This window comes from Onychostruthus taczanowskii, unplaced genomic scaffold (genome assembly GCF_017590055.1).
Source record: "Onychostruthus taczanowskii isolate IOZ18803 unplaced genomic scaffold, ASM1759005v1 scaffold164, whole genome shotgun sequence".
NCBI lineage: Eukaryota > Metazoa > Chordata > Aves > Passeriformes > Passeridae > Onychostruthus > Onychostruthus taczanowskii.
The window spans coordinates 466,038-723,193 of record NW_024498840.1 but is presented as its reverse complement, the minus strand read 5'-3'; the positions used below and the strand labels follow the sequence as shown (position 1 = coordinate 723,193).

At 47.6% G+C, this 257,156-nt stretch overlaps 3 protein-coding genes and 1 long non-coding RNA gene across 5 annotated transcripts; 2 read left to right on the top strand and 2 right to left on the bottom strand.

The window, feature by feature from the left end:
• Positions 1-25,698: 25,698 nt before the first annotated feature.
• Positions 25,699-31,553, bottom strand: LOC121333309. Its single transcript, XR_005952268.1, has 5 exons — positions 31,500-31,553; positions 30,624-30,741; positions 27,989-28,155; positions 26,329-26,436; positions 25,699-25,784 (listed from the first exon to the last, which is right to left on the bottom strand). It is a non-coding gene; the product is annotated as an uncharacterized LOC121333309 (long non-coding RNA).
• A 51,887-nt stretch (positions 31,554-83,440) lies between these two features.
• ACKR3 (atypical chemokine receptor 3) lies at positions 83,441-89,268 on the bottom strand. 2 transcript variants are annotated; one of them, XM_041399546.1, is made up of 2 exons: positions 89,153-89,268; positions 83,441-85,393 (listed from the first exon to the last, which is right to left on the bottom strand). In XM_041399546.1, the coding sequence occupies exon 2, from the start codon at positions 85,364-85,366 to the stop codon at positions 84,272-84,274; it is 1,095 nt and encodes a 364-aa protein (XP_041255480.1). In that variant the 5' UTR covers positions 85,367-85,393; positions 89,153-89,268; the 3' UTR covers positions 83,441-84,271. The 2 variants fall into 2 exon arrangements, with proteins under 2 accessions (XP_041255480.1, XP_041255481.1); XM_041399547.1 differs by lacking the exon at positions 89,153-89,268 and adding an exon at positions 85,503-85,957.
• Positions 89,269-130,488: 41,220 nt separating this feature from the next.
• Positions 130,489-227,193, top strand: IQCA1 (IQ motif containing with AAA domain 1). The gene is made up of 19 exons (XM_041399545.1): positions 130,489-130,529; positions 138,740-139,064; positions 142,041-142,154; positions 144,469-144,654; positions 145,370-145,441; positions 157,285-157,457; positions 179,561-179,645; positions 184,794-184,916; positions 188,602-188,677; positions 193,995-194,101; positions 194,307-194,396; positions 200,899-200,960; positions 203,417-203,499; positions 205,887-205,994; positions 208,404-208,600; positions 217,361-217,447; positions 220,028-220,205; positions 222,805-223,043; positions 227,092-227,193. The coding sequence occupies exons 1-19, from the start codon at positions 130,489-130,491 to the stop codon at positions 227,191-227,193; spliced, it is 2,448 nt and encodes an 815-aa protein (XP_041255479.1).
• A 9,036-nt stretch (positions 227,194-236,229) lies between these two features.
• Positions 236,230-249,254, top strand: ASB18 (ankyrin repeat and SOCS box containing 18). Its single transcript, XM_041399549.1, is given in 6 exon segments — positions 236,230-236,361; positions 247,034-247,330; positions 247,332-247,532; positions 248,078-248,191; positions 249,063-249,085; positions 249,087-249,254. Coding segments are annotated over 6 exon segments (822 nt in total). The 5' UTR covers positions 236,230-236,316; the 3' UTR covers positions 249,229-249,254.
• Positions 249,255-257,156: the final 7,902 nt, after the last annotated feature.

Genomic DNA, 257,156 nt, shown 5'->3' with positions numbered 1-257,156 from the left:
AAATTCTTTGTAACAAAAAAAAAAAAAAAAAAAAAAAAAAAAAAAAAAAAAAAAAATTTAAAAGTGATCCAAATTTGAATATTTTCAAATAAAATATGAATATCACAAGAGAGGGTGGGAGAGGGTCCCAGTGAGCACTGCTTATCTACCTGTGTGAGTCCACAGCATTTGGGGATTTGCCAACTCATCACAAAACCCTAATCTGGCTAGAGGAGAAAATCTCCAAATAAAAGCTTCCTTCCCAAAGCTGCCACTCCTGGAAATGGGTATGGAAAAGCCTCTCCAGAACTTCCCTGAACTTGTAATTCATGGAAACGTTTTTACCAATTCAATGAGTCCATACTTTCCTGCTCTCCCTTCCAGGCTGTTGTCAGGCTCTGCTTTGGAGTTGGGGAGGGAGCCAGGAACCACCCTGAGGGAGAAGGCAAGGAAAAAGGAAAAGAAGGGAAACCTTATCCCAGTTTGGAGCTGTGGGATTAACAGCTGGGTAAGAGGCAAGCAGGTTCAGCGCACAGGTAGCCAAGAGCCTTTCCTTTGAGGGGTGTCTGTGGTCCCTTATCCTCCCAAGGGGTCCCAGAACCTCCTGGAGTGCCAGAATAGCACCACAGGGAACAGTTCAGGCTGGAGAACTGGATCAGGGAAAGGTTCTTCTCTCAGAGGGTGCTGGGCACTGCCCCGAGGCTGCCAGAGCTCCAGGAGTGTTTGGACAGCACTCCCAGGGATGCCCAGGGTGGGATTTTGGGGTGTCTGTGCAGGGCCAGGGCTTGGATCAATGATCCTTGTGGGCCCTTTTCAGCCCAGGACATTCCAAAATTCCATGATTCTTCATCCATCAAGCAGAGGGAGGCATGCATGGGAACCAGCAGAGGCAAGGGAAGAAACCAAGCAGACCTTTCATCTTTGGAGAGGATGAATTTCCTCCTCAGCCTTAATTCGGCCCCTGAGCCGTTTTGGTGGAGGCTGCCATCACAAACAAAGTGCTCTGTTTTCCTGACCAGCATCCAAGGGAGAGCTGAAATCCCCTTTCAGGGGGGAAAAAACCTTTTGAGGGTTTTTCCCTCCCTGAAAAAGAGGAGAAGAAAAGAAAAGGAGCCCAAGGGCAGCCCATGACAAACTGAGACTCCTCCAAACCCTCTGGAGATGTCATTTCACCCTCGTTGGGATGTAGAAATAATATTTACCCCAGCTGCAGCCAATATCCAGCATCTGCAGCGTGGTGCTCTGGATCTGTCACATCTGGATGCTGGGGATGACTGAGGGAAGCTCAAACACAGCCCTGGAACACGGGTCCAGCAGGAACTGCTGGCCAGCAGCCAAGGAAAATGGCCAGCATGCGGAGGGGGGCGGTGGCCAGCCGCTCATCCCACCGCACTCCGAGCACACGTGCCAAAGCAAATGGGAAGCTTTGACCCTGCTGAGATTCCCAGCTCAGCCCTCCTCAAGCAAGCCCCAGCCAGCCTCAAATTATCCCCAAATAGCAGGAAAGTCCAGGAGATGGGAAAGCCCCAGGAAAGGATGCTCCATGCTGAGTGTTAGACGGTTGCAGCCCCGTTTGTAACCCCTCCTTCCTGAGTGTACTCTTATTTTCTGCAGCAGGGTTGGAAAGAACAAAACCCTTCAGATGAGAAATGCGACTCTGAATCTGTGAAAAATGTGGGGGTTTTTTTTTTGTTGTTGTTTTTTTTTTTTTTTTTTTTTTTTTGTTTGTTTTTTTTTTTAATTTCCAGGAAATGAGAGGCATTTGCGGGATTGGGGAGGAAAAAAAAATTCACATATTTAGGCTACTGCTCTTAGTCACAACTGGCCTCATCAAGAAGTATTCCACTGGGAAATGATGTTCTGTAGAGTTACCTTAATTTTTGAGAGTGTTGTGTCAGACCAGCCTAATTTTCTCAGAGTTTAGGGGCTTGGTTTTATCCAAATAGTCTGTCTTTTTAAGTTCTGCACAAGCTTAGGTAAATCAAATTAACAACAAAAACGTCATTCAGACAATTTTTATCAGTGAATTTTTCTTTTTTAAATCACTTTTTGGTAAAATTTCATTTTTGACATGTAAGGGAAACGAATTTTCCTCTAAATTCCTTTTTGAATTTTGAAAATTTTCACAGATGGCAACATCTGGTTCCCACATGGACGGGATTCTTAGCAGGAGGAAGCCTCCAGTTTGGTGTCTCCTCGGATCACACAGGATGAATTCAAATTGGCCTGGATGGAAATGGTCCATGAAGGATAAGAACTGGATGGGAGGAAAGGCAAAAAGGCAACCAACAGAGCACAGAGTTGGCAGAGCTGGTGGATTCCATGGGGAGGTCACTGTTAGGTCTGGTATTTTGGTCCATCTTTATTAATGGCATGAAAATGCAGAGTATTGTGCCAATAAAACAAGGTGGGGGGGGGAAGAGAAAAGCAAACAACCCAGTGAAGCTGACAAGGGGGAAAAAAAATGGTATTTCTATGAGGTTACTGCTTAGACAACACCTGAAACAGCACTGAGCATTCTGGGCACCCAACATTTTAATTTGGAGGGAGTTCATAGAAGAGTGACAGAGACAGCAGAGAGGGAAGTGTTGAACTTGGCTCCGGGAAAAGTTGGACAGAGCAAAAGGCTGGGAGTGATTAAAGAAAATAAACACCCCGGGAGAAATCCTGACCTTGCTGGAGCTGATGTCAAGACGTGCACTGACTTCAGCAGGGCCAGGATTTCACACCAAGAAAGGGGGATTTGGAGAAGGCTGGGAGAGGGAGCCACGGGATGGAAACACAGGGAGCAACTTCAGCATCAAGGGGATTCAAGGCAAGAAATCTCAATTTTGTCTAAAAGCAGGAAAATCCAGAGTGCCAGCTACTGCGTGGGGGAGCCAACTGCACTTTTGTAGCCCTCTAATTAAAGGGAGGTTAAATAAAACAAGTGTTACGTATTCAGCTCTGATGAGAGGAGAAAATTGGATGTAACAAATCCACCCCCTGCAGCCAAACTCCCGACTGGAGCATCTCCCCACTTCAAGCACAGATGGTTTTATATGGGAAATGTAAATAAGAAGTTACCATCTGGTTAATAAAAAAAGCATCTCTGCTACATTTGACTACATGTCCCCACATGTAAACATAACTACAAGAACGCCTACCTCAGTCCATCTACCCCCCCCCCCCCCCCCCCCCCCCCCCCCCCCAGTGTTTTAAGGTTTTCCTTGAGAATGCCCCTGGAAAAGGAATTCCCATAGACATCAAATGTGATAAACCACAAAAATGTCCCATGTTTGTCCTATAAATTTTAAATTTATATTGAATTTCACTGCTATCTGTGGGGAAATATAACCAGGTTCTACTGCTCAATATCTGGTGAGGCTGAGAATTGGAGAAGCTGGGTTCTGAAATCCATGACATTTGTAAAAATATCAGGCATAAGGCAGCTTGTTTCCAGATAAATTGTTGGAAAATTCTGCTTGGGAGATAGGAGCTATTTCTGCATTTCAGTTGAAATTGTCAACCAGTTGTTTGTTATAAAGGGAAAGACACTCCTGAGGAACTGGAAACATTGGGTTGGGTTTTTTTTTGGTTTTTTTTCCAAATGGCCTCTTCCTTCCCATATGGATCTTTTAACAAAATAAAACTGCAGAGGACTAAATAATACTAATATCAAAAGAGAATTTTGTATTCCAGGTGGCACAGAAAGTTTAACCACTTATTTCAAGGACAGGTTTTTGTCTTCCTCCTTTTCCTGCAAAGACACCAAGGAAATTCCAGTCCTGGGATACCCAGGCATCCCACCCCATCCATCTCTCCAGTGAACAGCACATCTGCCCAACTCCTCCTGCAGTTTCCCCCATCAAGAGGGGGTTTTGCACATAATTAATAACAGCCTAAATGATGAATTATAAAAAAAACCCAACATTTAAATCAAGGAGAACAGGCACAAGCCAACACTCTCTCAGCTCAGAGGGGAGTTTTAGGGATTACAGGCTGAACTTTGAGGCAGAGATAAGAGAACACATCCCTGAGCCCCCTCATTGGACAAGCTGCCAAATTTTCTCTTTCTAAAGGGGCTGAGTTAGCAGCAGGGCTCCAAAGAAGGGACAAAATCCTCCCTCAGAGTCTCTGTGTGCACGTGAGGAGGAAACACTTCAGCCCCAACATCAGGAACCTGCCAGTTTCCTGATGAAAAGAAGATCCCTAAGGAATCTAACACCACCATCCTTCCAACTGGGCACACAGCTGGCTGAGAACAATGGGAAAGAATCCAAGAATTCAACATTTGCCTGGAAGAATGGCCAGTGTCCAGCTCAAGTCCAGCAAACCTGATTTTTTTCTGGACCTCAAAGAATTGCTGCAATGTCACTGGACCAGATGAAACACTCCTGGGTTCTTGCTGCTTTTAATCACTCATTTAATGCTGGGCCACGAGGAAAAAAGTAAAAAACAAGCCCCAAAACTCACCTGGATGGTTTCCTTGCTCTTAGAGGGGGTGAAAAAATTTCTAGACCAAACTGCTCACTGTACACTTACAGAAAATTTTTGTTGTTCTGTTTAAATTTATTGGTTATTAAATTTTTATTGAAAGGAAGCTGAAAATGTTTACTGACATGAACCACGCATGTTTCGTGCCTTTTTAAGTGCCAGAAATGTTCCATTGCAGGCACCCTTGGAAATGTTTTCCTTTTTCCTGCACACTCTTGAGTTTATGTCAAGTCTCCTCATTAAACCAAGAAGTGATTCCTTATCAGCTGCCTGGCCTACTGCAATGTTTGCATTACAGAGCAAGATGGATGTTCCACTTCATTTAATCCTCAAAACTGGGGGAGCTGAGAGCAAGGACTGCTGCCAAGGGACTGGCAGTGCCAGAGCCTGGTCACAGCCAAGGGCACACACACACAAGACCCTCTGCAGTCTTCCCCAAAAGATGAAAAACATATTTTTCAGCAACTCAGCCACACATGGATACCTATCTAGGCTGCCCCTTTCTGAGTAATGCAAAGAAATCGGCCCTTATTATTGTATTGCTGAGTAATAAAAAGAAATCAGCCCTTCTTACAGGGGGAATTGCATCCCTCTCCCTTTAAGAGGAGCTTTTCCATTTATCTCCCCAAGCCCCTGTCCCTTTTGCCCCTAGTGCCAGCTCACTCGGGATGGGAGAGCCCAGCTGGCTGCACCCCAGGTGTCACCAGCGCTTCAATCCTTCTCCTCTCCAAGCTCCACCAGGATCTTCACGTTCTTCCCCATCCTCTAAAGTTGTTTTGGGCAGGAAATTGTGTGTTGAGGGAGAAAACCTGAAGCATTTTCTGGTTCCTTTCTGGTTTTATTCAGTAAATGATGTGCAGATCCCATCCAGCGGGACACAGACAGAAATTCCTCATGAAGCAGCTCAGATGCAAGAGTGTGGATGGAAAGAAACCTGGAGCTGTGGGCAGATGAAGAGAAGCACAGAAAATATCAACAAGAAGAGGAAAACTGGGAAGGGAGAGGAAAAATCCCTCCCCTCCTGATGTTTTTGAGTGTTGATAAGATTGCAGCACCTGTGCCCAGAAGGAGAGGACATGGACAATCACCTCCAGCTGGGAGGGGAAGGAAGAGTTTGTGGAGCTTTACCCAGTGAAGGGGGACAAAAAGAGACCTGTTCCTGTGGCCTGCTGGCACTCCTGGTCCCCTGATGTGCTCATGGGGAGTAATGGCAATCTGTGACAATAATTTTGAACCCGTGGCTGGGTTTAAAAAGGCTTTGGTGGGGTTGAGAGTCAAGACTGTGGGAGCTTCTGCTGAATTTATGGGGCAGACTGGACACTCCCCCAGCACCACCTGGAATCACACATCCATGGGGATAAAATGCAAAAGCTGCAGTTAATAGGGACAACAGCTGAAGCCTGTTTCTGGAAATGCAGAGCAGGAGGATCCTCACTAACAACACACGAGAGCCACATGGGGACCATGCACCACCTCAATTTCCTGGAGGAGTTCAAACCAGCCATCAAGTGTTATTTTAGCATAGTTCCTTGTCTATAAATATTTATAAAATGCTTGCTTGAATACCCCTTCAAAAAAAAAACGTAAAATGAAATAACCTTCCAAACGCCACTACTGCTTATTGCATCTTGAGCAAAATATTTTCTTAACCTTTCCTATCTTCAGCCCTTGGGGCTCTTACTGGCTGAGCAAAGCTCTCTCCTCCTGCAAGGGCAGCAGGCTGCCTGCTTGGTGCTTCAGAAAGTCACAAAGAGCTGTAGGAATATCAAGATTTGGGAGCAAATGAAGGTGGAGGGAAGAACAGAGGCTTTTCAAATTTGTCGTCTTACCAGGAGCGCTTGGCTTTCATCCATGAGGGGTCAGTGGGAGAAGAAATAAATTCATAGATGTGAATCATATTTGATGTGCAAGGCTTGGGACCTCGGGCAGGACTAATTGGTAAAATTTGGTATGTCTCTTGAAGGATCTTTTCTATTATTATTTGAGATGACTCAGGATCGCTTCAAGCCAGAAGCACCCAAAGTTCAGCCCTGAAGGCAACAGGGAAAGCATCTGTAAGGAAAAGCTCAGGGATGAAAGTACCACCTCCAGCTGAGAGTGCTGCAGTGAGGAGAGACCTCCTGGGAGGCGCTCAGGAGGCAGAAATAGGGATCTGTGTGATGCTCAGGGGTGGGCAAAGCTTCCTGTGGGGATTAGGAAAGGCTCTCTTCCCTTTTCCTCCTGGGTGATCACTACTGTCCCTGGCCTGAGACTGGTTCTTCCAGCACCACCCTCCCCAGAAATCATGGGAAGCCTGTGGCCAGTGGGACTCGACACCTAAACCAGAATCAGCCCGTTTTTGAGTCACGTTATTATTAGAGATAATCGAACCAGTTTTGTGTCCGCAGCGCTGGCCCCGCTCTGTTCCTAAAATCGTCTGGTTCAGCAAATCCCAGGACGGAGCTGTCACCCTGCCCCTGGCCATCTCTGCTGCTGCCCACCAACGGGGACGGACGGCAGCCTTCCTGGGCTAAGGGTGACCTACTTTTGTGGCTGCACTGCAGTTCATTACCAATTCCTAATGATCTCATTGTTCCATTAAATGGAGGTTGCCACCTGTCCCGCAGACTTTAGATCAAGCTGGGATTAACAGATCCGCTGACCCATTTCCCCCTTTTGTAGGACACAGCCCCATGACCAGTAGGTTTGTTTCTTTCTCTTTTTTTTTTTTTTTTTTTTTTTTCCCCAGATCATCCAAGGTTGAGCCTTAACAGGAATGTGGTCCCTTTAGCAGAGGATGCTGAGCCAGCCACGTGTACCCTGCTGCAAATCCTGCCCCAGTCAGTTTTGGCATCAGATTTCCCCTGCCTGAATTCCACCAGGAAAAATGGTCCAACTCTACACACTGTGGGGGAAAAAAGGCAGAGGGGAATTGCTGAGGCTGCATTTAGTGCAAATGAAATTCTTCCAGTTTAGAAGAGAGGTTACAAGAGACTCTATTAAGGATCTGGAGGCTGTCTGCAGTTTTGCTCCGGGCAGTCACCCCTAGGGCAATAATCTGGGAAGGAAAAAGCCTGGATTAGTAGCCAGCAGCCACGCTGGCTCACGGACCCTCGCAGGGATCCGTGTCCCGCTGCCAACAGCCCCCAAGGACACAGCCCAGCGGCCCAGAGGTCTGGGGATGGCAGGTTGGAAGCAGAAGGAGGAAAACAAATAAGGCAAGAAGGAGAGAGGAATAAATTCCCATGGACAGGCTCAGTGAGCAGCCAAATGACCTCAAGTGCACCGCTCGCTTCCCTCGCCCGCGGAAGGCAGCACTGCAGCTGCATTTTTCATAAATAAGAACACCCCGGCTTGATGCTTTTTAAAGCTGTCTAGACAGTGGAGCAAGACCTTATTTCAAGTCACATAATCACTTTCCCATTTTTCTTCGCAGCAGAGGACGTTTTTCCAAGATTAGATAGAAGCTGGTGGAGCAACATGTTATTAACCTTGGGTGTGCCTCCCTGCTCCAGGCTCTCTGTGTCGGAGCTGGAGGTGCCTTTCTGTCTGATCACGTCTCCCCTCCATTCGTGCCTTCCCCCTTGACAGGAGAGCTCCCAAGCTGGCTAGGATTACTCATGGATTGCAGACAATTGGGAGCACAGAGGATGCTGCAGCCAAATGCCAGCTCGCTTCGGCAGCAGGCAAATATAGCCTTGTGCTTCCCGAGATAAAACAGTGTTGGAGGGAAAAATAAAACTAAGGAGCTTGGTGCTGACCTCCTTCAGGCCAGAGTGCCCCAGGCTGTCAAACAGCAATGACTCATTCCCACAGCCTGGGGTGAGAGCCCTGTGGAGATCACAGAATCCCAGAGTGGTTTGGGTTGGAGCTCATCCCATTCCAGCCCTTGCCATGGGCAGAGACATCTTCCACTAGACCAGGCTGCTCCAAGCCCCATCCAACACGACCTTTGTTGCACCAGGTGCTCTTACTGCATGTCCAGGGCCAAGGATGAGGCTTTCTGACCAGGAACAATCCTCATCTTGTACCTGTCATGGACCATTTTCCCCATGGGATGTGCAGGGATCTGCGCTCAGGTTATCTGGGGAAAGCAACGTCCAGCAGGGCTTGGTGCATTAATTAAGTCAGCAAAAGCTGATGGCAAACAGACAATCCCAAATGGGATCATTTCAGTGTGGAGAGCTGGGATGAGAGATTTGCTGCCCTGATGGAGAAGCATAAGGATTGAATTCCATGGATTTGGGGAGGTGGGTGGGTGTTTAGAGCCGAAGCCCAGTAAACATTCCTGGCCTGGTGTTCCAAGACCCTCACCATGAGTGCTCTGCCTACACAGAGTTACCCATCAGGAGGGAAATACCTGGGCTGGGAGCCAGGAGCTGCCCTTGTGCCCAGCTCCCTGCAGGATTGCCACGTCTCCCCGTGCTGTTACAGTGATTAAACACCCATAGCAGGAAGGACAGCCAGGGGATCTCTTTTTGCTTCCTTAGCATGTTCCTTTAGAGGATGCAGGACTTGACTTTGGGAATCATTTCAGCTTGAGAGTATCCAGTATTTCCCTGCTCCCTCAAGTGAGCAGTTAAGATCATCCAGAGCTGCCTTTTCTTAAACAAATTCCCTACTGCTATGGAGAATACATGAGCTGCCTGAGATTAATGTCAGGCTTCATAATTTACATATCAAGTGCTTTAATGAATTGTTTTGGGTATCATTGTCCTTACCATGAATAAACCTAAAAGTAATGGATTTGTAATTAATTAAAATTTAATTACGATAGTTTGTCATTTTATTATTTGCAATTATTGCCATAAAGGTAATAAAAATGCCAGGATGTCGCAACTGAATACAAATCCCTAATCAGGAGCAATCAACTCATGCTGTAACCTTGAACAAGGGTGATTTTATTAAAGCCCCAAGCCTGGAACCCAAGGTGGCACCTTGAATGTGGGAGGTGCAGCATCCTTGGTCCTGGCTGGGGCCACGTGGTGTTTGGGGAGGTCACAGAATCCCATAATCATTTAGGTTGGAAAAGACCTCCAAGGTCATGGAGTCCAAGCTGGGCTTGATCCCCACCTTGTGACCCAGCACAGAGCACTGAGTGCCACATCCAGGCCTTCCTTGGATACCTCCAAGGGTGGAGAAGAAGAAAAGAAGATTTCACCCACCTCTCCTGACCACACTGATTATTTATTGAGCAATTATCCACCACAATCCTTATCAGCTATCATTTCTTCCAGGTCCTTTGGATGAGTTTTTAATTCCTATCAGGTTTAAAACCCTGCTTTAAATCCAAGTTTCTGCTTCACCTTCTAGTATTTAATTTCCAGGCAACTGGGTTTTAGTATTGTAAAGGTCGTTCTTTACCACCCCCAGTATTACCCCTCTGCCCCCTGCAGCAGAAGCCTCTTTTTTATGAAGTTTGAAGGATAAAAAGGATAAATTATCTCTGTGCCTGCTGCTGCTGTCCCTCCCAGGACTATTTCCAAGACTCCCAGTCATGCAGTCAATTCTTCCCACTTGAAGGAACAGGATATGCCTCTTCTCATCCCTGCTCCAACCATACCCACGACTCCCTGGCATATTTCCTTCAGGCCTGATATCTTAAAAAAAAACATGTTTGGGAGCAGTTTTCCACCAGCCAGTCCCAAGCCGTCTTCCAAAGGCGTGAGAACTGCTCCCGGAGCAGCAATTAGGCTGTAATTAAGCAGAGACTTTCCCAGTGAAGGCCCTCAAGGGACTGAACTCGTGATGTGGGAGAGGCTATCCAGGTTGCCTTGTCCCACCCTGCTAAATCCATCCCTTCTCACTGTCCTTTGCCAATCTTTTCCACGGCCCTTGGTCGTGGTTTGTTCTTTGAAGTCCATCAACTGGTTGGGAGGAAGGAGTTCCATTTTTACCTTCTTTTCCTTAGGGAAAGAATATGGGGCTTTGCCTCTCCATCCCTAAATGGATTGGCCAACTCCTTGGAAAGCCCAAACAGGAGGAGAGAGGTCTTGCTGCCTCTCTGTGCCTACATTTCCCATGAAAAACCCCAAATTTGGGGGTGGCTTTCACCGGGCAGGAGAGACCCAACGCTCACAGTGACCCCCGCCAGATCCTGCTCCTTGGAGCTGTCACATTTCCCATGGAAAACCTCTCTGCTGCTCCTGGCTGGGAGCTCAGCCTGCACCCCATAAATCACAGGGTTCACAGAACTCAGAGCAGCCCTGCTATCGCCTCTGCTCCGCCAGCAGACAGTTTGAGGTGGGAAAACACAGCCCTGGAGATGTCAGCCTCCCCGGGTTATCTTGGGCCAGGGGGAATACTCTTCGTGGGATGGTGGCTTCCAGGCTCTGGAATTCCCTTCCAGGACACCTGGAGGGGCCTGGACAGCCTCGATTTTTAGGCTGTGCTACAACATCCCGAGCTCTCTCGAGTCTCGGCCCCTCCAGCTCAGAGAGGTTTGCAGACACGCTCAGCTCCAGGCGTGCAAACTTCCAAGTGCTGTAGCATGAGACCTCGATGTATACACGAAACCCACAGGATCTGGGGCTAAACTGAGGTGAAAAACAAGCCCACCACAGTCCTGGAGTATTTGCATTTCTCGTAAACATGCTTGCAAAAGCACTTAGCGAATGAATGTTAATTGTTCTGCAGAAATCCCACCCTGTTCAAAGGAGAAGGGGGAAATAAAACCAAAATAAGCCCGAGGTGGATGTTGCCAATTTTTCCTTTGACCACCCCCCACAAATAAAATTCAGGTGATCTCATCCTGCACTGATCAGCAGAAACCAAGTAAGAAAATAAAAAGGAAATTACTTCATCTTAAGTGCCTATTAACTGATGTTAAGTGATTAAAAAAAGTTTAATTTGAGAGCAAAAAATTCATGTGACAAGCCCACAGATGCCAGAACAAGCTGGTTGTGGCTGGATCTGTCAAAAGCATGGAACTGCAAGGCTTTAAACCAATTTAAGTGCTTCCAGTCAGATTTGGGAGACAATTACGCCCCAATTAAACATTTACATAAAAATGGACCTCTGCTTTTGTTGCTGTTCCAGTCCAAGGCTGGCAGAGCATTTTATACGTGATACAGGGAGGATTTTACACAGAGTGCAGCAGCCAGGGGTAGCAGAAACAGATAAAACTTGACAAATTAACAGCAGACAGCAAACCAAGGGAGAGAACTTCGAACTTCCTCGCTTGCTGCGAGTATGCTGAGCCCAGGCTTCACCCACAGCCTTGTTCTGGCTCTTGGACTGTTCCTCAGCATTGCACCTGGCCTTGGTGGGGTGAAACACAGCAGAGATGCTGGCCAGGAGCAGGGATGGGTGTGAGAGTTATCCTCTCCCAGGGCCAAAAGCAGAGCGAGCCTCACGCATCTTGTGGGATTTGGGGATTACCAGAATGATCCAGGAACGCTGGCAGCAGCAAACCCTTAGCCCCAGCACTTGTGCAGTTGTTTCCTCAGAGCGATGTGATTAGGCAGAATAAAAACAAACTGAAATTATCCTCGTCAGCCAATGTGTGCTCCAGAACAAGGAGCTGCTCTGGGGAGAGCTCGGGCTGAACTTGCTTTGACCTCCTGACTGCACGGACCCGTGACTCCCAAAGCAGCTGAGGATCCCCCCAGCTCTTCTTATCTCTCCTTGAGCCTTCCTACAAGCTCTCCTTAATTTTTTTTTAAAGCCTTCCTTGGCTTTAAAAAAGCCTTTCCCTTGCCCAGCAGCCCCACGTCACATATTCCAAACGTCGGAGGGAAACCTCTTCCTCCTTCCTTTTCCAGAGCTTTCTGTGCCTGCAACATATTAGTTAATCCATTGTTCAAGCCCTAACCTCGGGGCTCTTGTGACATAAACAGGAACTGGGGTGGCTTGACAGCTCTGCTGCTTTCTTCTCCCTGGATCCAGACCTTCACAAGTGGCCCTGCCAAAGCCCTGCCAGCATTCCAACGCTTTGTGGTGCGGATTGATGGCACCGCTTGGCAGGGATGAGGTTTGGCTTTGTAGTGGGCAGGTGAACACGTGCTTTCACGTCTGGCCACCACAAAATCCCAGTCTGGGTGGAAAGGACCGTAAAATTCATCTCCATGGGCAGGGATGCCTTCCGCTATCCCAGGTTGCTCCAAGCCCCATCCACAAGCCCGGGGCTCTGTGGCATCATCTCAGACATCCTGGGAAATGAAGACCTTTCTCCTTCCTGAGATAAACCCTCTCTTTCAGGCCTTTTTCTTTATATGGAAATACTCATCAAGTTCCCTAAAATACAAGCAAGCAGGAAATTCTTTATATGTCACTAAAATAGAGTCAAAATCCTTGCTAGACTGACATGAAGGTAAATAAAGATGGACTATGTGAAAACAATCAAAATGCTGCAGATCTCACCAAATAACTCGTTATTTTAAAGTAAAATTGCTTTATCTTTCCTAATTCTGCCCTCCATTCTTCCAAGGAAAGGTTTGCCAAACTTTGGGGCAGCTCACATTTCCATGAAAAGGACTCACAGACAAACTCCTTCTTTTTTTTTTTTTTAAAGCAAGTTTTTGTGCCTGGTCCCATTCCACAATAATTTTGGGTTTGTGTCCTTCATTTTCCAGACAGCAGCAGGCACAGGTAGCTGTGGCTGCCACATCTCTGGAAGTGTCCAAGGCCAGGTTGGATGGGGCTTGCAGCACCCTGGGATAATGGAAGGTATCCCTGCCCATGGAACTGGGTGGGCTTCAAGGTCCCTGCCAACTTCACAGTGCCATAATCCCACAAAGACTCCACTCCTTCTTTCTTTTAAGTCTCCTCTGCCAGAACTAGGTGAGATTTCCCCTTCCTTTCAGCAGGGAAATTGGAAGTTTCCCTGGAGAGGAGGGCGATGACTGATCCGTCTGGGTCTGTCCCACCAGGAGCACCAGAGGAGGCACCAAAAGCCTGGAAGAAGGAGAATTACAGAAGCTCAGCTTGCACACAGGGGTCCCACCAGGCAGCACAAGATAAGCAGCCCTGGGAGCATAAATCATGACAGATGATAAGGCAGAATTTCCCCTCTAACAGCTCTACATGTGTTGCTAGGATTGGCTCCAGCGATGCCTGTCATCGCATGTCAAACTGGAGCGGCAGAAATCACAGGGAATTAATTCCTCGCCTTTGTTCCTTGCAAGCATGTGACACTTTCTCCCTTGTTGAGATGGAGTGAAGGATTTCAGAGCCCAGCAAGACGTGGTTGGGTGACAGGAGCTGGGATCAGGTCACCTGTGCTCAGCCACTGCAGGCAGCAGGAGCTCCAGCGCTCCAGCAGAGACCAGGGCTGGTTTGAGCTCTAGAAATAAAAATAAATAAAAGATAAATCACAGGCACCAAGTGCTCCAGCTTTTGTTGTGACTCTCCCTTCTGGATAAACAGGAAACCATGGCCACATGGCAGGGAGCTGCCTCCATCATGGCAAATGCTGATAGCAATCAGGGCATATTGACATCCTCTGTTTATTCACTGCTTTGTTAACACTGTTTATCCTTGGCCACAGCCATGGAACAATTCCCAGTCTCTGCCATCCCTCCACTGTTCCTGTGTCCCTCCCTAAGTGTGCCAGTGCTAATCTTGTGCCTCTAACCATCACCAGCAGCTCTTGCTGGCTCAGACCCAAGGGATTTGCACTTTTTGGGGGCAAAAAAAACCCCTCTTCCAGATTTCCCCCCCTCTTCCAGAAAGATTTCCACAAGAGTCTCGCTGTTAGTTTTGGCCTGCAGGCAGGAATTCCTCTCCTACAAAGGAGCCAGTTCTGTTCTAAGCACCTGACCTGCTGAAACTTGGGACAAATCTCCAGCCCAACTGGGCATGGCACAGCCAAGACCAGCCAACATTTGGCTGTTGGCTCTTCATCTCTGCCTGGAGGTTTGATCCAAGCCTGAATTCACCCCCCTGGAACCAGGGGTTTTACAGGCAATATCAGTTCCAGTGCAAATTCACCCCCCTGGAACCAGGGGTTTTACAGGCAATATCAGTTCCAGTGTGAATCCACCCCCCTAGAACGGGGAGTTTTACAGGCAATATCAGTTCCAGTGTCTCTGATGCTGCAATGTCTGCGCTACCACAAAACTGATTCAATCCCAGTGTTCTCTATTTTGCAGTTCATCTGCTCCTGAAGGCTTCCCTCCCTGCCCCAGGAATGCTGGAAACATCAAGGTGGCATTCCCACCCCGGGCTCTGGGACAGCAGAAATAGGTGACACGGAGAGACCTCAAATTCCTGCGTGTTTGAGGGATTTCTTCACCCAGCTGAGTCCCCAGCAGGTCACAGAGCTCCTTCTTTCACACACCCTTGGCCCTAGAGGAGGAAGGCGACTGCAAAAGCCAAAATGTTTGAACTGAAAGCGATTTTGGGTGTAAACACATAATAATCCACCCCGTTTTCACCAGGTAAGGAGCTCCTCCTCCACAGCTTGGGGGTGGTAGGAGGAGGAAGAGGAGGATGAAGGCTGAGGGATATTTTGCCAGGCAATGAGCTGCTAAAATCACTGAGCCAGGTCAGTGATATGCAAGGTTTTTTCCAGGGTAATTAATATTTCCAGCCTGGTCTGGAAGGGCTCTGTCCCCTCCATGCTTTCAACTGCACTTCCTGATAACTAGGATATTTTTGTTAAAAATATATGAGGATAAATTAGGATATTTTTATTTAAACTGGGATAATTTTTACCCTAAAAATTAATGAAAAAAACCCTCACCTGGTTACAACTCCAAGCTGGCACAGTTTGGGGCAGGGTCCCTGCAGCTCCCATGGAAAACCACACAGTTAAAAACTTTGCAACTGCTGGGAGCAGCCAGATGTTCTTTCTTCCAATTTCCTCAGCCCTGTGCTCCTTCCCTACGGGGAAAACTCTGCCTGGAGCCCCAGGCATAAAATTATAGGGTTAAAGTTATAGGGTGGGCTGGGGTTTGTGCTCCTTCAAGGCCCTGCTGGCTGGGGCAGCCCTGCAGATCCCCAGTGCTGGATGTTCCCAGGGTGTTGATCCCAGATGGTTCATCCCAGGTGGAGCAGTGTGGACTGGGAAGCTGGGCTCAGCCTGAAAGGTCGAGAAGGGCCATGCCACCACTCCATCCTGTCCTCAGTTTGCCTGTGGGATCCAAAAGGAATTTTTTCCTATTTCTCTGCCAGGCAGAGGGGAAAGAAAAAAACCCCTCAGTGCTTTGTTGTTGTTTATACTGGATGGGATAAAAGCTTTCAATGTTTGTTATATTTAGATGTCTTTCAGCCCCAGAGTCAAGGAGACATTACACATGATCCTTGCTCTGTTTACCCTTCACTCCATTCCCTGGCTTTTATTGTTGTTCCACAGTTTATTCCTCTTCCAATTTAGGTCACATTTCCCAAGGACCACTGCACAACCCCAGATTTCCCAGGAAAACCAGCACCTCTTGGTAGTGGCCACTGGTTTTGTGGCTCCAAAATCACCTCAGCCCTGCCTAAATTAAAATGTGTCCTCACAGAAATTCTACTGGCAGGTCTCAGGCAGGCACAGAGGAAGAAAATCCTGAACCCCAGCCCAAATGACCCTTTAAAGTGGATAATTCACCCCAAGATAAAGGCATTTATCCACCTCAGGGTGGTGCTTGCTCCAGGCTCCCCCCATCTGACCTTGCCCTCCCCAAAAAGGGGCTCCCATGGGGAGATGCTCAGGGCTGGGGCCAAGGTGTGGCACCTCCCACCTTCTCCACAGACCAAGGAATTTCTGTTCCTCTTCTTTCTTAGGGAGGAAGGGAGGGAGGGATGCTGCTTCTCCCTGCCACGAAAGGCTTGGGAGAAAACCCCAAGCTGTGATAGACTCTCCTAAAGCCTTGCTCAAAGATGAGCGTGTGATAAATCAATTTACAGACTGCATGAGTGGGAGAGAAGTTTACATCCAGGGCCCATTTTCCAGCAAATCATTCCCTTCCATCTAGCTGAAATTAATTAATTTATTAATTTTTTAAGCTCTGTCCCCACTACCATTCTCCACACATTTTGGTGTGCTCTGCCTTCACCCTTTGTCTCAGGCAGGGTGGAGCCCCTAGTACCCTATCTCTGCTGTGCCCTGGATAATGGAAAAAAAAAACCAAAAAGGCTTCTAGCTTTTATCCCACAATAATCTCCCCAACAGGGAATCCTTTCCCTGACACCCAGCCTGGTGGCTGGGGAGGCACAGAGAGTTATTTTCTCCTTGCAGTAATGCAATGTGCTATTTTTTTTTTTTTGCACATTTTTTTTTCACCTCCAACATGAAGACAAACTTCAGAGGAGGAGTTTATTTATTCATTTTTCCAGGTCTGGTCCAGAACCCTCATTTCCTTAGGTTGCACACAGATCCTGGCAGGGCTCCTGCCTGTGTTTAATTCCAAGAGCATGGATGATCTGCCTGGCTCAAGGCTGAGCTTGTGCAGAGCTGCCGGATGCAAAAGGCACTTGGACTCCAGCTAAGCCTGACCTATCCCTTCTGGCCACGCGAAAGCCAGGAACAGATGTTTGGGGCTGGGATTTTTCTCCCAAAAATATCTCTGAGGTTTCATCAGCGTCTTGCTGTTGTTCTGTACTATGGGAAGAAGAGAACGTGGCTGGGATGCGAGGAGGGGAAGAAGGGATCCAGCAGCTTTCTGCCTCTTTTTAGAGATAACTCGAGGGAGTTTTGAGTTTGTGAGCTCAACACATTGAGGGTGAGTCCTCAAACACATTCCCTGTGATCTCCTTGGTGGCCTTTGCTCCCTTCCACACTTAAAGCAGTATTACCACAGCCTGAATATCTATTTACATCTCCCTTTATCCCTGGAAATGGTATCACCGGGTAAAACAAGCACAGGAGCTCCCAAACACAAAAACCCTGCTGCAAGCCTTGTGTCTGACTGTTCACCCAAAGCTCTGGCTTGGCTGGGGTTTCCTTTCCCCCCTTCAATCACACAGGGTGATTTCCACCAGGATTTCTGCTGGGTCTCACACCTGAAGGAATCTCTGCCATAGAGAATGTGGAACATTTTAAGATGTCACTCACTGCACCCCCTGATTTATTTCAGTTGTGAAGAACCCACCTCCAAGCTGGCATGTAAAAATGTTGAAGTGCATGACTGGTTTTACATCTTTCTGATCCAGAAGAGAGAACTGGCTGCTCACACCAGGCTCCAGAACGAAGCCAGGGTATTTCATCAGAAGACAAATGATGTGCAGGAAATCTCTGAGGCAACCAAATATTTGCTGTGCCCATGAAACTCCTCCCTTCAAATATTCCCCCTCTAAAATACTTGAACTTATCAGACTTTTCCCCAATTTCTCTCTGTGTAAGCAGCCCAAAAGTTTCCTCTGGGAAGACCTTTCAGAGCCACAATAGTGTTTCCCTTGTGCCAAATGCCCAGGAGCATTTGGGAGGCAAGAAGAGGCATAGAACCCCAAACTTCTGCCCCAAACCTTTTCCCCAGGGACAGGGGAATCTCACAGTCCTGGCTGGCTTTTGCACTTTCTTTTTTTTTTTTTTTTAATGGAAACAATCCAGTGCCAGAAGGAATTCAGGGTGGGATCGAGCCTGGCTGCACCTTTCCACCAGGGCATGTAAAGTGTCTGCTGAGGTGGTGGGAGCTTGGCCACCCTGCTCCCTCGCACAGGGGGCTCCTTTCCAGCAGGTGAATCCATCAGGGCTGTTTTCCCAAGCCCTGCAAAAAGCCTTTCTGCCCTTCTCATCAGGAGCACGACTCCATCAGAGCAGGGAGTGACCAGCAGCCACCTCTGGCTCCATTTCAAGGGGCTACAAATAGCCCAGGGGGATTCAGATGTGCTTTAACCCCCGGGCTGAAGGCACTGGAGGCTCACCATCCACATTTTTGCAGGGTATAAAAACCATTTTCCACCAAACCCCCGGAACCAGAGACACCAGCCCCTCTTGGGGGATGCAGCTGAGATGTTTCCTGTCCTCCCCAGGCTGGGGGCTGCTTTTTGGGATGGCTGGGCTCCAGGGAGGGAGCCAAAGGGACCCTGGAGCTGCATCCAAGTGCCAGATGAGCCTGCCAGCTCAGCCTGCTGCTCCCTGCACTGCCTTTGCCAGCAGGCAGCTGCTGGCACCTTCCACGGCTCCGCTGAGGCTCAGGGACGTGCTGAGGGTGTTTGAATCTCAGCAGCCAAAGGAGAGAACAAACGGGGCTGGTTTCCATCTTGGACAGATGTTTACTGCATTCCCCTGGCTCCATCCCTGGGGATGGCCTCAGGCTGGCAGATGGCTGCTCTGGGGGGCCAGGGTGGCATTTCCTTCAGCCCTCCACCATCCCAAAGGCACAGATCTCCCACCCAGCCAAAATGCCCGGGCACCCAGGATCTGGCTTCTCACCCCACCCTGAGCCCCTGGAGTAGAGGAGCCACCCAAAATGCCTGGATCTAAAGCAGCCGTGCCAGGAATGCTCCAGTGGGCTCCCAGCCAAAAATGTTAACTCCAGCAGTGCCAGGATAGGTAATTCAGCCTGGGGGCTTTGCTCCTTTTGCTGCCATTTCTATTGTTCCCGCTGGTCTTGCCTCAGTTCTGCACCTTGGTAGGTTCAGGTGTGCTCACCCTGTCTTTGCAGGTCCAGCAGGGATGTGATGCCTGGGTGTTCCCAGTGATCCAAGGGAGAAAAAAGCAGAGCTGAAGAGCTTTGTGGAGGGCAGGGGATGCAGAGCAGAGGGCAAGGAAAAGCTAAACCCCTTGGTGTGACTATTGGCATGTCAGCAGCGTCACGCTGACCTAAGACCTCCCGTTCGAAGTTCCCCTCCTCAAAAAACGCTGGATTTCACAGCAAAAACTTCTGCCAGCATCTCTGTTTATACAATATGGAGCGCTGATGGCATTTAACAACTCCCTCCCTTTCCCTGGCCCTGCCTTCAGCTGCTCTGCCAAACTCTGCTCTGTCCCCAGCGAGTGCCATCCCTCATCTTCCCCTCCCCTCTGCCACCACCATCCCTCAAAGGCATCAAAGCGCAAATAATCCAGCCTCTGCACCTCGGACTGGTTTTAATCAAAGGATTTGCTGGGGTTTCTGCCACGTGAGACAGCTCATTAACAACTTCACACCTCTAAGAAAGGGGAGGAAGAAAGAGATGTTATCCGTGCTGGACCCAGCGTTTTGCGCCGGGAACAAGTTTTATTTTGGTGGGGAACAAAACAACAACAAGATTATACATAAAATAAAAAGCTTTGCTGGGCTGAAAGGGCTTGGAGATCTGCAGGAGTGTATTTGTCAGAGAGGAGATTAGAGCCTAATGAAATTTGTCTTTGTGCATGTGTCTGTTTCTCTCTTTTTTTGGGGGTCTTTGTAAAAGCCAGGCTTATTAAAATGCAGGGAGAACCCCAGACAAAAGACGCTCCTGAGGGTCCAAAGGCTGCCTTATTAATGCAGAGGTTTTTTTTTTTTGTACAGGACATGCCAGTTTGGGGAGGTTTTGGGCATTGTTTGGGGAGAAGAAAGCAAGCCTCACTGATCATTTTCTTCTCCACTTTTAATCAGAGCAGCTGAAGCAAGCAGGTGCTGTGATTCAGAGCCCATGGAAAGGGGGGAGGGAGACATCACAGGGGAAAACTCATCTGCATGAGGGATTTTTAGGATTTTGGCTTCTTAAATTGCAGCACAGCGGTGCTGGCTCTTCTGGGAGGGCTGGAAGGAGCTGCTGAAGAAGCATCCCGTGGCACCCAGCAGAAGTCAAAGCCTGCTTCAGCTGCAGCAGGCTGGCATCAATACCCAGCAATTTTAATCAAAGCTTCCCACAAATCTCCCAGGGAATGGGCACAGCCTCAGGCTGACAGAGCTCCAGAGAAGGGTTTGGACAATGCTCCCAGGGATGCGCAGGGTGGGATTGTTGGGGTGTCTGTGCAGGGCCAGGAGCTGGACTTTCATCCTTGTGGGTCCCCTCCAGCTCAGGATATTCCATGTTTTACCTCCTTCTGTGATCCCTGAGGACGCCAAGCTGCTGTGGCAAGGGGTTGTGGCAGAGATCCTGGTGTGCAGCACAGCTTTGGGCTCTCCCACTGATCCCAAAAGACAGCACCCAGCACATCTGGGAGCCTGGGACCAGCACAGCTGCAAAGGGATGGTTCAGCTCCCCTGGGAGCAGAGGGGGCTGGCCTCTGGTGGATGCGGAGCTTTCACACATCCATCGAGGGCAGAGTGACAGTGACAGCAGCCCAATCACACTGGCATGGGACTGGGGAAAGGGGGAGAGCTAATCACTTGCCCCTGGCCTCCTTGAGTGCCTTGGTTCCCCTCCAAGGCAAAGTTTGCACTCTTGGCAAAACAAACTGAGCAGTGAGCTGTGCAAGGGGCTGAGCAAGAGGTGTGGAAACCCCCACAAAGCACTTCTGGCACTTCCCAGGACTCTCAGCCCGAAGGGGAAAGCCCTCCATGTCAGGAAACTTGCCCAAGGCTGCTGCTAAAAAGTGTTTTTGGGGTGGGACTTGTTTGCTGCTGGCAGCAGAGCCCTCAGGTGTGTTTGCTCAGGGGCAGCTTCCATCGAGCAGCTTTTGACACCCACGGCAGAGCTGGGTGCACCCGGCTGGATTTTCTTCCTGCACGTTTCCACCTGCTGCGCTATGAAAACTATGAGAAAAATGCCATATGTTTTCTTATGGGATTCTTCCTTCTGAGGAGACGTGGGAACCAGTCCCACAAGTGCCTCAGCCTCAAGAGGAGTGTGCAGAGGGAGGACACAAATGCAGGATGGAGCAGCGAGCCCTGGAAACCCAGGGAAAAGCATCCCGGGGAGGCAGGGCTGGAAATTCCCTTGGCACTCATTTTTTCTCTTTATGCTCCATCTGAGCTGATTACATCAAAACCCAACTCTGGTAAAATACCATCAGCTGCCCCTGCTATAAAATAATTCACGTGGATTATTTATTCGGTCTCTATGAGATATCTGATGGCTGTGTAGGAACACAACGAGGAATGACAATAAAATTCCCTGTAAGCCTTTTATGGAACATCACCCAGCCCCAGAGAGTCACAGCACACACTCAGCAATGCCAGCCAGTGGAGATGTAACAGATTTGTAGGTTATAATCACTTATATCCCACTTCTGTCTCTTGTCAGACCTCTGCCAACATTTCCTTCAACTCCTGCAGGTGCACAGCAGAACACAGCTCAAGGACGTGGAAAAACACATTCCCTGACAGGTTATGTATAGGAAATGCTGTGATAGATCTAGATCAAAATTTATACGATAACAGCATAAAAAATTTCCTGGGATAGTTTATCCCTATGGTAGACTAAAGGAGCCAGCAGGAGAGAGGAAGGAGCTCCAGTTCTAAGGACATCTTTGACCTGTTTTCCTGCAGATACAAGGAGGATCAGCTGCCTGGAAAAAGCCAAGAAACATCCTGGGAGGATGTTCCCCACCTCAAAGCACACACAGAACTCTGGGGCTGTGCTGAAAGGTCAAGGAAAAGATCGGGGTTTTAAAAATGCTGTGTAATTTTCATGTGATTCATCTGGTTTTTGGAGGTCACCATCCCCAGGTTCTGTAAGCACAGCACATGGAGAGTCTCTGGGAGGCTTAATGGGATCTCACAGGGCTCTGGATAAATCCATGAGGAACAGGAATAATGTGGATGGCCAAGGAACACATTTAAATCCCTCTCTCACAGATGAAGGCTACAGATGGAAACACTGAATATCAGCCAGCTGAAAATGGATAGATATTTACATATCTATGAGAGGAATATATCTAAATATACACTCACAGATCCATGGAACCCAAGGCCACAATAAAGCTGATTTTAAGATTTTATCCACTTCCAAAGAAGCACAGAATACCCCGAGCTGGAAGAGCCCCACAAGGATGACGCAGTCCAAAGAAGAAAGAACAGCTGGATATTTATGGCAGGAGCTTAGTCATCCCACTCAGAGTTTTTTTCCACGCTTCAGGGAGCGTGTCAAGCTCCATCCATCCATTCAAAAGCAGGAAGAATTTGGGGATGTTTGGCCATTATTTCCACCTTCTCCTTGAGGCTGTCAGGAGCTGGCTGTGGGAAGGCAGACCCACAACCTTCTGATGGCCCATCCCAGGTGCATTTCTGGGATGCTTTCAGAAGCCCATCCCTGGTGCTGATGGCCACATTCCCCAGCCCCTCAGCCCACCAGATGGTGCTCTCAGTATTAGTTAATACCGACTTAATTTGGGCCTTTTCCTGCTACTGAGAGACTCCAGCACAGGGTTGGGCGTGGGGAAAAACATCACCAAGCCCCAATAAAGTCCTAATTGTGGTACAGGGGTTCAGTCAAAGCAGTAGGAGAGGTGGGAGAAGCCAAGGCAGTGGGGAACATGAACTCAGCGCTTGGGACATCATTCCACGCACCTTTGGAAAACCTCTGATGTTTTGTGTCCTGAAGACCTCCTCCACAGGGCCCCTTCCTGGAGTTTTTCATTCACAGCTACGAGAGCTGGCTGGGACATTGGTGGACTCTGGTGTTTCTGCTTGCTATAGTCACAAAACGTGCCCAGTTTTACAGGGAAATGTTGGGATATCAGGGAGGGGTCACATCTGGTGTTTCTGCTTGCTATAGTCACAAAACGTGCCCAGTTTTACAGGGATATCAGGGAGGGGTCACGCAGGGATCTCCATCACCCAACAAACCCAGCATGCACTGACATCCACCAGCTGGGAGCTCTGATGAACTCCAAAGTCCCTCTCAGCCTTTATTTCTCCCCAATTTTCTCTGAGAGGAGTTTCCTGCTGTTCCCATGCCCTTTGCAGACTGTGATACCCATAATTATATCAGGCCTGCAGAACTGAGCTAATTGTGGCGTTGATCCTGAGGTTGTTTCTTCGGCCCAGCAGGATGGCCCGTTCTCCTTTCATGTCCCCAGCTTAACAAGGCTCTCTTTAATTTCTCCTTAATAAAACCTGGGGCAAAGGGGAACATTTAATGCGCAGCTAAATAAAAAACAGAGAGTGCACCACACTGGCTGACTTCCTAAAATCCAAGCGCCTGCTCTGCAGCCATCCGCAGGATGTCAGCCGCCAAATAAAACCTCCAGCACGGGAGCCTGAAGGCTGAGCGAACCAGCAGCTCACTCTGAGGCTTTTGTGCTGGTTTTTTTTCCCCCTCAATAATGTGTTTTTATCGCTGGGGAGCCGGAAAAGGGGGAGCATGAAAGGTTCCCTCCGTGGGTACACGGGAGCGCTGCAGCCGGCCCTGCACATAGTGAGTTTTGCTGCCTCTGAGCAGAGCACTGTCAACAACAGCCCATAAAGTGGGTTTACCACCCCAATTGCCCAGTCTCTGAAGCTCACTAAAAGCCTGTTCAAATGAGCACGGGCAGAGCTGCCTGGCTGGAAATCACCATTTTCTTCGGGGTTGAAATGGGAGAAAATCGGCAAACAAAGCAACTTCCTTTCAGCCAGAACAGTTTTGCCAAAATCACTTAAATTTGTGTGATGATGCCATGTCTGCTCCACTCAGAGCTGTCCCACCAGCTCATTGTGTAATTATACAATTCCTTATAAAGCATCTCCACACTGGGCAGGGTTAATCCAGCTCTGGGATGTGTTTTTCAAGCGTCATGCCTGGAAAACCCTCTGGGGCTCAAGAAAAAAGTGCCACTAGTGTGTCCCAAGAGCTGAACGAATGGGATGATCCCGTGGGAGAGAGGCTGATGGATAAAGAGCCCCCACTCTCCTTGCTCCCCACTGCCCAGAAGAGCCATGGGTTGATGATGTCTAGTGGGATAAAATCCATCTTTCCTTGTCTTTTAGGATATGTGCAGGAGCATTCCCAACAGCCTTGACAGGAGAAACCCTGTGATTATATCACTTTTCCAACCCAAAAGGGCCCAGGAAGGTGGGCAATGCTCTGGAAAAGAGAAAAAAGCCCCTGGAACATTCACTGCTCTGGTTCCAGAGCCCTGTTTTGCTGCCCATCCATGGAATATGGAGAGCATCAATTCCCAGCCTACCTTCTCTCATCCCACCTGAGCTGCCATCACTCTCCCTGGCACAAGCACCTCCATCAAACCTCCACCAAGAGCAAAATGTCATTTTTCTGCTTAGCCTGGACCAAAATCTCTCCTCTTTCATCCCAGAATGGTTTGGGTTGAAGGGACCTTAAACTCAGCCCATTCCACCCCCTGCCATGGGCAGGGACACCTTCCACTGCCCCAGGATACTCCAAGCCTCATCCAGCCTGGCCTTGGGCACTGCCAGGGATCCAGGGGCAGCCACAGCTGCTCTGGGCACACTGTGCCAGGGTCTCAACCCCTCTCAGAGAAGAATTTCTTCCACATGTCCTATGTAAACCTACCCTGAGAAGTGCCATTTCTCCTTCTGGAGAAGCCAGCTCCATCTCCCACACACACTTTTCCATTTACAGCCAAGAAAAAAAAAAAAGAGGCGAAAAAAGCAGAATTTCCATTGTTCACTTAGCCCTTTGATTTCTCTCCATTTTCCTTGCCTTTGTCTGTGTGGGAATGTGCATTTGTAATATATTTTAATGTTTTCTGCAGTGCCTTTCCGAAGCCTTATGGACCACCACGGGCTGAGAACCCAGGATGGGAGATGGGAGAGACAGCCCCGCGCAAAACCAGCATCATCCCTTTGAAGTCCTTGCGGCTTCCACAGCAGCCAGAAGTAATTAGGGGAGCCAAAGGGATTGCAAGAGCCGTGCTGGCTCCCTGTCAGCCCTTCCTGCTGGCTTGGAATGAGGCAGGGCTGAGCCAGTGCAGAGCACTCTCGGAATTATGGCACCAAAGGTCGCGAGGCTCACAGGCAGCTCTGCCTCAACCTCACACCACATCAGCACCAAGGCCACACTGCTATCCCATCCAGCTGGGTGGCTTCAAACTCTGATTTCCTCCTCAGACCAGCAATATTCTTGGAACAATCTGTTTTACAGGAAGTTGTCCCTGCCCATGGAATGAGATGGTCTCTAAGGTCCCTTCCAACCCAAACCTCTCTGTTGTGGATTCTCTGAAGACCAACCAGCAAGAATCACCACCAGATTTTGTGCAGCTCCAAGATTTCCGGAGAAAATCAGCGCTGGAACATCAAAATGCTTCTTCTCACCTCACTAAACCTCTCGATCTGTTGAGTGCTCCTCTGCCATGGGGTGCTGAGCCTGCTCTTCCCTCTGGATCCATGCAGTGTCTCCTCCATCTGATTTGGGAGTTCTGGCTGCCTTTTCCTCCCCTCTCTGTGAAGCAAATAGGGAAAAGTTAATGACCTGTTGCTCAAGGAGTCTATGCCTTCCCCATTAATGGGTACACCCCACAGTCAGAGGTGTCCCCTTCCCAAAGACAGCACACCTGGAAAATCCCTTTTCCTGATGAACTGAGGCCCGTAGTGTGGCTGGAGAACATTACTTTGAGGTTGAACTAGATGACTTTAAGGTTCCTTCAAACCCAAACCATCACTCTGAGTCTATTTTGGAAGAAAATATGGAAGGAATTTTAAATTTTCAGCCTGGAAAGGGTTTTTCCCTTCTAGGCATGGCTTTGACAAAACGTGTTCCTCTACCCCTGTTTTAATTCTCCTCTCTTGCTTTTTTCCTCCCTCCTCCTTCCTCCCTCTTGATCTCTTAACAAAATCACTCTTTTCCATGGGCTATGGACATCTCCAAAGTTCAAAGGGACCTCAGGAGGTCTCTAATCCCACCTTCTGCTCAAAGCTCGGAGCTGGAGCCCAAATTTTGGATGTCCATATGAGCTCTGTGTTATAATGATGGGCACAGATGTGAGACCAGGCTGTGCTTGGGGCAAACCACAGAAAATTCCCACAGCAGTTTTTCAGCAGGAAATTCCCATTCATCCAAATTCATTGGACTTTGTGGGAGAATTGTGATTTTGAAGGAGCTGGACAGCAAAATCTTTAAGTTCAGACCCAAAAGCTTTGTTTCTTCTTTTTCCTATTGGTTATTCCACCCTTTCCTTCCATTCTGGATGCCTGTGATTTGTATCACTTTTACCTGGTAGTTATACTAAATTTTCCACTTCAATCAGGTGACTCCTGCATTTCTGACTCCATTTCACAAAAACTTCCACTCAGTGAAAAAACTTGGACCTTTCTCTCTCATCTGGAACAAAAGCAAAGAAAAGTCCACGAGGACACTTCATTCCACGAGACAGGAATTTTACTTTTTGGACAGCTTGGGTTGCTGTCAAGAAGAAGGGGAGGCTGGCTGAGACAGCTCAGGGAAGCTTTGGAAGCTCATCCAAAGGCTCCAAGCTGGCAGTGCATCCCCAAATCCTTGCATCCTCTGCCAACGTCGTGAGGATGGGATCTTTCAGGTCCCCTCAAAGAACTGAATATGCAGTTCCCAAAAAGCCTGAGGTCTCTAATTCTCCTAGGCTCCTTTTGAAGAATCCCAGCCTTTTTTTTTTTCCCCCTTTTTTTCATTCTGCTTCAGATAACCAGAGTGGGCCCCTTGCTCATTGTTCTCTGTGTCACCTCCCACCAAGAAAAGCGAAGGAGAGGGGAGGGAAAAAGCCACATGAAGATATTAAAACAAGCAACTGGAATGTCTGCAGACTAGTGGGAGAGTTTATTCCTAATTCACATATCCCTATTTACTGTTGGAAGCAGCTCTTTAGCTATTTATGGCATTCTGAGTGAGCAATCACTCCTGGTTCCTGCTCAGCCTCAGCTGGAGGGCTGGCCCATGTGGCTCCTGCTGTACTTCAGTGTACTCTAAAAGAGAGTGTACAGAAGTGAGCAGAACTTTTGGGATGGGCACATCTGGTCCCCACGTGGAAGCCCAGCCCGGGGGAAAGGCTGCTGGCAGGGAAAAGCTGCATGCTGTGGTTCTAGGAAAGCTTCTTTCACTGATATATTTAATGATATATAGGCACATCCATTATGTACGTGTGTGTAAATATACACAGAGATCCATCTTGGGCAAGAAAGAGCTCCCAGTGTTTTCTTTTCTGAAGCTGGCAGACCCCTGGGCAGCACTGATTTATTGCAGAGTAGGGATGCTCTTCCCTGTGTGCTGCTGCGGAGCAGAGAGGAACTCCAAAACCCCTGGAGTTTGTCTCCTAAAAGCAGAATCAGAACAGCCTGAGTTGGAAAGGACCTCAAAACTCATCCCATCCCACCCATGCCATGGGCAGGGACACCTTCCACTATCCCAGGTTGCTCCAAGCCCTGTCCAGCCTGGCCTTGGACACTTCCAGGGATCCAGGGGCAGCCACCGCTTCCCCACAGCCTTCCCACCCTCCCAGGGAAGAATTTCTTCCCACTATCCCACCTAAACCTTCTCTGTGCCAGTGGGAATCCATTGTCCCTTCTCCTGTCACTCCATCCCTTGTAAATGATCTCTCTCCAAGTTTCTTGTGGTTTTCCCTCCTTGGAAAAGCCCAGAGCCTTCTCTTCGCCAGGCTGGGAAAAATGTGAGGTAACAGTGAAAAGAATATTTATGTGGAGTTTCTTTTCATTATGTCAATTTTCTAACCTTTCACACAGAGCACACATCCTGGTGAGGGGCAAGACCAGCCCTTTACCATCCAGGCTGTTCCCTGATGCCCCAAAACCAGAGCTGGCTGTGTCCTCTGGCCAGCAAAGTCTGTCCTGCCCTGCTCCCACGGAAAGGAGATGTTGGAGGTGCCTCCCCTTAATTTCAAACTCACCTTTGTGCACCTCCTTCCTTAACTCCAGACCTCCCACTGGCTCATTTTCCCGGGACAGAGCAAACGAAGCTTTTGGGATGTTAGAGCTGATCAAACTGTGTCTGCAGACGGTCACACGGGAAAGAGGCTGAGCTGGGAGCAGAGCAAGGGCTGGCAGCTGGAAAATACTGGGGAAAAAAATTAAAAATTGTGGAATTGGTGGAAAATATTACAAAATAACATCCAGTTCGTTCCACAGCCTGTGCCCAGCCTCGGCCCTCTTGTTTCAATGAAGACATGGAGGGGCTGGAGCATGTCCAGGGAATGGAGCTGGGAAGGCTCTGCAGCCCCAGGAGAGGCTGAGGGAGCTGGGAAGGGGTTCAGCCTGGAGCAAAGGAGGCTCAGGGGGCCCTTGTGGCTCTGCACAGCTCCTGACAGGAGGGGACAGCCGGGGGGTCGGGCTGTGCTCCAGGGAACAGGGACAGGATTAAGGGAAATGGCCTCAAACTGTGCCAGGGGAGGCTTAGACTGGATATTGGGAAAAATTTCTTCATGGAAAAGGTTGTCAGGCTTTATCAGGGGCTGCCCAGGCAGTGGTGGAGTCCCCATTCCCAGAGGGAATTAAAAGCCATATGGGTGAGGAGAGGCTGTGGCAGTGCTGAGGGAATTCTTGGACTTGATGGTCCTAGAGGGCTTTTCCCACCTAAACAACTCTATGGCTTACATAGATTTAAATGATTTAAATAGGTTTTTAGTGATTTAAACCATTTTTCCCTCTGCTTTTTCAAAGTCCCTGAAAATGATCCCTCAATAAGGCTGTGATAAATGCCAAGGAGTCTCAAGTGTGTGCATTAGAAGCTGCCATTTTTAGAAACAAGCAGGAAAAATAATCCCAATAGAAGCTCAAATCCTCTATTTTCCTCTAGCAAGCGCCAGAATGGTTTTCAACATTCCCTTAAAGTTTTACAAGTCAAATAATTCTCATCTAAAATACCATATTTCCTCAGCACCTACTGATACAGAACATGCTGTTTAAATAGTGAACAACACAGAATCATTAGGGCTGGAAAAGACCTCTAAGGGCATCAATTCCATGCATGATTTCCTGCTGGCTTTTTGCAGGGGCAAGAAAATGGTTCCATAAGGGCATTAAAGGGAACATTTCCCGAGTATTTGGGGGGGTTTTATACTGCAAAACACCCAGTAAATGACACAGACAACCTGTTGTTAACAAGTTCCATAAGAATTACATTTTCTTTTCCTTAGATCAGGCCATAACTCTTGAAACAGAGAGAAATTTATTTGGCTGAAAATGAAAATAGGGACCAGGGTTTGAGTGAAAGGTTCTTAGGCTGAGCTTTCATGGAATCCTTTGGGCTGGGAGGAATCCCAAAGCTCATCTTATCCCGCCCCCTACCATGGGCAGGGACACCTTCCATTATCCCAGGTTGCTCGAAGCCCCATCCAGCCTGGCCTTGGACACTTCCAGGGATCCAGGGCTTTGTTAATAAGCAAATTTCTTTTTATTTTCAAAGAGCACAGAAATTTTCCCACTTTTTTTTCCTAGCGGGAAATTTGACCCAGCCAAAAGCAGAAGCAGTTGGATCATGCAGAAAGAACATAAAACTTGAAAAAAATATCAGGTTTCCAACCCCCTGCTCGATGCTACACACAAATCTGGGAATCAGCAGTTTGCAAGATAGAGAAACTCCTGGGGATCATCCAAAATAAAATCCATTTTCCTATTAAAAATGGGCTGAAAATAGAGCTGCAAATCCACCCCTTTTGAGAACTGGGCTGCAGTTGGGGTGAGACTCCCCAAATCCGGATCTGTGGCCGACCATTTTGATGTGGGAACCCGGACCAGACCTGTTTCATAACGCTGCTTCAGATGTGGCTGGAAAACTGCCGCAAGTGACAGATTCTCCAATGTTTTCCTGGTTTCAAAATGGCTGCAAGTCCTGGTTGGAGCCGAGGATCACGAGTCCCACTGGCAGAATCTGTCAGCATCGAGTCTAGGAGCATTTTTCATCACAGTCACAAGGCTTTCTGAAACCCCATTCCCAACCAAACTACACCATGGCAGTCTTCCATCACTTTCTTGGGGATTGCTTGAAGCATAAAGCTTTGCATCTTTTTGGAAAATCTGGTTTTGGGGGAGTTTCCTGTGTTTCCTGCTTGGCTCCCCTTCCAGTAACTGCTGTTAATGTCCCAGGCTGGTTTGAAAGATGCAAAATATTCCCATTTGCAAATGGAGCACGTTTTAATTACTCCCAGCATTTGGCCTGGAAGGGGAGAGCCGAACTGAAGGAGATTTAGATAAAATATTGGGAAGACATTTCTTACTTTGAGGGGGCTGAGGCCCTGGCACGGGGTGCCCAGAGATGCTGTGGCTGCCCCTGGATCCCTGGCAGTGTCCAAGGCCAGGCTGGATGGGGCTTGGAGCAGCCTGGGATAGTGGAAGGTGTCCCTGCCCACGGCAGGGGTGAACTTTGAGGTCCCTTCCAACCCAAACCATTCCAGGATTCATATTAATCAGATAAGAAAAGGAATTGCTTGAGGTACCAAACACACAAGCCAGGGTATGATGGCAAAAAATAAACCTAAAGCACTGTTTGGATTATAGGAATGTGCTGCATAACTCAGGGAACTTTACCTGGGAGCCTTTTCTCCACCTTGGGTCGTTCCTCTCTTGCCTCCATCCCCAGCCTCTCTCTCTCTGCAAGCAGGGCCTTTGCCAAAGAATACTTCCAGTCATATCTGAAGGATAAGGCCTGCAAAGCAATGGGGCATTCAAATAAAGATTGGAAATAATTTCCTTACAGGAAGGAGCTATCCCAGTTTGTCTTCCTTTCCCTTTGATTGTACAGCTCAGATCAGGGAGAGTCAGGAAATTACATCGTCTTAGGAAAAATAGTAATAATACCAAAAAATTAAAAAGCAAAGAGAAGAATATCAAGGAAAAGGAAATTTTTTCATTTCCTGCCAAAACCAATCCCACAACTTCAAGTTTCAAAGGCCTGGTTACCATTTATTTTTTTTTCTTTTCTTTTCTTTTTTTTTTTGGTAATGTTTTACAATGACAAATTCCACTTTGGACATGCACCTTGTTTTTAAACAAAACTTGGGCCACTATAAGAAGGAGGAATATTTTCATCCAGTTTAGTATTTTAATATTAAAAGTGGGTGGATAGACAGTGTCAAACCAAAAACCAACACCTGACCCACGACAAATCCCAAGCGCTGCTGAGAGGAGTAACTTGGCTCTGTGTATAAAATAATCATCTTTGGTTTTGGAATGGTTTGGGTTGGAACCTTAAAGCCCACCCAGTGCCCCTCCCTGCCATGAACAGGGACACCTCCCTCTATCCCAGGGTGCTCCAAGCCCCATCCTCTGAGCCAAAGCAACCTTTTCTAGGCAATAAAACAGGAAAAAGATGAAATGCCACGAAGCACATCGTGCCTGAACACAGGATCTGTGATTCTGCAGTCATTTTTTGGTCAGCCAGCACGGACAATCCTGCTGTCTTACCTCTGCTCCTGACGACACTTGGTGGGAAGGAGGGAGGGAGAGAGCCAAGTTTTCTGCTGGATGGGGCTGAATTATTTACTCTGTGTGTTAGGTTAGCCACACATTGGAATGACAGGCCCAGGTGGGTAAAACACTTTCAGCAACATGATTCATGTCTGGCTTTTGTAAGGAGATATTCCCTGACAGGCTGTACCATGCTCAGCTTAACTCCACCTGGACGGTCTTGGCACAGCTGATTTCCCACAGCTCTCACGGGAATTGGATTTTTCCATGGCAAAAGGCAAGTCAGGGTGTGCTGCACCCATCTGTATTTCAGAAAACACACACAGAGACCAGACATAGAGCAGCCCCCCGACTTTCTGACCAGCTTTCCTTAACCTTTCTCAGCTGTCCTGCACTTCAAAAATAGCCCCACAAACCTTTCCATGCTGTCTTGCACTTTCCGAGGAGAGGAATGGGGTCTGAGCACCCCAGCCCCGTGGAAGAGGGATGCCCCATCTCACAGCTCCTCTAAAACCCATGGGCAATCCCCCTGGCCATGTTCTTGGGTGTTTCCCTGGAAAAGAAACTCTCCCAGCTGTGGGATTTATCATCCAGGTGAGGGCTGGGCTTTGCTGGGTGGCCTGGGCTGAGACAGGCTGGGAGTGTTCACCTGGAGAAGAGAAAGCTCAAGAGACCTCAGCTCCCCTTCCAGGGCCTGAAGGGGATCCAAGAGAGCTGGAGAGGGGATTTTCACAAGCACTTTTTTAACTTTTGTCCTTAGGTGCTGTGACAGAGAGAGATGACACGACACAGAGCTGCTGTCCCCAGCCAGCTCCCAGTTCCTGTGCTCCTCTCCCAGCCCTGCTGCTGCAACCCACTGCCCAGACAAGCTCCTGATCACTCATTTTACACATCCCTCCCCTGGGAGAGCTCCTCAGATAGGAATCTTGGAGCAACACCCGCCAAAGCCTCTGTGAGCTTTGGCCCGTGGGCTGGACAAAATCCGTCCCTTATCCCCCATCTGAGGAGCATCCTCGGACTGAGGAGGAAGCAAAGCACCAGTTGTTTTCTTTTGCCATTAGTGAGGATTAAAACAAAGCCAGGAGCACAGCAGAGGGTCGCCAGTGTCAGCAGGGAAATGGGGAAGGGTGGAAGCAGCATCATTAGCAGAACAAAGTACCACACGCCGGCTGCCACATCCAAAGCCGGTGATCCAGCTTGGAAAGCCTCCCTCGCTCCCTCCATCATCTCCAAGAGGAGCCTGCAGGAGTTTCAGCTCCATCCCAGAGCTGCAGGAGCCTTAGCAGACCAGCATCCAGCACAACCACATCACAACGTCCCAGCAGAGCAAATCCCTTTCATCAGGTGTCCCAAATATTTTTGCCGGGGTAAATCCGTGTGACTTTAAGTGACAGTGGAATCACAGGGTCACGCTGAGCTGGTGACACAGCTTGTCCCAACCTCATTTGTCTCTCTGGAACATCAGCCTCACACAGCAAATCGTGCTACAGCTCCTAGAGTGCAAACCATGGCTCCTCATCCACGTCCTTTTCCCGATGGGTTATTCACCACATCCCAGCACTGCCAGGCAGGAAAACTCCTCAACCATCTTTTAAAGGTTCAGCCTTTAATCCTAAAAACCTCAGCTGAATTTCCCCATCCACTGAGAATTATTTCAGCTGCCTCTTGGGGCAGGCAGAAGATTGTTCTGCAATGCCTTGTGGACCATGGACAAATGTTGCTCCCAAAACCTGGACACCATCTGTCCTAACACCATCACTCAGGGACAGCTGGAGCACTGATGTACTTGACAACCCCTCTTTTTTTTTTTTTTTCCTATTTTAAACATTTGATTTAATATCATGTATTAGAATAAGTATTATTTAATATTCCAGCCCTCCTTTCAGGTATCCTATAAAACATAGGAGCTGGCAGACAGCAGTGGTTTCCTGACCTTCTCTGCATCACTCACTCTTTCAAAAATCCACTGTGGCATCCCTTACTCTTCCCCTCAGTAAATTAAACATTCCCAGTATGTTTAACCCCCTGTGGAAGACTTTCCAAGCTCCTCATCCTTCCTGCCTCTCTTTGCTGGCCCTGCTCCAGTCATGTTTCCACCAGGTTTTGGGGTCAGGAATGTCCCCCAAGGTGACAGTGCTCCTGGCAAATTGTAGGATGTCACTCAGGTGCCCTCAGGGCTGCTCTCCAATCCTTAAAGCACTCAAACACCTCCTGGGATGGGAGATGGAGCATCCGGGAATAACCACTGCCAGGGCTGAAGGTGGGAATCATTTCAGGAAAGTGGAAAGCTGGAAATGGCTGCCATGGGAGGAAGAGGTGAAAGAGTCAAACCTGCCTGTGGGAGGGTCCTTTTGGGGTTTAAAGGGTGATGGGGGAATGACCATCTCCCCTACATCCTCTGCCAGAGATAGCAAATATCCCAGTTTCTCCCATTTTGGGTTTCTTTAAGATGGAGTTTATTGCAGCCCTACAGCTGAAATTGAAAATATTCCCTCTGGAAGGGCAACAGCGCAGCACCAATGCACTTGGCAGCACCCATGAGGTCCTGACATTCCTGGTACATGGGAACATTCAGGGACTTCAGTTCCAAGAAAAGGATGGGTTTGGCAAACCTTCAGGATTGCCAAATCAAGAGTAATTGGATTAGACTCGATCAAAAGTATTTTGCCATGCATCATCCCTACAGCTAGGGAGAATATTTTCCACTTCTACACTACTTTTATCAGGTTTCCCACTCAGAAAACAAACCATTTTTTAAGGAACTGTCCTGGTTTCATTTCAATGAAATGAAACCAAAAGCAAAACCATTTTCCCCTTTCTCTGGTGGGGAGCTGGAAAATTATACGAGAGTTGGGAGGGAAAAGTATGATTAAGGATAATAATTACTCCTCATGAAAAAGTGGGGGAAAATAGCACAACTTAATTCAAAAGAGCTCAATTTCCACGCCTCTCCTGGGGTCACCTCATCCTCTGAGCCTCCTGCCCTGCAGGGATCCAGATATTTGGGCAGCTCCACGATTTAGACCCGAAGGGCGGAGGTTGCAGACGGAGGGAAGGGGGAATTGGATCCCTCCAAAGAGAACTCCTGCCTCGTGGAAACTCGCATGCTGAGAGCCTCTCGCAGCTCATTGCTGCACAGCAGGCGAGTCTGGTGGTCTCCATTCGAGGGTGGGCAGATATCCAACTTGGAGACCCTCCATTCCCGAGCGACGGCAGCTGCTGAGCGTGCTCGGGGCAGGGAGAACACCCAGGGATGGAACACCTGGAGATGGGACTGGAGGAAGGGCAAGAGGTGGCCAGGGCTGTTTTGGAGCTGCACAGTAGTCCACAGCACGAGGAAGACGGTCCCTGGATGAGATCCAGACGTTCCTGTAACAAACTGCTGGTTTTCTCTAAAGCTTCCCAAGAGAAGACCACACAAAAGAAATTAAGGATGGAGTCCAAGCCCGAGCAGGATCTAACCAGTCCAACTTAAATTCTAATGCAGCATCCAACTGGCCTTCATCCCAAGATGGGACGTGCAACTAAATCCAGTGAAACACCAGGACATCCGTGGGGTGGGGTGGGCTGTCCCTCCTCAGACGAGGTGACACCCCCAAGGTGACACCACCAGCAGATGGAATTCGATGGAATTTTGCTGCCCAAGCCTCTGGGGCTGCTGGAAAGTCAGAGGGATTTTCCTACCTGTCACCAGTCCCTTTCTTGGGGCTTTCCATAACTCTCCATGCATTTGGAGGGTTTTTTTCCCCTTCTTTTTCAATTACAGGTCCCATTAACCACCTGCACCTCCTGATTTGCTGAAGATTTCCCAGCTGAAGAGGGAAATAAAGCAACGATCTATTGCTGCTTCCAGCTGCCACAGGATGATGCGAAACTTCACCAGTTGTTTGTGAAATGCTTTCACTAGCAGGGCAAAAAACGACTGGGAAAAGAGCAATCCCTTGCTGAAGATAATTTCCACCCCATCACCCTCTTGTTTTGCTTCTAAATAAATTCCTGGGGAAGTGGAAGCCTTCAAAGTGTGTCCAGCTCTAAGCTCTCTGCTGGAGTTGGCTCCCAAACTCTTTCCGGGAATGCCAGTGCTGCTGGTCATTCCCGCTGGCTGTCGGACCGCAGGGACACTCTGCTGACCACACACAACCCAACTGCAGGAAGAAAGAGCCACCCCTGGGGGCCAGGAGATCTCCCTGTGCTGGGATCTCAGCAATTTGTGGTGGTTTCGATCAGAGGCCTGAAGGTGATCCCCTCAGGCTCCAGGTCTAGAAATCCTCTCAAATCAGCTGTGCCCATGATAAATGAATTTAGTCAGTGCTCCTCGGGTGGCTTTTTTTAGAGTTCATCTGCCCCGTTCCTGGCGAGACCCTTCCAGTGAGATTTGCTGACCTGCTGCAATCCTGCCAGGAATGAGGGCTCTCCTGCTGCCCTCCTCAAAGGGATGGGCAGCAGAACTGAGCAAGGCAGCCCCTTCCAGTCCACCTCTGCTGAACCAGGTGAGGACGGGCTCCACCAGATACCATGAGGAATTTGGCCGGTTCCTCCCTGACCATAAAAACCTCTCCTCTCCCCAACCCAGCCCACGTGAGTCTTGTGTGACATCTCAGAGACCACCCAGCTCGAGCTGCAGAGCGTTCAGTGACTGATAAAAACAACAATTGCATTAAGCGAGCCCGTGCTCCTTGCCAGGAAGATCAGCAGTGGGAAAATTCCTCCTTTAGGGAGTTCTGCAGCCAAGGATGGGCCCTCAGGGTTCACGACCGACAAGATGCCCCACGCACACTTAGCAGCTATGGGGGAAACGTGGGAAGAATGATGAGTCTGGGGACTCCAGTAAATCCTGCTTGTGTCCTCGTTCCTCAAAGGGAGAGTGATCCGGTCAGTGATCCCGGCGGAATGGCCGGCACCCAGGATTTACTTCTCGAAGATGTACCCACTGGAGCACCTCCTCTGCCTCCAGCCCACTTGTTCTGAAAAACAAACCAACCTGAGGATGTTGGAGAAGGAGGAAGAGTCACCTCGTTTTTCTGTCAAACAGATTTCCACCAAGGATCCCCGAGGACAGAGCCAGACATGCCAAGTGAAGAGCTGGGTGGATAAGGAAGAGCCATGAGCCAAACTAAGGATCATGGAGGAAAAAATTCCATGGAGGTGAAAGATCAACAAGTATTTTTACCCTGCTGAAGTGCAAAGAAAGGAAAAAAGAAGTGTGAGGCTTGTCCCTGCACAACTGCCAAGAGTTCAAAATGCCCTGTGGGGCTTTAAATGCTGTGTCCACCTTCCAAACCTTCCCAACATTTGCCCTCAGGAATGTCTGTGGTTTCGTACCTGTTTTTTCTGGAAAGAGCACTTCGGTGCTGGACCAGAGAGAACGTTGTGCTCCATGCACAGAATTGGATTTTTCTGGCAGTATTTCACCCTTGGAGTCTAATCAGAGGTTACTCAAATAATTTTAAGGAGCGAACAGAACATTAATGCTACATAAAAAAAAGATTTGTCACATCAGAATTCCAGCAAGGCTTGCACAGCCACTGGCCCAATATGCAGAAGTTGATTGATACATCAACTACTAATTTTTTTTTTGTTGTTTTCTCCTACTCATAGATATTAAAGTTCCCTTTCCTCATCTCCAGCCAGTTTCTAATCCCTGCTAAGAAGCTGCCTTGACACCTGGTAAAAGAACAGTAAAGTGATGGGACAGGAGAGCAGGCAACAGCAATAATAAATGATTAAAATAATGTCTCTGCACCTCAGACTCTTAGGAACCTGCCAAAAATTCTTCCAAGTGAGTTTAGAACCACATGCGATGACAAGTGTGCACAGATAACCATGACAAAAAAGGCATCAGAACACTTTTGAAGTTAATTAATATGTTCAGCCACCATCAAGCTTCTCCTAAGAGCCCCAGGACCCAGTTTTCTTGCTTTGGATCTTTTTTAATCACAAAGTTTATTTTTCCCTAGCTAGTGCCCCAAATTGCATTGTGCTTGGCCTCCTCTGGATCCCTCTCATGGGATTCGGGGATGGTGCCACCCAGCCAGATGTTTCCAGCACCTTTTGACAAGAAATACATATTTTTCTTTTATTGGACACCCTGGCCAGAGAACCCATGTGGAATGTAAACTCTGTGGGGAGAGATATATATTTTCTCTCTCTGTTTATAAACACAGAGAGTCCGGCTCTTCCTCCACCAGGGTTAGATGAGCCCAGAATTTATCAGCATTGGAGAACATACTTCTGATTTACACAGGAGGAAGAGGGGAACTTGTTTGCAGGAGAAAACAAAAAATAAATTAGGCAATTGCTATTTGCATATGGATTTGAATACACACGCACCACAATATTTAGATTCTCTGCAATAAACAAACTTGCCTCAACACCCACAAGAGCAAACCTGAAATCCAGAGGGGAAGTCAGGGAAAAACATTTTTGTGTTCCCCAGATGGAAGAGAGGATGCTCAGGCCTGGGAAATTCCCTTGGCAGCATTTTCCTTTGGCAGCTGCCCTGGCAGCCCTGAGCCAGCCCCAAATTTTCTCTTGGAGAAACTTGCTCTCATGGAAGGGGTTGGAATGAAATGGTCTTGAAGGTCTCTTCCAACCCAAACCATTCTGGGATCTGTAACTCCAAGTTCCCTTTCCTTGCTGCTTCCCCTGCATCACTCCTGGGCCTTTTCTCCCCCATGAGCTGGTCCCAAGAGTCACCAAAGGCAGATTGGCTAGGCTGGGCCTACCTTCTCCCACCCAGCTGCTGTCCAAGCCTTCCACACCTGCCAAAATCTCCCTGTGACTCCAACAGAATCAGGCACGTTGCTTCTGGTCACGGGCTTAAAACCAAAGCACATTAATTTGGTAACTGGCCCTCATATAGATGAGGCAGTAAGGATGGTTTGCATCAAGCACCCTTACAAGACATTACAGAAGCCACCAATGTTTTGACATCCAGAAGATTATGGTATTTGTAGGGCTGAGCTCTCATAATGATGAATTTTAGGGCTGAGCTCTCGTAATGATGAATTTTCCAGCCCTAGTCCTGCTGTTTTTGTTGAAACAACACAAAGTCACTGGTAACAGATTATATACATTTGTATGTACACATCTATAAATGTACAAACACAGAGAGGAGGGGAGAGATAAATATCTGCAGGTCACAAGGGAGCAGTTTTAGGAAGCTTTAGGACACGAGGGAGGGTTTTGTTTAGAGAAGGATTTCCCCCTTTGTCCCTCCAGGATGAGATCTCCAACATCTGTCCCCTGTCCCCTCCCAGTGAAGCCAAAGGGTGCTTGGGGCACAAAACCCTACACAGAGGAGCCACCCTTGGGCAGGGAATTCAGCTCATTTTGGGTGGATTGGGGGGCTCTAACTGAGCCCATGCCCTGCCTGATGTGGCTGCAGAGGTCTGCCAGGGCGCTGCTCCTCTGCCACGCGGGTTTAGAGGGCTGGGGATGATCAGGGTCATCAGTGGTGCTGCATCTCCCTGCCTCCCTCCTCGCTGCTTCACAACTGGGTCTGCACGTGGGCGGAGATGCCTCACTCCTTTAAGCCATTTTTTAATGCTCTAATGGAGGGAATCTGGGATCATGGAGCTTAATGGAGCTCAGCAAGTTCAGAAGAGCAGGGGAGGGCAGAAAAAGGATAAATACACACACAGTGAAGTCCCAGAAGGGGAGGAAGGACAAAGCAGACACTGCTGGGAGCAGGAGAAGACCTAAACGTGGCAATCCCAAGCAAGTGAGTGCCAGGAGAGCATCCCTCCGGGAGCAGGCAGCAAAAACCCAAATGCTTTAACAGCAGAACCAGGCAGAAAAGGGCCCCAGAGGAGGACATGGAGTGGGTCTCTGTGGCCCAGGCTCAGCCTTTTCCCTGCAAACTGCGCTGCCACCACATCCCTCACGTGCATCCACGTGGCTGATTCATCCTGGGACACCTGGAACATCTCAACATCTGGTGCCCTCAGGACAAGCAGGTGGCCCTCAGCCAGAGATTAGGAAAGGTGCCCCAGGAAGGGAAAGCTGTGACAGCTCCACTTACAGCCCAAGCACGCCTTTGGGAGATCAGGATCTGCCAGCAGCAGGACAAGATTGATACCAACCATCTTCCCTTGCTCTGGAAGATTTCTTTGGGGAGGCAGTGCCAAGCCACATGGAAGTACAGCCTTCCTGCATGCCAAGCCTCCCTCCAGCACGAAATCCCTGCTGGGTTTGAGCAGCAATCCCAGCCATGAATCTCACAAGCTTCTGTCATAAACGTCTGGCAGCCTGGCTTACACCCTGGCTTCTGCAGAATGACAAATGCCTGCCGTTTTCCCAGGAATAAAGCACAAGGGCCCTCCTTCCTTCCATTCTCCCTTTGAGGGGAGTTTGGGTTCCTCTGGCTGCTCCAGACTGGCTGGAAGCAAAGATGGGACAAAGATGTGAAGATAAAAAACCCCAAACCACAACAGTATGTCTATTTATGATACTCCTTTTCTGCAGCTGACTCTCGATCCCAGCCCAGGTCCATTTTTCCCTGTAGCTGCAGAGAACAAGGAATTCAGGGATGTTCAGGGACACCACAGCCCAGGTCCATTTTTCCCTGTAGCTGCAGAGAACAAGGAATTCAGGGACGTTCAGGGACACCACAGCCCAGAAGATGAGCTGGACAATCGTGGCAGTGGCTGTCACAACCAGTGTGTCTGCAGGGCTGGTTGTCACCTAGCACCTTTGGACAGATCTCCACAAGGGAAAGGCCGGATAAATAAATCCCACAGGATCCAGGGATGCGCCATGAGTCCTTGGCATCCAATCTATGCTCCAGGGACAGGGTGGGTGTGCAGCCTGAGGGTTATTCCATGGTTTTTTTGCTTTCCTGAGAGAGCCAGACCAACGTGAGGGACCAGGGGTGCAGCTCCCTGCCGTGATCCCAGCCTGGGGATAGAGCCAAGCACCCCAGAGAGGTGGCAGGAGCAAACGTGCTGTGAAAGCCACTGGAAAGCTTCTGCAGGAAGAAGTTTCCCCGACTTAAGAAGCATAAAATCAAAATCCTTCCCTGGACAATATCCCTTTTGTTTAAGGAGGAAAGTAGTCCTGAAAAAGCAAAGTTTTTCTGTTGGAAAACTTGAATAGCCAAGCCCTGGGAGCCGGCTGAACTCACTTTCCACAGCCACCAGGAGGAAGGTGAAGCTGAAATTCTCCATCCAGGAAAGGAAAACAAAACCTATTTGTTCCCTGCTGATTTTCCTGCTCTTTTTTTTTTTTTTTCCTCGTCATCCACATGGGGAGCAGGGCCTTTTCCTGCTGGGCTCCACCTGCCTCCAGCTGAGCCACCCTTTCCCTGCCAACCTGGGAGTTGCACCATCCAGCCCTGTTCTTTTGGGGACACCTTTTCCCTGGAAAAGCCACCCAACAGAGACCAGAAGCACAGCAAATCCACCTTTCCCAGTTTAGTGAACACAACCCTCCTCATTCCAACCCTCTGACCACGCAGGACAAAGGGGAGAAGAGCCAGAGCAGTGGGATGAACTCCCTGATCCCAAAGGAAAGCACAGCACCCTGGAGACATGCCTACATTCTGAGAACTGGATGCAAGGCTTAGGGATATTTTTCCACAGGGTAAAATGAACTTCACCACCCAAAAAAGTGAGCAGTAATTAAATAAATAGATAGATAGAATCTCTTTCCAGATGAGCTGGAGGTGTTCCTAGAGGATGCTGCATTTTTGTGAAGCTGAGCACCACACAAATCCCTCATCCACGTCACAAGCACCCCAAGGCTAAACCTGCTTCCAGAGCAGGTGGGCTCCTCACTCCTTCATCCCCAAAAACCAGGAGCACAGGAGTGGGTGCCATGGGAAGGAAGGGAGCAGAGCAAGGGACAGCAACAGGAGCCACCGTGGACCCAGAATGATTTTCCCCACCAAAGCTCCTATTTGGCAAAGGGCCAGGACTCAGGCCGGGCAATACTTGCAAATTTGGGAGAGCCTAAGGACTCACTCCCTTGGGAAGCCAGCAGGACTTTTATCACCAGCAGCAGCAAACTCCAGAGCTGGGCTCCTCATGCAGCCCCACGGAGCTGTTTTAACTCAGACACAGCAGGAAAAAGGAATGAAAGAAATAAAATCATTTGGTGTTATTGTTGGCTCCCTTTTTTGCCAGGTTAGTGAGTTAAATCAGGGGCTGACAAGTGCTGAAGCCAGCACTAGATAAACAGGGAGAGCAGGATTAGGGCAAGGATGATAAAAAAGGGAAATCTCCACCTTTTTTTTTTTTTTTTTAAAGATATTGCATTGTTAGATTGCTTCCAGCTGCCTTCCCCAGCCCAAACCCTGGGAGCCAGGATGGCAAGAAACAGCTACCAAAGCCACCAGCCAGGAAATGCAGGGATTAGGAAAGAAAAGGATCAGAGCCAAACACAACCTGTCCAAGGATCAAACTCTGGGCTGGGCAGCCTGAGAGCTTGATAAAACCAGCCAGAAGAGATAACCCATTCAAAAACTAAGAAGGGGCTGTCTGGAGCCACTGCCTTTGGCCTCAAAACCCAGATTCCAGCCCCAAACTCTCCTCTGTGGGAGGCAGAAAGCAGCTTGGCCAAAAGATGAGGGTGGAAGGCTCTTCACATTTGTCAGGTTGACCCTCGGAAACACAACCTGGGAAACCCAAAAATGCCTCTCTTGATACATCCCCAGACACCTCCTCAGATGACAGGGAGCTGCTCCCTGGTGGTGATGGAGATGGCCTTGCACAGGCTGCTGGACCACAAAGGGAACACAGAATCCAACAGTTATCCCTCTTCTGGGCTCTGGCATGCACATGTGTGACAGATAAGAGTAAAATAAGTCTAAAACCAGGGGGCTGGAGACAGGAGGCTCTCCGGGAGTTTTTCTTCCCACAGGCAGGATTGGTCAGCTGCATTCAGAGCAGCAGCAGTGACATTTGGAGTGGTGGGAACAGGGGAGAGGCAAAATGAAAACGATAGAGAAATGGTGAAATACCTTCAAAGATAAAGCAGAAGAAAATACTTCTGGGAGCAGATGGAGGAGGTTGTGCCTCGTCCCTGACTCCTTCCAGCTTCACTGGCTGCACCCAGTGGGGAAGGACAGACCCACAGCTGCCTTCACTTCACAAAACCCCTTTTCCCTTCTGCAGACCGAGCAAATCCAACATTCCCGGTCTCCAGCTGTGTGCCTTTGACCCTTCCACCTGTACCCACCTCCACCAGGCTCCTCCTCAGCAGCAGGGCTTCTGACCACTTTAGTTTTGGAGAAATCCAGCAAAATTGGCAAATTTCTAGTTTGATGTGGCCAGGGTGGGCCAGGGCGAGTGGCCACAAACAGAGGCTATTTTCCAGCGGAAAAAGAAGTCCTTTGCCCAGGCTCTGGGTATCAGATGAAAGCTGGCGACTGGGGCTCTGAGGACTTGCATTGGCCTGGATTCTGACCACTTTTCCCTTCTGCAGACCGAGAAAATCCAACATTCCCAGTCTCCAACCGTGTGCCTTTGACCCTTCCACCTGTACCCACCTCCACCACGCTCCTCCTCAGCAACAGGGTCAGGGCTGGGGAGCACCAAAGTTTTATTTGGTGGCAGAAGGAGCCCTCACCAGGGGTTCTCGTCACAGCTCCCAAAGCACCTGCCCCCCACACCTGAGGTGCCCCTTGTGCTGCTGCTGAGCCTCTCTTGGGCCACCTGAGGTAGACCTTGGACACCACCAGAACCCAAAGGGATCATTGTCACTGCTATGCAATTAAGGAATGGGATTATTGTTGGGTGAAGAATGATTTATTGCTCAGACAAACATCCGTTTCAGAGGTTGTGAGATTGTAAAGGAGTAATTAGTTGGCTACAGTTTAAGGTAGTTATAACTTTCATTGCTACAAGGCAATACATTACTTCCTAACTCAATAGATAGTCGCTATATATTAGGTTTATTTTGCTTTTCTAACCTATCACTTGTACTTAATTTCGTTTAATCTCAGGGGTTTCTGTCACATGTACACACATATGCTTCTATTATAACTTTTAAACTCAGTTTATTTTATATAACTACACTCATATTATAAAATCTTCACTATCTTATCAATACAGTTTTTACTTACTTAAGGTACATTTTTACTTACAGCTATAAAAACATAAGTTTATGTTTTTTTTGCTTGATGTTCATATATTGTATTTTTACATCAATTCAAGCTTTTTCTAAGGCTACAGATTAAACTCTTCAGTGTCTATAGAAGTTTCTGTTTTTCTGATTCCCACACAAAGGGATCTTTTCTTGGGGGTTTTAGGACTGCACAGGTTCTTCTTATCCCTAGAAGACCCCGAATTCCTAGAACAGATCCCCCAGATCATTTTTGCATCCCCCTTTGTCCTGGAGAGGAAGATGCTGCCAGTGTGGGCTGTCACCTGGACCAGGCTGGAGGCCAACAGCAGCCAGATTTCCTCACCCTGGAAATAACCTCCCTGTTGCATCCCTAGGGATGAAACACCAGCAATTCACGTTTCATCCAGGAGAAAAGTGAAAAGCTAAACCTCTCCTCCCTTGGTAGAGAGATACAGAGCCCTGGAGTTCCTGTTTATAGAACTGCAATCAGTGCAAGCACAAATTATGTAGAATCAGTCAAGAGTGGGAAATTGCCATCAGAATTCCTCTCTCTCTTTTTTTTTTTTTCAGATTAAAAAAAAAAAAAGCAATTTAAACCCACTGTGGCTGCTGAGCTTTCATAAGAGCTTTCCAAGCCTTCATTTCTGTGCTGTGTGTCACCACAGAAGACACACGAGATGCAGTGAATTCCCCCAAGTTAATTGGAATTATGCCACAGAACAGATGTGTGCTCTGGTGCACGGAGAGCCTTTTTCCCTCTTCCACTCCCAAACGACTCCTGCCTCATCCCATTAGCTCTTCTTATCCCCCTGCATCCCCTGACGTGACATAACCAGTCCTGACACCCTCATATATCATCAGGAGAGACAGCAGCAGCTCCACACCACTTGGGAAGAGCAGGAGTTGTGCTGAGGCTTTGGTGGGAAGCTGCGGCTGCTGCCTTAAATTTGGAAAAGGAGAGATTCCCTTTCCTGAGCCAATTAAGATTCTGCAATCAGGCAGATTACAGGAATGAAGGTGGAATTCATGGGTGAATCATATGGAATTTCACCCTCTGGGCTCAGCTCCCAGCTTGTGGCAAGAGACACAGATTGAAGGAGAAGCTTTGCAAGCAGGAAGGAATCCTCACAAACACCCAGTCCGGCCTCCTGGGTCGTGGTGGAAATTCCTCCACCAAGCCCAACAAGCCAGGGCTGAGGAGGAATCTGCCACTGCAGGATGGACATAAACTCAGGGCCGAGTGAGAAAAAGGCACAGGGTCCTTTGGAGACCCCTCTTCCGATGGTTAAACCCTTCTTGTCTTTGGAGAGCAGGAGTTTGATGTCCTTTTCCTGACCTCAGTGCCTGCCTGGGCCTCCTCCTGCTCGGGTCACACAATCCCAGAAAGGTTTGGGTTGGGGGAGCCCTTGAAGCTCAGGGACACCTTCCACCACACCAGGCGGCTCCAAGCCCCATCCAGCCTGGCCTGGAACACTTCCAGGGATGGCTTGAGGACACCTCAGCATGGAGTTTTTCCTTCCCACTCCTGCCACGCTGAGCACAGACCACCAAGGTCATGGAAAAGACACCCTTGGGCACAAGCTGGTGTGGATTTGCTCAGTTCTCTAGAACACGTAAATCCTCCATCTCAGCCCATCCCTCCCCATTTCTGTTCTTATCATGACTCAAACTCACCCCAAATACACAAAAGTACATTTGCACACACCCCTCTTGTGGGGCAGCACACCCATGGTCACCTTTGATGTCCCCTTTGTCTTCCTCTGGGAAGAGCAGCTTGGGAAGTTGCTCAGTGCAAGGTGAATTTTCCAGATGCGAGTCACTCTCTGCATCACATACAAGGAAAAAAAAAAACACCCCAATAAAACCCCAGCCCAATTTTACAGCATTTCTGGAAAAGGAATGCAGGGAATGTGTCGTAAACACTCCCCCCACCAAGGAGGTGGTAAATTGAGCCCTGAGTGTTTGAAACACTGGGCTTGGGAGAACTGGTGGGAATTATTGGGGATGGGGGTGGAGCCTCTTTCTCAAATTTTTGCTCTTCCCATTCCTCAGTTTCTTTTCATTGTATTTGAGGTGAGCAGGGAGTTTTTTCCTCTGCCTGACTCTCCTGCTGTACAGAACAGGTAAGCAAGGAAAAATCTCTGTCTGTGTGTTTATTGTCACTGGCCCCAGGATGGCTCCACCCCAGGGAATCCCAGCCCAAACCATTCCAAGGGCCCCTCTGCAGAGCACCTTTCCCACCTAGGGAAGACCTTTACCCAGAAAAAAGGACACAAACAAAAGCACCCAGCAATTTTTCTTCCCCTCAGTGAAAATATTTTAACAATGGCAGATGAAAGAGCCAAGCCTGCCAGGGCACATTGCACATGCTTTTCATGGATCTGGCTTCTGGGCTGAGGGAAGGAGTGCACTTAGGATGCTGTTTCCCCTGTGTGAAAACACTGAATTAGCAGTTCTCCCTGCACAGCATTGCTGCGCGCAGGACACTGCAGGCTGAGCAAAAACCCACACAAAATGTTCCTGTCAAGCTGCACGGGGCTTGGTTTTCTCCCCTCAGTCCCCTGAGTTCAGCAGTTGTTCCATCTGCTGAGGGGAACAAGGATTTCCTCCACAGAGCCCTTTGTCACAAACAAGATCCAAGGGGAATCAATGGTCCCAAAACAATGGAAACAGTGATCCCAAGGAGAGTCTGGAGATACTTCAAGGGCAGCTTGGCCAGGGCTTGCAACAACCTGGTCTAGGGGAAGGTGTCCCTGTCCATGGCAGGGGTGGAATGAGACAATCTTTAGGTCCCTTCCATCCCAAACCACTCTGGGATTCTGTGGCTGCCTGGTGTTGAATTTTTGGGATGGTTTCCTTAGGACTTAGGACTTTAAAGTGCAGCAGGAACAATTGAGGGTTAACAAGGTTAGGCTGCATTACGTCCAGATGAGTATTATCAGATGACCCCGAGCAAGGGTTGTATTAAAAAATGCCTTAATTAAAAAATACAGGTCAGAAGCAGTTTAAGCTCCCTACCCCAGGTTACATTCCTTAATTAGAAGGTTTGGACACATCCCTCAGAGTGATGGATGAGCTGTGGCTGCCTCGTGGCACCACAGGGAGAGACAGGACACGGCTCCCCAGGCTCAGGGTCGCAGCAGTTTGCTTCATCCAATTCTCCTCTCTTTTCTTCTTCCCCAAAAATTAACAGGCTGCAGGCATTCAGGGATGAGAAATCATCCATACACTGCTGCCCTGCCTGCATCAAGCCCCTCACCAAAACTGCCCTATAAACCCCACACCCCAATTCCAGCACATTTCACCGGGTGGTTTCTCACCAACACCATCACAATTCCCTGCTGGAGGAGATGAACCATCCCCATGGACATCAGCAGAGTGGTCCTTGCTTGAAACATCCACCTGATCTTCAGGCAGAAGTGTTTTTCCACTCAAAACAACAACAAAAACCAAAAAACCAAAACCAACCAACAAACCAACCAAAAACAAAGCAAAAAAAAAAAAAAAAAAAAACAAAAAAAAAAAAAAAACCAACAAAAAAAACCCCTGTAGAAAAAAAACCCCAAAAAACAAATCAAAAAAACAAAACAAAACAAAAAACTAAAAAGACCCTAAGAAAAGAAGAAAACCAAAAGAAAAAAACAAAACCCAAACCAAATAAAAACAAACAAACAAAAAAAAACAACAAAAAAGAAAAAACCCGCCCCAAAAAAAACCCCAAAACAAACAAAAAGCACAAAAAAAAATCTCACAAAACCATCTCAATTCTTCTACAAAAGAACTGGAGAAGAGCATGAGGAAGTGTCAGGAAATTGGGTGAGGAGCTGAGTCTCTCACCCTGGATGAATAAAGACCTTCAGCACTGGAAAGGAGGGAAAATGTGTGTTTTACATTACAGTTTAGATGCCAGAAAAAAGATTGCACCCTCAGTAAAAGTTTAAATCCTCCCCCCAAAAAAACCCTATGCCACCAAATGAACAAAAATAGCAAAACCAAATAAACCCTTAAAAAATTGTTTTTATAAACTTTTTACTTCAGTGTAACCCATTGCACATTCAAATAACTCACATATTTAATTTATCCACTGCCCAAAGTAGAGATTTTGCTACACAGTTTGCAATTCCTATGGGAAAGCAAATCATTAATCTGATGAAGAAGGTCACAAACAGGAGAAGGCTTCCCAAATTAGAGGAAAACCAAAAGCATTTCCTTCAAAACAAGGTTCCTTACTTGGCTGCTTCAGCATGCAGGAACATTTAGGGGGTGCTTGATGGGTATTTCTGATAAAATGGAATGGGGACAATCCCAGGGACAGTTGGATTTTTTGGGATTAATTCTGTGTGATGCTTAAGAGGCTCCCTGGAGCAGAGACTAGGCAGAGTTAAGGAATAAATTAGGGATTTATTAAACAGATACACCTTGGGCTGTACGAGAGCCTGGCCAAGGTTACAGCCAAAATGGACCCCAAGTTATGAGTTTGCACTTTTAGAAGTTTTGGCCCATTTCCATGCTGGGGTTAATTGTTCAATTGCAGCTCCAGGTTCTGCAGTCCCATCCTCCCAGACTGCTCTCCTCAATTCGCTGTTTTTACACTTTTTGGGCCCAAATCTGCGGCGGTTTTACAGCATTTCTGGAAAAGGAATGTTTTGTCCTTGGTTCTGGGGCTGGAAAGGGATTGCTTTGTGTGACTGAACTGTGAGGAGAACTTGCTGACACGAAGTCCAGAGTTCTGTACCAATGCAGTAGAGAACCTGGAAAATACAAAAGCTAAAACTAAAGGCATCATTTGTGGGTCTCCACTAAAAGCCATTATTGCCATCCTCCTGCCTCATCTGCATAATAAAAAGAGATGAGTTCAGGACCCTGTGGCCACAGCAATCTTCACAGAGAGCAGCCGGCACAACCTTCCCAGGATTTCTCCTGGGGAAGGCAGGGAGAAAGCTCAGAGAAAGAAGAGACAACAATCCTTGTCTCTACTTGCTGCTCCTGTTGCTTGGCACATGTGGAACGTGTTATGGAGATTGTTTGCTGAAGAAGGGATTTGTTAATTGGACTCTGGTGATTGTTTTGATTGATTGACCAATTGGGTCAAAGCTGTGTCATGACTGGAAAGGGTCACAGGGTTGTTTTTAGGTTTAGTATAGTATAGAGTATTAGTACAGTATGTGGTATAATATAATATATTATATAAGTATATATAAAGCATATATATATATGCTTAATAAAGCATTTGTTCAGCCTTCTGAATCATGGAGTCCCTGCACGTTATTCCCTGCCTGGGGGTCATCCTGCATCAATAACACCCCAGCCCGTTTTCCTGCTGGAGAAAGAGAGAGGGATGGTCTCCATCTCCTTGTGAACCCGCCCTGGTGACAGCCCACCTCTGCTGGGATCATGATGGGGAGGCACCCCCTGGATCCATCCTGCCCCCCATTCCCAGCAGCGGGGCCAGGGCAGGGGACATCTCCATCGGGAGCAATTTGTGCGGGCCTAATCGCTGATCAGAGCCGCGCTTTGGCAGGCCCCGCCTGTCCCTGTAATCCCTGCTCCTTTCCTGATCCCCAGCCGGGCGTGACCGGGATGGAGAATGGGCTCTGGGAGAGCTGCCAGCAGCTGAGTGTGCTCACAGACCCCCGAGCCAGCGGCATCCCCTGGCCAGTGTCCCCAAAAACACCAGCATCCCGTGAGACATAGATTTATAGTCTCAAAACTCTCGAAGCCTGACAGAAGGCCCTACCTGTATGTAAACCTTGAGATAAGGAATGCTGACTTAGAAATGCCATGGAATGGACAGATACTGTTGAGAGAGAAACAGGACTTAAAACAAGTTTCAAAGGGTGGCTTTGCAAATAAGACTGGATACTTTGGAGAAATAGAACTGTGAAAGATGCATTGTAGTGGGACCCACGAGGGGTAATTTTAGATGATTGGCTTTAAGGCATTTACAGCGTGGTGTGGCAAAAAGCTGATAGGCCAAGAAACACTTATAGTGTGTTGTAATTAGGAAATAGTTGGCTTCTGATTGTGATGGCGTGAATTATAACATCTGTATTGTCTCATGGGATTGAAAATGGAATGAAAGTTTTTAAAACACCTCTCAGTTGCTCCATCTCTGGGTCAGGAAAGGTTATAATCCAACAGCATCCCAAAAAAACCCCAAAACTAGGGGGAAAAGCAATGAAGAGGCAGCACCTCCTTTTGGAGAGCATCACCGGGGTGTTTGCAGGGATCAGGGCAGGTTTTCCTCCATCCCGGGTTTGTGACTGGAGAGGAGTTCTCGGAGGAAGCTGGCAGGGTTCCTGGCTCTCATCTCCTCCTCCCCGCAGCTGCGGCGCTGCACATCCCATAAATCAGCAGGAGAGCCGGGAGAGGGAAGCGTAAACAGGCATCGGAGGGTTTATGGAGGCTGAAGGGCGAACCCTGCCCTGACAGGCACCCTGACACCTGCCCTTCCTCCCGAGGGAGGGAGGCATGGAAGGGGTGTGGGATCGTCAGCCCCGGGATGTGGGATCCAGGGAGGATCCAATGACGGGAGACGGCCCAGCCTGATCATCTTCCCACTGGCTGACATCTGGGTTCAGCAGCTCCCTGCTATTTAATCACCTCAAATCCCACTCCCTTCCCCTGCATCCCAGGGATTTCAAAGGCAGCAGGATGGTGGCACTCAAGGTAAGGATGGCGAGGATAAACCATGGAGAGCTGAGAAATCTCAAATGCCACATCAGAGCATCCTATGGGATGAGGGAGAGGGGGAGCAGAGCTGAGAGCAGAGCACTGAGGCCTTTAATTCAAAACTCTGCTTTGGTACCTGTGTCTTAACATCTTCTGATCTTGTGTTGTGGGTGACAAGCTCTGCTAAAGGAGGGGAAAATGAACTTTCTAAACTGCCTCTTTAAAAGCTGGGAACTGAAGAGAATGAACCCAAACACATTTATATTGAAAATTCTGGGATTTTAAACACTGCTCCTGCACTAAGGGAGGACCAGGATAGTGCCCCAAGGGGAAGCTGATTCCTGGGGCTTCACGGCTCAGCTTGAGCATTCTGCAAATTAAAATAAATTAAATAGAATAATATGAAATAATGCTGAACCCCAAAGGGAATTCCCAAGAGCTTCACTAAAGCATTTGCACTCTGTCACCCAAGGGAGCAGCAGGACTGATATCCCAGGACCTCCCCCACAACACCAGCTCTTCCCCAAACAGAAGATCCTCCAGCTTTTCCCCTCTCTCCTATTCTGCTTCTCTTCCCCTCACACTCTGGCTTTCCTGGGACTGCCCCTCCCCTGGAGCAGCAGACAGGAGGAATGTGGCACACCAGGTTTGTTTGGATAAAGCAAGGAGGGGGGGATTACCCTGAGCTTCCTGCTGGAAAACCAGCACCGCCGCCAGCTCTGAGAGTGGCACGGAGCTCTGCAAGGAAAAACTGGGCACAGGAGAGGGAAAAACTCAAATTCTCCAAACAAATCAAAGTGCTGATGCTCCAGGAGCGGTGATTAGGCAGGGTGCCAATCCATAGCTATGTTTCCAAAAATAGCTGAGTCAAAAGCCCCTAAATATCAGGAATTTCAGTCCGTGTCCTCCAACACCCAGCGAGGAGCCTGGAGTGATGGTGGGACTCGTGTCCCTGGCTCTGATGGTCCTGGGAGCCATCCCCAGGGAGCATGGCCTGTGTCACAGCCCAAGCAATCCATCCTTTACCCATTGCCCTTCTGCAAATATTTTTCCTGCTGGTGAGGAGCAAATCAAGGGAGAGAGAAAGTTTGAAAGGCACTAGGGGTTAAGTTCAGCTGGTGAATCCCCCGATCCCATAAGCCAGACCTTGAGCATGCCAACAGGGAAAACAGGTGGAGTGGGATAAATCCTCACCCATCAAACCCTCCTTGTGCTGGCAAATGCTGCTCCCCACTGAGAGTGGTTTTAGGTTGTTGTGCTACATCACAAGGAGGGACAGCTCCAATCTCTGCTCTCTGTGACAGGGACAGCACCTGAGGGAGTGGCTGGAGCTGTGTCAGGGCAGGGTCAGGTGGGATATCAGGAAAAGCTTCTTCCCCCAGAGAGTGCTGGCACTGCCCAGGCTCCCCCAGGGAAAGGGCACAGCCCCAGGCTGCCAGAGCCCAAGGAACATTTGAACAATGCTCTCAGGGGTGCACAGGGTGGGATTGTTGGGCTGTCTGTGCAGGGCCAGGGCTTGGACTCCATGATCCCTGTGGGTCCCTTCCAGCTCAGGAGATTCCATAGTCTTCCTGCTCTGCCAGCAGGGGATTTTATAGGGAACAAAGGTAAAGAAATCCAGCTACAAAACTACTTTTAAAACCCACGAGAAATGGCCACAGAGCTGGAAAAGCACTTCCATCCCTCAACCCTCCTTGGGATTCCACTGCCTGGAGAGTGGGAGATGCCAGAGGTGCAGAGCTGGACAAACAGGAGTGGATGCTGCAGCTGTTCCTACAGATGAGCACAGCCTCAGCCAGGATGAAAAACCTGGAGTGGTTTCCTTCCTGAAGATCACTGCTGTGGAGGTTTTCCTCCTCTGCCTGCAGTCTGTTCCTGCTGCCCCACATCTGGCTGTGCACTTAGGGAGCAGCATTTGTGGAAAATCCCAAGGATATTCCGTGCTGCAGCAGGTACAGCGTAGGCAGCTGGGGCAAAACAAATCTGTGAAGTGCCATATGTAAAACTGGCCTGACTTTGCTCAGCCCTGGTAAAACCCAGGATATAAAGTGACTCCAGTTTGGTATTTTTGGCCTGGAGATGCAGAGTCACCTGTGTGGAAACACTTTCAGGGCTCAGTGCTTTCCCCTGTACAGCCCCAGGAGGAGAGCCCAGCGATCCAACCCAGGCACAATTTAGCACAATTCCCACAGAAATCTTGTTCTTCCAACAGTTGGGTTTTATTTCTCGAGGTGATAACCCATAATCTCATTAGCCTGGCTCCTTCAGTGATGCAGAATATCTGATTGGCAAAGGAGGCAGGGATTCAGGATGCAAGACTGCACCCTCATTAAACACGGGCAGTGCTTTTTCCAGCCTGCTCCTGTTCCAACAAGACATCAGTATGTACAACGTGCGCTCTGCAACTGCTTTGGTCTAATCCTCCTTTTTGTTTACCTTTCAGCTTTTAAACCAGTCTGGGATAAGCCCTGCTGAGGAAAATGCCAGGCTGGCTTGTGCCAAGTGAGTTACAGGAGCCACAGGCTTTGGTTATGTGTGGCAGCACTTCCAGAAGCAAGCACTGTACTGAGGTCCAGGAGAAGAGCTCTGGGATGAGTTTCCATCACCAGAGAGAAGACAGGCTGGAGAGAACCAACAAGAAGCCAGGGTAAATGAGCCCCTTCCCAGGACCATGATTATTTTTAATTAAGCATCAAAAAAAAAGAAAGAAAAAAAGAAGTTGACAGCCTTTCTCAGACATTTCACAGCTTTCAAAGCATCAATTTTTCAAATCAAGTTGTCCAAAAGTCTCATTATCAGTAACTTCAAGCTTCTGCTAAAAAAAAAAAAATAAAAGAAAAAAAAAAAAAAGAAAAAAAGGCAGTTAAAATTTACTTTGACATTAACACAGACAAAAAACACCTTTCAAATTACACCTATTTTACCTTGGGGAAAAATCTCAGACTCTATGTTTTGAAGCCACGTCTGAATTCAAATTATTCTCCTTTTCATATGTAGAAAATACTGGTGATTGACACCTGAGTGATTGAAACTAGTTTCAAATGAGTCTTTCATAAGGCGAAGTGCAGACAAAGAAAAATTGACTTTTAGAAAATACTATTTTTAACAGACAGAAACAACACCATAAAATAGGTATCACGACATGCAACCAGGAAAGTGAGCTCTGAAGGATATAAAATAGTGAGACAGAGCTCAGAAGACATAAAGAGAGAGCTGGCATTTATCTGGAAAATCAGGATAAAATCTGTTACCAAGCACCTGTTTTGTCTCTGTAGCTCTGGAGTGACCCAAGCTGAGGTCACTGCTGTGCTGTGGGAGTGCAGAGCAGAGCCACCACAGAACAATTCCCTCAGCCCAGCCGCAGGGAGCAGGAACATGTGAATTCCCTCTCTCTTGCCAAGCTCTGCTGGGATATTCAGCCTGGAGTGGAGCTGTGTGAGGAGGATGAGGAGTGGGAAGGGAATCCAGCATCTGGCAGGTGCGTGAGGTTTGCCATCCCATCCTTGCTTGTTCACACCAGGGAATGCCAGGAGCATCCCCAGAGCGCCAGTGCTGTAAAATGCTCCGGTTCAGGGCTTTATTCAAGGTTTTCCTCCTCAGCAAACTGTGCAGACTTTCTGTCTCTCTGCAGCCTCCAAAATCTGGCATCCTGGAAAGGAGTCAAAGGCGAGGCAGAGCTGTTCATTAAGGTGGGCTGGTGGGACCAAAGGAGATGCAAATCAGCCCTGGGGAGTGCCAGGATTTGCTGGCCAGGCCCTCAGGGCTGGCTCTGGGAGCCCCCAGCCAACAATGAGCCCTGGGTTCAGGGAGGGGTTGCCAAGTGGGCAGAGACCCAAGGGCTGCCCTGGCTTCCAGCTGCAGGAGCTGCTGCTGGCCCCAGCATGGAGCTGATTCCCTGTGGCTCCATCACAGCTTGCTCCTGCCAAAAGATGGTGGCAGGGAGGAAGGGAGCCTCCAGATGTCCTCAGATCCAACAGATCAGACCGAAAGCTCCAACAGGCTCTCAGGGAATTTAGAACCACTCAGTGGGATGGGCTTGGAAAGGACCTTGAAGCTGATCCAGTGCCACCCCTGCCATGGCCAGGGACACCTCCCACTCTCCCAGGCTGCTCCAAGCCCTGTCCAACCTGGCCTTAAACACTTCCAGGGATCCAGGGACAGCCACAACTGCTCAGAGCACCCTGTGCCAGGGCATCCCCACCCTCAGAGGGGAGAATTTCTTCCCAATATCCCATCTATCCCTGCCCTCTTGCAGTTTGAAGCCATTCCCCCTCTTCCTGGCACTCCGGGATTTTGTCAAAATTTGCTGAGCAGCTTCTGGACAAGTTTTTACTGTGGGGAAGTGTGCTGGTGAAACAGCAGCCAAAGGCCTACAGATGGAATCCTGAGTCGAGCTAAGAGAAAGCTGACAGCTCTTTGTGAGAACAGAGTCTTGCAGCTGTGGAAAACAATTTGATTTCCTTGAGAAAGAACTCTAGGACTATGATAAATACCAGCCACCTGTATAAACTGCTTTTACGCCGTTAGATAGAAAAAATGAAAACTATCTTTCACAAAATACTGCGGGTTTGAGTGACCAATGAATAGAGTAACAACTTGTTACTGGCCAGTTGGGGATAGACAGGGGATGTTCTTTAAAAACTCTATAAAAAGGGATATACAAAATAAACCAGGATCAATTATTTCTTTTTGCACCATAAAACATGTCCTGCATCCAGGACAGGGAAGGAAAAAAAAAAAAAAAAAAGAAAATTACTGCAGGTGGAACATTCCAGGTCTTGTAAGAAGTACAGATCTGTGGCCACTTTTGTGCTTCACTCCATTTCTCCAGCTCTGGGCTGTGTGACACATCCAGCAGCGGAGATGGGAGCTCCCCCATTAGCCTTGCATGGAAGTTGTTTGCCTTTCAGGAAACCACAAAATAATCCAAAGCAGCTATTGGCACCAGATGGCATTTGGGCTGGAGAGCCAGACTACCCAGAGCTGGGGTAGCGGGGGGAGCCGCACATGATATTAAACACATTCCCAGGTTTCAGGTATCATCTGCTGGCTTTTGAGAGTCAAGTCTCCACCCAGCAGGATCCCAGCACAATTCCAGAGGTGCTGCCTCCCCAGCTGACACAAAGCAGAGCTCTGCTCAAGTCAGTGGCATTGCAACCACCCTGTTCAACCACAGGATTTGCCTCCCTTCCAGATTTCCAGCTCGGCATCCTGTGATCCTGACAGCGCTCTGCTTACTCCAAGGCAATCCAAGTCTTGGCAGGACTCTGTTCAAGCACAAACATTCCCAATGTTGTGATTTTCCATCTCTAATTACCGGGAGATTAAATTCTGCTGGGGATGAGGGTGATTGCTGCCTCCAGACGTGCTGAGGTGCTCTCAGAGAGGGGGAGAGCAAAGGCCAGGGAAAGGAGAGGAGGAAGGAGGTTCTGCAGACACAGAATCATGGAATCATTTAGGCTGGGAAAGACCTTTAAGATCACCAAGTCCAGCCATCAACCCAGCACTGCCACTGTGTTCTAAAGTGCCACATCCACGCGTTTTTGGAACACTTTCAGGGATGGTGACTCCACCATTTCCCTGGACAGCCTGTTTCAATGCCTGGCGACCCTTTCCATGAGGAATTTTCCCTAAAAATCCCCCTCCCCAATGCTCAGGGGATCCAGCCCAGGGGTCCAACAGACCTTCAAACGTGGTCCAGGTGCTTCTGTTCCAGTAGCCCAGTGGGAAAATCCACGAGGGAATTGTTCCTCATCCTCCCGCCCTCCACTTCCAACAAGTGCACATGAAGGCACATGGCCTTGAGTTTCCTTCCCATTCTCCCGCCCTGGATGCTGCAGGACTTCCTCCAAGGATGAGTTTAAGCCTCCAGCCTAAGCTCTGAGGCAAATCATGGCTATTTACCAATTTATTTTGTGCTTTAATCTCTTCTGCTGATGGCTCTGTGTATTGGGGTGTGACTCAGAGCCAGCAGCAAGCATGAGCTCACAGGATCACACCCCTGGGGAGAGAGCACGGGAATTTGGGATACAGAAGCTCTCCTCAGGCAGAGGGGAGGTTTGCTGGTGAAGGGGTTTGCAGTGAGGAGCAGTTTGGATTCAGCAGACCAACACACGGAGCCTATCTCATCCCACAGATTTTTTTTTTTTTTCCCCATGCTTTCTACAGGTCATTCCTGCCAGGACTTTTTGGAGGTTTAATCAGCCCCTCTTTAAGGGGCTGTCTCTGAGGGAGCAGATTCAGCAGAGTGATAATTTTTGCTGTTTAATCTGGGTTGATTAATTTTAACAGTCTGCTTAACAACAGACACCATGCGGCCACGGCCAAAGGAGTTTCACGGCCTTTAATGCGATTTAAAGTAGGTGTGAAACGCTTTAAAAATGGGTCACTGCTGCAGGAGAGGTGAAAGCTTCATTGCCCTAATGAGGGAAAGGACTGGCCCGGGATTCCAAAGGGATTTTTGCCTTCCTCTGAAAGGTCACTCACATCACCAGATCCCTGGGTTTTCTTTAGAAGGTTGAGGAAAGGATAAGGTGATCCAAGAGGATCTGGATCTGTTTTCTGAACTTCTGCACCTTTCTCTTAAGGAGAAGAAATTTATGTCCTTCTCCCAGCCTCTGTGAGGTGTTCATCTAAAGGAGTCACCAAACTCTGAGAGACAGAGAGAGAGAGAGAGAGAGGTCTTAATCAGAGAATTCCAGCCTGGTTTGGGTTGGGTGGGACCTTAAAGTCCATCTTATTCCACTCCTGCCATGGCAGGGACACCTTCCCCTATCCCAGGTTGCTCCAAACTCTGTGCAACCTGGCCTTGGACACAGCCAGGGATGGGGAATCCACACTGCTTGTGATGTTTTAATGTTTTTGAGAAAAACAACCCCCATGGAATGTCTTCCCTCACATTGTAGGACACGACAAGGGCGTTTCTGGAACACATTTTGTGATTCGGAATTGCAGACAGCCAAGGAAAAGGTTTTGAGATGAGATAGTAACAAAATCATTTTGCATTCCTAAATCAATGCGTGTGCAGGTTTTAAATTACATTTTTGCAAGTGATCTTTACTCCAATAGTACAGTGGATTATTTATGAGTAACTGAGGGTCCAAGACCAGAGCTGGCTCAGGTGTTGAGTCTTCAAGCCACAGTAATGGCAATATTTTTGGAAAACATTGTCATATTTAGTCCAGCTAAAAAGCAAAGAATTCCAGAACTGAACTCATATGTAGGAATTTGGTTTTGAGACAATACTGATTTTTTCCACATTGAGCAACCTGGTGTAGTGGAAGGTGTCCCTGCCCTCGGCAAGGGGTGGAATGAGATGGTTTTTATAGTGCCTTCCAACCCAAACCACTCTGGGATTTACTGGAGCATTTCCAGGGTTTTTTACAGCACTGTTTAGGTCTGAACACCAAACAGAGCTGGACTTGAAATCCCTGGTGCTCACCCATCTACAGTCATCCAAGTTTTATACATAACGGTTTTTTAAAAAAAATATTTTATACATAAAACCAGCATGGCTCCAAAGGCACAAGCCAGGTCAGCCCCTTTCCACCAAGGGATTTGTTCCAGTCCAACATGCCCATTGTGCTTCTGTGCACTTATTTTCCATAATTTTTCCTTAGAAAACACAGGCAGAGAGCTGGCATGTGTGTCAGCAGAGGAGAACAGGACGAAGGAATGGAGGAAGCCCATCTCCAAGAAATCGCTGATTAAAATTGCTCCCAAGTTCCCGTTTCCTCCACAAACAAAACAGCCTGTGAAAGTCCAGGCTGGGGTGGATAAAATATCAGCCACGTGCCTGACTTACAGCACTGGGACTGAGGTTTGGGCACCATTTCAAGACTTTCCCCTAGGAGCCTATCCAAACCCTCATTGCTTCTGATGTGGAATAATTTGGAAGTGTTTTTAGGCTGCCGGCTGGGATAACACAAGGGCTATTGTAAACACACACGCAGCTGATCAGCACCAAACCCACACAAATATGGGCTGTACACATATAAATAACCGGCAAGAAAAAAATACAAAATTAATCAAAAGGCTCAATTAAAGGAAAAGATGAAATTGCTGAGCAGGTCTTGAAAAAAACAAATATTGTTTATGGCAAGAGCTATGTTTCACCTAATTTTAATAAATGAAACTTATTTAAATGCAGACCACTAGATTTAAAGAGCTCCAGCCAGAGCCAGCTGTCATCCAAGTGTGGGCAATGAAGCAAGACCATAATTTCCGTGGATGCTGTTTCAAAAACACTCCTGCCAGCCAAAAAAAAGTTGGGAAATTTAAGAGACCGTGACCAGGGCAGGGAGAATAACCTGCTGGAGATCCAGGACCCAGCATGGAGCTCCAGTCCCGATGCTTCCCCATCTGTGATTTGAGTGGGAAATGAGAGGATTGCTCTTTTGGAGTCGAGGTTCTCTGGCATAATTTGGGGGTCTCCTCTGTGGTAGCCAGGAAGAAATTCCCCTCACCTGTGAGACTTTTCCCAGCTGGTTTCAGTGTGGAGGAGTGTTTTGAACCTGCCCAGCTTCCAGGGCAGGATGATGGGAGCCTCAAAATGGGTGTCTTCAAGGGAAGTCAGCCAGATGTTGGCATCATTCACACTAGGGGATGGACAGGCCATTTTCCAGGATTTCCAGGTGGCTCTGGTCTGCCTGGTGGCATTACATCCTTTATTTCTTCCAAGTTTTTTTGGCAAGTCGATGAAACAACTCATGCCAGTGGGTGAGCAAAGGAGTCAGAGGCACCTGCAGCAAGTGACCTTCCTGCTGGAACGCTGAGCATTTTTCCATCTGCTCTGAGAGGTGAGATGGGATACAACCTCCTCCATGGCATCTGCTTTTCCTGTAAGGAACGGAGTCTCTCCCTGTCTGACCCCAAAAGGACTCAAGATCTCCAGGCCTTTCTGTCCATCCTGCCAAGCCCAGGCTGGGATTTAAAGGAAGCAACAGCAAACCAGTCTGACAGGGTTATGGATGTGGAGTTTTTACGTCTTGGCACTGGATGGGTCTTGAGCAGAACCATTCCATGTGTGAGCCTTGCTCCCAAAACGAGACAGCAGAGAGGTTTCCCGGCAGCAATAAATCCATCTGGATAATAACAGAGTGGTACATGATGGTTTTGTGACTGCACCATCTGCAAACAATATTTCCCTGAGTAGGAAGTAGCTGGAAAATGAAGTAACACTCCATGTGGAGAGGCTCAGGTTCTTTGCTCTTCCACCACTGGCGCTATTTTGACCAGGCTCATACTCAAAGCAATGCTTAAGATAAATAAAAGGAATTGTTTGGTATCCCCTGCAATCACAGAGCTCGTGGGCTGGGTCCCACTGAAGGCCAGAAGGACTGATTAGAGCCCTCTAGATGTGTTCCCTGCTCCAGGCCAGGCTGATTTCCAGGAAATAGCAGCATGTTGACACCGTCTCCGTAGGACAGACTCCATCCAAAGCCTGTTGAAGTCTAATCACAGACTTCCCCTGCCACAGCAGCCTCTGGGCAGAGCAATGTCATCAATTCCTTCTGGCCCATTCACAGGGGCATTTCCCAAAGGAGAAGACTGGTGCCAAGATTACTCCAGTCAAAATCCATCATCAGCTATTATGGAAAGGAAAATAAAGCTCAGCACATCTAAGGCAAAGTGTAGAAAAGGGTGTAAAACAATTAAAGCACCTAATAAAGCATGGAGGGAAGTGGAGAGCAGGAATTTTATGTGAGTTCATCGTGTACAAGGCTTGATTTAATCAAGATAGCAACCAAAGTCTGACCCTCCACAGGAAAATCCTCACATCTTTGTCCTTGGTCTTGTCTGAAAGGCTTTGCTTAAGCCTTGGAGGCTGTGGGCTGAGACAAAAGAGAGTCTGAATCACCCTTTGCTTGGTGACCTGTCCTGATAACCTTGTCAATCTATTGCAAGCACTACTGTTATCCAGAATAAATTTATACGCTTTGCATGAAACAATCAGGATCTTGCCCTTAGTTCCCCCAGATTCTCTGCTACACAGGAAACCCTCTAACCTGGACTGGGGACAGGTTCAAATTTAAGCTTCCTTTAAACCTAAGATCCTGTCCTAACTCAAGGTGGAGCAGGTTTCCCAGAGAAGCTGTGGCTGCCCCTGGATTCCTGTGAGTGTCCAAGGCCAGGCTGGACACTGGGGCTTGGGACAACCTGTGACAGTGAAAGGTGTCCCTGCCATGGCAGGGGTGGCACTGGATGAGCTTTGAGGTCCTTTCTGACCCACAACTGACAAGGAACACAGAGGCTGGAGCTGGGAATATTTCAGGAAGCAATGGTCTCCCCAGAACCTATGCACAGAAACATTAAGGAGACTCTCTCCAGACTCCAGTGACTTCTTTTTTTTTTCCATGTGAGGAACATTAGGAATACATGGGCTGCAAAGCCATTATCATCATCCACAGGAAGATAAGGAACATCGATTCAGCTCAAGGCTCAGGGAAGTGGGGAATTGGACAAGCATCCTTCACCAAGCCAAGGTTTGGAGGCAGTGGGAGCAGGGGATGAGGGTTCATGCACGTCTTTTGAAGGGGAGTGATTAGAAGACGAGCCTAAGAATATTCTCAAAGCAGGAATAAATGAAGACACACATTTTCCTGGGATGCCCTGTAGCTTGATGGCATCCAAAGTGCTAAGAAAAGCAAGGTCCTGCCAAGATGGCATCACTGGGCAGTTTAAACTGGAGATGAGGAAAAATATCTTGAAAGGGTTGTCCAGCCCTGGCACAGCTGCCCAGGGCAGTGGTGGAGCTGCAGTCCCTGGAGGGATTTAAAATCCAGATGGATGTGGTACCTGGGGACATGGGTTGGTGGTGGCCTTGGCAGTGCTGGGGGAATGGTTGGACTCCATGATCTCAGAGGGCTTTTCCACCCTTAATGATTCTCTGATTCCATGAAATTCCAGCAAGAGAGCAACCGCCTCACCAACAGCCAGGAGTCAGAGCAGAGGAGGAACTGAGGGAAGCTTTCAGGACCACAAGATGTAAAAACACATTTCTGATTTCCTTCAGAGCTGTCCAGTCGTGACACAGCGCAGCAGAGAGGACAGTTGGATTCCTGCTGATCCCATCAGCCATCCAGCTGAAAAATCACAGACAGGAGGCAGGAATGGGTGGGGTTGCAGCCTCATTTTCCTATGATGACCACTTTGCATGGTCCCAGCTCCATTTTCCCCCAGTTCCATTTGTGCTGGTGAGGACACAAAAAACACTGGCCCCGCTTCCATGAAGCAAAGCTCTGGCTGAGGTCAATCCCAGCTGGAACAAGCAATCCCATGACACCAGATGTGTGTCCAAGGAAAAGAAAAGCAGCACTTCTGCTCCTTGCCCTTCCAAAAAAGCTGGTGGAACCTTGGGAATGTCACTTAGGGGGAATGTGGCAAAGGCAGGTTAGGTGTGTGCCAAAAGGGGTTTCAAAAGGTTGTTTGTGCTTTTTTTGTTGTGGTGTTTTGTTTCTTTTAAGGACTTTTTTTTTTTTTTTTTTTTTTTTTTTGGCAAAAATTAATGTTCTTTCAACACACTTTCTTCTGGAAAATTCAACCTGCAAAAATCATTGCTTATCAACATTGGGAAATGCCTGGTCAGGTCTAATTAACATTACAATTCCAAGACAAAGGGGCTTGGCTCCATGGACCTCAGCACATGTGTTTTCACATCGGACGCTGCTCTCTCTGAAACACTCAGAAATTCCCTCTGCCCTTTTCCAGCATCTTCCATGATACTTTGGCTCATGAGACTTGAGACCAGCTGTGGATCACAAGCCCACTGCCAGGGCTTTGCACAGCATAAAAGGGAGGAAGCTCTATCAGTAGGAATTCAGTGAAAAATTTTTTGCTTGGGGAGAAAAATTAGAAAAAGGGAAAAGTGGCTTGCTGCAGGGTGGAAAACTCAAATGTTCGAGCTGGCATCGGGTATTTTTCACTGCAAAGTGAAACATATATCCCAGGAAGCAAGAAATTGTTCCCTGTGAGGGTGCTGAGGCCCTGGCACAGGGTGCCCAGAGAAGCTGTGGCTGCCCCTGGATCCCTGGAAATGTCCAAGACCAGGCTGGACAGGGCTTGGAGCACCCTGGAATAGTGGAAGGTGTCCTTGCCATGGCAGGGGGTGGCACTGGATGGGCTTTAAGGTCCCTCCCGATGCTAAACCCCCCAGTTTGAGCCCAGGTTGCTCAGAAACACCTACCTGAAGGGCCTCAGCTTTCCCCACACGGTGATGACAGCACTGGCAGCCCTCCAGGGTCATTAGCAGGTAATAACCCCAGCATTTCTGGGCTCAGCATCACAGTGTCTGAGGGCTTTTCAAGAGTTCAGGAGTATTTAAGAGCTTGCTTTGCTTTGGCTCTGGAGAGTCCACGCTGGAAACTTGTGTGGCTTGATCCCGAACACTCCTTCTAGGGAGAGAGGGATGGTGCTGGGTGATGGGGAGGCAGAACCTCAGGCAATTTTAATGGCTCCAAGATCAAGCAGGTTGAGTAGATGGGGGAGGTAAGCAGGGAGGCCTGGATGGTCTCCAGTTTTGGACTTTGGGTCCTCATTTCGTGATATGTCTCCAGGGAGGATCTGTGCTGAGCCACTGCACCTTGCAGGGGGTTCACTGGAGCCTCTACTTTCATGGAATCATAGAAGTGTTAAGGTTGGAAAACCCTTCTGAGATCACGGAGCCCAGCCTTTAACCCAGCACTGCCAAGGCCACAACCACACAGCTTTTAAATCCCTCCAGGCATGGGGACACCCCAGCTTTTCTGAGCAACCTGTGCCAGGGCTGGTTAACCCTTTCAGTGAGGAAATTTTCCCCAATGACCAACCTAGACCTCCCCTGGCCCAGCCTGAGGCCATTCCCTCTGCTCCTGTCCCTGTTCCCTGGAGCACAGCTCGACCCTCCCAGCTGTCCCCTCCTGTCAGGAGCTGTGCAGAGCCACAAGGGCCCCTCTGAGCCTCCTTTTCTCCAGGCTGAGCCCCTTCCCAGCTCCCTCAGCCTCTCCTGGGTCTCCATTCCCTTTCCTGGACATTCTCCAGCCCCTCTGGCCCTGGAGGAGCCTCAGCAGGGCCAGCCCCGGGGCCATGGGCCTTCTTGGCCACCTAGGAACAACACTCTGGTGGTGGTTTCACCTGAAGCACAGCTCACTGGCTACCTGTCAGCAGTCCCAGCTCCAAAGGGGTGTCGCCAGCTGTGCCTGGATGGAATGTGAGGGTTCCCTGTGCTCCATCAAAGCCTCGTCCCCTTTCCCCTTCTGGCAGAACCAGAGCTGAGCACCAGCACACTCACAGCACTCATCCTCATCCCAGTTATGGTCCCAGAGCTCCTGCACATATGGAAAAGCACAAAACACCCCATGAAACAACTGCCCTGAAGTCAGATGCCTTCACCCTGAGTCACCGAGAGGAAAAGGTGAAGGGCGTTACTCCAAGGAATTTTGCAATGAGGAAAACAAACCCAAACCAAAAAAAAAAAAAAAAAATCACAGCCACCAGGGAAGCTGCCTGCCTCGAGGAACCCCATGAGTCAGAACTGCCCACAGCAGCTCAGCTGTCTCTCAACATCCCTGCAACTGCAGAGCCAAGACATCCGAGCACGCTTGGACCTCCTGGAAGGAACTCCAAGGCTCGGCGGTGAGTTAAAGTCATGTCTGAGCACACTTTCACCTGCACACCTCCAAAGCAGCTCACAGTGCTCTCCTGCTGGCTTCCCACTGGGATATGTGTCTTGGGAATGGAATGACAGTGCAGCCCTTCCAAAGGTGGCCATCAGCCCACGTTCAGGGGAAAAAGTCCAGCTGCCCTCACTTGGACAGTGTTTCTCCCAACTGTCCCACAAAATCCTTCAAAAGGATGAACTGCAATAGCTTTTTACGTTGTTTTTTTTTTCATTTTTATTTCATTCCAGCTGACCAAAACCCACTTCAGCTGTCTACTTTGCCTTTTTGAATCCCCATTTTTTGGCACAGCTGCATGGTCCTCAAGCAGGCATCCTACAGATATCCAGTTGCTGTGCTCTGCAGCCCAGCCATCTTTGAATGCTCAATGTTAAAAAGATTTGTCAGGCACTATCTGCTTTTGCTGGATATTACCCTCAGCCCAAAGGGACTCTTCCCTTTGAATCTGGCAGCACAAGTCCTGCTGCCTGTAGATTTATATGGAGGTACATCAAGTTCTCCTTCCAGTAAAAAGGACTGGATAATCAATTCCGAATGAAGGTTTGGGAAAAAACCGTTCTCAGACAGTCCCTCTCAGGGAAGTTTTTAAACTGCTTCCAAGCTGCTAATCAAAAAAAAATTTTTTTAAAGCAAATAATGATGTGCTAACAGCGCTTCCAATTCTTGGTGTCTTCCCAAAGCCACAGCTCATGAGGGTTAACACGCAAACCCAAGGAACTGTGGGAGCTCCTGGGCCTCCTGTTTGCAAAAAAAGAGAACATTTCAGCAGTCCCAGAAACAGGTCAAACAAACATTTCCCAAGAATCACACAGGTGATTGCTGAGCTCACCTTGGAATGACAGGAATCTGATGGAAGAGGTCTCTGGTGCTTATTCCAGGACTATTTCCTCCAATTCTTTTTTAAGTCAGTGGTTCCAAGAGTTAAAACTCCACTGGTTTTAGCCAAGCTCTAATTTTATTTAAGGCATGAAGGGAACAATATTTATCATTCAAAGGAGCCAGTTCTGTTTCGTCCCTGCTCCTATTTTTGTCCTCTGCCTCTAGACAGGAGTGTCCCTTCCCTGTGCTAATTAATAGAGGGGATAAAGGCACACCTTGGGGTTGAGAGCTTTATAGAAAATTTAATTACAGATCCTGACTTTGTAATTACCAGGCGAGACTCTCCCATTATCTGCCACAGGATCCCTGCAGGCTTTACCTGGCTGGAAAGAAGCAGGAGATGACTTTAAAGGCTGGGGTGGAAGCTGATCCCTAGACAAAGTTTAAGATGCAGGAAGGGCCACCAAAAACCTCCATAATGATGGCAGCAGGGGGGACATCAGCAGGTCAGAAGGAGAGAGAAGCCCTGATAGGTCACAGACATCATAATGGACTTGGCAGGATTGAAGGGAACGGAGGCTAAGACCATAAGGAGATAACAAACCTGCAGCATTGTCAACACGAGTTCAGCTGGGCAGCTCTAAGTCCATTAACAGAGCTGAGACTAATTAGAAGGTGATGCAAGACCAGAGCAGAAGGAAAACTGTCCTTAGAGAGGCTGAAAATGTTCTTGTGCAACCCGTGCTGCACGTTCTCAGCTCGGCCCTTGGACCTGAGGATGATCAAGACCACTTGTGTAGCTCCATCTCCGACCTGTGAGCACTTACATATTCACTCTGGTATGTGCTGAGCTGGTGCCTCACGCTCCCCATTCCATAAATCCTCTCCCCTTCCAGGCTCAAGTGATGGAAAACGCTCTCTGAGCAGACAGTGAACTGGCTGAGGTCAGAGGGGGACTGCAGATGGAGAGGTACAGCACGAAGCTGCAGCCTAGGGGATACAAAAGGCTCCTCAGCTATAAACCCAAGATTTTCTAACCAGAAGCTCTCCACAGAACATCCCAGTGGCACTGTGCACCACGACTGAATTCCGTGGGTTTTACCAGCACAGCTCCCAGTTTAAAGAGGAACCATTCATTAATGATGCACCGGCCCATTGTAGGAGTCTGAGTATTTCTCAATGCATTCAAGGCTTTGCCAGTCAGCTCCATAAATCAACTTGCTGGAAAAATTGCCTTAAAAAAAGGAAAAATAAAAAAAAGCAATTCAATGTCGTGTCAGCAACACAACTATGCAAACTGGAATCCCTCACCTCATGTACTCCCAGGGCATTTTATAACCTGTATTACAGAGGTGCTGCTCTGCTCCTTGAAAATTGTCTTAAAAATACCCAATGAGATAAAAAAAAAAAAGTTCCTGAGTGACTGTCACGGGGAAACAAAGCAAGAAAAGGGGAGAAAATGGCGATCTGTGGGCCACTGTTGGTGGGCACTTGAATGGGAGCCCGGTGCTTGACACCAGCGTGACTCTGAACAAAACCAGAGCCAAGAGCTATTTGTCAAGGGGCACCAAGGCACACAGGCCTTGGTGAGAACCTGGCCCTGCTGTAAAAATGTGTCAGGCGCTTTGCTGCGGGGCTGTGCTGAGCCCCCTGATGGATCGCTGTGCCGGGAGGGCGGCATTGTGAGCCCGAGAATGAGACATCTGCTCCCTTCTCCTCTCCTGAAAGGAGATCCTGCCTCGGCCGAGCCCGAAGGAGCAGCCCCTCGTACACAGCGTGGATGTGGGGGTCTCGTGGCCACCGACCCACAGAGCTGGGTCTGGCCTCCCTCACACCATCCCTGAGGGCTCAGCCCGGGATTCAGGATCTGGGATGTGCTGCCAGCATCCACCACGGCCTCTGCTCCTCTCTGTGTGTTCCAGCGCTCCCTCTGCATCCCCCCTTGAGGTGTCCCTGCTCAGGACACCGTGCCTGAGCTCACACACACACACACACACACAGGTTCACACAGCACAAGCTCTTTTCCCTAAATCTGCTGTGTGGGCACGGGAATGCTGCAGGCGGCATCATGGAATGGTTTGGGTTGGAAGGGACTTTGAAGATCATCCAGTGCCACCCCTGCCACGGCAGGGACACCTTCCACTAGCCCAGGGTGCTCCAAGCCCCATCCAGGCTGGCTTTGGACACTGCCACAGTTTCTCTGGTAACCGGTGCCTCGTTTTTCCCAAATTTTCCCTCATTTTTCCCAATATCCCATTTACCCTGCCCTCTGCGCATTTGAATCCACTGCCCCTTGTTCTGAACATCCACTTGCCAAGAGGACCCCACCCCGCCCATCATCTCCTCAGCCAGAGAGGGAAGGATTTGCAGCAGGATGTGAGGATTTTGAGGATTTTATGGAGCTGCCGGTGCAAGCAGGCTCCCCATTCCCAGGTAAGCCAGCAGCTCCTGGGGAGCCATTCCCTTTCCTTCCCATGCAAGGCAGGACCCAAGGCTCACAGGCACAGCCTTGGGGAAGCAGGATTAGTTTATAAGGCCTGATTTATGGAAAAAGCAGAAAGTTTCTATAGAGAGTTTCAGTTCTGAGCACATTTTACCCCCAAGAAAATGGAAAATAACAGGATTTAACACGCTGGGCAACCCTTCAGCAGCCCTCTCCTGACACCCTACACCCTACAAGTGTAGGATGGACTGAGGAGCTGAGGGAGGGGGAGCTGAGAGCTGCCTGGGAATGGACTCGAGGCATAAAGAAAATAGGGGAAATAGAAGCAAAGAAAAGAACAGCAAAGCGGAAGAAGCAGAAAGAAGGACGTCTGTGTGTTGCAAATCTCTCAAAACAGAGGCCCCACTTTGCAAATGCCGCTTCGCTGGGGGAGGAAGGGAGAGAGGGGTAAGGCTGGTTTCCATTTCATTTTCACTTTGAAAACGCCATTTTTCCGCACATCCACTGAAGTGCAAATTTCCTCGGAAGCCATCTGAAGAGCGAGCGTGCCTCAAAGCTGAACTTTTCTAAACCACATCTGCTGGGCTTTACAAAGCCCTGCCTGAGGGAGCCCTTGGCAGCGTGAGTGGCATTTCCCAGAGCAGCGCCCGGAACGTTCCCCAGCACCCGGGCGGGCACAGCGGGGTGACAGAGCTGCCAAGGCTGGCACAGACAGGTTTCTCCAGCCCCAGAGCTGGGAACAGAGATAGGGAGTGGCTGCTGGGTGTGTGTAGAGGGTGATAAAAATGGGGCGACAACCAACACCTCCCCAGTTGCTGGGGGAGAGCTGCCCATCTTCCCGGCCTTCAGGACAGCACAGGCAGGACGTGGGGATAACTCTGAGGGGGAAGGCTGAGAACAAGGATGGGGATGTTCATGTGGCAGCCATCCCACCTGGAGAGCCCCACAGCCTCCCTCTGCTCCACATACATCACTGGCTGGGTGGGTGGGAAAACTGCATTTGGAGCAGAGTTTGTAATCACATCCTTAGCGACATGCCAAGCAGCACATCCCTCAGGAAAAGCCTGTGGAGTTACCTGCCATCACCCATGGCTGTGTCTGCGCAGCTCCCCCAGATCCCAGCTCGGTGCCTGGGCCAGGCAGATGGTTTGCACAAACAGCTCAAGGGGCAGAGGGCTCTAAAGCTCTCCAAATTCCCACGAGCACACAGCAGCCTCCCCCTTCCCAGCTGGCACCGAGAGCAGTGCCCAGCCCCTTTGCCCGCAGCTGGTGGGGCTCAGAGGGAAGGGACACGGCCCCAGGCACGGGGACAGTCCCAGGCTGGCAGCTGCACTATGGCAGGGATGCCCAGGGGCAGCAGGTGTCCCTTCCCAAGGGCTGGGTGGGAATGCTGGCACCCAGGGCCCGTGCAGAGGGGTGACCCCTGGCTGGGTGCTCGGGGCTGTGCTTGATGTGAAAAAGGAGCTGTGCCGCCCCAGTGGCACCAGCTGGGAGGGTTCAGCTCTGGGCCACCCCACGAGACTCCTGCACCCAGTGGGAGCCAAAAGGAGGGACACAAAGCATGGCCCCAAATCTGCTCCTGCAGAAGGAGGCATGGCAGGCACCGAGCTGCTCCCTGCTGCTGCACTGCCCTGCCCTGCGCCCTCACCCTGCCCTTCCTGAGGACTGTCTGCAACAGGACAAGGATGTGCAGGCCATCCCAATTTCCTCAGCTCCTCCACACCCTCCCTTCCCACAGCATTCGCATTATCAGCTGTGGAGATCTCCTTTCCAAGTCCATCCCAACTTACAAACCCATGCATTTAGGGTGAGACAGAGCCCAGCTCAGTGCCATAGGAGCTGCTCCTTTCCTGGAAATGTTAAGGTCCGTGGGTTTTGCAGTGCAAAGGAGCCCTTTGGCATTCAGTTGGATATGTTTAATGCAGCCTGTGGAGCAAACAGACCATGGTTAATGCACCCAGAATGGCTGATGACTCTCTACTGGGCAGACGTGAAGAGGGCAGTAATTCATCCCAGTCCACTCTTCTGTGCACATTCCCACCGTTCCAAAGAAGAGGTCATGCCCTCTTTTTCCTTCTCAGCAGCACCCTGTGCCTCTGGTCTCCCTCTCTGCTCTTTGCCAGGTGCTGGGAATGGCCCACTAAAGCCTTTTACTTGATTTTTTCCCTTTTTTCCCCTCAAAGCTCCCTGCAGCTCAGTGCACTGAGCTGAGCAAGCCACAGCTCCCCTACCCCGTGCCCTTGAAAACAGATGGCAGGCCCCAAGTTTTCCTTGACAGGCAAAGGAATGAGAAGTGACGTGGCTGGAAAAAACAAGCTCAATTCCTCTTGGCAGGATATTAATTTAGAAATCTCTGGTGTCGTCGCCCCGATTCACGGCGAATTTGAATCCGAGCTCTCCCCGTGCCAGACGACACAGAGGTTTGACAGGAAAGGTAATTGGAGGAAATGGCTTTGTAATCCAGCTATTGTGCTGGCAAGATCTAGCTCTCCTCAAGAACAAGGTTCACTTCCTGGCATGGCTGATTCAGCAGCAGTTATTTGTCCCCAGTGCCTCTTGGCTTTCCCCTGCCTGGCAGGGGTGGCACGGACCCTTCAAAGCAGTGCCAGAGGTGTGCTGGGCATCCAGGCTTTCTGCATCCTGGGGAGACGCAGGGATGGGGTGGAGAAACCTGCAGGATCAATAATTTCACGTGCCCAAGTGACGGGGAGAAGAGCAGGACTGGGCAAGCCTCGTGTTCCACACAGTCCTGGGCAGGACACAGAGCAAACATCACCGTGGTGGGTGCTTGTGCCATGCCAGATGCAGAACGGGGGTGGGGGTGTTCATGGGGCAGAATTCCCACCTGGAGAGCCCCACAGCCTCCCTCTGCTCCACATACATCACTGGCTGGGTGGGAAAACTGCATTTGGAACAAAGCTTGCAATCACATCCTTAGCGGCATGCCAAGCAGCACATCCCTCAGGAAAAGCCTGTGGAGTTACCTGCCATCACTGGATTGTAGAATCACAGAATTATTTGGCCTGAAAAACCTCATTCCAATCACCTGCCATGAGCAGGGATAGCTTCCACTACACCAGGTTGCTCCAAGCCCCATCCATTCTTTTCCTTCTTCAGAAAAAAACACTGCAAAAAACCCCAAAACAACTGCATTAGGTGAGGGGAAAGCAGCATCAAAGGGCCAAAGAGCCTGCCCTGGTCCCACCTGGAAAAAGGGAGAAAGAAAAGGGTCCAAAATACACTGTGAGCTGAGCAGCACTTGTTTAGAAATGCTCATGCGTGGATCTATATACACAGTTCCTGGGTCATCACATGCAGCATCTTCCCACCACTCTAATAATCACCATTAATAATTAATAACAACAATTAATAATAATAATAATAATAATAATAATAATAATAATAATAATAATAATACCCATTTAAGTGACCTGTGTGCCATCCCACTGGTCACTCTGTGTTCCCAGCTGCCCCTGTCTGGGCTGGAAGGTGAGGTGCTGGATCCACTCCCAGGCTGAGATGGGATCATTTGGCAGCTGGGGCAGTGTGAAACCCTATCCCTGCTGCCTCCATCAACCCCACTGCTGCCCTGACAGCCCCTTTGGGAGCCCTGGTGAAATGAGCTCTTGCCTTTCAGAAGACTCCTCTATATTTAAACAAACAGCTTGGGGATGGAGCAGAGCAGCATTAAGGTACCCCAGTATCTGAATATATCCTTTAGCTCCAAGGCCTGATTCCCTGAGTGCACACCAAGCTGGTTTTGTGGAGGAGAAGAAAGGGAAAAGCTCAATTTTTTTTCTTAATCTGCTAGCAAAAAAATACTGGGATAGTAAAGAGGCAGCAATCACCCAGGGATGCCTGGAGAGCTCCTACCTACGGGTATGCAGAGCTCTCATCTGGAATTCATTTATTCCTGTTCACTACTGATGCTGCTCAGCTGCAGAGGTGCTTGGGGAAGGGCACAGTCAGGAGACCTGCAGATCTGGAAGAGGCCAGTGCCAGCTCTGGCAATAACAAATCCTGGGGATCTCTCAAACTCCTGGAGGAAAGACTGCACAGAAAATCAGCATATATTAGGAAAAAATTCTTCCCTGGGAGGGTGGGCAGGCCCTGGCACAGGGTGCCCAGAGAAGCTGTGGCTGCCCCTGGATCCCTGGAAGTGTCCCTGGCCAGGCTGGACAGAGCTTGGAGCAGGGATAGTGGTAGGTGTCCCTACCCCATGGCAGGGGGTGGAACAAGATGATCACTAAGGTCCCTTCCAACCCAAACCAATCTGTGATTCTATATTTGCTCCATGGATTTTATTCTGCATCCCATTTTGCTGCTAATTCCCTCAGGAAGCTCTCCTAGTTCTGATGATAGCCTGCATCTCATTTAATTACATCCAGCAAGTCCAACTACTGGAGCAAAGCCATTTTAGGTATAACCATTTTGAGCTCTGAAGAAATCCCACAGCCTGGTGAAAAATGTAGATTTAATTTATATATTCCCTTTAAGTGCTGACTTACACACCTTGCAATGACCCATCCATAGCTTTACACAGTCCTTCACTTTGCTTATCCTGAACACAGGTCCTAGAGGGTGAGAAAAGCACAAGATGTGCTGCATAACCTCTGGTTTGGGGGGAAAATCCAAAAGGAAAGGAGATGCCTCCTTGGAGCCCCTCCATCACAGCTTTCCACAGGCAGGCTCACACTCAGCCTTCCTTTGGGAAGAGACCACACAGGCTCAGGTTGGAGGGGAAAAAAAAAGCACATGAAGATCATGGAAGTTTCAGGGCAAGTAAATTACTGTTAATTGTGAGATATTTGATTGCAAGAAGCACCAGATGGCCAGCCATCTGGTTTTTATTATAAAATTAAACAAGATTAACCCAAACAGGATTTCCTCAGCATTCTTCTCTGACTGGCTCACAAATACATCTTTAACACCTATGCTACAGATAGAGCACAATCAGAAGCCCTTCCTGCCTTTCCCTAATCTGCTTGGGCTAAATTCTCTGCTGAGCAATGCCCTTGCACCTAAAGATTTCCAGCAGGATTGAAGAGAAGCAGGGCGTGGAGTCATTGAGAGAGGAAGGAAATATCAGCTCCAAGAGAAGCAGCCCCAGCAGAAGCCCTTTCCTTCCCACTGGTTAAAAAGGCACAAGCATCGGGGCAGGAGAGTTGCCAAGGGCAACAGGTTGCCAGAGGCAACAGCAGCTGGGGTACCAAACTCTCCTGGTCAGCACTGGGATGGGAAGGGATAAAACAGCAAAACTGGGAAGAGTGGCCAGACCCCCAGCCTCTGGCCATCTCCTCCGAAGGGCAGCAGTCAAAAGCACCTCTCACTCTACAGGAATTTCCTTTGCCTTTTTACACCTTTGCCCAAATCCTCAGGAATTCTGTCCTGGTGCTGTGACTCCCTGCACTGCCCAGCCACCAGCCCTGCCTGTGTCCCTGGAAGGGCAGCACTGCAGAAGCTCGTTTTTGCTGAGCAGCATGAGGGATAACAATGCCTTGCACAGGCTTTGGCCATTCTTTACCCCAAAAAGGGCAAAGCCCTGCAGAACCAGCTCAGATTTTGCTGAGCAGGGCTTGCTGGACCAGTTAATCCAGCGAGTTTTCTGCCCTCAGCTCCCAGAGCTGCTCTGGGAGCTCTGAGAAATGCTACTCACTTCCAAAAATATAAAAGGTTTATTAAAACCTTATCAAAAATACAATAGAAGGCTGAATAGAGAAAATACTACAGCACCAGGAGCAGAGGATTTTCCCACCTTGTGCTCATCCACACAATGGAGGTTTCACATTTTAACCCTTTAGCTCCCCAAAAGTCTGTCCATCGACCCCATCTTTGCTGTCCAGCGGTGGAGATCACTTCCTTAAACCTTGATTGGAGGTCAGTTGCTGTCACAGTAACAATCTGACTCTCCCAAATGTCCCAAACACAGGCCACCCCCTAACAACAACACAAGGGGGTAAAACAAAATGATAAATCTATAAAACCTCTCCTAACATATCTCCATGATATTTACCTTTTAATTGTGAGAGTCAACCAACCCATTGCTCATCTACCACAGAGGCACCCAGCTGCCTCTGCTGCTCTCCTGGAAGCTGGGCTGCCACCAAGGTGGCCTTCCCTTGGCCACCCAGGCACCCTGCAGCAGGCAGGGATGGAGTGGGAGCCTGCAGCTGGATCTCGGAGCTTTTCTCATGCAGATCACACCCGTCCCCGTTTGTTTGCAGCAAATCGCCCGTGAATGGAACATAAAGCTGTTCCAGGGGAGATGTCCTCTTGCATCAGTCCCCAGGGTAAATCCCTGGGATGTGATGCATCCAGAAATTATCCATAATACCCCACTCACAACCTCCTGTCTGAGCAGGAAAACCTGGTGGGAGATTTCAGCTGCAAAACAACAGGCTGGGGCTTTAGCTCATGTAAACATGTTTTTGGTTTGTTTGGGTTTTTTTGTTTTGGTTTGGTTTTTTTTTTTTTTTTTGTTTTTTTGGGTTTTTTTTTTTTTGTTTGGTTTTTTGGGTTTTTTTTTTGGTTTAGCTTTGAATATCTTCACTTTTAGAGCTCCCCTGAAGAGAAAAACACCACAAATTCCTTCCTGGGAGAGCAGCCAGCAGCTCCCTGAACCCCAGGCTGTTTGTGCTCCGTGTCACTGCTATGAGAGGCTGGGGAGCAGCACACAATTCCCCGTTTGCAATGTGGCAGGGTGACAGGCTCCTCAGCAGAATATTCCCACAGCCACTGCCCCGCTGGCACATTCTGCAGGCCCTGGGCTGGAGGTGGCCCAAAAGTCCAAGCTGCCCATCACCTACCAACCTGGGATGCTGCTTTCCCAGCAGCCACACCAGCTGCCCACCTTGCCAGGCGGCCACCACTGGGGGTCCTGAAGGAAGCCAGCTCTGTCCTCCTAGTGTGCAACTCCACGTCCTGGTGGTTTTGTGATCACAGGATTAGGTTGCAGAAGATCTCCAAGGTCATCGAGTCCAACCTTTGGCTGTCACCCAGCCCAGAGCACTGAGTGCCACCTCCAGCTGCTCCTTGGACACCTCCAGGTATGGAGACTCCAAACCTCCCTGGGCAGCCCCTTCAGTCCCTGAGTACCCTTTCCATGGGGAAATTCCTGCTGATGCTCACCATGAGCCTCCCCTGGCCCAGCCTGAGGCCGTTCCCTCTCCTCCTGTCCCTGTTCCCTGGAGCACAGCCCGACCCCCCGGCTGTCCCCTCCTGTCAGGAGCTGTGCAGAGCCACAAGGGCCCCCTGAGCCTCCTTTTCTCCAGGCTCTGACACGAACCCTGCACAAAATATTTCCTTTGCCAAGTGAGCAAAGGAAACCTAATTTTTTTTTTTAGCTGAAGAATCAGCTTTTAAAGGCAATCCCTAGTAAATGAGGTATAAAACTGAATTCAGAACATTCCCACTACTTTCTTGCCTTTCTAGCAGAGCACCCTCGGTGCTGGGCTTTCACTGCCAGCCAGCTGGGGAGATGCCCCCAAGGTGGAAGCATACACATGAGAAAAAATAAAGCAGTTTAACAAGCAGTTAAAATTTGCAAGCTTTTAAAACATGATTTATCCATGCTGGGTACTCCTCTATCTCAGCAGATGCTTCCAAGTGTCTGGCACTGGAGAAAAACCCATAACTTTATTCCGTGATGTATGACTAACCTGTATTAGACTTGCACTGAAACAACTGGCTGCTGCTGGTGGAGGAATAAAAAGTCAGTGGATTGCACTGAAAACCAGAAGAGACTTCAATTATCTTGGAGTGGTTTCACAAGAAGCTGCTTCAGTCTGTCAAACACGGGTTGGAATGGGGCTGTGGGCAACCTCTCCCTCAGGAGCCACAAGGAAAAGGCACTTCCAGCCAGGAGAAGAGACCTCCACATCTTTGTGAACAGCTGGGTGTGGATGGGAACCCCCACCTGGGCTGGTACCACCCCTCAAGGGGTTTCCAGGCAGAGGGAGCAGGAATTGGAGCCCAGCAGCTCCAGGCTGGCTGCCAAAGCAGGCACATCCCTCTGGGAACACTGGGGAGCACATGGCTTTTATCTGTACACCACTGGAAAAACCAGCATGGACACAGCTGGGGAAAAACAGACCTGCTTTTAGCCTCAGGAGTGCCTTGTCTGCTTTTTCCCAAATCTACTGGATAATCTAACAGGAGATACTGCTCCCTACAAGCCATGCTGCCGGCAGCAGGACCACCAGTGCACCAGGGAGGCCTGAGGCACTTCTCAGCTGCAAAATGGCTTTCACAAAGCATCACCCCTTGTCACCTGCATCAGGGGGCCCAGAAGAATGCCCCTCAGCAGGAAAGGACCTGGGAAAGATGAGCAGAAAGCTTGGTGCTCCTTCCAGCCCTGGATTCCAGGAGCCTGCAGCACCAGACACAGGGCCCTGTTCCTGGCTGTAAGTCAGAGATAAGGCTCCTGGAATTGCAGGGAAAAGAGTTTTCCCAGCCTCAGGTTTGCAGGAGGAGGGAAAGAAGAGCACAGGAGGCAGAGAACAGTGAAATCAATCCAGAAAAAATCCATTTTATCCATCCTGATGAATGCAGTGCTGGCTATCAAGCCGATGCTGCTGCTAAAAACATCCTTCCATTTCAATGTGGGCTTCTTGAAGCTCTCACCTTCATTCCTTGCAAATGAACAACAGGAGCACCCAGAGAGGCTGCACACTATGATAAAGCTCAAACAACACCTCAGCTGACTCAAAATCAGAACTGAGTGTGTTTCTGGTTAAGAGGGCAGCTTAATTTATATCTTAGAGCAGCAAAGGGGGGAAAAAACCCTTCCTTAGCTGTGAACCACAGGTCCTGGAAACAGTCAACAGCTTTGCTCTTCCCCCAGCAGTTGTCTCCATCCCTCCCCTACGAGGAATGGGTTGATGGGTTACCTCAGAGCCTTGTTTTGAACTGCTCTCCTTTATAATCGTCCTCTAATGCACAACTCCAGCTGTCAGTGGAAGGGGAAAGGTGATTAAATCAGCTCGTGAGGACTCCCTGCAGGAAGGTACAGCGTGTGCAACATGTGTAACGCAAACCTGCAGTTCATTTAAAGTTCCCTTTTCCATCACCCTGCAAGCTGACACAGCTTTAGCTCTGCAGCAACATGGACCTATTCCAACTGCTTGGAAAGTGGAAAAGGTTGGTCACTCCCCAAAGGAAAGGAGAAGGGATTTGTGAGGTCCCAAGCAATATTTCTGGTGCTGTACATTGCTTCCTTTCACAGTCTGTGTGACAGCAGTTCATCTTTGGGGTTGTACCTCCCCCAAAGGCATCTTTTCCTGCCTGGACATTCCTTGGCACAAATGGGAAACAACCTCTCCTTCCCAACAGGCCACAAGCTGTGGTCTCACAGAGCAGAGGGGAATCAAGAAAGTTCCTAGGAAAAAATCCAGGCTGAGAGGTGTCTGGGAATTTCTTAGTGACTTCAGGGAGAAGAGGTTGTCACCAGGTCTATGGGAATCTCAGGGAGAAGGCCACGTGTACAGGGGCACCTATGCACCCTGCAAGTAAATTCCCTTCACTCCCCCAGACTGCCTGGACCAGACTTTCCAGCCACATAAAGGAGTGGAAGACACAGATGCCAGCAGACTCTGGAAATTTTACACCTGGAGACATTCCTTGCTCTTATACAAACAGCACCTGGAAGTGAATGCAGAGTGAAAAATGGATTTCCAGCTCTCCAAGAACAAACCTACCTGAGGAAAGCACAAGACTGCTGTAAGCCCACCATTTCAGAGCTGTCGTGGAGCTGAAACTGTCTCAGGGTCTGGTTTTTGTTCCTTATTAATCACTTTCATGAGCCTTTGCACGTCTGGATTCCAGCCTGACTGGAAGCAGCAGCACTGGAAAGCTCAGAAAGCTTTCTAAAGCGTGAACACCCCCCACTCCCCACTCTTGGAGAAGGTTTCATGCACTTCAGGTTTGCATCCAGACTTCCAGGGGCTGAGCCAAGCAATCATCCCTCTCAGACACACAGGGTGTTCACCTGTCTGGGAGTTTCCAACCTGGAATCCAGGCTTTCATCCTGAAGTGTCTTTGGCAGAAGTAGGGCCAAGAGATCACCAGGTGCAAAGGAGCTGAGATGGTGCCCAGGAAAGACAGCAAACTACCAGGGCTGCTGATGGAAAAATCCACTTTCCATCCTTCCCCAGGGATCTCCTAGGCTCCATCACCCTCATCCCATAATTAGATTGAGCAAAGAATGCCTGGCATTTGCTTCACAACTCGGGCAAGGTTTAGAAAGCCTCGAATAATGCCAAAAATCAAATGTGGGTGAGCGAAGCTGCCTCTCAGCCAAGGGAGCCAAAGCCTGAGTGGGGAAGTGTGCCCCTCTCCCTCTCCTGTTTTAGTTTCCAGCAGTACAATGAGGGCTATTCTCTCCTGGAAGCAGGAATCCAAAACACTCTGGTGTTTTATGGATGGAGTACAAAGGGAAGGTATGGATTCTCCTGTGCCAGCCAACTTCCCATAAAGCAGCCATGAGGAAGCACTGGAGCTGAACTGAGGGGAAGCTGTGGGATTGGCCTTTCCAACCCACTGCTTCCCTTGCTCTCTCAAACCCCTCAACAAAACGTGGCATTCACCAGGCCAGACAGGAAGGGAAATGGGAAGAAAACCTCTCTCCCCACCACCACTCCTCTTTATGAAACTGCCACCCACCAAAGGCATGACCTTGAGATTCCAGCCAGCCCTGGAACAGGGGGGCTGAGTTGGGGACAAGAGCTCCAGATTGTGTCATCAAGGGCCCAGCCTCCTCCACACAGTGCAGCATTCCCACACCTTTGGTCCTGCCAAAAGGGAAAAGAGAGCCTGGAGGGAGCAGGGCCATGCCACAGAGGGCTCCTGGGCTGCTCTGTGGAGTCACATCCTGCATTCAGGTGGTCTGGTCTCAGGTATGTTACCAGGAGGCAAAATTGATTAAAATACTCTCTGGAATAACTCCATGTGGTTATCATGGGTAACCCTGAGCTGAACAGTCTTTGCCCAGGACAGTGAGTGACAACAAGGTTGTGATGGGACGCTTGGAAGAAGGGAGAAGCCAGCTTGCTGCTTTGGAGACCAGAAATGTGCCTTTCCTTCCCTCTCACACCCCTGTGGTGACCAGTGACAGGAGGGAATGCCATGGAGCTGTGTCAGGGCAGGCTCAGGCTGGAGCTCAGGGAAAGGTTCTGCCCCCAGAGGGTGCTGGGCACTGCCCAGGCTCCCCAGGGAATGGGCACAGCCCCGAGGCTGCCAGAGCTCCAGAAGGATTTGGACAATGCTCCCAGGGATGCCCAGGGTGGGAGGCACAGCCCTGCCCAGTGGCTTCCCTCCCCTGGGACTCCCACAGCCCAGATAATGAAGGAGGACACTGGATGTGGTGTGCCTGCTGGATAAAGATCCAGGGAGTGACCCCGATGGACATGGAGCTGATGGGAACGGATCTTGGCAAGCTGGTAATGATGGGAGCTGCAGCAAGACCCACCCTGAGGCACAACCATGACTTTGCCTTATTGTGCATCCCAACTCCCCACTGCAGGAGACACAAATGTGCCTGTAGGTGGCCCAGAAACACTGGCTTATAAAAAAGAAAAAGGGAGGGGAAAAAAAAAACTCCAGAATGAATGCAGCGTCTGTCACCCTTTTGCAGAATTGTTATGTTTTTTGTGTGTAGTTGGTGCTTGTTTTCCAAAGATTTACATTTTTATGTGTGTGTCATTCGCTTTTCATGCATTGGGAGACCTCAGAGCTTAGAAATTCAAAATACTTGTCAGTCACGTCAATCCTTTCGGACAAAACAGAGCTGCCACTTGGATGGATAAAAAAAAAAGCCCACAACAAAACAACAAACAAAACACACTTTTCTCTCAAGCTGTGACTCGGTCACTCCGCTCAATGCGGGCAAGACAATGTTCAGAGAAAGCAAAAAGAAGGATCTGAGTTTTCATACTCATCGGTGGAACTAAATTGATTAAGGTCATTTCCTAGGTAGGTTTGAAATCTTCTGCAACAATTTTTTGCTTTTTTGAAAAGAAAAAGAAAAGCGTTCCTAGCCTCCACCCCCCAAAAAAAAAAAAAAAAAAAAAAAGGGAAATGTCACCACTGCAAAAACATTAAATCTGCTTGGGTAACTCAGAATATATGTTGGCAAGGCAACATATCTCAGCTTGAACAGTAAACCTGCTATGTCAGAGGCTCTGCCACATATGAAAGAGGCTTGGGTTTCAATATCTCATGCTGAATTTACTGCTTTTCAGCCTTTCACGGCCAAGTATTTGATGTCTCTCCTTTCACTGCTGCAATCGATAGGGTGACCTTATGTAAGAGTTTCCTGACCTTTGCTGTTGTCAGTATTGTTCTGCTAAAATGTAATTTAACTCTTTTTCTTTAGTCTGGAAATAGCACTGTACAGACAGCAAACACGAGAGGGGCTTGGGGTTTTTTTCCCCCCTTAACCTAAAGGCAAGAGGCACCATCCATCATCAGAGTTGGCTTCAAACCAGAGGATGACAAGAAGCATCATCTGCAGAGGGTCTGGTTGGTTTCCCAGCGCTTTCTTGTACCTTTTTAGTAAGTCAAAAACCCCAAAAATCCTTACTCTGATGCTCATTCCTGCTCAGTATTTTAGTATTGAGGGGTCTCCCTGGATTCACATCACTGGGATGTTGGTGCCTCCTTGGCACTAGGAAATTACAGCATTTCCTGCAGCTAAGGCCTTGCATGTATTTCACATAATAAAAACAAAGCGATCAAGACTTCTATGAAAAACAAGAAAATAATTGCTTTCAAACAGCAACTACCAAAGCGGAAGGAGGCTGATTTTTCTCGTGACAGTGGATGTTGAAGAGTCAGCCACAGCTTTTAGACTTACAGCTGGCTTACCCATGCCAGGATCTCTGGAACCCTGGTTTGAATCCCATTATAACCCAGTAATGCAAGTAGTTTTGTGAGAGCAAACTGCCATGGTTATCCTCTGCTGTGCTGCTGTGATTTCATCTCTGAGTTCTGGCTGATGTGGGTATTACTCTGCATTAGCCATGCAGATGCACACGTTGCCACTCACACCCATACATTTGCACAGGATTATGGCTGAAATTCCTGATCCTGCTTATAAAAAGCCCTATAAATCCCAGAGAGCTCCTTTTAAATGGGCAGCATTATCCTACTGTAAATCCAGGGTGTAAGTCGGAGCAGACTCTGGCTCAGATGCTCTTCAGCCACACATCCTAATGGAGCAGGGAGGCTGAAAACAAACCCTGGGCTCTGCACACACCAATTCCCCCACCAAAAACCATCCCCATCACATCCCCAGCCCCACACCCCTTCACTTCTTAAAGTACCAGCTCCACTCTTGTCATGGAGAAACTCTCAGAAAGAGAATTAAGAGCTGGGCTTTGGCAGCGCTGCCCCCGCCCCCACGTGCTTCAATATTGCTCACAGCTGAGTTATTTCTTGCTTCTTAGGAATTTTAACTGGCTTTTATGCTCAGTGAACTCGTGAAAGGAGAGTACCTAAAGTCAGCAGTGCTGAAACCATGAATTAGCACAAGGAGAAAGGGGCCAGTTGGGTGTTTCTTGCAGTACATTATCTGCATAATGCCAGAGGAGCTGATTTAAAGTCACTGAGCTACACCTGAACATCATTTATGGCTCATAAAAGGAAAGCTGCGTTTAAGGAACAATAAAGCAGCACTGCACTTTCTGTGGAAGAAGAGAAATAAAGCCTTTCTCATGGAGCAGATGTATTTTTATTTGCTCAATGCCTGCCTCCGAGGCACATGGAGATGCTTTACCAGAAATCCCAAGAGTTAAGCAGGAGGACTCGCTCCAGGTTATGGATTGTGTTTGATTTGTGCTCATTTTTCCAGCCAAGCCTTAACACAGCAAAATTGACCTCCTGGAAAAGGTAAGATCTGAATCCCCATGGACACCTGTAGCTGTCAGAGGAGCAAGGGAAATCCCCAGGCACAGCAAGCCACAGCAGGGAGGAGCAGGGACCCTTCATAAAACAGAATCACAGAGTCATGTTGATGGTCTGGGAGGTCTTTTCAAACAAAGACCGACCTGTGATTAATCCCCACCTTGTCACCCAGCCCAGAGCACCAAGTGCCACATCCAGTCTTTCTTTGAACACTTCCAGGGATGGGGACTCCGTCACTCCCCTGGGCAGCCCCTTCCAATTCTCAGCAACCTTTCCATGAAGAAATTCTTCCTGAACACCCCAAGTTCCAGGCTCAGGATGTTTGGCCAAAGAAAGTGACAGCAGCTGTCACATCAACCACTCTAAGTCACAGTCACATCACAGAAGACACCTGTTTTCACTCGCCTGCTATCTGCTGATAAATTCCCTCATTTCAGTCTCCAGGGAGTCCAGACCCACACTTTGGTCTCAGTGCAAACACCGCTGAGGTATTGTGTCATACAGGAGAAAAGCTTCCTAGAACACAAACAAGTTTTTCGCTATTACACTCCTGCCAGTTTGATTTTTGAGAATTTTTAACATGAAACCAAAGTCCTAATGAGAAATAAACAATTACAAACTCCATCCCTTCTGTCCCTCTGCACTGTTCTGCCCTCCACCCATTTCCCATCCTCTGCCCACTACCTCCCTTCCCACAGAGTGGTGGCCATCTCGGGGCCACTCAGCAGTGCCAATCCCTGGAGAGGATTTGGAGAGAGGATTGGAAGGTTCCCACTTCCCAAACTGCTGCCTCCCAGCTCCACTTGTCCTTTCAAGAGACAAGGTGAATCCTCAGCTCCACGTTTTCCCATCAAGGAGCTGGAAAGGATCCATGTGTGCACAGTATTGACAGCAAGGGTCATGTTCCTGACCTTTCCCTGCTCCCTGTCTGACCCTGCTTTTGGAAAAGGCACCATCACACCACGATTCACCTCCCCGAGGAAGAGGCCTGGAGACTTTATCAGTGTGGTTTAAGCAGCAGGTCTGCAGGATCTCCCCAACACTCAGCACCACCCGGGCTCTGCACAGGGCTGACGCCGCTCTGTGAATACCAAACTGCAGGGGGAAAGAAAAAAAAAAATTCTGCGAGTTTCTGCCAGTGTAACGCTACAGCACCACGTGAGAACAACCCACTGCCTGAGAGGGAGCCTGAACTGAAACAGTTCTGCTGCTCTAAAATGAAAAACACCCTGCAGGGAGACAGGAGCAGGATGCCAGAGCTGTATCCAGCACCTTTGGGGAGGACACACAGCTGCACAGAGAGATGCTGAGGGAAGGGAAGCAATTCCCAGCTAAAGCAGAGGATTAATTTCTCAGCATTAACCCATTTCGAGTGTCAGCACAAGGGAGAACTTTCCTTGCAGCTCAGCAGCAGCTTAAGGTTAACAGGAAACACAAAATACCCACAGTGTACAAGAAGCATCAGCACAAAAAGCTATGCATGCACTCCATCCTGACAGCTTCCCTGCAACCAGAAATCCTTTTTCTTTTGGGATTTCTCCCCATTTGGGAATGGACTGGTGTTTTTTTAGAAACACCAGTACAAGGGGAGGATGGCAGGCTTAACATCTCTTTTTACAGGATGACCTTTGAGGAGGCTGTAATGGAAGGTGTAGAGAGAAACGAAATAGAGTCATTCCCAGATTGTTTGGCTGCTGGGATGGCAGAGGGATGAGGGCATGCTTGGATTGAACAGGAATTTAAGTGTAGCGCTGCCCTGGAGCAGCAAACACGGCTGGGAGACATCACTGATTTGACATTAAATACCTTGTCCTGAGGTGAACACCACCATGATTCAAGTGCTTTGCTGGCTTAGAGCTCCACTTGAGGCATCCCGCAGCGCCTGGATCCTGCCCCACTCGGACACTACAGGACTGCAAATCCACAACAAAAGGAAGAAGAGATAAAAAGGGATTTAGTGCTGTCAGGACTGCTAACCCCCAATTCCACAGCCAGCAAAAACCACAGAGGGCTGAACCTGGATTAGTCCAAATATCCGCTCCATCTGCACACTTCCATATTTTCCTTCCCCGTGTTTATTTCCTAGCTACAAACACAGCTTTTCATCAGTCCTAGCAGCTTTTACCTCATAAATCCATCACTTTTACCTTCCCCACCAGCACAGACCCACTCCTCCCACCCCTTCCCTGCTCACCATGCTCCAGTGCCATCTCCCATTCCCCCATCAGTTCTTTCTGGCCACCAAACACCAGGAAAACTCTGACTGACCTGTGTGCTCCTGCACCAAAGGACAGAGGGTGGCCTTGAGATTCCTCCTTTTTTGGCTTTTTTTTTTTTTTTTTTAACCTGAGGAGAAGTCAAACCACTGGTAGGCACAGGTTTTGTTTTCTTTTTCTCAGATCTTTATTTTACAAAAATAACTTACAAATAGAGACAACTCTCAGCAGTAAGATCACTCACTCTGTGCAGGAGGATACAGCCTGGTGAAGCAGGGGTGTAGGAGTTAAGGACTCTGACAATACTGTTAATTTTAACATGATGGCAGCTATATTACACTACATATATTTCATGCTCCAGCATGTGGGTGTGACACCACATAAAGCCATGGTCCATAAAGTGTGCCAGCCAGGGAGGATGCTCCCAAGAGATCATTTCCATCCTATTTATCAGCATCCTCTTGGAGCCAAACGGCCACCTAACACTCAGACTACAGCACTCTGGATACACTCATCAGCAATATACTTCAAATACATGACAAAAATATATTTAATTTTCAAATACACTTGTATAAGGTACACCAAGAGGCAGAAAATAAAGTCTTGAGCTTTTAAATACAACACACTATATATATAAACGTACACAAGGAGACAAGAGGGAATCAAGACGTGGAAGGACAAGCTTATCCATGTTATCTATGGTACACAATGGCTTTGTCTGCTAGGAAGTAATTTCCATTTGCATAGCGTTGTTGAGGAGTCCACACTGGGCTAGGAGGAGAAAAGGTTTTCATTTTGGTACCACTTCCACTTTGCAACTGATCCTACTCTTAAATTACACTTTGTCCTCTCTCTTCTGTAGGCTGGAATTCACGCCGCGTTCGTAACAAGCACATTGAAAGGAAAGGGGTAAAAAAAAAAATAAAAACAAACTGTAACACACATAAAAAACACCACATCAGGTCAGAGAGTCAAGAAAGTTTCTTTCTGGGGTTGCAGTCATTTGGCATTTTGCTCCAGAGCTGAGTATTCTGCTTCTGACACTCTGGAGGCATCGATGAGTTTAGTGAGGCCAGTTTTGGCAGAGTACTTGAAAATAAAGGCTTTCATGAGCTCGTATCTGTAGTTGCGGTTGATGAAGCTGTACAGGATGGGGTTGATGCAGCAGTGGACTAGGGAGAAACACTGAGTGATGTGGAGCGTGGCGTAGAGGAAGTTCTCCATCTGGCAGCTGAAGGGGATGAAATGAAGGCTGTAGAAGATGTCCAGCAGGACGGCCACGTGGTAGGGCAGCCAGCACACCAGGAACACCACAACATAGGAGAAGATGATCTTCCCGTTGCTCTTCCGCTCCTGGTCGCTGGAGGTGGAGATGCTCTTGGCCAGGAGGAAATAAAACACGGCGATGATGGGAAAGGGGATGAGGAAGCCCAGCACCACAGAGATGAGCTCCATGCCAATGAACCACTCCTTGAAGCTCTCTTCGGGGTAAACGGGCCTGCAGTAGGTCTCGTTGTTGGAAGAGACCGTCTTGAGGTAATAGGTGTCTGGGAGGGAGGCGGAGAAGGCCAGGAGCCACACCAGGATGCAGATGCAGCGGCGGATGATCTTCTTCTTGCGGCTGCTGGAGTTGGTGAAATAGGCGACCGAGAGGTAGCGGTCCACGCTCATGCATGCCAGGAAGAAGATGCTGCTGTACAAGTTGATGGAAAATATCAGGTGAGTTATCTTGCACGTGATTTCCCCCATGTGCCACTGGTTGTGCTGGATGAGCGAGACGACCCACACAGGCAGGGTGATCACGACGCACAGGTCGGCGATGGCCAGGTTGAAGATGTACAGGTGGGTTTCATAGCCGGTCATTTTGGCCTGCAGGTTGACCCACACCACCACCGAGTTGGCTACCAGGCCTATGACGAAGATGAAGATGTAGAAGAAGGACAGGGTGTAGAGCAGGGCGCTCTTGTTGAGCGTGCCAGGACATGTTGTCGCATCCACCGTGATGCACTCGCCGTTGTTGCACGTCCAGTTGATCTCCGTCAAGTTGGCTGTCTCCAGGAAATCCAGGATGGAAGTCAAGTCAAGCGCGCTCATGGTCGCTCGGATTGGAACTCAAACGACCTAAAGGCAAAACAGGATTGAAAGAAATGACGTAAATTACGGAGCTATTTCTGCTGCCGTGTCATACCGGGACGCGGCGCTTTAGTGACATCCTGCTCTTGCCAGGCACCTTCCATTAAAGCACTCCATGGAGTAAAACAACCAAGACACTTAGCAAAACTCATCTGCTTGACGAAAGAGGAGCAGCACCAGATTTTGTGCGATTTTTCCTTCTCCTCCAGCTCACATCTGACATCATCAGGTTGGCTATCGTCCCCGGGTGTGAAATCTGCAAAGTACACGGTGGCCAAATAAATGTCAGGCGACTAAATCTGTCTCCTCTGGCATAAATGATGCTTCTATCGCTTTCAGCAGGGGAATCCTTAGGCCATTTTATCTGCACTCCCTCAAGCACAGTAGAATTGATCTGGCTGATACATGGTACCGTAAAACATTTACCACAGGCTCTGGTCAGCATCTTGTCAAGTCATACAGATGCACAAAGTAGAAGTGAGGAACTAAGGGGCTTTGTACTCCTATCCAAACTTAGATTTAATTCTGCTCTGTCCTCCCTCCCTCCCTTCCCTCGAATTCTACAAAGAATTCCCTCGAATTTTATAAAGTATCCCCTGCATTTAACAACCATTACACAGCGTTGAGAAAAGAAAGAAAAACTTGCAGTCTGACTGCTGAATAGATCTGCTGGTCTTAAGTTTTCTTTTTAGGAGAGTGCTTTGATTTCAAAACACTCCCCCATCATGGTTGGCTCCACAACTGCCTCCTTTCCACCCTTTTGCTTTTCTATATATACTTTTGCTGCCTCTTCAGTGCTTTCTTCTACCTGCAGGCAGTGGACAAAGCAACTTGTCAACTTCCTCACCAGCAGAAAGAAAAGGCCCTTAATGGCTCACACAAAACCCTAAGTGGGGCTGCTAACTGCTCTTGTGCTTTTGGGGAGACATAAAAATGCTGTCCCCCCTCCCTGGGACCCTCAGTACCACCCACAGCCCTGTGCCCACCACACTTCAGCCAGGCGAGTTTTGGAGTGCAGGATCCAGCCTGGGATGTGCCAAAATAAAGCTGCAGAGGTGAGATCCCAAGGGATGGATCCTTGTTCCCTCATGGCTTCACCTGAGCTGGACCATCAGGTCAGCCAACCCACCCATGGACACATCCAGCACCCCAAACAATGGTCACCTTGCTCTTTCCCATGACCACGGCCCCAGAAAGAGACAGACCAGCCTGGAGAAAGCCAGTGTGGCAAGAGAGCAACAGGGATCTCCAAATATCCCTGACCCCACCACAGGATCTCTTGGTAGGGTTTCCAGGAGCACAGAGTGGGGTTAAGCAGGGAAGAGCTCAGATGTGTTGAATACCCTCTTCTCACCCCCTCTCCCCAAAAAGGGACCTTGGTTGACACAGCACCTCTCCATCTGCATAATGAGCTCTTCCCAAAGCTCCCACCCTCCTGCCCGTCAGGGACAGAGGCTACGGAAGAGAAGGGAGATAAGGGGGGAGATTACCCGAGAGGACTCAAGGCACTATTGTCCCAGCAGAGGGGAAGCTGGTGGCACTAACAATGAGGGGGGCCCTGCACACATTCAGGGGAGATCAAATCTCTCCACAAACAGCCCCAAATTGGCCCTGTGAGGAGATCTGCCCTGTGGCTTTCATCCTGCTGGCCTGATGAAAGACGGAGCCGAGATTCAAACCAAATTAAGCACGGATTTTGCTAAAACACTGCCTAAAGAGGGAGCTGAGCCAGTGGTAGTTCTCCATCCTGGGATAGTCTACCCTGTGCTCATCTCAGGAAAGCAGGCAGTGATTTAACCCACACTACATAGGGCAGACGGGCTGATCCACCCCCCAGAGCTGCCAGTTCCACCCTGGTGCTGCAGGCAGCAGGGGTGGATGCATCCCCTGGATGTTCACTTCATCTCAGGGCTGCAAGTGGGACAGAGGGATGGGGCTCCCGCCAGACCTCATCCAAGGTCCCACTGCATCCCCAGCACAAACACCTTCCAAGCCTCCTACACACAGGAGAAGCAGCACCATCCCCAGTCCCTATACCTCAAAACTCTGCAGCAATTAAAGCAAACTCCCTAAAAGCCACGAAACTTCCAACCCCATGGCAAAGGCCACCGGCTCCTGCTGGTATTTGGGGGCAGCAAGGGGAGCACAGCAGGAGGAACACCCCGCTATCCCCCTGACACCCCACAGAAGTAGCATGGGTGGGCCTGAGCTTCTCTGGAAAGGCACACGGTCTAAAACAAGGGGAACGGGCTCACTCCATATCCCAAGACTCCAGTTCAGGACAGGACTGTGACCACCCAGCACCAGCAAGCCTCCAGCACATACCTCATGGAAAAGAAACTCAAACCTGGCTGACGGGTGTCAGATTCCGACAGAGAGGCAGCAACAGGGCAGCAGAGAGCCCCTGAGGCTGGGGCTCACACCAGTGCTGGGGACACCACGGCCACCACAATCGCAGCTGCTGGCTCAGAGCCACCCTGGGGGTGTTAGGGAGCACGAAGGATGCTCAGCCCGCTCCCAGCCCGCCTGCGCTCCGAGAGCACGGCTGCTGCACACACGTGCATCCATCTGCCTGCGCCTCTCGCATCCCCAGCGCGGCAATAAAAACCCGAAACCGAGCCGGCCTCCCAGGCTCCAGGTCCCGCCGGGGAGGAGGGCTGTGCTCACAGATTACAGCCCCGCAAACCGGGCTGTAGTCTGGGATTAGCTGCTGTAACCTGAGCTCCGACTCCCACCCAGATTAGCTGGGAGGTACGGGGGGGAACCCGCCAGACAAACTCAATAAAACCACTCCGTGCCCCTAAAAAAAAAATCCCTTCAGCGCTCTCTGCAGACAGCACAGCATCCGAAAAATTCGTGAAGGAAGCTGGGACCGTAATTTGCGTCCACGACACTGCAAAACTCTTGCAGGCCATCACCCCTTCCACCTAGCAGGCACATGTGCTGAGTCCAGTCGTTGCTAGTTTACAGGACAAGAAGGAAAGGAGACGGACCCAAAGTCCTGCTCCAGACGCCCAGAGCTGTCCCTGGAGCTGATGCAGCCTGCAGGATTGCACCCTTCCCATCCCACCTCCTGCCCAGGACCCGCTGCAGGCTGTGACAAAGCAAACAAGCACAGGCACCCCTGCCTAGCAGGGCGGCACGGCAGGGCAGTGTCCAAGCCCTCAGCAATCTGGGGAGCTTCCCAGAGCATCCCACAGCCCGCTCCTGCCCGCACTCAGATCTGCCTCCCGACTGCTCAGGGGTGTGGGCAAGCTGCGCTTCGCCCTTCCCAAATGGAGAAGGAAACGAGCCATGCCAGGAAAAGCCGGGATGGCCGGGCGGGCTGTCACCCGCACACCTTCACCCTTCCCGTGTGCCGGCTCTCCAGCGTGAGGAGGCGGCCGCCACAAGAGGACACCCATGCCCGCAAGGCTATGCGAGCCCGGCACATTCAAACTCTCCAGCAGTTCCGAGCTGAAGAAACAAACAACAACCGCAGGGGAAGGAGCGGAGCCGAGGAACGGAGCCGAGCATCGCACCTGGGCACGCAGGGGCACCCACACGGGAGCGGCGGCCGCTCCAAGCTCCCCCAGACCCTCCCGCCACGGAGAACCCCGGTGGGGACAAGCAGGAGCGGCTCCCCCAGCCCGTGCGAGCCCACAGGGACGCGGGGAGGCCGCGAGCGCTCAGCAGCACCGGGCCGGCCGCGCCGTGACCCCTCACGGGTCCCGCAGCCCGGCGGGGCTCCCCCGGCGCCGCCCTTACCTCGGGGCCTGGCGGCAGCGCTGCCCGAGCGAGTGAGCGCGGCCTCGGCTCCGCCGCCGCCTTATATCGGCCGTGAGGGGAGCCCGCCTCCCGGGGGCGGCTCCGGCGGCCCGGCTCCCATCGGCCCAGCCCCAGAGGCGATCGGCCCAGCCCCGGCAGAGTCGGAGATCAGCTCAGCGCAGCCCCGGCTCGGCCCCAGATCGGCACGGCCCAGCCCGGCACGGCCCCGCCCGGGGCTCCGGGAACGGGAGAGAGGGGTGCGGGCAGCCGGGGTGGGAGAGGGGTGATACCGGCACGGGAGAGAGATAAGGAGGGGGGAAGAGGGGGAAAGGGAGGGGAAAGAGAGAGGGAAAAGCGAGGGAAAGAGAAATAGAGAAAGGGAGGAAAAAGGAGAGAAGGAGAGGAAAAGAAATGAGAAAAAAAGGAGGGGGAAAAAGAGGGAAGAGGAGAGAAAAAAGATAGCAAAGGAGAGCAAAAGCAGAAGAAACGAAAAATATAAAGGAGAAAAAGATACTCAGAGGGAGGAAAATGAGAAAGAGGAGAAATGAGAGAGAAAAGGGCAAATGGGAGTGAAAGCAGAAGAAAAGAGGAAAAATAAAAAGAAAAAGAGAGGGAGGAAAAAAGAGGAAAAAGGAGAGAAAAAAGGGAAAAGGAGAGAAAAAAGAGGGAAAAGGAGAGAAAAAACAGAAGAGGAAAAAGAAAAAGAGAGGGAAAATGAGAAAAGGAGAGGAAAGAGAAAAAAAGAAACATGGAAAAAAGAAAAATAAGAGAAGGAAAAAGAGAAAAGTAGAGAAAAGAGAAAGCAGAAGAGAGGCAGAGAGAGAAAAAGTGAAAAAAAAGGTGAAAAAGAAAATGTGGGAAAAGAGAAAAAAGAGTAAAATACAGAAGAAGAGAGGGATGTCATTGTATAGAGTAAGAGTTTAGAAGCTACAATAGAAGTATATGTATGTACATATGATAATATCCCATTGGGTAAAAGTATCCACAGTGCAGTAGGAATAAGTAAAAGTGATAGCTTAGAAAACCAAAATAAACCGTGTGACAACTGTCTATTAGTTTAGAAAGTTATGTATTACCTTGTAAATAAGAAACTTGTGATTGCTCTTGAGCTATGGCTGACTGCTTGCTCCTTTACAATCTCACAGCCTCTGAGACTGATGTTTATCTGAGCAATAAATTGTTCCCAGCCCAAAAATAGTCCCATCCCTTTATTACAATAATTCTGAGGGAAAGGGGGGTCAGTCAGGCTGTCTGTCCCAGGGAAATGCTGGGATCAGATGTCCATCCCCCTGCCCAGCCCTGCCAGTGGCACTGACAGCTCCCAGGGGTCTCCGCCTGGCTGCTCCCAAAACACCAGGTGAGCTCGGCTCCCAAACCCTCCCCTGAGCCCACACCGACCTACAGCTCCTAAATCAGCTCAGCAGGGCTGAGCCATGCCCAGCCAGGACATGCAGCTTAGCTGACACCTCTGAACCACGACTTTTTGGAAGATACAGGCCTCAAGTCTAGCCCTTGGACCTGTCCCCAGAAAGCATGTGTTTTGTTTCCCAAAAAACCACGTAGTCCTATATCCACAGGCAATTAACAAGACAAGGAGGAATGGTTTCAAACTGAAAGAGAGTAGGTTTAGATGGGATATTTGGAAAAAAATCTTCCCTGGAAGGGTGATAAGGGCCTGGCACAAAAAAGCTGTGGCTGCCCCATCCCTGGAAGTGTTCCAGACCAGGCTGGATGGGGCTTGCAGCAATGTGGGATATTGGAAGGTGTCCGGCCCATGACAGGAGGTGGCACTGCATGGGCTTTGGGGTGCTTTCTGGTTTGGGTGCCAGGGAACAAGAACAGTCTCTCACCTTCCCACGGATGGAAAGGGTGGGATGTAAAGTGTCTCATCTCCTTTCCTGACCCCTGCTCTCCCTGGGTGAGGTCCTCCCAACTTCACAGCTGTTGTGAGCAAAGTGTTTCAGTATTTGCTTGAATTCTGAGTGCTTGCCCAAGTCCACGGATGTTGGTGGGATTGAAACACAGTGATGTCAGAGAGCAACAGGATTATGGTTAAAAATAAGCAGGGACTGAAGAACTTGGCTAAATCAGGCTCTGAAAATCCTAGGGAGGAAAAAAACCAACAAAACTAAAGGTGCACTAGCAGCACTCTGATTGCTTGGCCAAAAAAGCAAGTGGAGTGCTTTTGCCTTACTTGGTGTGCCAGAAAATAACATCAAAAAGTGCAAAGTCTTCCACAGCTCTCAGAAATACCAGCCAGCACCTGGAACCACAAAGCTGCTGGAAGTTCAGAAGTCACAGGCAACCTGCCCTCTCCTGCACTTTGCCCAGGGCAGAGCCCTCCCTGCCCTCTCCAGGTTCCTCCTTTCAGGTGACATTTTATTACTCTTCCTCACAGAAGAGCCAGGGCCAATTCCCTTTTAGCTACAAAAACTAGATTTTGTTTGGTGCTCAGGCATTAAAAATCTGCATGATACAAAACCACCTCTCTAGAACAGAGCAAGCAGAGCTGGGAACCTCAGATCAAATCAGCAGAAGGTCGAGGTGCTGCCTGCTTGCCATGATTAATTGGTGTCTGCCACCAATCCAAGAGATGTGATTGCAGATTGCAGTTGCTATGGCCAGCAACTCCTTGGAGATGCAGCTGTCCAGGTGATCCATCACTTACTGAAATGAGACAGGCTGGGAGAACTGGGATTGTTCACCCTGGAAAACAGAATGTTCTGGGGAGACCTTAAAGCACCTTCCAGTGCCTGAAGGGGTTCCAAGAGAGCTGAAGAAGGATTTTGGATAAGGGGGAATGGCTTCCCACTGCCAGAGGGCAGGGTTAGATGGAATATTGGGAAGAAACCCTTCTCTGTGAGAAGAAACCCTGTGCTGAGGCCCTGGCACAGGGTGCCCAGAGTGGCTGCCCCTGGACCCCTGGAAGTGTCCCAGGCCAGGTAGGATGGGGCTTGGAGCAACCTGGGATAGTGGAAGGTGTCCCTGCCCTTGGCAGGGGTGGAATGGGATGAGCTTTAAGGTCCCTTCCAACCCAAACCATTTTATGATTTAGGAAAGCAAAGCTCTGCAGTTTTCATCCTGTTATGGAGGAGTCTGTGGCAACATGTCAGTGTTGGGCAAAATGCAGCACTGAAAGCCAGATCATTATTTAACTGCTTTGGTTTGCATTTATATTTTGTTTAACTGTCTGAACTACAGCAATATGTTCTTTTTTTTTTTTTTTCTCCAAAAGCACAAGTTGTTAGTAATGGGGGTAGGGGAGAGAAAAAATCCTGAATTTCTCCCAGTCCTCACAGCCTTTCCCTATTGAATTTGGGAACACAGGCTGAAAGCACCCTCCCTTTCTCTTAAGGCTTCCCTTTCCAGCTGGGAGGCAGATGGAAGCTGACACCAAGCCCTGCCTACTCAAATCAACAGAGAAATTAAAAATAAAAAGTAAAAAACTCCAGTTGGCAGCTTTGAGTGCTGGGAAGACACAGGTTTGGGAATGAGAGAGAAGGCCAAGAAGGCAAAGTGCAGATTGTATTGGGTGGGGGAGCATCTGGATTGCACAGCAAGTATCGGAATGGGACAAAGGGAAAACATTTCTCCAGTTGCACAAGAGAGGGTTTGCGTGCCGCAGGAGCGAGGTGGGAGCAGCCTCACGCACACAGAGAATGGTGCCAGGAGCTCAAACACCCACCCAGGCACGCCAAAACCTGGCACAGCCCTGGAGGAAGGCAGGCTGTGATCCATGAAGTGTCCGAAGGGGAAGCCCAGCATCCTGCGCTTCCTCCCTCTGCCAAGACAGCCAGCCCTGTATCCTCTCCTGGTCACGTTCCTCGCTGCATGGGTGGGATGATGGGTGGATGGATGGATGGATGGATGGATGGATGGATGGATGGATGGATGGAGGAACGAGCCCCTGTGCTAACAAAAGGAATGAACAGATGACTGCGTCAGGAGTCACCTCTGAAACGGCAGCAGAAAGGAAACGAGCGGCACGTTTCCAGCAGGCAGTGGCTGTGGTGCTGCCCGGCTTCACTTCCCCCAGCAGCAGGGAACAATCAGGGCATTTAATGCCAAACCCTGCCTCCAGCAGCGTCAGCAGCCTCAGGGAAGCCCCAGGGCTGCTCTCCTGTCCAGCTCCATCCTGTCTGGTCTGGAACAGACGCACAATGAGGAAGGCAGGGGAAAGAGAGCAGGGAGAAGCAGCCTCCCACTGCAGGGCAGGAAAAGTTCTCGTGCTCACAGGCAACTCCAGGAAACCAGAGTCCACCTCTGCACAAGGATGGAGTGAGCCAGAGGTACCCCAAGATGAGGAAGGTGCTCAGGGGGTGGGAAAGGCAGTGCTAGAGAAACTGTGGCAGAAAAAAGCTGACCTCTTAAAAGTGGAGAAAGAAGGAAGAGAAGTGCACAGAGAGGCTGCCAGGGCAACCACAGCCCATCCTAGGGCAAGGCTCCTGCTTCCCCTAGCCTAGCCTAAACCACTAAACCAAGCAATAAAAGAGAAATCACAGCTCAGGACTTCCCTTCCTCCTCCACAACACCCACCTGTTAGTTCAAAGGTTCATGAGATATTATATATTTATTGCAAAAAGCCACTCGGGGACTGGTTTCCATCTCTGCTGCAGCTTCAAGGCTGCATTTTCAGCTTCAGCACCACAACAGTAAGGACCAAACTGAAGAAGAAGATTTTCCAGCATAAAGCTGAACTTTTTGGGCTGTCACAGGCCTGCAGCATCTGTGGTTTGAGGCAGCACACGTGGAAAGCTTTGTGAAAAGCTGCCGGGAGGGATCTGTGTTTTCCAGGCCCTGTCCGGCACAGGGACGCTGCCGTCAGCTCTCGCCTCCTGACAAGTGATGGTGAGCAGCTCTGATTCAGAGAGACAACTCAAAGCACACAGTGCTTCACGTGGCCCTCTTCAGCTGGGCCACCCAGGCTTTTAACCATTCTCTGCCTTTGTCCGCCCAAAGACAGAATCATGGAGTTGTTTAGGTTGGAAAATGCCTCCGAATTCATCGAGTCCAACCTGTGACTGATCCCCACCTTGTCACCCAGCCCAGAGCACTGAGTGCCACATCCAAGCATTCCTTGGACAGCCCCAGGGATGAGGAGAGAGACACAGCAGGAGAAAGGATTAAGGTCTTGTCCACCTGCACGGCAGGGCATTTTCTGTCAATCCCAGCAAGCTTTCCCAAAGTCAAGCAGTAATATGGCAACAATTCCAGCAGGATCCACTGAGGAAAGGGCTGGCAGAGCAATCAATGTGCTATTTTCAATGTAATGAGAGGTTTCAGGAGAAATCAATTGGTGGTGGAATTAGGAATATGACCTGTGTAACCAGTAATTACAGAAGATGGGTTTCCTCTTCACAGTTCATTTCCATCTTACCCTTTCCACTAAATAAAGGTGTTACCAATGGATGTTATTTGCTGCTTCTTAATCTGCTGTCAGAGGCATTACTGCCATTTATTTGAGAGCGTGCCAGAATGTGACCATGAGGAGGATAACATCAAACCCTGAGCCAGAAATCCTGCCTGGAGCAGTAAAGCAGGCAGCAGAGAAGATTTTTTCAGAGACACTGATTTTTACATAAACATTATTCAAAAACTTCTCCTGTCCTCACAGCGCACTCTCAGATTAGCAGTGAGACGTGAACATGGCAGGGGTAGGTTTTGACAGGAGCCATCCTATGGAAATCTGCATCAACAGCAAGTGGCAGGCTAGGGACATAGAGAAGAAAGCAAGGAGCTGGAATTAGGACAATGGGATCCCTCCACCTTCACTTGCTTCCATGGGAAAGAGCTCTCTAGGTGTAAAACAACTAAATGTTACAGGCTGGTAAGAAATAAAAAATTCATTAAATCGTAAATCTTTTGGAAAGGGGATCTACAGGGGAGATTATATTCACTTCTCATGGACATATTAATTCAACAGTGGCATATCATATTGTTCTCTGCAGGGGAAAAAAGACATATTGTTTTAAAGTCTAATTTTTAGAGCAGTCCTTGAGGAAGGAAAGCAAATATAATCTTGGCAAGGAAAACCAAGTGCATGAGCACCGAGGAAGGGACATTAAACACAGGGCCCAAGTCCCAGCTGCTGAAAGTCAGCATGGTTTGACTGCAGTTCTTGGAGCTGAGCCCATGCATGGGAGCTGAGAGTGAAGGTCACCTCCATTTAGCCACAACTCCTTGAAAATGTTAAATAAGTGAACACAAAGGGTATTTTTTTACTGTGAATAGTCACTGTTTGCCCACCAGCAAACAGGTGAGAAGACAAAGACATTACAGCTGCTTTCATTTGATGTTTGGTGGTTGGGAATCTGTCTGGTCATCTCCTTCTGGATAGTTTCTGGCTCAGCAGTAGAAATTGCCAAGCTCTCCTGGCTCTCAGTCCAGCCAGACACTCAGGATTTGAGGAGAACTCAGTAGCCACCTGCAGAACATGGGCTCTCCAAAGCCCTGCTCCAGCTGCTTTCCAGCCTAGGTTCCCTACATGCCTGCTTTCCATTCTCCAGGAGGCTCTATTGGCACATGCCAGATGCTCCTGCTGCAGATCCAGCCCCATCTCCTGCCTAAATTGCATCACATGGAGGCAGATAAAGCCCTGCCTCCCTGGAGAGACCTTTCCTGGCAGACACCTTGCACACAGGCTGGCCACAGGCCCCCTTCCACAGGTATGGTCACACTTCACCTTTGGCTTCCCACCTGTCTCCTGACCACACAAATTTTGTGTTCCTTTGAAAGAGGAGCATCCCTGCTCCCTTTTTTCCTCCCTGCCTGTCTCCTGGAGTGTATCTTTCCTCAGGAGAAACCTGTGGATTGTAGAAAAACACCTCAGGGAATAGCTACAGGAAGGTTTTCAGCAGACACACAACTCAGTGCACAGTAACTGCTCTACCCATGGCCTTCCCCTCACCATCCAAAGGAGTTTATTCCAGGGGAACAAAGGGAGAGCACAGCTGAAGCTCCCCACACAAGACAGCAGGGACTGCGGAGCGGCTCTTGCGCCATGAAACAATCCATGCCTGTTTGACCCCGTCACACTCTCAGCCAGCTTGGGCACAGATAACCCAGCCTGAGCCACCAGAAAAGATGGGATTTGCTTATCACTCAGACTGCACAGACCACTCTGTGAGCCCAGGAGAGCTCACACATACAAGCTCCTGCAGGACTTCCAGCTCTCCACCTTCCCTTTGCCTGGCTCTCACACTGACAGCTTCCCCAGCATCCATCCCAACGAGGTGTGAAATTTGAAGCATCACCAAAGTGCACACGGGGCTGTTCCTAGGTAATTACACAAGCAGATAAAGTAAAAAAGGGCTGATGAAACATTAACCACGAGCAGGCAGAACAACAAAGGCAGTGCACCCGAACCACAAAGACTCTTAATGCAGCTTTAAGTCAGCTGCACCTTAGTTGTGTATTTGCCATGTGGATTCAATACCTCCTTGAGATGGAAAACAGGAATAAGGCCCTATTTTTTTCCACACCTGGGCCAGGTTCCTAGTTGAAACAGGCAGTTCATACCAGCCAAACACTTGTACATTTAATTTCTGTGGCTGAGGTCCTTAGCAATGGCTTTAGGTTCAAGGCACAGTGGCAGCAGCTCATAGCCCAAAACCATAGGAAGCCAGAGAGGTTTTAAACTACTCAAATTATCCAATGTGAGCATGAGAAGGAGGCAATGTGGGCTTTAGCATCTGACCAGGGCCCCTGGAAACTTAATCCTAGATGATTACACCATTTCTTTTCCTTTTTTTTATTTTTTTTTTTTTCCCATAGAAGAAATAAACAGTCTTTTGTACCAAACATAAGGCTGCCTTATTTTGAAGGAAGATTTATCACCCAGGCTAAATCCATGAGTTCGTTCTGGTTTTGTCCCAAATCTTCAAAGCAGTGTTTTACACTTCATGACACAGTATCAGCTGGTTCTGCCTCTGTGCCAGGCAGTCCCCAAAAGACATCCCACTTTTCTTTATGAAAATAATAAAAGTATGCAGACCATCTCATCAGTTGTTTAAAGCCTGCACAGCAAATTCCACGCAGACATGTCAGAGCCATACAAACACTTCCATAAGGACTGGCTTCCCTGCAGACCACAAACACCAGCAGTGTGTTGGGGCTTGGAGTGACCTGGACTAGTCAAAGATGTCCCTACTTATGGCATGGGGGTGGAACAAGATGAGATTTAAGGTCCCTTCCAATGCAAACCATCCTGGGATTCTGTGGTGTGACACTGCTCAGTGGAGGGAAGTGACTGATGGGTGACAAAATCTGCTGAAATAAGGATTGCTCAGTGCCTTCCCTGCACCAACAGGGGCTCTGTTGTACTGAGCTGAAACCTTGAACTCATTACAATGTCACTCTGTCTCTGGATCCCATATCCTGTGGGGGAATCTTCTGGGAATGTATTTTGGTTCAGACTTGGGTCAAGGAGAGTTGACTTGACCTGAAAATAAATCCAGGCGATCTCGAGCTGAAGAGCCATTGACTACTGTTTGCAATACAATAAAGTGAGCAGATCAAACTCGGCTGAAAGCCAGGCTTAACATAAATCCAGGCAAAAAGGGGAACAAGAAGATGCATTCACCACCATGACAAAGGGGACATTTTTTACATTGGCACAGCTCAGAGCAGCGACTGAAAAGCGCTTCCCAGGCAGCATTTTTAGTGTCCCATATGGTGTGTGCTGTTTAGCTGTGCTGGCATCTCCAACAGACTGCAGCAAGATAAGAGTTACACCACTTGGATGTGTGTGAAAAAGAGGTTGTGGGATTTTTTTTTTTTTTTTTTTTTTTAACCATTTTTAACGTCACTAGCAGGAGTTCCTCTGCTTGCACACAGGGCAGCTTTTGTGAGAGGTATTTTATATGGATCCCCAAGGAAGGGTCTCAGTGGCTGGGCTCTGAGCTCGATTGTGCGCACGTGTGTGTAATAACTCTCTGCAGCTTTTGGTTTGCAGTCCAGGTTGTACTCACTGCAGCTCCAGGATGAAATCTTCTGCTGGCTCACTGTACCACTACCTTCACTGAAGTTAGCCTCTCTCCTCTTCCAGGAGCTGTCAAAATGCTTGTTGGATAAAGGAAGTTTTGATCCAGCTGATAATTCCGAGATCCCTACCCACACTGCAATACATCCTCAGGAAAAGTGGACATCCCCCCAGCTCTCCTCCTTGCCAGGGCTCAGCTCCAGAAGCAGCAGCTTGATCCACCAGCTCTTTGCCCACAACACAAACCCCACTCTGCAAATTTTCCAGCTCCTCAATGAAGCTGGTTGTTGAGCAGCCACTCAGGAGGATCCTCTGCCCAGCCAGCAGCACAAGCACAGTAATTTGGCCATCTTCCCAAAGTTCCAACTTCACCAGCAAAGCTGTCCCACAAGGATCTAAAGAATGCATCCTCCAGAACAAGCTGTGGGTGATGACAACATCTAGTGATGCTTGGACAGCACCTTTTTCTATCCCTGCTAAGCCTCCTCAGAGCTCCCCTAGCCCAAGCCTTTACACATTTCCAACCAAGAGCAGCTGGTTCATCTCTGGAAAAATATTAAATGGAGTTTAGTCCTTCTGCTGGCATTCATTATCCACTCCATTTTACAATAAGGAGCTGGTCAAATCCCTGCAGCCTTCCCAGACAAAACCAGCCAGGGTAGCTGCTTTCAGGAGATGAAGGCAGCCTCTGTGGGAAGACATGAGCGCCACATTCCTCATTTGAGTGCAACTATTTCTAAACACAGCTCAGGGAAAGCTGCATATTTATTTTTTTTTATTGCATTAAAAGCCATTTTATTAACCAACTAGTACTTTAATGTGGATGATGCCTTTGTTTATAAAATAAATTATGCTGTTTCCTCGCATCTCCCACTGTGATTGCACGATTCCTGGTCAGATTGTATAATGTTTGATCTAAGAATGTATAAACTCCACTAAACAAAGCTGCAATAGAAAGTTGAATAATAAATCGAGACTCCAACCTCTCTCAGGGAAAAAAAAAGGTGAGTTTGACAAAGTAACATGCTGAGAGAGCCTGGGAATCTTTCTGATGGAATAAAGTATTTGAAGAGGGGTTGAATATTCCAACTCAGCATTTCCCATCTGCGCCTTCTAAAAGTGACAGGAACTTCACCCCTGACTCAAGCAACATCTTCACAAATTGGGGTTTCTTTTACAACTGTGTGAAAATTAACACTTTCACTTGCAATTAGCAGCATCACAGCCCTGCTCACGCTTTTGCTGCAGAAACAAGCTGCATATGAATATTCACAGCCAGGCAATGTCATCTCAAAGAAACCAGCGCTGGGAAGGGCTTTACCCGTCTCTCCTTCAGACAGAGGAAAGGCACAGATCAGTCTCTCCACAGGGGTTCTGCAGGTAGTTGCCACTGCTCATCTTGGAGAGCTCTGGGACAATCATGGAATGGTTGGAAGGGAGCTCAAAGCTCATCCAGTGCCACTCCCTGCCATGGGCAGGGACACGTTCCACTATTCCAGGCTGCTCCAAGCCCAAACCAGCCTGGCCTTGGGCACCTCCAGGGATCCAGGGGCAGCCACAGCTGCTCTGGGCACCCTGTGCCAGGGTCTGCCCACCCTCACAGGGCAGAATTCCGTCCCAATATCCCATCTAACCCTGCCCTCTGGCAGTGGGAAGCCATTCCCCCTTGTCCTGTCCTACATGTCCTTGTAAAATCACATCTCCCCTGAGAAGAATTTGCTCTGCTGATGCAGGTCTAGGCATTATGCACATGGAAACTCGAGTATTTTTTAATGGACACATCTTTCCTTCCCAAAAAATACCCATCATCACAGTAGCTGAACTTCTCAACCCCTCTGTGTTTGCAGGACCATCTTAACACTCCCTTTTATAAGTCAGTTCCACTTAGAACAGCAAAAACATGAGCTAAACCAGCCCTGGAGATTTTCCAGCCATCAGGAGAGCTCCCAGCAAGGTGAAGATCTGCCCAGTCTTTATCCACCACCTGCCCCTTCTCTGCTCAGGTGCCAAGTGTATTGCAGCCACAGTATGTGAGTCCTTTCTGCAAAGCTCACACCACTAAAACCAGCTGGAAAAGGGGGAGAATTATTGATTTTAATATCATAAGCTTGACATAAAGGGAATTAAGCAGCTCTTTTCAATGCAGCAGTCTTCAAAGCAAAGCTGTGGCTATTTCAACTCCATCTTTCCTGGCCAGTGTAATAACGGCTGAAGGAGCTCAAGAAATGCAGGAAAGGGAAGGTACTAAGGAGGAGGAGGTGGGAAAACCTCCAGTACTGCCTCATGGATAGTCCCATTTCAAAGCACACTGCTTGTGGCCAAGCAGTGAAAGCCAAAATTGTGAACTCAGTTACCAACCAGACCTGGAGCAGAAGCTCTGTCTAGAACTTTAAAAATCCAAGTGAAATGTCATTCCTTGGTGGTGTTCCATCCTCAAGCCAGGCTGAAGTCATCCCCAGCATCTGATGGGTGGTGTTCCATGATATCCTGAAGAGCCAGAGGCCACTCTGCTCCACCCTTTCCAGGAAGGATGGGTCCATCCTCTCGTCTTTCTGCAGGACCTTCCCTTTCCAGGGCTTGCTCCAGCACCTTTCAGCTGCACCAAGGCACAAAAGATAAAGAAAGTGCCCATTTTCCACTGTCAAAGAGAAAAAGGAGGTTCCCCGAGGCTCCTTTCCACTCTCTAAACAGCCAAAAAGTTGTTCTCCACCAGAAAAGAAATCTGGAGCTGATCTGAAGCCCATCAGTAGAAATTGGTGGAGCCCTTGCTGTCCTCAAGGAAGCCAGGAGAGCAGAAAGCAGAGAGCCACACTCCTTAGAGCTTAAAATATTTACTTAAAACTGGATGCCAGGAAGGTGAACCAAAATAATGCTTGAAAAGACAGAGTGGCTATTTAAGGGATGGAAAGACAGATCGTAATTATAGGGTCATGGGATAAATTTTACATGGCTCATCTGAAACAAATTGAGAACTGATTAGGCACCCAAAATGAAACAAACACCTCTAAGTCCTTTATTAACTCTTGCTTGGAGTAGCAGAGGAAATTCAGTTTTAAAAGCAAATGCCTTTTTTCTTTGCAGAGAATTTTATAGGGATGAATCAGGTACTAAAGTTCTTGCCAGCAGTTGTTTTGCTTGGCTGCCTTAAAAGCAAACAAATAAACAAACCAAAAATCCCCAAACAACTCCTTGATTGAAACTTCAGGCTAGTCCTGGAAAACTCCCAGCCCACCAGTAGAGCTGGTGGGGAGTGTTCCAACAGGCAGACCTTAGGCAGAAGAAAGGTTTTCTGCCGAAAAAAAAGTTGAGTTTATATCATCATGGAAATATTTTCAGTTTTCCAGCAGGAGAAAAATTGAAGGAACAACATCTTAATTTTCAAGGTTAAGTCATCGTTTGGTCTAGATCAGCTGCTGTTCCCCACCCTTTGTGGGTGAAACTTCTGCTGAAGTTCCCTTAACATGATTCATCCAATCCTCTCCCAGGAGAGACATTGCTTCCTTGGCATCCCTCCTGTATCCTGAGAAACACAGTCCAGCTAGAGGAGAATAGAGGCAGCTGCTCCAGGCTCTTGCACTGAAACAGGAGGACTTAATCATGCTCTTGACACGAAAAAGAAAGGGATACATTTGGTTTTGAACCAAGCTGCAATGATGAGTCAAGCACAGCGCTGTAATCAGCACACACCCACCACTGGCTCCAGAAGTGAGGGAGGGTAATTTATGGGTTATTACAGGGAACCAGGAGACAGCAGGATTGCCACCAGGCCAGCTGCCACTTCTGCCAGTCCCTCTAAATCCTCTGAATCCCCCAACAAGCTATGAATGGCCAGATGGATGAAGGAGAGGGCAAAAGGCTCTTCCAACCATTCTGCAAGACCTTCATGGAGCAGCCCGCTGTTGAGCAAGAGGCCCACACATGATGATTGGTCTTGCAAAACAGACATTACACACACTCCCGGGGCTTTCCCAGGCTATCAAGACATTTTGGCTCATCCTTCAGGACTTGGCATGAAGTACTTATTAGCACAGACAGGTGTTTGGGTAGCAGGGATGGCCAGCCGTGGTAGGGCAAACATCTGGTGCCCATGACCAGTCACTCCAGAGCAGCTCCCTGTGCCTTGGCCATGCTGGGAAGTCAGAGCAAAGCAAAGATGGATTTAGGGCAGTCCCTGGGACACAGCATTGGTCTCACAGTGTGTTTGCACAGAGCAAAAGGTGCTGCTCATTTTGTTTGGGCTGTAACCATCAGTAACTCCTGGGATTGCCCAGGAGTTCAGGGCAGGTCAACATGCCATGAACAATTCCTGTGCTGCAGAGATCAACATTCAGCAGTGACTGGTATTTACTTCATACCCTGAGTCATACGACCACTGTTAGTTCTGCATCAGCTAATTTAAGCAGACAGGGCTATGCTGATGGTATCTCAACCCCTCAAGACTTGTTTTGTCAAAGGACCCTCACACCCTGCCTTACCTTCAAGGATTCTCTGGCATTCAGCCTGGAGGAGCAGTGAACTAGAAATCCCAACATGGAGCCAGAAATAAATATTCTTCTCTGTTTACTCACTGAGTTGCAGTCTCTTGACCTTCCCACTCAAGGAAAAATTATCTTTGTAAGATTCCAACCAGCATTTACATCCCCATAACAAATCCACACAGAACTTGAATGAGCCAGATTAAATGGCTACGAGTGATTTTGAGGTCATTGAAGTCAACAGAGCAAATTTCCTGTTGGGCTTCTCTCAAATAATGTAAAACAAAGCCATTTATTTACTCTCAAAAAGTATCTGGGGTGACATAAGCCTGCTCTCACCAGCAAGAGGCAAGTGGGGCTTGTAATCCCTTGCATACATTTGGTCATTGAGGTCTTCCCTGAGTTGCAAGTGGAACTTCACACTTTGGGACAGCCGCTTTTGGAATCCTTTAGGACCTGATGCTACCACCTCAACATCCAGCCTATCAAGTACTTAAACAGAAACAACACTGCTGAGAGTGAACAGGATTCAAGAAGGAAAATTACCATGTTTAAAACCTTTCCAGGTGTTTCAAACCTGTCACATCGGTTCAGGAAATTCTGAGGCTCATTCCTACCTTCTTTTTCTCCTTCCTGCAGGTGATGTGGGGGTTTTCATTTGAGCCTGGTACATGTCAATGCCATCTGTAACGACCCTCATTCCTGGATATTCAAAAATGTTTTACTGTACAGCTGAAAAATGTGAGAAGGAGTAAATTAATAAAATGTGAAAAATGTGAGAAGGAATAAATTATGAAGCATCTTGAGCAATCATGCACTCCTATGAGGCACTTAAGATACTTTTAGGAATAATGTACAACTACATTACAAAGCCCCTTGTTCTTCAAAGTGATGCTGATGCTGCAGAAAATGATAAATCAATACTGCAGAGGCCTTTCAAAACTGCTTGTTCCTTAGGGTTTATGAGGGGTCTGTGATGTCCAAGTTAAACGTAGGGGTTGCGTGCCTCCAAACCTATGTTCTTCCCTTCTGTGGGCTTTAGGCTGCCAAATCAAATGCAGAAATAGCTTCAAAAAGGGTTCAGAAGATGTAGGTGCACCCCAAGAAGCTGAGATATTGTGCCTGCTCTTACAGACACAAAGCCATCTGAAGTACTGAGGGGCAGCAAAGCTTTGACACACGGAGAGTCACAAGCTGCTGGTGACACGGAGCTATTGGCAGCTGCCCAGCTCATTATGCCCAGCCATCCTTTGAAGGCTATCGTTCTGTGGAACAGAAATCAATACCCCACACACTGCTACGGGCTGGGGCATTGGATCACTGGAAGGCAAGGAAGGGGAACGCTGGGAACAGGGTAATACACAGGGAGCAAGCACAGCCTCGCCTGATCCTGAAATATGGAGTGAAAAAGGGGAGCCAGGAACACAAAACCTTCAGGTTCCTGCTGCAGGGAGCTTGTTTTGTGGTCTCTCCACACAAAGGCAGGTGCTGCTGATGGTCCTTGCCATCACCCTGTGTGGCCAGGCTGATATCATCAGCCCCGTGTCAGACTGAGGGCTCTTACAAACACTGCCTCCGCTCCAAACCAACCATCACTCCCTACAAAAGCACTCCTTTATCTTCACAACATCGTCCCAAATTGCACAGGAAACACACCTTCCAGGGAAGCATTTTAATATTGATCAGCTCCGGGGATCTGTGTCAGCAGTGGATGAAGAAAGGCTCTAAGCACATCCGACAGGATCACTGCTGTCCAAGGCTTTGGATTTCTTTGTTGCCCTATCAAGACACGGCTCCGACCCGCTGGGCTCAGACCCCTCAATGCCAGGGGCTGGCTCCAGCTGCTTTTCATCGCTGTCTAAGAAATTATCACAGGAGACTTCATGCAATTAGGCCTCAAAAATGGGGATGTCAGTCCTCCAGGGCAACTAAGCCTTCTTCATGAAAGCCACTTCAGCCTTTGCTTTCGCTGCACAAGGTGTTTTTTTTACCCTGAGGATTTCTATCAAAGTGAGACACTAGTCAAGACACAGCAAGCCACTGTTTTACCTCTTTGTAGATTATCAAGGTGAATGTCAGTGGAAAAAAAAAAATTAAAATCTCAGAGGTGACCAGGCACAGAGATGGCCATCTAAAGTTACATACTTTGGTACAAGAAAAATAAAAAACCCACCCCTCTGTTTTTAGTAAAAGCAAACCTGGTCTGTCTCAGCGCCAGGACTCCGTTCAGAATTCGGCGACGGGAGCGTAATGAGCTGCACAAAGGCAGCCCTGTCACACCTCGCTGCTCCTCCCTGCAGACTGAAACCTCTCTCCGGATCCTCAGCCTGCCTGAAGGCACCTTCCAGCCCCCATTCCCAGTGTCCTCGTGCCTGGCCCGGGGAAGGGTGTGTTTCAAGGCCATGCTTCTCGGGGTGGCTCCAGCATCTTGCAGGATTCGAGGCATGGGCTGCAAGCTGCTGGTCCTGCACACAAGAAACACCAGGGGAGGATGGAGAGGGATAATATTTGTTTTGAATGTATGTGCTGCAAGAGCGTGCTTAAAACCCAGCTGTGCAAACAGAGAAAGCAAGGAGAGGTATCCCTGGTGAAGGCCAGCTCTGTGTGGATGGAGGATGAGGGAAATTCAAGGCTCTGGATAGCACACTCCTTTTTCCTTCTCCATCCATTCCCGACCCTCCCTGATCTCTGCAGCCTCTCAGCTTGAAGACATGCGTGGGGCATCCCCAGAATTAAAAGCCTGCCATGTTATGATTGCTTTAACTAATCCCTGCTGAAGACAGGCTGCTGCATCTATCATGTTCAACCCACCTGGACTGGAACTCCAAATCATGGTGATGCTCCCTTCTCAGCAGTCCACGTTGAAATCCCAAGGCTGATAGGATTAAGGAGAGGAGACAGGAGCTGTCACTTCACCGCTTCCCTTAGCATCTTCCTCTGAAGAGCTTAAGGCTTCTTACGTGGCCAAAATGTCTCCTGCATTGTCTCTGGTCATGAAAAGCAGCAACAAATTGAGACAAGGTGAAGAACTGAAGCTTTCAAAAGTTGCAGCTGACATTCCCACTGGAGAGATTCAAGGTATTCCCAAAAGGGAAGCAGTTCCATCTTGAGAAAAAAACCCTACATCTTGCATTTTGGCTGGGCTGGACTCCTACAACATTTATTTTCACAGGCAATTTATGCCTATGCAGCACCTGCTCACCCAAACCATCCATCACTCTCCAGCTACCCAGGCATTCCAGAAAATAAATTGGATAAATGTGGTCCAATCCTTCCTTTTTTTTTTTTTTTCCTCCTGGATATGACACTTAATTCCACACTGAAAACAAAGAAAAGCTGAATATCTTTCAGCATCAATGACTGCAGGATTTCACTGCAGATGTTTTATCCAAAATATTTCCTAAACATCTTCACTCAGCAAACAAGGACTGAGCCTGTAACTTCTTATGTGTTTCACGTTTTTATTGTGTCTCTGAAATAAAGACATCATAAAACAAGTTAGTCTTGATCCCTTTTTTTTCCCCTAACTCTGTGTTCCGGGGAAGGAACAGGATCAACTAAAATACAAATTTACAGATAAAATTCATATTTAGCTTTATGGAGGGATAAAGCTCTTAATTGCTGGACATTTTGACATAGATATTTCCTTACTGTGGCTGGTCCAATCTGCAAAATTTCCTTTCATTTTCAGTCTGGGTATAAAATGTCAGTGATCCATGGGATAGAAATATTTGTAAAATGTCCATTTTTTTCCTGGCCCCCACCAACACACAGGAATTGTCAGAAAACAAGCTAGAAGATGAGGAATTGATTCTTGGCTGAACTACAATTAAGTTGTAGCTTTCCCATCACTTCCAGAGCTTTATTAGGCAGATTTTATTTGATGAAATCAATTATACGGCACGCTGGAGATAAGTTAGGGAATTAGCTTTGCTTATGCTAATGCCTATCACTCCAGGGTGGTTTTGGCTGGGAAGAAGGTGTGGAATTTAATGTGATTTATTTAGGAACAGGCCTTATGATTCCAGGAGGGGAAGATGGCTGCAGGGAGGCAAGGTGAGGGCAGAGCTCCTCAGGACCATCACCTGTGACATCTGCTCATTCCCTAACATATTTTTCCCCCAGCACATGGAAGTCTTGTGGACATTCTGAACACTGGGAGGGCCAGGGAGGTGTCAACACCTTCTGGAGCTTTTGGTTGGGGTGGTTTCACCCCTTTCTGGACTAACTCTTGGCTTCCTTATTTCCAGTTCTATTAATATAATACCAGCACTGAATACTGCAAAAGGGCCTGACAGAGCCTGTGCCAGCAGGGAGAAATGGCTTTCCTCTCTTCTGGGGCACCCACCTTAATCCAGCTCCAGGTACTAGGGGCACAGATTTTCACTGTTGCTAGTAACCTATCTAACCTTGAGATCCTTTGGAATTAAGCACCTCTGGAGAGGAGGGAAACCTTTCAGTACCCATTTGACACTGGACAAAATCAAAGGCAAGTCCAAAGGCTTCACCTGATTCCAGAAGGGGACAATTATCTGCTAATGATGGTGCCTGCAAGGCACCTGATCACACTGAGCTGGTTACAAAGCTTAGGAAGCACAACTGGTGTGAGTGCCACCTCTCCTTCCAGCTGCATCATTCAGACTGGCAATAAACTGGAGACACTGGTGGCAAGATGGCCCTTCCTCAACTGGCTGGATTTGACACAGAAATCTGTCAAAAATTGCTCAAGTGTCCTCCTGCAAACCAAGATTTCAGAGGCTTCCAGCACTTCTTGATAAAGCAACACATTTCCAGAAAAGGCGAAACCAAATGAGCAAAGTCAAACGTGAGGCTTTGTTTGCTTTAGAGCACAGGAACCAGCCCCCAGAAATGAAACCTTATCTGGTGCCTCTAACAGGCTGGATCCCCGTCTTTGCCTTGCTCCCAGATTTTCCTCCACACAGGCTGGCCTCTGAAGAGTCCTCCTGTGGCCACATGAAAGGCTTTTCACACCCCTGCATGGCACCAGCGTTTAATGCAGCCCAAAAGTCAGACCCACTGTTAGATCCCTTCCTTCTGGATCAGAGCTCAGGCTGCTCAGCCTTGAGTCCCCAACATGCAGCCTAAATGTACCGTGAAAAAACCTGGAAAGGAGGCACTTAGGCTTTTAATAAATGGAGATTTACTTAGTTTGAAGCTCAACATCAGATTTCTGCTGTACTTAAAGTAAATACCATCCATTAATGAACAAAACATGGGATTTTTTTTAAATAAAAATAAACACACAAGAAATTTAAAAGCTACAGCTTGTAGCTTTCTAAGGATTGCTTTTAATAAATTGTACATGTACCCACTTTCAGGCATGGAAATGCATTTGACTGGGAAAAAAATGCCTGTCCAAGAGCTTTTTCTCCAGTTTGACAGAAATGCTGCCAAGTTCAGACTGCCCAAAGTGAGACACATCAGGGATGTCCCTACAGCTTGGCACTCTGTGGGTCCCTGCTGGGGCACATGGAACCACACAGACCAAGCAGAGAGCAGGGAGCAAGACTGAGAAAGCGATAGAAATCTTTAAAAAAGGAAAGGAAAAAACACAACCAAAGTTTCCTGATGGCTTTCCCAGCTGATATCAAATACCAGCACCAGCTGGTTGCTAGTGGATAGAGTCCACACCAAAGTGAGGGGTCTGGTTTCTGTCAGCCACAGCAACAGGGAACGGGCTGAGCCCCACAAAAGGGCTGCAGCAGTTTTTGGGGAAAGCATTTCCAAGGAAAGCAGACTCTCCTTCCCACATGCCAGCAGGGACACCTGCTTATCACCAGCACTTCTGTGGTGACCAAGGATGGCACATGAGGGCACACAGTGCCGGGGGCTGGTGAGCACAGAGAGGGAGTAGGCGCTCCTGTGTCTCCAACAGCAGAAAGTAACACAAAGCCCCATGGACTGAACCCATTTACAAGTGTTTTAACCTCATTTCCACCACTGCATTCCCCTTCCCAGGCTTCCTCACCAAGCACAACAGCAATTATCCTAGCTCCCATCTCCATGACCTTTCTGTTGTCCTGCTCCCCCACCTCTACACATGAACGTCACCTGTAAAATCCAGTCCCAGTCAGCTCTCCCTGACCTCTGCACCACACAAAAATTCCTCCTGCTAACATCAGACATGCTTGAATTAGCAAGGAAATGAAAACAAGCCACAGGAAAGGAGCGGGCTGGGGGAAAGGTGGGGATGGAATGCTAAGCAATCATGTCAAGTCACGGCTGGCCACATCCCGTTAGCCGTGTCTGAGGGCTCCTTGTGTCAAAACAGCCCAGGAGGAATCCTGCCCAGCCAATCCTGCAGCACTTTGGGCTCTTTTTTGGGACACAGGCTCCTTCAAGGCATCGGCACCCACTGGCTGTACATCCCAGAGCTCCCCTGCTTTACACCAGGAGAACCCAGAAAGCACCCAAGGCTCAGCCCTACAAAATCACCACCACTTTAGGAGATGCTTTGCAAAGTTACTGTGCAGCTGGGAGAAAGGAGCTTGGAGAGGAATTAATGAATTTTACTTGATATTAGAAATTTGCAAAGCTCTGATAAAAGTAATGAAAATTGAAAAAAAAACCACCCAACAACAAAAACATACCACTGTTATTTCTGAAACAAGCCTGTTTTCCCTGTTGCTGGTTCTAACACAAACACTGGGAAAGATTCCAGCACTGGCACAAGCAACTCTCTAACATATCTTGTAAAAATGGCTAAAAGTGAGAAAATAAATTAATTTTCTTTTCATCCAATACATCCTCAGTCTTGTTTTTGCTTGAGCATCCCAGGAAACAGACAGAGGTGAAGACAGCCCTTTCAAGGTTGACCAAACTGAGGCATTGAACAGTTTCTTTAATTTACCCAAGCAGAACCATAATCCCAACATATTTACATGTGAAAGACTGTCTCCCAAATTAATCTAGCCATGACTCTGTGGGGGGTAGGGGGAGACTGTCATTATATTGATGTATCTTTATATTTTTCCAGTTCAAGGAGGTATAGAACTGTTTTCAACACATATTATGCCTTTTTCATGAGTGCATTTTTAATGCTGTGACATATTTTTCTTATTGATAATGCTCTTAGAAGCCCATTTCCTCCAAGCATCCCTTAAGAAGAACATGAGCTGCAGGAGCAACAACCACAGCCAGAAGAGCTGGGATTCTGAACATTCAGGTTGGGCTGCAACAGCAAAAAAAAAGGGAAAACCAGCAATGTCTGGCTCTTGGTAGGCTGATTAAGTGAGAAATGAGGAAGATTTGCTTCCCAGGACAGACTATTTGCTCCCCACCACATAAACTAAAAAGGTCTTTACATAGGGGAGTGTTTATCAGTTCTTCTTGAGCTCTTCAGATCTGATCACACTGCAATATTCCAGTCTTCAATGTGATATGGAAAGAAATAAAGTTATATGGAAAGAAATTAAGTGACCACCTTCAAAAGAGCTCCACAGGTTATAACCCTGGGAGAAGACAGTCCAGAAATATTAAAGATCAGATTTAATTCAATGACTCTAATGAAATTGTGTAGCTGCAGATGTGACTCCCTCCTTAACAGACTGGACCAAATTCAACTCTGCTCCAACGCACCCAGCCCAGCCATGGCTCCCATCTCCAGCCTTAATGAAAGCTTGTCCATGGTTTGAACCCAGCAACAATTAACCTTGACAGGGGGAGATAAGATTCAAGTTTCAAAGCACAGAGGGTTTGCTGGGGTTTTGTGCGCTTTCATGAGGCTCTGATTATTATTTTAATGCAGTTGTTTGTGGTTTAGTTTCCTTTCCTTTTCTTTTCTTTTTTTTTTTTTTTCAACTCCCCTTAATGGTAACATTGAAAAGATAAAAGTTTATGCACTCATGGCAGGAGCCAAAGGATGGCCCAGGTCCAACCTACCTCCACCCCACCACACTCCTCGGATACGCTTCCAGACAAGGGGAATCAGACAAAGAGGTGCTGTCGAGACTTTAGGACTGACTGGCCTCAGACTTTTTGGAAAAGGGAGAAGAACTCATTAGGTTAAAGGGAAAGCCAAAAGTAGTTGGGAGAGAGATTTTTTAGGGGCCTAAAGTAAGAAGCCAACAGATCTCCACATACTTCCCAGCAGGAAGCCTACAGTCATCCCCAGCACTGCTGATAGCCCCGTGTGCTTGGCAAGGTTCCACCCAACCATCTGGAGCTCATGCACCAAGGTGCAGCTCTGGGGGAGGAGACAGGGCCTGGCAGAGGTGTTCAGAGAGGAGGAGGTCGGGAGGGGGATGAGGGCTTTGGCTCCTGAGCCTCCGTGTGGCTTCTCGGGACAGCAGCTGAGGGTCCATTTCTTCTGCAGATGGTGCAGCTGCCACTGGCGTGTGCAGCCCTAGGAAAACTTTAGGATAACCAGCAGTCAGTGCTGGCAGCAGCATGGAAACCCTCCCAAGAGCCGGGCCTGCTGCACTTTTATTGGTGCCATCGCCACTCACATCGGGCGTGCCCAGGAGCCACGGCAGCTCCAGCCTCGTGGAGCAGTATCTGCATCCCTTCTGCTCTCCCCAGCTGATATTTTGATCCTGCTGGTGCCTTCAGCAGAGCTCCTTCCCACTGGGGCCAGGAGCTGGCTCGGAGGCCTTTGAAGGCAGTGGCGCTGCTCAGCCTCCCCGAGGGCTGCTAATGAGAGCCTGTTCTCTGCTGAGGTGGAAGTACAGCTCTGAAGCCTCCACCAGAGCTCTCCAGACAATGCAGCCACGGGAGGTCTTTCAGCAAGAGGAGAGAATCAAAGCTGGGGAGCGACCTGGTCAAAGCAGCTGGGGAAGGAGATGCTCGGGGGAGGTGGGAGAGAGCAGGCGCACTGCAAGCGTTGCAGTTTTCTTCCCGTGGCCATTGGGCTGCAAAGAGTAGTGGCAGGAGAGGTCACAGGGGCTCTCACTATGGGCAAACATCACCTGGAAGGGTTTGCCACCTGTGGGGCCAGCAAATGTGCCAGCAGCATAAGAGAGAAGCAAACTAGAGTGCAATATATGGTATTTATTTCTAGTCTCTCCAGACACACCTATGCACACTTGTGTCCCCCCGCCCCTGCTTTGCATTCATGCTGCAGGCACTGAAACCACTCATTAAGTTGAATATATGGATTTCCCTTCTCTTGCCCTAAACCTGACCTATAGGACACCTGGATGGAGGTGAGGGGAGCAGGGAAAAGGAAAAAAAAAAGCAGAGGAAAGAGAAAAGGACAGGAGTTTTGCCATGAAATCACATAACCACCACCCACTGCAGCAATGAAAAGACAGCCCAGGCTGAGCTTTTCCTTCCCAAAACACACCTCCATGTTAAGGTGAAGCTGCCACATCCTCCTCATGGAAGCGATTAAAGATGTAACTAAACTCACCTTTACCAAAAAGCAACTCATCAAGCCTGATCCCAGCATTCCCAGATATTTTGCTCTTTGTTGGCAACCTGTAAGAACACCCATTTTTCTCCTTAAAACTCCTGCAGCTCTCTGCCCTTGTGCTAGGAGTGACCACTTACTATCTGATGAACACCCCTCGAGCCAGAACCTGGGAAGCTCTTTTTACAATGGCTGTTTGGAGCCCAGGAATGGCTTTTACAGCATGTTGCTCTCACTGAAACCAGCCAAACCAGCACAGCCTTTCTTTAAAGAGCAACCCCACAAGGCTCTGCCATGAGGATTTCCATCACTGGGGAGAGGAGGTTGCAAGGCAAGGGGCTGAGGAAGGCAAGAGCCAGGATGCTCCTGGCCAAGCTCTGCAGAAAAGATGCACCTGCAGGCAGAGGTCAGGCTCCTCCCAGAGCCCAAACCAGCACAACCCAAACCCACAGCTGAAACGTGTGTCTTCTTTCAGATTTTCTGCCCCTAGATCAAAGGACAAAGCCACAAGGGCACAGTCATCTGTCTGACCTGTCCCAGATTTTTTGAACTATCCTGGAAAGCTACTTTCAGCTTTAGGAAAAGAAAATGTTCCTGATAACACAGAAAGCCAGGTTTTAATATTGTGTGCATCATGGTGTGGCTCACAGCAGGGCAGCAACTTTGCACAAAACCTAGTTCGGGGGGAAAAAGTCTTTCTAGTAGCCCAGGAGCCTCTAAAAAGGGGGAAAAAATGGGGCATCACACCTCCAGAAAAACAAGACACACTGACAAACTGACTGCTCACAACTCCAAGCAATAAATGAGCCATGGGCAGCCTTGATTTTTAACAAGACATCACTAATGGTGTATTCCAAACGTAAAGAACAGCTCCTGGGGCCAAACCACCAATCCAGGGCTGCTTAAATATTCCATAGCTTGTGAGACCTTGCAGAGCAGTGCTCTGAGGTGCTGCTGAGCACGGGATGATTCAGCCTTTGCCACATCCTCCCCTGCACGGCTTTCAAGTGCCAGCCAAGCACAGCGTTTTTCCTGCTGCTGGGTGATTTCAGATCCTTGACCTGGTAATGGTATCACATCTGCTAACTATTATCAGAGGGGGAGAAAGGCTCTCCCCTCCTCACTTCCCTGCTCCAACCCAGCACCATGTTGTGTCTCTGAGAGCTGAAAGCAGCCGAGCTGTAATTCAAACAAATCAGATCTAATCACCCTTATCAGAAGGGTGATAAAATCAGCAAAGCTGAGAGGCTGCAAAAACATGAGGCAAAGAGGTATTTCTTGATGGGCACGGAAAGCCAATACCTCTGAAGAGCTGTTTTCCCTGCAGAGACATCGGATCACAGCGGGGCATTGCTGAAGAGAAGTGTCTGTGCCGGTTCCCTGCCATCTTTTGCAGACCTAAAAAATGTTATTTCCCAAACTCTGCTGCTGAGGAGGGCTCTGAGACACAGAGGGCTGCACTCCACAGTCCCCCATAGCTCCTAAATTTTGGACAAAGCAGTCACAATCACTACAGATGGACTGACGCTGTGCCAGCCAGATGTTCCAGAGGTGCAGCGATGGTCCAAATAAAACTTGGAGACAGATCCAGGTGCTGTGGAGGTGACCACAAGTCATATTTTGTTAGCACAGCTCCCCAGCCCAGAGCTGGAATCTGGCACAGGCGCAGAGCTGAAGATGAGGGTTTCCTGAGTGTCAGACCCCCTTTTGGAGGACAGCACAGCCCTGGATGCTCAGAGAAGCACAGTGGGGCGCTAAGGGTCAACCTGCACACAGCACTATCCCACAGCTGGTTCTCTTTGCCTGGTCAGCAAGCCATTGCCAGCTCCTGATCCCAAACTGACCATCTCAGTGGCCCTGTACCACAACAGGAACAGTCCTTGGCAGTTTTCCTGTCTCGGGCTGCCCAGGCTTTGTGAACCGGGGTTGTGATGAGATCCTTCTCGTAAGGCTCAGCTCCAGAGGAACCACCTGGAGCCCTTGGCCAGCTCCAGGAGAACCTCTGCCTTGCTCTGACTCACCTTCCCGTGGCTCAGGAGCCTGAGAAGCATCCAGGAGAAGAGCCTTGTGCAGGATGAGGCGTGCACAGTTGTGCAGACAGACAGGGAACTTCCTGACACACAGCCCTGACCTCGCTCTAGCCAGCGTGATGCAAAACAAAGCTCCACTTACCCACTAGCAGGGGATGTCACACAGGGATGGAAAAATGAGGGCTGGAAGAGACCTCAGGAGGTCACCTAGTCTAGCTCTGTGCCACGTTGGAAGAGTTAGCACTGTATTATCCCTGTCAGGCACACATCTAACCTATTCTGTAAGGCCTTTCATAACAAAAGCAACATATTCCTGGCTTTTGCTATTTATATCCTGATTTCGAGCACTGCTTGAAGAATGGAGGGCACAGAGGGGAATTGCTGCATAATAGCTGGGAATAGCTGCATAATAGCTGAACACTGCATTACTGAAATGTTGCAGGACCCCGGGGAAAGCTGCTGAATAGGTAAGGACATCTCAGTACAAAATGTAAGGGCAGGGCCACCAGCAAGGTGACAAGTGCACATTGCAGTGCCCCAGTCGGCCTGGCCAGGCCACCTGGCAGGGTTGTGGCATCTGGCAGAGCTGCCCAGGGTGGTCGTGGAGTCTCATTCTCTGAAGACATCCAAACACACCTGGATGCGTTCCTGTGTCACCTGCTCCAGGGGGTTGGACTGGAGAATCTCCAGAGGTCCCTCCAACCCCAATTATCCTGACCCTCCTTCACTGTACAAGGTGGTCTCGGAGCTGTCTGGGTCCTGCAACCTTTGCCTCCCACAGAAGCTGTCCTGACATCCTTCCCAGGGATTAAAAAGCCAGGCAAATAAAGAAATAAAGTGGTGTTCCCAGCTGCATGGGAGAGGGTGTCTCTGCAAGATGGGGGTCTGGGCATATTGACACAAACACGCAGACTTTTGAAAAGAAGAGTGGAAACGCTTAGCACAAAATCCCATTAGCAAATAACGGGATTTCTGGGAGCACCATCTGTGCACCACATTGAGCACCCGCCCTGGAGCATGGAGACCGAGGCACGTTGCATGTGGAAAGCCAGACAAAAGAATATACAATAATACACAAAGGCAGGGAAAACACATATAGCACAGGGAAGAAGCCAGAAGGGACTTTTTCCTCCCCATCCTCACAATACCCAAAATCCCATTCCCTTCACAGCTTTCCCACCGTGGCTCCTGAGGCACCTCACATCCCTTTGTGTCCACTGTGATGCTGCCACAGAAGGGGAGAAAGAGCTTTGACATGAATGAGAATCAGCTGACAAACCAAAGCTGTTGAGTGCGAGGTGACACAGAGGTTTAGCCTTAGAGATGTTTTATTTTCCCCCTCGGGTGTTTTCCAGGGAGGTCTCCCAGATTTCTAAGCCAAGAGATTACCTGGAAAAGGCTCTGTCTCATCCGTGAGCTTCTTCAGCTCCATTGCAGGGTAAAGTCCAGAAGTAGCCACACTGGGGTAACTGAAAAAAAACGAAGAGAGGATTTGGTGTGAGTGGGTTTTGGAGAGCAAAACAAACCCAACTTTACAAGCTGGCTACTTGAAGGAGCCCTCTCGAGTGACACTTGAGCACCCTTTCTCCGCTGCACTTCCAAATGTCTCCGTCTTTGTCCGCTCTCCCAAGGGCTCTTCAACAGCCTCCTCCAAAACAGCTATTACAGCAATTACTGCAATTAATTGATTTGCATATCCCCAAAGCCCCATCATTAGTGCAACACAGCCAAGCGTGTTAGTGTTTAATAATATCAATCAACAATTATTCATAACATCCCGCCCCGGCAGACCTAAATATAGAGACAAGCATTCATGCGAAAACAAAAAGGAGGAAAAAAAAAAACCCAGCAGCTAAACAAAAGAATTAATTTAGAGCAGAATTAGGATCATAGAAACAAGACAGACAAGAGACAAGGTCAGATGTCTCGCTCCCAGCTGATGTGACACTCTCCCAACCTGCCTGCTCTCAGTTACTGAGTGAGCTGCAAGTAAATGAAGTGATTTTCTGCTTGTAGCAAACAGCCAGAGAGCTGCAATGAGCACCAGCACAGTGGGGTAGAAGCAACAAGAGGTGACTTCTACAGTCTGCTGGCCCTGTTCAGAACACCACTTCAGCTAAAGTTCAAGAGAGTCCCCATTCAGGACAACACTAAAGCACATGCTGAAATTTAGGTACGTGCTTAAATCCTGCTCCTCCGGGGCCAGGCACGAGTTAAAGGGAAAGGCTGCTCTCCAGTTTTCCAGGCCTTTTTAGCAATGCAAGCTGCATCTCTTAGGGACTGTATGCTCTTTGCCAGCCTCTGGATTTGGAGCCACAAGGGGATGTGAGGCCAGTGTGAGACCAACACCACCAGGATATCAGAGAGCTGACACATCTTTACCATCCAGGGTGTCAGATGTGCCCAGATCGCCCAGCCACCCTCTGATCCCACATGTGCTGCTTTGCTGCTCTCTTCAGGGAGGGTTTCCACCACCTTCAGGAGCAGGAGAAGGTCTTTGCAAGAGCCCAGGGTCAGATTACCTTAATGTAATTAACAGATATGTTGATCAAGCATGGAGAACAGCTATTGCCCTGAAACAGCGCCAGGAAAACTCAGGCACTCAGCTCCTCCAATGGTGCTGGCGCTAAAAGCAACAAGTTTTTAATACTGCTGGAGGAACTGGCAAGACCATGGTGGTACAAACCCACAGCCTTGCTGCAAGCCCCAGCTTTTCACTGGTGGAGTCCTGCTCTGGCAATATCCTATTTATTGAAGGAATTGGGCCAGGAGGGGCTCAGGAGGTGCTTCCCGCTCTTGCGGAGACAGCTGGAGCTGGGTAGGAATGTCCTTAACCCCCACCACTCACGACATCCCAACCGTGCAGCAGCGTCAAAGCCATCCTAAGCTTCCCTCACCCTCACCCAGTGCATCCCAAGGTCCCTCAGACAGCTCTGCCAGCACAATTCTGGTGTGGCAAATGGTCCAGATATCACAGAGGGTGGCAGGAAAGACAGACCCAGCCATGAGGAGAAACGTGGCTGCAGGGAATTAGCAACTCTACCCTTGCTTCCCACCCTTTGGCAATGAGACAAGCTCTCCAGAACACTTTTCCCTCTGCTTTGGCTCTGTCAATCCCATAGTCAGATCCCAACACTGTAAATCACATCAGCCTGAGCAGAGGACACCCAACTTCCCAGCTCTGAGCCCAGAGCTCCTGCTAAAACTACTCACTGCAGACTAAACAAAGCTTTTTTTTACCCTGCCCACAGTCTGGACTCCTAACTGGAGACTCATCCAGCATGAAATTTATTCCTATTCCTTTCCTGCCCCTGCCTGCCTCCATTGGTGCTGATGCTGGGGGACACACTGTGCCTCGATGGTAGGAAGAAATAAAATGCAGCGTCTCGTTGGCAGCACTCTAAATAGAAAAATAAATAAGATTTTAGAGCCCCCTTGCCTTTTGTTGGCCTTCCAACTTCCCCCAGTGCCTACAGCCACACACAACGAGCTGGGAGGTGTGCCCAAAGCAGGAGCAGGAAGCAAAGCAAACTACAATTGCAGTAAACCACTTCAAAAAGGCTTCGGTTTCGCTCAGAATTGCTTGAAAGGAAACTCGACGCCTCATCCTTCATCTTTCACACGTTTTAAAAGAAACATTAGTCTGATTGTCTGGGTTTTTCTTGGGAAAAAATGTGTTTCTGGAAGTCAGAGTTTAAAAGCAAAACATAAATAGGAAATATAAATGCTTCCTTAAACCCATATTCGGGTTGTTTGTGAAAATCCCCAGCAGCTTTCACTGCCTTCCAGCAGTGACTGAGAGACTTCAGGGGAAAAGTAAGACATTAAGAGACCACACGCTATTTTCCAGGAGAACGTGGAAGGGGAAATCCAAAACATCTCAGAGCACAACGCTGAGGACCTTAGAGAGAAGTTTGCCTGGGGCAAACATCTCCTAACTGCTGTAATTACCGTGAAAGGTCATCAAGGACACCTCCCTGTGCATGCTAGAAAAATTCATGTGAGCATTTTGTGTGGTCAGCGCGGCTTTTCCAGCGAACGGAGCAGAGCTCTGACATGGAGGTACACGAGATGACATCAGCAAACAGGCATTCCTCTCTGAAAGAGCTGAGGACATGGAGCACCTTCCAACTCCTTGCTCTCTTGATTTTAAACACGGCCATTAACAAGTCCGAAGTGACCAAAAAACAGGGATAAAAAGCGAAGGCTGTGCACGCATTGGCAGCAGTGAGGACAAAAGAGCTCAGTCTGCAAACATAATTGGATTTAAGAGCCAAATTTCTCCCAGGAGCTGGCTGCTGGGAGGTTCTCCTGTCCCACCGCCAGTTCCCCGTGTGTCCCATGATCCAGCAGGAGCTGGCTCGTGCCCATGGTGCCTATGGGGTGGCAGCCAGGTCCGGCATGCGGCAGCTCCACAGCTCCTGTCACACGCTGACATCCACACGTGGCTTTCGGGGAGCCTTAAGGAAAGGCAGATGCAGAGGGAGGTTTGCAGGAATGTTCATCCTGAGGTGCTTCCCTCCCCAGGTCCTCACCAAGGAGGGATGGGCTGCTGAGGAGAGAGGTCCCTCCACAGCCTCATCCCACAGCTGGAGCGGTGTCCCCTCTCCTAGGACACCCCAGGGACACTCCAAGCAAGGAATCCTTCAAACCCTGCCCTCCTCTCTGCACAACATCTGGGACTGGCCACATCTGGCCACCTGGTTTCACCTGTCTCAGGCAGAATGATCATTCTGAGGCTGGACTGCTTCCTTCAGAGCCCCACATCTCACTTTCGGAGGTGGGGGAGAAAGCCTTTGACCCGTTGCAGGCCTTTGTGAGGACTCGCTGTTGGCATCTGCCTCTCTTGGCAGGATGAGTGTACAGTCATTTATGCTGGAAGGGATCCTCACAGCCCCATCTGCTCCAAATCCCTGCTCAAAGCAGCAGGAAACAAACCCAGCACGTCCCCTCTGCTCCTGCAGCCAAAGGCACAGGTGGGGGACACGTGAGGAGCAGGGAAGGATGCAAGAGATCTCAACACACGAAAAATCCTGCTCTGAGCACTGTGGAGAAACAAATCTCCTGGGAGAGAAGAGGCTGCTGAAACACAAATAGTTCTGGCTGAACACCTCAGCTCTAACCTCTTGGTCCAGACACAAAAAGCCCTCCCCCAAAAGCAGGTTTTAGCCCTCAAGTCCCATCCACAGAAATTCTCAGGCAAAGAACTGACCTTTATCTGCAAAAACAAGTATCCTTGGTGCTTTTTTTCCTAAACTTTACCCCCTTCTTCCCAGACCTGGTGGCCCTGCTGTGCACCTCACAAAGCAGAGCTATCCCAGCAAGGGCCCACCTGCTTCACTTACCCCACGTAGCCAAACTGGGAAGAGCTGGAACTGCTGCCTCAAAGGTGTTCCACCACCACACACTGGTGTCAAATAAAGAAAATTCTGCACAGCCACTGTTTCACTGAGCAAATTCACCTGTTTTATACTTTGTGGTACAGGAAGCAGAAAAAACCCTTTTCCAACTCAGACCAAACTTTCCCTGTGTTCATTCCCAGTGACAACCCTGCAGCACTCATGAGCTGTTCCTTCTCTGGCCTTTTTATTTCATTCCATAACACCAAAAGCAGAGCCAGACCTGGAAATTAAATTGCACCCTCTAGTTTCATTCATAAATTTGGCTGCACAACCACCAAGTCAGCTATTGTTGTTATTTCTCACAGTTTACCACCTCCAAGCCAAGGAGTATTGTTTTTATTGCTATTGTGAGAACAAGAGCAGGGGAAAAAATAATCTTATGCTTCCCTTCCCCTCCCAATCAAATATAATAGAGAAAAAAAAAAAAAAAAACCCAAAAAGGCGGGTTGTTGGATCCCCAAGGATTTTTTTTTTTTTTTTTTTTTTTTGAGCTATCTACAGGAGCTCAGCCTGGTGCTGCAGGTTTCTGAGTCTGAATTTTTATCAATGGGCTGCACTGGGTCCATTTGAAAAGCCAGCAGGTGTTCGAACAATGAAGCAGAGCTGCCTCTACATCTGGGCCCCAGAAGTCATCGCCATGTTTACAAGAAACAGGATAAGCAAGAAAACATCCTGCCACAGGCACCTAAAAAGCTACAGCCCCTTGTTATTCTTTTTTTTTTTTTTTTTTTTTTTCTCACACTGGGCTGTTTATTTATAGCATGAGAAGTTGAACCAGGAGGAGGAAAAAAGAAGTGAGAGGTTTCTCACTCATTTCCACGCAGGAGTGACGCACATGCGACGTGGCAGGCGCTGGGCTGGTATTGTCCCTTCACCTCTGGGATCTCATTAACCCCTCAGCTCTGGCTGCAATTAATTAATGATCAGGGCACAACCTGCTGGGTTTGCTTCATCGATGCGACTGTGTCAGTTAAACCTGACTCATTCTGGGACACCCTGGAGAGAAACTGAGTCACCACATACTGGAAATAACGTCCCTAAAGCCTAAACTCACAGACATTATGGGGGAGGGATGAGGGAAACTCCTCATCCTCAGCACTTAAGGTTGGATCCTGAGGACCAACAGAGCAAGAGTCTCTTCCAGAGCTCAGAGAGGATATATAGGGGCCCCTCTGAAGGAACTTTGTCCCTTGCACAGTGCAACAAGCACATCTACAGAAACAAGGGTTGTCACCAAATTTCAGCTGCTGATGGCTCATGGCCCCCTACAGAACTACTAATTCTGCAGGTTCTTTCTCGTGACATTTTGCTCTGCTTGCTTTCAACTTTTAAGTTTTAAACAAAGCAGGACACATCCAATTTAGTAACAAGACTGGGGGGTTTTTAAACAAATTAAGTCAAATTCATTGAAGATGCACCAAAATGAAACCTCTAAAATGTTTCTCACCATCCTTAAAAACCACTTGGGAATTTCCAAGGTATCTCTGCCTTCCAGACTAACACTTTGTGACTCAAGTCATTCTTATGTCCAGCAAAATTAAGTATTCCCTCACCTCATGTCCTCCCTTTAGTAGTTTCACTTCTGGAAGCCTTCAAAACACACCCATTAGAACCCCCCACTCAGAAACCTGGGGAAATGAGAGCTGAGCTGCTCAGCCTCTCATGGAGTTTGACTTCCTTGCTTTTGAGCTGAGTCAAAGAGGATTAACTCAACAGGTGTTTTACTGAAGAGTGGGAGGGAAAACAAAACAAAACACAATGAAACAACTGCCTACGTGCACGAATAGCAGATGAATTCCTCCTCCTTTTCTGGGGAATGAACTGCTAAAGCAGATGGCAAACATCCCCTTCTCCTCCAGCCCCAAGTCACTCTTAGTTCTGGCTTTAAACACTTCAAGTCCCAGAGCTCAAATGCTTCCCCTCAGTCAGGTCTGGAAGGGGATGTTCCTGATGCAGACTTGACCTCTGAAGGGTTGAGCTGCTTGCTCTGCCTCCTGGTCTTCTGCATCTGCACGCTGGTCATGCTCAGAGACACCAGCTGGAGTACAAAGCACTTTCCAGCAGTTTCTGTGCCCTGCGCACGGAGTAGGATGGCTGAAGCCCAGACTACTGCCCTGTAAATTCATGACAACAGCTCACAGCTCTTTTTTCAAGAGCAGGAAGACCATCAAACAGCACAGGAATAAACAGAGACCAGTGTCTTCCTCCCCTTTGGGCCATGGAAAGCAAATTACAAGTTGGTGTTCTGATTTCTTACCAACCTGGGGCTCTCCAGCTGGTCCCACCAAACCTGTTGGCCACAGCATGAGACATGGGGGCTTGGGTCAGCTAAAATCCCACTGCAGCTGGAGGGAGCAGACAGCAGCTGAGGCTGTGTAGTGTTTGTAGAGAATTTCTTGAAGCTTTCGGCGATTAATGTGCACACAAGCCAGGGTTAACAGCCAGACTTTGACATTTTTTTCATCAAAATCATGAGAAAAGCACATAAAGCACTTCAGATTGCCGATGGTGAGCCTGTAAAGTGAGGAAGTGGTCAGAGGCTCTGTATATCTTAGGAGAACTGAAAAGGGTCTGTCTAGAAGTGTCATTCCACATGCCATACTGAATATATCTTCACAAGAAATGCTACTTATTTCCAATATTTGAGTTGCAGAATGATATAGAAGTGAACTTTGCCCCTATAAGTAACTAAAGCTTGACAGAGGGTTTGTGTGAATTTATTAAAAACTCCTGAGCCGAAGCCAAACATTCAAGCCAACCAATGTCCTAAAACGTCTGCTTACAAATTACTTGGATAATTGCCAGAAGCCTGAGTCTGGTCCCTTTTTCTGTTTCTTTCTCACCCAAAAAACATCTGGTGTGTGTTGCCAGTCTGTATTGACTGCTCTCTTGATGCTGTAGGCATCTTTAGGAACAGCATCCTATATAATTAAATAGCTGAGCGCTGACGAACTGTTGTCAAGACAGAATAAAATCAATCCACTCCCTGTTGTGTCATAATGATACAGACCTGGCACTGTTTGAACCAGCTTCTTTGGAAAGCTTTAATTTTATCAAACAACACTCTTTCAGGAGAAATGATTTGGGGTTTTGCTTTTTAACAAAGAGAGAAGTGGAGTGCAGCACACGGCACTTAATATCTGGCTGAGATTTAAAACGCATGCTCCTTATGAAGTATGACATTTTATCCCTGAAGCCACAGGAACATTTCCCACATTTAAGTGATAGAGGGAAAATTCTTCAAATTAGATTTGAACTTTATACCTTCTAATTCTGCTGCAATCCTCCTCCTCCATGTACCACGCTCGGGCCTGATGAACATGCTGTTATATCAAAGTCTAACAGACCTGAGTGCTGACAAATCCCCTTCACTTAGCCTGGAAGTAAGCAGCAAACCTCCTGGAGATCCAGGAGTCAATGTTAACTGGGAAAAATAGCCTGGAAGTAAGCAGCAAACCTCCTGGAGATCCAGGAGTCAATGTTAACTGGGAAAAATAGCCTGGAAGTAAGCAGCAAACCTCCTGGAGATCCAGGAGTCAATGTTAACTGGGAAAAATAGCCTGGAAGTAAGCAGCAAACCTCCTGGAGATCCAGGAGTCAATGTTAATTGTGAAAAATAGCCTGGAAGTAAGCAGCAAACCTCCTGGAGATCCAGGAGTCAGTGTTAACTGGGAAAAATAGCCCGGCCACTGGTCACAAGGCTAAATGAAATGGTCAGTGCAGCCCAGCTGGCAGAGCCACCCCTCCTGGGTTTCACCATGAGCTGGAAGCCAGCACTTGAGGCCACAAGGGTGACTCAAGTCCCCAGGGTTTGCAAAGGGCCACCCAGAGTTCCTTTAAACACTTCCATCCAAGCCTAAAGGAAAACCAAACATCCACCTGCAAGGAAGTCATGGTCAGAGGGAGGGAGCACCCCTCCTATGAAGATGGGCTGGGAGAGCTGGGGGTGTTCACTTGGAGAAGAGAAAGTTCCAGGGAGACCTTAGAGCCCTAAAGAAGCTCCAAGAGATCTAAAGGGGAACTTTGGACAAGAGCCTGGAGTGCCAGGACAAGGGGGAATGGTTTTAAACTGAAAGAGGGAAGGATTAGGTGAGATAATGGCAAGGAATTGTTCCTGTGAGGGTGGGCAGGCCCTGGCACAGGGTGCCCAGAGAAGCTGTGGCTGCCCCTGGTTCCCTGGCAGTGTCCCAGGCCAGGCTGGACAGGGCTTGGAGCAACCTGGGATAGTGGAAGGTGTCCCTGTCCATGGTAGAGGGTGGGATGGGATGAGCTTTGAGCTCCCTTCCAACCCAAACCATTCTGGGATTCTGTGAAGCCCTGAGCAACAACTCGCCAGCCTTGCCCATCACAAGGTCCTACTTCTCACTTTCCAGACTCAGAGATTTGCTGTGCAACTCAGCTGCAACCAGGTCCCCATTTGGGGACAGCTGTCCTGCTGTAACTGCTGTCACAGTCACTGGCCCTTGGGGGAGAGCTCCTCTGTTGAGCCCTTCAGGATGAAAGGAACCCACAAGGATCATCAGGTCCAACTCCTGGCCCTGGACACCCCAAAAATCCCACCCTGTGCCCAAGAGCCCCTTCAGAGGAAGCTGCAGACCCCTGTGAGGTCTGTCCTCTGTCTCCTCCAGGCTGAACAAGGCAAGTGCCCTCAGGTGCTCCTTGTACAGCCCTGCAGCCCTATCCCTATCTTCTGTCCCTCCTTTGGAGGCTCTCTAACAGCTTTAGATCTTATCTAAAACTGCCCCCAGCACTGGAGGTGAGGCTGCCCCAGGCCAGAGCAGACAGAACAATCCCCTCCCCGGCCTGGCTGGCACTGCTGGGGTGATCCCCCAGGACAGGGATGTCCCTCCTGGCTCCAGGCACTGCTGACTCACATCCAACTGGCCAGGGACCAGGACTTCCAGATCCCTGCTGCTCTGCGGGCTCTCACTCCCCAGTGTGTCCCTGCATCCAGGGCTGCCCCATTCCAGGTGCAGAATCCTGCACTTTGTTAAGTTTCACACAGTTGGTGACTGCCCAGTCTCACAGAGCACATGCCACACTGCATCCCAGGCTGTCACACCTGTCCCTGTGGCCACACAGCAAAAGAATCCTGGACTCCCAAGTGGTGGCTCAAAGCTTCGGCTCACCACGGATGGAGGAGGAAGCCCTGACCCACAGCTTCTCCCTTTGCATCTCTCTGGGCCAGCAGCACTCAGGAAAAACCCACTCCATCTTCCACCCTGCACCTCCAGGGACAGCCCAGACCTCTGGAAGTGCTTTGAAATACAAGTTGCAAAGGCAGGACATTGTTCCCATTACGTTGCTTGCTTTCCCTAAGCCCTGCTCAATAACAGACAGGTGCACTAAGCTCTTTGCCAGGGACCCACGTTGAGAGGAACAAGACCCTCCAGTTTTATGGTTTTCCCCCTTTGTAAGCTCACAGTCACCTCTTAAGCTCATAATAAAAGATTTTTTTGAAAAATGATGGCACCTAGTTTCCAAGGCAGCAGGACTTTTAAGCCTGTGTTTGCAAGAGCCTGAGGAATTAGAGATGCCAAAAGGCACAGGCTGTACAAAACCCATCCCCTGTTCCTGCTGGATAGATCAAATAACACACTTGGAGTTTTTAATGCAACACGAGCTGGATGGGGAAGTGGCCAGTGATGCTGTACAAAAAATGTACAATGAATGGGATAACAACTACAAATCCCTTTAATCTCTGGTTTTACCTCGACATCTCAGACTGTTTGGAGCCTGCAGGGATTATTGGAGACGTGTGATTCCAGAATGGAAAGAGTGAGATGCTTCATGGTGTTCACTGACCATGAGTGGTCTGCTGGACCTCAGCTGCAGTTCAGCCTGCAGTGATCACAGAATCACAGGATCATTTTGGCTGGAAAAGACCCCCAAGATCATCAGGTCCAACCCGTGACTCATCCCCACCTTGTCACCTAGCCCCAAGCACTGAGTGCCATGTCCAGGAGACCCTCCAGGGATGGGGACCCCACCACTCCCTGGGAAGTCCCTTCCAAGGCCTGACCACCCTTCCATGGAGAAATTCCTGCTGATGTCCAACCTAAACCTGCCCTTGCACAGCTTGAGCCCATTTCCCTCCATCCTCTCCCTGGCAGCACAGCCCAACCCCGCGGCTGTCCCCTCCTGTCAGGAGCTGTGCAGAGCCACAAGGTCCCCCCTGAGCCTCCTTTTCTCCAGGCTGAGCTGTGGGGACATCAGAGCCCAGGCAGACCTGTGTCCTCTCACTTCAAATTACTCAAAAGCCCAAGGACTCAACTGGTACCCTGCTGGAAACCAGAACATCTCCCACTCCCTGCTTTCTCCATTTACAATTGTCTATTTTCTTAGGCTAAACCAATTACTTACTCTCAGTCATACACAGCTCCCATTTCAGCTCAAAAACAGGCTCCTTTCCCATGGAAAAAAAAAATAAAAATCAACTCTCCTCATTTCATAATTAATTTTTCTGCATGACTTTTCCCAGCAACACAACTCATTTTTTCCCAAGTTCCCTATGAACTGATGAAAATGAAAATCCCCTCAGCCTCCCTGCACGTTCTCATGTACATCACTTCTTTGTAGCTTAATTTCCCATTTTTAAAAGGAAGACATTTGCTTTCCTCCAACTTTTTTTTGGGGGGGAGGGTGGAGAAGGCAGGTGGGGAAGTGAGCAACGAGTATTATTTCATCATTAATACAAAGACAATCTTGTGCACTGTGACACCAAGGTGCTAACAGAGAACAATAAATTCATATTAATAATTAACAGCCACATCATATCAAGCCTTCTGGGTGCTCTCATTTAAACTGCTTCAGAAATCTTCCTACTTTTTATTACAAACACATGCAATAGGTCGATCAGTCCTTAAAACCACACATGCTGATGGAGACAGCACTGCTGGGAGTCTGCAGGTAAAACTTTTGGCTGAAAAAACACAGTTTGGCATCAAAAGTGGCGTATAGATGCCAGCATCAATGGAAATAAAAATGCAAGGCTCCTATTTGGGTTGCAAAGACTGAAATACTTTATTAAAAAGGGAACAAAATACAAGTTACTTACTGCTTTTGAGACCCTCCTGACCTGCATGAGACCTGTGAATGAGGATCAGGCCTGGAAGGAAGCAGACAAATTTCCCATGTTAAATTTCAGCGTGAAGAACCACTTTGATATTAACATTGAAAATTACAAGCTGATTTTACAGCATTTTTCAACCTCAGCACGAAGAAAATGCAACAAGTTCTTCTAAAAAACCCCCACTGATCCAATACACTTAAAAAAATTGACGTGGTGGGCATAGTCATCATATGGCTTGAAAAATAATATCCTTAGATGCTTTTATTATGGTCTTCAAGATTCATGTTTTCAAGCTTTTCCTCCAGAACCAGTGGGGGCTAGAAACTTTATTTCAAAACCTTGATAGCCAAAAGTCTCACCTAATTATGTGAACTGGGCCTTCAATGGGGAGGAAAAAAAAGAGGGGGGGGGGGGCAAAACAAAGAAAAGGAATGCAGGCATACAGAAATTTGTGGCAAAAAATATGATCGCTGGCAAAACACCCCTTGCCCCAAACTTCTTGCTTTTTTCCTTCTCACTGGCTCTGTGGATGAGTGTAGTTTCCCCCCAAATCTGTGCTGTAATCTTGTCCTCTAAACTAGTTTTTTAAGTTTTGAGGGAATGGAAGCGGACTAGAAAGTGGCCTCAATAGGTGCCTGGGGAAAGAAATAAAAAGAAGAAAGAGGAAAAATGCGAATGCAACAGGGACAAACCCTTGGTGGGGGAAGGAAATAACAGGGAGGGGGGAAAGTTAAAAAAAATAGAGAAAGAAAAGATAAAAATATAGAAAAGGGGAAGAAAGTGTGGGGGGGGGAGTACAGGAACGGGGTAGGAACATATAGGAAAGGGGGAAAAGGAGGAAAATGGAAATATAGGAAAGGGGGGGAAAGGAAAAATACATGAAGGGGGAAGGAAAATAAAGGAAAGGGTGAAGAGGGGGCAAGGAAGATATAAGAAAGGGAGAAAAAAGGAAAATAAAGTGAGGCAAAGAAAGGGGAGTGAAAGAAACTAATTCGGGGAATGAAAGTAATGGGGGGCTGGGAATGAAACTCTCAGGGCAAAAAAACCCTAAAGGGGTGAGCGGCGTGATACTGATGGCAACGAGGGATGGTTTTAAAGTAAAAAAGGAGAGATTTAGATCAGATACACGGAAGAAATTCTTGACTTTAAGGGTGGGCAGGCCCTGGCACAGGGTGCCCAGAGCAGCTGTGGCTGCCCTGTATCCCTGGAAGTGTCCCAGGCCAGGCTGGACACTGGGGCTTGGAGCAGCCTGGGACAGTGGAAGGTGTCCCTGCCCATGGCAGGGGGTGACACTCGATAGGCTTTGAGGTCCTTTCCGACCCAAACCACCCCGTGGTTCTGCAGGCGATAAAAGGGTGGAGAAAAGAAGGCGGAAAGCCGGGAGCTCCCTTTGCTGGGAGGAGAAGCCGCGGGCAGCGCTCGGCCCCCCCGGGCCGTGTCCAGGGTAACGCCGCGGCCGCGGGCGCTCGGGCCGGGCCCGGGCCGGTGTCGGTGCCGGCCCAGCGGGACTCAGGCTCGGTGCTGCGGGGCTCCGGGGACGTGTCGGTGTCGGTCCAGCTCTGTTCCCCTCGCCCCGGCTCCTCTCAGCATGTCCCAGGCGTGAGTAGCCCGGGCGCGGGGCTGAGGGGGAGAATCCCCTCAGAGGGGCGAGACACGGCCCGGGGGGAGGCGGGCGGGTGTACCCCACAAAGCCACCGCGTCCTCACAGGAAAACCACGCAAATATTAGTATTATTCACTCAGACTCTTTGTGCAAAAGGTTCTTCTCTCTTTACAGTTCGTGAAAATCCCCTCAGAGGGGTGAGACACAGTCTGGGGGGAGGCGGGCACACCCCACAAAGCGACCGCGTCGCCTCAGAAAAACCAAGCAAATGTTGATGTTATTCACTCAGACCCTCTGCACAAAAAGTTCCTCTCTCTTACAGCCCACATCGTGTCTTGTTTCCCCTCAGTCATTTTAGCACAGGGCAAAGCTTTACAAGTTTGTTTGCAAAAACCAGACAATGACAGCGTTGGTTCAAAGTGCCTGCGAGGAGCTGTGCTCATTCCCCCGGAAACATCACTCCAAGCCCAGCAAATATTATTACTACTATTATTATTGCTGTGCTATAGTGCTAGGAGCTAATTTGTGAGCATCTTCCATAATATCATCCCTCAGTGTTGTGCTGTTTGCTGCTTCCAGCTCCAGCAGCACAACCCAGTTTGTGGAGGCTCTTTTTCCCAGTTCCAAGCTGGGTATGGCTTATTCAAGTTCACTGAATAATGGAAAATTAGAAAAAAAAAAAAAATAGAAAACACCTTGGGGTGGTTTTGCTGCCTCCTTCTACTCCTCTCCTTCATGCTCAAACCCGACCATATCCAAACTGCTGTTGCAGCAGGTTGTGAGCAAAGCCTTTCCTGGAATCTGTACTGGAAATCATCTTATCTTTCCCATGGTCTCCCTCCTCTGGCATCAGTGGTTCCAACCTCAAAGCCTACTGCCTCTTTTGCCCAGTATCCCATTTCCAAACTCACAGCTTTTTGCCAGGTAAAGCTTCCTCAGATTCTAAACCATCCTTCCAAATTCAGAACCAGAGCAGCTCTCCTTGTCACCAACACCTTGGGTTTCATAGAGCTGTTAAGGTTGGACAAGACTTCCAAAATCACTAAGTCCAACCTTCAACTAAAATATCATTAAATGCCACATCTACTTCCAGGGATGGTGACTCCACTGTTCCCCTGGGCAGCCTGTTCCAATGCTTAACTACTCTTTTCAGTGAAAAATGTTTTCCTAATAACCAGTCTAAACCTTCTTGGCTTAACTTCAGGCCATTTCCTCTTATCCTGGAGCTTGTTGCCTGGGAAAAGAGGCTGAGCCCCAGCTGACCACAACCTCCTTTCAGGCAGCTGCAGAGAGCAATAAGGTTTCCCCTGAGATTGTTTCCTCCAGCCTTCTTTTCTCCACTCCTGCCTCCACACATTGGCAGCCCCAGACAGATACCAGTGGAAACTCCACTGCTTTCCAGCCAGGCAGCTCCTTTGTTCAGGAGAGGAAGGTGAGAGGGATGAAGAACAACATCCCCAAGGGCAGGGCAGAGAGTATCTGGGGGCTGTGTCCAAGGACAGACCCAGCTCAGCCTCCAGTTGGAGGAAAGCTTGGTTAGATCCCTGGTGGATCCAATGCAGGGCTTGTATAAATCATGCCTGACACTCTCATGGAATCAGTTAAGTGAAGTTCACAAGGTAGTGGAGAGTTAGCTGAATTGTGCTCTTTAAAAGAAAAAAGGGGGGGGTGGGGGGAAAGAGAGAGAGATAAAGGAAGAAGAAAAAAACCCACAAAAGCAGTGTTTGACCTCTTCTTCAGAGTTATCTCAGAATCTGTCATTCAGTCTCTGAATCATGGCTGCTGTTATTTGAGCCCGATTAACAGCAAAGGAGTTAAACTGAGCATAGCTGGAAAAATACTTGGGCTTCAACTGGTTTGGCTCAGTTTATTTTTAACAGAGACAGGGGTTTTAGCATTTCCTATGGCATTGCCAGCACTGAACAGCAAATCCATATAAACACGATCATATGCCCACACCACAGGACAAAAACACATATCCATTCCTGTTTCTGAGCCAGGTGCTGCCCAGGGACTCCAGTGTGGTGTTGAAGCTCCTTGGCTCAGGTTGTTATGATGACATTGTAGCTGTGCACAGTGCAGGATTTACAGCTGGGCTGATCCAGCCCTTCCTAAATATGAACCAGAGCTGGAGCTCAAAGGCTACTGTTACCATGCTTGGTTGTAGCGAGGTTATGCTGGCTGTGTACCATAAATCAGAGTTGTTTATGTTGGAAAAGCCCTCTGAGATCATCAGGTCCTAGCCTTAACCCAGCACTGCCAAGGCCACCACTAACCCAAGTCCCCAAATGTCACATCCAAATGGCTTTTAAATTCATCCAGGGATGGGGACTCCACAATCTTCTTCTTTCCATGAAGAAATTTTTGCTGATATCCACTCTGTCCTGTATCCTACCAGTAGCTAAATGGGGTTGATAAGAAGGCTGGAGAGGGATGTTTCACACAGGTAATGAAGTAATAGGACAAGGTGGAATGGCCTTAAGCAGGAGGGCAGGTAAAGATGGGATACTGAGCAGAAATTCTTCCCTGTGAGGGTGCTCAGGCCCTGGCACACGGTGCCCAGAGGAGCTGTGGCTGCCCCTGGATCTGTCCAAGGCCAGGTTGAACAGGGCTTGGAGCAACCAGGGATAGTGGAAGGTGTCCCTGCCCATAGCAGAGGGTGGAATTGGAAGCAGGGGGTGGGAAGTGATGATCTTGAAGCTCCTTTCCAACCCAAGCTATTCTGGGATTCTATTATTCTATAAACCTTTCCTGGTGGAAATTGAGGCCATGTCCAAGGTATTGTAAATGCCATGTGGCAAAAATTACTTACAACAACCTGCCTTACCTGAAGACAGTGAGACAAAGAGACAAAGAGACAATAATGAAAGGGGGTTATGAGAAAGATCTTTGCTTCTTCAGAAACAGAAATGCTACACAGCTTTCCTTGTTCTGAGGTTCTGAGGCATGTTCACCATGCTCCAGGTCCTGTGATTCTCGGAGGTGTGGGCTAAACCAGCACATTTAATTCCACTGCCTCAAGAAGCTCTGTGTCAGGGCAGGGAGGATGCTCAGAGAGCAGCAGTGCTCTCTTAGGGTCACTAAGTCCAGCAGCCAGCCGAGGGAGAAGTCAGCATGTCCAGACATGCCTGGGATTTTCTAGGGACAGTCTCAGCCCTCTGGAGGGAACAGAGCCATTAAGTGTAGGGTGATTAAAAAGTGCTGGGGTATCTCACTTCCCAAAGCACTCAGCCCCAGCATTTGCATGCAGATGTACCTTCTGTTCCAGACACTGGAGATTCACAGAGATTCTGCTGCATTTATGTTTTCCTGCTGTTTCCTCCTCTTTTATGGATTTGTTTACCCTCTCCTTGACCCCTGGGATCCTGACCAGTGATTTCTTACCTTGCCCCTGACAGCTCTAGTCCAGACACGTTCAAAGCCAAGTCTTGGCACTGCTGCCACTCCTGCCAGGTTTTAATCAGCTACAAGACATTTGCCACTGCCACCAAGGAGCTTTAAACAATCAAAGCGCTTTAAAATTTAATCTCGTGTCACAAATAGAATTTATATTAATTCACTAGTTAAATATTGATCTAAGACAAGGTCCTGAGCATCTCCCTTCCCACTTCCAACAGAAACAACCAAAGCAGAGCTCTCTGTTTTACATCACATCCCCAAGGCTCAGCTGAAGAAAATTAAGGTTGCAACACCCAATGTGAAAAAATGTCAGTGCAACTTCTAATCCCCTCTCCTCCCCCTCCTCACGTTCTGTGGCTGCATTACGATGCAGTTTCTGATGCTGTGATCACATCCTATTCCCTTCCCACGGGGCCCCAGCCTCATTCAGCCATTGGCCCGTTGCTGAATATTTCTTTTTATCCCCTCATTCAGCGTCTGGCCCCAGGCCATATTCTTCAAATTCCAACCAAACGCCACAATTATTAGCTTCCTCCTGGGCATTCCTTGCATGTTCTCTCTCATACATCTCCCAAGCAGTCACAGATTCATCTTTGCCCCTCTTTCCACCCCTGGTGAGCATTAGCACATCATCTTGCTTATGTTAAAGCAGGAAATCAGAGACAGGATCAAATTGATCACAGCTAAGACTCAAAGCTACAACTCCCTCCTGTGCCTCCCTTCATTCTTAATGAGCAGGTAGGGAAAGATCTTGTGTATTACTCGTTCAGTGTCTCCTCTGGGAAAAAGCATTGTCAGTGGAAATATCCCAGCAGCACTTGTGCTGGAGAACAGGGAAAGAAAAGGCCCTAGTTTTCCAAGAAACTGAGTAGATGGTGTCAGCTTTGAGCCTAAAGCCTCCTGCTCCTGGCAGGGGTAGAACAGCACCCAGACACAGCCCTTTATGCAGGGAACTGTAGGCAGCTGGATGGGTAACTGCCCCTTCCTGTCCTAAGGACAACGGGGGTAAAAAGAAAAAGATTACATAGGAGGGTTAAAGGTGAAATAAACTTTGTTGTCAGAAGCAGTAAAGTGTTTTATAAGCAAATACTGCTTGGAAGGAAAAATTCTGCTTGCAAAGGAGAGGAGGCTGCTGTTCATGTAACACAGAATGGTTTGGGATGGGAAGGGACCTTAAAGCTCATCTCCTTCCATGGGCAGGGACACCTTCCACTAGCCAAGGCTGATCCAAGCCCTGTCCAACCGGCCTTGGACTCTTCCAGGGATCCAGGGACAGCCACAGCTTCTCTGGGCACCCTGTGCCAGGGCCTCAGCACCCTCTTAGGGACAAATTTCTTCCCAATATCCCATCTTTACCTGCTCTCTGGCAGTGGGAAGACATCCCCTCTTGCCCTGGCACTCCAGGCCCTTATCAGTAGTCTCTGTCCATCTTCTTTGCAGGTTCCCTTCAGGTACTGGCAGGCCACAGTTAGGTCACCCCAAAGCTTCTCTTCTCCCAGCCTTTCCCCATGGAGCTGCCCCATCCCTCTGCTCACCCTGATGCCTCCTCTGGACTCTCTCCAGCAGCTCCAGGTCCTTCCTCTGCTGGGCCCCAGAGCTGGGGCAGCTCAGCAGGTGGGTCTCACCTGAGCAGGGCAGAGGGGCAGAATTCCCCCTTTCCTGCTGCCCACACTGTGGGATCAGCCCAGGGCATGGCCCAGGCAGGAGCTGCAGCCTGAGGGACAGGAGGGCAGCCTCTGGAGCATTTGACAGCCCAAAATAGGTTTTCCCACACCTTAATTGCTTTGCCATTTAGGAAAACAGGTTTTTGAAAAAACCTATGAAAGAAAACTGTTCTTTTTCCTGCCAGCCTTGTGAGTTTGGCTGGAGCAGGTGCTTGAGACCTGCTGAGGTGTGTTGCTGCTGCTGCTGCATGAAGCTGCTTCCTCGCCTTCCCTGCGGTTTCCCATTACATTTCTGCCACACAAATCTTTTATCCCCCCTTCACTTTCTGTCATAGTACCCAGGACTGAAATTGGAGATGACAGAAGCACAGAGCTGTTCACGTTAACAATGCCAGCAGGCTGTGTGTTTTCTTCTCTTGTCACAACCGAAGCCTACTGAGGTTTATCCTTTATTTTCCCCCGAATGCTTCCAACTCTGTAAAACATCGTGGCTGGAGCAAGCCTGCTTAAAAAGTCATCTGGCAGAGTCACATTCACCACCAGCTGAGAAGTTTGGCATAATTGTGAGACTAATCTTATTTTAGAAGCAAGGCAGGCTTAAACAGGCTCATGAGCCTGAACTGCTCCAGACTGCAGGCTAAAGGCTTTGAAATCAGCAATTAGTTCTGACAACATTTCAGTCAATGGTTGGTTCACAGAATCAGTGCTGAGTTGGAGGGGACCCACCAAGGCCATCGATCCAACTGCTGGCCCCAACAGGACACCCCAAGAACCCCACCCTGTGCCTGAGAGCATTGTCTAAACACTTCTTGAACTCAGACACGTTGTGTGGTAAGGCCACATTCATCTCTGATTCTGCCTGCGCCTCTCCAACACAAAAAATGTTTGCCTATAGCAGAACGAAAGAGAAAAGGGGGGCTGCTCCTATAATGTAATCACCACACAACACCTGTGAGGGAACAGGTACCTGCTGACCTGGATCAGCCAGCAGTCATCCTGAGCCTGGTGATTTTTAGAAAGAGAGAAGAAAAATAAAAGCAGCAGCAGCAGCAGCATTAAAAACCTTTTTCCTCTCAGGGCCTCACTTTCCCCTCCCAACCTTTGTCTCTTGTTTCTTTATTTTCCAGAGGCTGCAGGGCAGGGTTTCCCTCCCCCGTGTTTGCCCGGGGCTTAGCACAATGCCTGACCTGTCAGGCTCCCAGTGTGGCCAGGGGACCCTGAGCAGTGGCCCCTGCGTGCACTTCCTTGTCACCAGCCCTGCATCTCTGTCCCCTCTGCTCCGTCACCGCTGGCTGTGTGTCCTGTGCCAGGCTCCTCCAGCCCTGCTCTACATCCCCTTGCTGTCACAAATCCTGTGGCACTTTCTCCAGCCCCCAGCACAGCCCTGTCCCATTTCCGAGAGATAAATACAAGGTGGGTTTGCAGTGGCAGCAGAGGTTCCTTCAGCAGGGCTTTAGCACACACGATTTAGCGCTCCTTTAATCACACAGGAGTTCCCAAACGAGGTGAGGAAAGCTGGAGTCAGAGTCAAATGTTTTCCCTTCCACCTCCTTCCATCCATCAGGATAAACCAGGGAGACCCAGGCAGCACTGCACTACTGCAGCTTTAGCATGGGAAAGCAGGAGATATTCCTGAGGGCAACCCAGAAAAAACAGGCAGCAAAGAAGCCAGGGTTCAGCCCATGCACAAATCTAGAGACAAACTGTGCCATGTCCTGGAATAACAGCAGTAGTGTTCCTTTTGGCAGCAAGTAAAACACAGAGACGCTCTGGGGGGAAGAAGAAAAGCCACACAAAGGTGACCCCACTGATGCCAGATTCTTCCCCTGACTCAGGAGTGGCCTGAGGGACAGTTTGCATGCTCAGCACAAACCCTTCCAAGAAGGGCATGCTTCAGCCTTAAAACCAGTCCAACACCAGTGAGCAGGCTCACCTCAGCTGGACTCAAAACCAACACGGTTTTCCAAGTGTTAGGAGAGATGGGTCAGGCAAACATGCAGACTTAGAGTGCCCTACAATACTAAAACAAGGCATGTACAATTTGGCAGGATTTTAAACATCTCTTTATAACTTCAGCAGGAGAAAAACCCTGTGTTGTTAAGCTTCTCTCTAAATAAGGAGAGCAGGCTTTATTTTGAGCAATAACAGTGAGATTTGAACTGGCAATCAGGCTATAGGCAAAAGACATTCTTAAGCCCATGTTTTAGACTCTGTTTCTAGTTTGTAAGAGTGAAGAGAAAGGACATCAGTGAGGAGTTAAAGCTCTGACCTTCTCTCCAAGCTGTGAGCTGCCAGAAATCACTCTGGGGACTCTGCAGTTCAGTCACTTGATGTGCTTCTTCCTCATCCCATTACAGCATTGCTTATTTTCCCCATAACACCCCTATTTAGGAGTTGCTATGACAATTTGTAGCATTACTTACAGTGCTGTATGCACAGAGAGATCAAGAGACAGCTTTCTTTCCCAACATTTTATTTTCTTAAGCCTTGAATAAGAAAGTTAGGCTCATTACCTGCACTAATAGGTGAGTTAGAGGCTCTAATCCAATCTAAATCTGATGGAATATCCATGGGCACAGACACAGCTCAGAACATAACAGAGCCTACAAGGTGGACCAGTAACAGTAAATAAAAACCCCAGTGCATTCAAGGCTACATTGTCCTCCCCCTGCAGCGTGTGGAAGCAATTTTGAGGGAGTTCACAACTTAATGCAAAGGGACACTGAGCAAATAGGCAAAAATTCCAATAGGGACTTTGGGATCACACAGTTTCTGATTCACAGGCAAGAAGAGGCAGTGCTCTCCTTTGCTTTTAAGGCATAACTTTGAAGTTACTCCTCCTGACTACCCCTGAGCACGTTTGTCTCTAAAGCTGAAGGGCTCCTCTGCTTCACAGCAGCTCTGCCAAGTCTCCCAAAAGGAGCTCTAAACACCAGGCACATCTCACCCTTCAGACTAATCCAGAGGGGCTCACATTTGGGCACCAGTAAAATCTGGAATAACCATTTTAATCCCTTTTTGGGGACGTGTCCTCTAGTTTTTAATCAGGGTGAAGCAGTGCAACATTCAAATCAGATTTCTGCTTGGCCGGTCCAGTGTATGACGTACCCATCCTGTGCCTAAGAAACTTGGGGGTCAGATCCCCAGGGTGTCAGTGACCCTCAACACATCAGCTACAAATTTATCATTTTCACATCCACCTTCTCCTTCAGCACTTCATTTTCCAGTGGGCCCATCCTTTCTTTTGCCCTCACGTACCCAAAACGCCGCTGTTGCAAAAGCCACAATCATCACATAATATCCGTAGTCTTAACATCTGACCCCCAGCAACCGCGCCTGCAATCATCCCTGTGCTTATCTGATAAACTAATGCTTTATGGAAGCAATTATGTCCTATCTGCAGTGCCCCATGGTAACATCCTCCAGCCCCCTCCTCTCCTCCCTCTACCAGCCATTCCCAATATAAAAAGAAACTGGATATTAGCTGGCTCAGCAGGAGGAGCCACTTGACATTCTTCAATCAGAGGAGGCAGAGAAGAGATTATTATAAATCGGTCGCTTCTCGTGCGGAGTCTCCCTGCAGTAACCTGCACGGGAAAGGCTCCAGCCCCAGCATCCCTAGGGCTCATAAATTAGCTGGATAGCTCTGGGGACACCCCACAGGGCTGGGCTTCCTCAGGGGTTGACAAGCTCTGCACTGTCCGTGAGAAATCATACAAAGTACGTAGGACACCGCGCCGTTTCCTCCCCCTCCCGCGCTGGAAGACCCGCGTGCCTCACATCCTTCCGTGTCCTGGCTGCAGCTCGTGCTGGCCTTGCTTGGCCCCATCTCCTCCCTTCTGCCGGGTTTATTCTGTTTATCTCCTGCACCTGGGTTAATTGCTGCAATTGACTGATACGGGTGGTGAAGTGGGATGTAAATGAAGTAGGAAAAAAGGGAAGGGGAAAGACCTGGGTGGGCTGCAGAAGCATTAGGAAAAGCAAGGCCAGCTGCATCCTGCAGAAAGCCAGGTCAGCTGAAGTGTATAATACACCCTTTAAAACGTTAATGGTGCAAATTCAATAGCAGGGTTTGGGTTTGTTGGTGTTTTTGCTGGCTGCAGGGGGGAGTCCCACAGCTCTGTCACCACCCAGGGCATCCCACGCTCCTGGAACTCGAGGGCTGGAGTTTGTCCTGTCCCACCCCACACGTCCCTCTTGCAGCACAAGCCTTGGGTCACTCTGACCTCCAAGACTGGGAATGATAAGATCAGCTCACAGAGCTCCAGCATTTATTGTCATGCACAAACAATGCTAACATCTGTCCAGCTTTCAGGTCAGGATAAATAAACCAACACTCCCTCAATGCAAGGTCTGCTCTCAAAGCTCATCTAACAAAGGCAGTTCTCATTTTGCTGTTCTGATCCCTCTTTGAGAAGCTCTAGGATCAGCAACTTGGTTCAGCAAGGATGGGTCTAGATTGCACCACTGAGGGCGATGGCCTTCATTCTTAGGATTAAGGAGCAAGTCAGCTGTCCCTGTTTCCATAGCCACTGTTTTCCCCTCAGCAGGACAATGTGAATGAACTGGTTTTCTCCCAGCACAACCAAGTCTCAGTGCAGAAGGAATTTCCTTGCTCTGTTCCTACAGAGGCATTTTCAAAGATGTAGGATTTTTTAACACTTATCATTGTCAAGAGTCTCCATCTGGCAAAGGAGAACAGGACCTAAAAGTGTCTTCACTGCCACAGATGTTATTAACACCTTTCCATGACAGACCTGCTGTTTGAGCCTTTCTCTGAAAAAAAACCTCATGGCTTGTTTCTTGCTCCTTTAGGCTCATCCCCCAGGATATTCTGATCTACTTTTCCCGTGTAAAGCCACTGACAGCCAGTCCATGCTCACCTCAGAACTCCACCTATTTCTACCAAAACTACCAAGTGAGCAGCATTACTGCTCCTGGAAATGGAGATGGCCTGGGGTGACAGCTTCCATGCCACATAATCCCACAGCCACCAGACCAGACATTTAGCAATTCATTGGAGTGTAACAGTTGCTACCATAGAAATAAATCAAATTATTTTCCTTACCTCACATTTGAATTAGGGCCCACAGTTCCACTCCAGCATTGGCACCAACCCCACCCTTACCCTGAAGTTAACTCCAAGCAACCACTTCAGAAAGGCAGAACAGCTTTAGAAACATGATTTGGTCCTCATCCCAAAAATGCAGAGCCTCAAATAGTCCTTCTCCTATTAAAAGGCATTGGAGGGAGACACCTTTTCAATTAAACTATCTTCTCAATTATCACAGCTGAATAAAACTCCTAGCACTTTTGGGGGTTGTAACTTCAAACACTTGGAGGATGCTTCAAGCCTTTTCGAATGAAGCTGGAAAGCTTTAAAATTTTAAGCTTGTTTTAATAAAACAAACCCAGAAACTTCTGCTAATGGTTTTCAAAATACTTTGTAGTTAAAACCCTCCTTATAAATGTAATGGCTGACACTTCCAGGCTTGCTCTGTGAGAAATCCACACCCAGAGAGCCCTGGCGTCGCCATGTGCTCACTCTTGCTTTCATGTCAGGCTGACACAAAATTCTCCTCTTTCCAACCAGCACTTACATCAAGATATGGGCAGATACCCAGAGAGAGCTGGACACCATGCTCCAGAGAGAGAAAGAGGAATTCCTCCAGCCGCAGGAGGACCGTGAGAAAGTGATGAAGATGTTGGCCACTGCCTACGTCCAATACCTGGACATCTTCCGGAAGCTGGAGGAGGCCCATGACCACCTCATCCACCAGCAGAAGCGGGCGGCGGTTCGGCAGGCGCTGGACGGGGTCATGGGCCGCATCCTGGAGATCAAGAGAGAGATGGTGGCCCTGGAGAACTCCGAGTGCCACTCCATGGCTGACATCCTGATGGAGCTGCAGCGTGTCCCGGTAGGGCTACCTCCACTGGGAGCTGATTCATGGGAAAGATGGGTTCTGGTTGTAGGTGTTTTATTTTAACCCAGCCTGCTGCCTGTCTGGGGTCACCAGGAAACTTACAAGTTTTTCACACCCCACACAAGTGAACTTTCATGCAGAGGGCAGGGAAAGGGTGACACCTGGTCTGAGGGTGATCACAAATAATTTCAGGGTTCTGGGACACTTAGTGAGGGATTCTGGGGCACAAGTTATTTTCTTGTGACACTTCCAATCAAAAGCAGCGATATTGAAAGAAGCAGATGGCTCCCCAGCTGGTGGCACCACCATAATTTTGAGGGTTTTGACAATGGAGTGGTCTGTGCAGTGCCAGGAGTTCTGGCATCAGATGGCACCCACGTTTGGGTCCCACAAGAGAGGGGAGTCTTTGCCTGGGAGCAGGGAGGTGGCACCAGATGACCCTTTGTGGTCCCTTTCAATTTGACCCATTCCATGATTCCATATTACAACATGAATTTGTATTCATAGAATCCCAGAATGGTTTGGGGTGAAAAGGACCTCAAAGCCCATCCAGTGCCATGCCCTGCCATGGGCAGGGACACCTTCCACTATCCCAGGTTGCTCCAAGCCCCATCCAGCCTGGCCTTGGACACCTCCAGGGATCCAGGGGCAGCCCCAGCTGCTCTGGGCACCCTGTGCCAGGGCCTGCCCACCCTCCCAGGGAGGAATTTTTTCCCAATATCCCATCTAAACCTACTCTCTGTCAGTAGTAACTTCACAGCTTTGCTGTTAAGTGTCAGGAGCTTGACTCTGCCAGATTTTAATGTGGGGTGAGATAGAAAATGGGCCACTGATAAGTAAAGTGGAGTCCACTGCAGCCTGCCCTTCGTGGCACGGTGAAATCAGCACCGTGAAAATGACAATGAGGCCAAGTGTGGAAGCTGTGCTTTCAAAGCTGCAGGAAAAATGAGCTGGCAAAGAGGGTTACTTCTCTCGCAGACAGCTCCATCTATTGTCGCATTCAGGTACCGCTGCTTTGCTAAAACCAGATTAAATTCCTGCTTTTAGGATGGCAGCTACGAGATAAATCGCCCGGTATCATTATCGCATTACTCTGAGATCTGCATAGTGTTCCTGTTTGCACATCTGCAAATTTAGGAGAGGATTTGCCAGGGATTTCCACAGCCCTTTACCTTCAATATTAAGCACTGTTTTAAACTATTTTAAACACATCTCCAGGGAAAGCAATCCTTCAAATCCTATTTTGAAATCCTTAGCACTGCTGTTTTCATGACTCAGCAGTAAATCCATCTGCAGCAAAAAGTTGGCAAGTCTGAGGAGTCATGCCTGACATCTCCCCAAAAACAAGCATAAATTCAAATTCCTGCACCACACCTTAATTTTAAGAGGGCATAACATACCTACCTACCACAAAAGAAATCAATCACTGAGGAGATTTCAGGTTTTTTCAAAGAAAACATTTTCCATACTAGATAAGAATATGGATTTATGGGGTGTTCTTTTTAATAAAATATTAAAATATTCTTGGTAACAGAACAAAATTATTAGACAAATAACTCCTGTTTCTCAAAGGATCCGTCCAGAAGGGATATCTCCAGTCATTCCTTTCCCTTTATTATGAGAGCAAAAATCCTGCAGGATGGAAGGCAGAGGACACAACATTTTATATCTTATGTGATGATGTTGCCTGTTTTGTACTGTGTCACTGCAAAGCCAAGCTTTCCTATTTCTCCAGTTGTGTACCTCGTGTTTTTGTGCAGTTGCCTTCCAGCATCCAGTCACTCCATTTCCTGGGGTAATTGTGAAGGTATTTGGATCCATAAATCCCATGTGGAGCTGGGAGTGGCTAAAAAGCCACAAATTTGACTTAAGGTTAAACATCCCAAGCCTGACTTTTCAGTGCTGGGCCCCAAAAAGAGACCATGAAGAGAAGCAGGCTCCCCACCCCTTCCAGCCGTGGCATTGGGGCTTTGATCTCCTTTTTCCAGTCAGTAAAAGTCACAATCCAGAATCACTTGGAATTAAAAGGCCAGGTGAGGCATCAGAGATACTCCTACACTGACTCTGCTCCCTGGCAGCCTAGAAATCCTCTCATCCTCCAGGAGGGTGTCCAGACAAACCCTGGATTTCTTATACCTCCAGATTTTAATCCAGCCAGAGTGATTTGCATTCAGAGTACAGCATATAATAATTTCCATCAAATGCCAGGGGTTTTTGGAAGGTACAAACAAGGAGCTTAGCAAGACAAATATTTAGAAACTTTATCAGACCAGACCTCTGCACTGATAAAATCATCAGGGATAAGCACAGCCCAACTTGGAAGCTTTCTTGTGGTGTCATGGTGGGGATGTCCCTCAGTGTGCATCTGAGGGAGTGGGGAATGAAATTGGGAGAAATGTAAATCAGTTACATCTTTTTAATTACAGAAATTAGTAAAGACAGGCACTCCTGGTAATGTCTGATTTTAAGAAGTGTCTGAGATACCACAGTCACAGGCAGACAATTTGTCTACAGCTCAAAATAGCTTTAAAAAACTCTAGAATCATGCTTTGGTTCCTTATAATGGTAAAAAAAAATGGCAGGAGAACAGATCTATTTTTCATGTTGATTAAAACAAGAAGGGGGATGATCACACAACCAAAGGTATTCAGTCTGGTGGAAATCATGTTTAAATTTCTAGCAACCCTGCCAGATATTTTAGCAATTTGATAATATAATTGAGCCATTATAAGAAGAAAGATTTCTGGGCTCACATGCTTCACAAACTGGGTTGATTTATTTGTTTTTGTTGAATTAGGTCTAAAGTAATTGAAAAATAACAGCAGCTGTTACAAAGGTCAAATTCCCCAATACTCAAAAAAATATTCAACAACCTCTGTCCTTATTTTATTGCTTTGTAGAAGTGTTCAATTAATCAGTAATGTGATTTAAATACAGTCCTAAAAGCATCTTCTGACTTTCTTCCTCCAGGAAGACATAGAAATACCCATCCCCAAGTATTTCATTAAAGAAAACCTGGGAATCCTGCAGGACAGGGAGAAATACCTGCAGGAGATTTTGCTGAATGCTGGTTTGCTAGAACAGGTAATGTACCCCATACCTACAATATTGTGTTTGCTTTGTTTAGTTCACAGCCACATGTGTCCGAACAGGAGACACTGAAGTGAGAAGTGCTTTTACAGCAGTGAGGAAGTAAAAGTGTGTTTACAGATAAGGCACAAGCAGAAAGAAACCTTAGATTTCCCTGTCAAACAACATCCAGTCACATCTCAAGGCTGGGTAAGACTGGAATGATTCTACTCTGCTTTCTGTGTTTGAGTGTCAGAAAGAGCAGCACTTTGTCCAAGTCAGTGCTTTATTTGTCTGACTAACCCTCATCATGTAATTAGTCCTCCTGATGCCTTGTGAAGGCTGACCTAGAACAGAAACTAGACAGAGTTAAAAAATAAAGCAGGGATTTATTAAAAGGATTTTCTCAATGGACACACCTTGGGCAGCACAGGATCCCAGGCAGGGTTGCACCCAAGATGAACCAAAATGGTCCCAAAATGGACAACAGGTCACAGGGTCTCTCACTTATATGAGTTCTGCTCCATATACATATTGGAGTTTAATTGTCTAATTACACTTTTAGTCCATGAAGTCCCATCCTTCTTGTTTTTCTCTCTTCAGTCCACGTTGTTTATGCTGTTGAGCCTGAGATTTGGATCATTTGTCCTTGTTCCCCAGCTGGAGAAGAGCTGTTTTGTCTCCCTGCTCTGTGCAGAGGGCTCACCATCCTCTAATGTGAAGGCCAGACCCACACACTAAAGCAGCACAGAATGTGAAAAATATAAAAGTTAAACCTGAGGCATCACTACTGAAACCAAGCTGTCCTGGCCCAGGATTCCTCACTGAAGCAGGCAGAACTCAGAGTTCAGGTCAGCACAACTGTTGGCATTCACTTGTTTATAACCTCTGAACAATGAGTGCCGTTTCCCCCGTGCAGCTACGGAGCTGCAGCTGCTGGGAGGAGCAGAAAACTGAGTTTTGGCAGAGCAAAAGTCATTACAGACAAGTACACGAGTGCTGCAGTGAAGGCTGCTCTGGGTTTGATATATTTTTGACCTTTTGGGAGTGGCATGTTGACCCCTGAAGTAAACAACTGTGCCTACATGCCTGGACAACTTGGATTCATGGATGTTGTAGCCATAAGAGACGGTGCTGATGGTCCACTTAGTCACACTGTGCCTTGAACTCTCCAGCAGTGATTGTGCCTGTTGATCCCACAAAATAACAGAGGGAAAGTCCCCAGGGATGGAAACAGCCCCAGGCAGACTGCAGAGACAGAGCACAGGCTTCGCTGCTGGAGATCTTGCTGGGCAGCTGCAGAGCTCCCCTGTTTGAGTTCTCTGCTCTCCTGATCTTGCTCTGGGGAGATCCTGTTTCAGCACAGTTTATCCTGGAACCTTTTTGCTTCCTAGAGTTCTGCTCTTGCCCCTCTCCAGCGTGGCATCCATTAGGGATGAGGTTGCCTGGTGAGCAGCCAGCTCAGCCAGAGCACCAGGCTCTGGCAGGGTCCAGCTGTGCCTTGCCAGGCCCTACAGGGAGCCAGGGGATTCAATAAACAGCAATAAAATCACCTCACCCCGTGCAAATCCAGTGTCCTGTGCTGCACTCCCAGCTCACTCACCACTGGGATTGCTGCAGGGCTGTCAGCACTTCTGCACCTCGTCCTCTGAGGAAATCCTGGCTGCTGTGTAACCAACTGGAGCTCTCCAGTGTCCGTGGCACTGCTGTTAGGAGCACTCCAACATAAATCAAAACAAGTTGGAGTTCATCTCAGGAATCTGCTCTGCACATGGTTTATGTGATTCTGTTCAGGAAATCTATTCTGTGTAATTGTGTCCTAGAAAGCCCTGCTGAAATGAGGTGCCATGCAATATAAATATAATAATTAAGTATGAGCTGCCTCCAGCTGGGAGACGAACATCAAGAAAGGACACTAATTCAGCTTTTCCATAGGGAGCATGAGGGTTCTTGGGAGTGAGAAGGGGGAGTCCCTTCTGTTCTGATCCATTTTTCCCCTCTGACTCAGAACAACCCCACCTTCCATTTTCATCTAAAGAACTGCAATCCAAGCAGCACCTCCTTTCAGAAAAGGAAAGGAAAGCATTCCACAGCCTAAGAAATTCTCCTTTTAGAGGGACAAAGCCCCATGGTTGTGTCTTTCTGCTCAAATGGATCAAGTTCAGCAGGACTGCATGAGCCACTGTGGCTTCCCAGCAAAGCAGCTTTTCCACCTCACATATCAACAGGAGTGTCTGATCTTTGTTGATATTATTTTCTAACTGAGGCAGGCAATTTACAAAACATAACTTTCCTTTCTTGATTCCCTTTTTTGGCTGTGCTGTTGAAGGAACCTGTCACAGCCATGACACTTGAGGAGGGCATTAGAGTGATCCAGGTGGCAGAACGGGCTCGCCAGGGCCGCGCTCGAGCAGCGTTCATGAGGAAAATTTACTTTGAAGAGAAAAGGCAAAGTAAAAAAGAGGAGCAAGAGACGGGTAAAAGTCCAGATGATGCTGCCACTTGCATTCAAAAGGTGAGTTTCTTGTGTAGCAGCGATTCTGGCAAAGCCAAATGACAATGTTTTGGTCAGGAGAGCAGCTGTAGGCAGAAACACAGCTCACACGATGGGAAGCTTTCTGAAATGATCCTTCTTAGGGTGTCCAGTAAGGTGAAATACATAATTTAAACCACTTCAAAAAACGAGGCAGGACCCCAGATGTAAGATCAATGGAACCAGTCCTGCACTGGCAATGCAGGATGACTTTGTAACTTACACGTTGTTTTTCCATTCTGATTTTTATGACCTCAGTTGCTCTTTCTGGCCTCCCCTTGGAACTCAGTGCATCTCTGAATTCATGCCTTTTTCTGTGATCTCCAGGGGAAGAGTTCATTCCATATCTAGAAAAAAGGACAGAGGGAGGTCAGTGCTAAATTCCACAAAGAGTTCTTGCACATGAATAATTCAGACAATTCAGCCTCATGAAAGCAGGAGCTCAGCCTAAATCTTACGTCTGAACTTCGTGAAGGAGTGACAGTTTTTAGAAGCCACCCAGAGCAGCACGAGGGGATAACAAACCTTAAAATTTGTTTAAAAAAAAAGAATAGCAGATGGCAACCTGTTAAAAAGCAATAGTTTCAATGGTATATTGTGCCTTTCCTTCCTCTATTTGTTTTTTCCTGTGTCTGCCCCAGAAAAGGAAGCTGTACCAAGGCCCATTTATCTCATCAGAGTTTTGTTTACAATCCAGGTCTGGCGTGGGCACAGCCAGCGCAAGAAAACAGAGAGGCTGAGAGAGGAGGAAATGATATTTCTGGGCATGGTAAGTGGGGCTGTGCCTCCAGAACACAAAATGCCACACTCTGTTTGTTCTTCAGGCTTTTATCATTCAGCCCAAGAGAAGAAATTCATTTCTACGATTCCTCCTCTTTTAAAAGGAGTCTCCAAGGAATACAGAACTCAGCTGAAATGATAAATGGCACAGGAGTAGCACAATTTGTCTTCTGCTGAATGGGTTTGTGCTGTCCATACATTCTCCAATGTGTGTGGCAGATGTGGAAACTGCCTGTGGAGAATTTGCCCTGGTTCCAGGGAATTTGACCTAGGCATGATCAGCAAGGAAATTTTATTAATCAGCTTTGCAGTCTGATTTCAAGAGTGGTGAGCTGCCTTATGTCTGGAGTAGAATTCATGAAGGTTGGAAAAGCCCTCTAAAATCATCAAGTCCAAGCATTAACCCAGCACTGGCAAGCCCACCCCTAACCCATGTCCCCAAGTGCCACATCCCCACATTTTTTGAACACTTCCAGGGATGGTGACTCTACTACTTAACTGGGCAGCCTGTTCCAATGCTTGACAGCCCTTACAGTGGGCTAAAATAATTAATTTTTCCTAATGTCCAATTAAACTAAAGAAGCAAAATCCTCTTCTCCCACCCCTTTGCAAGCCACTGCCTGTGTATGTCAAGAGCAGGGAAGAGAAACCTAAGAACTGGCATGTTAATCCATCAATATTTCTCTAAGTCCATATAAAAATAATCAAAATCTTCCTCACATCACACTGCAGAGGCACAGGGAAGTGAACAGCTGCCCATGGTCACTTAAATTGCACAGGGGTGAAAGAAAAAAATCATAGCATCCTTTCCACAAGGAATCCGTGACTTCCACCCCCTTCCTTGCAACAAACACCCCAAAAATAGGATAAATTCTTTACTGTTGACCTTTTTTTTGCCCCCCTCCAAGTTTTTGGAGGCATTAACAGGTGTCAGACCTCACCCAAGTCCAGCTGCAGCAGGATTAAGGTTTTTTTTTGATTTAGAGATGGGGCAACTGAGAGGTAGTTAAAAACTTCTATTTTCTTTTTAGTTTTATGTGAAGGGTGAGATAATACAGATGTTATAATTTGTTATTATTATTAGAGCTAATTATTTCTTAATTATAATACCTTATAAGTGTATTATTCTGTCAAATTTAAAAAATTTTCTACAAATCCATTTTTCACATAGCACAGCCGTTGTACCAAGCTCTAGTAAAGTTCTAGTAAAGCATCACATCACAGAAACATCCAGCACTGCTCTGCATTTGTTAAGTTAATTTATGCTTCCATGTTCTACAGTTCTTGAGTGATTAATTTATAAACTAATAATTTAATTTAAAACATGCTTTCTGCTTTTTTTCAGGCAGTTTGGGGGATTTTCTTGCCCAGCAATGGAATTGCCCTTAGCTGCTTTATAGGGTTCTGAAAACTAATTGTGCCTAGAGAATCTCACATCAGTTAAAAATTCCATTAATACCTTACCTTTAGGAAGGAAAATGTACATTTACCTAAGCTTTGCTATGTTAAATAGAGGTAACACCTTAGGAATTACTGCCTTGAGTATCTGCTGGTCTCCAAAAGCTAAACAGAACCTTGGGTGCCAATTCTGCCTCTGTTTAAGACAAAATTCCCAAAGATTTTAATTGGTGCAGATCCAAACACTTGGGAAGTACTGAAAACGAGTTAGAAAGGGCACCTTTTGCAGAACAAGGGATTGTTTCCTGTCAAATCCCATGACATTTCTGTCAAGTCCTTAGGAAGGAAATCTAAATCTGGCATCAGTTATCTGAGGGTTCACAGCCAAGCCCTCGTTTCATGGTGGCCAGTGTGGGAGGAACTGGAAACTAGCATGTGAACAGCCTGGTTTATGGGGAGCATAATGTAATCTATATCATCAGAGGGATGAAGGGAATTAAAACCAAACACATGGAGTGCATTCAGTTCCTGACCTCCATTTAAAAGCAAGAGAATTGATGTTTTCTCCTCTGCACTCTGACTCATTGCTCTTTATCAAGTTTATAATCAAAGCCTGTGAGGAAAAAAATGATAACTCTAAATAAAATTTTTAAAATCCTGTTCTTCTTTCCAGGGTTTTTGTATTCCCTTTTCCTTTCCATGCTGCATTCCCTTCCCTGGTCTCCAAAGGAAGCAAACATTGGTTCCCACTGATAGATAGGCAGGGAGCTCCAAAGGTCAAGTCCCTTTGATGTATGATCACGTCAGCCCTCTAAAAAATGACCACAGATCTTCATGTGTAAATATGTTGAATTTGCTTTTCTAATGCTGCACGACTTAGATAAATTAGAAGACCCAACCATCCATTACTCCAAGTCCATCCCAAAGGAGACTCGACTTTTGTTGCAATAAATATAAATTCTATTATAATTAGGGCTTTTTAAAAAAAAAAGTCTGTGTTGCTTTCAGACAAAGACTGCTTTGCACAAAGAGCTGATCCATCTGAAGTTCTGTGTAAAAGATTTCTGGGACAATTCAATTGTGTTGGCCTAAAAAATAGGAAAATAAGTGTCAAACCCAAGAATTGTCCAGTCTTTTGCTTAATTCAGTGTTATTTTCTTTACTCTCTGCTTGCTTCACAAAAAATTTATGTATCTTTTCTGGAACTCGATTCTGTTTCATCTTTTGCTTGATGACAGAGAACTAGCCTATGGTGGAGAGATTTTTCTTGGCTCAAAAATAAAGCCTCGTTATTATTATTATTATTTATTAAAGCCTAATTGCAGAAACAGCATGATCCCCTCAGCAGTCATTCTCCAAAGCCCCGATAAATCACACTTTGCAGTCCCAGTTTAATTTGTGAAGAGAAGCAAGCCTCCTAAGAGCACATATATCTTGATAACTGTATCCTGAGCTGCTTCCTGATCTTCCTCACATTCCTGCCACAGGGCTGTTTACTGCCAGCTCCAGCATGACCACCAGAACCACTGCTCCAGGCACGGGGTTGTGTTTAAACCACACTGACGTGGCAAGAAAACACATTGAGCTGTCTGAAAACACAGACGTGCTGTCTGGGCAAACCTGCCTTTCCTTGCTCTGTTTTACCCTCCCAGCTCAATTTAACACACCAGGGTTTTAAACTGCCCTGTTTTTCTGGCATTTATGGATTCCCTGTCAGTAAAAGCCCTGTTCAGAGGTTATGATTGTTGAATTTTTCTGCAGAGCTCAGTGCAGCTGGCTGTGTGACCTGGCTTTTGGCAACGGCTGTGTCTCAGGGTCGTGCAGAACAGCCCGAGCCTGGTCCTGGATCCCCTCTCAGCACTCTCCTGCAGGAAGTTATACTTTTAATCTCAGAGCACAGGCTACTGGAAAGAGGAAAGGCTGGGTTTTACCTAAAACATTAGGATAAACAGTTTGCCATCAGACTGATTAATGGGAGGGTAGGAGGATGTTAGGGACTGGAGGAACAGTTGGTTTAAAGCAATTAAGTGGGAAGAACACAAAGCCAGTGAGTGCCCAGGTGGCCAAGGGCACAAGCCCATGCTATGTCCAGGTCTACCTTCTTCTTCTCAAAATATTGTGGAATTCAGACCAAAAACTTCCAGTCAATGCTTTGGTAAATCCTCTGTTGTGTCTGGAGGAGTTAAAGTTTGCCACGTGCCTTATTTTGTCAGGATGTTCCAATGTTGGCAAGTAAAAGTTGTTATTGGACCTCCTGAGAATTCTGTTGTTTCTGCACCACCCAGAGTAAGTCAACTACCTTCCCCAAACCTGCTGAGCAGGAATTAGAGGAGTCCAGGAAAAAAGCAATACAAGACGAAAGAAAGACAAGTCCCTCCACCTGCAGTGCTCTGATACATTTTTCCCCCAAGCCTCTTCTCCCTGGGCTGACTCAGAGCAGCCTTCCTTCCATTTTCACCAGAAGAGCTGCAATCCCAGCAGCACATCCAGAAACCCATCCCTTCTGAAAAGTAAACATTCCATAGCTTAAGGAATTCTCCTTTTAGTGGGACAAAGCCTCGTAGCTCTTTTTGTCTTTTTTCTCAAATGGATGCAGTTCAACAGGATGCATGTGCCATGTGGAGCCACTCTGGTTCTCGCTGGAGCATCAGGTTTTCCTCACCACACCAGATCCAGCTTCTCGTAAATGTCCTCAGAGAAACACATCTCCCAGGATGTCAGACTTCTAACACATTGCAGGACAAGCCAAACTCCAGTTTAGGGTCTCACAGCTGTGAATTTACATTTACAGAGCTCTATCCTGAAGTTCCAGCTCTTCCCAAAGAGTTGGAGGTGCAACACCTGCTGCTCTGTGATGCTCGTACGTGGTATTTGCAACATTCTTCCTTCCTCAATATCCAAGGCCTGCCTGGATGGGGCTTGGAGCACCCTGGGCTAGAGGAAGGTGTCCCTGCCCTGGCAGGGGATGAAACAAGATGAGCTTTAAGATCCCTTTCAACCCAAACCATTCCATGATCCTTTTCACATGAAAGGATATGTGTGGTGTTAAATAAAAAGCTGTTTTCTCCTTCTTACCTCTTTTAAACATACCCAAATTTAGGCATGTTGTCTTGGTTAACGCTTTATTTATATCTGAGAAAACAGTCTGCCAAACATTCCTCCTTCTCTGAATTCCTGATAAATATAATTCATTTCATCCAGTCAGAAAAAAAAATTAGCATTTCCCAGAATAGCTTTCTGTGTAAACATTATAGACTGTGGCTAAATAAATATTATACAGGATTTAACAAACTACAAACTCTATCAAGTGAAATTTAAAATATTTCATCAGCTCTTGAAAGTGGGCAGCTACAGCAGTGGTGCAGATCAGGCCTGGTTTTGCCAAGTTTAAGATTAAAATGACTTTTGCTTGCCTGGATGTCAGCACAAAGTCCTCTGTTATTTCACATCTCAGCAGTGATAACTAATCTGTCCTGTTTTCAATAGAAATTTTAAGCGTGCTTATTTTTGAAACAGAAAGACTCTGGGAAGAAAGAATGCTAAATAATTCGCCTTTCATTGGCTGCAGTTATACTAACAATGAAATCAGTGCCTTTCAGAGCCCAAAACATCCTTGCCATGTTTAGTCAAGTTTAACAGCATGCCCAGGTATCATATCAGAAATAAACAAAACCCAAATTATATAAACTCATCTGGTTCTGCATGTAAACCTTTTGTCCACTTCAAATTTTCTTTATCTTCCTAAAAGGTGTTACATGTAAATATATTTCTAAATATGTATGGTATGAATCTCTAAACCAAGCATTTTCAGTATTTTTTTTAGCAAGGCCTCCTACTACAAATGCTTTGTTTGAATGCATATGACAATTACTTTAATTGGCAAAGCCATTGGAGTGAGTCAGAGAGTAGGGAAGCTTTAATGAATGCAATATATTTTGCTTACTTGTTCCTTTTTTTTGTGCCTAGTTTAGGAATTCAGCCATATAATTGATGTGGCTATCACCATTTGTGTACTGTGGAACCTCTATTAATACTATTTTCATTTGGGGGGTTGGAACTGGATGGGCTTTAAGGTGCTTCCAACCCAAACCATTCCGTGATTTTATGATTCACAAGATAAGAGACTTCTTTAAAAATCCATTCTTCCCTCAGCCAGACAAATTATACAGAGGAAATAAAGCAAGGACACAGCTCAATCCTATAGCAAACTTTTAAATGCAGTTTGGATCACAGTTCAAAATTCAGCAGAATCGTATCATAGAATCACAGAATTATTTGGGTTGGAGGAGACCTTAAAGATGATCTCATTCCACCCCTTGCCATGGGCAGGGACACCTTCCACCTGAAGAACAATAGTTGTAAGTAAAGAACAAGACCCCAGCTGCTCTGACAGTAAATTATTTTAGTCTACGTGCCCGTGTAAAGCAAATGTATAAAAAAAAAAAATTCACTTTGACTACTGGTTAAAATAAGTGACTATTACAACTACTTACTTTAAAAATATTTGGAAATAAAGCTTCTCCCCCAGAGAAGCAAACTGTAAATGTACTGAAAAAAGTGCTACACAACTGGTCCATCTTTTGAAACCTTACCATTAGGGGCGATGCTTGCTGTGGCAGAACATTTCCTGAAGCCCCATAAAACCACAGAGCATGTGCTTCAGCTCTGCTGTTCCAGGCCTATGACAAGAATCCGTCCTAAATTAAATACCCAGTAATAAAAGCTGCAGTAAATCTACTCTCAGGCATAATAGGGACGTTGGCCTTCCGAAGTGGAGGGAAATGAAATGTATTTATTTCACTGCCACTGAGCCTCTTGCCATCCTAATGAAACAATTGAGGAGCAGTTAGTTCCAAGCAGGGCCTCCTCCTCCTCCTCTGTGAGGAAGAGCAGCCCCAAGCATGCTCAGCCAGCCTGCACACCTCCAAGTGCTTCATAATGAACAGTAAGGCTCTGCTGGGGAGCTGACTCAGCACCAAGGCAGGGCTTTCCAGCCAGGAAAGGGATCCGAGCAAGCAAAGCCCCGAGGTGGGAAGGGAAAACAGACACAGTTCTGTGGAACCATGGAGTGCTTTGGTTGAAATGGGCCTTAAAGCCCATCCAGTGCCACCTCTGCCACGGACAGGGACACCTTCCACTATCCCAGGTTGCTCCAAGCCCCAATGCCCAACCTGGCCTTGGACACTGCCAGGGATCCAGGGGCAGCCCCAGCTGCTCTGGGCACCCTGTACCAGGGCCTGCCCACCCTCCCAGGGAGGAATTCCTTCCCAATATCCTATCTAATCCCACTCTCTGTCAGTCTGACCCCATTCCCCCTTGTCCTGTCATTCCAGGCCCTCTCCAGCTTCCTTGTAACTCCTTCAGATACTGGAAGGGCTCTGAGGTTTCCACACAAGCTTCTCTTCTCCAGGCTGGACATCCCCAGCTCCCTCACCCTGTCTCCAAATGGGAGGTTCTCCAGTCCCCTTATCATCCACATGGTCCTTCATCCCACTGACTCACCTGGGAGCTGCAGGAAATATCTTTTCCCTCCTACTGGTGCATCGTCCCCTTCCCTAAAACCTAAATTCTTTTGGGGAACAAGTAAAGAACAGAACAGAAGAATCTTAACAGCACACTCATGACTGATGAGTTGGAATAAAATTCTCTTTTAGACAAATGTCCATTTTGCCTTATTAATTTAAACAAGGATTTTAAAGACAAAGCCCATCAAACATTAGATAAGCCTTTTAAGTTAATGGACCATGTAGTCCTATTTTCCCCACAAACTCAGGAATCTTCATAATATGTCCTATTTTTACAGCAACATCAATTATTAATATGTATACTTTTGCTGACAGAGGACCACACTAAAAATGTGAGTTTCGTTATCCAGTTCTGGGTCATTAACTGTGAAAAGCTTGTAAATATAATGGTTTATTCACATGGGAAGCCTTCATTAAGATGCATTATTCTACAACTGATGTGGCAGCATTGCATTATCAAGTTCACTGTCTCCATCTAATATTTGTAATTTGTTTCTAAATGAGTTGCTGTTTGTAGGGCAAGTTAACAAATTTGAATTTCACATGTCCAGAGAAATTTCTTAAAGATGGGAAAATGCTTCTTCCCCCAAGGAAAAGCTATTTATTAGCATCTTCCTGGAGAATGCCTCCCTTTGATTCAGAAGCAGGAACATTAGAGGCTCTGAGAGAAGGGATGTTAGAAATAAATTGGCTTTTGTCTTCCTTCCATGCACATTAGAGGTTTGTGGAAGCACAGTCAGGATAACTTCAGAGCTCCACAAGAGCCATGTGAAAACATGGAAAGCTCTTCCATGATGCTGCAAGGCACAGGTCACAGGCTGGCCAGCAGGGATTCCAGCATTCCTGCTGGAGCTGTTGGAATTCATCCTCTCTCTTGGCACTCTTCAACCTTTTCGCTTCCTATTCCCTCTTGCATCTTCAGATGGCCAAAGCTTCTTCATACCTATTTTCTTCTGAGTTCTGCTCGTTGGCAAGAGAACTGAACCTCCAGCAGGGCTGTTGGAGAGATTCTGTCTCCTTTTGAAGGCCCAAGAGCACCTGAAGGTGAACACAAGGCACACAGGTTGTGCAGTTGGCTCCTCATTCCTGAGACAAGGTTAGGAATGTGTTAAACTCTGAAGCTGGTGAGGTTTAGGGTGACACACACTTCTGTGACTAGGTCAAGAACACTGTGGACAAAATAAAACAAGTTTAACAGAGCAGCTTTCTTCAGCTGCAAAGCTGGAAGATATCACCTATGCTATTCATAGCTTGTTTTCCTTTAAGTGTTTTAATAGTCTAAAACATTTTATACTTGACAGAAGAAAAGCATTTTCTATGAGTATTACTGACAAACAGTACAGAACTGGCAGTTCCATCCTCTGGCCATCTTGTTACATCTCTTCAGCAGCTCCTGCTGCCCTATATTTACGTTATGTTCTAAATTCCCTTCCACACTTAGTTTTGTCTAGTTCCTCTTCTTATTCCCTCCCTCCTTTATCAATTAATTCACTTCCTTGAGCATCCACATGCTTGGATCAGTTCTTATAGTCCAAGGAAGCTGTTTTTAACATAGTCCCCATTTCACTTAGCCCACATACACATAAATCCTTTTGATGTCTCCTCATCCTTGTTTTCCTCAAGTCCATTCAATTTTTGTTTGCATGACTGCATTGATTTCCAAGTGACAGAACAGAAAGCCAAGCCAGCTGTACATTCACTTGTGCTGTTTTATATAAAAACCAAGTGCCCATGGCATGATGTACTCACTGCCAGCCAGTGCTTTCCTCCTCATTCTCCTCTCCAGAACAGGAGCCAGCCTTGGGTTCCTGACACCTCCTGCTCTTCCCTCATGGACAGGGCACGCTGTGTAAGTTCCACAGCAGCCAGCCCTGAGTCCTTCAGGCCTCATTTGTCACAGCCAGCTGTGCTCCTCATGTCCTGCTCCCATCACAGCTGGAGCGTGTTATTGCCAAAGAAGAAATCAGGAGGACTGGGGGGAAGAGGAGAATACAGCCTTATCAACTTCTGTTCTCTTTCATGCTTGTTCTTTAGTGATCCTGAAGGTGAATGGCCAGAGTCTTGTTCTAGAAGTAATTCTCATTTCTTCTGTTTTCTTGTAGTAAAACAGACTGTGGAAAATAAAATAAAAATACAACAGAGCTTCTCATAAGCTGTTCTACAGGTTTATATCTGTACTACATCCTTGGTGCTGAGTACAGCTGATAAACTCCTGTTAGCAGATGTATTGATAACTGAATGGTGCTCAGACAGGGAGCTGCACAAATATTTACTCAGGGCTCGGCTGGGTTTTGCCAACCAGAACATATCCCCTGGCCTTGTTGTTATCAACATCTGAGCCAGCTGGTTCAGGGCTACCTGGGCTGTGTCCACAGCTGCTTCTTGACTCTGGGCTCAAGTGTAGATACGGGCTGTAGCAAGTCTCTTTTTGAGATAAGAATTTCCTACTGCTGGTCTTACAATGGCACCTTGTGTTTGCCACTTCAAACAGCTCTTACCTCGTCTGGCTTTGGGGCTGCTGAAAGGGAGGCTGAATAAATTCACAGTGGGAGAACATGGTCATGCAAGGCTCCCTTAAGATGCAGTGGAGAGCAGCTCAGAGGAGCTGCAAAGCTTCTGGGATGGCAGGGAGGAGCTCTGCTGCCTGTGCTGCTGCTGCTCCCATGATGCTCTGGTCCCACTGACCACCACTGCCCTTGCTGTAGCATTGGCCCTCAGCTGATCCACCTTGTTATAGTGGGAAATGAGTAACTTGAGGAGGTGGGAGGAGAGGAAAAGACAAAAGGGATTATTTTTCACTTTTTAGGGAGCTGAACTGGTTCACTACAGGGTCAGGTGGGTGCCAGAGCCTGAGCAGAAGGGAGGGATCATGCATCCAGCAGTTCAGGTGGCGCAGGAGCTGACCCTTCCCTGCTCACCTGGTGACATTTCACCTTTAAACGTGCAGGCTGTGCTGGAGAGGAGCCTGACTCTCTCCATCAGCCACAGATGAGCCTCTCTAAAGCTGCAGGCATCCTCATGCCCATCTGCTGGGAATTTCTCAGGAATCCCCTGAGGATTGCTGTAGAGAGACAAACAGAGGAGTTGGTTTTGGATCTGTCTGGAAAGCAGGCCTTGTGGGGGCTCCTCTGGTTTCTAAAGGAGCCCCTGAGAGAGCAGCATCACATCTGGCTGTCCTGGGCTTTGTTTAACATCAGCAAGGCAGACAATGGTGAAATACAAATAAACACTGCCAATAGTAGCTGTGTTATACTCATAAATAGGTGCTGGTGAGGGGGAAGATTGGAAACACTCAGCTTCCCTGAAAACTGGGAATTGAGCAGAGGTAACATCTCAGGGTAAAAGGCAGCGCTTGGGGTCACGTATTCAGGGAGGGAACATGTGCAGCCACCTTTCAGAAGCACACTGCTGTTCTTATTTCCTCCTGAATATTTTCTCCCTGGTGGCCTTGACCCATTCCTGGAGCACAGTGCGAGTCACACATCCCAGATGCAGTAAATTGCTTTCCTGAATGGGGCCTGTGTGCTTGCTTTGGACACTGTGGGATCCCTCTGAGTGCTCAGAAACCAAAGTTGCTTGGCATTTATTAGTGATTTTTGGAACCTGGTGGAAGCACAGAAAACCAGGGAATAACAGAACTTAAATATGAGCTGGCCAAAGCTTTGACAGAGCTTTTTGTCTTTGCGGGAGGCCTCAGGAATTGGGACTTGGAGCACACCAGAAAATACATCACCAGAGCAAGAAGAATGCATTACTGAATCAGTCTGAGATGTGCCAGTTAAGGACAATTTCTATAAGCTCTGAAGTTGAAAGGCCAGAGCAAAATTTTTTTTTCATGTAAACCAAGATTTTGTTCACATATCCTGCCACCTATGTCAGTCACAAACTTTGAAAAGAAATGAAATTATACTACAAAACCAGATTGTCATATTTTCTCTTCTTTTCTCGTCTTAAATTTGTCATACACCATCAGACAATGTGATTAATAATTCCCAAGTACATGAAAAAACCAATTTGTTCCAGAATTAAGAAAACCTAAAACCAAAAAGCCAGTTCACAAGTTGATTTTTAAAATAGATTTTTCCCTACACTTACAAGGTAGCAATAGCTCATAAAACACTGGTAACATCTTAATTTTATCAATGACTGCAAGCTGAAAAATGCAAAGTTTCAGCCCACCCACACAGATGGGTTTTTTCATGCTTCTGTATTTGAATACCAGAAAGACTTTCATTTTTCTCCCTCACACTACATGTGTAAAATCAATCACAGAGCAGAAATTATTGTAAGACTTGAAACTGGCTGAGAAGCCCTTCTTTCCAAGGTTATCAAATCATGGGAAACTTGGGGAGCTGTGATTTTGGCTATAGTGTTTGGGGGGGGGGGGGGGGGGGGGTGTTTATTCCTTTTTTGTTGTTGTTCCTCAAGGGAAGTTGATTTCCTAAAGGAGTCTGACCAGCTGCAACAAAATACCAGGAAACCACTGACCAAGCAGTGTGCATATAAAAATTTCAGTGCACAAATTAAAAACAATACTGGCTAATTAAAAAGCACCAATGGGAAGTCCAGACATTTGAAAATTCAATTAAAAAATTCTCTGGCTCCCTTCTGACATGGATAAAGCTGGCATTTGCAGAGCAGCAGCTTTCTCACCTGTCTCATTGAGATCCAGGATCCCACGCTGCAAAGGTTGTTTTTGTACATTGCAATGTTGTTAATTAATGCTGAAATACCAACAATAGACCATTGTGTGCATCCAGGCACTTTTTATGAGCACAGGGTTGGTTTTTTTTCCTGGCTTCCTGCAAGTAAATTAAGGCTTAAGCTCAGATTCACCGTCAACCTGGCATTCCAGTAAATATTAAGTTTCTTTTCATTCATACCTTTTATTTTCTCCTCTTGTTTTCAGAGTCTGCCTCCTGACTTGGAGGCAATGAGCTGTTTGCAGAAAGCAAATGTCCTGCAAGGTGAAGTCCAGGAAAGAGCAGACTTCTCCTTCAGGCATGAGCTGAAGAAAACAGAGGGGCCCCACATCAAGGAAACCCTCCAGGACCAGATCACCCAGTGCTTCCTCGAGTGCCGGTGAGCAGAAACACTTAGCCCTTAACCGGTCCATTTGCCTCAAAGAGCCTGATTTTGAGTTCCTACAAACTGCAAAATCCATCTTTAAGGCAGTGGTGCCAGTCCCATACAAGGAGTTAGCTCTGCACCAGCTGCAAAGCTCCAAATCCTGAGCTGGAGGATTCCTGACTGGGGAGAGCAGAGCTCCTGGCAGGGGTCAGAGGGGCTCCTTCAGTCACTGGCTGTGGATCAGGTCCACAAATATTTAAGTGGGACACCTTCACCTTGCACATTACCTTTGGCCCAGGCTTTGGAATTATAAGCGGCACACTCTAAACTTCAGGACCAGTGACTTTTCTCCCTGTGTGAATACATGAGGTTTAAGAGAGGGAACTCACTCTTCCATGAGATGGAAGGACCATTATTTGCCATAGCAAATCACATCACGTCACTGGCACTGCCATCCTGCTGCTGGTATTAGCCATGAATCTGAAGCACTTTTGTTCTTGAGGCCTGACCTTCGAGCCACTCCCCCAAATGGAACTTTACTCTGCTGATCTCAGGGAAACTTCACGTCTCAGTAGAGTTAAGCACATACTTACACAGTTTTAAACCCTCTGCTGACACCTCTGCTTCTCTCAGGAAGTTTACTTCAGCCAAAGAAGTTTTTAGACTGGCAATTCTGACACTGGAAGCTCTTGTCCTAAGGAATATAAGCTGGTTTTATAATTTTATGGGATTTACCCCATCCAAAGGATTAGTGTGTGAAAGTAAATTGGGAAGCAGCAACCAAAACTTCCAGGATTTGGCAGCAAGGCTTCATTTGCTGTGCATAAAGCTGCTCTGCAAACTGTTTTTGTGTCTTGAGCTGCCCAGGGATGTTACAGGGCTCATATTTGTCTTGTGGACCAGTGTCATGCTCATTAATCATTCAGTGTTTGCTTGGGGTACTGGACTTGCCTTCAGTGTGCAGTTTCCAGTTGGAAACACAAATGCATTCGGGTGAAATCCTGCCCTGTTTGTTCCTTGACTCCTTCAGTCAGGTTTGGGCAGCTGTGCTACAGTGAAGTGTTTGTTAAAAAAGAAAGAATGATCGAAACCAGCACTCTCACAGTTTTTTTCTCTGCCACAACCTATTTCTCTTCTTTCTTGCACTTTTGCCTCTTATAGGCTCTCAAGACTGCAGTGTATTTTTACTCTCCTTTGGAAAGAGCTGCTGGTTTTACAAACCTCAGTTATTGCAAAGCACTTTCACATTCCTTAAATCAACCCTCTCCCAGGGCCTGCTCTGCACACTCCTTGAGCTGCCATTTCCTGCCATTCCCCACAGCTCCCAGCATGTTCTGAGCTACAGAAAGATCTTATTCCCTTTGCTTAATATTCCTCACCTAATAGTCATTCTCTACCATAGGTCAATTGTGTCCAATTAACTTGGCTGTGGAGCTGGGGGAGAACTCCCTGAAATACTGCAGGAACCAATGGCAATGTTTCTGTAGCAGATTAGCAGGGAACAGGCAATCTCCCAGAGAACCAGGCTGAGCCATAAACCTCTTTAAAGACATTATGAGACACTATTAAAAGTTAAATCTGGTCCACAGGGATGCTTAACAGCAGAGCCAACCAGCAGCCTAACCCATCCAAAGGATCATTTGAGGGAGCTGAAGCCACGGTTCAGTGGAGGGAGGTGCAGAGGGATGGCTGAGAGGGCAGTTCATCAAAACTCCTGCTGCCTAATTCAGGGGAGCCCTCAGCCTCATGTAGCTGTCTAAGGTGGAATGTAAAGTGCTGAGCTTTCTTTTTGCAGCCCTTACAAGCAGAATGGGACTTCCTTGCCACATTTATATCTCAGCTTCAGGTGAGACTCAAGGCTAGAGGCACACCATCAGTAGCCCAGCATATGAATACCTGATTAAAAAAACTACAAGCGTTCTTTAGCTACTCTTTTTTCTGATCTGCCTAGTCAGGTTCAGTAGTCTTGAATCTCATCTAGATTTGAAAATTAACAAAGATTAAAGCAGATGTAGGAAGATAAGCACCACATTAACTGATCTTGGATAGTTTTGTGAGTAATCCTGAGCAAGGGATTATATTAGATGGGACTAAGATACACCCACAGGGTTGTCAGAGATAAGCCTTGAGTCAGGCTTGCTCTGCTGCGTTTGACACAGGGTGAGAAAACAGGTCCCTTCCAATCTTGTACAGTAACCCACCCATCTGAAACAATATCATATTCTAACAATTGACCATTTTCTATCAAGATGGTCTGATTAGGCTTAAAACTGCTTTTTGGCTCCAGATGTCAGTTCTGTGATCTGCCTGAGGGCAGGGTCATTGCTGGTGGCAGAGGGACAGTGATGCACTTATTGCAGTCAGTGTTTGATCAGAGAAGCCCAGAGTGGTTTGGGCTGGAAGGGACCTTAAATCTCATCTCATTCCACCCCCTGCCATGGGCAGGGACAGTTTCCACTAGGTCAGGTTGCTCCAAGCCCCATCAGACTCCCTGTTACTCTCTCCTTTCAAATGAACTCTCTGTCATGACCTCTAAAAATCATTAGTGCACGGTTCAGCCAAGACCAGACAGCTCTCATTGATAAAAGCTCTTTTGGTGATTTAGCAGATGAAATTCTGCCCCCGATGAAGGCAGTGGGAGAGCTGCCATCAGCTGCAGCACAGGCTGGACATGGCCCAGTGCTGGAGCTCATTTGACTCTGGCTGAGTGAGGCAGTGATTTACAGAGCTGAGAGGAACCAGAGCGAGCTGCCCGAGTCCTGCTCTTCACAGCAGGCCTCTAAGTGACCACAATCACTTCCCCCTCAGACACATTTGCTGGCATCCAAAAGAGGTTTAAAAACAACAAAAAATCAGCATATTTCTCCACAAGGGGAGTGTGTGTATCCTGCAGAGCCAGGCTTTCCTGGCAGAGAACTGGGAGCTGTGTCCTGCTCAACATAGGGCCAGGCCTGAAGTGTCAAGGTTTGCATTAATTATTACCTGCCAGGATATATTTTGGCTCTCCCCTAAGCCAGTCTGACAGATCAACAGCTAATTGTAGCTTATAAATTATTCTTCAACTAGGCTTTTTGACATTTTTTATAGTCTATTAAATAAATAGATAAAGGGCAACAAAGATTCTTTTGAATAAATTTTGCTGTGTGGAGTAGAAAATAAAGCCAAACTTCCATATTTTATCCTTCACTCTGAAAAGACTGTGATAGCAAACACAATTAGCAGGTATTGTCTTTCAGCACAGTTACTCTTAGATTACAAAAGGAATGAGCACATATTAAATTTCTCAACTTGTAAGAACTGCTGTAAATATTTATCACTTTCATTGCACAAGGGAACAGCTTCAGTAATTTCCAGACCCAAAGCAGCTTCTTAGGAAGAGAGGTTATAAAAAAGACAAGGAAAGCAAAACCCAAAGGACTAGACTAAATGAAATTTTTCCAGTTGCTTATATCAATCCTACTGCAGAGAAGATAAAATAATTTTGATATAACATTGCATTTTTCAGCCTTACCATCCGTCCTTCAATTTACCTGGGTTGACTTCTGTGGAGCTGCTCTTTTTTGGCTTGCAAATTATTCATATAAAGCCTTCCAGATTTCCATGTGGCCTTGTCCAGCCATACTAGAAAAGAAAGATAATTGCTTATGAAAGCTTTGTGAAGAATCATCATGCAGTTTACCTACAGACCTGCCCTTCTTTTATTTTTTTTTTCCCAAGAGCAGGAGTACAAGTGATCCAAAATTAGCAGTTGCTATGATTATATAGATCTGAGCCTGGATGGTAATCACTTGAGTCCCACACATTCCGTCCATTCAATTAATAACAGAGTTTCATGTTAAGATACAGCAGAGCTGGGGTTGTAGCTTCAATTTGCTTTCCTGTTCCCAACCAAACCCATTTTTCTGTCATTTTACATTTAGGGTTTTGCGCTGAATATGCAAAGCCAGTCATCATCTTCTCAACTCTTTACCCAATCAATAAACCAGTTCCCAAATAACGAGTCTTGTTAGAATCATCCCTAAAATTAATTTCAAAAAGGGATGGGCAGAAAAGGGGAGAAGCATCCCTTTATTATCCACAGAAATATAGCAGTATCTTTGTCTAAGACAAGTCTTTTCTGACAGAAATCAATACAAAGGATGAGAAATCAAGATGAGGTTTTTATTACCAGAGATGGCCTCCAGAATCACAGGGGAGAGCCTCATGCACGGGCTCTGCTGTGCTGTGCCTCATGCCCTGGAGCTGTAACAAATTACTCCATGAATTTCTGGCAGGATTTATCCACCACTGCTCAGAGCTCTGGGGACCATTTCATCAGTGCCATCGCTGACCTAATAACAGGGGATCCAAGTAATAGCAACTTTTATGGAGGCTGTGTGTTATTCCCACAGATTTGGGGATTGGTTTTCGGGAGGGAGGAGGCGGCGAGGGGTAAATGTGCTTTCATAATAGGTTTACACTTTACTGATTAGCTTTGAATGATCTTCTTGCTCTGCCTGCTGACTCGAGTACTGTCAGAAAAGGAATTGGCCAAGCTTCATGGTGAGTGAATGAGACTCCTCCTGAAGCAGGGGGGGTTCCTGGGCTTTATTTATTCATTTTGAACATTCCTGACAGCCAGCCCGGGCTTTGATGCAGAGGGAAGAGAAAAAAATAGGAAGTGATGGTGTTTTGTTTCCCTTTTTTCCCCAGCCTGTTTTGTGGAGCTGAGTTTACTGCCAATACTCCTGTTCCTGGGGCTCCCTGGGCAGCAGGGGGTGGAGAAGGGGGAGGCAGGAGGGAGATGAATGGAGAGAGAGGTTTTTGCACTGAAACCCCAGAGAATAGGGAAAGTGTTCATTTGTGTGGATGCCCTGTGAAGGCTGACCTAGAACAGAGGCTGGACAGAGCTAAAGAATAAAGCAGGGATTTATTAGGAGGCCTCAGTGGATCCACCTTGGGCAGCACAAGAGCCCAGCCAGGGCTGCACCCAAGATGAACCCAAAATGGTCACAAAATGGACAGCAGGTCACGGGGTCTCTCACTTTTATAAGTTCTGCTCCATTTGCATCTTGGAGTTAATTGTCCAATTACAGCTTTAGGTTATGAAGTCCCATCCTTGTTTTTCTCTCTTCAGTCCACCATTGTTTATGCTCTTGGACCTGAGATTTGGATCATTTGTCCTTGTTCCCCAGCTAGAGAAGGAATTGTTTTGTCTCTCTGCTCTGTGAAGAGAGCTTACCATGCCCTAATATGAAGCTCAGAATTAAGCAGTGTACACACTGAAGCAGCACAGAATCTGAAAAATATAAAAGCTACAACCTGAGGCATCAGTGTCAGGCACTGCCTGTATCACATTTCCCACTCCATGCACTCTGCTTTTTTGGAGTCAGTGGTGAAGCTGCCAGGCAATCCATGATCAGGGAAGCCTGGCCAACAGGACAGAGAGGGATGGCACCCCAGCAGTGCCAACAGCAGCACCCCCTCTACTCTGCTTCCAAGGAATCACGGCTCCAAATCCTTCTGGGCTTGCATTGCTTTCCCGTCACACCTGGCTCACCTCAAGCTGCCAGCACTGCTTTCCCAAGCAGCCCAGAGCATGGACTGCAGACTCCACACCGTATGGCAGCCACTCCTGGAACAGCTGATGGGAAAATTGCTTAAAAAAGAGGTTTGGTGCCACGAGCCACTCCAGCAGACAGTTGTCCAAGAGCAAGTGCCAGCCTGAAGATCCTTGGAACACAACCAGAGACATCTCCAGCCCCTTGATCACAGGCCTCTTTCCATGCAATGCCCTGTTAGTCTGGAAAACCCTTCTTCTCTGCTACTCCTGCAGGGGCATTCCTGCTGTAGGAGCTCCTGCAGGAATTCCTGCTGTAATTTGTGTTTACATACAAATACATAAACTTTCTATCAGACTTTTAAAATTCTCTACAAATCCATTTCCCACACTGCAGGGGCATTCCTGCTGTAGGAACCTACCCAAAAATGCCTCTTTGGTATTTGGCACTTGATATTCAGCACAGAGAGAAGTTGCTGCCCACAGGAGCTGTCTGTAGATGGGTGAAGAACCATTCTCTTTCCACCTACTGAAAATTCTCATTACTTCTTTTCCCTGTCATCATCAAAGGATTGCCACACACTCACAAACCACTTGCACATGACATTCCATTCAGGAGCAGAAGTTACTAGCTAGGAGCAGCTGTGAGCTCATGGTAAAAATCAGGATATGGGGATAAATAAGTGATTGTCTGCTAATTCCACCAGATGAGGATGAGCTGAACTAAATTAGAAAGAGATCTGTACCTGCACCATATTTTCTCCTGACCTCACCTGGAGATGAATACATCTTCACCTGCCCTCTTGTGCTTTGTGCAGTTTACACAAACCAAATTCTTCTGGGAATAGCATGAAACAAGGAGATTCTCCTTCTGAATTCCTCTGCAGGGTTGTGTCTCTTGGCCAAATCTTCTGATTTTCCTCAAGAGAGTAAAGACAAGCTCTGAATTATGGAAATTACGCTCTGAAAGAGGATGGCACAACCTGGGTTGTCCTCTACCCAAACACTTGGTCTTCCTGCAGAAGTAAACATTATTAGAAGAGGCAGTGTCTGGGGGTGGTTTTCTATCACTTGTTTCACCTCTGTTTTCTGACAGAGCCAGCAATCCCAGGTTTTGCCAAGGCAGTAATCCCTGTATCCCAACAATTAGTGCTAGTGCTCTCTGAGTGCCTCTCTCGCCTGCCAAAAGACATTTCTGCAGGGACAGCTTCCATTCAGCATCCCTCTCCCTGAACACAGCCCAGCCTGCTCCCAGATGCTGGGAGTTTTAAAATCCAGCAGGAACCACCTAGCAAAGGCTGTCCAGGACCCAGCACAAATACCCTGGCAGGCAGAGCATGCTGAGCTCCTCGCTGCAAGCAGCCATGGCAGTGACTTAAAGAACATCTGTGGGAACTGAAATCCTGCCTCTGGGCTCCCGGCTGAGACAGCCTCCAAGACTGATTAATTAACATAATTAGGAGCTGTAAACATTAATGGGTAATGTTCAAGCCTTTCCTAACACGTTCTTAAAAGCTTCCACTGTGTAGTTATCTGTTGACTAATTTTGGCAGGCATCTTTAGGGCTGGAGGGAGCAAGGGAATGGAATGCAAATGCACCACTGGCTCACGGGAGGAGTGAACCAAAGCAAATAACCCACCGGGTTCCTTTAATAGAGGGGAAATAAGTTATCAGAAACAAGAGAATTGTTTGTTTATCGTGGGGGAGAGTGGAGCCAACAGCTCTGCAACCTGTTTTCCCATAGATTGGAATCAACTGCCTAACCTGAAAGCCATTTAAAACAAAACAACAACAAAAAAACCCTTCAGGCCTTTCTTGCTTATGGGAGCACCATGCTGTTGTCTTTTTAGAAGTGTGAACCCCTCTAATTCCAAAGGAGGGACAGCTGTTATGAAGTTCACCTGCAGTTAATCTACTTTACTGGGTGTCCATGGATTTACAGGAGGCAGGGGACACCTCTGGAAGCTTCTGTGCAGTGGCAGAAGTTGCCTCCTTCAGTGCAAGCTCAGAATTTACGAGTGTGCTGACATTAATGGAGGCAGCTCCATGGCTTTGGGGGGCACCAGCAGGAAGCCCCTGGATTCATCTATTTCCCACACATAGATAAATCTTGGCTGCAGATATCTGAAACAGCAAGGCCACTTGAACCCTGGTGTCACATCTCCAGAGAGGCATTGATAAGATCACCAATTCTGCTTTCTAAATCACCACAAACTCCAAGATAACGTTTTATTTCTAGTTTGACACTTGGATTTATGATTGCCACCTCTGTGCAGTGATTGAAAACACGTGCAAAGGGCTCTTTGCAATCCTGGATTTTGCTCATTCAACTACCCAAATTTCTAAGGAATGAAAAGAATATTCTTAGAACATCACAGGTGCAAATTGAGCTCCCCAAGGGGTTTTCAACATAACAAGTCATGCTCCTGAACTCTTATTTAATCACCAAGTGCCTCAATGCTGCACATAAGCACATCTTCACCAGCTTTCCAAACACTGTGGCGATTCCTTTCCAGATAGACACTCAGCTATCTCAGATCACAAAGCCCTTAAGGATCTTCCCTGACTGATCTCTCCTTTCCTTCAGAGGTTTTGCATTCACATGAAGGAGGGTCAGGTCCTGATGTTATTTAATTGTCCTCATTCTAAGCAGACTCCCATTGACTTCCACAGGGATTCATAGAATTTTGTTGGTTTTGAGCCTTTTTCAAGGCTGTAACAGCCAGGCAGAATCACAGTCTTGTTCTCCAAGCAGTTCACCAATGCAAAACCAGGGAAAAAACACATTTCAGTGCTGTGGCACTTTGGGCTTTCTGCCTGTGGTGGGGTTTTTCCTCAGCACCTTTTGCAGGAATGCTCAGAACTTCCAAAGCATTTGTGAGCTGATACTCACCTCTCCATCAGGCAGGATTTGCAATGCACACCTCTTGCCACGCTTGCACACAGATTATGCAGAAGCAGCATGAAAAGCTCATTCACATCTCAACAGCTTCACATCAGCAAAGCCACAGCGAGGACAGTTCTTCTACAGATCAGGCTCTCCTCAACCTGCTTGCTCCCAAATCACTTTGCCCAAAAAGGCTTTACCTTTTCCCCACCCCATTCCTGCCCTAGTTTCTGTCTCTGTAGTTTTCAGACAAAAGGCAAGATTGCCCTCAGCCTGTGTGAATTTTTACAGGGATAGTAGAGACATTTCTGTTCCAAAAGGCACGAGGACCAAAGAGAAAGGTAAAACCCCTGTGAGCAAAAAGATGGGTCCAATTAGAAATTTTCATTTATTTAGCATAATTATTATGCCTTTAACTATATTGATCCATTCTTACAGACCTGCCCATCCTGACCACTGCTATGTAGGATAACTCCAGACTTCCCAATTTTTGATTTGTAGCACTCTAGAAGCAAAACTGACCATTACAAAAAATTAAGGCTAGATTCCCTTTCCTGCCTTCTTCAAATGCCTGCAAGTGACCCATGGATACCCACAGTCTGCTGACCTTGAGGCTAAGCCTCCTGCTTAGAATTAAAGCTCCTAAAAATATTCCCTTCTTTATACATCCAAAAGTCTGGAATCAGCTAAAGTAAATAGCATTAGTCTGAGCTGGCCCATTTGCACACAAGAAAAATAAAATCTGGTAACTAATTAGTTCATTTTCCTAAAGCATTTCATACTCATCTCCATAATACTTAGGAATTAAAAGTCTGAAAATGCAAAGTGTTCCCGACCTAATGCAGCAACCCCCCCACTGAGATTCCCAAGGACACTTCCCAAACATTAAGTTATTTGTTGTCATAGATACTCACACAGACACAAACATCAGTGGCACCCAGGGACTCACACTTGCCAGCAGCTTGTTATAATACAGCTCTACATGTCTGAAAGGCAGGATTGGGCTTTTTGTTGTTTTTTTTTTTTCCTGGAAAATCCCTCAGGCTGTGCCTGTTCAGTAGGTGTGTTAAGCTGCTGTCCTGCCCTATTCCTTTCTCAAGCTGAGTCCTAACACAGCAGCCTGGGTTTCTGAAGGCAGGAACAGAGCAGTGGGGTGTTTCAAACTGATAACTGGGGCCTGATGTTCACCTTGGAGCTGGTTTCTCTTTCAGGAATCCAGCTAGATACCTACTAGGCTTGGCCCAGGGGAGCCTGCTCTGCCATCTGATCTGCTCTTGGTCTAACCAGCACAGCCTGGTCCTAATCAATGAGAAAGAAAGAAAGAAAGAAGGGAATGAATCCCAAGGGGAAGGGGAAGAGACCCAGCCCAGCTATTATTTCACTCTACTGTGACAGGGAGAGGTGTCTTCTCCAGCAAGTTAATACAGAGCAGGAGGAAGAAGCAATTTTCCCCACTTCCCCCTTTCCAACAAGCAAAGATCTTCTGGAATACAGAAACAAGAAACAGGCAAAGAAAAAAGAGCCAGGAGTCCCACTGGTGCGTGGTAGAAGCACTGAAGAGCCAGTGGCTGGCAGAGGAGAGGTGTTTAATGGATATTCTGGGAAGAGAAAGACTAAGGGGAAAGCTCAGAACTAGGGAGAATAAAAATGAGTATGAAGCACAGAGCAGTGGCTCCCAAGCTACAGCCCTTGCTCCACAGACGGATCTCTTTGGAGAAGCAAGCAGAGGAGCTGGAAAAGGCATTTTCAGCCTTAGCTCTGTAGAATGCAAAGAAGAAAGGAGGCAAGTGGGGTAGAAAAGAACCGTGGCATGGACTGACACAAGCAGAGCAAAGGGATAGCAGAAGCTGCCATGAGGAGCTGGAGAGGCAGAATCAGAAGAGAAGGGATGAAAGAGGCATAAAACTGGGGGAAAAAACCCCTATGAGTTACCATTTTGATAAATAGGCACAGTTAGGACCAAAGAATGACAGCAAATAGGAAGTGTTTCCAAGGCAAAGACAAAAGAGCAGCTCCCAAATGTCTGTAGCAGGTGAATATATTAAAAAGGACTTGATTGCCAAGAGAACAGATTTGACTTGGAGAAGATGAAGGAATCAAGTTATGGCTGGGAATGTGACTGTGGATGACAGCCTGTTATTCTTTCCCCCAAGAGAAGGATATGCTTAATTCTGAAATCCAGTTGCTTCCCTGTTTTCACTGGCAGGAGCTTTTTCCCAGTTTGCACCCTGGGGAGCACAGCAGGGGAATGTCTGGTGGAACATGAGGCTGATTCAGGGCACTGTGGCTCCAGTGTGCCAACAGGATTATTTAACAGACTGCTGACAAGTTCCTCAAGTGCTAATTCCAAGTGAATTCCACACCCAGGAGGATTGCACCATCCAGCAGAGAAAATTCCAGGCTTCCACTGCAAATCCAGGGAGGAGGAGCTGAGGGGGAAGGAGGACACAGGCAACAGGAACAGGTTATCCCCTAAATCTCAAGATCTCCACGGTGGAATAGCTGGAACAGGCTCTAGGTGACAGCAGAACACTGGCTGCAATCCCAGGGCTGGGAAATATGGCAAGGGCACCTGAGACAAAGCTTTTTTATTATTATTTGATTATTTCCCTCGAGACTACCAGGCTGCTCCTTCGTTAGCTGGGCAGTGAGGGTTGGTGAGCACCTAGGGAAGCTCTTCCCAGAGCAAAATCCACGTTAAAGCCACTCTATCCAAATCCTATTCTCAGATTCAAGGCTGAAAAGGCTTGATGACAGTATTTCTGTGGGCAGAGCAAGAACTTGCCTGAAATCTGAGTCACATCCATTCTTTCCAGAGCCAATGTGTTTCAGTTTTACTGGGAATTTCAGCATGGGGGAGATTAGTCAGACTCCATCAAGCAGGTTGTTTTTATTATCCAGGTCAGAGTCCAGGGCTTTTAAGTCATGCTGCATTTCAGCCCTGTGCAGAGACAACAGAAATTCTAATTATTTATAGTCATTTACTCTAAAAACACCCAGCTGTTATGGTTTGTGTGCTGTGTCAGGCAGACTTAGGATCATCCTAGGCTAAATAAAAGACATTTAATAGCATATAAGGGAGTTTAGGTGGGTCTTCTTAGGCTCTACTTGTACAAAATATATATATATCAACAGCAATAATAACTAAATCAGTAAGACCTTGTGCCAAATACAAATGTTTGGATTTCCCCATCCCTGGAAAAGTTCAAGGCCAGGCTGGACAGGGCTTGGAACAACCTGAGACAGTGGAAGTTGTCCCTGGCCAGGGTATGGAATGAGATGAACTTTAAGGTCCCTCCAACCCAAACTATCCCTTGATTCCATGACTTGAACAAAGGGTGTAGAAGCATAAAAGAGCTCGTTCAGTGTTTCCTGAGACATTTATGGAATAGCAGGAAACTGCCTGGCCCTGAAATCTGTTCAAATACTCCCCTGTCTCTTCCCAGAGCCCCTTACTGCCTCAGTAATGCTTTGGTGGCTTGGAAAGGAAATTTACTCTCCTGCTTTGTGCTCCCCATCACACAGGGAAACCAGCTCTAAAACAGCTCTTCCCAGATTATTTTTTTTTTTTTCTGGAAAGCATCTCTAATCCAGCAACCAATCCTGAAGCTGCTGGTTGAAAGCATGGCTGTGAGTTAAAGGCTGCAGCCTGTGTAGCTGCAGGACTCCTCCAAGCATTCCAAGTCAATTGGAATTGTTTCCAAGGGAGCCAGTTCAGAACCGCAGCTGTGCTAACGTGTGCTTCCCATCACGGGCTCAGCTCTCAGGGCTGCTGCACAGGGGGTAACTCCATGCCCAGAACATCCTTCCACCTCCATCCCCTCCTGGGAAAGCACATCTCACACGTGCCTTTGTCCCTGTCTGTTGCAAGGCTGGCAGTTTGGGAAGCCTGGGAGCGAAGGTGGGAGCGGCTGATTGCAGCCTCTCCCACGCGTGTGCCTGCATTCCCTTCTGCCTAAAGCTCCCCATCCTTTGCCCCAGGGAGCTCTGCTATCCTGCAATGATGCCATCCCAGAAAACTGATCCTTAGGAGAGGCCTGGGAAGCAGCACAGTCACGTCTCCAGGCCTGGAAAACAACAGAAAAGATTGAGCAAAGCTGCCCTGCAGGGCTCACCTCCCAACTGCTCTTCCCACCCCACCTTGCCTGTTCCACCACTTTGGGGAAATTACCTGTGTTTGGGCTCTCTGCTTCTTCCCAGAGCAAACTCCAGCTGCAAATTCCCAGAGAATATTCCTTTTATCCCTGGTTCTCCAGGCTCTTTGCCACGTTGCCAGCAACTCTCAGCAGCACCGACCCCATCTACCAAAGAAATTATTTAAAAGCACATTATTAATCCATCATTTAAATTAACAGTAATAAAAAAGCTGCACTTTGTGCTTATTTTTGATTAAATCTGAGTATATCCTGCTGAGTAACATGCAGGAGGAATCAGTCATTTGGAGAGGCAAAAGGTATTCAACTCTATCAGTCTGCACAATTCCAGCCAATTTTGGGAGACTACAGATCAGGCACCAGAGCCACACCAAACAGGTACAGGACTAGAACACTCCAATTTTTCTCTCCCAAAACTAAAAAGGTGAGAGTTAAGGAACTTGGCACCTCCAGGCATTACAGTGTGTTTCTTGGACTGCAGAGATGACTGGGGTTTTGAGCTAAAACATCTGATAAATGGCTGCTCTTAATACCATGCCTGGCTTAGAGCTGAGCTCATCTGGAATGTTTCTCCTTGTCCTTTCCCACACTTTTTAAGTGCCAAAGTAGAGGTTGTAATTTTTTTTTTTCCTACTGAGCTCTTTGGTTATTAGCATTGGTCAGGAGTGTAAACATCTTTAATTTTATAGATGGATTCTGCAACATTCTCCCTTTTCCCCTGGTTTTACACTCTGTGTACACCTGATGGGGATTTATTCCAATAAGGCTGCACAAGCCAATTGGGATGAACATGGAAAAATCAAGCACTGAGATTGCTTTCATCTGCATGAAATTGCCTCACAATTATCATTAAATAGTTCATTTATGCTTTCACATAAGCCACAGAGAACCAGATCTCTTGAAGTGGACAAGAAGGCTGTCCCTGAGCCATGAGTGTTCCCTAGGGGACAAGAAGGTCAGTGGGATCCTGGGGTGCATCAGGAAGAGAATTCCCAGCAGGCGAGGGGGATCCTGCCCCTCTGCTGAGCCCTGGGAGGCACCTCTGGAGTGCTGTGTCTACTTCTGGGCTCTTCAGGACAAGAAGCTCCTGGAGGGGGTCCAGCAGAGGCTGCAGAGGTGATGAAGGGATTTGGAGCATCTCTGAGGAGGAAAGGAGGAGCTCAAGAGGAGGCACAGCTGAGAGGGGACCTCTATAATGTGTATAAATATCCAAAGTGTGGATATTTATGTATCTGGATATTCCAGGGCATGGACCATGCTGTTCCATGGGGCCTAGCAATGGGACACAAGGAACACAGAGATGCTGATGCCCAGGAGTTCCACCGGAGCAGGAGGCAGAAATTCGTCCCTGGCCAGTGACGGAGCAGTGAACAGAGGGTCCAGAGAGGCTGGGGAGACTCTCTCACTGGGGATATTCCAGAGCTGTCTGGACACAATCCTGTGCCAGGGCTCTGGGATGACCCTGCTGGAGCAGGGAGGCTGGACCAGACCCTCACTGTGGTCCCTTCCAGCCTTATCCGTTCTGGGATTCTGGGCAGTGAAAGAGAAAGCAGTGTCTGGTTACATTCCTAAAAAACATTTTCAGCTTCTCCTTTCCCACTGACATTTTCCTGCTGCATCACAAGTGCTTCTCAAGGCAGATCAGTCTTAGGTGCAAATAGTGATTCCAGTTTTAAATGAATACTCCAGCAACCCTCTCAAGCAGTGATGCAATGCCTATGACCCTGGTCACACTCTGTCCTTTGGAAACTCCTCAGGTTAAATCATGGTCAGGCAGCAGGTCAGGGGCACGGTGATCTGTGAGTGGGACAGCCATGACACAGTGGCTGGACAGCATTTTAATCCAGAGAGGCAAAAAATGAGTTCTGCCAGCCTGGGCTGGATTTCTGCACTGATACCACAGATATAAGGCAGAGATAGAAATACTGAAATGTGTCTGATGCCACCTTTGATTCCACCTCGGATCCTTCCATCTTCATCACACTGGAAAAATTACATCCATGAAAATCAAATCATTTCCCTACAAGCAGGGTTATCTAATCACCATATCACTCCTACATGTTCTACTTGTTGGAATATTAGGTATCTAGTATTGAAAAAATGGTGGATCAAAGTACAGAACTTTTCTTCTCCCTCCAGGCTCCCATTCCCAATTTTCCAGGCAAATATAAAGGGTGTCCCTGCTGCACAGCACATACAGGGAGGCTGAAACACCCCAAGAGCACTGCATTATCTTCAGTTTTAAGTGATGGGCCATGGCAAAGCAGCCAGGTTAGAGCCTTCTTCCCCTCCTGTAGAGATGCATTTTGGTCCACCTTGACTTCTGAGAAGCAAAAACATTCGCTCGAATTTCTCATAAACAAATCCCATAAAACAAAATGCTCTCTTATACTCCATTTCACTCCAAATCCCAAAGAAACTTGTGATGTTGGAGGGCAGGTTATTTCTTTTGGCTGGCCTTGCTTAAAAAAAAAAATAGCATGCTTTATTTTCCTCTTTACAGGATTCATATTGTGTTAATAAAGTACTCTTGATTCTCTCTGGCTGACTCTGCAGGAAAACTGTTCTCGCAAAGCTTCTAGTCTGGGTTAAAGTAATCTTGCTTAAAACTGCCCATAATTGTTTCAGTCTCTTAAATTGAATGCTGAGCACTGGAAATTCTGCCAAATTTGAGCCAGGATTGGGCGTTCTGCACTGGCAGGATAAACTGACCAAAGGTAAGGAATTCAGTAAATGCAGGGGGAATTTGACCTGGTGTTTCTTTGAGCCAGCTTCTGTATTTCTGACCTTGCTCTGAAGAGAGTGGAAAGACATGAGAAAATCAAACCAGATGAGAGTTTAATGGGAGCTATTCCAGCCCTGGAGCAGCCCCTGGGGGCAGCTCTCCTGCTCAGCTAGAGCTGCTCACCCTGCTCTCCTCCAAAGGCTGGAGACAGGCACCAGGAAGCTGACACTGGAAATGAGCCTGGGGACGGCCAGACTGGGAAACAGGGGGAGCAGTCCTTCATCCTTGGAGAAATCCCTCGAGGAATGCAGCTCTGGAAAACACAGGTGATCAACAACTCCAAAAGAGAAGGAAACGCACTCAAGAAGCTTCAGAGCTGGAAAATGAAGCACTGGGGTAGTGCTGGATGGCAGTTTTCCCTCCAGGGGCACGGATGGGACATCCAGGTGTCCTCAGATCCATCAAGATATGCTGTCAGTGTTATTCCACACCTTGCATCAGGTTTACCAGCAGCTCTGCCCAAGGCTGTTCTGCACTGCAGGAGTCAAGCCAGAAACCCTAAATAACCTTCCAGGGATCTGCTTTCCAGCCTCTTTAATCTTCCCATTTCCATGCCATGGTGGGTACATTCAGTGTCCTCTAGGTTTGTCTGAGCCTTCAGCACAGCTTGGTTCGTATCAGCTCTTGCCAAGAAGTTCAGTTATATCAGCCAGGATGTGATTTCTCCCAATCCTCAGTTAATTCAAATGTGAGCTCTGAGAAAACTTTGAACAACATTTTTTGAGTGTGTGGAGGGACGTGCAAAATCAGAGCACCAGAAAGTTTCATCAGTGTCAATATTTCACAATTTTTTCTTCTGATTGTAGCAAGTTTTCTTTTAACTTAAGCTAATATTGGAAGAATAAGTGGCTTTGGTTTTCCTTGGCATTATTCATGCCCAAGCTGCCTTTTATTCCCATCCAAAAACCTAGGAGCCATTTGCAGTGCTATCATCCATGTCTCCAGTTATCTCAAGGAGAAAACCCTATTGCCATTTTAATCCAGGAATGATTTGTCATAATATTGAAGAGAAAAAAAAAATTAAAATCCTTTTCCCTCGTGGTTTTTACAGCAGGAATCAGGATAACCAGGAGTCCTGGCAGAGAAAGCTCATGCCCCAGCCCACCTGAAGGGGAACAGAGATTCCCATTTTTCCATTACACTAATTACTTATTGCTATCCCAAAAAGACCAGAAGGATCCTTGGAAAGGTAATAACTTCATGACAAAGCAGAACAGACTCTTTTGCTGTAAGAACTCAAACAGCTTATGAACAACTGCACTGGGTCAGCCAAAGGTCTACCTTTCCTGGCCAGTAACACCACATGTAATAAAACTATCAGGGAGAATTACCACATTCCTCATTTAGGTCTGTCCCCTCCAACAACTGTTCCCAACTATTACTTGGCTTTGAAGTTCCCTTCTCCCATTTCAGATCTAAGGCAGGCATTGGGGACCCAAAAGACCATTCTAATTATGATAGTTACTATAATAAAGGATATCACCTTTCCCCACAAACCTTGCGTCCTCATTCCTCCATGGGAATGCTTTCCCTTGCACATTGTTGGCCTCACAACACTTGATCTTCAATTTTCAAAGCTGAATATTTATGCAGAACAATAAAGTTTCTGATCCTCCAATTACCCTGCACTGAAATGCTTCCATGCATAACAACCACACGTACAAGCAAACACCGGGAGGATCAGGACCTGAGATGAAACATCATTTGTAATGTGTCTGTGTCCAAACTCATTAAAGATGATAAGAAACCCGTGGAAATCAATCTCACTTTATAAGTAATTCTGTATTTGCCCAGGTTATTTTTTCTGGAAGTGATTTTCAAAGAGCTAAAGAGAGCACACACACAAAAGGGAAAAAAAAACACCACAGCAAAGACACCTAAAATAAACCAGCACTGCTATTTAAGCAGTCTGAGAGAATCCATATCAGGTGGGATTGTAGGAGGGTTTTATTTCTTTAAAGAGCTCCCCCCTCTTAGTTTGTGTCCCTTTTATGCACAGAACACCACTCTGTCCCTCCACTCAGAGCCTTCACCATCATTCATGCCTCCTCTTCTGCACACAGCCCACATCTTTTCTTCCCCTGAGAAGAGTTAAATACTCTTGTTCCTCCAAAGAATAATTTATTTTTCCTGACAAGGCCTTTTATGCAATTAGCTGGAGAAGCCATAGCCAAAAAGAAAGAATAACACATGTAAAACCACGCCAGAGAACAGAGTAGGTAGGAACTTGTTGAGTCTATTACCAGACAAAATGTTTAAATCAATGGTGTGTTCTCATAAATCAAAAGCCATATTTAGCCCTAACTATAACCATCCCTGAGCAATGTGGAATAGAGAGAAAACACTTCTAAAAACATTTGGAGCTCCTAAACGAGGAAGGGAGGAAGCAGCAGATGAGACAAGCACAATGCAGGGTCATCTCCCAAAGAATTTATTTCACAGGTGAGAATGGAGGTGCCACAGCATTCAGGGCTGAGCAGAGCCTGCCAATCACCCCGACTTGTTCCAGTCTGGTGGTGATTTGGAGACATTACAGAACCATTTGAACCTAGTTAAAACTTGGACATTTATGTAGGGTTTGAGCTGTACAAATATTGAGCCCAGAAGAGCCAGAACTCTTTGCTACAGATCACAGACAAAAGGATTTGCACTGCAGACCATAAAAGATCATTCTTTTTCAATTACACTTGACAGGTCTGAGTTATTGTACAAGGAATAGGTTTGGAGCAGTAACAGTGAACCAGAGAACATAATGTAATTTGAGAAACAGCACAAAAACCTCATCACATCCTTTTCCTTTTCAGCTGGGAGTCTAAGATCCTATCTTTTCACCCCTCCATCCTTGTTCATCCCTTTACTCTTCCACTTGAGCTGCTTTGATTCAGATTTAGAGCCCCCATTCATCCCAATTAGATGGCTTTCTGTAAAGCTGCTTTCCAACCCTTGCTCTGCTTCCATTGACAGGATTTCACTGCTTTCCAGAAAAGTGATGGATTTCTCACATACCACAGTTTCTAAAGGTCCCTTCTTCAACAGCATCCTCCTCAGCACAGAAATCTTGAGCAGTTGTGTTAAAGCAGTGGCTCTGACCCAAAGAAGGATCTTTTTGCCTGCTATGAGCTCCAGCACTCCTCATTTTTATTTGCAGCAGTGCAAGCATGGATCCCAAAGCAGAGGCTGCTGCTCCGTGCCTGGGAACAGAAAACGAGGAGCAGGTCACCCCCAGGAGCCATCCTCAGCTCCCTGCCTGCAGATTTTGGGCTCCTGAGGGCCTCCCCGGGCTGCTGCTGGGGTTTGTCTCACAAGGAGGAGGTTTTTTCCTAGCCCTGTCTGTCCATCTCCCCTTCTTTACTCTGTTCAGTCACCGAGTCCAGTCCCACCATGGGATTTTATAAACTTCATTTGTTCCTTCAGGCAATTGGTTTTACTGGAACTGCATCCTCCCTAAGAAATCCAGGACAATTTGCTTCTGCTTTTGCTTGCAGTGCTTAACACGTTGTCAGCACTCCCACTGAAGCAATCACACTGAAAATAAGAGTTGCTTCTTCCAGTTCTGGCATTTACACATTTTTATGAGACGCTGGAAAAGTACAATTGGATATTTTCCCCCCTTGCAAATGCTGAGACAGTAATAAGTAACAGATTCACAGAGTTCTGTCTCGGATCTAGGTGTCTCTGACATGTACCGTGTCTTTCAAATATATTACACACTCTAATGCTCCTGTTATCAAGAGCTTAAGCTTTTTACATCCTCCTCTCCCCATCAGCAGTGGAACCAGGGAGGATTCCCACCACAAAGCTCCCCTCCACACTTCCCACAAAACAAAGCAGCCTGCTGGGGCTCCAGTTGGGAGCAACTTCTTGCATCATCTGGGATCATTTTCTTACCCTATTATTACCTCTAATCACCAATATTTCAGTGTTTCGAGGAAGTTTCAAAAGGGGAAGGCGGTGAAAAATTATTTGAACAAATAATATTGTGAAGCAAGCTCAGAATCACTCCACAGTGTTTGGGACCTCCTCCTAATTCAAGAGCTGTTCATGGGACACGCCTGGTGGGACCCTCTTCAGCCCTGGATGAACTGTAGCTTATCTGATGGCACGAAGACATAAGAATTCAAAATTTTGGAGTGGTTTGGGTAAGAAGGGACTTTGAAGATCATTTATTCCCACCCCACACCTTCCACTAAACCAGGTTGCTCCAAGCCCCATCCAACCTGGCCTGACACACTTCCAGGGATGGGGGGCAGCCACAGCTTCTCTGGCTGCTCTTTTTATCCCCAAAGAATTTAGGTCCAGTTGAATCCAAATGAACATCCTAAGACAAATGCATGAGGCAACCCTTTGCGATGGCTCTGGGTAGAACGCTGCCAGAAAGTGAAGGGGGAATGAAAACTGAGATTCATTATGTTTAAAGTGGACTTTTGACCAGGAAGATGAATGGCTGCATTTTTGTGGGCAGATTTACAGGCCAAATGAGTCCCTGGTTTAACCTCTGAACTCGGAGGGTTTCATAAAGGGAGGAATTTGCCTATTGGGGGTCACGCATGTGAATTCCCAGGCATTACAAGATTGAAGCTGTGGTCATTTCAACCTAGAAGAGAAAGGAAAACCCACAAGAGGGTGGGTAGGGAAATAAGATTTAAGAGTGCTGCTTCCAGACCGTCAGACAGCAATGGATACACTCAAGAAAAAAGCAGATGCCCTGGAAGAATTAGAACATCAAAATGTTTGGTTGTGTCTGCTCTCAGGTCATTGATGACCATGGAAAATCACATCTTGCAGTGCCCTCAACCAGAAAATCCCAGTTATTCCTGACTGCTTAGTAAATGCCTGACCTCTTTCCATGGAAAGATAGGCATTGTCTTCTCCTCACCGCATTTTTTAACACAAGCACCTGCTGGAGTTACTGCCAAAAAAAGGTGAGAGGAGCCACATCACCCCAAACAACTGCACCAGCTCAGAGGAGGAGAATCACACAGAAAATACAGATTATAAACCAGAAAACTCTTCCCAATTTCAGAATATGGCAGAATTTCTACAGCACTCGGATACATTCAGCATACATACCCAAAGGTAAATATCACAGAATGGTTTGGGTTGGAGGGAACCTTAAAAAGAATTTAATTCCAACCCCCCACCATCTCCAAGAGCTGTAAATGATTTAAGAGTGAAAAAGGGAGTACAAATACCAAATGTAACATGAATAAATATTGGAAGCTGGCCCTGGTATCATGTTCAGTGGGCTCCCAGCTGATTCTTCACCCACAGTGCATTTGCCTTTCCTTCCTCCCAGCTGGCACTGAAGTAGCAACAGCCTCAGTTACAGATTTTGGGAAGTTTTTTACTGTTACCAGACTTGTAGCAGCATTTAAGGCTGCACTTAACATAAAACTGAGCTATTTTCTGTCTGTCTGTAAAAACAGAACACGAGCTAACATTAAATAATAGCTCAGGCAGGGTTTTGAGGCCAAAATCCCATTCCTACTGGATTTTTAAAAACACACTAACAATGACAGCCCTTTGTTGATGCAGGCTGGTTTCTGGGAATGCAGTGACCAAGGATTTGCATCTGTTTGCATGTAGAAGTTGTAACTGTTGAACAAGCCAGAGCTCCCAAGCACAGATGAATGTTTGTTGATTCTGTCCTAATTGGTGTTGCATTAATACCAGCAAGAGATCCCAATCCTACAAGTGGTGCTACAGAAACAGAACAGATGCTCTATTCCAAAGATCTCGGCTTAAAACTGAGCCTGCAGCTTAACACCAGCCTAGCAAAGTCCCTTAAGGTACCAGTTGTTTAAAAAAAAAAAAAAAGAAAACATTTTTAGGAATAGTGTTGACCTTTCTGAGCTCTTTTCTTCTCCAGGGAAATTTAATTTCATTTAGAGGAAATATAACCGTGCTGTTTGAAAGTATGACAAGGGTTTTTCTGCACTGTCATAATTTTCTTTGGAACACAAAAATCTTCCTGATATTACCAAACAAACAGAAAATCTTACAAATATATTTCACCAAGCAACAAAAGGGAAAGTAGTTAAAGGGTTTTATCATTATAAATGGCCTTGTGCTGAGGTTATTTTCTGTATCTTTTAATCCCTTTCTGAAAGGTCTGGAAGCTCCCTGTGTTACCCATGAAACCTTCCCACAAAGTCACCAACTGCCCCTTCCCAGCGTCCATTACCATCAAGTCCACTGGAAATTTAGGAGTGGTAATCCTGACATGGTAATCCTGACATTTAGAGATTAAATCCTGATTTAAGCAAAATAACTCTTCTTTAAAAAAAAAAAACAAAAAAAAAAAAAACCAAAAAAACTGGATGTTGAAGGCAGAGAGTTGGGCTGTGAACAATAAATAATGTAAAATAACATAATAATCATTCCCAGAATGATTTGGGTTGGAAGAGACCTCAAAGCCCATCCCATTCCACCCCCTGCCGTGGCAGGGACACCTCCCACTATCCCAAGTTGCTCCCAGCCCTGTCCAACCTGGCCTTGGACACTTCCAGGTAGAAACACTTTGATCTCCAACTCTCAGCTAGGAGGGAATCTGCAGTCCTAGGAATTTCCCTGAGAATTTGCAGGTTTTGTTGGGCCATGGGATAAGAGACATGGATTGGTAACTGTCTTAGTGAACTTACAGAACAGAAAACACTGCCACAAGAATCTTCCCTGCTATCTAACATCTTTATCAACCAGGTGAAAAATAATGAACTCTAATTCCTCTTCCACTTTTGTTTCTCCCACAGGCATATCACAGGCAGGTTTCCTGACTATCCCCCTGAGAAGACAGGTGGTTCCAAGGGTATTTTTATTGAAAAACATCCAGAACAGGTACTGTCCCTCTTTTAATGAAAAAAAAAAATCATGGTGTTGGAGAAGGATTTGCCACAAAACATGTCTGTTTTTTTAAGTAGCAATTTTCCCTAACAGTGGCTCTAGTTCTCCAACAACCTTATGGTTAAAAACTTTTGGTTGTAAATAAAAGAATGAGTTTTTTTTTTCCTCAGGGTGTTTCCAGTCAGGTACCAAAGTCTGTTCCCTTTTGGGCTGTGCAGCCACTTAATAAAGACTGAAGGTGCTCAGGTGATGAGAAAGAATTAGAGAACAACAGCAGAGAAGAGTTTCCAGTGCAGGCAGGGCTAAGCCTTGATTTACTGCCAAGGCTCATTAAGCAAATTGAACATCCCAGTGAAGGAAGTATCTCAGTTTATCTTGTGTGTTGTAGGTTGTTTTTCCTGGTAAATCCCTCTCCTGATTTCTCTGGCTAATGGAAGTGACTGATAATCTCTTCCTCTGATCACTGAGTGTCACACAGGGAAAGTGATTAAGCCCAGCTGAAGGCAGTGCTCAGCACTTGGAGCCTTTCCCACCCATCCCGAGGAGCCAAGGGGGTAATGGGTCTGTTGGGGGAGAGCAGCAAGCAGGATTTGGCCCCTGAGTGAACCACTGTGCTGGGCTCGCAAAACTAAGAGGTCAAAACTCAAATTCTGTGGTCCTGAAAGCCCCACCCCTGAGATTGTTGCATGATTTTTCTGCATCTGGTGCTCTAATGCAGGCATGGTAAAAGAGGGTTTTATAGAATCACAGAATGGTTTGGGTTGGAAGGGACATAAAAATCATCTCACTGCAGCCACCCACACCTTCCACTAGCCCAGGTTGCTCACAATCCCATCCATCCTGGCCTTGAACGCTTCCAGGGATGGGGAATTTTGGATCCAGTCCTCCCTGGAATCCTGAGGAGGAGCCTGGGACGCACAGCAGTTTCTGTGTGGTTTGGGGGGACAGCATGGAGCACAGCACTAACCATCAGCTAGCTTTGCTAAAAACAGAGGAAAACTGCTGCAAACAGCTCCCTGTGCCCCACTAAATCTGAGTTTGGGGCATGCTCCTGCTTTCAGCCAAGTTCAGGGGCTGAACCCTGCTGGACTCTGCTCTGCTGTTCAGGCAGGCAGGGAGGAGGAGACCCTCAGTGAAGTTTTCAGCCTCCAAAGCAGAAACACATGCCAGAGTCCAGAAGGCTTTGTTGGGAACCCCCCAGCAAGTGGAGCTGATTGCTGGGGAAGGGTTTGGGGGATGTGATGCCAAACAGAGCTGCCAGCATCAAGGATTAAAACAGCTGGGGGAGAAAACACGACAAGGAATTATTCTGAGCAACACTGGATATGGAGGTGGATTCTGGAGAAAGGGGTTTAACCTTCCTGTCATGCTCCCAGCTTGCAATTCCCACCTTGAGCTGTTTTGTTGCCTTTCCTGAGCATCTGCTTTTTCTTTGCATGGAAAAAAAATGGAAGCCAAAAGTCTGGAGAAGTTGTTTTACTGCTTGTTTTCCCTGCACCCTGGGAAAAAAAAAACCTTCTTCTATTTTCCTAACAAATTTTCACTAGCAATTATCTGATTTTCACCAATTTTGGAGCCTGTTTTTTTCTCCCTTTTTAGCCAGCAGAATGTGTGTCACAGCCTCAAGAGATCTCCACAATGCAGCTGGCCAGAGAAAAGTTCAGTGCAATCATGATTTTACCTGAATGTCAGACAAGTAAAACATTTTTTGTTCCACTGAGTCAGCTGCATATTAAAAAATCCCTGAGGCCACTGGGTTTGTTCCACACACTGGTCTACTGGGCAACATAGGAAAGGAAATCCCAGCCCCATGGAAGCTGATGGGAGTTTTGTCCTTGGTTCCAGGGGGGACAGGAGTTCACCTCTTGTCTGTATGAGCTCCTGTATGAGCAGGGGTTGGTTACTCCCAAGTCAAACTCCATGAAAAATCAAGACTGAGCTGTATTTAAAAAGTGAGCATTTTATAAGGCTTCAGTAAAGACACTTTGGGGAAAATAAAATACAAATTAATCACTTCACGAACCATTGCTGCATTATTATACATTCTATATTTCTTGATCCTTTGACAACCCTGACCTTACTTGACTTTGTAATGTAGCTGGCCTTCTGCACAAACTGCTTCCATGACATTTTACAAATACCTTCCCAAAGACATCCCAATGCAGAGCATTTGGTGCTTCAGTCAGAAAAAGAAATGCTGTCCCTTGAAAAGAAGCTTTTTCTCTACTTTACTTACTCTTCAAGAGAAATTCAGCATTCCAGGACATCAGTGTAATCTCCCTGCATCTGTTCCAGATTTCCATCCCTAATGGCTTTTTATGTTTTGCTCCACAAATAATCATCAGTTGTGACAATTTCCAGCTTTGCCCTTATCCTGCTGCCAACAAAATTATGGTCTTTCCCTGTAGTTCATTAAGTCTCATCACCATGAAAATAAGCCAAGAGAGTTGCCATTTCACAGGCACTTCCCCCTCTCCCAGCTCCTCATTTCCAATAATAAATAACATTAAAAAAAAAAAAAAAGGCTTCTAAAAGCCTTAAAATATTCTGAATATTTCAGCTATGCAGGAGGAGGGGAACTAGGGAAACTGTACTACACAACGCTTAAAATACTCACCTACAGCAGCAATATACCTTCCCCAAAAAAACCACACCAAAAATCCTCCATAAAGAAGAAACATTTCCTAGATTCCAACAAAACTCCTTTCTGTAGATCAGTATTCCAAGAGAGGAATTTTTCCTCCAGGAACACTGGGCTGTGTCCCTGCAAAGTGTTAGAGCCAGGTTCTGAGGCTGCTCTCACCTGTCCCAGCTGGAGATCCAGCATTCCCAAACTCACTCTAGCCTTGCTTTTCTTTTGTGCCCACAACTCTAAAAGGCAAGCAGTTCAAGTAAGGTTTTCTTTCAAGGAATAAGGAAAGGTTTTATTCCTGAAGAAAACTTTTACCTGAGCCAACACCAAAACTTCCTGTCTGTGGATAGCAGAACAGTGAGTCCTGCTGGCAGCTGGAAATTTTCTTATTCTTGGCTCATGTAAACCAGCATTAGACATTTTCATTCACAGGCTACACTCTGGTTTAGTGCCTAGCTCTTCCCCCGCCTCCAAAAAGAAGGAGATTTGCACTGCAAGATTTTAGAAACATGGTTGAACTGATATAGGAATACAAAAGTCAATTCAACTTTTAAGGATCATCAGTTTTAAAGGAAAATGTCTTTTCAGCCACTGAAGAAATAGTTACTGGAGAAGAATAATCACTGGCACAATAGGAGTCCTAGGAAAGACTGGGAAAAAAAACAAAGAGGCTAAAATTCATGTGCTTCTACTGAAACAGTCTCTTCCTCAGTATTAAGAGTTTGCTAACTACTTTCTGTATAATTTCAAAACCAAACAACCTAGCAAAGAAAAGGGGAGTCCAAAACGACTTAAGAAGACATCTACTTCTCTTTCCACCATAACATTTTCTCCAGGGAAAAAAAAACCAAAAAACCCTAGACTAAAATGTGGGTGAATTGCCTACTAATCTCAAACTAACCTTTGCTTGCCATTCCCTTTCTTCCCTCCTGTTTTGTCAGATGGTTCAGGCTCCTCCTTGCAGCTGGAGGGAAGTGGTTCTGTATAAAAGCACAGAAGCCACTCAAGGTTAGACACACAGCTTCCCCCAGCTCTGCAGTCCTGGAGCTGCTTGGAGCAGAGCTGGAGGAGCTGCAGCAAGGACAAGGACACTTGAGCTGCTCAGTGCCATCCCAGCAGGTTGATGAGAACACAAACTCTGGCTCACCCCTTCCAGTATCACTGCTGTGTGCAGAAACATGAAAGCAGATCCCTGCACGCAGAGTGTGGATGCACTGAAATGATGCCTGCAGAATGGCACTGCTGCAAACTGGGACCTTTTGTCAATCACATGTGTGTTTGCAGGTATCCTGCTGGACAGAGCCAGCCCTGAGGTGCTGGGAATGGTTCTGGTTCCCCTTTGCAGGCAGAGCAGAGCAGAGGTGACAGGGCTGGGTTTCTGGCTGTGGAGGAGCACTCAGTAAAGGATACACTCGGAGTAGCTCTGTTGGTTTTGGATCCAACAGGCCCGCTGGGACACTAAAAACCTATTCTGAACTCCAGTCAATCTGCTAATCTATCCCAGGGAATGAAATGCTTCGCTGCTTATCACCACAAGATGTGACTGAGCAGTGCTCAGGGCTTGAATTACCATATTTAATTAAATGTAAGGTACTGAAGTGCTTGGGAGAGCCACTAATGGAACTGCCCTGGCTGCAAAGCACAGCCCTTGTCATTGTCCCCTTCCAGCATCCAGTGATCAGTACATTAAAAGGTATACTTGAGGAAACAAATATTTTCACTGTTACAGGAAACACATTTTACAGTTGGAAATGTTTTATTTTCCACTCTTTCGCAGTACTGCCAGTGTTAGTGGTCCATTAATAAACTTCAATGGGTTTTCTGATTTAGACTCATTAGTAAATGATCTTAGAATTCCTCTCAGGGAGAAGAAAGCTGCCTAGAAACAAGAGAATGGTGGAAGCAGCAAATTTTCACCCTGTGCCTTTTTCAGATAATAAAGTATAATTGGCCAGGAACGGAAGATATGGGAATTGATGGAGCTGTACCCAGTTATCAGCTGCTACTTGCTTGCAGGGATAAAGATGCTGAGCTGTCCCTGTGTATCTGTCAGGGTTTGTCACAATATCTCCATCCAATCTCCCTCAGCCACTTGAACAATTTCAGTCTTTAGCCATATATTGAAATTAGACACAGCTCAGGGCAGCCTCTCAAAATCCATCCCTGTAAAATCAATCTGCCTTACAAACACCAGGACAAATTCATCATCTGAGTCTGAGATAATTCATTATGAATTCATCATCTGGGTCTGAGTCCAGAGGGAACTTTGAGTTGTGTGTCATTAGAATATTCTGCTTCTGGATAGCTTCAGGAACTGGTTTTACTCCATAAAAGCCCCCATGATTTGGGACAGAGAAATCAGCCTTTCCCTAATGATAAATTGGGATATTCACCAGCTCTGCTGGAGCTGGTCAGCACTAAAAGGCTTCTCTGGGATGGTCTGGAATTCAGAGAGTGCAGCCTGTTGGATATTGTGTTTTCCCAATCTCATTCCTCCCTGCATCTTTCAGGTCCTTGAAGAGCTGGCTGCCAAAAAGGCAAAGGCAGAGGCAGAGAAAAAAGAAAAGGAGAAGAAGGGAAAAGAAGACAAGGAAACTGCCCGAGAGAAAAAGCCACCAAAAGTTGGAAAGCCGGTAAGGAATGAAAGCAGGTTGTGAAGCCTCAGGTGTGGGCAGGGGCTGTAAAGTGACATTAAAGTGTCACCAAAGCTCCAGGCCCAGGTTCAGGAGATAAAGAACTGGCTGAGGTTGGTCTCTCTCAGCCTTCTCATGACCTCAGTGATTCTGGGGAACTTTTTACCTCTCATATTTTAGGAATGGCCACAACTGAGCTCAGTGGGAAGAACTGATGGAGGTACAGATTGTCAGGGACATAAATGAGAGCAAAAATCCACTTTGGGGCTTTGAGATCATTGCCAGGACACAAAGTGGTAACCAAGCATTCCCACTTTTAATGTGGGTGAATTTTAGGGGAGTTCATCACTGAATTGCAGAAGTAGGAATCAAGAGCTTCGGAGTTTGTGTGGATTTCAAACTAATTTTTAAACCCCATCAGCCATGCACAAATAAAGCCATGCATTTTACATGTTCTCAGGGTGGGAATTAGTTTTGTTTCAAATATGAATAGACACCATTTAATGTGCAATATACCCCCTGAAATCTTTGAGGTAAAGGGCTGCTTTCACAAAAGACACTTCCAAATTATTTCAGGAGCAGCTTCACAGAGCAAACCACCTGTGGAACAGAGTAGTGACCAAAGGGCATCTTCAAAAGCAAGCTGTGCAACAAAAATTGCCAGCTTTTGCTGAAGCAGCAGCTTTTGTTTCTCATTTACTCCCACAGTATAAACAAAAGTTAAAAGAATATATATTTTTTTTAATAAAGGTCATTAATCGCTCACTAAATATGTGGAGGAGAAGGGTGAGTTTTCTAGGGCAGAGCTTACTCTTCACTGCAAGTTTTACACAAATTAATTTGAAGGCCTAACCCTAGAACAAATATATTTCAAAAAAACGATGCTTTTCTTGGACATCATCCATTAATCTGGCCAAAGCTCTGAGAACATCTAGCCAGGAACCTAATTTACATGAATTTGGGGAGCATCAGTCAGTTTAATTGGAAGGCAGATACCTAAATGTTAACTTGTAAAAGAGCATCTTGACAATCCTATTTGGGGGTTTGTAGTGGTTTGTTTTTGTTTTTTTTTCCCTTAAATAAAAATGTAAATGAAAATACAAAAATGCAAATGAAAATACACAGCAGGCTGAAGGAGCAAATACATGAAAGTTTTTCAAGGTCTTTAAGCCTGATTGCTTAACTTTGGTAACTAGGAAGGGTTGTGGCTGTTCCTGTGCAATCCAAATTTTTAAGTCCTGTGCAAATTTTTAAGTTCTGGTCACAAATGTCTTCAGTCAATCACTTATTACTGTGACCAATTTGCTGGTGACACTGTCACAGCCCTGGTGAAGCTCTTGAAACTGGATGGCACCTCACCCATCTGCTTAAAAACCTGACTTTCACAGGATAAAATTGGATTCCTTCTTGGTTTTGCACATTTCTGAAGATAAGAACCAACAAGAGCAGAAATGTGTCTCAATCCCCTGGCAGCCTCTGCGAGGCTGTTTTGAATTGGGGTGAAATAACAGCGTGGAGCTCTGGGGTTTTATAACTTCATGTCATTCCCATCTCCTCAGCCATCACAACTCCTGTCAAGTAAAATTCTGAGCCATTATATCAGGTTCTCTATGGTTCATTGAGAAACAACAAAGGGAACATTCTCTCAAGGTTATAGCACTGACAGGGGGAAAAAAAAAGAGTATCTTAGACCAGTTGAGAAGTATTTGGAAAAGTTCTAACAGCAGGACTCTTATTAAAATAAGTGTAGGCTATAAGTCATAGGGATGCAGGCAGAAAAAAAGCTCTGCTCCCAACTTCAGCTCCTAAAGAAAACAAAAGTTGGATCCCAGAAGGAAATTTAAGTATTTCTGAAAAGCCTGATAGCAATCTTCACAAAAGAGTATTTGATATCAAAGGAACTTCACTTTCTTTTCTCTGCAAGGTGCTGATTTGATTTCCCTAAGGAAAAAAACAACCCACGGCTCCATCCCCAAAAAAATCCCTTTTTCCAAAAGCAGCAGGAGTCTGGGCTGCCTCACCCAGCAGCCTGCTGGGGCTCGTCCCACTGAATGTGAGCAAGGCTGTGCATCCCTGAATTTCACCCAGAAATGCCAAACAGTGAGGCACATTCCTGTCCCTGGTGAAACCTCTTGGGAAACCTTGGGAAATCTCCAAAGGAAATGTGCACAGTGCAGCCAGTTCAGTTTTCCCTGCTGTCCAGTGGGAATCAGATGGTGTGGAGCTGGCTTTGGAAAGCCTCAGAAATAGATTGAGGCTCTTATTTCCACATTTCTTAATTAATTCAAATTATATTGCTTAAATTCAAACATATATTGCTGGTTCAAGGGGTGTTAACTCATTTAAAACAGAACAAGCATGGACTCAATCCACTGAAAAGCAAAAACTATATGAACTGGTTTCAAAGGAAAAGTTCTTTTTATTATGTTGACTCTTAGGCTGTTAATTGAGGCAAGAGAAAACAGAGAAGCAACTGTCCTTAAGACAGAAGAGAGTGGGTTTGATTAAAATCAATTAAATTGACACAATGATATCATTGACATCAGTGTATAAAACCACTGAAGCAAATAACTAAAACAATTCATTGGCTTATTTATAACAATAAAATGTTGATGTGTCCTGTGATATTGAGCGGCTAAAAATGAAAAACCCATTTTTAGGCTGGTTGGGAGGAATTTGTTTGTTGGGTTTTTTAATAGTTGACACATTTCCTCGCAGAACATCATGCTTTAATCATTTTCTATAAAATGCCATGGAAAAAAATGGTCAAAGATGGATTCTGCCCACTGCAAATGATCCAAGGATGAACCTCAAAGTGCCACACCCTGTAAAACTGGAAATACATTGGAGTAACTGGGGATTTGAGCTCAAATCCTCCAACTTTTTGTTACGCTTTAAACAAAGTTCTGAAACAAAACAGTTCTTGATGTTCAGTGAAGAACCTCCCAAGTCTCTTTCAAATGCATCTATAGGGTAGAAGTGATAAATGTATTATTTTACTGTCCTTCTGGGTCCAAACTGGGATTACTTAATGAAACTTTAATTAAAACCAGATATTTGATAACTCCCACATTGGGGCTGCAGCTGTACCTGCAGGTAGCAGATACTTCCCTAATTACAGAGCTTATTTAGGGGGGAGTTTAGTTTTAATCATCCCAAGAGCTGCTGATATTTTATCTTGCTGATAACAAGTGGTTTGCAGGGTATTTAGCAAAATCCTGATTCTGTTTGGTATAAATCCACATTTACCTCCTCCCCAAACAGTGATCTAATCTGTCTTTTTCAACTGCTACCTTACTCACACCTTGAGACTTACAACTGATACAAAATGAAGAAACTTTGATAATTTTCTGGGAGGATTTCCCAGAAGGTTCAGTGAAATGAAAATGCTTCAAGAATGTGGCAACAGCAGCAAAAGTAACTGAAAAAATGGCATTTAAATGAAATTCCATTTCAATATTACAAGTCTCCTACCTTAATTACATATTCAAACAAGCTGGAGTTTAATTCTTGTTTAATTTGGTGACTTCAGCCCTTCTCTCATGGAGCAGCCTGGGCCAGTGGAAGGTGTCCCTGCCCATGGCAGGGGGTGGAACTGGATCTTTCAGGCCTTTTCCAACTCATTCCATAATTGTGTGAAACAGTGCTGTCAGCAATTCCTCTCTTCACTTTCCCCCCAATCTAGGTAGTGGATAAAAGCTGGAAAATGGCTCCAAGCAATTTCCTTTTGACGCTGGAGGAAGGAAGCTCTCAGTACCAAGGTCAGTAGCAAGAGATAACAATTCCAGCTGGAATGTTCTCCCAGGTAAGCTTAATGGCAATGTCATTCCTATAAGGTCAGGTGGGCAGCTGCCCAAACTATGGAACATTATAAAAATTAGAATGTTAGATTAAAAAATGGTATTTAGGAAGGGAGGCTCTCAGGACCTCAATTCTTCCAAGGAATCTGTCAAAACCATTGAGCTAATCATGCAGGAAGGGACATTTCTGTGGGTGAAAGTGAACAAACTGGAAGCAAAGTACTTCAGTACATAAAAAAAGGCATTTTAGGATTTTCTGAGGGCAGCAAGGATGACATCAGAATAGCCAATAATTCAGAAGCCCCAGACTGCAGATCAAATTTCAGCATCAATGTTTCCAGACTCCTGTAACTCTACCTGTCCTGTCTCCTCCAAGAGTGAAAACTCATGGAAGAGTCCATGGATTCCTTCACAGTTACTCAAATTATTTTTTATTATATCTTTGAATAGGAGGAGCATCTTCTCAAGCAGAGGCACAAAACTCTGAATGTACTTGCTTCATGCAAAGTGTGTGAAACTAAAACATAACCCAGACTTTCAGCAAGGGGCTGGCTGGTTTTTCACCTGGAGAAAGCACCAAAAAGCAGGGATTTCTTAATAAAAACCATGAAAGGGCATTTGGTTCTTTTCCAGATCTCTTCTATCCTCTCCTCTGCTTTTGATACTTCTGTTTATCTCTTCAGCACTTGTCCTCAGTGCTCAGCCTGACCCACAAGTGAATTAGGAAGTCTTGCACTTGTCTGAAGTGAAGAATGAGGTTATTTTTGCAGTATCTCTGCAGATTCTGTTCTGATACAATGTGGAAAAATATCTTTTCTGCTCTCCACTCCTCAGAGCTAGTGCCTTGCTAAAATTCCTCATATGAAAAGTCTCCATTATTCCCTCCTGCTGACAAATTACTGGTGTCAAGTATTCCGCTTGATTTGAGCTGGCTGGAGAGAAAGAAGTGAACTTAAACTTGCTAAATGTGCATCAGTAGTTTGGCCTGACCTCTGACTCGTAACAATTAGGATTTTCTTACACCTTATAAATCACAGAGCAGCTTTCTGGCTAAAAAAAGGAGCTTTGCATCCCATCTGCTCTCAACTACCACGTCAGAACCCTTCTGAAGGCAGCAGGAGATTTAGATAAGCATCAAATCCATCCAAACTTCTTTCCTGAGCTGGCCAAGGATGGAATGGCACCTGGAAGTCAAAGGCAGCCTTGGCAAGAGTGGGGCTCCCAGGCAGGCAGTGCCCAGGCAGGGCAGGAGCAGCAGGAGGGAGGCAGGAGGGGTTTGCCCTGGAGGAAACAGGGCTGTAAACCCAGCACAGCAGTGGGTACCAGAGTGAGGAATAAAAACACCACAGGGGGGGCTGACAGCAGTGGAGACTCCCAAATTTCACAACTATCTGGTGTGAGAAGCCAGGGGGTTACAAGGGGATGGGGGATTTGTCACCAAGCTGTATCTGATCACCAGGAGCCCTGCTCTGAGCCCTGCAAACACAGAACTTTGTGGGGTTATTCCCACAGTGGGAGCACCTCTTGCCTTCCCATTTCCCAGTTACACACCCACACACCTCCAGCCCATCCTGCTGGAGCTGCCAGCTGCTCCCCAGCTCTGAAGGCACATGAGAAGGAGCCCTTTGCTGCACGGAGCACAAGCAGGAACCCTCAGAGTGGAAAAGCTCTCTTGCAGGCTTCAAAGAATACCTGCAGTTCTGGCTTAGGCACAGGAGGAGTCTGTAGCTGTGCAGTTCAACTCCAAGTGGGGTTTTTTTCCTCCTTTTCTCCTGGTGAACCAGGTCTGTTTGACACCACACTTATTTTTAGTAATTAGCTGATTTAGCTGTTAATTCCTACTGCAGCACTTTGGGCTTTTCATTGCAGGGCACTCACACAATACTACCTGGGGGTTGTCCAAAATTATTTTATTTTTAATCTAACCATGGATTCTTTGAATCACATTCTTTCATCACAATCAAATCTACAACAACATCCAGAACAACACAAGCATTCTCTTGTATTTTTAATTTTAGGCTGCTTTCCTCTCAGTAGCAGAATTATGCAGGAAAAAATTGTTCTGAGTTTGGACTGAGAAGGTTTTTTTTCCCTAATCTTATGCAGAAATAGGTCACTTGCTATCAGCATTTGCACAGAAGTTCAGATTTATTAGTGCAAAAACCTTGAAAACATGATTGAAGCACCAGAGCTTGATTAAGAAATGTTTTTATCAGGAGTAATTCAAAGTGTGTCTAAGGTTCACCTAAATGACAGCTGACCAAACAACAAACATCTTTGTTTTGTCACAGCCCCCCACACTTAATTTGAAGAAAGTGTTCCCATCCCATGAAACTTGTGCTTTATACCTAGCTTACTTAAATATTTTTTAACATATAGAACAGTTTTGACAAAAATCTAAACATTTCACTTACAGACTTTTTCTCTCTGTGTTTTTAACTCCTCTACCAAGCTAGAGCTGCTGCCTAAACTTCACTGGAAGCCTTTTATCCTCCTAGAGCTGTACCTGGCCATTTTTCTAGTGGCTAAATTCCACTTGCCAAGCTCTAAAACACTTATTTTAAATGATGTGGTTGGAAACAGCCTCTTTGTGTGGCATCTCCTTTCACACTGGAATAGCCAGAGTTTACATGGGGCAAATGTAAGGCTGAGCCACCACCTCCCTCTTCCTGGGGTGTATTTTTGCAGTGTGAGGCAGCAATGTGCTATTTTCCCCATTCTACAGATTATATTTATGACTTGCTCAGTGTCACAGAGGATATTTGACTTCAAATACTCCATGGAGTGTCCAAATACTCCTTGAAGGTGTGGTGATACTCTGTATTTTTAACCAGCCTTCAAAAGATTCAAATCCTTTTGCTAGAGGTTCAAAGTGGCCATTTCAAGAGAGGCTTTGTGATTCAAATAAATATTTTAGAATTGTTAGTCACAGGCTGTTCTGTGAAAATCTGGGATATTGGAGTTCCCTACTGGCCTGCAGAGCTGGGATGCAGATTTAGGAGTGGTCTGGGCTGCCTTTGAGCCCTGAGCTAGCCCTGCATATAAAACAATCCCAAAATAAGCATACACTATTTTAGAAAAGGTGACATAAATTTCACTGCCTACACACAGGCACAGAAATAGCTCCTGGAGCTGGCTGACCCTGCCTGTAACAAAATACCAGACTCTACTGACCAGCCAGTGAAAACATAACATCCTTAGCCTCCTGACCCCCCTTTAAAATTAACTTTGAAACATTTTGTTGATCTATAAAAGAATAACAGAGCATCTAACACCTATGAGTTATTGATCTCTCTCCTAAAATTAGGCCCCTCTAACCCAGTGGTTAATATAACACTCAGATTACTCACTGCCAGGTAATCCCAGAGTCTGGGGGGACCCTCCCTGCTTTGCCTGCAGTGGGTATTAACCACTAATCAATCTACAAAATGACAATAAACAATTATGAAAAAAAAAAAACAGAATAGAAAAACCTATGGATCCCTTTATGAAAAATAAACCTCTAAAACCTGGTACTCCTGTGAAAACATAGCACTTGCAACCTGTTGACCCAGTCAGGAAAGTGTTTAAAAATTCACATAACTCCTATGTAATGCCCCCTTTCCCCAAGGCTGGAATTCCAGGCTGAAGGAGCTCCCTCATAACTTGGGCGAATCAGCTTTTCATCCTGAAATATTACATGACATCTGCCATGCCCTCTGATGACCCACAAGTAATTTAAAGAAATTAAATATCTGTACTTTGGAGTTTCTTCCATTACCAAAATATCCCCTGTCTTCCTCCATCCCCACCATTCTCAGTGCTGAAATTAAGATTACTGACCTGCAAGAACTATTCTCTCGATAAACTTTGTAAAACTACAAATCCTCTGCCTGGAATTGGGCACCTTTTTTTTTTTTTTTTTTTTTTTTTGGGGGGGNTTTTTGGGGGGTGGGGGGGGGGGCGGGGATGGAAAGAGCAGCCAGTCTTGGATTAACTAAAACTTGGATGTTAAAACCTTTCTGAATTTGCACGGTGCCTTCAGCAGGCAAGGATACAGGGGAGAATATCAAATATAATATCTGTACAAATAGAATGTCTGCACAAAACTGATTCATAGAAGAGCCAGCGTCTGAAAGTGGAAAACTGTCATTTCAAATCACTGGGAAATTGAATTAGCACACAGCTGGAGATTAGCTGTCATTTAGGAAGATACAATCAGGGCTTGAAAGGCAAGATATGAATTGTCTTCCTTCAAATTAGCTCAAGGAGTATAGGAAAAAAAGAGGTGTTTCCATTAAAACCAGGCACTTAGAGAACTCAGATATGCACTGAGCTCGTCAGACTTCATTTAGTTTTCTTTCTAAAGAGCAAATTGCACTTTGCCTCAACAAAAATAATGAGCTGCACCTCAGGATCATTAGGTACTTTATCATAAATAGCTTTTTTTTCATCTCCAGTTCCAAAATTCGCTGTGACTGGGTGCTAGGTCTCCTTATTGCTTCTCCTTTGCACAGCACTTCAAAACAGAGGGGCTGGATCAGGTGGGTCTTGTCTCTTCTGGGCTTAACTGCCTTTTAATTTCTGCAATGAGCTTAAAATCCCCTTAAAAAGTGAAGCCTCTGTGTGGCCATGCATCCCTTGTGGTCAGCTGCAGGTTGTTGCTCTGTCACCCTCGCTGTCCCCTCCCTCTCTCCCACCTCCACGTGCTCAGGGCTGGTTTTGTTCCTATTCCAGTGCCCCTATTCCCATATTTCAGCCTCCTGGGAATGACTACAAAGGCCAGCTCCCCAGGATGCAGCATGGGGATGAGCCATGGGGAGAACAGGGAAATTTGTGCGTTGAATGAACCCTTTTCCTTTGGTCACCAAGCCAAGTGACACTGGTGGAGAGCCCATCCTTCAGGGCAGGAGCCACCCCTGTGCCTTCTTCATGGAAAAGATCAAAGCCCTGTGCTGTTAAATAAATAAAATAATTCTAACATCAGGCATGGGACAGGGAGATTGAGCATGCTCCAGGCTCTCAGGTTTACAGCCTCACTATCCCATTATCCTCCTGAATTCTGATCCCATTCTGCAGCCCAAGGCAAAAGAAGAAATCCCTTAACCTCAGGATTTGCAGATGCTAACACAACAGGGCTCTGAACTTGCTGAGGGTCCCTAGAGCCTGCTGCTTTCATGCAGCTCATCATTTCATAAAAACTGCCTACAACCACCCTTTCTTGTGCCTCCAGAAGCAGCTGGAGAAACCAATGGCTTCTGTAACTTTTCCCCCTTTTTTTCTTTCTTTTGGCTAACAGTCTTTTGGGAGAACAGAGATAACAAATCGGATTTTCTCCAGGATCACGACCCAGAGCTGATCAAAGGAGAGGAGCGGGAAGAAGTGGAGGAGGAGATCAGAGTGCAGGTGTGCTTACAATAGCAAGAGGACACTGCTCACGTGCATTACCTGGCTGTATTTTTCTCCAGCTGTAAGAGCTGGCCCTGGCACAGCCCTTCCCTCCTTCCAGAGTCCCTACTACCTGTTCTTTGCTCGTTCAGCTGAACAACTCTCTGGGGTGAGGTGCAGAACAGAAAGCTGAGGGACATTCCTCTGTGTTTGTCTTGAGCAGGTCGATGAAGTGATGCAGGAGAAGCTGCTGAGAGTCAAACAGGCTGTGGATGGAGAGACAGGTCCTCAGAGCAAAGCTGGCAAAGAAAAGGTAAGAGCAGCAAGGTGGGAGAATTATGGGGTAGTCTCGATTCCATCAGTGCAGACCTCAGGGACAAACAGCAGAATGTCACCCCTAAACATTTACTGAGTTTCAAGTCAGGAACATCTGAAAATCTCTTCACCTGTGGGTGATTTCAGGGCCTTCTCCATTAGCTCTTGCTCTTTAACTTGTATAAATATTGCTTAGGGCAAGTTGAGCTATTCCAGAGATAAATCACTGCAAGATATTTCAGATTTTCACCCTCCTGACATCCTTGGATGCAGTCAAACAGCAAAATGGAAGCAATCCCTCTCTTTAGGGTGACCAGTTCAGATTAATAGTTTTCCAAGGAAAACAGGGATCTGGAGGCCAGTGAGTTTTCCAGCTGCTGGCTGTTTTCCTCGTGAATAAGAACTGGTTATTATGTTTCAAGACCATACACCAAAAAAATTCCTTCTGAATGTTTTGATGTAACCTTTCATTTGTCTGTAACACCACATAGATCACACACAGCCAGGTACTCATTATGTTACTACATCCCATTGAAGGGTTTGGGAATTTGCAATTAAGCCAAGTTTATTTAGGCATAAAAAATAGGTTAAAGCCCCCCCCTCCCCAAAACACAGCACATGTCATGTTCACATCTCGTTTTACAGCATTATGATATGAAGAATTCCACAGCTTGTGGTTCTCTAAAATTCCTTACCAAAGCATTTAAATTAGAGATCATGTCAGTGCAAAATAACTCAAAGCTTACACCCCACCACTCAATCAGCAGATCCACTTAAAACCCGCAGGGCAAATAGCCAGCCCTAATCTCATGCTGTATTTCATTTCTGTAATACCTTTTAGCATGCAAATACTTGCTGTTGCTCTACTTCTACTCAAATTATCTTTAAAAATGCTCTTTCTCCTGACAAACCTCCAGGGACAATCTAATAAGAAAAGACTGGGGCAGCTCTGAAAGCTGATCCCAATTGGATTCCTAAATCTGTTTCAAAAATAGGGGGGGCTTAAGACGTACAGACAAAATATTGCAACAATCTCCCCCAAGTTTTCATGGGCAGACACATTTAGATCAGCTGGTCAGTGCCCTGCTGCAAAATGTCACACTGGAATTACAGAGCTTTATCTTAGGGGCTAGGTTGGGGTTTTTTTTCCCTTCAATGTACTGTTGGAATAGCTTAGGGTGGAGGGAGATTATTTAACTTTTATCTTCCCAAGTTGTGCCAGTAGCCTGAGAGAATGAGGCAGGAAAAGAAGTACTAATTAGATAATGGAAATTCCTTAAAGATTTCATCTAAAAAAACCCCACCCAAGCCAAAACAGTTCTATTTGAGGGATGGGGAATGAAAGAAAAGATGCAATGTTAGTCAAAATACATCTTCCCTGTGCAAAGCCATTTAAAATGCCCATTCAGCATTGGCAAAGCCTTTTTCCAATTAGTATTTGCATAAATATCTCAGCCATAAACCAAACCAGTGCATACCTGTGCACACAGACTCCAGATCTGCTTTAGGATAACCTGTTCTAGATAATAAGAATAATATGACCTGGAAAGTTTTGGAAATAGCTCATTAACTTATTATTCAGCAAAAAAAAACCCTCTAGTTTTTCAAGCCACATCTGAGGTCCCATATGTCTCCCCTCAGCTATGCAGCATGAAATAACAGGTCCAGGTTCTCAGTGTAGCCAGGAGTGTGTCTGAGTTCACTGTGAAACATCCCCCTGCCAAAATCAAAGGGGATATTCTGCATTCTCAAGAGAATTCAACATTCTCCAGAGAAATCAGACCTTCTCCTGCACTCTGGCAGTGGGCAAGGGGCAATGAAAGGGTAATTTCTTCAGGAGAGCTTTTACAGGTGAAATTTTGTGTCTAGGGACCATCATCCCAAATTCCTGATGCCACATTTGGCCATTCCCTCTGTTTTAGGGAGGGATTTCTTCTGCTCTCTTTGTCAGGGAATAATCCCTACCAGAGGTAGGTGTTCTGTGCTTTTCCAAGCCTTAAGATGAGTAATTCACAACTGAGAAAATTTCTGTCAAATCCGTATTTAAAACAAAAAATCTGCCTGACCTACAGGAACCAATCTGAGATTTAAAGGCCCTTTTGTGAGAATACAGCAAGGACATTTTGGAACTGGACTCTAAAGAGAAATTTCTCCCCTCCAGTCAGTGTTCCAGACATCTCAAGTCTTAGATTTAAGACAAATAATATATAACATCTCCAGGCCTAGCCAGAGCCACTCCTTTATTTCCATAAGTTCTTTATCACTGATTCTCAAACCTTCAAATACCACTTACTGCTAAAAGCTGACACTTAGCCCTACCAAGAGCTCTTAGAGCTCCTGAAGATAAGAGGAGCTTCTTTGGAGTTTCTTCCATTACCAAAATATCCCCTGTCTTCCTCCATCCCCACCATTCTCAGTGCTGAAATGAAGATTACTGACCTGCAAGAACCATTCTCTCTATAAACTTAGTAAAATTACAAATCCTCCATTTGGCAGCTTTGTGGAAGAACAAACGTGAGTCAAAAAAATTGTTCTTCTCCTGACAAGTGGGTCTCCAGAGCAGCAGACTGATGTGGAAATAGGAAAACTAATTAGATTGCAGCTAATACTCAATAAAGCACACTGCTGTTACTGGAGTCACAGATCCTGTGCCTCTTTCCAAGCTGGAAGCTCCCCATACCCACAAATTGTGCCACCTTTATGGCCCAGCACTGACAGGGGACGGAGCAAGTGTCCTGTTTGAGACACTTGGCTGGCCTCTGATTCTTCCAGAGAGCTCCTGGTCCCATGACTGTCACTGGAAAGGGGATGGGGACACAACAGAAACAGAGGAATGTGGGTCAGCTCTGCTCTAAACTGCATTTTCCTTCTCTTGGCACAGTGGTAGCTCATCCCCTGCCCAGCCAGGGCTCACCAAGCTGGGACTGGGAGCACTGGGAAAGGACAGGCTGAGGAAGGGCTGGCAGGGAGATGTTCTCTGAGTGGGGAACATGGCAGTCACTGATCTGGAAGTTACATTTAAGAGCTTATCAGAGCTCTTTCTCTCAAGCTCATTGTGCTGCTTTTCCTGCTCTGCTCCCCCAAGGATTTATTTCTGATCCCCACTGCAGGTAAAGCAATGCATTGGAAATGAACACACCCACACATACACAAAGGCATGGCCAGAATTCAGGGGAAAAAAAGAAAAAAAGACAGAGAAAACCCAGGAAAGGGGGACATGAGAACCTAAGTGTGGAAAACTTGCTTCTGGACTAGGCCTCAACACAGCTTTGGAGATCCCTTTTTGGTGAATCTGGGCAGAAGCAAGAGAACCACAAATGGCTGTGACAGAAATATTGACAAGAGAGAAATAGAAATAGAAATAGAAATAGAAATAGAAATAGAAATAGAAATAGAAATAGAAATAGAAATAGAAATAGAAATAGAAATATGGAGGCCAGGAGAGAAGCTGGGTGAGAACTGAGGGAAGCTGGGTTTGATTCCCAAGCCCTGCTGCATTTCCTGTAGCTGCTGCACCCAGAGCCCTCAGCCAGCTGTGGGAGCTGTCACCTCTTTGAATCCTAAATCCAGCAGGGATGGTAGATCAGAGTCCCTTATTCAGCAAGTTTATTAATCACTAGGAACATCTTGGTTTGAGCGCTTTTTCAGAGTCAGAAGCTACTTGTTTTATCTCAGCACTGCCAGAACAGACTTCTTAACCCAGGCCCAGTGCAAAGCTGCACTTGCTCAGCCTCCCATCTTAAACATCTCACATGACCCAAGGAAGCCCTTAAAAAACTGCATCAGCTGCTGCTGGTTTCCCTTAAACCACAGGAGTACTGCCCTCCTGTCCCTGTTCCCCAAGGGAACCTACAATAAACAAGGAGAGGGACTTTTTACAAGGGACAAGAAGAAATGGCTTCCAACTGAGAATGGGTTTAGATGGGATATTGGGCAGGAATTGTTCCCTGGCAGGGTGGGCAGGCCCTGGCACAGGGTGCCCAGAGCAGCTGTGTCTGCCCCTGGATCCTTGGCAGTGTCCAAGGCCAGGTTGGACACTGGGGCTTGGAGCAGCCTGGAATAGTGGAAGGTGTCCCTACCATGGCAGGGGTGGCACTGGATGATCTTCCAAACCAGCCATTCCATGCCTCCATGACGTGTAGTGGCCATAGCTGCAGCCAGGACTTGTGAGATCACAGCCCAAGGGTGCCACAGGTCCTCCAGTTTCAGCCATTCCCCTCAGGGAGACATTTGGATAGCCTCTCCCTCCTGGTGCCATCCCAGCAGCAGGCAGTGCTCTGGAATTTGGTCTGAAATCAGGTTCTTCTCTGCTCCAACCTCTGAGCTACCCAAAACATTTTGCTGAGCCCACAGAGCAGGAGAAGCCACCCGCTGGGCATGGGACACAGCCCAGTGTCCCTGCCAGCTGCCACCTGATGGAGCTCACCCCGTGGGAGTCAACAAAGCAGGAAATCACCCAGTCAAGGGATGGCTGCACAGGAGCTCAGCTGGCATTTCAGACAGAGCAGCAAGGAGATTTCCATTATAAATGAGCAGCGTGTTCACATTCATTAAACATTATCATTTCCTAAATAAAAGCAGTTCCCAGTAAGACATTTTGGAGACAAGCCATTGTCTACAATTCATATTTTCCCTTATCACATCTCAGCCTGTGCCAAATTCCCCACAAATGCTGTTGTTAATTAGGAAAACACATTTTTCCTCCACACAGTTCATTTTTGTTTTGCTCTGGAGTTACTTTATTGGTGAAGCTGCCTTGAGGACAATACCAGTTGGCCAATAAATTCAACATATGCTTAGTGTCTTTACATAGGTTGAAACAAGCTTTTCCTCCCAGTCAGACACAAATATATGTAATTTCTAGCTTGTTGGAAAAGAAGTTAACAAGACAAAACAGGAGGAACAGCAAAAATAAACCAGTGACAGCCTCAATATTTCCACAGTTGTTAAAACAGCATGGCATGTGCTTTCTTCTTCCCATTCCTTTTCTTCAAAACAAAACGCCCCTGGCACATTTGGATGAATATTTGCTGCCAAACTTATTTATGTAAAGAAGACCGAGGTATAGTTCTCCAAATACAGAGTTGTTTGCTTTATCCTAACCCAAAACATCTCCTTTTCTCAGTAGCTGATCCATGTTGTGCTGGGTTTAGGCTGCATTTTAATCTGCATTATCTTTGTGGCATCACAAACAGGAACAGGTGACTGAACCACAGGTTCCTTACATTGTGTCTATCCTTGAAAAACCAGAAATTGATGTATTCCTGAAGGCTGCTGATCTATTCTGTGAAAAAGCCCAGCATTTTCCAGATAATTGGATAGGATTTTTTTTTAACTCAACAACACAGCCTCCAGAGCTCTGCAGAAGTATTCACTCTTATAAAAAAAGCTAAGTAAATGACTGTATTCCCAGGAAAGTGAACATAAACTTTTGGAAAGAATAAGCTGTCTTGTTCAACTAAGCATTTAAGCACGTGCTTAAATTTAAGCTGTTAGAGAAACCCCCTGGTGCACCAAGGTTTCTGTGTAAACAGCTCCACTGGAGCAGTGCTGAGGTGCTTTGCAGGACTGGAGCTCAGACACCACTGGTGGGCACTAACATGGATTAATGATGCCCTCTCCACACTGCTAATTATCCCTAACCATATTTATGGCTCCTGAGCTGTAATTAATGGAGGGGCTTGACAAGTCTGAGTCACATCTTCCTTATTTATGTTTACCAGGAGTTTTTTTGGTAAGGTGTAAAGAAATGAGGCGCACAAGTCAAAATCTTTCGGTGGTGAAATTGCGGTGAAAAGATGAAAAGAGCAGGTTGTGTTTTTCTGACCTCTTCAGTTTCTTCACTGAGGCATTAGGGAAGAGAAGGATGTCCAGTGGTTAGGAGGGTAGCCAGAGTCTCAGGAGCTTTTCCCCTCAGGGAAGCTGCTTAGATATTTTACTTCAATATATATCTATTTTTTAAAAAGATATGAACAGTTTCTGGAGCAGCTACTTGGACTCCACACCCTTTTCCTTCCTGCTTCCTTCTTGAGCAAGGGTCATATCCCCCCTCACCCACAGAACTGGGTTCCAGAAAAATCATGGAATAAGAATCATACAACTGGAAAAGGTCTCCGAGAGATCATCAAGTCCAGCCCTTAACCTGCACTGCCAAGGCCACCACTAAACCATGTCCCCAAGTCCCACATCCATACAGCTTTTAAATCCCTTCAGGGCTGGGGATTCCATCTCTGCCCTGGGCAGCTGTGCCAATTAAAAAAAAAAAAAGCCTAATATCCAAGAAAAAGGAAGGAGAGAAGCTTCTTCCCTTGGAGCAAAATGACCCTGGGATGCTTTCCTATGTAGCAGTGGCACTGCTGGTTAAGGACATGGTTTTTCCCTTTGGGCTACATTCAAACACTGAAACATTGGCTGTTCTGGCACTCACTTTGCTGCAGTACATCCAAAAATATTTATCTGTGCTAGAGTCACTAACTCCTGCTTGCTTATGTGGTCCTCAGGGAGACAGGACACCTGCAAAGAAAAAGATATCTGAGCTGGAGAGAGATCTGACTCCTGACAGGTAAGGAGACCCTCTCAGCATTACATCTCCATTATCAGCCTTGGTTTTCCTCACCTTCACCACCAGACACAAATTCAAATCCCCATTCTGCTGCCACACACCACCAGGACCAGTCCCATCCCCTGCAGGCAGGTGAACTGCAGTTGGCAGAGCTAAGTACCTGCAGCATTTCAGCAGGAGATTGGCCCTGGGTGCCTCTTTCCCCCTCTCTGCAGGTGCAGAAGCACCTGGCTGGTTTGTTGACTCTCAGATTTTCCATCCCAATAAGGGAGGCTGCAGGCAGGCCCCTGCACTCCCCAAATCCCCTCCATGGCTGAGCTGTAGTGTACATGCCATAAATCAGTCTCATGGATCAGTAAGAGTCCTGGCAGACCTGGCCACTTCTTGTGGACCCTTGCTCTTTGAAGCACTCCTATTTTATTTGGAGGATCTGAGAGGATTTCTTCTTCTGCCCTGCCATTTTCAATGAGAGTGATATGTTCCCTGATAATCCAGCCATTTTTCACCTGTGCACATCACCACAGGGAGCAACTGATCCAGGAGCAGGGCTGGAGAACAGCACAATGCCAAACACAATCAGTGAAATTCACCCCACAAACCCATTTGTGCAAGAACAGCCAGACCTGGACTCCATCACTTGGGTGCTGGCACCACACAATCAGCCAATGATCTCTTTACCTGCTTTAAAATATGTTTAAACATTTAGAAAACACCTCCAAGCAAATATTTAAAATCCATGTCTCATGGATTATAACAGAGCAGGACCTCTCCTACAGAACAGTGCCAAAGTCTGATATATTCCCTGCTTTTAAAACTGCTCTTGCACATACCTGCTTCTTTAGATATAAACTTACCATGCAGCCAGCTGAAAACATGAACTTTTTAGTAGCTGGCTTTTTATCTGGCATTTTGGCTCCCTGCTTTGCTCTTCCCTGCTGAGCATTTCAGAAATAACCCAGAGAGGGGATGAATAACTGAGATTCAAAATCTCCCTTTTGGCCCAGTGAAGGGGGCACAGGGGGCTTCAGTCAGCAAAGATTGGTCACATCACCCTCCCTTGCAGGGGACATGCATCATTTAACTGGCACAGTAAAAATAATAAACCAGGAAAAGTAGAAGTCCTGCTCCCACCAGAGCTGCCAGGTTAGTCCCATTCCACCTTCTGCCTGTTTTATGATGCATTCCCAACATAAAACCACTGAGGATGAAAGCAAGAGTCAGAGCAGCAAAATCAACCTTGTTGAAGGTGCATTAAATTTTGGATTTGCTTATTGCTACTCCTACATTAATTGTGCCACTAAGACTTCATAAACATAAAACTCCTCAGCTGAAATGGAAAAAAGGCTGCAGACCTCAAATTATACCTGTAGGTTTATTAGCCAGCTGAGAGGCACTATTAAATATATTTATTGTAGCCAGACCAGGACATCCCAATTAAGGTAGGCGAGAAAGACAGAATAATTGAGGGGAAAGAATGTGAAAATTGTGGAAAAACACTGAGAGATCTAAAAAGACTAAAATCAATATTGTTTATGCTGTCAATGCACTGAGAATTTCCGACAGGTTTATTCAGTTTACATCATCCTGGAAGCAGTATTACTCTATAAAACCAAGTGCCAGAAGTGTCCTTGACATTAATACTTAGAATTCCAAAAGAGAGCTTAGAGAAGATCCACATCAATAGAAAACCACACACAAATTTAAGTGTTTTAACTCCTTCATTATTTGGACCTACTGCCAGCCACTAATGGAGATAGGGAGAAACTTCCACTGGGGACCTTTTGCCCATTTGATGAAATCCCAAACTGGTTTGGATTGGGAAGAGACCCTAAAGCCCATCCAGTGCCACCCCTGCCATGGTCAGGGACACCTTCCATTACCCCAGATTGCTCCAAGCCCTGTGCAGCCTGGCCTTGGGCACTGCCAGGGATGGGGCTACACTACCACTGGACTTTTTTGCTCCAATCCCCCTCTGACCACAGCCCTGTTGATGGTGGAGCAAGGCATTCTCAGTGTGTTCCCAGAGAGATGAGGCTGTCTGTTGCCAACACAATAAATTCCAAGAAGAATTAATGAATTAGTACTAATTGGAGAGCTGGGTGAACAGGTATAGTAGTGTTAGGATTGCCATTATTGTGTAATTTAAAAATAATTTCCCAGTAATTGATATTAATGAATGAGCCCATTACACAAGTCATAACTGATCTGGCATCACCTGAAATGGGTAAATGGAGTCAGCAGGAGAGGGGGACCCAGCCTGTGAGGGAGGGAAGGATATTGCTCAGCACAAGACAGAAACTGTGCTTATTGATTTCACACCGATGGCACTAATCGTGCTACCTCTGAGCCACAGTGGGCATTTATAAAGCTGGGGAAACAAATAACTCCCAGGCTGGCTCAGTTCTGAGAGCACTGAGCTTTTCCTGACATTTCTGGGTGATGTCTCTTGCCTGTAGGGCCATTGATTCCCTGTACCAGGAGCTTGCAGAAGAAGGACTGGTCATCCAAGTCAAGAACGTGAATCTCTCTGACTACATTGGTAAAGTACCCATTTTAGAGCAAACGTGGTGTTTGGTCAAACCTCCAGCCCCTCCACCTTCACTGACCCCTATTTCAGCCAGGACTGAGTTCAAGTCACTGCACTTTGAATATCTAAAGCCAGGTATGCAAATCAAGGCTGCTCAGGAGCTTTCACTTCTGCTAATGAAGCCAGGACCTGTTTGCAGAGCTGGTGTTTAACTCCAGGCAGCAACACCAGCAGCCTTGAAGGGTTGTGGATGTCACAGCCACTCTGAGGTGGAACCAGAACACCCTTTAAGGAGCCCTTGCCAGGCAGTGGCAAGACAGTGCCAGTCTAACAGTGCAGGGGTCATAATCCATAATGCAGAATATTTCCCAGAGAGCAGCAAAAATTGTACCTTCTTTTGTTGTCTTTTGTAAAGACTCAGCCCCTTCCCTGCACCTCCCAGACTGCCCATGAACCTTGAGCAGTGCTTTGAGGCATATCTGGCCCTTCATTTGAGTAAGATGTGTCTCTGCCTAGTTCTGCATTTCACACTCCTCTTGTCTGGTTTCTGTTAGCTGCAACTGCAGCCAGACCTGCTTATCTATGCTCTACAGGGAAAAAAAAAAAAAAAGGGTAAAAAAACCCCCAAACCCCACATTTGCAGACTTTAGTGGGGTCTGCCACCATGCCCACAAACATTTGGTGGCACACAGTAAAATCACAGCATCTTAACAGCAAAAAAAACCCAAGATTCAGGTGTTTCAAAGGCCGTGGTTTGCATTTCCAGCTATCCAGAAGCAGAAGTGCTACAGGCTGATAATACAAGGCCAAGGCAGAAAGGACAAATTTTCTTCTATCACCCCCAAATGCCATGTTTATGTAAACTCTTAGAAGCCCCAGTTCAGCCTCCAGAGCCTCTGCCCATTCCTCTGAAGAGTTTGAATTCTCTCAATTAAGTGTCCCATCCATTTCATGTTCATTAAAGACAACCAGCTAAAGGAAGATTTTCATTCTGCCTTTGTTCTCCCAACCTATCAAGGTCACTTTTGTCCAACAAACATTCCCCCCCCTCCCCCAATGCTTTTAAAACAACACATCTCCAACCATTTTTTGAAATCCAGAAAAACTCTCTTGAAGGCTCCAAGGACACAATCAAAGCCTGCAGAGAAAGAAGCCTTCATCTGCTCAGCCTTCCAGGGCTGGAGCCTAAGGAAGGTCACTTCCAATTCCTGGGGAAAGGACAAAGAATGGAACTGTGCTACACAGCCAGTAAAGGACCGAAATGTCCCCCCTCTATGACAAACTGACATCACTGAACTAATTTTCTTGGTGACCTTATCTAAATTAGTCAGAGAATATCCACTGTGATTTATGTGCAGTTGCAATTAAACCCTTTGATGCCTTCTAATTAAATCTGTGAAGATTAATTCCTATCCTGTTCTTTTGATTTCTCCTTAAATAAAAGATAAAACCTGAAATTAATTTTATTCTTGAGAGGGGAGGGGGCAGTTGCACCAGAGCTTGTCTGCCTTTTTGCCCCCAAATTATACCTCCACTTTTGCTCTTAACCACTGCTAATTTGCCTCTGCTCCAGAGGCCTCTTGCCCTCTGCCTTTTTATCTCCAGTAAAACATAAGATATTATTATTTTTCAATAATAATCACCATAATGATATGTAATTTATGCTAAAAATAATCACTGACTACATCACAACTGGTTTTCCTGCTTGTGGCCCATCCTCCTGTATCTTTGTTCTCCAACATTGCTTGGATATGGACTTTGACAGGGAAAGCAATGTGATTATAGCTCTGCAACCAGAGGCAAGGCAAGATTAAATCATTTCAGTCCATGTCAGGAATTTTTAGTCTCCTTGGGTTGTTTTGTGGAGGTTTTTTTTGAACAAAAGGGGGGGAAAAATAAAGAAGAGGTGAAGTGCAAAGCAGAGAGCCCCACCAAATGAGGTGACACGCTTACACGTCTAACACAGCGAGGAGCTGAGATGGGACCCAGCCAGGGAAAAGCTTGTTAAAATAGCTTTTCCCCCTTTTTGAAATCCTTCTGAGAGCTCATGGTTCACTGGGATTCTAGCCCTGCAAAATCCCAAATCCAGGAATCCTTTGCCAGCAGTGTGATTTATGGCGCTGCTAATGATTCTTCTCCACAAAGTTTCTTTCAAAGGTTACTGGAAACCGTCTGCTCTCTGCTGAACAACTTCCACAGCCTGCTCAGCTCCAATTTCCCTTTGCACTTCACCTTTCTCAGAGCCACATTCCACCAGAATATTGCCCAGTTTGTGTCCCTGAGCCCGGCTCTGCTGAGTGTGTGTTACAGCCCTGTGCTGTGGCAGCTCCTCATTCCCCGAGTTATGCTTTCTACAACAACAGTGGCACATTTTTTGAGCTCCTGCTTCCTCCTCACAGGCTACTACGACTGTCTGAGGAGCATCCTTCGTGAGACAGGTGCCCAGCCCCTGCCCTCCATCCCAGAAGTCAGACAGCTTGTGGCACTCTATGGAATATTGCCCTTGGGTAAGAGCATACCAGAGGGCTGAACACGCTGGGGCTTTGCTTCCTGCCAGAAACTGCATTTTACTGCCTTTGACAGGGTTGATTAGTGGCAATCTGAAGCATTTTGCAGTCTAATTGTTTTTCAATGAAGCCTTCAGAGCGAGGGCTGGATGACTTGAACAGTGCAGAGAGGCAGGTATCCCCTCCCCAGCCCATCTCTGTTTGCATGGCAACAGTTTGTGAATGGCAGCGCATAAAGGGAACCCACTTGGGAAAGATAATAGCTAAAACAAGCTCCAGTGATCAAAATTAATCAAGTTAAGGGAAGGGCTAAGGTTGCAATTTACCTTTTACAAGCTGGCTAATGTTACTCAGTGCTGCACAATGCAATCGTTGGAGGAATTAGTCTGGATACATTTTGTGCATCGCAGAGAACACTTGTAAATGCCCTTGCAGTTTTAATGCCAGGCTTAGCCAATATCTAGCAAGGCTTTGCTGGGTCAGGTTGTCTGCTTTTAATGTAAAATCTATCCCATGTTTCACTTGGGAATGGCATTGTGCCAAACTCCAGCGATTGCAAGAAGTGCCTGTCTCAGGGGCCTTTACTCAAAACCTCGTTTGTGTCCCTTTCCACTCCTGATGGGATTTTCAAGCCTCAATACTTCACTCGCATCCTCTTCCATTCCTGAGTGGATCTCAGGGAGATTTTAACTCCTCCAGGCTGTGTCAGTGTCCGCTCATCCCCTTCAGAGGGCAAAATCACCAACATCTGCCTGCCTCCCACCCTAGAACACAGAGCAAAGCTGACACAGAACTTCTCTGTTTCCCTCCTTCCAAAGTGCTCAGGTTATTCTTTCCTCAGCCTGGATGGGGCTCTTCCCACCTGGAACAACACCCTCAGCTGGTTTGGGGTAAGGCTGAAGGTCTGCAATCAGCTGAGAGAGCTCAGCAGTTACCCCGTCTGCGCCATGTATTTCACATATCCCCAAACTCCTCCAAAGCTATGTTTTGACACCATCTGATCTAGGGAAATCAAGCCCTGAGACACCCCTTAATCAAGAGAACCCATAAATTTTCTGCCATTTATACAATTGGCAAAAATTCTAGGGAGAGGAGACCCTGGACTAGTTAAACAAACAAAAGGTACTTGCAAGAGCAGTTTGAAAAATGCCTTTGAGTAGCAAAGCCTATTACATGAGCCAAAAAAAAAAAGAAAAAGGTACAGGAATGGTTTCACCTATGGGGTGATCTGTTACGGATGACATTTCACTTAATTGGTCTCCAAACTAGTTCATCATGAGATAATTGTGTATCACAGAAGTGAAAGTTTTTCTCAAAATAGCCACCTGATGGCAAGGAAAGCCCCAGCTTAAATGGCATTAAGAAAATTACAAGCAGCTGAAAGGAGAAAGAATAGTAGAAGCTATACTTCATCTTTAACACAGAGGAGTCTGCTGCTCCCCTCCTAATAAATCTTTGTGCAATAGTAATGGATTGCTGTGGAATGACCAAATATTAATAAAGCCTGGGTGGCTGACAACTTCCTACACCCTGCACCATGCTGGAATAATGGCATTTGTCTCTGTGCTCAGTTCCCTGTCATTTATTTGGGATGCTAAACCATTAGGACACAGATAACCACCTTGATTGGATTTGTTTTAAATAGCAGCCATCCCCATTAACCTAGAGGGCTTCTCCAGGCTGAGGCAAAGGCTCCCTCTGCAGCCCATCAGTTTTGGGGCCAGTTTCACTCCCACAATCGGATGGACACCAGGCTGAGAGTCCTCCAGATGCAGTGGATGCTCACAGAGATTTTCAAACACATGTAAACGTCACCACCATTGACACAGCACATCTTTGGGCATCGAGGCAAAGTGGGCATGGATAAAACATTTGACATTTCTGGAGATTCACCTGTTCCCAGTTCATGTGGTGGCAGCTGCAGGGAAGACAAGTTCCATCCCCATCAACCACCTAAATCTGTCTGTGCTTGTGTTTCCCCGATGGTGAAGCTTTCCCAGGTGATGGATCATATTTGTCACAGCCCAGGATGAATTTACCTGGAGCAGCCATGGAGACAGAGTGGGAATGCTGAGCAGGCACAGCAAAGGAAGCACAGCAACCCTGGCACTGGCATTTCCTCTACTCTCAAAATCATTCTTTTAGCTCACATGGGTTTAAAAGTGAAGTTTTCCCATCAGGAGGTGCAAATAAGGGTGGGTGAGTCTTGTTCCAAAGAGAGATGTTAATTCTGCTGGGCTCTCAGCTCAGGTTATACAGAATTGAACTCAATAGGACTCATGCCATAGGAAGGAAACAATTAATTCATGTTATCAATTATTTATGGTGAATAAAAAAGGAGGAATCATTCCATTACCTTTATGGCAGATTTAAATGAAAGCAATAATAGTGCCTTATGACTTTTTACAGGTTCCCAAACTGTCCATGAGAATGCTCCTCTGGTGAAATCCCTGCTGCTGACAGGACCTGCTGGTGTTGGAAAGAAAATGTTGGTCCATGCCATCTGCACAGAAACAGGATCCAACCTCTTCAGCCTCACTCCTTCCAACACTGGGAAGTATCCAGGCAGGGAGGGCCTCATAATGATGCTTCACATGATTCTCAAGGTGGGGAGTTCTCAAGGTGGTCCAGTTCTTTTGTGGGACAAAGAGGGAACTGTTGTTACTCCGTAACAAGGAACATGCACAGCTTGAGCAAAGCTGCTCAACCCAATTTGGAGTTCCTTCCCTGCCTTCAAGTGTTCTAAACATCAGGAGGAATTTCTTCATGGAAAGGGCTGCCCAGGGGGTGCTTGGACGTCCCAGGGGGTGTCCAAGGAGTGACAGGATGTGGCACTGAGTGCTCTGGGATGGCTGAAAGGTGGTGGGTGATAAGTCAAAGGTTGGACTTGAGCTTAGAGGTCTTTTCCAACCAAAATGGGTCTGTGATTCTGTGAAACCACTTGTTGACAGCCAGTGTGTGCAGCTCTGCAGAGGATTTAATGCCCCTGGAGAAATCACTGGGAGCAGCCACATTTTTCACATTAAGATTTATGGGAGCTTTGTGTTACCTTGAATATGAAAAGCAGCACAGATAAAGAAAATTCTGTTCTCTGTTTATGTGCACATCAGCCAGGAATGCTTGCCATGCAGCATTTAATCAAATGCTAGGCTTGGGGTGGTCAGAAATTTCCTCTCTGGGGCTGTTGCTGGACAAGAGCTCTCTCCCCTATATTGCTCTCTGTTTACCTATCAGCAAGTTCTTCAAAAGAAGGAATCCTGGTTCAGGATTACAGGAACAGAAATGTATGAGAAGTCTGGAAATGAAAGCAGGCATATGAACTGTGAAGAACATAGCCCAAACCCTCCTCAAAAAAAAAAAAGAAAAAATTAAAAATACACTATCCTGGCAAGATTTCTTCCAGATTCTAAGTCCTCAGCATTTCTGCTCTGGATGGGAGCTGGTAAAAATTTCCAGACCAAAAAAAAAAAAAAAGAGGGGGAAAAAGCCAAAGGGAATATTTTTCCAGTGTCAGTGGTCTACTAAAATTGGCTTTGCTGGGGATTTATCAGCTGTATTTTATGGAATCCAGGTTTTGTGACAGGTGCCTCCATTCACAGAACAGCCAGGAGCAAAGCCACCCCCGAGGAGGCCATGCCAAGGGAAGGGTGATGGTGCTGTGATCACACACCTGTGATGCTGTGGCACTGGCACTGGGCCTGCTACCCCCTGACAGGATTTAGAGCCATTATCCTGAGCTAACACTCCCTCTTCTCTGCATGTTTCACCTTTCTGCACTCCATTTCTCTGCCCTCATCCATGGCACAGCTCAGCTCTGCTGCAGGCCAGTCCCTGCCCTCACAGAGTCCCTGCTAGAGCACAAGGGCTTTGAGCAAAGGAGGAATGAGGGAAGCCTTTGTACTCCTGCACAAAGTTCCAGCTGAAGATAGCAAGGGGTTTTTTGTATACTTGCATATAAATAATATGAACAATAAGAGGAACATGCAAAAAATGTGTATTTGTACACATTAATAAGAATACACACACACATCGTGTATCTGTGTGCCTACACAGGTACATTCAAACCCTTACATTTTCCCACATTAATTAAAAATAACTGGAAACACTCTCCAACCCCTTCCTCAAAATCATAGGGAGCAATCCAAGCTTATTTCTCTCTACTTAACTCTTGCAAAGGACAGTGACACTTTAGTGAACCCCTGTGAGTAGTGGCTTGGAGTTGCTCACAGTCACATGGAATCAGGGCTGTCCAGGGCTGTTGTGTTTCCCCAATGGTGAAGCTTTCCCAGGTGATGGATCATATTTGTCACAGCCCAGGATGAATTTACCTGGAGCAGCCATGGAGACAGAGTGGGAATGCTGAGCAGTCACTGCTGCAGGCACAGCAAAGGAGGCACAGCATCCCTGGCACCCTTGCTCACCAAAAGGTGACTTGTTCCAACTGCAGCACTGCTGCAAACCCTGCTGCTTCAACAGCACAGCCAATGGCACAGCACAGGGTTTCTCTTTCCTGGGTGTTCAATCCTTCGCTGGGAGGGTGGGCAGGCCCTGGCACAGGGTGCCCAGTGTAGTTGTGGGTGCCCCTGGACCCCTGGAATTGTTCCAGGCCAGGGTGGACAGGTCTTGGAGCAGCCTGGTACAGTGGAAGGTGTCCCTGCCCATGGCAGGGGTGGCACTGGATGGGCTTTGAGGTCCCTCCAACCCAAGCCAGTCTATGACTCTGTGACCCCACACTGGCCTGTCCTAGCAGCATTCAAATCCACTGTGTTGCATTTGCATTCCCAGTTCCTTGGTGGTTTCAGCTCTCCCATCACCTTCTGTCCCCATGGCTGATCACCAGCACATCCCCACCTGCTGAGGATTTCAGCTCAGGGCCTGTAGGTTCTCAGAGCCAGGCTGGAAACAATCCTGCTCCCACACAGGCTCTCACCTCTGCAGTTAAATTCCACCTCTTTATTCCTGACAATGCCAAATGTGCCTCATTCCCCCTCTCTCTGCTCCAGTCCAGCAGCAGTAACTCAGCCAAATACCTGCCTGTACCAGCAAGAATATAGCAAACACCTTAAAATGGTTAATTATTCCCTGTTATTGGGCATTTGTGAGACCAAAACTGGACATTGTGTCCAGTATTGGGCTGCCCTGTTAAAACAGGCTTGGCAAACAGCTCTAGAGGAGAGCTGTGGAGATAAGGGGCAGGAGTGTGAGACACATCTGGACAAATCCAGCTGTTTGGGGCTAAAATAAAGCTGGAGCGAGTGGGAGTTTAGCTGCTGTTTTCATGGGATAACACAGAGAACAGAGTCAGACTTTGCCCAGAGGTGCACAGAGATGGGACAAAAAGAAATGGGCACAAGTAGCAACAAAGAAAATTGTTTGTGTATTAAGGAGAAAGTTTAATGAGGAACCAAAGGACAAGGAATCTCCTATATCCTGCAGGAATCACTGCTACCCAAGCTGAAGAAAACAACACACATTCCAAATAAATTCCTTGACAAGAGAAAGCTAAACAGTGGTAACTGCCCTCCCCTTTTGTACCACCATGGTACAAAAAATCAGGTTATTTGGATTACTGTAAGACTACACTGGGCAGTGGCACGTGTGGCAGACAAACCATGGAAATAGTTGGTAGCTTGCAGCTGACATTTTATAGTTAATATTCCCAGCTCTCAGTCTTACCTGACCCAGCACAGTACCCCCCCATCTGAGGGCCCGTGTGCAGAGATCACCGAAAATGCCCCAAATCTCCATAATCAGACACTTCTGGGCAGCTTTTTTGGAAACAGCAACTGTTGTCAAGGCAGCTTTGTACTGCAGCTCCCCAGAAGTGCCTTTATGGAGAGTTAGTCAAGCAAAATACAGACCTGCCACTGCAAGTTGTGGGTGAATGACAGGAAACATGACAGCTCTTTGCCTCTTATCTTCTGATCCACACAACCGCTGTTAAACACCGGGATTTAGTAAATAAGGATTCATGGTGCTCTGTGATAAAGGTGAAGTCACCTCACACTTTTGATTACCTGTCCTATGTGCAAACAAAAGGGTTTCTGTAAAGAAAGCAAGCTCTGGAGAGCATAAAATGACCATTAGGAAACTTTCCTTCCATAACTGAAGTGTTGGCTGCTGGCACTTGTTTCGTGGGAGACGCCCTAAACAAGTGAATAGGAGTGGGGAAAAAATGAAACTTTAATTTGTTTCAGATGCAAAAGCCAAATTCTTTTTTTTCCCCCTCCCCTTTTCAGGGAGGGGACTCACAGGAGACGCAGCAGCCCTGATCCAAGAGAGGCTTGAGTGTTACTCCAGGCAGGCATTTTAATGTCATTCAGAGGAAATGACTTCTCATACCAGAGCAGGAAAACACCAACATTTCAATCTGCCTATTCAGAGGAAATGTAAGGGAGATGGATATTGAATAGGAAAACTATTGAAAGAGGCTGCAAACACCAGCTTGAGCACTTGTGTTCTCCATTGAGCAAATCCTGCCAGGTCAGCTCTGCTTCACAGCAGAAAGGGGAGGATCTGTCTCCAGCAGAGAAATGCCCCCCCCAAAAAACAGAACTCACCCTTGAAGCGTGAACCAGAATATTCCACATTGAAATATTATTTGTTTCAACAAAACATTGAAATATTATTTATTTCAATGTAATATCATGCAACAATTTAATGAAATATTGTTTCTTTAATAATTCAATATTAAATATTATTTATTTCAATGTAACATTATATAACAATTTATTGAAATATTATTTGTTTAATATTTCAATATTAATTGAAGTATTCCACACTGGACTATTTCAATTAAGCCCCATTTCCCAGCCTGAGCTGCCAGCTTGTGCCAATTGGCTTTCCTACGTCCCCATAAAATACAGGAAAGATGCAAGGAAGGAGGCATGGAAGCAAAATCAGATCCAGAAAGGAGCGAGGGGAGAGGGGAGAATGCACAACTCAGTGACACAAAAGCCCAGGTAGTTCAGAGGTTTAGCTGCAGGGCAATAAAAATGACAAGCACGAAGCAGCCAGGGGGTTAATCACTAGCAGAGGGACACAGCCCCTGCCAGGGGTTCATCCCCTCTCTGGGGCCACAGAGCACACAGAAAGCACATTGTGCCCCAAGCCACACGTGGGGAAACCTTATTACAGCAGCTCTGGCCAGGCTAAAAGGTTGGGGGAGAGGTGGCCAGGAGGAAATGCCAGCAGGGAAGCTGTGTGTGTGTGTGTCAGCAGCTTGGTGTGTGCTGTGCAGGCCCACAGAAAGAAATACTGTCCAGAAATATTTCAACACTGTCAGTGCTCAGGGACTCTTATCAGCCTCTTCGGGTCTGCTCTTTAGCAACTCAGAGGTGACTGTTCAAGTGTTACACCCAAAAAAGGGATATGATGGAGTTTATTTAGATTAAATGATACAACCCCAGCATTTAGGGGCAACAGAATTTTGAAGTCTGCCAATAATTTAATTTTTTCCCACTGATTCATGTTCATTAGCACTGCTGTATTGTCCCTTCAGCCAGACCATTGTTCTGGCAAGTTGAGGAGCTTGTCCTGGTATACTGACAGAATTCTCTGTGTGTTTAGCATTTCCATGCCACAAGACTCTCTCACCACAGCTAAAATTTGGGAACAGTACAGTGAGTCTTTCTTCCAGCATCCAAAACAATTCTGCTCTTGGTGCAGCTCAGCCTGCTGGAATTCTTAGATCCTTGAAGTGTTAAGTATCAACAGTGCTCAAATATGCAGTTATTTCTGTGATAAAGCAGCTTGAACTTGTGTTACCCTAAGGTTAAAAATTAAATTTATCCTGTAGCAAGTCATTTTCTGCCTCACAAACCAGAACACAGTGGCATCATCACTGCAGCACAGAAATATTTACCTGGTGATGCTCCCACTGAAAAGGTCTAATCACAGGTTTCAGTGCAGCATTTCTGGGTGTATGAACTACAGAGCAATACGATTTTCAGCAATAACTTGAGCTTCCAAAAAATCTTGGGCCTTTAAAAAAAAAAAAAATCCATCAAATCATTCAAGTTTGGAGGAGCCTTGTGCAACATGTGCTGGGCAAGAATCAAATTCCTGCATTTTCAAGTGCAACCATTTAGCTGTTAAACTCTGGCTCCCAGGTTTGAAAAGTTGAACCCAAGGCTTTCAGAAGTGCTATTTGATCTTTGATGACTCTTGACAGCAGGATGAGAGGGATTTTTGGGGTTTTTTTTTTTTCCATAATGATTTTCCCAATCTCACTCAGTGTGGTATTAGAAGGGTTAAGGGGCCATCTGCTGGCAGCTCCAACAAATTGTGGAATTGCAGCAAAGCTAATAAAATTTCAATTACAAATTAATTATGTACAGTGCATTTAATTATCCATGGATTCAAACTGTCCATGGATAATTCAAATGGAGCACTTTCACAGGGGGATATACAGGCAGCTACAGATCTGCCAACAATTTAAATTAGATGCCAGTGGATTCTGGGTGTCTCATCTGGATTTCCAAGAGGAAACAGCCAGGCTCAAACACAGTGTGTGCAATTGGGTTATATGAATGTCTATTAACACCTGAAAAATCATGGAATGGTTTGGGCTGGAAGGGATTTAAAGCTCATCCAGGTCCACCCCTGCCATGGCAGGGACACCTCCCACTATCCCAGGTTGCTCCAAGTCCCATTGTCCAACCTGGCCTTGGACACTGCCAGGGGTGGAACATCCACAGCTTCTCTGGGCAACAAACACATGCAGGCCATTTTCTACATTTAGCTCTTTGCCTCAAAGCAGAAAACACAGGAAATTCTCTCTTTAGGAGACAAAACTGAGGTTATTAATTGTATTTCCACTTAGTGGGGAAACAAAGGGGGCAAAGAGGATGAAAGGTGTGAGCTCACAACAGTGAGCATTCTCCTGTAAAAATGAAGTTATAATTGGATTTCAGACCTATGCTGAATTTCAGGGGGGCTGCTCACCACAGAAACCATCTCCAAGCCAAACAAGGAATATCTGCACCTCCCAGCCTGTGGTGACCCCACCAAAAGGACAAAGAGAGACACCAGCAGTGTCCAACTTCTGCCAACAGCTTTTGTAGCCTCTGTAACCTTCCCCCACCCTTATATCCCAGTGCAGCATCAGGCACTGAACAGGCTCCCAGGGATGTGATATCTTTTCTAATAAGTTGGTTTTAGTTTGTTTTCATCTTCACTATTAACACTAAATATTTGAGTTCCTGCCACCCACCAAAGCAAAAAGCTCAGGAAGGACATTGACCTATTGGAGTGAGCCCAGTGGAGGCCTCCAATCTGATGAGAGGGATGGAGCACCTCTCCTACAAGGAAAGGCTGAGACAACTGGGATTGTCTAGCCTAGGAAAGAGAAGGCTTTGGGGTCACCTTGGAGCCCCTCCTGATGCCTTGTGAAGGCTGACCTAGAACAGAGACTAGGCAGAGGTAAAGAATAAAGCAGAGATTCATTAAAAGGCCTCAATGGATCCACCTTGGGCAGCACAAGAGCCCAGCCAGGGCTGCACCCAAGATGAACCAAAATGGTCACAAAAATGGTCATGAAGTCACAGGGTCTCTTACTTTGATCAGTTCTGGTCCATTTGCATATTGGGGTTCATTGTCGAATTCCATCTTTAGCCCATCAAATTCCATCCTTCTTATTTTTCTCTCTTCATTCCACCATTGTTTGTGCTCCTGGGCCTGAGATTTGGATCATTTGTCCTTGGTCCCCAGCTAGAGAAGGAATTGTTTTGTCTCCCTACTCTGTGCAGAGAGCTCACCATCTCCTAATATGAAGCTCAGAACTGCACACTAGAGCAGTACAGAATGTGAAAAATAGAAAAGCTAAACCTGAGGCATCACTTGCAGTGCCTGAATGCACTACAAGAAATATGGAGAAAGGCTATTTACAAGGGTCTGCAGGGACAGGACAAGGGGAAATGGGTTTAAACTGACAGAGAGTAGGTTTAGATGCGATATTGGGAAGGAATTCCTCCCTGTGAGGGTGGGCAGGCCCTGGCACAGGGTGCCCAGAGCAGCTGAGGCTGCCCCTGGATCCCTGGCAGTGCCCCAGGCCAGGCTGGATGGGGCTTGGAGCAGCCTGGAATAGTGGAAGGTGTCCCTGCCCATGGCAGGGGGGGAATGGGATGACCTTTAAGCCCCCTTCCAGTCCCAACCATTCCAGGATTCTACAATCCAGCTGTTCTGGACTTGGAGGTATCACTTGGCATATTCTAGGACTGACCAGTTGCCACCCATGAAAGTGTCACATGCTGAAGGTGGCATTGCTTCCACTTCACCCCATCAGCAGCACAGCAAACAGAGTGAGCAGCCCTTGTTTTCTGTGCTCTTCCCCATCCCCAGCCCACTCCTCCTGCACACACACACTCACTCTTTGAAACACAGCCACAAAAATCAGCCGCAGTGCTGCGAGCAAGCGTGCTCACTGCTTAATTCTTCCTGCCTGGCTGTCAATCAGCCAGGAGCCTGTGATGTACACAACCCGTGGGTTTTGTAAGCTGCCTTCCTGGAAGCAGCAGCTTCAGCCAGGGGGAATTAAAGGAAAAAAATAAAATAAGAAAAAGGCAGGATAGAAGGAAGCTCTGCCTCTCTCTCTCTCTCTCTCGTTACCACTGACTCCTCGAGCCGTCACTTTTTGTTGCTGAGCAAACTCTGAGAGCCACTGGAAAGTGATTAAAATTTGGCAGCAGAGTGTCTAAACCTCTGGAATGGCTCAACCTCTGGCGTTTCTATAGCAATGGGGAAGAGTGCAGGATGTGGAAAAAGCCTGTAGCATTGCTGCCATCCTGCTGTGAACCAGGGGTATCGTGCCTCCAACTTTGGAGCAGGAAAACCTAGTTTTGGACAATGCCCCCCCCCCCCCCTTTCAAATTTAATTCTTGTGCTCACTGCAAATTAAATGCTGGAGTTTCAGCCAGAAGATTGACAAACTGTTCTGCTTAATGATGAGTGCCCTCCCTCTCATGCAACAGCCATGGCTTGCCTGTCTCTCCATCCAGAAAAGCAGGGTGGGATCCCAGCCTCAGCCTAAAGCTGCCCTTGGACCATGATTTTCCATTGAACACAAAATCCAGGTTCCTTTTGCAGGAGCACAACTGAATGAGTGCTGACAAATTAAAGATAAGCATAGCAGACAAAATGATCCAGTCCGGGGTGGGCTCTTAATGCTCCATTCCTAACTAGAAAGGGTTGGATTTGCCAAGGCTGTTCAGCAATCCATGATTGCTGAACATTCCCAGGGATAAAAAATAAGCCAGGCTAATTGAGCTGCTGAAATCTGGATTCAAAAGCACACGGACAGGCTCCCAGGTATGAAATTGCAGCTGTTTTAATCAACTCCTTGCCTTTTCTCCCCCATTTTCTCCTAGGTGGGCAAGGAATTGCAGCCTTCAGTCGTGTGGATTGGAGACACAGAGAGAATATATTCCAAAGGGGCACCAAATGGAGAACAAGAGGTGAATTCTTCTTTATTTCAGTGCAGATAATTTCTCCTGTTGCACTACAGCCCACACAAAGCACATACCACTATGACCAGACCTGCCAAAGCTTGCTTGATAATAGCTTGTCTCACTAACTTTTTTTTTTTTTTAGCTTTTAAGACAGTCTTGTGACTTCTTAAGAGCCCCCAAGAGGTCACACTTCTCTCTTCCACCTATCCTTGCTTTATTTAAAAATAGTCCAGTCACTGCTCATCAGTGCACTGGAAAGTAAAAGGGAATAATGGAGAATTTCAAAATATGAAGCAAGAAGCTAAAAGTTGAGATGAGCTCAAATTGTTCAGCTCTATTAATTTGAGAAATTGGATGGAGCCAAAGTGAACAACAAAGTAACAAGGATAGATTTCCACTGCAAAAACAACGAGCCTGTATTAATTAGATAAAATTAAAGATTATTTTCTTTGGTCTCCCAGGAGTCCTAATGCCACTGCTTCCATTCCTTCCTCTCCTGTGTGGCTTCCCCATTGGAAAGAAAAGTAAAATACTGCCCCATATGTACAGCAACACCACAGCAGGGAGAAATTTGCCCCAGTTCCTGTTGCCTGCAAAATGTTTTTATTTTAGAGCTTTATGTGAAAAATTAAACCTTTTTTTTCTTAGAGTGTCTGTGGGGTGGTCACAAGAATGTATTTTGGAAAGGCAACACAAGACAACCCAACCTTGCCTGGGGCTGTTCCTTCTGCCAGGGCGGGGTGAGGTGATGGGTGTGCAGTGATCCCTAGAGGTGATGTCTCAGGGTTTAGCTTTTCTGTTTTTCACATTCTGTGCTGCTCTAGTGTGCAGTTCTGAGCTTCATATGAGGGGATGGTGAGCTCTCTGCACAGAGCAGGGAGACAAAACAATTCCTTCTCTAGCTGGGGACCAAGGACAAATGATCCAAATCTCAGGCCCAGGAGCACAAACAATGTGAAGAGAGAAAAACAAGAAGGATGGGACTTGATGGGCTAAAGCTGGAATTGGACAATGAACTCCAATATGCAAATGGACCAGAACTGATCAAAGTGAGAGACCCTGTGACCTCACGACCATTTTTGTGACCATTTTGGTTCATCTTGGGTGCAGCCCTGGCTGGGCTCTTGTGCTGCCCAAGGTGGATCCATTGAGGCCTTTCAATAAATCTCTGCTTTATTCTTTACCTCTGCCTAGTCTCTGTTCTAGGTCAGCCTTCACAGGGCATCACTGCAACCCTTAGTGGTCCCAACAGTGAGAGTGAACCTTTCTCTTGGGTTCAAAACCTGGCAGATGGGGATGAAAATTAAGATTAGGGGCCCAAAATGGCCTGGATTGCTTGTGATCCTTGCTTGCTTTGCCATTAGTGTGAAAAGTTTTCCTGTCCTGCCCACTTCAGAGTCCAGGGTATCCCCTCTGGCCCTTGTGCCCATCCCAAGACCTGCCCTTGTTGGGAGTCTGTTGGCTTCAGGCTCGGAATCCCACATATCCCAAACTGTTCACAGCACATCCAACACTTAGAGGCGAGAGCATGAACCTGGAAGAACAGGCAGAGGTGCTTTGGGAGTGTTGGAATTTTGGAGAATCATGGAATGGTTTGGGTCGAATGGGGCCTTAGAGATCACCTTGTTCCACCTCCTGCAGGGCAGGGACATCTTCCACTAGACCAGGCTACTCCCAGCCCCATCCTGAAAGATGAGCTAAGCTCAGCCTTCAGAAGCCAAGGCAAGTATCAGTCACTGTGCTCATCCCAGGGTGACAGAAATGCATAGCATGACCATGAGAAAAAGAGGAATGATCCACCAGATGTATTGTATTAAGACAGGCTTACTTAGGAAAAAAAATAAATGTGCTACTCTACCCCAAAACTTGTGGGAAAGCTTATTGATTAACAGTAATGACACCACAACATTCTGATTAGGCTTCTCCAGCCAATATTCACTTGAACATTATCAAATATAAATAATATTTATATTTGATATAAAATGTTCTCCAATAAAAAGTTCTGCTCAATACTCATCTGTTCTGTAAGTAGCAGTTAAATGTGTTACAAAGTCAAGTAGTGAATTGTTGCAAAGAAATGAACCCTGAGCTCCAAGAACCTTTGTTCTCAGAGCCCCAGCAAGTTAGAAAGCACAGCAAAAAATAGGGAGTGTATTTTGCACCCTTAGAAGTCAGAAAATCATAACCTCCAAGAGCTGGGAGGATTCCAAACTAGGTTACAATTTGCTACCTGTCGAGGTTCATCAGGTGTGCAGGTCCCTGCAATATTTCTCCTTGAGCTGGAAATAAGGATTTCATTCTTTAAATTAATTGTTTCCTGCCTGCCTTTGAGTAACTAGACCATAAATTCAGTAGTGAAAGGCACTAAAAACAAAACCAGAAGCAGGAACTGAGTGTTTACCTGAATTTGAGGAGGCAGAATCTTCCTACTTATGTTGATATCTCACCAGCTCATACCAAACACAACCAGAGTACTAAAAAACCCCAAAATCCTGTTGCAGGCAGCAGGTACAGCTCCAGCTCATTAACTCTGAGCTGTCAGCATCGTTAACAACTCTTTCCTTCTCCTGTTTCCACGTGCTGCAGGTGAACTTCAAACGCCTGGCAAAGCTCCTGCCCCAGTTCCTGAGGGCTCTGAAACCCAAGGACAGAGTTCTGCTCGTGGGCACCTCCCGCAGGCCCTTTGATGCCAACCTGGGACCTTTCTGCAAAGTTTACCAGAAAATCATTCTCATCCCCAAGCCTGACTACCTGACAAGATTTGGCAAGTATTTCTGTCAATCTCGGCGTTAATCCTACTGTTTAAAATTCCTGCTTGTTGCTGCTTATCCTCAGAACTGCCCTTCAGCTCAAGTCAGGCCCCTGGTGTGTCTCAAGTCCCGAAAATGTAGGTTAAATCAGACTACTCCAAAGGCCAAATAATAAAAGTGGAAGCTGGGAGAAGAGTTTAAAATACTCTTCACCACCAATTGACATTTTTCTATCAGTTCAGTATGCACCAAACTCAGCTGGTTTTCCCTCCCCCTATTTCAGCACACTTTTTTTTTTTTTTTTTTTAAACACATTGGTTCTGAATTTCTGGTTCCAGTTTGCAGTTTTGAATTTCTGGTCTCCATACTCTAAACAACACAACTTCTCAGCCTCTCCAAAACCAAACCCTGTCAGGAGGACTAAATTTTCTCTCTCACAAATTCCACTTTTTGTGCTTACAGATCACAAGAGAAATTGTACAGGCATCCCTGATTTTGCATGTCTGGTCTATCAAATGCAAATTCTGACAAAATCATTGAATATTCCGTGTATTGAGACTCAAAGCTTTCAAGGAAAGCAGGGTTCTTTTCTAATAAAACAAACCTCCAATGTTTTGAGGTTTTAAACACCCTGAAATCTGCAATAAACAGCAATAAAAGAAAACCCATTTGGCTCAGGGACCTCGCCACACAAGCACTCTTTGCTCTGTCCAGTGTCACCTTGTTACAAAGCTCTGACAAACACATTGTGTAGTCCAGTTTCATCCTGCATCCCTCAGGGGCAGCCCAGGTGCCCAGGTGACACACATCTGGGTGAGCCCAGGACAGAGTTTGTTTGCCTAGCACATTGCAAACCTCTCCCAAGTTCCATAATTTTCTTTCTGTGGATGGGAGATGGTCAGCAAGCAAGGGAACATGTGTTTCATGTTAGGTTACAGCTCTGAGGAGTTGCTGAGAGATAAGGAGACACGAGCAAAACCTAGAGAAAGGAGGTGACAGCAGCTGAATTTAGCTGTGCTCACTTCTGGGGGTTGAACTGTCACATTCTGGGACTCTCACCACTAATTTGGAGTCCAAAAAATTGGCCAGCTCAAGGGATTTCAACTGCACACTTCAGAATACCCAAAAAAGTTAATTCATGGCATTTTAAAGCAGAATGAATGTGTAGTTTTAATTCTTTGATTTTGCCCCAATTCAGAGAGTGCATGTCTTGTTTTTCAGCCCCAACCTTCCCTGAAGTTCTGTAGAAATAGGATCTTCAGCTCCCAATCCTGTCAGTTTTCAGTGCCTGACATCCCCTTTGAGAAGGAAAGAAACTTGTTTTGACAGAAAAATAATGACATAACAAATACTTGTAAGCCACAGTGCACAGCTACCTGTCTGCTGCAGCCCTCCCTCTGGTTACAGACCAGAGTATTCCAATCTGTGCTCAGTGGGAGCAGTAAATATACAATGGAAATCATTAAACTGGAAGATTCACAATCCCATACTGATTTCTTGCCATTAATCACCAAGCAAGGCAGTGCCTTGTGTTACACAACTGCAGCAGGAGCCCCAGCACACAATATCTGCCTGTGTGCATCAATTCCTCTTTTATGAATTAGTGATTCAGCCAATATTTATTGAGCACAAGCACGATTCAAGTGGGAGACCACAATTGCTGGAGTGAGAAATGCAGTGCAGAGCTGTCAATAGTTATGGGCTCCAGTCCGTGGTATTGATGTCCAAGGGAGAAGAAGGCAGCTTTTCCAGCAGCACCAACCTCCACCCAACATCTTCATGCTACATCTGAGCATTCAAGCACAGCAGACTCAAAATGTCTCATTCAGGAAACTTTTTAACCTCTTATCCATAATCCTTCTAATCTTTTCCAAATACTTCTGTATAATGCTTTAAAGCAAAGCCTGAGGAGGCGACATCAAAGTTCTCCTAAATTTCTCTGAAACAGAGCCTTACTTAACATAAAACAAACCAAAAGATTGGTATTATTGCTATTCTTTGGGAGCAAACTCTCAGCCACTTCACGACCCCAAAGAAATCAATCAGGTCACAGAAGTTCACAGCTAAAAGATACAACTAAGTTCACCTTTCAGGTAACCAGAAAACCCCAATCACAGAAAATTTGCACCTTGCAACACGTGCCTGATAGCTGGAAGCCTTTGGGACATGGAGCCCCCCAGCAGCCCTCAGCTCAGCAGGAATAAGCTGTGATGAGGATCAGAGAAATAAAACCAGGCTGGTGGTAAAGGTATCAACTCTGCACATCCAAATGGGAGCACTGGACAGGTCTGTGTGTACACACAAGTGGTTCTTTCCATTCTTACACACATACCCACCCCACTCTAATGACTTGCTGAGAAGTACTGACTGGTGGCCAAAAATTATCAGTAAGGGTTTAAAAGCACACACACCTAAAGGCCCCTGTGCTGCAAATCTGAAGAGGAAAGACACACACCAAAAAAAAAAAAAAAAAAATCTGAATTTTGGCTTTCCTGATCGATAGTCCTTATTTTCTTGTTCCAGCATCAAAATAAATAATAATAAAATTTCTTTCTCCTGCTTTCCTTGAATTGCTGTCTTTACATTGTCTCTTTTGCATGTCCTGATGCTCAGCACTGTGGAAGCACTACATCCTGCAGCGAGGTGGGGCCCTCACCAAGCTGCTGAACCTCAACTGCCTGGCCCAGGTGTCGGATGGCTTCACGCAGGGACACGTTGTGGACGTGGTGCACACTGTGCTGACTGAGCTGAGGCTGCTGCAGATGGCCAGGAAGCCACTGAGGACTGCTGAGTTTGTCACTTCTCTGGCCAGGCACGACCCAGTGTACAAAGAGGAGGAGGAAACCTTCCAGGTGAATTCTGTTTCCTGTCTTCGGTCATTCCCTGCCATGTCCAGCCACACTTGATGAAGGGACCTGCTCACTGTGCTGGTGGGTTGGCACCTCACTATTTGAATGGTGATTTAGGGTTCAACAGCACCAAAACCCATCTCCCCCAACCTCGGATGTGCCAAACCAGTCCTTATTTTGGCAACACATCTGGCAGAGTGCTTTGGTGAACCTGCTGCTGCTCAAGTTGAGCAGAGTAGCCTCCACTTGCATGGATAAAACACACAGGGGCCATCAATTCCACACATTTGTCCTTTTCCTTCCAGAGCTGAGGTGTTCAGCAAGCCTGGAAACATCACCTTGCAAAGGCACAACACCTGGCCATTCAATGTCCAAAATCTAAGCCCTTCTCTCAAATAATTTCAAAAATAATTTATTTTAAATTTTCCTTCCAGCCTTTAAAATAAATGAGTTTCTGCCTCAAGCTCCATCCCTCAGGGCTATAAAATCCTGAGGGCAAAACTGAGAGAGTTTGAGGTGTATTTTATTCATGGGCACAGGGTGCTCAGAAAAGCTGTTACTGCTCCCTGGCAGTGCCCAAGGCCAGGCTGGACAGGGCTTGGAGCAACCTGGGACAGTGGAAAGTGTCCCTGCCCATGGCAGGGGGTGGAATGGGTTGAGCTTTAAGGTCCCTCCCAGCCCAAACCACTCTGGGATTCTGTGATTCTACACATGCCTCAAAAACCCATGGATCAGCTTCCAGCCTGATAAATGCTACAAAGTCCTTGGGCCTTGGGCAGAGCCCTGCTGTGCCCCAGGGAGCTGCAGGCAGCCCACACCAGGGGCTCCCAATGAGGTAAGACCTCTGGACTGCTCCAGCAGACCTCAAAAGAGCATCCTCCATCCCACAGCCCTGATAATTCCTACTGCTTATAACCCCTCCACCTTTCCTGGCTGGAAGGTTTCCTTGTTGTCCTGCTCCTCGACCCCCCAGCACCTCCCAACACAAACAGGATGCTGATTCTTACAGTGTTCTCCAAGGCTTCTCCCACTGCTGACCTTATGATAGTGCATATTCCTCCCAGCCCTGCTGAGCACTTCCCAGTTTCCATTTAGAGCCATTTGGCTCACTCAACACAGGCAGCATTTGTGATATTTGGCAAATTACTCTTTTTTTTTCCCTCATGCTAAACCAATATCTCTCCTCAGGGAAAGGCTAATGGTTCAGTGTTAGAGCAAAGGGAAAAAAAAATACTCCATCATTCCCAGCTCCTAGTCCTCCATTTCTACCCTGAAACATGAGCGCAAGTATTTAGTGTGAGTTTAACTTGAAAATATTATCCCAGTCACTATAAAATGGGCCTGTTTTGTACAGCACAAAGTGCCCAGGCAGCCCTTCATTTGGAACACAGCTCAAATGATCCTGTACCCAGCATCCCATGGCAATCATCTCCTTGCATTAATTACAGCCCTTAAGAAAGTATTTCCTTTTATCTGTTGGAATTTTGTTTCCCTTAAATGTCACGGAGCCTTGCTGCAGCACCTGTGATATGGCACAGGGGAGGAGGATTGTCAAAATAGCCCTGTGCATTAATTAACTCCAGTAATCCCCATCTCTCCTCACACAGAAGCCCCTCTTCCCAAGCTTCCAATCACTGCCAATTCTGGACCTTTCCCCTTGCTTTGCTGTGTCCCTTGTGGAAGTGGGGCAGCTGAAACACTGTGTTCCAAGTGAAGATTAGCCCTGTGATGAATCTTGGATTTTTCTTCCCTGAAAGCATGAATCTCCCAGTCTGACATTTATATTCTGCCAGTGTTCCAAAATGAATATAAATAATGCAAAATTTGGTGACAATGTGATTTCTGCCTTCCATTTACTCAAATTTCTGCCCCCATTACACATCCACATTTTTTGAAATTATAAATTAGTGCGCCAGGTTGGTTGATACAAATCCTTACACAGAAGGGATTTCTGGAGAGGCAAAGCCAGCTCACCACACCAGTTCTGCCTGGTAGTAACTGGACCAAAATCATGGAATGGTTTGGGTTGGAAGGGACCTTAAATTTCACCTTGTTCCACCACATTCCATGGGCAGGGACACCTTCCACTGGACCAGGTTGCTGCAAACCCCATCCAGCCTGGCCTTGAGCACTTTCAGGGATGTGGCAGCCACAGAAATACCAAAGAAAACCCATTCCGAAGCCTGTGAACATCACTCCTCCAAAAGCCAAATATTTTAACACTGATCAGTCACTGCTGCCAGTAACTTCCATCCCCAGTTCAGATGCTGGTGATAAATGGACTTTTATTTTAGCTGTGTCTGAGGAGCTGACTTCATGGAACAGCTACACCAGTTAAAGAGACGAAAAGTTACTGTTGTGCACTGAAATATTTGCACAAAGAACTGGGAAGAGAACAAAAAGAGACGTCCCAGGTCTCTTGGCTTCTCCTGCCAAATGCCTCAAGTCCTTTGCCAGTGACCCAGAGCTGGCAGGGAGATGATCAAACAGCTCTTTCCACCCCACCAAGCTCCCAGAAAGCTCTTGGCAAGGTTTTCCTACTCTCTCCACCTCCCACATAAGGTCTGGAGGGTGTTACACCCAGGACACAAAACTGAGAGGGAAATAAAATCTCTGTGGCCTCATGGAGTCTCATCCAGGCAGAGACATCACTGGGTTCTCCTGGCTTCCCTCAGCTACTGCCAGGGAAAGGCCATTCCTGCTGGAGCCCAACTCACAATCCCCACCTCATCCGTCTAACAGGAAGGGCCAGAAACAGCAACACATCCCAGCTCTGTGGTTCTCCCAAAACCAAGAATAGTTTGGCCTGGGACTAAGGCAGCAAAATCCAACTTCACTGAGAGCGAAAATTTCAACTTCACTGGGGTTCCTGCCCACCACCATCCATGCCCTGCCTCAACGTGGGCACACAGGAGGCTGGAGGATGTTTTTATCAGGGTTTTTGGAGGAGAGGAGCTCAGCTAATTCAGATAATTAAAGCAGAACTGCAGTGTCCAGCAGGCAGCTGGACGCTTGACCCCATCTTGAAAAATGACACCAAGAAGGACCATCTGGGGTCAGGAGAGGAACATGTTGAGTTTTCCTTCCCTGTACCCTTCCAGTACCTCTTGTCCCAGCTTCTCTTCCTGTAACACACACTGGGCAAGTGGACAGGGCAAATTCTTCAGGGATGCTTTAATTCTTCAGGGATGCTTTAATTCTTCAGGCTCAAGCTGGGAGCAGGATTCGGGGTGGAGCAGATGGAAAAGGCAGACTTCACAGGATGCCACACTGAGAGGGAGGTTGGAGATGACCTGGGCAGAGATGTGGCATTAAACAGCAGCCCGTGGTCAGGAAGGAGGGCATTTTATCATTGCCTGGCAGAATCTGAATCTCTGGTTTTGGCAGGACTTTGTTGAGTGAGGTTCTTGCACACCCAGGGAAAGAATAATTCCCTCCCAGTGCTGACTTCAAAGCCTCCCTTCTCCTTCACTTCCTATCGCTCACACGGCCTAGAGCTGCCTCCCTGACACCACAGCCCAGGAGCTGGGCAAGTCTGCAGAGCAGCTCCACCAGAATCATTTACAAGTCACAGGCCTGTGAGCAGGCATCTGAAAGCAATAAACAGGTTCTTAATGTTGGGGGTTTGTTTTGCTTCCTAAGCTCCCTCATGGAAATCAAAGCTGTCTGCATCGATTTGCAGAGGCACGAGAAGGGGATGATTTGTCTGTTGCCAAGTCTGGAGCAGAGGGAGCTCTGACAAGAGCTATATTCTCTGGAAATAGGGTTGATCATGGAATTTAACATTTCCATAACTATAGCAACACAAATGGCCCAGCTAAGTATTGCTGTTAATGAGACTCAGCTCGATCAATTGCTGCACTTCTTGGGATAATAATGTTCTCAAGAGATCTGAGGGTTTCATTTTGGCTTCTCCACCAGCCAGCCTGGATTTTAAGAGGTTTGGGTTTTTTAAGGAATGCTCTGTTATAGTAGTAAAATGTTTAAGTAGTCTGACTTGCCCTGTTTGGATTTTTTTTTAATTTTATTAAATGCTGTTTTGGTTCTCCAGGCCTGGTATGCCAAGACCCCGCTGGGGAAAGCGTGGAGCACAGCACAGGCAGAAAAGGAAGAAGAAAAAGAAAAGAAAGGAAAAGGGAAAGGGAAAAAGTAACTTCCTCAAGGATTTTTCACCCGGCCACACCAGTCACAACTCTATTTCTCTGTGAAGGCATAGCAGATTACTGATATAGGTATTCCAGGGAAGAGAATTCCTCTCTGAATGAATTTTTTAAAGTTATTAAAAAAAGAAAAAAAATCAGATGAGATGTAACATGTAGCTCTCAGAGGATAAAGAGTTAATGAGCACTGACTTGCTCAAGCATTATTTGTTCTAAGAGATTTTAGGGGGCAGAAGGGTTCATTACTCAGACCTGTAACATGCCATCAACTTTTAGGCCATACTCATTTATTTCAGCAAGTAACTCTCCTTAAAAATTGATGTCACTTTAATGTCTTTCATTACTTTAATATCCTATATGCTTTATAAAACTAACTGCTTTATATATCTGTGGGTCTACAGCGTTACAGTCCTCAATAAAACTATTACAGCTCCAAAGACTGCTTTTTAATTGGGATGGATTAGGAGGCACTTTGTGCAACCCACCACAAGCTGAATATTTACACAGCTGCAGGAGGAGCAGCACTTGCACCTGTTGAGGCCTTAGCACAGACAAATTCATATGTGTGGGTGTCAGCAGAAAAAAAGCCAAGCAGCCAGTTGGTAGTTTGGGTGGATGGCCACCAAAATCTGGTTTTAATCTATTTTGCCATAGAAAATGATGCCTAATTAGCTTGTTTGCATAAAGAGCAATGTGTTTGTTGTTTAATGCACCTTGTTTACTTACAAATCAGCAGTTTTGAGGGCAAAGGATTTATAAGGACACTCTAAAGCTTTGGGACACCCTACAGGACACTGATGGAGGCAGCACCACCTTCATGTCAGACACAGGATCACATTCACCAAGATCTTCTCTAAGTAAGAGCCACAAACACCTGTTTTTCCCTCTGATCACATAATTCCTGTGTGGACTTGACAGCAGGTACCTGGAAAGACACAGCCCACCATCCCCAGGGAGCTGAGGAACCTCTCTGTGCCTGCATCAACAGCCTGGGAGCTGCAAGCTGGGCAGCACTGCTGGAAAAAGCTGCTGGGAAGGGGATGGGATTGAGCCCCTCCTGCTCCTAAGAGGGAACCAAATGGGAAAAGGCATTCCTGGGAACAGGAATGCCTGAGAAAAATGGCCTGGGAGGATTCCTGGGTGTAACTAAATGCACAGAAACTTACGTGAGCAGTTGTGTCACTGTGCACAGTGGAGGGAACTGGATGGGTCTGGCTAACAAAGGGAATTTTCTCCCTGTATCCCAGGGTTTTCCCAGCACACAGGATTGAGCCACCCCAGTTTGGGATTTCTGTGGTCCCTCCTAGCTGTATTTTACAGTCTGGTGCAGGGCTCCCCATGATTTCACCCTTCATCAAGGCTGCACCTCCAGCCCTGCCAAGGAGATCCAAGCAATAACAGAGGGAATTCTTGCTCCATCTCCCCTGTGCAACCCCTCAGGACATTCCTGATGGACAGCAGCCCTTCCCCCAGCAACAATCCAGCTGCTGGAACCTCCACAAGCCCCACACTAGGGGCTGCTAGGCCCTGGCTTCAATCCATTGCAACATGCAGCTGCACACATCAGCTTCCCATCCCTTATTCTTGGAGCAGGTTGTGGGTGCCCAAACTCAGCAGCACATCCCAGTTTGATCAAATAAGGCACTTTTAACTTCATCCTTGGGGAGAAAAGCCAGGCTCTCCAAAGAGCTGACAGGGTTGGTGTTTAAAAACCCCTCATCTCTGCTCTCATGCACAAGGAAACTAATTTGGGTAATTCTGCCCTCAATCTTGCCGACAGCAGAGCCCTCCTCTGCACACCAGGGCTGACAGCAGGGCTGGGGTGATGGAAGGACCACATTTCAGGAGGATGTAAGCAAGCCCATTAACTCATATTTCAGCAGCCTCACTGCAATCTCAATAGCAAAGCAAAAGCAGCTGACTGGCAACATCCATCTCCAGGGCACAGCGCCCACGCCGTGCAGGGAGGATGCTGAGCTTCCACAGACCTGCAGGTTTCAACCAGTAGTCACCAGGTCATGGGGGAAAAAACAAAAAACAAACAAAACCAACCAAACAAAAATTTTTAAAAAATCCCCCCCCCCAAAAAAAAAAAAAAAAAAACCCAGAAAACCAACAACAACAACAAAAAAAATCTAAAAAAACCAACCCATCCAAAAATCCCAAACCCCCCAAAAAAACTGAAAAAAGCCCAAAAACTCCTCCCCCCAAAAAATCCCCAACCCCCCACAAAAAAACCAACCACCCCAAAAACTCTTCCCCAAAAAAAACCAAAAAACAAAACCCAAAAAAAAGCCCCAAAACTCCCCTGAAAAACCCAAAAAACACCCACCAAAAAGTAAAAAAAAAACCCAAAACCCCCAAAATACTCCCTCCAACCCCCCCCCCCCCCCCCCCCCCCCCCCCCCCCCCCCCCCCCCCCCCCCCCCCCCCCCCCCCCCCCCCCCCCCCCCCCCCCCCCCCCCCCCCCCCCCCCCCCCCCCCCCCCCCCCCCCCCCCCCCCCCCCCCCCCCCCCCCCCCCCCCCCCCCCCCCCCCCCCCCCCCCCCCCCCCCCCCCCCCCCCCCCCCCCCCCCCCCCCCCCCCCCCCCCCCCCCCCCCCCCCCCCCCCCCCCCCCCCCCCCCCCCCCCCCCCCCCCCCCCCCCCCCCCCCCCCCCCCCCCCCCCCCCCCCCCCCCCCCCCCCCCCCCCCCCCCCCCCCCCCCCCCCCCCCCCCCCCCCCCCCCCCCCCCCCCCCCCCCCCCCCCCCCCCCCCCCCCCCCCCCCCCCCCCCCCCCCCCCCCCCCCCCCCCCCCCCCCCCCCCCCCCCCCCCCCCCCCCCCCCCCCCCCCCCCCCCCCCCCCCCCCCCCCCCCCCCCCCCCCCCCCCCCCCCCCCCCCCCCCCCCCCCCCCCCCCAAAAAAAAAAAAACAAACCCAAAACAAATAAAGCCAAAAAATAAAAAAGGGAATTTCTCCTTTAGGCATAGCTTGCACTGATGGCTGCTTGCATTTCTTTCTTTCTGTGAGGATCTGGAAGCCCCAGCTGGTTTGACAAACAGCTCCAGGGGTGCAGGAGGTGACAAAGGGATGGTGAAGTGTCCCAGGCCAGGCTGGACAGGGCTGGGAACAACCTGGGACACTGGAAGCTGTCCCTGCCCATGGCAGAGGGTGGAACTGGATGAGATTTAGGGTCCCTTCCAGCCAAACCACCCCATCAAGCAGAAAAGCTCTGCCCTGTGGGGCTGCCAAGCCCTTGCTCTCCTCTCCCCTCCTTGTGGGGACAGGGAGGGAAGAAGGAGAAACAATTGTAATGTTGTTTATAATTATTATTATTATTATTATAGAGAGTGCAGCTGTTAGAAAAATTGATGAAGCAGCTGCACCAAGCAGAGCCAACACACAGAGGAATTTCAGTGGCTGACTTACTGAGTGAAGTGGCCCTGACTGGATCTCCAACATCCTTCCCACTGGGAAGCTCTCACAGGAACACCTCTAGAGATGCTCCCCCAGCATCTCCACCCAGAGATCCTCCATGGAAAGAGGTAAGGTTGTGGCTTTGCTCAGCCCAGCCCAGCTGCACTCTGCTTTCCAGCCATGGCATTCCCAAAGTCCGATGGAGGAGGACAATCCTGCCTCCTCCAGCCAGCCAAAGGGGAGCTCTGGGGCACAGCAAAGAGGGGAGGCTGCTCTGCCTGCTGGTGTGGAGGTGGCAGCAATCCAGCAGCAGCAAAGTTGAGAGAAGCTGTCATGCTCATTTATATATGGAAGTGATCTAGAGAATGATCAGCTAAATTATTTAAATGTCCCATTACTATTAAATTACTGGGCATTCATTGTAAGAACAGTCATAATACAGTAACTAATTTGGTATTAATGTGAATGTCAGCATTTCATTGCAGTTATTTTGTACTTCATCATCAGATAATTTACCAATAAATTAATTGGCTTAATTGCTTCCTGCAAATCCAGGAGAACTACATATGACATGACTTTTCTAAAAGCCTTCATGCTCACTCCCCCACCCTCCAATTTTAACCACACCAAGCAGGAACCCCTCTTTGGAACACCTGGAAGGGGGAGCAGAAGAAATAAAGTCTTGGCATTTCCCTGCCCTGTGGATTTGAATGTGCTTTAAATTCAGACCCCAAGGCCACACTTGGAGTAGGACAGGACACAGGGAATGGCTTCCCACTGCCAGAAGGCAGGGATAGATGGGATATTGGGAAGGAATTGTTCACTGGGAGGGTGGGGAGGCCCTGGAATAGAATTCCCAGAGAAGCTGAGGCTGCCAGTCTTCTGGAAGTGTCCAAAGCCAGGCTGGGGCACCCTGGGACAGTGGAAGCTGTCCCTGCCCATGGAAAGGGCTGGAAATAGATGAGCAGGAGCTGCTCTGCCTCCTCACCTCACCTGTACCAGCCCAGAGATGGGATTATTGGGATTGCCCCTGCCTGCTGCCAGCTGCAGCCCTGGGGTTTCACCAGCAGCACTAAAACTCTGCTCTAACAGAGCTCCCACCCTCCTCTCCCCAAGAGCTCACAAGAAGTTTTCTTCTGTTTTCTTCTCCAGGAGATGAGGGGAAAAGACTCCACTGGAAGCACAGTGGGGAAGGACAGCTCCTTCCCCCTGTTTCTGGCTGGAAATATTTTAAATGAGCGCTCAGGGCTCTTCTGCAGAGTGCAGCAGGCTCAGAGCTCCTGCACCACCAGGGCTGGATCAAAGGGACTGCAAAACACTAAATCTTCATTGATGCTGACTCCCCTGCTCCTGTGCAGCCTGCAGCATGCCAGGCTGGCAGCTCCAGGTGGGAACAACCCCGGGAACACATCTCACCCTGCCCGAGAGCAGTGCCAGGCACGCAGCACCTGGGGCAGCCCGGGATTGAAGTTGCCATCAGAATTAAAAAACAAGCCGAGGTTTCTCAGCAAAACCCCCCAAATCCGGTAACACAAAGTGAAGCTGACTGTTCTATTAACTCCCATCCTGCATCAGCAATTTTCTAAAGTGTGGAAACATTATAATTGACTTTTCTGCTAGTAGCAAAATGTCATTTTTCCTTAATACTCCCCGAGTCAGTAACGCATTTCAAAAGCCTCCGATGCCACTACCACAACAGGACTTACAAATTAGCACATTTTTAGCTTTTCATTAAACACAATGCCAAAAAAAAAAAAAAAAAAAAAAAAAAAAAAAAAAAAAAAAAAAAAAAAGGAAAGAGAAAAGTCTTCTGGTATTAGGGTTTCTCTCCTCATTATTGAAAGTACTGCGACTTTGGAACTTCTAGCAGCAAATTATAATGCACTCAGCCTGGGGCCATTGTAAATCAGGGCTTCAAAAAAGGTGTCATGTAGTCGGGCCCTCTTCAAGCACTGAAAATATCGGAGTCTATTTGAAAACGCCTTCTGTAGTCTCTCACTAGCCTTGCAAATCAGCACAGCACTGGGTAGAGCTGCCTTTTATTTTTTTTTTTTAATTTTTTTTTTACCTCGTGGCATCAAGCCATTTCTATTCCGACCAGAAAAAGAGGATTATTTCGTGCTGGGATTTCAAATTAAAAAATAAAAAAAAAAAACCCTATACCTAAGATAACAAGCTGCATAAAACCCCCAAACCCTTTGGGGCTCTTGTTAGGGTCTGGGCAGTGCCTGTGGGGCTGTCACAGCCCTGGGATGAAATCCCTTTTCTTGGCACAGCAGGGAAAATCCCAGGGGATGTGCCAGCACAGAGAGAACCCCATCCCACCCCAAACCCCCCAAAGCAGGTGCCACCCTGGGGCAGGGCACTGCCAGGCTCTGCACCCTCCTGCCCAACAGCCCTAAAGCCAAAGGAGGGAAATGCCAACCCCAAATCCTCTCCCCGCTTTCCCCAGTCCTCTGGAAAACGACTTATCCCATCCCTAACCTCCTCTGAGCATCCCCAAACAAACCCACACAGCTTCCTAAAGGTTGGAGTCTCCTCTCCTGACAAGTTTGATGCCTCAAGTTGCTCCAATTAGCAAGAAAATCATCATTAATGACAACTAAAGCAAACGGGGAGAGAAGCCCAAAAGAAAGCTGTTCCCTTCCCAGGAAGGCAGCTCCAAACCAGCATTCCCTAACACTCTTTTCCAGCTTCCTTGCTTTAGGATCCACCCTAAATCAGTTTCCCCAACCAGGAAAAGGCAACCAGGATTGATGGAAACATGGGAAGGGGGGAAGGCACCCACAGGAGCACAAAACAAGGAACAGCAAACAAGGGATGGACCAAGGAGAGCCTGGAGAAGACAGGCAGGTCCCAGCAGCATGGAAAAACACACTCAAGGAACTCACCCCACCTTGTCCTGGATGGATAGAGCTGGGCTGTGGTTAGCAGGAAGGAAAAGGATTGCCAGTGCTGCTGTGGTCACCAGAAACCCACAAAAACCAGGAATTCTGGCTCCAAGGCTTTTATCCTCTCCCTCGGGGTGGTTGGAGGGTCACTGTTCCCAAAACCTACCCCATCCTCACAGGGTCATTTCTGACCCAGCCAGGAGCCTAGAGCAGGGTCCTATCCTTAGCCACCATTCCATTCTGTGGAATGGATCAGTGGATCACGAGCAAATAGGGAACCCAAATCACCTGCTGCCCTCTCAGGACAGACATTCCCACATTCTCACCCCAGGAACAGCATTGTTTGCAGGATTTTGTGGAGCAAGGAGAAGCCACCGTGCACAGAGGGGGATTTTGGCTTTCTGAGTAAAAATAACTCAAGAACCAGGAATAAAAAAAAAAAAAAAAACACAAAAAAAACAAAAAAATAAAAAAAAAAAAACAAAACACCAACCAAACAAAAAAAATCCCACCAACATAAACTACCAAAAACCCCACAAAAACAAAACCAAAAAAACCCCAAAACAAAAGAAGCAAACAAAAACGCAAAACAAACAAAACAGAGGGAAAAGAGAATGGGGTGAAATGAAGAAAAAAAGCCACCAAGAAATTCTATAATTATCAGGACTGGACTGGGCATGGTGGGCTCTAAGCCCCAGTGAAAGTTTGAGGAGAGGTCAAGGCCTGGGTGGGATCCTGTCCTCTCTTTAGGAATAACTGGAGCAGTGAAAGGGCTGGGGGATTAGCAGGAGGTGGGAACGGTGCAAACGAGCTGTTAGCACCTCTCAGGCCAAAGTTTGGGAAGCTACACCCATAATTACCCTAATTACTCACACACTCCATCCCAAAAAGCTTCTCAGGGAAGAAGGGGGTGCTGGGCAAGGAGAAAAGCTAACAGGCATCAGGCCTGCCTGGAATTTGGGGGTTTGGTGTCGTTTCCAAGGCCGATGGAAGCCCCATGTCCCCTCCCGTGGGCAGCAGCCCTCCTCTCCCCTGGGTTTGGACAGACGCGGCCCCAAAAGCTGCTCCATCCTCACGGGATCATTCCTGACCCTAAAGCAGGTCCTGCCCTGAGCCACCGTTCTGTTTCACGTTCACAGACCCATCCCTGCTCCCTCAAAGCTCCCAGCCCTGGCATGTCACTGCCCTGCTGGTGACTCCGCATCTCACCCGTCGGGGACACCCCGAAGTGCTGGCCCCCCGCTCCCCATGCCCAGAGCAGGTTCAGGGCAGGGGTGGCAGTGGGGACAATGTGCTCACAGCTCCCTGCCGTGACAGACCACCCCAGAACCAGCTGCTCTTCCCAGCACGGCACAGCACAACCTGTAATTTGCAGCCCTTGCCCCACAGGTGATGGGAAGAGGGGGCAGGAATGGGGACAGAGCCCAGGACGAACCAGGTGGTTCCCTCCTGGAGCTGCAGCTGCTCCAAGGAGAGGTGGGAGCCCTGATGAGCCAAGCCAAGGCCCCACTAATTAACAGTGACAGCTCTGGTGTGTCCAGTGGGAAGGGATAAATCAATCCCCCAGAAATGAGTGGGTGTGGGCAACAGGGGATGGCTGGGTTTGTTCTCCTGCACCCCAGAGGGCAAGCAATTATCTCAGGAACTTTCCACCTAGGGTGTGCTTGGGAAACACATCCTCCAGCCCATAAATAACTTCCAAAGCTACCTGGCACTTGCCGGTGTCAAACACTAATTGTACTCAGGGATGACATGAAACTGAGTCAAGGGCTTGTTGGAGCTCGTGGTGGCCATCCAGCTCCTCTGTTTGCACCTCCCACAGCGATGGCAGCGCTGGAATTCCGGCTAGGGAATGGGGCGAACCTGCTTCAGATTCCAAGAGTTGGGGAAAAGGGCTGGGATCTGAGCCCTGAAATGCCTAGCACTGAGTCCTCACTCTGTAATCCTTTATAAAACCCTTTTTGGGGGCAGTCTGTGAGGGGTGAGGCAAATCACAGATGGGTGTCTCCCATCCCAGAAGGAAATCCCACATTATGGACCCCACAAGGAGCCTCTGGTGCTGAGACTGGGTGGAAGACACGTGGTGAGGGTCAGCCCCAGCTGGTTTTCCAGCCTGGCACACAGGGTGACATTCCAAGAGCACATAACTCGGGGGGTAAATAACTGGGAGGGCTCCACCTTTCAAAGAGGATGTGCCCCAGGACTGAATTCCCAGGGGATAATTAACAGCTCTTCAGCAGGGAGGTGGGGAGAAGGGAGCCCTTGAATTTTTACTTGAGCTAAGAGCTATTTTTTATTATTATTCCTGTAATTGATGGGGGAAAGGGGGGAAAAAAAGGAAAATTGTGCAGTTATAATTGGAAAGAGTTTGGAGGGGGGTTTATTGAATTATTTACATCTGACAAAGATGAGCCACTATAAACTAACTGTAGCACAAGACCTTTCCATGTTATATAGAGCTGTTAAAGGAAAATGCTTAAATATCATCTAATTTCCAATAAAAACTGCACAAAATCAATGCAGCCTCGGGACAAGTTTATATTTCACCAGGCAGCAGCTTCTAAAGAAGAACTGAGCAGCAGCAGCAGCATCTGCAGAAGTATTTTTGGGGGGGTTAAAGGCATGGGCACAGGGACAGGGACTTGTGTGTTGGCAGGGTCAGCCCGACCACAGCCACATAGCTGGGCAATGCTGTCACCTGGAGAGCTGCAAATATAAACGTGGGGACGTGCTGGGGACAGGGTGGCTCTTTGCAAGGTGGCACCTGGATCCCAGAGAGGGCATTGAAGCTCACACCTCGCTCTGCCCGGGCAGGGATGGTGATCAGGGGGGATGAGGGACCATCAGCCAGGAGAGCCCCCCTCACATGGCTGCAAGGTAGGTTTGGGGCTGTGGTGGCATTGCAACCCCTCAGTCCCACAGCCACGGGGTGCTGGGGGGATGCTGCCATCACAGGGACCCCGTTTGAGCTATTTGGGGGGACTAGGAGGGGATGCAAGGTTGGAATCAGCCCCTCTGGAGGAGGCAGTGCTGTGGGCTCCTGCACCACACTGGAGATTTCCCCGCAATGATAATAATGACAGTGATAATAATGGCATCCAAACAGGGTGGTGGTGCCAGGAGCTCTGCACATCTGGATGTTCTTCCACAGCCTCGTGAGGCATTGGGACCAGGAGGGCTGAGGTGTCCCCAGAGTGAGGACTGAGTTATGTGGCAGCTGCACCTGGGGGACAAGCTCTCTGCAAACCCTCCTGCTGCTGTTGTGCCCTTCTTTTGCCAGGAATGAGTTTTCCTGGAGAGCTGGAGCAGGCTATGGAAGCTGTTATGAACAGACCCCCTTGATCTGGGGAAGGGAACTGCTGAATGTTTTGTTCAGTGGGATGTGCCCTGCAGGAGAATGTGCTGGGGATGGATGAGGGTGAGGCTACAGGTGCTCACTCTGAGCCTCTCTGGGGCTGTGCAGGGCCATCCCTGCCGAAGGAAGGACACGGCAGGATGATCCCAGGCTTGGTTTTGCCGGGCTCAGGCGCTCAGATCCTCAGGGATCACAAAGCTGTGCTGCCAGGGGATGTGCCCAGGGCCCTGCAGCACAGCACTGCTACAGGGGAGCCTTGTGGGGTGTCCTCCAGCGCCCAAACTCGCTGCCTGAAGGCAACAAGTGCGTTACAAGCTGTTGGAAAGGGAACATTTCTCTCCAGTCCTGCTGTCCCAGGCTGGTTTTAAGCCTGGCCCGGGACTCGAGTGTTTATATGCAAATAGATGCAGATTGAGAAGGGTCACGGGGTGTCTCTGCACACACATCCACACCCCCACCAAGGGAATTAGCCCGGGACTGGCCCACAAGGTCTGCCCTCCCTGCTAAATTTACCCAGGAAGGCAATCCCTGCCCGGGGAAAGTGATCCTTTGGCGTGAGGCAGGATTCCTCCATGTCACCATGAAAATATGACAGGGTCACCAGAGACACAGAGAGAAAGCAAGCCAGGGCTCTGGGAATGCCACCCCGAGGTGAATGATCCCTGTCTGTGGATCTCCAAAGCTCCTGCTGTGCTGGCTGAAGGAGCTCAGGGATGCCCAGGGGTGTTTGCATACCAGAGCAGTGCTTGGAGGAGGTGGATCAGGCCGTGCCAGAGGGGGAATGGGCACTGAAAGGCTGGGTGCAGCAAAACAGCAACAAAGTGGGGAAAGCAGAGGGAAAAATGAAGGGATTTGGAGGCTCCAAACCAACAGAGAGGCTGGGGATGGCCAGGTGGGAATGCTGGCCTTGAGTGCTAGGGGAAAAGAAGGAGAAAACAGGGAAGACCACCAAGGGTGGCCTCAAATTAGCTCCCAGTGCTGCTTCCCATGAGCAGGGGCCTTAGGGGGGTCCTTCACCAGGAACCCCTTAGCTCAGCAAGCCCCATCCCTCAAGGACACAGCAGGGAGTTTTGGGGCTCCAGAGATGGGTGCCACCACAGTCACGCTGGGGACACACAGGGGAACCTCAGGTGGCTCTGGCAGCACAGGGGTGCTGGCTCAGGAATGCTCAGGATCCCCAGGAAGGTCCCAAAAATTCCTCCCAGCCTCAGGCTGGCTCCACACGGAGGGAACCATGCAGCGTTCCAGCTCTGGTTTCACATCCCAAAATCTGCTTTGGCCGGGTTTGTTCCCCGCAGAGGTGGGTGGCGGGGCTGGGAAGGAGAAGCTTTGTCACCCAGGGCCTCCAAGTCACGAGGTGCCAGTCTCTATTCTCGTCCCCAGCACGGATCTCTCTGGTGACCTTGAGGAAAGCAGCCCGGGGGAAGTGGGAGCAGGGAATGCTCTGCTGGCATCCAGTGGAGCTTTCTCTCTCCTATACAAGGCACTGTCTGGGGGAGCAGCTTCCCCTGCCAAAGCCCCAGGAGCATTTGTACCACGCTGCAAGGATCATCCCAGCATTCCAGGCTGGGCCAGATTTTTCCACACTGCAACCACAGGACTGGAATCTCATATGAGCACCTTCATGAAAAAAAGAAATAGAGGCGGGGGGGGGGGGGGGGGGGGGCGGAAATCCTCCCAGAGCTCAGAGGACACAAATAAGGTTATTGGGGATTGACAGCAGTTGACTAAATTCCTTTTTTTGGTTTTTTTTAGTTTCCTAAACACTAGGCACCATTTTCCTCCCAGCCTAAACACCTCTGCCCCAAGTTGGAGCCTCCAAAAAATCCAGCAAGTTAATCCAAGAGGTGCTGGTGCAGCATGGCCCAGTGACCAGCTGACCCTCATTGTACCCTGTGTCCATCATGCTCCAAGCCCTCTGCAGTTATAAATACTCCACAACAGAGCCTGGACTGGATTATAATTAGGCAGTGAGCCAAGAGGATGGAACCAATGGGGTATAAAAGCCTGGCCATGCCCCCAGGCAGGACCTGCACACCAGGAAGCACTGGCATGAGCGAGGCACCAGGAGCTGGGACAGGCAAGGAGGATTTCCTCCAAGTTGGACTCGGAGCATCCCTTGGCACCTCGTGCTCCCATCGCCAGGTTCTACACAGCCCTGGTCACGGGAGACCTGAGGAGCCTGCAGCTCCTGTCTGACAGATACCACCAAGGTGTCAACCTGGTCTTTGAGATCAGTAAAAACCAGCTGGAGTGGCAGGTGAAAAGCCAAGCCTCTTATGGACTCTCAGGTACTTTTCCTTTGAAGGCCAGGCCAGGAAAATGAAATCAGTGTGTGTTTACTAACCCTAAACAGGAGAGGGGCAGTGCATCTCGGTGCCTTAAGTGTGCCCAAGGTTTCTGGTTAGCCCACAGTTCTGACCATTAATATTTATCACCTTTATATTTTCTTCTCTTCTGCACCTACTAACCCAGTGGAAGTGTCAGGTTTGTGCATCTCCATGATTTCCTCAGGCTGGGATTAGACACCCAGCCTGTATTTTGGGAATGCTTTCAGAGGGGGCTCACAGCCCACATTCCTCATGGTGCTATCGGGAGGGATCAGATGCCCCCAGGATGGTGGTGCCTCCTGAGGTGATGCTCCCCATGGCCCCAGGTGCTCGGGAGACGGTCCAGGAGCTGCTGAGAAACACAGTTCCTCTCTCTGGGTACTCCCAAACCCAGCACATCCCAAGCCCAGCCCTCCAACACGCTCCCACCTGGCTTGGGTACCTTCACTCCCAGCAAAGTCAGCTTTTCCTTTCCTGGGGAATTCCTGGGCTGCCTTTAGCTCCTGCCAGCCGCTGCACATGGGGCTGTGTGCCCTGGTGGCCAGCAGGGCGTTGGCTTGCCCACCTGGTTCCACCTGAAATCCCACTCCTGGAGGAGCACACAGCGAGGGGGCTTTGTTTCCCCTCCTTCCAACTGCAGTCAGAGCCACGGAGCACAACCAGCCCCTACAGCTGCCAGAGAAAAAGGGGAAAAGCCCTGTCAGGAGCTGCTCCAGCCCCCAGGCTGCTGGGCAGAGGATGGGAATGCAGGGGCAGGACTAAACCAGGTGAAATCAGAGCCCCATTTATTGTATTTGCTGGGAATGTCCCAATGAAGGCAGGAATGATGAGTCTGACTCCATGTTCTCAGAAGGCTAATTTATTGCTTTATGATACTATATTATATTAAAGAATACTAAAGAATACAGAGAGGATACTTACTGAATGCTGAAAGACAATAATGAAAACTTGTGACTCTCCAGAGTCCCGACACAGCCTGGCCCTGATTGGGCAATGAGTCAAAATAATTCAGACCAGAATCCAATGGAACAATCACCTGTGGGTAAACAATCTCCAACCACATTCCACATAAGCACAGCACAGAAGAAGCAAATGAGATAATTATTGTTTTCCTTTTTCTCTGAGGCTACTCAGCTTCCCAGGAGAAAAATCCTGGGCGAAGGGATTTTCCAGAGAATCTGCACAAGCACCTAACTCAACTCCAGTGCCCAGAATCTTGTGACTGCCAGCCGACAGTCCCGATACTCGCACACCTGGATTCAACTGGTCAGTGAATCAAAACACTCACACCAGAATCCAATTGCCAGCTCCCCTCAGGTAAACAATCTTCCACGATGCACTCCACTTGTGAGCAACGCAGGAGCAGTAAATGAGATATGAATTGTTTTTTCTTTCTCTGAGGTTCAGAGAACGTGAATCCCAGAAATATCCTTGGGAAATTGTGCCTTGCTTTTCTCCGTGAAGAGAAATGCGGCTACAACATTCCATTCCAAGAAGGCTTCAAACTGGTTTTATTCTAGCATGCATGCTTTTTATACAATCTTACAAAGCTCAGAAGTTTACACTTTACTCATTGGTTAGAAGAGACAAACAAAGTGATTATTGGAATGGGCAGTTGCAGGTTTCTCTTATTTATTCTCTTATTTATCCTTTTTTCTTTCTTGGTTTCTCTGTCAACAACCTTGGTAGGAAATTCTTTCAGGGGCAAATGTGGATCCTCTTATCAAACACAGATCCTCTTATCAAACATGAATCCTCTTCTCAAACTTCTCCCTGGCTCACAGAAGTTGCTGTAAAACCTCTTCCACCCAAACCTTCCAACCCAAACTCTTCTGGCATTCCATGATAACCTCGCTGTGCATCCCCTGTGCGCACAGCCCAGGAGTTTTGCCTGTGGAAGGCAAAAAAGATGCCATGAAGCAAAAAAAGATGCCATGATCCATGGCAAGGCTTCCCTCACGTTCCCATATCTCCCCACTGCCACAGCAGAGAAAAAAAGCGCATTTTGGTGCCAGGCACATTGCACAGCCAAAGTCTTCTCCCCATGGACAGGAGCAGCCCAGCCTCAGCCTTTCCTTGCTCCTCTTTCCTGACTATTTCCCCTAAAATCAGTAAGTCCTGCAGCCCAGATCCAGCACACTTCCCCAGGAGATGCTCAGGATGGGTTTATGGGATGTGGAGCAATGCTCCCACCCCCTCACCCCACACAAGGGATCCCCCTTGGTTCACAGGCAGGGCTGAGCTCCTCCATGTGTACTCACATCCCACCCTGCATCAGCATCACACAGAGGAGCATAAAAATTTCCTGAAAAAATGTGGAAAAACACAGGAAAATATGTTTCTGTAGGGCTTTAGGTGCCTGTATAGCTAGACACATGGAATGAGGATATTTCCTTTTTTTTTTATAAAGAGCTCAGCCACTTGATATTTTCCTGATGAAACTGCTTAGGGCCACAGTGAATTCCATCACCTGCCAGCTTCCCTGAAAAGCCAGCCTGGCTTCCATCCTCTGCCCTCCAGGCAGGCAAGATTACCTGGAGGTAGGTGGTGGAAGCGAGGTTCCAGCATGTCACAGACCACAACACAGTGAGAGAGTTCTGGAGAAGGGAAGCAGCCAGAGAGGGAAAGGTTTGATCTCTGCTTATCAGTAAGAGTCTCTGCAAGATGTCCAAAAATCAGGTGTTAGTCAACTTCTGGTTCAGCCAAAAAAATCTAGGGATGAATCCCAGGCATCCTTGGTGCCGTGAGGGCTGGAAGGAGCAGGGTGGGAAAGGGAGGATGCTGCAGGCAAGAGCTGGCTTTAATTCTTTCACCTGAGCTCCCTTTGCACCTTCAGCCTCATCCTCCAGCCCCATCCTAAAACCCCAGTGCTTCCCTGATTTTAGGCTTCTCCCCCTGAAGAGATGGGGCCACCAAACCACCCCAGGGTGTGCAGAAGATCTCCTGTACCTCAGTGGTCCAGGTGCCCTGGCTTTGCTTCCAAGCTTGGAAAAAAATACTATTTTATGTAGATGTATTAGAAAACGGATCTGCTCTCACTGATTTGCATGTTCCATTCCCTTGGAAGGCGGAGGGGGCTGGCAGGTGAGGCAGCTCAGCCACCACGGGGATCAGACAGCCCCGAGGTGGCAACAGCTGAGTTGTAAGGCCTGGAATATTGGGGCTTTATAATGGAAATGCTGCGAGCCCCTTCACTACGGCGCCCGGCGCTACGGGGGCTTCTACAATAACTGAGCCAACTCCCTTGAAAGATCAAAAATTAATAGACATTTCAGACAGGGTTTGAGGTTTCGACCACTGCTTTTTCAATAGCAAAGACTTTGCTAAAGTTAGAGACTGAGGAGGTCAAGCTTTGGGTAACACAAACATTTCCTCTTTGATTAGGGGGAGACTACTTTACCTCGCCTCCTTTTTTTTTATTTTATTATTTTTTTCATTGAGTAGTAGATTTTAGGTCATCCTTAATTTTTTACTGACAACAAAGAGCAGGTCATTGACCTACATAGAGAGCTATTTTATTTTTCTCCCTCTCGATAACAATGGCCAGAACACCTATGTGCCAGGTTCTTCTGTATTCCCATATACTCGGCAATTCACCATGGGGGCAGGACTTAAAACCTTTGAGCCTCTCAGTGACTGGGATAAAAAAAAATTATCTGGGCTTCCTTCCAGCCATTTGAGCTTCAGAATCCATGAGATTTCAACAAAAAGGATATCAGAGCTTTAATCTAGGAGCTTTTTGAAGAGATGGAAAAAAAAAAGTTCCAGTAAAGTTCAGTCTTACCTTCTTCACTTTAGGAGCTGTTCATGCCAACGTCGGCCTATTTAGTAGAGTTCCTCTCCTTGACCTCTTTTTTACAGCCGAGATAATTAACATGGTGGGGTAAGATGAGTCTCTAAATTCACTGCACTCTCTCCCTGGCGCTCTCCCTTTTCCCTCTTAAAGCTGGGGATGATTAAAGGAGCCTGTCTTTATTGGCACCCCGAAAAAAAAAATAAAATAAAAATAATTGAGGGGGAGAGGAAGAGCCTCGGCGGCGGGGAGGGGAGGGGAGAGCTTGCGTGGGGCGCTGGGCAGGCGCTGGCAGGGATGCAGGACACGGCTCCTGCCTCCCATCACGGCAGGAAGGGATGCTGAACATCTGCAGAGCCCTCCTTCTGATCTCCCTGAACGTCCCAGGCTTCCCTCATGGCCAGGGAGAGCCTGCCTGGAGAGGAAATCCCCCTTCTCCAGCCTCGCACTGGAAAGAGCTCAGCAAGGAAAGAGCTCTGGGAAGCCAAGGGATGGGACAGGAAGGTGTCACTCCTGCTTCCAGCTAAGCAATTCCCTTCTCCAAGCCTTCCCTCCAACATGGGAGCTGGAAGCAGAGTTCTCCACCTCCTCCAAGCCCCCAGAGACAAGGGATGGGGGATGAAGGATGGGATGGATCAATGCAGGAGCTCAGGCAGCGTACAAGGGGCACTGGGATAGGGAGCAAGCACCAGGGACAAGGGGAATGGGAGGGATGAGCAGGAAACAGGGGATGAGCAGGAAGGCAGGAGCCCAAAAAGGTCAAGACAAGGCCAAGACAAGACAAGGAGCCAAGCCCAGGCACTGGCATCCTCCAGCTATTCCAGCATCATCCTGGACACTCTGCCCTGTGGCTGTGGGAAAGCAGCACTGCAAGGGGAAAAAAGCCCAGGGATATGAAAAGCCAGCGTTTAGCATCATCTAGTGCTAAACCTCATCCTCTGCTCCGTTCTGCCTTGCTAAATACAGCACTCGGAGCATTTGGAGCCATGGTTTTGGGAAGCTGGGCAAGAGCAGCTCCTGAGTGGGTCCTGACAGAGAGATAAAGAGCCCAGGAGCAGCCAGGGGGCTGGCCCTGCCCTCTGAGACGTGACAGGATGAGGGATTTCACAGACAGACCTCGCTCCGACCCCGGCGACGGGAGGAAAAACAAACAGGAGGTTTTTCCTTAAGGAAACTGGGGCCTGAGCGGGTTCTTGGGACGGGATTTTCCCTGCAGCCTCCGCTGCCCCAATCTCCTGCTCCTCCTGCTGGTTGTTCTTCACATCCCATTCCTAACAAATCCCGCTTTCCCAGCCTGGGTGGTTTCCATCCCAGCCAGTGGGATCCATCCTGGCATAAGGAGGGTGGTGGGCTCATCCTGCCCTGACTTACTGATGGGTGAAGAAATAAAAGAAAAAAAAAATCAATCCCAAATAATTTTCTCCCATTCCATTTGATCCAGGAGCCCAGGGCAGGGTGAAGGTGGAGCACCAGCACCACTCACCCCAAATTTCCTTTACCTTAAGAAACGACTTGCCCAAGCAAGGGGATGTCACCCATTACCTGCAAACGGGTTGGGAATGGCTTGGAAGTGAGTTTAAATTAGTCGAAATTAGGCACCAGGCTGGATGGAAAACAAAGTTTTTTGTTTTGCCACTGAATTTCTGCTGAGATAAATGGAAAGCTGAACTCAGCATGCTCTTTCAGTATTACCAGGAGATTGGGGAGGAGCCCTTGAAAAAGCAGCAAGCCATTGCTGGGCCTTATTTAATGTGATTTTAGTCCATTCTGGTGGCAACAACCGGGCTGTGAATGAACATACAGGAAGCCAGAAACGCTGGGGAAGTGTTGGAGCTCATGAATTCATCAACAGAGAGATTTTAGAGGTTAACAAGAGCACCTACCCAGAACCTGCCTATGCCCAGATATCCAAACAGGAGACAAATGCATCTCCCAGGCTCCCACCCTTTCCATTCACTGGAAGAGAACTTCTCTTGTTCATAACTCCCTGCCAACATTCCCTCTGTGCCAAGGGAGGGGCACCCAGGGGGAAAATCCAGTATAAAAAGGCTTGGGTTTCTTCCAGCACTTGATAACCAAAAAGAAAAACCCTCCAGGGATGCAGCCTCTGGGAAGGATGGTCCTTCCACAGGGGAATATTTGGGAGGTGTAGCAGGAGATGAAGAGGAACTGAGCTCCCAGGGTGGGATTCTCTGTAAGGGAAAAGCCCAGGGCACAGCCAGGATTGGAAATCTTCAGCAGGTGGAAATCTTCACCCTGGGCACTCTTGCCCAAACCAGGGCAATGTTTGTGCCAAGACACAGCAGCCTCTTTGTCTGGGAATGCTTTAAGCATGATCTACCCCCAAAAAAAGAGGAAAAGCAGAACAAAAGGGGATTTTTCTCAGGGCGAGGCTGCTGCATTTTTGCAGCCAAGTCAGCAATATTTTTTTCCATTTTTCTCTGCAGAACCATCATTGGTTTGCCCTGAATATGTTGTTTTAGGGTGCAGAGCTACTTGTGACATCAGGATTAAGCTGCTCTGGAGAGATCCCAAGACAATAATCAGGGCTACAAACTCCCTGCTGACAAGGATGGCCAAGACCAGTAAAAGAGACTGAGTGTCTGAGTGATCCTCTCCAACAGCAGCCAGCGAGCCCCAAAAAAGCCTCAGGGAGACAAAACTCTCCTGAAGAAAGGGATTCAGCATCCTAGTGCAAAAAATTAAATTGGAAAGTAGGGACGTGAGGATTTTGGGAATGGCACAACCCCACCTAAATCCACTCTCAGGCAGCTACACCCCCAGTAGAACATCCACGGTGAAGCCTCTGGTGAGGGCTGGCACCTCTGGGAGGTACAGGAAAAGATCCTGAAGGGATTTTTTTCTGGCATCTCAGGCTTGAGGTGCACGGGAAAAGCAGGCCAGGGAGGTGTTTGTAGATTCTGCACTGCCAAGGACAGTGAAAATCCTCCCAGCAAATCCCTGGGGAAGTGATGAGGCAGGTCCAGAAAAGTCAAGTATATTATTAGTAGTAGTAGTATTAGCTCATTATTTTATTATTGATATTTTTCCCACACACATTAGCATTCCCGTGGGCCAGGAAAAGCAAGCAATATCCTGGTGCTATCCTTCCTCCCTGAGGTTCCTCTTCTTCCCCATCCCCGCTGCTGGAAGGGTCAGGGACTTCTCTGCCCCTCGTGCTCTTCTGTGTCAGCCCAGACCCTCAGCCAGGGCTCCAGTGACACCTGAGCTGAAACAAAAGATGGAAATTAGAGAGGCAGAAGGGGTTAAATATGGTGCTCCTGCCCTGGACTCCACCATCCCCATGGGTCCCTCCCAGCTCAGGATTTTCTGTGGTTCTGTGAAAACACAATCCTCTGCAGCAGAAGCGCAACACAGGTGTTGGGGTCCCTCCAAGGGAGAAGGAAAATCCATGTTTATATCCAAGCAAGTGGGGCTATTTTGGTCAAGGGGTTCAGGAATGGTCAGGGATGGTCAAGGATGGTGCAGGGTGGTCAAGGATAGTTGAAGACAATCAAGGATGGTTGAGAATGGTCAAGGTATTCAAGGATGGTCAAGATGGCAAAGGACAGTCTGGGATGGTCAAGGGTGGTCAAGGATTGTCAAGGATGGTCAAGATGGCAAAGGACAGTCTGGGATGGTCAAGGATGGTCAATGGTGGTCAAGGATTGTCAAGGATGGTCAAGATGGCTAAGGACAGTCCAGGATGGTCAAGGGTGGTCAAGGATAGTCAAGGATGGTCAAGATGGCTAAGGACAGTCCAGGATGGTCGAGGAGGATCAAGGTATTCAAGGACAGTCCAGGATGGTTGAGGATGACCATCCATGCATGACCCCGGTCAAGGGGCAGAGGGGGATATGGCCCAAACCACCTCTGCCCTCAGTGTGGAGGGCACCAGGGCACAGTGCCACGCTGCCCAGCCTGTGCTGCTCCCTCCCAAAATCCCCGAGTGTCACAACCCCAGCTCCAGCATGACTTCCCCCCTCACCCCACACCACCTCCCACCCCACCATCCCTCATGGCTCTACCGACACCACCCCTGAACCCTCATCCTGAAACCCCTTCCCGCAGGTGTGCCAAGCTCATGCTGATGCGCGGGGCGGCCGTGGAGCTGGGAGCGAGGCGGGAGGGGACACGGCCCTGCACATGGCCGCCAGGCACCGTCTCTGCCACCACGCCCGCCTCTACCTGCGGCGCCACGCCCGCGTCGACGCCCGCAACGTGCGCCAGGAGACGGCGCTGGGCGTGCTCTGCGGGCAGGCCCCGGGCGACGGCGACCATTCCCTGCAGCTTTTCCAGCTGCTGCTGGACCACGGCGCCGACGTGGAGGCCCGGGATGAGAGCTGGAGGCGGCCCTTGCACCGGGCCCTGCGGGGCGGCCAACGCCGAGCTGGTGCGGCTGCTGCTGCGGCGCAGCGCCGACGCCAACGCCGTCGACTACGACAGCATGTCCCCGCTGGGCTGGGCCCTGCAGGGCGCTGCCTCCCACCCGGAGCTGCGGCCCCACCTCAGCGTGCAGCTGCTGCTCAACCACGGCTCCCGGAAGATTTGGCCCCCGGCCTTCGTCAAGGTAGAGGCCCCGAAATGGCGCCCGGAGAGCGCCACGCACGCGCGGCCTTGAGGTTGGGAGATCTGGGACGTGTAAAGGCGGTAGGGTGGGAGAATTTGGGAGAGCTTCCATGTCTGGCAGGGAGAGGGGACGGTGGGGATGGGGAGTGCTGGAAGTGAAGGCCCAGCAGAAGGGCAGGAGGGAGCCAGGACGGCTCAGAGGGGGTTTTCCCTGCCTAGGGAATATCAGAGACAGGCCTGGCTCACGAGCTGCATCATAGCTCTGCGTTCCATTGATTTTACATCAAATCATAAAGAAAATATTATCCTGCCTTGTCAGGCACAAGCCAAAAATGTAAATAAGGAGTGAGGAAGAAGAGCCTCAGCAGGGCAGGGCTTTCCACTGTTCCAAAAGATGCCAGGAGAAACCCCACGCCTGCCCCATCCCGACACAGGGCTATCCCAACCTGGAGCGGGGTGGGGTGGGACAAACCCTGGCTGCAGCAGGTGGCTGTTGTCCCCTCTGGCCCTGCCTCGGTGTCTGAGCCCTCCCATGTCCCTGGACAGGTGCTGAAATCCTGCGCAGCCGTGCCGGAGGTCATCAAGGTCCTCTTCAACTCCTACTCCCAAATCCCGGTGTCCCAGGAGTGGGCCAAGGCCGTGCCAGAGGAGGTGTTCCAGGTGAGGCAGCTCTGCTGGCTTGAGACCCAAGGAGGGGGTTTTCCCTACAGAACAGGGGTTTATTTTCCCCACAGAACTGGGGTTTATTTTTCCCACAGACTGGTTTTTCCCCCCCACCCAGACTTCACTGGATGGAGGAAAACCAAAAGGAATATTCCCTAGAGCAGCACCACACACCTGATCCCTCCAGGTTTGCACCCCTTCAGCTCCACCATCCTCAGTCCCCACATCCCTGCCCCAGCCTTCTATAAAATCCACTCTCAGCCTCTGGAAGTGAGCCTGGAGCCAGAGCACTTCCCAACAGGAGCCCACATTCCTCGTTTTGGTTGGGAAAAGCTCCTCCTTGGATGTGCAACAGGTACAGCCAGCCCGCTCTGGGGTGATTTGGGATGGCTCCTGGCCCCACAGGCTGTGAGGGACAGCTGGAATGTGAACAAAGCCTTCAGGGTGTTCTGAGGAATGGGAGAAAGGATTTCTTCCCAAAATTAAGGAAAGGCCGAGGCTGCACAGCCCAATCCTGCTTTGTTCCCTCAGGAACAGGCTCTCTTCTACATCAGCTTTCTGTGGGATGCTGCTGCGCCCTCCCCAAGGCTGGCTTTCCCCAAGGTGCTTCCACAGGAGCATTCCAGTCCACAAGGTCCCAGTTCCACAGGAGAATTCCAGACCACAAGGTCCCAGTTCCACGGGGTAATTCCAGAATCCCTCACCCATCCTTTCCCTGTGTCAGTGCCTGGACCCCACACCCACAGCCACACCTGGGCTCCTTCCCTCATTCCCTTCAATCTTCATCCCTAAACACCTCCAGCTTCTCTGGCAGCCAGCAGAGGTGCCAGCCCAGGTGGGTGACACCGGCGTTGTCCCCTCTCTGCAGCAGCACCAGCCGTTCTACCAGTCCCACCCGGAGCCTGCAGCACCTGTGCCGTGCCACCATCCGGGCACACTGTGGGGACAAGTGCCACTCCCTCATCCCCCTGCTGCCCCTGCCCGGGGCCCTGCGGGAATTCCTGCTGCTGGAGCCCCAGGGAGTGGTGCTGTGAGGGAGCAGACCCAGGAGCATGTGTGCCATGAGGGGCGCCGCTTGCCGTGGCTGTTTTCCCAGGACTAAAATGTACTTTTGGCTGGAAATTTGTATCGTTTTTTGGGGTTTTTAACCCCCTTCTAATTGTGCTTTAAGTAGATTATAAAGAGTAATAAAATGATTAGTGGCTGGTACGAATAATGCTGATTATGGAGGATCCCTGCAAAGCAGCGGGGGCTGCTCAGGTGTGGGAAGGGAAGGACAGGGCAGGGGACACAAATCATCCCAGGGGACACAAATCATCCCAGGGGACCCAAACCATCCCAGGGGACACAAATCATCCCAGGGGGCCCAACCAGCTCAGGTGACTCCAACCAGCCCAGGGGACTGAAACCAGCCCAGGGGACTGAAACCAGCCCAGGGGACCCAAACCAGCCCAGGTGAGCATCAAATCCCCTGGGATAAATTTCACCTGGGAAGCAGAGGTGCTGTGTAGAAGCCCTCAGCAGGATGCAAAGTCTAGCAGCATTAATAAAGGCCCTAAAATACATTTAAAATTATTTTTTTTTTTTTAATGTAGGAGCCACCAAGAATGTTGTGGCTACTCCATGCAGCAGGGTGACACAAATCCCTGTATCTCCCAGCCCCTCCCCTACCCCTTGTGCCTGTCACTGCCCCCAGGCTGGCACAGGAAGGGGCTGGAAAACCCGAAATTGTGGAGTTTGGGTTTTCATCATTTCCCACAGTGACCTGGGCAAAGGGACCAGGAGGAGCGAGGACTTGTGTTTCCCACACGCTCAGGCTCTCGAGGTTAATCCCTGCTGCACCAAAGGACATGCACACGTGCATCCCTTGGGAGAACAGCTGTCCTTCTGCCACAGTGCTCCCCAAAACTCTTCCAGTGCTGAATTACACTTGGTTTTAAAAAAAAAAATTTTTTTTAATTTATGTATTGTATTTTAATATATAAATAATATATTATATTATATTATATATTTTTATATAGTATTTTTTGTATATATATTTTTATATATATATATATGTATGAATAACTAATTTTTCATGTTTGGCTGGACTTTGCATCCCTGGCTCCCAGAGCTGCTGCCCTTGGAGCGTGGAAATGAGGAGGAAAATGAATTCTTCCCATCTTCCACCTGCTGCTCCCACAAGTTCCCTGTCCCTCCGTGGACAGCCCGAGCCCTGCCAGCCCTGCCTGGTGTCCCCAGCATTTTGTGCCTCTCGGGGGTGGTCCCATCCCAAATCTCCGTGATCCTTTCCTGGCTTTTTTGGCTCCACGCTTTGTTTTGGTGGGAATTGTGGGGGATTGGGGCAAAACCCATCCCGGCTGAGCCAGTCCCCCTCGCCTGAGCCGAGCCAGCCGGAATCCTGCTGTTCCTTTCACCTTCGTCACCGGTGAGCTCCCTGTGCGCGGGGGGGAGGGGGACACAGAGAGTCCCACCAGGACACCCAAAAAACCCAAAGCTCCAAATCCCCAAAAACCCCAAATCCCCAAAACCCCAAATCCAGAGGAGTGGAGGGGGGAATGCACCTCAGAGGGGGCACAACAGCGCTGTGGGACGACGGGACAGAGGGGGACACGGGGGACACGGGGGGACAGAGGGGAGCGGAGGGAATAGAAGGGGACAGAGGGGAACAGGGGGGACAGGAGGGGACAGGATTGGACAGGGGGGACAGGGGTGGCCCTGGGAGGGGGACAGGCCTGGGGGGGTGCGCGGCTCCCCGCGGCCGGCAGGGGGCGCGCTTTGCTCGGCCGTCGGGGGCAGCCGGGACCCCCCGAAAACACCCGAAAAATGAGATTTAAAGGCCAAAAAAAAGCCTCTAAAACATCGACTCCGAGCCCTTTGGGGTGGGGGGGGATGGTTCTCCTTTGGGTTCGCGCCGTTCTGCCTGCGGCGGGGGGAGCGCGGCGGCGGGAGGATGCTCCGGGCGGGATGGTGGTGGTGGTGATGATGATGATGCTCCGGGTGCGATGATGATGATGCTGATGATGATGATCATGCTGATGATGATGATGCTCCGAGTGGGATGATGCTCCGGGCTGGGGTTGATAAGTTTGGCGGGCGGTTTATACATATACATATATATCTATACACCCCAAATATAGACTATTTTAGATTTTTTTTCCTTCCTGGCAGTGCCTTGTTTTGATGCAGATGTTCTGGGAAAAGGCTCGGGTTTTTTTCGTTTTTTTTTTTTTTTTTTTTTTTTTTTGGGGGGGGGGGGTTGTTTTTATTATTATTATTATTTTGGCTATTATTATTATTTTCCAGCAGCTAAAGACGGGAGGTCACATTAACTTCTAATACGGAGACACATAAAAATGCGATTATGCCTGCTAAACAGAACACAGTAGGCTGCTAGTTAAGACAATGAGATTTCCAGGAAGCGATGCATAAATTCTTCAAAAAATGACACATTTTTCACGTTTCATTCCAATTAAATTACTGAGGCAGCTAACACAGCGCTGCGCACGCCATACATTTGGGGGAAATGAAGGCTTTCTGTGTTTTTTCTCCTTTTTTTTTCTCCTCTTTTTTTTTTTTTTCATTTTAAGTAGATCTGGATGTGCGTGTTTTATGAAAGACGTTTAATATTAAGCTGCTATTAAGGCAAAAAATGTCAGAGACCTTCCTCTCTCCTCGAGGATTTTTTCTTCTTCTTTTTTTTTCTTTTTTTTTTTCCTCTGTGTGTGTGTGTGTGTGCTTGGGCTGCTCCTGCTCGTTTTCCCACCCTGCGGTATTAAAGCACCGATGGTCCAGCTGCAAAACAATTTCCAAATAATGGGAATTCCCCGCCCTGCTGCACACACCTCTCTGATTGCAAGGAGCAGGGGAAAATTAAGGAGCGATGCGCACCCTCCCACCGGAAAAAAAATATAAAAAATAAAAATAAATAAAAATAAATTTGAAAAAAAGATTCTGCCGTCCCGTCTGGTGTTTTTTCCCTGCTCGGGATCGAGCCCCACCGGGCTGCAGGGGGTGGTGATCCCAGTGGGAAGCCGAGTTTGCCTCTCACCGTCTGAACAGGGGCTCGTCAGGGCGGCAATCAAACCCCGAAGTGGCCCCGGTAATGAAACAGAGTTTGATTTTATTTATTTTTTTTTAATTTATTTATTTCAATTTTTTTTTTTTTTTTTTTTTAAGCGCGGGCTGCGCTGGGTGATCCGCAAAGCGATACGAATCAGAAATGAGATTTCTTTTTTTTTTTTTTTTTTTTTGAAGTCCTAATGAACCTGATTGCAGGAACATTTATAATCCCCCATGGCTTTAAATGAAATCAGATATAATCAGGAGCTATGGGGAAAGGGAGTGTTTACAGGCAGAGATTGGGAAGTGCTGCTGTATTAGTAAAGATGCTGCTCCTTCTATTGATGTCTGAAATGATGGATAATGTGAGAATGGCAAATATACTATTTGTCTAATGGCTCTGCAATTAAATTCCCCTGTAAATGACCCATGCCTCATTTCATCCTAATCTATGGAATTTTGATTGAATTCGTCAGCTCTAATTGAAAAATACTGCACTTTAATGTCTGCAGTGCAGTTTCAGGACCGCGCTGGTTTTAATGAGACGGTGCCCCTCTGACCCGGGAATATTTTAGACTTTTATTCGGGATTTTTTTTAATTTTTTTTTTTTTTTTTAACCGGTGGATTTCTCAACTCGACTCCACGAAAAGCCGGGAACGAGAGGGTGCGTGGGGTTTGCCACCGCTAAACTCTCCGTGGCGATGTGTTTGATTAAGGTCTCCTGTAAGACTCTTAAAATACTCGGACTCCGCTTGTTTAAATATGTATCCATTTAAAATAATTTTAGAAATAGCCTGCTTCCCATTATCCGAACGAATTTCGGGGTAAGAGCCGGGATTATGGAAGTCAAATAAATTTTTTTTTTTTTTCTTCCCCCGGTTTTTTTTTCCCCTTTTGCCCCTTTTTTTTTTTTTTTTTCTTCCCCCGGTTTTTTTTTCCCCTTTTGCCCCTTTTTTTTTTTTTTTTTCTTCCCCCGGTTTTTTTTTCCCCTTTTGCCCCTTTTTTTTTTTTTTTTTCTTCCCCCGGTTTTTTTTTCCCCTTTTGCCCCTTTTTTTTTTTTTTTTTCTTTTTTTTTTTTTATCTGCACCGTGATATTTTTACCCTTTTTCCCTTTTTTCCCTTTTTTTTTTTTTTTTTTTTTTTTTTTTTCCTTTACCCGAAAATCCCGAGCACCTTGTTAAAAAGGGAAGGGGGAGGATGGAGGGGGGAAAAAAATAAAAATTAAAAAAAAATAAAAATAAAAAAAAAAAAGAAGCGTGGAGTGGAAGTGGGGGAACCCCCGGGAGGGGCTGGAAGGAGTTCAGAGGGGAACACTCGAAGGAGTTAATGGGATTAAGCGGCGAATGAGGGCTTTAGTGATTGTTTTGAGGTTTGGGGATTATTTTGGAGTTTGTTTTGCTGGTTTGGTTTTTTTCCCCCTTTCCCCTGTGCAGGGAGTGGGGGAGGAAGGAGGGGGTTCCACGCGTGGGGCGGGGGGCGCATCCCTCCGTGCACAGCCAGGGCAAATCCTGCCCTCCCACCCTCCTGCTGGCAGCTCCCAAAATTCTGGAATAACCCCGGGAGCTGCCTCCCATTCCCCCGGGAGGAGGAGTGCGAGCCACGGCCGCATGCCTGATTTTGGCTCTTTGCACCTGCAGCAGTAAGAGCTCGCTGATTTTTGGAGGGGTAATTCTGCTCCGGGTCTCTTCTCTTGCTCACCTCCCTTTCCTTGGGGGGAAAAAATACTTTAAAAGCACTGCAGGGTGATGTGGTTTTGATGATTTTGGTGACGTTTCCCACGCAATTAAAATTTCCCCGGCAAATGCAAGAATTAGCTGGAGAGAGCCTCTGGATGGAAGCCCGGGTTTCGCTTTGGAGAAATCCAGAAATGTGGATTGATCAGCCGCTGGCAATCAGAGCTGTGCCCCCTCGGGGGTGCCCGGGGGAGGGTGGGCAGCGATCCGGGATCGCGGGAGGGGCTGGGGGCGGCTGTGCCTGGGGCATTCCCACCTGGAGGGGCTCCAGCCCATCCCAGCCCTCCCTCACCTCTCCCTCCCCGCCTCGAGTTGGGGTTAAACTCCAGGAGGGAATCACCCCCACCCCACAAACCCTGCCCGCTTCCAGGATGCCCCCACGTCACTGCTGGCGAGGATTTTGGGGACAAACCCTGCCAGAAGCCACCTGCTCCTGCTCCATCCCCGAGAGCGGCGTTCTGGCTCCCCATCTCCGGCTGGGGCCGGGGCTGCTCCCTCCGCACGGCCCAGCCAGGGGGGAAAGGCTGTCCCAACCCAGCCCGACCCTCTGCAGCGCTGATTTCCTCCAAATCTTTGGGGTTCGCCCCCTTCTTGCGCTCTTGGGGTCCCCTCTCGCTCCTGCTCCGCTCCCCGGACACAACCGCGCCCCGCTCGCTCCTGCCACAATCGGGGAGCGCCGAGTTTTTGGTTGGGTTTTTGGTTTTTTTTTTTCTCCGGGAGAAAAAAAAAAAAAAAAATCAGCTAATCATGTGCCGAACAAAAAGCCCATTCTTGCCCGAAATAATACTGCCGTCCTGCAAAGGCACTTGTTTGTGGGCAAATTTTGAAGGGGGCTGACGATAAAAACAGCTGCGGGAGCTGGCTGTTGGTACACATTTCCATGCCTAATTATCCCTGCCCTGCCCGCAATCCAGCGGGGCTTTCCTGAAAAAAAGAGGGAATTTTTTTTTTTTTTTTTTTTTTTTTTTTTTTTTTTTTTTTTCCCTCTGGGCTCGCTTTGCTGCGCTCCCCGTGAGGATTCCCCGGATTTTGGGTTTGGGGTTTTTGCGGTTTTGGGTTTAGCGCGGGGCTGGGTGGAGGGGACAGAAGCAGGAGAGGGCTGCGATCGCCGGCTGGAGCACGGGGAGAGGGGGAAAGGGATAAAAAATGGGAGAGGAAACATCCACGAAGCATCCACGGGGAACATGCCACCCTCCGCGGGGCTGGGAAAGCTCCCGAGCTGCTGCACATATGGTGGCCTCCGCAAGACGGAGCCAGGACATATGGAAATGAGCCGGAGAAGCCAACTTTTCCCAGTCCCTTCGAGTCGGAGCTGGGCCCCAAAAGTGTTTGTGCACACACATCACACAAACCCCCCTCCCCATCCCCATCCCCATCCCCAGCCGCAGCTGCTCCCGTGGCCATCCCACCCCCTCCCCGCGGCCCTCCGGGGAAAATCCTTCCCGCAGAGACCCCAAAATCCTGCTCTGGGTGACGCACAGCGCCCCAAAAGCTGTGTCCAGGCTGGGGGGGGGGGTGGAGGGGGGCAGCCAGATGCAGCCAAACTTGCGCCGAGGCCCACCGGGAATAACCTGCCCCCCTCTAATCGGCGAGAACGTTTTCAGATGGCGGCTGAGGGATGGACAGACTGCGGGATGGACAGACTGAGGGACGGACCGACTGACCCAGAAACGCGGGCACGGCTCCCAGCCCCGCTCGGGAGATTCGGGAGCGGGAATCTGCCGGGAAAGGGATGTGGGGGGATTTGGGGGGCCGGGCGGGAGCTGGGGACCCCAATTCCTCAGGGTTGGTTTCGGGGCGGTGCCGGGGATGCGCAGCCGTGCCCGCGGGGGTTTAGAGGGGTCGGGTTTGGGCTTGTCCCCGGCGCTGGCAGCGACACCGCCACGGGGGTGGCACCGTCCTGCGCGACATGTGCCACCCTCGGTGGCAGCCGCGGCCGTGCCAGCCGGGAGCCAGCGGCTCAGCTGCGGATTCCCGAGGCGGCAGCCGGCCGGGAGCGGGGGCTCCTGCAGATCCTTGGGATTTGGGGGAGCCTCCCCACGGCCGCAGCCGCTTCCAGGCGGGGTTGGGCTGCAGATCCCCCCAAAGCCAAGCGCAGGGGCACAGCCAGCACCATTGTCCCGGGAAGACTTCAACTTCCCAAACCCACCCCCAGTCAACTCCCCTCCTTTCTCTCTCTTTTTTTTTTTTTTTTTTTTTTTTTTTTTCCCCTGCATTTAATTTTATTTTCCAAACCACTTGATCTTTGCTTGGGAACCTCCATTAATTGCCTGGGTTTGCCTCTTCGCCTGGTCCCTTTATCATTATTTATGGCCTTTGAAATTGTGTAAAGTTCCCTTGACGTTCAATTTACAAGTTTGGGGGCTTTTTTTTCTTTTCCCCCCCCCTTTTTTTTTTTTTTTTTTTTTTTTTTTTTTTTTTTTTTGTTCCAGCTTTTGTCCTCGCCAAAGACGTCGTGTTGGAAAAGGCTTTGAGCCGGCCAACATGAGAAGCTCGCCGGAGAAAAGGGAGCAGCCCCTCCATCGCTTTTAATTCCGCCGTGTTGCTGAATGGCTCTTTTACATAATTGCAGAAGCAATTTCAAAGCCAAGCCAGGGGCTGACTTTACCCAGAACCACATGGAGCCTATTTGGGGGCTTTTCAAAAAAAAAAAAAAAGAAAGAGAAAAAAAAAAAAAGAGAGGAAAAAAAAAAAAAAGGAAAAAAAAAAAAGAGGAAAAAAAAAAAAAAAAAAGGAAGGGGGGGAAGGAAAGGGGAAAAAAGGAAAAGGGAAAAAAAGAAGCGAAGGAGGGAAAAGAGGGGGTGAGAGTGAATTTAAAAAAAAAAAGGGAAAAAAAAAAAAAAAAAAAAAAAAAAAAAAAAAAAAAAAAGGAAAAAAAAAGGGAAAAATTAAAAAAAAAAAAAAAAAGGAAAAATAAAAAAAAAAAAAAAAAGGAAAAAAAAAGGGAGAAAAAGGGCGGGGAAAGGAAAGAAGAAGGGAGAAGGAGAGGTTTGGGGAGCAGGGCGCTCCGGGCCCTGCGGGCAGCACTCGGCCGTGTGCCGCTGTCCCGGCCCGGGAGCTGCCGCGGCCGGTCCCGCGTGGCCGCTCCGTCCGGGGCGCCGTGAATGGGCGGGGCCGCAGGGCGGGGCCTCGCCGCCAAGCCCCGCCCCCTCCTCGTCTCGACCAA

Coding starts and splice junctions, on each gene's coding strand:
- IQCA1 (XM_041399545.1), top strand. CDS start 130,489: ATGGGGTTGATAAGAAGGCTGGAGAGGGATGTTTCACACAG. Junction 194,397..200,898: donor GCAAAGCTGGCAAAGAAAAG/GTAAGAGCAGCA, acceptor TGTGGTCCTCAG/GGAGACAGGACACCTGCAAA. Junction 208,601..217,360: donor TGCTTCACATGATTCTCAAG/GTGGGGAGTTCT, acceptor ATTTTCTCCTAG/GTGGGCAAGGAATTGCAGCC.
- ACKR3 (XM_041399546.1), bottom strand. CDS start 85,366: ATGAGCGCGCTTGACTTGACTTCCATCCTGGATTTCCTGGAGACAGCC.